Source organism: Varanus komodoensis, unplaced genomic scaffold, assembly GCF_004798865.1.
Source record: "Varanus komodoensis strain SLA01 unplaced genomic scaffold, ASM479886v1 scaffold33, whole genome shotgun sequence".
Classification (NCBI taxonomy): domain Eukaryota; kingdom Metazoa; phylum Chordata; class Lepidosauria; order Squamata; family Varanidae; genus Varanus; species Varanus komodoensis.
This window is the reverse complement of record NW_025335817.1, coordinates 4,732,876-5,021,233: the sequence shown is the minus strand read 5'-3', so window position 1 is coordinate 5,021,233 and position 288,358 is coordinate 4,732,876. Positions and strand designations below refer to the sequence as shown.

The following is a 288,358-nucleotide window of genomic DNA, read 5'->3' as shown; positions in this document are numbered from 1 at the left end:
GTGGAGTAGATGCCAGGGAGCAAGGAAAGGTATTTTCAGAACAAGGAGAAACTCTTGCATACTGTGTTCAAGATTGATTCTGGGCCCACTTGTACAAAGAAGGTGTAGGGAAGAGAAAGCGGACTTTCTTACTAGGCTAGCAAGCTAGGCTAGCTCTACATTGGAGAGGATTATGTGGGAAACCTGCTGCCTGAAAAAGCAAAGGTCATAATTTCAGCTAGACTTAAGTTTGGCCCTGTTTGTAATTTCAATTTATGAATGGTGATCATATCTGCCAAGTCCTGAACTCTGCCTCACTTGCATTACTCTGCTGAAATCACCGAAAAAGGGGCCTGCATGGAGCAGAGAGCAGAAGATCAGGCTATGGCAAACTGTAGCAGAGCAGCTAATCTTGAAAAGTCAGTAACGAGAGGGTGTCCTACCTCTTGAAGCAGCCTGCAAGATAAGTAGAAATAACAACCCTCACTGGTAGATCAGGAGTCCAAACTGGGCCATGGGACAAGTCGGTGTGTTGCAGCAGCAGCACAAAGACGCAGAAAGAGAAGACAAATTCAGAACTTTTCCTGCTTTGTTGTAATAAAGTCTAAGGATGCAATCTGATGCCACTTACCTTGGGAGCAAGGTTCATTGCTACTGGTGATTCTTACCTCTGAGTGTGCTTGTCTAAGGTTGCACTGTAAGATGCTTTGTTACAGCCAAGAATATGAGAGAGAGCGGGTACTTTGTAGAATTTTGGACTACTGCCCAAAGCATTGTTGCTGAGGGAGCTGGTTCATTTTGGTTCAGATGGCTCTTGCCTACATATTTTTCCTGAATCCTACAACTTTTTAATTGGGATCTTTTCAACAGATGTGAGAATTGCTGCTGCTGCTGTCTTTCTATCCATCCCATCCCATCTTTTTTCCTTTCAAGGAACTCAAGGCAGCTTACCCAGTTCTCCTCCTCTCAGTCTTATCCTCACAACAACAGCCCTGTGAGGTAAACTGGACTGAGAGTCTGTGGCAGGCCCAAAGTCACCCAATGAACTCAATGGCTGAGTGGGAACGAGAACCCCAATGGCCTGAGCCCAGTCCCCCACTCTTAACCACTGCACCGCACTGGCTACACATTTGATTGTATGAAAAAATGAATTACGACACATCGGATGGGGACAGGGTGCTAACGTTCTTGTGGTTGGATTATCGCCCTGGACCGAAACTTACTGAGCCCAAGACTATCCTGCAAGATAACTTGATGGTGCCGTTTGGTTTCTCATTTGGCCAGCTTATTTAATCTGGGTGTTCAAAAGCTGATGTTTATAGAATCAGACCATTAGTCCACGTAACTCAGTATTGTTGACACTGTTGTTACATGCAAACTTGACCAATCCTTAGTGCTGGTTCAGTATCAGTTATTGACTTGTGGGTGGGTGTTGAATCATGGACTATGTCTATATGCAAAGCCTGCACTCTGGTTTAACAAGGGGTTGTGAATCACCATCTCCAGACTTCACAAATCATTATGGGCTCCCTTCCTGGGTTGTTCATGCTTCACAACTTATAGTAGACCCATTGTATGGGTTCACACACAACAGCACCCCATGATTCAATGACAACCCATACTTGGGGTGCTGGTTACATGCAAACCAGGCCACCAACTGGCAGGAGCTCTCCAGGGTTTTCAGGCAAGATTCTTCCCCAGAATTACCTGGAGAACACGAGCTCTTCTGAATGCAAAGCAAGTCCCTTCCCACTTATCTATAGCCCTTTCTAAAGACTTAGACTTCTCTTCCTTCTACCACATTTTCACTGTGTCCTTATAAATCAGGGGTGTCCTGCAGATGTTTTGGAAACATCTCTCCTAAACTCTGATCTTTGGCCATGCTGTCTGAAGCCTATGGGAGTTTTGGACAATCAGTTGCCTACACCTGCAATATAAATTTAGTCGGAGGTCCTGTTGGTTGGCGGATCAGGCTTCAGGGAGGGTGAATTGAACCTAGTCCTGAATGGGGTTGCACTCCCTCTTAGGGACAAGGTCCGCAGCTTGGGAGTGCTCCTCGATCCAGGGCTTTCACTGGAAGCTCAGGTGACAGCAGTGGCGAGGAGCGCTTTCTTTCAGCTTCGGCTGATTCACCGGCTGCGTCCCTACCTGGAAAATGACTGCCTGGCGGCAGTGACACACGCGTTGGTGACTTCTCGCCTTGACTTCTATAACGCACTCTACGTGGGGCTAACCTTGAAGACAGTCCAGATACTTCAATTGGTTCAAAATAGAGCTGCCAGGCTGCTGACGGGGACTGGGTGTTATGTTCACATGACTCCAGCTCTCCGTCAGCTTCACTGGCTCCCCATTGAAGTCTGGGCCCAATTCAAGGTGTTGGTTATGACCTAAAAAGCCCTTAACAGCTTGGGTCCTGGTTACCTGAAGGAGCGCTTACGTCCATGTATGCCCGCCCACCCCTTGAGATCAGCGGGAAAGGCCCTTCTCCAGGAACCCTCCGTGAAGGAAATTAGGAGGGTAAGTACACGGAGGAGGGCTTTCTCTGCGGTGGCACCCAACCTATGGAATGCACTCCCCAGAGAGGTCTGCCTGGTGCCATCGTTATTTGTTTTTCGGCACCAGGTGAAGACCTTTTTATTCAAATGTCATTTTAATTGTTAATAGTATTTATTCATTTTATTCTTTCACCGGGGCGACTTACTTTATACTGTTAATTTATATTATTTTATGGAAGTTTATTTATGGATGTGAGCCACTCCGAGGCTTCGGCGAATGGGGCGGCATAGAAGTCTCCTAAATAAATGAAATAATTAGTACATACATATTTTATTTTTACTTTGCTCTTGCTCCAAGAAGCACAGCTTGGTGGCTAAGGTACTCCTTCTGCCTGTTTTATCCTCGCAGCAAACCCAGTGAGAAAAGTTAGCCTGAGAAAATGTGTGTGACCCAAAGAAGCAGGAAGAGAAGGCTGATGGGAATACAACCCTTGTCTCTTGAGTTCAGCCGTCTCGCTAGAGATGGGGAAACATACCCCAGTGGAATAAATAACTAACTTGGAAGGCCACAAATTAATCCATGTGACTTTGGAGCAGAGTCCTCCTTTAATAGGAAATCTTGTTTGGTTCGTACAAGTTTTTATGCTTGAGCAACATCAAACTGCATGTCGGGATCAGCAGTTTGGAACCACATAGTACAGTGTATCACATGTCGCCCCTTTATGTGTCTCTTTCTGATCTGTGCAACGCCGTGTGAGGTTTATTCACCGTCTAGATTGCCAGTATGGCCATGGTGCCAATGCTGACAAGGAAGTCAGCTAAGAAAACTGCTTCAAGGATTTTTTTTTATTATTATTATTTTTTGAGGGGGCAGCCTCAGTAGAAAGACAATGGAAAATTTGTGGGGAGAATCTACGTACTACTTTACTGCATATGATCTGAAGCTCATAACAGCTTCCAAACTTAACACAAAACGTATGATACAAGGATCATTGCGAACAGATGAGATTCAGCCCATGAGCCAACGAATTAGGATATTTTGGAGCAGAGAAAACTTTGCACTGTTTGACAGAACTGCAAGCAACTTTTCTTCTGGGGCCTGCTTATCTTGCTACTGTGCTCGAGGGCTGTATGAGCAACCAACAGGTTTTCAGCTTTCTCCATTGCTTTTGTTGGTATTTAGCATCCTGCTTTTGGTCTCCTTCCCCCTCCCTGGTGTAAATGTGTCCCCTTGTTCACACTGAGAACCGACTGTGTCACTGCCCCTTTTTTGAAAGGCTGACCTTTTCTCTAAGAAGTCCCTGGTGATCTTGCAAGTATCAGCCCAGCCACAGGTTGACTCATCTTTAGCAGTTGCTAAATATACTTTTTGAGTCAGAACAAGCTTTTCGGCATTTGTGACTCTGCCTGCTGAACGGGCACTTATGTGGCAGGAATTGTATCTTACTGTTGGAAAATTTTTAATGAAGAGCTCGGTATGGAACCAACTCTATGCCCTCCCTTTATACAACGTTGAGTAAAGCCCAGGGCAGTGACATAAAAGACCCAGGCCCAAGTTATAAAGCCTCCAAGCATTCATTGAGGACTAGTTTCATGGATTCGCAGCTTGCTCCATAGTAATTGGGGATCTGAGACCTTAGAACAGCATTTGACTTAATGCATTGATTTCACATAGTCATTTAGGGGTCACTTTCAGAAGAACGAGTCAAGTATTTTTAACTGATTTAGTATTTCAAAAGTATGTTTTTCCAGCTTTAGCATGCTGGTTGTGGGAACGGTGCAGAGGTGCTTTCAGTCCAAGGGTCCAATTTCGTTTTGGAGATCTCAGGGTCCACCTTCTAGTGCTGGTGCGGGCCAAGCCCCGCTGCCTCCAAATGCCACCTCTTGCTGCCAGCAACAAACCTTAGGAGAACAGCTGGCCTTTGAGAAGGTTGCTGGAGGAACCCCGCAGACCGAAGAAGCTGTCAAAGTGTTGGTGGTTGGGACCTGGGAAAAAAGAGCAGAGCTTTCCGGGAAGCTGGAGGGTTCTGCTTGTCACCCAGGCTTGAGGTGAGAAAAGTTCCCATTTCACATCACGTGGGCCAAGACATTTTGCTGCCTGAGACAAAGGGGAAGATGCTGTTTCCCCCACCCACGTTTTCCACACGCAGAAGAAGCTGCATCTTACGATACTGCTGGCGACGGGGCATCACCTGCCGCTGCTGCTGAGGGATGCGGGCCGCTTTACGGGGTCTGGGGCAGCGCACAGGTGCTGCTTGTCGGCTGCGGCACCTGGCCCCTTCTGGCTGCCAGCTCAAACGCTCGCTGGAGGCAGCCGTGCCAGAGCAGAGCGGCCCTTTCCTAGCAGAGGAGCCTGAGATGCTTTGGAGGAACAAAACGGTCGGCCATAAGCACCGTGGGCACCAGGGCACCCGCTCAGGCAGATGGAGAGGGGAGGGGGCTGCAGCCCCCCAGTGCACCTGCTGCCAGAGGTGCCCCCCAGCCCTGATTTATCCATTTATTTACTTATTTAATGTTTTTATATGCCGTCCAATGCTAAAAAGTCTTGGACAGCTTACCAAAAAGGAAATAAACCCAAAGCAACCATATACAACACACAACACACTGCATCCGATAAATGATCGAGGATACAACCAATTAACTGTTAAAATATTGGGAAAATATTAGTACGGGCTAATGAATTCAGCATGTCCTCATAGCAATGCAGGGGTTGCATGGAACCGCATCCAAAAGGTGGCGTCTGCTATCAAATCACCCTTGGATTGACCTGGGTGATTGCAAGCCACTACCTGCACGAACCTTGGAGAATTCACACAGCCAGCCAACCTGCTAAAAATCAGAACCAGGATGGCGCAGTGGTTAAGAGTCCTCAGCCTGGCCTCAGGCGACCTGGGTTCTAGCCCCGGCTCAGCCACGAAGCCCTGCTCCCTGTTCTAGTCCCGGCTCAGCCATGTTCTAGTCCTGGCTCAGCCACGAAGCCCTGCTCCCTGTTCTAGTCCCGGCTCAGCCATGTTCTAGTCCCGGCTCAGCCATGTTGTTGCTCTTGCTGTTGTTGTTTTGGGGTTAAGACTGAGAGGAGGAGGAGAATGATGTAAGCTGATTTGAGTTCTGAAAGGAAGAGAAAGGTGGGATATAAATGTAATAAAATAAGTTCTAGCCAGTTATACTCATGACTGATGATTAAGTGGTGTGAACGTGGATCTTCACCCACACCACGTCTGCTGGGTGCTTACTGAAAATAATTGTTCAGGCTAATGACAGAATATTCTTTCCTGGGCAGCCCTTGGGTTGTTTCTCCAAGGTTGTCAGAATTAAACAGATACTGAATCTATTTATAACTTAAAAGTGCGCTCTTGCAGCTTAGTTAACAGGAGAAAGTCCACCGCTCCAGCAATGCTTATCGGAGACTGGTCATGTTGCCGTAATTATGAAACTAAGCAGACTCGCAAGCTCTCAGAAAAGTTCAAATGGCATTTTGATGCCTTTACCATCACCTTTCTGCCCTTCACAGATTTTTGGAAAACAGACATTGCTGTGAAGGTGCATAAATACTGTAATGTGTACTTTTCTGTGTAATGCAAATATTTCCAGCTGTCTGATATACCTCTATTTTCACTTGACTTTTTAAAGGACTCTTTTGGGGGTTTTTGAAAAAAGATATCCAGAAATCATCTGCTCCTCTTCTGGCACCAAACGAATCTGTCCTGTGAGCCATCCAAGGGCAGATCAACAACCCCAATTTGTCAGGATATTGTTGGCAAACTCCTGCATCGGTCAGTAGTTTTTACTCAGTGCTACGCCAGATGGAAGCAGGGACAAGAGGTTAGAACAAACCTTTGCTCATTTAATAAAAATGTTTGGACAGCTAGGGGTGCAATTTTCCAAAACATTTAAGACGACACCTCAGTAACGGATGCTGTTTTTGATTTGATGTGACATGCTATTTAACTTGTCAAAGTGGTAAAGCTACAATGAACTAGTATCTTGGAAAGGACTAACATCTCCAAGGTGGGAGTACCTCGTGACCACAAGGCCTTTTCGAAAGGGCTGAATGTGTACCTAGGTGCTTGCATTTCACCTTCCCTTATTAGTCATGGTGTCATGAGTGCAGACACAGAACGAAAGGTTCATCCGATGCTGCTCCTCAAGTGGTCCCAGCAGGCTGCAAAGGTCTTTTTTCCCTGCCCGCACCTGCCGTGTCTTCAGCTGTTATGGGAAGAATCATTGGCCTGGCGATCGCTGCAAGAGGCCATCAAGTTTCTGCCAGCCCCAGTCAGCTGGACCAGGCATCAGAATCCATGGCCTGGTGGCCCACACATCTGCTGGCTGGCGCTGGTGCATATGTGGAACCGCGGGAGACAAGCACAGCTGCTGGCACGACGCTGCTCCTACACCTCCCTGGAAGGCAGGGCATTAGCATCACATGACGCAGGTTGCATCACGTGGGTCCTCTCCATCCACATCAGCAGCCCCGGGATGCTCCCCGGGCGCTGCTTGATCTGGCAGACGCATTGCTCACCGTGCGTTACATCCTCGCCGAGGTTCAAGGCAGCACGGGAGGCTCTCACAGTTCGGTGGATCCTGCCCGGTAATGGTATTGACCTGTCAAGTCTGCTGGCTTGCCCCAAGCGATGGCATAAGGTTCTGTATGATGTGACCCTCCTGGTTGTTTTGCAAATCGCAGGGCATAGGAACCAGCTGCTTTCGGAAGCCCTTCATTTTCCTAAGGCTTAGCAGCCCTGCGTTAAACATTAACAGCTGGGGAAGGAAACTCAACAGAATGGTGAGTCAGCATTTGCCACAGATGAAGACAGAGGCCAAAGTCCGAATGAGGGGAGGGAGCGTCCACTGAAAGCGCGATCAGAGCAGCTTTCTGGGTGAGTGGACGGCATTTGAGGACAGGCGCTCAATAAACACGTTTATGTCTTGGAAGTGTTGCAACGGGTTATCCGTGCTGGTGATGCCGCTGCATCTGCTGTGCCAGAAAATGGAAAGGACGCCGGAGAGGCAGGTTGCCTGAGGTGGCCACGGCCCCTCGTTGAAAAGACCCTCCTGTGGAAGGGTGCTTTAAACGGGCAGAGAGGCAGAGACGCTGGAGTCGCCCTTCAGTGGTTTGCACCTGGACAGGCGCTTGAGCACACCTGAGCATGGGGGGGCCCACTGTTATCAGGACAGTTCACAACAGCCCACAGGGCAGTTCTGTGCAAGAGAAACAGGCGAAGGTTGTTTTTCAAATGCAGCTGATGGAAGAGAAGGGACCCCCGGCAAAGCAAAACATTCTGCAAAATGTGTGGGGCAACTAAAGGAGGCTTCCTGCAGGCCCCCAAGTCTCCCTTTTCACTGCCTTTTCTGACTCTTCTGTCACACGTGGCGTCCCCTCTCTGGTGTCTGTGAAGCACCAGAAAAGCCCTGAACCGAGAGCCCCTTGCTCTTTCTCCCTCTTGGGTCACATGCCAAAGCCCTCCCAGTTCCCCAGCCCCACATTTTTGCTAGCAGAGGGTCAGTGCATGGCCATTGAATGTGCCCCATGGCCAGCAAAACCTCCACGGCCCCGTTCCACTCGCCGCCTTTCTCTGCTTCGCGTGGACCAGCACAAACCCTTTGCTTTTTTCATGCATCACATCCATCAGAGGCTATTTTTGTTCTTTTTCCTACACCGGCTCCGTTGTGTGACGGCGGAAGGTCACACTGAGTGTTGACGAGGACACGGAGGGCGGCCGATAGCTCGCACGCGGCAGAAAAGGGAGAGGAAGGCAGAGAAGGCAGAGCGCTCCCAGGTATGCTATCGACCGCCGCTGCAACGGCCAGCATGAGGCTGCCGCAGTCTTGTGATCGAAGGCAGCGAGCTGGATTTACACACGTGAGGCCTGAGTTCACCCCAGACCAGAAACGCTGCATGAGCGGCCTCTGGAAGAGCCTCTGGAAGGGCTTGCGGGAACCGAGAGAGCTGGCCAGGAGGAGGCCAAGGTGTGGCTGGTCCAGCATCCGGCGCCTCCAGTGGCCAGCTGGATGACTGTGGGAAGCCCACAGCCGGTCCAGAACCAGCACCTAGCTGCTCCTGCTTCCCGGCCACTGATAGTCAGAAGTGTGATGCCTGTGAAACTAGTATAGGAGAGCTGGAAGGGGCCAGAGGCCATCTGATCCCACCCCCTTCTCAGTGCAGGACTCCCGTTAAACCATCCCATGCTGCCGTCATAACCAGCAGCCACGGATCGCCTGATCCTTCATGCCAGGATTGTGTCCCACCTCCTTTTAAACCCGTCCAGATTACATTCACATTGACACCACAACCCTTTTCTCTTACAAGGAGCCCGAGACGGCTTGCAAGTCCTCCTTCATTTTATCCACGCAACCACCTGTGAGGTAGGCTAGGCCAGAAATTAGAGATGCATTCAAAGACACCCCAAAGTCACGGTTGAGGAAAGAGAAGAACCCAGCTCTCCAACCACTACATCACACTCTCTTTTAATGTACTTCAAGCTTTTTGCCTTCAGAAGCACTGGTCTTTCTTTCTTCAAGGCATGGATGAAAAAGGATTACAAGGAGAAAGGAGGATGGGATTAGCAGCACAAGGTGCTTTGTGGCTCGGCTGCGTTCTCGATGTCAATTATGGGAAGGTGACAGCAGCAAAGGGCAAGATGGTTAGACAAACTCCCAGCTCAGTGGCACAGGATGCTTTGCCTGCAGGTTCCTTGGTGGGATCCCAAACACATCCATTTTAGAGGATCAGGGAGAAACGATGGGAAATCTCTCCGCTGGAAAACCCCGTGAACAGAGACGAGTTCACAGTCTGGGTAAGACATCTCAATACCTGGTCCAGGACCAGACGTCCCCAACCTGGCACCCTCCTGCTGGCTGGGAAAAGAGCAGCTGCAGTCCGGCGTACCTGGAGGGCACCAGGTTGAGGAATGTTGCCCTAGAAGGGCTGGCTCCCCCATGGCTAGCAAAAGGACTTTGAACGGGGCGCAGAACTGCACCCCTGGAACCGGAGGCTCCGATTCTGCATGGCTTCTCCGCCCCGCTAAAACCCGGGCAGCTCCAATCTGGGCCCATTTTTGTTTGCAGCTTCCCTGGGGTGGCTGTGTGGACAGCCTGGTACAGCATCTCCCCTGGCGGCTCCCAAGCTGCGAGCTCCCGCACCGGAGACCCACGTCGTTAGGACGACGTCCTCGTCCAGCTGGGGCAGTGCTCCACGCGCGAGTCGGTCTCTCTCTGGGCAGCACACAGTTGCAGGTCAGGGCAGGTTTGTCCTGCTCTGGCCTGCGAGGGACGCTGGATGCTGCCTTCGGCCCGCTTCCTCTCTCGGACGCTGCCATGATGAACTGGCAAGCAGGTTCCTGCTCCTGGGCCAGATGTTCCAGCCCCGTGTCCTGCTTTTCCCGTTTCCTCTCCTTGCATTTCGCCGCTTGTTCTTTGCCCCGTGTGCCAGTGCCGCTGCCAGCATCGCAGGAGCCCTTTGAAAACAAACAAGGCTAATTGGAAGGAGACGCAGAACAGCAGTTGCCCACAAGCCGTTTTCCAGATTCCCGTTCCAAGGGTTTCCTGGGAAAGCATCCAGGGATGTGCGTGTGTGTGAGAGTGTGTGTGTGTGTGCCAGGCCGAGGGGAGTGGATTACTCTCTGGCAGGCTGTTGCCATGATGGCACCCAGGTTGGAGGCACATCTGGAGGTCTGCTATGAAAATGTGGTAGGCGTTATATATGTACAAATATATTACATATACTGTATAGAGAGGGGATATTATAAATTTAGGGTTAATATAATATAATGTGTGATATTATGTGATAATATATGTTGCATTATATATGTGCGTATAAATAATAGAGGGGTGTTGAACCTGAGGCACACGGGACTTCCCTAGGTAGTTGCCCCCAGCCAAGCAAGACAGGGAAGGAAGCCCCCTTTCAAAACAGAACCTGCCCCCCCGCCCCCCGCAGAAAACCCAAGCTGTGGCTCTCAGAAATGCCTGGTGACCCTTTGTCAGTGGGGCTCATTTCCCACTGCAGCTTTCATTCTGATCTGTCTGGGAGCCATCTGGGTGCTGAACCTATTTTAAGGGAGGCTTCCAGTACCATGCAGAGCTCCTGGGCACAGGGATCACCAGCTTCCCTCGCCTTTTTAGACCTTCACTTACTTGTTTTGCAAGGAGTTCTTCGGGGTCGCCATCTCCTCCAATCTCAGTTGCATGTTTCAACCGGCCTCTGTGTTCCTGATACGTTTGAACGGCTACCAGAAAAACAGGAAGCTTTCTATACTCTGATCTCTTTTTAAAGAAACTCTCCGGACACGTGCATTTTTGCCTTTTAAACCTGTCCATAACCAGAGAGCTATCATGACTACAGGAATAAAATGAGGCTTGCCCCTGCACCTGACACCCTCCTAGTTTTCAACTGGGGGGGGGGGTCTTGGTGGGGGGGGTGCTGTCTTTGGCCTCATGATCCAGCCCCAGATGCTGCAGTCCCTGGGATAAGGCCATTTCCACGGGTATTTAGGAACACTCTTCCCCAAGGGGAGCAGGTTCCACCAACCTTGTGAAGCCAGACTCACTCCATCAGGCAATTATGTGAATTGACCGATTTTCTTCATCAGCACATTGACGAAAAGCCAGACAGCCTGTGCAGTCGCATCACAATATAATTCATCTTCTGCACAATACTTTTCCTTAGGAAAGAGAAAGTCTTGCAGGAGTCCAGCATGTGCTCATTCGAGAGAGGCCCACCTACCTCTTTTTGGGCATTGCATTTGGAGCTGTACATCTAGACACTAATGTCTACATGAAGTCAAATTAAGCAGTGGAACAGCAGCAGGAATGCGCCAACTTCAGGCTGCCAATGTGGGGCATGGCAGGTTTAACTTCCCCTCCAGCTGCTCTTCCACCTTGTTTAGTCATACATCGCTGGGCCAGGCCTGAGCGTGTTAATGGCACACCAGGTGTGGACGGATGCTGATTCAACAGCGATCGCACCACAGGTGTGATCAAACCCCCATGGCTTCCCCCAAGATAGGAAGGCAATCTCTGCCTCGAGAGAGCAGCCCTTCCCGGCGCCAACCTGCTCCATCCGCTGCCTCCGCCCACTTCTATCCCAGCCTGGGAATGAAATAAGCCGCCAGAAGAGCGTGCGGAGATCGCTGATGCTGCAAGGAGGGCAGAGAGAGCGAGACAGTGATGGGTGAGGGAGGATCTTCCTGCCTTCAGGATTTTCTCCATCCTGCGGGGGCAGGCGCAAGGGAGCCTGCTTCCGGGAGCTGCCGAGTGTGGCATCAAGGCACACCACCCAACCCACTTCACCCAGGGGGCAAGGGGGTGCACTCCCATTGCTCCCGAAGCCGCCCCACCCCGGGGGAAGCCGCAGCCCCATGACGGGACCCTTCCTTTGCAGAGAGAAGCTGCCAGGTTTGCTGCTAAGCAGACCTCCTCAGTGTTAGTTTGCAAACAGGGCCTGCTTTGTGTTATTTTTTAAAACATCGGTGTACAGTTTCTAGAAAATTTAGGGCTAAACAAGTTTCTAGGCAAATGAATAACCTGCTCTTGGCATTCAACCCCTGCAGATCAGGAAGGCTGCAGACTTTGGGGTAACATGAAATGGCAGGAAAATGGTCCCTGTTTTGGTTAGTTCTTGTTGACCTTTGCTAATGGGGAAGGAGAAAAGCACTCGTCTTTTTTGGTTCAGGTACCAAAAGGATTTGTCTTGGTTTATGGTAATTTGGGTGGGTGCTGGGGAGGTGCAAGCCCTTTTCAGCAGCAAAATATCTTCAGCTGATCCTGATCTCCACCATGTCGGTGCTTGTTCCCATGTATGACCGGATCCTGCACACCCCTCTAGCGCAAACGGTCAATAAGTTTTAATATAAAAGTTTTAATATTAAAATATAAATGTTTTAATAAATAAAATAAATAATAAATAAGCAAGAGAGGGGCTTTTTCCTGCCCCAGTGTAACCCCTGTAGGGAGGAGGATCCAGTTGGAAAACCTCCACATTGGGTTGTTCTCCTTGCCCCCATGACTGCCCAGATGAGGAAATATCGCAATCAAGGTTTGCATCAGCAGGGACTGACCTGGGGCACGGATTTAACTGCTGAGCAGAAGAATGTCATAAGATGCCAAGAAACGTCAGTGAGAAGGGAATGCGATTCTGTTCCCAGTGAGATTAGGTGTCACTTTCCTTTCTCAAATGTTCTCCCCTGTTCCTGAGCATGCAAGACCATAATAATGCGCACAGGCTCTGATTCCACCCCTGAAGCGAAGCGGATCTGCGGCAGGTTTCGGTTTTACCTGCTTGGGAAACTGAGTGGAAGGGAAGCTCATATGTCCTGCTGGGAGTCCCTTCGAGAACGGGCAGGAAGGCCATGTGACCGATGCGGACAGTTCCGCTTGTTAACCTTCCATTTGTCAATTTTGATTTGTTCCTCTTGAGGCCAAAACCGATGAATTTCAGGAGCTCTGTGATCATACGTCCTCACCTTTCAAATGTTAACTCACTTTGCCCTGGTGCAACAGCTACAGTTACCTGCAACAGAAGCAAAGAGTTGCACGGCTGTGTCTCCCCCACCCCACTCCTGCAGCAAGTTTCATAGCATATTTGGGAAGAGACATCATGGGATGCAAACCACTAAGTGGTTTCCTGTCATCAGTTGATATTGAGGGGAGCATTTCCTGTTTGCACTCTGAGTTGGCTTTGTGAAGTCACATGAGTAGCATCCTAGTGACTGATTTAAAGGTGACCTGAAGCTGACCTACAGACACCAGGTGAGCTCTGTACCCAGGAGCACCTTTTATCAGCTCCAGCTGATTTTCCACCTTTGCACCTGTCTGGACGGGCAAAGCCTGGTAACAGTGATCCATGCCCTGGTAACCTCTCGCTTGGACTATTGCCAGACACTCTGTGTGAGCCGGCCCTTGAAAATGGTTCTGGAATTGCAATTGGTTCAGAGGAGAGAAGTTCGACTCCTGGCAAGAATACAATATATCTCCAGTCGTACATCACCTTCACCGGCTGCCAGTTGAATTCTGGACCGCTTTAAGGTACTGACAATAATTTATAAGACGCTAAACGGTTTAGGACCTGGATAGCTAACAGAACAGCTCCTCCCATAAACACATGCCCAGACTTCTTCAGGACCCTGCTGTGAAGGATATAAAGAAGGTTTCTACCCAGAGAAGGTCCTTTTCAGGTGTGGCGCTCTACTTGTGGAACCAGCTCCCCAGAGAGATGCTCCTGGCACCAACAGGAGCTATGCACTTGTTGGCACCAGGCCAACCCCCCCCTTTTTTTAATTTTCACAGTATTTTAATTGTTAAAATTTCATATTTTTAATTTATTTATTTCACACAACACTGGGGCTATTTGTTTTGTAAACCCGCTTTGACTCAATGAAATTTATAATTATTTCTATTCGATCGTTTCTCTGCTTTTATATGTTTTTCTTATTCATGTGATTTTATTGGTTTTCTCTGTGATTCTTGACCTCTGCAGGATAGTGCTTGTTATGCTTTTAGAGCTTAATGCATTACATATTTTTCTGAGAGTCCCTGACTAAATAGGAATGGTATAGCAATGTTTTAATTAAATGCATGAATAAGTAAAAGTGGAAAATGCTAGGAGAACTAAGACTAAGACATTAAGAGAAGTTTTTCATTTTGCATCCCTTGTGATTGCAAGCCAAAGGACCAAATGGCCATGTTGTGTTAAACGGTTTGTTTAAAAAAAAACCCAGTAATAATACTAAGCGCAACAAGTCTAATTTTCACCGGGCAGCATGGAAATATTTATTTTGGATAGCGTTTAGGAGGAATTGTTCTCCTAATGAGCAGTTCTACAATGGAGTCATTTTCATCCAACAACTCTCCCTTGTTAGAAGGTCTTTAACTGAGGATGTTTTCCCACAGGATTAACTACATAACTGGACTAGATGACTTCGAACCCTATGACTCTTTTAATGTCTGTGTTTATTGATCATTGTTCCTCAATCCTTCAGCACACAAGCGCTCTCAGGATGCCTAAAAACACAGAAAAAAGGCAAACAGACCAAATCCCTGAAATAGCAAAAAAAAAAAAAAACAGTGGTTGAAACAGTCCACCAATTCCTTAGGGAGCAGGAACAAAGTCAGACTTTATAGCTTGAAAAAGTGGTTTGGAATATTCAACTGGACTCATGTTTGGTTAGGTACCCAAAAAGCGGTGTTTAGTTTTGTCCTTACTGCAAGGTAGTTACCACGTTTTAAAAAAGCGCAAAACCAAAGACCTTGTCAAAAATCCACTGGGGCAAGAGCGCCCCCTGCTGCCCAATGACCCGAAAACGGCTACAATACAATGTCTACTCAGTAGTAAGTTCCATACTGTTTGCAGAGACTTTTGTTGTTGTTAGTCGCGAAGTCGTGTCCGACCCATCGCGACCCCACGGACAACACTCCTCCAGGCCCTCCTGTCCTCCACCATCCCCAGGAGCCCCCTCAAGCTCACGCCGACTGCTTCAGCGACTCCATCCAGCCACCTCATCCTCTGCTTACTCCCAGGTAAATTGCAGCTCCAGGGCAGCAGCTCAGCCTTGCATTCTGCTATGACTGTGCCGCATCTGAAATGGATGCATTTGGATCCTGGTCTGTTAGAGTCAGAAAACGGACAGAAAAGCTTGTTGCAGCATGCCAGTTACTAAGTGGAGCCAGAAAAATGAAACATATATTTAAAACCGGCTTCTGTGCAGTACTGAGCACCAATCAAAGAGCTGGATTTAACCTGGAAAGCACTCAATAGCTCAAGATTTGGCATTTTAAGGATGAGTTTATCCCTGCCTATGTAAGCCCAAGTCATTAAGTAAAAGTCAGTGCTCCGGGGTCTGGGTTCACTGCGGCTAGCCCTCCCACGAGGTGGAATGAATCCCTTGCCTCTGGTGGCAGACTGAGGGGGCAGTGGGCCGGGTGACGCTCACAGCAACGCCCAGCCGAACCTCTCTGGAGTGGCCACTCATTGAACCCCTCACTTGGGTAAGTGGACGCCCCGAGAGCTCTCACACTGCAGAATGCCCTCCCCCAAGCAGGGCTCCTTCCGGTGGGCCATTTCACCCTTCCTGATTATGGTGTCCAGTCCTGGGTGCCACAGTTGAAGCAGGATTCAGAGCAACTGGGAAGGGTTCAGAGGAGGGCAGCAAGGATGATCGGGGGACTGGAAACAAAGCCCCTCGAGGAGAGATGGGAAGAAATGGACATGCTTAGCCTTGAGAAGAGAAGACTGGGGAGAGATATGATGGCGCTCTACAAGGACTTGAAAGGCTTTCGCACTGAGGAGGCCAGGACCTCTTCTCAGACTTCCCAGAATGCAGGACACAGGACAATGGGCTTAAGTTACAGGAAGCCCGGTTTCAGCTGGACAGCAGGAAAAATGACTGCCAGAGCAGTAAGGCAATAAAACCAATCAGCTGTCCCACACTGGAGGCAGTGAGCAGGTAGTTGGGCAGCCATCTCCCAGAGATGCTTTAACTGGAGTTCTACATTGAGCAGGAGGCTGGACCTGACGGCCTTCTAGGCCCTGCCTAACCCTGTTGTTCCATGACCCTGTGACCACCCATGCAACTCTTCCTCTGCATCGCAGGCCTAACCTGCAGCGAGTCTGAAAGTCCTTGATTGCTCAGAAGAGACTTTAGAGCAGCTGTGGCCAAGAGGAAAGAGTGAGAGGAAGACAAAGGTCTTCAGAGCTCCTGCTGCAAATACCGCGCATTCCATCTAGCCAGACCCGAAGTAGCATCGGTTTCAGACTGGAGATGAAGGTCTGATAAAATTGTGGCCAGCTAATTCTCAGAAATATGACAGAACAGAAGAACTTAAAAAAGCTGTGCTGAATCAGGCTGAAGGCCTATCTCTTCAGCGCTCTGTTTGCGGAATGACCCATGCTCTGCCCCAGCCAGAAGCCTACAAGTTGGTCCTAGGAGCAAAGTCCTGCTCTTACTTGTGTGCCAGCAACCAGCACTGAGCTTGCTTGCTGCCTCCAACCCTGGAGGCAAGAGCCATCCGGGCCAGGAGCCACCTGAGGGCATAACCTTATGCCTGTTTAGGCAGAACACGGCTACAGCTCCCAAACTTCCCCGGGCTTCTTGGAGCGTGTTTACCTAAACAGGCATGGGTTTGTGCTTTGCTCTTCCCTGAGTTTATCTAATTCCCCTGAACTTGACCAATGCCTTTCAAAGCTGCCCATGTTGCTGGCCAATCAGTACAGCTTGTTAGTAGCAAACTCGATTGTTTAACCACACGGAGTGATGCAGTGGATGAAGCAATCATGAGCAATAATTCCAGTATTAAATGTCCTGTCATCAGCTAAAAGCAAGTCATCCTGATTGCTAAACAGTAGCAATGGATGCTGGGAGAAGCAAGGCATTTTTCTGTCAAAACTGCTCCCTTTATGCTGGATAGTGTGTCCCCCTCACCACAAGAGGGCAGGCATGGATAATAAAAGAAGGGTTAGCGCTGCAGAAACTGCTAGGAGCTTTAATGCATCCTGGAGAAGGCAGTTTAATGTTTATCTAAGACAGTGGTGGCGAACCTATGGCACACGTGCCACCGTGGGCATGGAGAGCCCTCTCTGTCGGCAGGCGAGCCAAGTCGCCCCGGCATCGCCCCAGCAGCCGAGCATCGGGTAACAGCGCACACAGGGGCCATGCACATGCTCGGAAAGGAGTGGTGGTGCCAGGCGATGACGTCACAAGCCACGACACATTAGCCGTAACGTGCCCGAGCTTTCGCATGGCTGGTCAGTGCACTACTAAAGATATATATATATCTGCTTGGACTACCTGTTTTCAGGTTTTATTGCAGTGTTGGCACTTTGCGATAAATGAGTGGGTTTTGGGTTGCAGTTTGGTCACTCAGTCTCTAAAAGATTCACCATGACTGGGTTACGGTTAGAAAAACAAGGTGCCCTGGTATGATTTTGATGGTTGGAATGTGCTTAGAATGGGCAGAAATGATGAGCTGGGCAGAAGAAGCTACTCCAGGAAGGCTTTTTCAAAGTCGTCCTGTTTTCAATGGAACTTTAGCCCTATATTAGGGTTAGGGGAGTGCACCAGGGTAGGGTTAGGCCAGTGGGGGTGAACCTATGGCATGTGTGCTGCAGTGGGCACGCAGAGCCCTCTCTGTCGGCATGCGAGCCATTTCACCCCAGCATCCCCCCAGCAGCCGAGCATCAGATAACAGCGCACATAGGGGCCATGCGCATGCTCAGGAAGGAGTAGCGGTGCCAGGCAATGATGTCACATGCCGCGACTCATCCAAGCTTTCGCATGGCTGGTCAGTGTGCTGCGATGAATGAATGAATATTTATTTATTTATTTATTTATTTGCTTGCTTGCTTGCTTGCACTGGCTGTGAGTCGTTTTTTCTAAACGAAAACCTCAGTTTTCAGGTTTTATTGCAGTGTGGCACTTTGTGATAAATAAGTAGGTCTTGGGTTGCAGTTTGGGCACTCGGTCTCTAAAAGGTTCGCCATCACTGATCTAAGAGAACCGTTCCTGCTGACAGAGGACTGAGGAGCCCTGCTGACTTGGATCTGGGATTTGGGAGGGCACCATGTTAGAGAAGATGTGTTTGCAGCAGCCGTTTGTTACCTGTATTGGAAGAATAACAGAGATCCCGAAAGAAAACTGGTGGACCAATGGGAGAAGAGTGAAAAAGTATTATGTGCTAATATGCTTATAAAGCTGATTACATGGCAATAAGAATTGCCAAAACAAAACAAGCCAAATGCTGTTCCTACTTGCAATCATTGAATCGCAGAAAACAGGAAGCAGCAATCATATGCTAATAACAACAACATCAGAATTCAGTGAAAGCCTCATTCATGAAGTTCTGTTTATGCCAACAATCAATGAACTGATAGATCTCACCTGTAATTATACGTAACAAAGATGTTATGTGACAGCCTTTGAATATTCATTTATTATACATATAGTCGCAATGTAGACTTGTCTCCTGTACATTTACTCGGAGCATAAGATCATCCGCAGAACCAACCCGGTCTGAAATGGAGGCCGTGGCTACAAAGCAGGGGAGGGCCTCTTTAGTGGTGGCCTCCCAGAGTCGTCTTCACAGAAATACTTGCTTGGTGCCTCTGTCGGTGTCCTTTGGGCACCAAGCAAAGACCTTTTTTTTTGCTTGTAAACATTATGTTGCTATTCACTGAGCAGCCAGCATGATTGGAAGCTGGAGGGCTGGACTGAGGACCTAGGCGATCTGGGGCTGAGTCTGCACTCAGCGATGGACCACCCTGGTGGGCTTCAGGCCAGACTCTCAGCCCACCCTACCCCAAGGATTTTCGTTGCGAGATGGAATGGAACTATGGAAGCCACCTGGATTCCTCACCAGAGGAAAAAGGGTGGTGAATAAATGCAACACAGTAATATCCTTGTTTACACTTGGTAAATTCCACTTTTTACGCAGTTAGGATGTGAATTTCCCTAGAAAATGTTCATGTTTGTGGATGGCATTATGTCGATGCTCTATTCAGTTACAGCTACTTTAGTTTCATTGAGTTGCAGCGTTGCATTTGACTGGATCATAAGGGTATTAAGTTTATAAACTCTTTCACAATTATTTGTGATCCAGAAAATCGAAGTCATGAGATGACGAAAGCAATGGCTTGGATCCAGATTTAACCATGGCTCCACTCAGGATTTCTACAGGCCTATTTCAAGTATGACTAAATCTGAGTTCAGCCCAGTCCATGCTCCTAAATGTTTCAAAGGCCAGAGAACATTCAAAGAAAACTTTAAAATGCACCATAAGAGCCAGTATAAGGTTGATTAACTAATCAACTCCCAGGGGCTGATTTGGTTTGTTGCATCTTTGCTGTAAAGGATGAATCCCGACAACTTCTGGAAGCACGGAACATAAGCTCAGAAGAAGAGCCAAGGGTCATCTAACCCATCACATTGCGTCCTGCCACCCGTGGTCCCCAGGGGCTGCTATGCACAGGCACACCATCTCTGGCAATGGAGATAGCATGGAGCCATCAGGACTAGCAGGCACGGAGGAACAAGGGGAATTATTCCACTTCCATCCTGCCCAATAGCCAAAAGCCTCTGGGCCATTCACAGAAAGTCCCAAAAGATGCAAGCTGCAATCATGCAACTTTGCATGATACAACATTCTAACAAAACCTGGCACAACCTTTTGAGTGTGCAAAATGTAAATAATTAAAGAATGTCTGTTCTAGATGAGTTCAAAACAGCTGATAGAAATGCCTCATTTGTATGCCGTGAAGGCCTGGGAGTCTTAACCTGACACCTAAAGGATGACTATCTTGGCACCAAGCAGAACTCAGTGGGGAGCTTACTTCACAATTGGGGAGCCACTGCTAAAAAGGCCCTTTCCCTAGTTGTCATATTCTGAGTATCCCTTAGAGGAGGCACTTGAAGAAGGCCCCCGATGTTGATCATAGTCTCCAGGTATGTTCATGGTGGGAGAGGAGTCCCACTAGGTACTGCAGGCATGCAAGGTTTTATAGGCTGAAACCAACAGCTTGAATTAGGCTCAGGAATATATAGGCAAGCAAGCCAGAACTGCCATAATATCCTCAGATCTTCTGGTCCCAGTTATTAACCTGTCTGTCACATTTTGCACAAGTTGTCGCTTCTGAACAGACTTCAAGGGCAGTCCCACGTAGAGTTCATTGCAGAAGTCTAACTCAGAGGTTACTATAGATTGCTGAAGGCAGGCTATCCTTATCCCAGTAGCGATGTAGGCTGAAGCTAGAAAAAGGCATCCAAAGGCAGATGCTAGCACTCCATGCCACTGCAGCCAACCAAGCAGAGCTGTTTCCAGGAGAACCCTTCAGAGATGCACCTTCGAGGGAAACGGAACTCCATCCTTTAAAAGAAGCACCCAAAAGCAGCAACAAAACAGCCTTGTCATAGTAGCTGCTGTCCAACAGCGGCCATTGAGAGACTCTTCCACCACAAACCTCCTTTCAGTGGGAGAACCTGTAGTGTTCCATCATACTTCCATTGACCAAGGTTCCCATTTTATCCCCAGATTTGCGTTAGACAACTGTCTGGCCAAATCCCCTCTCCAAGTGTGAGTTCACATCCACAGTGTTAACATTCTTTCAGGAGAAGGGCCTTCTCTGCGGTGGCACCCAGATGGTGGAATTTGCTCCCCAGAGAGGTTCACCTGGTGCCGTCACTTCATTCTTTTCGGCGCCAGGCCAAAACCTTTTTATTTTCCCCATGTTTTAAGACCTGGCTGTTTTAATTGGGGTTTTATTGTTGGTTGAAATTTTAGGACGCTGTGTTTTATTTTACATTTTGTATTGTTAAACCGCCCCAAGACTTCGGTAATGGGGCACTCTAGAAAAGTTTTAAATAAATGAAATATATTAACACTAACCAGTCAGTTTAACAGTTCTGGTGATGTTTAGCACCTTTCAGCTACTGTGATCTTGAGCCTGTCATGACCTGTGTGATCTGCTGCAGCGATTCGGGGCACTGAGAACCACATTTCAGTGCTCGGGGCGCTCATGAGATCTATATGTGACTGCGCAGGCAGTGCATAGGGCGGCGTGGCTGCAGTTTGGCCTACTTTAATCCGTGCAAAACCTGTCGCTGGGAAAAGCAATCTAAGCTCCCCTTTGAAGTGCAACAGACGGATCTTTTCATGGGCCTCCTGCTTAAACAGATAAGTACCATGAAGCGCACTAATGATGAGAACACAGCGAGACTTGTTTTAGTTCCGTAATGAGGGTTGATTCTGGAGTATGGAAAGTGTTTACATTGGGGGTAATGTATGGATCTGCACGTCTAGCCCAGCAGTTCAAACACTTGAGCTGTTGAAAAGAAGCTTTTCAGACAGCCCGGGCATGGGCTGCTTCAGCGTGGTCCACATCAAAAGGAACTTCTTGAGCCCCGAAGTCTTCTGGTGGGAAGACAGCGTCCCAAACACTGCCTTGCAACCTCTAGGAGCAGTGATGGCCAGGAAAGCTTTGCAGAGCACTGGCCACCCAGCAAAGCGAGGCAGGCAGTCTTTCAGCCTGCAAGACCTTCAGGAGGTCCCAGGCCTAAAGGGACTTCACAATGACAGGGGTGGGCAGGGAGTGCCAGAGAATCATACCAAAGTCCTGTGCAAGTTTAGGCAGAAAAAGCTATATATTATATTGCACTGCATTTATATTCCACCTTTCTTCTTCTTGGGACGAATCCAAGGCAGCTGGCACAGTCCTCCACTACTCCATTTATCTTCACAACAGACCTGTGAGGTAGGTGAAGCTGAGAGTACATGACTGGCCCAAAGTCACCCGGGGGGCTGCATGGCTGAGTGGGGACTAGAACTGAGATCGCCTGAGTCCTAGCTAAGCACTCTAACCATTACACCGCATGTCCTCTTGTGGGCCTTTCTTTGGCCTCAACTTGCATAGGATTGCACCTTGAGTTTTACAGATAGAGATCAAGTTGAACATAGTTAGAACTGGTTGTAGGAGCCCCTGCTTGAAAGTTATCCCAAGACTCAAGCCTTAGCACCACACAGCAAGGGGGAAGGCAGGAAGGGGAACAGCCTGAGGGCTCCCATTGGCACAAGCCGTGGCAGTTCTTGTCCTAATGCTGGCTGAGGTGGGGTCCAATTTTCTGGCGGCTGCAGCTTTATCCCACCCTCCCTGCATGCTGTGATAAATAGCAGGCTGGCTGGATAGGAAGTTCATTTTGAAAAAGCAGCCAAGGATGCTGCTAATTGTGCCATGAAGTTGAGGTGTCGTTAGCCTCTCGTCTGTGTGGTCGCCTACCCCAAGCCCCCTGAAAATGCTGTCTCCTGCTGAACAGGGTGAGCAACAGGGAACCCCAAAAGCAGGATCCCCAAATGCAGAGGGATTTCTCAGGAGAGGAACCCTTCCATCTGGGGAAGGCAGTGCCCAGACCCAGGCAGTGCCCAAAATATTCAATTTCTTGTGCTTGGAATCCAGTTTGGGCAGCTGAGCTTCTTTGTGGCCACTGGCCAAATTCCACGTCAAAGCCACTCTTGGGAGGAGGAAAGGGGTCAGGCCAAAAGGCCCGCATGTTTTCACGTACAGCAATTACTGCTGGTAGCCAAGCTTTAGGAGACACGTCCCCTTCTTAGACTGGGAGCAAAGCTGCACAAAGGCCAGGGCACTGCCCGTCAGTGGCTGGGGAAGGGCCCAAGGGAAGCCACCGCAGAGATCTGAGGAAGGTCGATTTCAGGAACCTTGGCCGAAGTAAAGAAAACCTGCAAAGCTTTTTCACACAGAGTTCTTCATCTGCGGTATCTGCTTCTGCTTTTGCGGCAGAATGGAGAGCCCAGCTCTGCACCAGGAGCTTTTCCTTTCCTGCTTTACCACTATAGAACCTCTAGGTGGCACTGTACTCTAGGACTATGACACAATTACACTAGTAGGAAAATACGTTTTTTCCCCACTATTTTAAATAATTCTCTCCATTCTTAGAAAAAAAAATCTGCAGAAATGCTCTTTAAAAAATAGAAGTGAACTGGAGGGCCATGAGGTCACCTAAGAAAGCCGTCATAGATGTCAATCAAGCCTTATTGTTGTTACACACCCATGGAGCCATGTGGCTAATGGGGTGGGCTAGAAATCCCATAAACCATCATCACCATCATCATCATCATCCAGAGGAGAGCACTTTCCTGGTAATTTATTTTTTGGTATGCCACAAGGAACAAAATGTAAGGAGGTTGCTTGGCGGAGAAACAGCAACACGGAAGGAAAGGGTGCGTCTCTTTTCTACAATATACCCCCATTGAATCATCAATTCCTTTTTTTTAAGTGGCCTTCCAAATTTAATTGCAGACATCTGTCTGTAATACTGAGCTAGTCTTTCAATGAAGAGCACCAACACTGGGAATTTTTTTCTCATTTTCTCTTCCTCTTCTTCTTCGAAAATGCCGTCATTCAATGAAACTGATTAGAAGTAGGTTTAAAATAAAGTACTTCTTCATTCAATCAGCTGACAGAATTCTTTTGCACCGGGTGCAGCGATACTAACCATTTGCACAGATGGCATTTTCTTTGTTTTCGATGTTTTATTTGTGGGAGATAACTAACCAACAAAGAGACTTGCAACACTTCCAAAACTGCTGTGTCCTAGATCTCGGGGAATGGTCTGAAGCTGAATGAGGCAACCGCCCTGCTGAAGCGACGCAGGCCTAGCTCTGAAGGGGAGACCGTTTGGCAGCCACGTGGAGTCACATGGTGCGCCATGATGGAAGAAAAGTGGGATATAAATGTAATAAATAAATGCCACTAATATTTGTTAATGTCTGTCGGTCATGATTGCTGAGAATGGAACTGCCATATTCAGAGGCAGTATTTTTCTGTATTGGCTTGACAAGAAAACGAAGTGCTGGTGGGCAGCATCTTCCTGAGTATCTCAGAGGCAAATATTATGAAGGTTCTTCAAAAAGTTTCTGAACTTTTTAAAACTCTATTTTTTAAGAATTTCAAAAACAAATTACATCACTTGTCTACATAGTCACCTTCCTTTGTGATGCATTTTTTTATTATTATTATTTTTCCCGGTGTCGCACCAACTTTTCAGTGCCATCAGCAAAAAATATATAAATATATTTATAAAAGATAAAATGTAAAAGTGCGGAAACTTTTGGAAGACCCTTCGTGCATGGCTGCAGGCAAGGGAGAGTTTAGCCGTGCATTTGCATGATACTGCGTTGCATCGTCTTCCTTTAAGGCGAACAGAGCTATTCTTGCCCAATAGACACAGCAAGGCCATGCCAGCGGAGGGCATCGGAGCAGCTCCCTTTTTCAGCAACACAGTGGCTGATTCTGCAGCCAGGCCCTGGGAGCAGAACTGGCCAGCTGTCGCCCATCATTCCCATGGGCCTTTGCTGGGCAGACTGGGGCCAGACGGGGAACCCTGAATTACACAGTCAAAGGTGAGCTCGCCGTTGGGGTGGCTGGCAGGGCTGGCGTTCATAAGTCACGGTACCATTTAGGACCGTTTCCCTGCTTTCCATATTGGAAAAGCTTTTGGCTTGGGGGCGAGCCATGACGGTGTGGCTCAAGGGCCAGCGGACCGAGCACACTGCCATGTTTTGGCTGGAGGCGCCTGCTGCCAGGAGCTCAGCTTAAGGAGTGGCTTTTCCTATTTCCGTTTAGAATGGGGCGGGGGGGGGGGGCTGCAAAAAACCCGGGAAAGCACCAAGCAGCCTGTGGCGGGGGAGAAGGGGTGGGGCCAGGGGAGGGGGCGTGGCCTCTGGGCCTGGCGTTTAGCACTCCTGATCTAGAGAGAGGCCGACGTTCTAGAGACGGCTGACTGCACTCTGCACTGACTGATGGATTCTGGGGAGGGGAGCGTGAGGCTCCCCAGGGAGCATACCCTCTGTCCCAGCAAAGCATGTCTTCAAACCTAGACTGAATACTCAGCATGCTGAGATCATTCGGCACCGAATCTTGGTTCTCGGCACTGGATTCTGCCTGCAGAGGGGTTCAGACATCTGTTGCTTCAGGTCTTACGGGACGGAATCCAGCCCCGCTGACACTGAACCGCTGACCTGGGCTCCTCGCCCTTTAGGGCATGGCTGAGCCTTGCCTTTGTACAGGCAGGGCTTCCTGCCTTGTGGGACGCACTGGAGAAAAGCCACATGCTCTTCAGAGGTGCGTTTGAGCAGAAGGTTTGCTAGAAGTCATATGTTTCCATGGCTCTTGTGCCACGGGCGTTCATTAACAGCAGCAGCTGGTGTGCCACTTTATCTATTTCGGTTCGCTTCTCCAATGCATCCCTCCACTGTCTTTCTGCCAAGACACTCAAAGTGGCTTACGGTTGTAGTAGCTGAAGGTAATCTTCATCTGCCACCCATTCAAATAGGATGTAAGGTCCTGAATGAGCTGTCAAAAGGGCACTGAGTACCCATTTACTCTATTCATTTATCAGTGTCCATGAAGCAGGAAAATAATTGGAAAGAGCATGTACAGCTGTGAATATTGACGGTTGTTCCACTACAGAATTTATCTGTGTAATAACCTCCTCCCCCAAAGATGCAACTTTTGGACATTCCAAAAATAGACACTTAGAAGAAGCATTTGCTGTATCGGACCACCAGCAATTAGCCATATTAGACTCCCCATTGTTAATGCGATGCTGTGGTGGCCCCACGTAGGGCGCGTTACAGTCACCCAACCGGGAAGTTTTCATCTCCACCCATCCAGGTTCAGGCCTTTTGCAAAGTGAACGTGTCTCCGTCGTGCATTCAGGACTGTGCGCAACAGTTCTCACTGCAACAGGCATCAATATTTTGCTGGAAAAATGTATTTGCATAAGGATTGCAGCTGAGCTCAAGGGGAATTCTGAGGTGGCTGGCAGAAGATGCAACGCCTGTGAATGAAGAAGCGCAGGGACCTCGGTCCTGTGAGCCCAGTTCTGCTACAGTGCTCCCTGCCCCATATCTGAGGAGCGCACAGTGGGGTTCGAGGGGGGCTCTCACAGTGGCAGCCCCTGTTACTTGGGTACTCCTGTTCCCTTCCAGGAGGGGTGTGATTAACCCTCACTGTGACTATTTTTAAACACAAGGCAAAGATATGTTTATTTACACAGGAATTTGGCTCCTAACTTGGTGCTTTGGATGTTTTGAGATTAGATTAATACTGTTTGCTTCAGTATGATAGTTTGACTTTATGGTTGCTTTACTGGTACACCCTTGACTAATAGTTGCTCTCTGGGCTCCTTTAGGAGGGCGGAGGGCGAATGAGGGTTCTTAATACATACCGTTCAGGTGGCTTGTTAGGGTAAATAAGACATTGCCTGTGGTGATCACATGAGAGGGGAAGGTGTGGAACAGTCAAGGTTTGCCCTGATAACAGCAAGCAGTGCTGGTTTGAACCCTATTTCCAAAATGTGGAGATTCCCAATGCAGATCATTCAATCGATGAAAAGTTTCTAGCTCTGTGTGTGGCTCTACACCCCAAGGAATCCCGCATCCTGGTCATATCAGATCAGGGAAGAGCTGCAGAACCCGCCTGGGTCTGTTCTCATGCAGGCGCTCTGAAAACTCGCAGAATTTGAGACAGGGTGCCGGAGACAGGAACCTCCATGCCAGAAATGCAACCGCTCCAGTCCATATTGAGCTTCTCCTCCATAGAGATACGTTAGATGTTTTCTTTCTCTGTCCTTTTTGTGTGGAAAACAATCTCAAAGACAAGGTGGTTAGTGTGTTGGACTGGGACTTAGGAGAACTGGGGTTCTAGTTCATGAAGCTCCCTGGGTGACCGCAAGCCGTTCCTGCCTGTTACCCACCTCACAAGGTTGTTGTGAGGATGAACATGGGGAAGGCAAATCATGTAAACAGCCTTGGATTCTCCACAAAAAGAGAAAAAGGAGACATACAAACAAGATGAGTAAGTAAAGAAAGAAGCATTCTCTTACTACAGCCGTCCTCCTGATGCCTTCCAGATGCCCCAGACTACAGCTCCTATCAGCCATGGCCATGCTGATGGGACAGATGGGAAGTACAGTCTCAGACCTCTGGAGGGCACCCAGTTTGTTTATTTTTATTTATTTAGGATATTTCTAGCCTATCCATCACTTTCGTCTCTGGATGGCTCACAATGAAGTCTATACATGCAGCAGTTGGAGAAGTCTGCCTGGCTGCTGTCAGACAGGCTGGCCGAGCCTCTTCCCACGCTGGTCTCACTAACCCCGTTCTCAAGCATTTGCTCAGCGGCGGTAGCTAATCACCCTTTGCTTGGAAAGGGCTGGACGCCCATTGCTGTGCCTGAGAACGCGCACGTTTTGGCCCTGGGTGGGTTTGCTGGAGAAGACACCATCTGCTGGCGCAAGGCTGCTTCCCCACCCGCATCATCCCATGCAGCGGGACGCATAGGAAGCCTCTGTCTTGCCCGCTCCTGGGTAGCCACTCGCACGATCTGGCCCCCCGCGGCCCCTGTCTTGTTCTCGGATCTGAGGCCTGGGGGAGACCCGTCCCGCTTCACAAGGTTCTCACGGTGAGCGGAGGGTTGGTTGCCCTTGACGGCCAGGTGTGGCATGCACAGGCTTGGCCACCCTGCTGACGGGCAAAGCCCACCTGTGCCTCTTGGCCCACCTTGCCTTCCAAGTGCCTGTGCCTTTGAGCAGGCCAGGATGAGGTCAGAACGAACCGCAAGGGCTGCAACGCGAGCCGGCTGGCTGGAAGCTGAGCTCTCCAACTGCACCAGTCGGTTATCTCATGCGATCGCCAGACTGTTCCACCAAGCCCAGGCCATGTGCTTCCCCTCTTCTAGCTCCGCACCACAAGTAATCTCCCACGTCATCTTTGTCCTGTAGTAACCTTGTGCTTGAACTTTCAGGGTCTAACCATAAAAAAAAAAGATCAGGGACAGTGGAAAGAGCTGCTTCCCACACTGCATTCTTGCAGATGCCGGGTGGAAACTTTCTGAGCATGGTTCTGAGCACACATGTGATGTGGGGGAGGCCCTCTCCCAAAAGGAGAGGCTTTGCAAGAAGCACGGCAACTCAAGGAGGAAGCAGTGGTGGAGCGACAGCCATCCAAGGCCCTTGCCATGCCAGCGTGATTTTAGTAGGTAGAGGTGAACAGAGACCTGTAAGATTTTAGCAGAGACAATGCTGCGAAGGCCCACTCCCTGAGTTCAGGACAACTGCAGAACCGCCCTCCCTCGCTGGATGGGCTACAGGGGATTCAGCTCTTCCCGTTTGGAGCTGAAGTGGTTGGCTGGCCTGTCTGTCACTTACAAAGCCAGGCCAAGCAGTTCTGTAAGTGTAAACCTGACCATGAGGATGAGGCTCTCAAACAAACATTAGGCAGAATGAAAAACTGGGTGGTGGCGATGCACTGGAATGGCACGTGCTGGAAGCGTGTTGCTGGCTGAAGCCCCGAACAAGAGCGTTCCACGCTGCAACATTTTGTTGCCGCTCCCCATCATATTTATTACAATCGCTATTAAACGATGCAGAATTCTTTGTCAGGCTAAGCTGTCAGGTGGCTCATGGAAGTGGCACATCACATATATTGGCGAACAAGAATACTAATTAATGCCAAAGCAGTAAATTACATCTCATGTATTATGCACACCCATTGGCAGATTTGAAGGCATTCCCTTTATCTTCAAAAGCTGGAAAACACAATCTACGCATGAGGAATGGCATCTCAGTCTTGTCACTTGATCCCGGCGCTAGGAATCCTGTCGCCTGAGGCGTGATAACACATGTGCAAAGCGCATTATTTGGAAATGACTGTTTCAAATATGTGGATTCCTGTTTGAAGTTTACACCAGTCAAGGACCTTTGTGCTTGCTTATGCATACACTAAGAATGGTATGACTCAGAGATTTCCAAAACCCCTGTGCAGAGGTGACACAAAAAATCACGAAGTGTTCCCTTATTTAAGGGCAAAGGACAAAAGCTTGCTCTGCCTAAGCCAGAGAGGACCCACTTCCAGATTCTGGTTCGTCCCACTCTGACCCCTGGACAGAAGTTTTGGTAGGAAGCTTCGTTGCTTGATGGCCTCCTGTCCTGGTTGGTTCTGGGGGGAATCCAGAATGCCCTCCCCTTGCTTAATATGGCCAGGTAACAGATGATGACATTTGTTCTTCTCTTTGTAATGCCCTGGAGAGCCCTTGGTCCTCAGGGCAAAGTACGCATGTGCAGCCTTTGGGGGCAATGCGCTTAAGAGACCCCCCCCCGCCGCCCGGACAGATTTCACAAGAGCATCACGTGTCATAAATCAGGATATGCATGTCAGAATATGGACTGCAGAAATATAAGGGGAAGTTTTCACTGTATCTTCTTTTTCTTGCCTTCTTTAATTTTTTTGCCAAAAGGAGAAAGCCGGAGGGGAAGCAAGAAAAGGGAATAGAGAATTATATTGTAATAACTTAGAAATGTGGACTGAGATGAAGCTATGAAAAGGCTCAAGACACAGTTCTGGAAGATCTATGGGGCTGCTATTGATCTCCCAGTCTCCCCAGTCTGATCCACTGCCTCCCCACTTACATTATACAGTTCCCACAATTCCCAGCCAGCATGGACTGCTATTTCCACAAATGAAGGGCATTGCAGTCCATTGCATCTGAAAGGCTGAGCTATACCCCTTCTGATGGCTTTTGGTAAGATGATAGATAGTTTTTGCCTTTAAAGGTTTTGCCTTTAAAATCCCCACCAGCCGTCTAAAGCAAACAGAAATCTGCGGCTGACCTCCTCTGTTAGAATCTGCTCTTGTGAGAGAGAAGGAGGGGATGAGGAATAAAAATTCCTCACCCCCTCCAAGGGCTGGCCCCCATCCTTTTCAGTTTACAATTGCCACAGAAGTCTGGGGGCATTTAAAGGCTTTGCTTCACACCTGCAGGATGGGGCAGTGCGTCCACATGGAAAAGAAAAGAAAACCAATTAAATTGGATTTCATCATCATAATTCAGAAAAGAACATAGGAGGGATTCTCATAGCAAGCCAGACTCAGTGGCCTGGATTGGGTGGCAACAGATGACTTCTTTTCAGGCTTCTATATAAGCATCTGTCTTCTCTTCAGTTGAAAGAGACAGACAAATCTTGCTCCTACTTGAAACTAGGAAACATCCCTTCTTCCCTTACGCTGCACCCTGGCCGGCACATGGGCCCACCCAACTCTCTGTTGTACCACTAGCTCTCCCGGATTCCAGACTGGCGCTTTCCCCACTTAGGAGACCTTCTGCGTGGAAATCGGGGCTGCACCCCCGAGCCACCGTCCGCTTCCAGACAGAGGTGCTAAAGGTCAGATGGCAATGCAGAGCTCCTCCAGCTGTTCTTTCTTAACAAGTTTTTTCCTCAGTAAGCAAAAAGATGGAAGAAGCAGTCCAGAAACATGTTCAAAATATGCAAACTAATGACAATAGCATCTGGACTCCTGTCAGATACCATGAATGTGGCAGCGTGTATGCAAAATTAAAGTCTGATCTGGAAACACACACCAGCCTGCCCCAGATTTTCCATATCAATAACAATAAAAGCAACAACAACGACACACTGCTTGTCATTGTATTAATTCCAAAAGAAGATTCTGCCTCCAAGAATGTTCAGCACCTCAGAAAAATGACCGTTTCCAAGGCAGGGGCGATGCAGAAGGCTTAATAACTAAATAGGGTTAAAATGAATTCAAAATTCTAAGATTGTTCTTTTTTAATCACCTTCCATTTCATCAACTGTAAGTTACAGAGACCTTTCTGTTAAGGATAATGCTTGTAATGATTTGTGCGGCTCTTTGTGGCTTAAGCTTTTACCTCAGGAGTGCGCAGCTGCTGGCCTTGGGGCCCAGCCTAGCGCTTCTGGGACCCTCAGAAGTTTTCCTGGCCCTTCCTCCTTTTTCCCACCAACCCACCCTTTGGCGTTACCCGGCTTTTGCTCAGTTCCCCTTCTGAAAGAACATAAGAAAATAGGAACAAAAGAACATCTCTGCTGCATCAGACCAGAGGTCCATCTAGTTCAGCGACTGCATACACACGGTGGCAAACCCTCTGGCCGTAGGATTCCTGGAGCAGGGGTGCAAGGCCTCCGCCTGGCCGAGTTCCTCTGCAACAGGTGTATGCGAAGGTATAAAGGAGGCAGCCCATGGCCAGCAAGGGTGAAATGCCCATTCTAAGGTGTTGTTTCTAGAGCAAAGAACTTAGAGCTAAAACCTGCTGGTGGGTGGCTTCAATCTCAGCGGGGCAGTGTATCCACTCTGAGTTTCAGTCAGAAAATTAAAGGAGCTATCCATGGTGCTGAATGTCTTCCCCATGGGCAGCTCCCTCAGAATTCACATTGCAATCTGGCGTGGATACCCCACCCCTCCCACAACACTGGCGTCACAAAGCCACTGGCGCCATCCCTCCGGCCTTTCTCCTTGACCACCGCTAAAGCTGGCCCCTGAGAACTTCCCCAGACTGGAATGTGGCCCGGAGGCAGAAAGAGGTCCCACACCCCTGCTGTTGGAGAAATTTGCCCTCGTGATTGGCAAATGTGACGGGACTGTAATAATTCAAAGGCAACCAGGGATGAGAGCATGAGGAAGCTAAAAACAGCGCACAAGTATGTCCGAACCACACAAGTGTTTTTCTCTTCCATCATCATGCTAATGCCATTCAGGATTTGCATGTTATATTAATAGGCTGGAGGGCACAACATCACGCAAAGCCCGTTTCTCTGGGTTTGGCCACCCCAACCTTTCCTGCTCACCTTTACAAAACAGCGGGGAAACGAGTACAGAGGCAAGCAAGAAGAGTTGTGCAGCCCAGCTAACTCTTCGCCAGGAGCACACAGAGTGCGGTACCTGTGTGCTTCTTGCATCAGTCCAAGAAATGCACCTTTAGTTCAAAGTGGGCTTTGTTTGTTTTGCTTTGTTCCACAGCCAGCAGATTGCAGTCCATGCTTGCAAACCACGTACTTTAAACGTCGGAGTGTGGGCTTTTTTGCAACTAGCAAGCTGCACACTATGAATACAAACCATGCATTTTATAGTTCAAAGTCGCTTGCTTGCAGCTGGCACACGGCACACCATGAATGCAAACTTTTAAGTTCAAAGTGATGCTCGCAGGCGACCTGCCGCAGCTGCCAATTTGGCAGAACATCAGCTTGGCAAACGTTCTCTAAAGGTGGAATCTATACAACTGCAAAGGGCCGGAGTGCCTTCTATACATGGGCTCCTGGATCCTGCAGTTGCCTGCACTGCCATCCAGGTCTTCCCACAAAGATCCCCCTGCTGGTTTTGGGGGTGGACCCATAGGGAGTCCAGTGGGTTCAATACCATGGGCATGCAGGCTGCTGTTGGCCCCAGACCTCCCCCCACGGCAGCCTGGAAACTTTCTGAGACCTTCCAGAAAGAGAGGCATGTTGTTAATTGGAACACTGGTGCTCCACTCTGCATCTAATTAGGTTCTGCGAAGTGATCAATAAAACAGATAAAATAATAAAATGGCACGTTGAATATGGGGCATCGATAGAACAGCAGCTGGTTAGATAAGGAAGCCTTCCTGACTTAACAGTGTTTGCAAAAATAACACAACATGCCTGATGTCCAGCAGCAGGGGGTTCTACAGAAACGACACTGCTGCATGGAAGGCTTTCTTGCTGGGGGACTCCGAATGGGCCGTGGGTCCATGCTTGAGGGTGCTGTTGGGCTCATGTCCTACTTGGGGGGCTTCCCACAGGCGGCTGATTGGCTGTGGTGCAGATGCTCAACAAGATGGACCTTGCTGTGAGCCAGCTTGGCTCTTCCCACATTCTTCAAGGAGGAGCAAAGCAGGCCCAGCTCCTTGACTGTGGTGATGGGAGAAAGCATGTGCATCGAGTACGATCCGAATCTGAAGGAAAACCTCCTTCTGTATTTATCTGCCCAAACCCTGAGATCATCAGGGGAGGTCCTTTTTAGACAGTGCCCTCCAAAGGAAGCTAGGAGGGGGCCACTTGGGGAAGGGCCTTCTCGGTTGTGGCACCCCATTCGTGGAATCTGCTCCCCAGAGAGGTGCACCTGGCATCCAGTTTCTGTTCCTTTCAATGCCAGATGAAGGCCATTTTATTTTCCCAATATTTTAACCGTTAGATTTTTTTCTCATGTTTAGCATATTTTACTACACCTCTGAATGCAATTTAGCTGCAATGGCAGTGGGAGGGAATATTGCAATATGTACTATTGCATTATGTCATTTGTGAATTGGATCGATGTGTTTTTATTACCTGTGCTTTTATTATATGTATTTTAGATGGTATTTTCAAGTTGTAAACTGCCTGGGGAGCCTCTAAGCTGATGGGCAGTAAGAAATGTAATAATACATGCACCAATAAATATGCAAGGCAACTGGTGTCTGTCTTGCGTTAGGAGCGAGGGCGAAGGGCTCCAAACTGGGGGCGTGCATGTTTTGAGCTCTCCTCAGTCAAATATCACCCTCATCAGTGCTGCACAGCAAGCCACCAAGCACATTTCAACCTGCCTCCGACACCCCCGGACCTCCCTGAACTGAAGGCGTCAGGACTGCCATGGACCGAAGCCAGAAGCAGCCGGCTCATCCTTCCAGCCCTAGCTGCGCGGTGCAAGGAGGCCATGGTCGTTGATGAGCGTGTCTTATCATGTTTGGATGAGCTCGAAGGCCCCTGTGCCACCGACAACTTGGAGCACCAGAATCAGAAAGGGAAAAGGCTAGGAAAGAGACGGCTGTGATCTTTGCGATCATTTTCTTCCTTGCCCTCCATCAGTCATTTCCTCATTTACTTCCCACTCGCCTACTGATAGGTCACTTCAAGCAGCTTCATGGCATAAAAAACAATAAACAGAGTACATGCCAGTTCTTGCAGGCGGCTGCATCTGCTGCCCTACTGTTCAAATATGCGAGTAATGACCTGTATTAACAAGATTCCTTCCAATATTGACAGAACCCCGTGTGCTGCAGCCGAGGGTCACAAGCCCTTGCAAAGTAAGCACTGTGTCAGTCCATGACTCACCAAGCTCACTGGCTTTCCAGGGGAATCAAGCACATTTTCTTTTTCATTCTGCTTACCCCTTTCCAGAATTTTTTTTTCTCATTACGGGAGGAGGAGCAAAGTTGTGCTCCCGGCTGGCAGCGTCATACAACTGCAAAGCAACTCTGTTCACAGTGAGCTCAATTTCACATGCTTTATTTTGTGTTAAGAGAGCCGTCACTTTGGGGCACAGTGCAAGCGACTGCAGGATCATTTCTCATCGCAACTGCAATTAAATTAGGAATCTGGGGTGAATAGGTATGTTGTAAAAACAATCTTTCCACATTCAACAAAGTATTGAATTTGCACAATAGCACTTATAAATTAATGCTCATTTGCTTGACTTGCAAACATGTTTTAGACTTGAAGTGTTCTTGGGGTGTTCGCCAAAAGACCACGCCCTACAATAACATGCCATTTGGTGCTTCGCTGGCTTTTGTGTAGTTCTTTTCTGCACCCAAAAGGATTGAGATGCTTCACCTAAGAGTTATGGGCAAAGAGGCTTAAGTTACAACAAGCTGGGTTGTGGGGGCGGAGAGATATTTGTATCTTGCCCTCAGACTGCAAGAGAGTCAACATCCATGCTTTATGGGGCATTGTCCACAGCTTGGCTTGAAACTCAATGTTAAAAACACTAAGATCATGGCATCCGGTCCTATCACCTCCTGGCAAATAGAAGGGGAAGAAATGGAGGTAGTGACAGATTTTATTTTTTTTTGGGCTCCAAGATCACGGCAGGCAGTGACTGCAGCCAAGAAATTAAAAGACACTTGCTCCTTGGGAGGAAAGCTATGGCAAATCTAGACAGCATACTAAAAAGCAGAGACATCACCCTGCCAACAAAGGTTTGTATAATCAAAATTATGGTTTTCCCAGTTGCAATGTATGACTGTGAGAGCTGGACTGTAAGGAAGGCTGAGCACCAATGAACTGACACTTTTGAATTGTGGTGTTGGGAAAGACTCCTGAGAGTCCTTTGGACTGCAGAGAGATCAAATTGGTCGATCCTAAAGGAAATCAACCCTAACTGTTCTTTAGAATGGCAGCTACTGGAGCTGAAGCTCAAATACTTTGGCCACCTAATGAGAAGGAGGGACTCACTGGAGAAGCCCCTGATGCTGGGAACAATTGAAGGCAAAAGGAGAAGGGGACGGTAGAGGATGAGGTGGCTGGATGGGGTCACTGGTGCAATGAACATGAATTTAGGTAAACTCCAGGAAACTGGGGGACAGGAGGGCCTGGCGTGCTCTGGTCCATGGAGCTGCAAGAAGTCAGGCAAGACTGTGCGACTGAACGCAGCATCCACGGAGAGCAGGCCAACGGCATTTTTTCTTCTGCTTTGTTGTAGCAGTGCCTGCAAATGGGAACGGTCTCATCAGACACAAACCTGCAGTGGCAGATGTGACTTGGCCTACTGGACACGACAGAAACAGTTTTTTTATGAATTGGATCAGAGTGCCCAGAAGCATTTAAGCATCGGACAAGTTTCCTTAGGTCTAATTCCCAACCACATCCTGGGACTCCATCACTGGGCTACAGCCCTGCCCCCAAAATCAGCCTGTTCCATGCCAAATATATATCCTTTCCGGCAGCTTTGCATTTACAGGTCCCATGTGCAAAAGAAAAATGAGTCTTGCATTGACTAGGGTGAAGTCTGTTCAGTCCACATGCAGAGTTTGGTTTGATTTAAATCAAAGACCAAGGACAACGTTTTAAAGTCTTCAGTGATTCTGATGCAAACGCAGAGAAGTGAAGAGAAAGCAAAAAGGGATCCTGGTATCACCAAAACCTTCGATGTTTTCGCATTGAACACCACTTTGACCCCTGAAAACCCAAATGTGGTTGAGGGAAAAGGAGAAAGGGAGGAAGGAAAGACAATGTAACGCAGGGAATGTAGCATACCATCCAACCAAATTACAATTCTTCATTCAAACTTTATTCCATAAAATGTAGGCATCTGATCGAATTATTATTTAATTCTTTGGAGGTCAGGTTTGAGGGACCCCTGGGCAAATTGTGCTTTCAGGCTTGCCTGCCAGGCACTCCAAGGGTGGTACCCTTTGAAATCCCACTTATCTACTGCATTAAGCTTCTTGACTACGGCTTCATTTCACAAAATGTCTAAGCATTTGACATGCTGAAGTATTACAAATCACTGCAGGAATATTCAGTTAATAAAGCATTGCACTGACCTTCAAGATAAATAAGTCATTAGAAACAGTAATGAAAGCAAGCAAGCAAGCCAGCAAGCAGAATATTGGAGAAATTGTGCATAAACTGTGCCTGATGTTGAACAGCAGAGTTCAGCACTTGATAGGACTGGTGCAAAGCCGACTGTCCATTTCCCTGTGTTGGGTTCATTGCAAAGATCTTTTGAAGACACAAAACCCATCACACAAAACAGCCTTCCCCAGACTTGTGCCTTCCAGACACATTTGGACTGTATCCCTAGAATTCCCACTCAATGGCCCTGCTGGATAGGAATTCTGGGAGTTGCGGTCCAAATGCCTCTGAGGGCTGCCAGGTTGGGGAAGGCTGACATCAAAAACCTGAAGCAGAAAACAGAAGGGAAATTCTTTTGTCCCCTTGGCATATAACATATACTAGAAGTTTCACGCCTAAGAAACTTGGCTGATTGGCTTTGTTTCACTATGCCAAATCTACTGCCTCTAGTTCTCTTAATGACAGCTTCACATGGGTGGCTATTCCTGGCATTGCGATATGACATGACAACTTCCCTTAACTGGTTTCTTCCACTTAGTCATTCTTTAAGTTTCTATTTCTACATCGAAGCATGAAGTTGTCCATCAGGGCCTGCTGATGTGACAAGATCCTGAGGCTGCTTCGGTCTAATCCTGATTTTCTTCACAACAAATAAACTGATCTGCCAGAACAGTGCTCTCTCACTGGCATTTCAGGAAATCCCAAACGCAGAGAGAAATATACTTAAGCAGTGAAATAGGAGCTGGCATTTAAAAAATAAGCCCACATCAGTTGTAAACAGAGAACCCAACTCAGAAGGGTACTGAAGCTTTCTGCCAGAACATGAGATCATGTTTGGTTATAGGAGCATACTCGGCTACATCTTGGGATAATTTTCTGTTTCAGCAAGAAGGCTGTTAAGAAACATCAACAACACAACAATGACACTGATGTGCATGCGGAAAAAATATTGATGCTAGCAGAAACACATTCATATTTAGTCAGAGTCACAAGACGATAAAAACTTCAGCCTGGGAGATAGCCAAAATTCCTTTAAGGAGAGGAAATTTGGCAGAGCTCATTTCAAAATCCAATCTGAAACGGTTGTTCAAAATGTTGTTTTCTTCTTCAAATCAGCCCCCCTTCCTTCTTTCCTTCTTTTAGGATATTACATTTCAGGGCAAGACGTCTCAAGAACAGAATATTTATCTGCGAAGAGTGAAGTTGTCACCCAGTTTAAGAAATCTTGGTACATTATCAACAAAAGAAAGAAAGGAATTTAGTTGATAAACTGTATGGATGTTATTTAATGAGGCTGTTAATTAATAGACTGTCTTTGCATGGGAATAAAAACAGATGTTCTGCAGCAAAAAGCATAAACTCTTTGATTTTAGATAATGGGAACATGGGACACCGCCTTAAACTGAGTCAGACACATGGCCCTTTGGCACAGCATTGCTGGCATCAGTTGACTGCACCTCTCCCAATTCTAAGAATTCCTTGCACAGGTGTTGCTATTATCCAAGGAAAGCATCATTGCAGAAGAAGTAGCAAAGAACAAGAAGAAAGCCACTTCTAGGATGCTGCAGGCCATCCACAGTTTTTATAATATTTCTGTTCTGTAAAACAAATGGAAACAATCTAAGTTATTCAAAAGTGGGGAGGGGGGTTAAATGCGTGATTTATTTGTTTAATCAGTTAAATTCAGAGACGTATCCTGAGCCAGCACCCAGCTCTAGGATCTACTGTCTCTCATATAATCCTGCTCATTTACTCAGTACAACATCAGTGGTCCAACACCGGATCCTCTGAAGTTACAGAAATGGCTCCTAGAGACAGGGTCTTTTGTATGCTGGTGCCACATGTTTGGAATCCCCTATCCAGAAATATCCACGTGGTGCCTTCAGGTGTTAGGCGAAGACTGTGGGCAGAGAAGCCCCAGTACTGGTAGAGAGGAGCTCCAGTATGTCCTTGGAAAGTCCAGCAGTTGTAGGAGAACTGTTGGTCCGGTCTTTCTTCAGGCTGTAGGGACTAAACTATACTGGGGGCCCATCAGGCGCAGGTGGAACTGCTGGATCCAAACCTCCCCCAAAATGTCTCTGTATGAGGAATGTATGCCAGGCTTTGGAGCCAATGGAAGTAACATTTTAGAGGTCAGAATCCTGGGTTGCAAAAAGCAGATAAATCACACAGATCCAATATTGTGCCCTGGCCACAGCAAGGCCCTGGAAATTGCAAATTATCTGTGCTTCAGATTGCACTGTAATCCTCCCAGGCCTCTGCTTAGATTTCCTTAATTCCACGCAGGGCCGTCTGAACGCATGGGCCTGATGGGCACTTGCCCGTGGGCCCCATACGAATCTGTGCACGTTTAACCCTTGGAAAATTGGAAAACTTCCAAAATTAATGGTAGTCGCAGTTGTCGTGGGGGCCCCAGTCCACTGCTTTGCCCGGGGCCCATAACGCTGTCAAGACGGCCCTGTTCCAGAGCTTATCGTTGATGTTTCGGCGTGTGTCGTGTGTCGTGGACTGACTGCGTTTTGATTCTGACGGTTGGTGGCTTGTAAAGGGCTTGCCCCCCTGCCCTTTGTGAAGAATTGGGGCTGTCAATATTTTCAGTTAAAGCAGCTGCTTCAGGTAGTTATTACCTGTTCAGCAGAAAAAGGAAGAGAGCCGACCCTCAGATTACATAGCTCTTAAACATTTTCAAAATACCATATTTTAATTGTTAAATGAGGGTTCTTTTAAAAGGAATTCTCCTTTAATTTTCCAAAGACAGCCTGGACAAAGAGGACTTAGCAGCAAATATGTCTGAAAGGGACACAAACTGGATTAACACCATTCCATCTATCCTTAGTGCTATACTGGTTTTAAACCAGTTTGACTATTATGATTTCACCCAAAGAGACTTTAAGAAATGTGGTTTGCTGCCGGTGCAGAGTATTTTTCTTAAAGATCCCCTTGCATTTAACTGTTAAACCAGTTTGTGTGTGTGGTATAAATACACTCATACGCCAAACAAAGGTGCCCAAAACCTGTGCTACTCCTCCATAAATCACAAGGATTTGCTGTAAATCATGCATTAGGGTCACATGAGAAGGTCACATGAGAATCTCTTCCATATGAATCAACCCATTTGGCTGGCTTTGTTTCCATCCAGAAGTTCCATTTTAATTTAATGGCCAATTTCAGCAATGACTCTAAAAATCGTTGCCAACAAACTATGTAACAATCCCAACAGTTCAAGCCAAGCTTCATTATGCATCTACATTGTGATGTACACACTCCCCTGAGCTCAGTTTCAGAATTTATTTGGCAATTACAAATATACACTTGAGAATGGTGAATTCTTGTCCCTGTCAGGTATTTCTGAGATATTTTTGTTTGAGAGGGGCCATGATTCACAATACTTGCTCACACAAGGAAACAACCACAAAAGCCAGACCCCAGGCAAAAGTGGGAGCTCAGGAGCACACTTCCTGGGGTACCCCTTCCCTACCCCCATGCCCCAGCGGCCAACCATTTGTGGGTTTCCAAGCCTTGGCACATTTTTCTTCATTCTAAGATTCTGAAGTGCTTCTCTGGAGGATTCGTTCCTGGCAGGGAGATGTGAGCGGGTCAATTGGTCCTGCTCCTTTCCCTGGAGCCCACATGCCCCCCGAGGGCTTCCCCCAGAGTCCTGGCAAAACTGATGCTGGCTCTCCAGTGAAAGAGGTGCCACAACCCTGAAACACAGGAAAAGGTGGCCTATTTCACCCTCTTTGCTGCTTCTCAATAAAGCAACATTTTGTCAAGAACAGAGCCTTTGGGAATCCACTGAGTGTTTTGGGCATGCAGGAAATACCATGTGGCATGTGGGCAGCTCCGAAGGGACAACCAAGATGGCACCTGTAGCAGAAGCTTTGATAACCCATCATCCTCCCATCTTAAGTCTAAAGCTCTTCTTACAGTGTCAGGCATTTCACCGTCAGATTAAGGCCAAGCCTTAGCTCATTTTGTCCTGACAGTATTTATTTGTTTGTTTAAAAAAGTTTTTATATTCTGTTCAATTAACTGGAAGCTCTCAGAATGGTTTACAACAGAAAAGAAAGGCGATGCCAAGAAATATTACAGCAATACGGTATGTAACAGAACACATGGGCCAGAGAACGCAATGGCAATGGAAAGAGAGAATCTATAGCAACTCATGAAATACCTTCCAAAAAGAACTGCTTGCTCTGCCAGTTGCATAGCTGGTATTGACCCTCTAGCTCAGTATGTTCTGCTCTGACTGGCAGCTGTTCCCCAGGGCCACAGACAGAGCAGTGATTTGCCATCCCTTGCCATCTGACCCTTTTAAGTGGAGATGCAAGGGACTGTGCTTTTGCAATCTTTCGAGATGATTGGATGTATCTGGAATGTTGAGAGTGTCGTGGCTGCCCTCACAAAATGGCTGCCATGGAAGTGGGCTTTTCCCATTCATAAAATGGCTGCCATGGCCAGCCACTAAAAACTCATTTCCCAGAAGACAAACTGGAGAGACTGAAAGAAAAGTAATGTGTCCAAGGGGGTGCTGGTGGACAGCCCTTTGTTTTCCAGCATGCTAGTTCAAAATAATTGAAAAGCCTACGAGATTAAGTGAAAATCAGGGGAGGCAAGGAGCCTGGAGAGTGCCAAGAAAAGTGTCTGTGGCAGAGGGGGACCCACAGACTCCACGTTGCAGAACCCTGTTCTAGAGGAGAAAGAAGCACAAGATGGGAACCCTTGCCCAGACATGGTGAAACAGCAAAGCGCCACCTCTGCAGTCCTTCTATGTACCTGCCTGCCTCTGTTCGCACGGAGGTTTTACCCTTTCGACAGGTTATTAGCTTCCGCCTCGCAAGGATTTCGTGTCAGGCTCTTGATGAAATTGATTGCTCAGAGCAAAAGTAAATTACATGTCCATTTCAAATCAGTTCGAGTCAATTTCAGCAATGCTGAGCAATTTCAAGGGCAGCAGTTCAGGAAGCTGATAATGTGGCACGTTTCAAACACATCCTGAAATTGCTCTGAAATTGCCCAGGCTTTCTCTTACTCATAATTAATCATGGCTGCTCCAACTTATAACTCTTCGTATTGTTCTGAACTATTATTGTAATTGGAATTGTTTTGAAACATATGCTTTAAATGTGATTTTAATACGTCTATGTGAACTGCTTATGAATGTTATCATATTAAGCAGTATAAAGATATCATTAGGAAAAGGGTAATAATAATCAACATCCTGAGCACTGAGCTGGCTTTCAGTTCTGAGGAGACCACTCAGAAAATCAGTGCCATCTTGATTTACATTCCAAGCAAGAGAAAGAATTGTTTTTACTATCACTGTTTTGTTGCAATGTTTTTATTTTATATTTTTAATTTACCTGTAAAAAAATATAAACATAAATAAATCAGAAATTCAGGGCAAGGCAAGGGACCCATCATGTGAATATATCCAGACATCATGAACTGGGGAAAATTCTTTGTCTGGGTCGTCGCATTTTCAGTTTTGATACCATCACTAAATCTACATCAGTGTTACGTGTTTTAACATTAGCATGCAATTCTGTACAGGTTTAGACAGAAGAATGTGCTACAGTTCCCAGCCTTCCCCAATCAGCATGACTGACCAGGGAATGCTCTGATTTCAAGGTCTTTTTTCTGGCTAAAGATGCATAGGATTATGTCCCAAGGCTGTAATACACACCTGGGAATATGTTCTGCAGAGTCCAATTGACATTTCTGAATAGGCATCTATAGGGTTGCTCTACAAGTGAAGGTGAACCAAGGCCCCCTAGCTCACCTTTAGCCAAATCAGTATCAAAGTGATACCATCGGTGCGGGTGTTGAAGGATAGGCTGGACGTCCACATGGTGGGCATGTCGTGAGCAGAGCCGGCTGGTGCCAGAGGTCAGACTAGATGGCCCGGGAGTCCCTTCTGACTCGCTCTGTTTCTATGTTTCTATCCCTAAAGTCTCAAGTACTGAAGAAATACAAATCCCAGAGATCTCTTTTGATCGGGGAGCCTTGGGAAACCAGTTACCATCTCAGCAAGAACTCACTGAGCCCTCCAAGAGCAGGAGTTTGGGTGGCCAGTTCCGTTTCCTGGGAATTCACCCTGTTGCCAGACCACAAGCTCATGTGAGGTATATGAGCACACCTGTCAGGCCTGGGGTGTGCTGGGGTGTGTCTATGGCCAGAGTACCTGGACCAGGAGTGATGGGGGGTAGCGATCTTGGCGGGGTGCAGTAGGGCCAGAGGGAATGGCAGCACAAGCAAGGGCTGGAGGCCATCAAGGCGTGGAGGAACAGAAGCAAGACAGAGGCAGGAACAGGCAAAGTCAGATGTGCAGCAAGACCGGACAGGTCCAGAGGCAAAGGTAAGTCAAAAGGCAGGAAGGACGAGATTTCAACAAGGTGTGGCCGAACCAGAGGCCAAGGTGAGGCCAAGAGCTGGGGAGGGTCAGGGACAGACAAGAGGACCCAGAGGCAACGAGGATCAGGTTCTTGGTACACCAAGGTCAGGGCAGAAGACAACAGAGGGCCAGGAGGAGGAAGGTCCCAGGGCATGAGCGAAGGCAGCCCAAGACTGGAGCCCAAAGCAGCCACCAGGAAGACCCGTGAGACCCCCAGGGAAGCCTTTTATGGGGCCTCCCAGGGCTGCCTCTGCACTGCGTGATTGGGCAGGCTCTGATCCTCGCAAATCCCGACAGGTCTGCTCCTGGTTGTCCTGCAAGCTGTCACAGGGTGGAGCCTGCTGCCCATCAACATGGGAAGCAGTATCCTGGCTTCAGATGCTGACACCAGACCAGAAATCCAGCTCCCCCAGGTGAAAGCAGAGTGTTCCCCCCGGAGGAGAAACCAGCAATTGATCCCGCTGCTCTTGACCCTGGTCCTCAGCTTCCTTCTGACGCCTGCAGGTCAGTCCTAACGCCCTAATGGCTCAGATGGGTGCCCTTTGGGGCTGGTGGCACCAATGTCAGGAGCACAGCGCATCCTTGCCAGGTTGCTCTTCGGAGGAGCTGTCCGTGGTGCTGGAGCCAACGGTTGGGGAGACAGGGTTCCACACCTTGGAGAGCGCCTTCAAAATCCAGGGCGAATGCACCACCTCACAGCCTCAGAGTCACCAGCCTCCACTGCACACATGCTTTCCCAAAACTCTTGAGACGGAAGGTGAGGAAGCCCTTCTCAACACTCCCTTCGGCCTAAGACAATTGAAGGCGGAGCAAATCTTTGACCATGGTGTCACCCCAGTCGATATCTGGCCCCCAATTTTTCATGCCTCTTCAAATTAACACAATGAAGAACTATGCCTTCCTTCTCTCCAGATGAGCAGGATCCACCAGCGATATACTGGGTGGAGAACTGGATTTGAAATTATCACCACTACCACCACTAGGAAAACATGGGTTCTCTCTCTCACACTCACACCCTTTTTTGTTCTAGCACACATCACCAGAATGTTGTAAGGATTAAAACAGCAGGCCAAGTACTACCCGGAGTGAGTCATTTTTGCTCTGTGGAGAAAGATGGGATAAACGTGGGACTGAGAATAAGATAATCAACCTACCCAGTGAGTGAGCACAGCTGATGTTTTATTAATAACTCAAATGATAAAAGCATGCATATGGAACCAGTACACGGGCTCTGCAGATCATATGGCGGACATCCTGTGTGCTCATGAGAGGCTTGTTCCTTGGAATAAAATTACTCTGCTTCTTATTTATCTAGGAATGTTGAAAGCATAAGCCACTTTTGTCACCACATTTCTGGCATTGAATTCCTTTCTTCCTGTGCATGCAAGCAAGAGAAGAAACACAAACACACAGACAAGAAGGAGCTTCCACAACAAGCCACTAAAGTTTCATTTACCCTGGGTCCCCATTCATTCTCACCTTTTTTCTAAGCTGTGGAGTAGAACAGTCTAAGGCTGAGCTACAGATCAATCACTATTACTACTGACCACCTTCATATTCAAGCTTTTCCAAATTGGTATGCACCTACGTGCTGTCTATGGTGGAGGTAGTGGTGAGGGTTTCTTCTCTTTGCAAAGAGCGTATGGGTCATGTTTTTGCTCAAAAAAGCAAGCTTTCCATTGATGAAACTTCATATTTCAAAACTGAATCAGCCCTTGTAAGAAAACAACAACAAAAATGGACAAGCAGGTTTGTGGGGAAATGTTTCCAGTGCTTCAGAACACAGCTGTGATGTAAGGGAGATATGTTGTTTTGCTCCACAAGGTACATAATACCATCTATCAACCATCAGGTTTTCTTTATCTTCTGCATAAATATTTGCTTTGAAACCAATGAAAAGCTGTAGCAAATTAATGTGCTCTTGATCTTCCAGTCCAAAATACCTGATGGAGCACCTCTTCCAGTATCAACAAACCCATATAGGACTATTGCAATCTGAAGCACTCTTCCAGGATGGGAATAAGCGGCATGGCCTTTCTACTGGTAGTCTCTCAATTGAGGAACACGTTCTTTGTGAGATACAACTGATATCATCATTGTTATCCTTTCTGGGCCAAGTTAAGGCTTCCTTCTACTCGCAGGCATTTGACAACAAATTATAGGTTTTGAATTGCATCCTGAAATTTCTTATTAATTGTCGTTGTTAATTATTATTCTTAATAGAAATTCTCAAGAGAGAGAGAGAGATGATACAGAGATAGAAATGTGCCCATGTGAGGGTGTTATTGTTCTTGAAAGCTTGTACATAATGTATAATATTGCATTTTTAAGGCTTTTTATCTTTGGAAACTGCCCAGATAGTTTAGCTACTGGGTGATAAATATACATGAAAAGTGCAATCTTATGGCTGCTAGACAGCCTTAGGAGTCCCACCTCTGACCTCAGAAACTTGCTATGAGGTTGGAGCAGGGTCTTTGACCTTCCCTGCACCCCTGCAGCTGCTGCAGTTCCTTCCAAGTCAGCTGCTCTTCCCAGTTGGAAGACTGACCCCAGAGCTGGAGGTTTCTGGTGCTCTGAGACAGGGGAACAGGAAGACTTCACTATGCTGTGCAGGATCCTGGTGGTGCTTCAGCCTCTTCTCCTCATGGTCCAGGGCTATCTAAGTGTTTTCTCAGGAAGGAGAAGCACAAAGCTGGGAGATTCAGAAGCTGATTGGTGGGCTGTTCAGGATGGAGAAAAGCAAGTACTTCTTCATAGATACATAAGCAGTGGAATCCACTGCCACAAGAAGTTGTAATGGCCACCATTCTGAATGGATTTCAAACAGGATTGGAGGAATCTATGGAGGAGGCGGCTATCAGTGTCGAGCAGACTTGAGGGCTAAATGCAGTGTGTCTTGTGCCCCCATTGCTGAAGAACTTGTGCAGGGGGAGGCTGTTGTATTCACATCCTCTTTGAGGGTCCTGTGTGCCATGGACTGACCACTGTGTGAGCAGAATGCTGGACAAAATGGACCATTGGTCTGATCCACTGGTGCTTTTCTTATGTTCATACATTCTTCAGAAGAAAGGGAAGAACGGTGGGCAGGTTTGCAACACACCACAAGCCACTATGGTTTCTTGTGCAGGATGGTCTGCTCTGTATCTGAACCACAACAAGAAACAACCGTCTGTTCTATGGGTTCCATGATTCACCATGGATTCCCTGGTCATCTGAACCAACATCATGGTCCTGGTATGCAGCTACCCCAGAGTCCCCTGGAAAGAGCGGCAGCTGCTCCCGACAGCCAGTGTGTGATTGAATTTCAGGTGCAGTGGCTGATGGGATACATGCCAATGGGAGGACTGGGTGAGGAGGATGGAAACCATGCTAGTGTAGAAACCACCTGATCATCTGTCAAGAACATCCAGGCAAGAAGCCACACACTGTGGAAACCACGCATGACTCTGAACCCAGCCGTTGTACCCACACTCCAGATAAAATCAGAGGAAAATTTCTATATTTATTTCAGTGAAGAAGGACTCCGGGCAAGGTACATTAACTGCAACAACAGCACTTTTCAATGTGTTCAAAGGCTAAACCATTTTGTACATAATGTGCTTCACAGTGCTTCTGGCATGCATGTCCAGGCTCAAGACACAAGCATTAGCAATGCAGGTACAGACCACAAAAAATGCAGCTGGCCCTGATACCCTGCAGCATGGAGATGAAAATGCATCTTTTCCTGACCGAGTATTACAAATGCCAGTATTGATCTTGATGCATCCTGTGGTGTTTGCACATCCTGCCATAGTCTCACTGCTCAGACAGATCCTGCATCGAAACCTGGAGGATGTTTGCAAAGGGTAATAATTGCAGGGTGTGTTGTATGGCATTTTCTTACTCATATCCTTCTATTTACTAAGAAAGCAAAACCACGTTTATTTTTAGTCCATCGAGTGCTGCATGTTTAATTCAGTCTGGAACCTGTGTTCAAACTTATTTTTATTTCTGAATGGCACGGGTTCTGCAGCACCTGTCCCAGAGTCCGTTGGGATCAAATTCTGCTCTGTAGCCAGTTGCAATGTCAAATTCTACATATGGCTTTTCAGTTTCACATGTGATAATTTATACATTCAAATGCACACCCACATATGTTTGAAAGCAGCAATCATATGGATGTTTTAAGGATAACTCTTCAAACTGTTTTAAGGATAATTCTCCTTGAACTCTCTCTCTCGTGGCTATGGCACTGGATCTTTCTAACCTTGGAGCCGTTTTACACTGCAATGTCACACAAGTTTAAGCATAAGTAAGTTCCACTGTTTTCAGTGGGGCCTACCTCCAAGGAAGTTGCATAGGATTGCTCTCTTAAACATGATGTACCTGCATGGAGTCACTGAGAGGGGAACCTGACCCATTTTGGTACTCCACACAGCAGCCTTGTTTGCATGTAACAGTTGGGCTATTTTGGTGTTATCATTATTGTTGAAGTTGGGTTGGGGTATGGTTGAATTATTGGTTGTTGTTGAATTGTGGGTTGTTGTGACATGTGAATCTTGCACTATGGTTGAACTATGGGTTGTTAGCCATGAACAATTCAGGAACAGAATGATTTACAGCTGGGCCGTAAATTCTGGGTTGCTGGTGATTACAACCCACGGTTAAACCACGGTGCAGGGTTCACTCCTAAAAAGTACCTATGATTCCATGGCAACCCATTATCCAATAAGAACCCATACTCAACCCATACTCCGGGTTGTCATTATAAACCAACCAAGCCAATGTCTTGGCAATTAGAAGGTCTTAGGTTAACTGTCTACAAATATATCCACAAAGTACAGTGGATGTAAAACTTGCACAAAAGAAATACGTGGTTCCATATTTTCCCCTTGTCTCCTGAGATGGGAACCTGCTGGCCTGTGTAATTTTAATAACTGAACTATGAAACTAATGGAGCTTTTGATAGCAAAAACAGGTGGATTTCTAAAAAGCATTGCGAGGGGAGTCTATTGTATAGGCTGGAACAATGGTGAGGAGATTATTAAGGTTCAGTAGGTACTGCAGTGAAATTTCCCACTGTCTAAAACTGGAGAGTTTCTTCAAGCCATGCCAAGACCATATGGCTTTCAGCTTTGTTAGGAAGAGCACCAGAGATAATTGCCTTCAAGCTGCCATTCCCAGTTGTTTTGTGGATAAGGAGTGCCTTTGCCGTGAGATTATACCCATTTGTCCCTCTCCCCACCCCCAAGGAAGGCACATTAGTGCCTCTGAAGCAGCAAGAGAGAGGAACTATTCAGGGAATATACAGCCACAAATAAGGGGAGCACAAGCTCCCTTCCCTACCATTTATACTCTTCATCCATATTTCATCACGGTATTCAATCAACTATTTATCATCTTCGACACAAGTGGATTTCCTTCTTCTGATGTTACCATGCATCTAAAGTTAGGCTGGACCAGTCCCCTGAGGTTGAAAGAGGCATCTCTCAAAACCTTATACTTAATTTCACTGATTATCTAACAAAATGGAACACCCACCCACGGCCCTCCAGGGCTGTTGAGCTCAGTGGGAGTTGCTTTTCGAGTAGACATGTTTGGATTAAGCTACAAAGCAGCAAAGAAAATCACAGCAGCTCAAGCTGCCCCTGGAGTTTCCTGGGCCTGCTGCTCTGCTTTTCTGTTGCTAGTGGTTCTCCCGCCCTTTCCAAGCAAACAAGCAAAAAGAACTTAAAGCTGAAAAGCACTAGCCCCTGCGCACCTTGTCCTCTTTCTCAGGGCTGAAGTGCCAGTGGGGCCCATGGGGAAGGCAGGTGAATGGCTACTGTGGGGAGGATCCTCCACTGAAGGAATGGGGAGCACCTTGTAGCCAGGGATCTGCTAAAACCAGTTCGCTTTTGCAAAACCGGAGCATCAAAAGGCAGCAGGGAACTGCAAGCAGGATTTTGAAAAAGGATGGGCCCAGTTGTTAACCATAAGGCATCGAGTTGTTCCTTTGCTTGAGATACACACTCCAAAACCTGAAATTGCCACGTAGGATAATAAGGAGCTATAAAGAGAACTGCATATGAGTAACCTGTTTTTCAACATTCAGTTCCAGCATCCAAGAAATTAAACCAAGATGACTGGACACCCAAACATTCTACTGCGGTGGCTGCTATAAGCCCGCTGATCTCCTACTCGGTTCATCCCCCAAGTGGTACAGCAAATGGATGGACTGCCCTTAATTTGCTAAGTACACAGGTATTTGAAGAGGTTTTTGTAGGCTGGAGCGACAGATCGGGATTAGTGTGGGCCATTCTCTCATCTGAGTCAATGTCACGCAACAAGTGCGTAGAGGACACGATATTTCTGAAGATGCTGTTCCTCCTGTGAGCATTTGTTTCCTGAGCATCAAGATCCCAGATCGTTTGCTTCAGCCAAAGGAAGCCAGAGGCCAGTCTCCACCTCTCCTCCTCACACTGGGCATCGCTCCAGTCGCCCTGTAATGTCACTGGCTGCCATTTGTATCTCCACTTCCTACTCTTGTGTAGTGATGCTGCAAGGCAGCTGTTGGCAGCTCTTAGCGGAGGACAGATATATTTCAGCACTGCATGAAATGATCCCTCCTTGCTCCTCTTCAGTCCTGCAGGCACATTGCTGAGAGGTTGAGTTATTTTAGGGCTACGTTGCTTCTGCCATGGGAAAGCCAGCAAGAAGACATCAAGCCACAAGAAAGCTTCTCTTAAGACACAGGATCACCCTTATAAAGGAAACCGAAGCCCTCTTCACATCAGATCCTGCTTGTGCTTTGCCTCTGAGCAGCCTGAGGTATTCTTGGGCCCACACAGATAGACGAGTTAGGCTGGCATGTGTCCCCTTTTGCGGAAAACAGTCCTCTTTTCCAAGGGGTGTGATTCCTGCCTAGAGTAATAACCATAAGAATTGTTACCTGCCCCCAGTGCAGGCATGAATAGCAGTCAGCCCAGCAAGTCTTCCACACTATGATAGAAGCACTATATTTGTATTCCTACTATATACTTTTTAATAAATTGGCATCTATAAAAATGCATTAGTGTACAGAATAGAATCATGCAGTTGGAAGGGGCCTAGCAGGCCACCAGGTCCAACTCCCCACTCCGTGCGAGACTCAAGCCTCCCATCCAGATTCCAACCAGGCCTGATCCTGCTTGGCTTCCAAGATTAGGCTGGATCAGGCACTTCAGGCCAGTGTCCCCTTTTTCGGAGACACATTTCTCCAAAAATGGTCATCCTCACTGAGATATGCCCAGGTAGATATTGGGCTGATAACAGAACTTGAGAACGGCATGAGGCAAAATCGAAATTCCTGCATGAGATTTGTGTGCAGAAAGAAACACGCAGGCTCAACCCGTAGCCAATTCGTCTTGCAAGAGGGTCTGCATGATAGCCCCGTTAATCAGGCTGCAAGCTCCACCTGAGAGCCTGAACAAGAGGAGTCACTCAGCGTTCGGGATGGAGAATGGGTCACTTCTAAGTTCTCCATGATTCTAACATTCACTCTGAGGCTCATTTCAGCTTGCTCCTGTTTTCGTTTCTGTCTGTGCTCCTTCAAGAAAGCAAGGCATGCATTTCAAACAGGAAGTATGCACAGTTCTATGACCACTTTTCAGAAAGGTGCCTGTCCCACACACACACACACACACACACACACACACACACACACTGCATTGAGCTAAACATTAAAATGCATTTCTAAGCATGTTTTTAAAAAAGATACATTTCTGAATGCAAACATAATATTGGGAATTTGCAAACAATTCCCAGGAAAAAATACTCCTGCCTACATCCAGGGTTGGAAATGGAAGGTGTTTACATGCTTTGGGAATGGAAAATAAATTCTCTTTTCTCTACCCAGAATAGATCAGGAGCAGGCATAAAGTAATTCAGGATCTACTGATCTCTAGGTGACTTGCGGTAGATTGGCAAGGGTTTCTGACTCCTGGTTGTTAACAAGACCAGCCATAAAATGACACACAGGCACACCCTAATTATACTGCTAAAATGAAGGCAGTTTGAACCTCTTGGGAGTGTTATTTGGACTACAATCCCCATTCATTTACGTAACTCAAAGCAAATTCCTGTGCAGCAAATCATAGAATCATAGAATAGTAGAGTTGGAAGGGGCCAGGAAGGCCACTGGGTCCAACCATGTGCTGTTTCAAGACACCCATTTACACCATGCCATTCAGATGACTGTCCAGTTTCACCCTGAATGTCGCTAGTGTGGGAGAGCCCACCACCTCTCCAGGCAGCTGCTTCCATGGTTGCATGGCTCTGACCATGAGGAACCTTTTCCTGATGTCCAGCCAGAATCTGGGTTGTTGCAACTTGAGCTGATTATTCCATATCAGCAAAGAAGAGATCTTGACCTTACTCTTGGTGACAGCCTTTGAAGTACTGGAGTGATATCATGTCCCTCCTCCGTCTTCTCTTCTTAAGGCTGAACATGCCCAGTTCTTCCAGTCTCTCCTCGTAGGGCAGTGTTTCCAAACCCTGGGTCATTTTTGTTGCCCTTCCTTGGACCCTTCTAATTTTATTTATTTATTTAGGAGACTTCTATGCCGCCCCATTCGCCGAAGCCTCGGGGCAGCTCACATCACATTTTCCTGCATCTTTCCTAAATCTCAGTGCCCAGAACTGGACACAGTATTCCAGATGGGTTCTGACTAGTGAGGAATATAGAGGAACTACTACTTCTCGTGATTCGGAAGAAACGCCTCTGTTAATGCATACCAGCGCGGCTTCTTTTGCACCTGGCTTTGGAGGGTAGAAGTCGGATTCTAGGCAAAAGTGCCTAAAGTCGGCCTGCCCTGGAGTAGCCAGTCCTGCTTTGTGTGGGCCCTGGTCCAGCCCAGCATAAGGCAGGCCCCTGCGCACATGGACACAAGGGGCTACGGCCAGTAATCATTTCCATGGTCTCAGCGGCACTTTACCCCACGGTGGGAATGGCTGCCAGCAACATGCCAGCTGAATCCATTCACACACTGCCCATATGTTGCATTAGCCAAGCAAATGTGCACTTGGATCCGATCGTGACAGATTGCATGGAGGAGAGCTCCTTTTGTGAAAATCAGGAGCTGCCTCTTTGACTTTTAGTGTCAGATTTCACCAAAGTAAAGTTTAAAAAGAGAAGAAAAAATATGTAGCTACATAACATTGAATATGCCAGCTGCAGTGCATACTTTAGATGATGATGAGGATAAATAGATGACAGATAGAGATGAGATGGGATGGGATGGAAGAGATAGATAGATAAATGGATGGATAGATAGATAGATAGATAGATAGATAGATAGATAGATAGATAGATAGATATTGTGTAAACAGGGCTAAGAATTATACCTAAACTTCAGCAAAAGCAGAGCAAGTATGTAAATAAGTGTCCATTATTAAGGAGGCACGTATACACCCCCTGTTCAAATGTTTAAAGGATTGTGAGGTCTTCAGTCCCCTGCATCACAGTGTTGCAATATCCTTGCAGTGTTGTAATTTCTGCTTTTTAGTGGTCAACAGAGCATGCAGAATCCATTTGAGCTGATCCAAGCATTAACTTCCAGGAAGCAAGTAGATAATTTACAAGGACATGTACATCCGTTCATGTTAAATAGTGTTCCAGTACAAATTTTCCCATATTATAACCTCTCACTTAAACTATTAGGCATTGCCGGAACATGTAGTGGAAAGAAGCTGTTAGTCAACAATTAGTCAACTTAGACGAAGCTTTATCAAAGAGAAGTTGAGGTGCCCAGCAAGCACAGAACAAGAGTGTTTGCAGAAGAGACCTATGAATACCACGGATGCTTCAGATACAGGTGCTAAAGCAGAGATCCAACTGTAGGATATACCTGGCTGGCTGGCATTAATCCTGGCCAAGCTGGCCACATCCCCAAGTGCCATCCATGTAACCAGAACCCTCCACACAGCCAAGGATTGAGAAATCTCTCATCAGAGCTCCCAGCCAACCCCCAGGTAGCCCACCCTCCCAGGTAAGTACACAAGCCACCTGAATTCAGATGTACCCATCAACATTTGCAGTGGGAATTTCAAACCAATGGACATCTGCCATCGCTACCTGGTCAGCAAAGGTATAAAAGAGGATTCAGTCATATGGGCCGGGTCAATTGCTCTATAATATAAATATTTTATGCACATTTGAACTGCAAATGGCATCACAAAATTCTGAACAGTATAGATTTGGGGGCCACAAGTGTGTTCCAGTTTGCGTGCAGATTCAGAGGTTCATTTCTGCAAAACTTCAGACTAAACAAATTTCTCATCCATCCCTAAACACACCCCTCCAGCAAACTTTAACCCTCTTCCCCAACACACTGTGCGTCTTTCGTCTTTGCTCGGGCATTGTTCATCCTGCCCTTGCAATGAGTTGAATTTTCTTTCCTTTAGAGGTGTTCAGGCGGCTCTCGTGCAGAAGCCTGCCTCTCCCTTTTTCAAGCTGCGCACATCTCTCATCTTGCTATAGTTGCAGATTTGTCTGGAAATCCTACCGTGGCACAACATTTCCTTTAAGCACAAAAATAGCTCTGGTAATGACTGCTGGACTTGTCGAAGCAAGTGGGGCAGCTTCCTTCCTATTTGCTTTCTGAGAAATAGCTCCCATCCAGAGAAACAAACAGTACAGACACAGTGACTTGTGGTATCACAGGGTTGGAAGGGGCCAGAGGGCCAGAGGGTCCAAGGCCCTGCTCAGTGCAGGACTATAAAATAAACCGTCCTCCTCAGATGGCGGTCCAGCTGCATCTTGAATGCCTCCAGGGTGGGAGAGCCACCCCCTCCATAGCTAGCGTGTTCTGTACTGCTCTCACAGTCAGGAAGCTGGATGGCACAGTATTTTCATACGCTAATCACCATAGCAAGATGCAGACTTAGAAATCATCATCATCATGTGCTTTGCTCACTCTACTCTCCAGGTGATGTTGATGGACAGCTTTAAAGCCCAGCTCTTCCCTCTGATGGTTGGCTATCTGTAAACCAAGCTTGGGCTGGACAACCCTCCAAACAGAGGACTGTCCTCTGTAAAAGAGGAGGTGTGGCCAACAGAGGATAAGCTCAGCCTTTCAGAATGACTCCAGATAAGTTTAATTCTAGCCATCAAAGTGCCCATCCAAGAGGGTCCTACAAAGCTTTGAAGAAATGAAGGGACTCAGACTTTACTAAATCCCTGTAAATTCAGGCACTTCTTTTATCGTTCAGATTTGGGCCTGCTACTACAATCAAGTGGAGCACCTTTGGCTGATTTTAAAATGCACAACAGAATTTGAGAAGGCATTTCCCAAGATCTGGCTAAAGAGAAACAAAATGAGACTGTTCAGTGAAGGCCTCCGTCCTGTGCATCCTGACGTGGGCATCAGATTCTCGCACTGATCGGGAATTACTTCTGGGTAAGCCAATATAGGATTATGTCCCTGTCGCCTTATGAGTTGCTGGGCTGAACTAGGCTACAGTTCTTTTCCATGGTCACCCATTCATGGCAAAAGCATCTTCACCAGTCAAAAAGGGTCAAGTCTTGTTTTTTGCACAAGGTTTCTCCTCCAGCTGTGACAGCTTCTGTTGTTTATGCGCCCCGTGAAAGCTGTATTTTTCCAATTGAATCAAGGGAGATATTTTTAGGTAGTCCCAATTTTTTTCAAACCACTCTTTGCTCAATGTACACCACAACATTATTCAGTTTCCTGCATGCTGCCACCTTTTGGCCACAGTGTCTGCCCACGTCAACCAAAAATATGAATTCATGTTAAGATGGACAAGCAGAGTTTTCTCCTTACCATCCCCGGTGGTGCCACGGAAAGCTCACAGTCCTCCAGTTTTGGGAAAAGTCATTGAATTGGAGCTAAGCTTAGTCATACTTAAAGCAAGTCCCTTTAAATCAATGGGAATTAAAATTTTAAAAAACTTACAGGTTAAGGATGATGCTTTGTTTCCTTATTAACTATTTATTTCATTTCTATATCACCCAATAGCTAAAGCTCTCCAGATAGTTCACAAAACAAGAAGCACATCATAAAATACAACATATTGAATATAATATTAAAAACTTGCATTTAAAACAGAACAAAAATGTTTAAAACGGGAGGCGGACGCCAACAGCATTTTGATACACTTGATGAATGCTACATGTAGTTCAGTCTAAACTTCCCAGGGACAAAATACAGGGCAAAAACCAGAGTTACAGACATCACCTGGGGTGAGGGGAAAACTGCAGCAACTCTTCCCAGGTAATCCCAGCCTGGGATAACGCCTGGAAAACAAGTTGATACAAAGCTTAATCGCTAGAATGCTGCATTAGAATTAGAACTGGGTTCAGGAGATCCAGTTCTAATCCTCCCAATGCCACTCACCGGGCAATTTAGTGCCAGTCACAGATGCTCAACCTAACTCAAAGGGTTGTTGCACTGAGGATAAAATCGAGAAGGGGTGAACAGTCTGCTGATCAAATTCGCAGACGACACTAAAACTGGAGCAGTGGCCACAACTGAGGAGCAGGTACTCCAGATCCAAAAGGATCTGGACAGACTGTGGAAGTGGGCAGGAGACAACAGGATGGCGTTCAATGTGGATAAGTGCAAAGTCTTGCACTTGGGGCATAGGAATAGCTGTCATAAGTACAGGTTAGGTGATAAGTGGCTGGAAAGCAGCACTTGTGAAAGGGACCTCGGGGTGCTGGTTGACTGCAGGCTAAACATGAGTCAGCATGCGGTGGTCAAGAGGGCGAACGCCACCCTTGGTTGCATAGCCAGAAGTGTGGCTTCTAGATCAAGAGAGGTATTACTACCACTCTACACGACTGGTGCGCCTGCAATTGGAGTATTGTGTTCAGTTTTGGGCCCCTCATTACAGAAAGGATATAGCCAGGTTGGAGTCAGTGCAGCGTAGGGCCACAAGGTTGGTGGCCGGTTTGCAGGGGATGCCGTATGAGGCGAGACTGAGGGAACTGGGTCTCTTCAGCCTGGAGGAGACTCGGAGGGGATATGTTGGCGACATACAGGTATGTGAGGGGATGTCACATGGAGATGGGTAGAGACCTGTTCTCCCCTGCAGAGGAAGGCAGGACGCGCTCCAATGGAGCAAAGCTCAGGGAGCCAAGGTTCCATTTGGATGCCTGGAAGCATTTCCTGACATTCAGGACCCCGAGGGTGTGGAATGGGCTTCCACGAGAGGTTGTTGAGGCCCAAGGATAGGCTGGACATGCACATGGTGGGCATGTCGTGAGCGGAGCCGGCTGGTGCCGGAAGTCAGACTGGATGGCCCTGGAGGCCCCTTCTGACTCGCTCTGTTTCTATGTTTCTGTGAGACAAAGAGAATCTTGTAAGCGACCTTTAAGAGGAAAAAAGGAGGGATAGCAAAATACTGTGATAACAATATGGCCTAACCTGTTATTTTTCCAACTGTGCTGTGAGGTGTCCAATGGGAAGATTAGTAGTAGTCCTCTAAAATAAAATGCGGAGAGCACCCCACTGCTGATCTTCCCCTGCAAGCATGGCTTCTGGAAAGAGGACGCTGGAGCGGTTTGCTCAGCCCGCAACTCACAGTTGCTCCTCCGTGCAACAAGCGGGTGCAGCGTGCTTGTCACTGTTCTCTAGCTCTGAGTAGCAGAGTTGTTGCTAAGCTTCATTCCTGTCTCTTGATTCCAAAATATCGTACCAAAAGGAAGTTAAATGTATGCAAAGGACTGGTCCAGGCTCTTTCGCTCCTCCAATGCTACAAGTCTCCATTGACTCCTAAGTATGAAGATCCTTTTAAGCTATGAGTCTGTATGGCACCTATCCATCGTACTGCAGGAAAAAATAACAAGAGGCCTATTGATTTATTTAGGAAGCTTCTATGCCGCCCCATTCGCCGAAGCCTTGGGGCTTGTGACACCTTAAAGGCTAAGAGATGTTTTGTGGTACAAGATCGTGTTCAATAGAAATGTTATCCTCAAGTTTGCTTTCTTTCTTTATTATATCATTAGCTCACCTTTTTGTCCTTTTGAGGAACCCAAGGCGGCTCACTCCCTCCTCCTCTCAATCCTATCCTCAGAACAACCCTGTGAGGTAGGTTGGGCTAAGAGTCCGTGATTGGCCCAAAGTCACCCTGTCAGCGCCATGCCTGGGTGGGGACTAGAATCCAGAACTCCTGAGTCGCAGTCCCACACTTTTAACCACTACACCACGCTGGCTGTCCAGATCGGTAGGCAGGGAGCGCAATCAGCAGGAAAAAGTGGTCCATTGCTTAGGGTGGGTGGAAGGGCTATCCCATCTTCCACAGCCACCACATCCTCTCCCCTGTCCTGATCGGCCCCAAGTTGCAGACCTTTAGCCCTGCAGTCCACTTTCTTGCAAGCGTCTGCGTTTTGCCTACTGACCCTGAGCACCCTCCCACGCCCTGGGGGGCTCCCCCCCCCAGAATTCTACCGAGGGGAGGAAGAGCCCCAAAGCCTCTATCAAAGGTGGGGCTTCCAGAGAGGATGCTCTGCCCAGAGTCTCTCCTGATTGGTTCCTGCAAGCCAATCAGGGCCGTGAGGATGCAGCTATCGGTTCCTTAGCTGGGCATTCCTGAAGAACACCTCAACCAGCCCTGGTGCTCTTAGCATCTGTCCCTGCACAGCACACACTGCCTCATCTGAGCAGCCACCTTGCAGAGTCCAGAGCAGCAAGCACGGAGAGAAGGATCATCCCATGGAAGAAAGGCGGGAACTAGCCTGCTATGGAAGTGAGCATCATCTCAAAGCTATTCCTGAAGGCTTCCCTTGCCTTTCTCAGTAGGAATTGGTGAGCAAAAGCCCTCTTCAGTAGGAACCTCTGTTTTGCACATATTCTCCTCTGATTATCCAACTATTTGTGCTATAACCCATCATGCACCATTTCAAAAGACAGTACATGTCCTCGAAGGATATTATTTTGCTGCTGGCTTGGAACAAAGACCTTCACTTTGCTTTTTCCACTCGGTCTCTCTTCTCCTTTGTATATGACTAACGCTCCACTGCTTAGGAAACTGTGCTCTCCCATGCCACATGGTGCTTCCGTTGCCTATGAAGAGCCATCCCATAATATCATCCAAGTGACAAATGACTTGTAGTCCACAGAAGCGACACAATAGTCTTTTGTCTAAACTTCCTTCTCTTTCTATGTACAAGTTAAGATAAATACTGGAAGATTATCCTTGGCATCAAATGATCTGATCACAGCTTATGTTTTATCCTCGCATACACATCTTCCCAGCCAAAATCAAAGATAGCTAACAAAGAGCTCTTTCCCCACCTTGATGTTTGTTTTCAAAACTCAAGATGCAAGAGGTAAGCAGTATTTCCCTTCTATGAATCAGAGGATAGGAGAGCTGGAAGGACCATTGGGTCCCACCCGCTGCTCTGTGTAAGACTCCCACTTCAACCAGCCCCCTCACAGGACTGTCTCATTGGTCCCTTTGACTTCATTTATCTCTTATATAGAATTTGATATTAGAGGAAATACCTGACATAGCACATTCCCTCTGCATGCAGGGGACACTGGTAAACCCTCTATCGGTGGGGTTCCTCATCCATTGCAGCTTTTCTTTTGAGCTGTGTAAGAGCTTCTCCTGGTGCTCCATAGTGATAAACCTATTTTGGGGATGAAGCTTAGTACCATATATAGCTCCAGTAAAGCTCAAAAGAAGAGTCACAATGGATGAGTCACCCATTTCCCCTGCTTCCTTGCACAAAACTTTCACATAGATCGTTTCAGAAATCCATACTGGATGCAAGCATGTATTAGTAATCCCAAGTTACCAATGGTGGCCTGAGGTATGATGGTTTTCTCCATGACTATGAAGTTAGTTTCTATCATTATGCATCAGATTCATATTTTCTTCCTCCTCTTCCTTTTGAGGGAGGACAAATGAAATCATCAGCAAATATCCCAATTTGTCCAGTTCGTGGCAGCTTTCTGCAGACACCAGCACCACAACTGTGACCACAATTATATGCAGCTTCAGCAGGGGTTGAATGTGCATGATCTGGCTTTCTCATGGAAAATCATCCTGAATACACAACGCTGAACTTGCTAGCTAACCAAGCAAGAGCCCAATCCGAGACTAATCTTAAACTAAACTGCAGAATTGCATTAGTGAAGATATATATAGAAAAGAAAGAGCATTCGTGAATTTTCAGGGTGCTTTGTTTACCCTGAACATTTTTCTGGTGAAACAACACACTTGTCTATTGTGAATGCTTGTATAGGAATACTGAACACAAGGGAGAGATTTTAATTTTCCCAGAAGCCAGGCATCTTTAACAATTGTGTTTGGTATTTTTAAACTCTCTGCATGTTTCCATGCAGGTTCAAGCTGCGTATGTTTCCATAAAGAACTCGGGGACCGTACGCCTTGTCCACCCAGTCATTGTGATGGAAAAGGTTAGCACATTCAAAATAAAAGTGAAATCCCAAACACATTCCTGAGATTAAAATAGCATGCTTTTTTACCCTGCTGACGTTAATCGGAAGGTGGACAGGAAGCCTAGAAAAAGCATCACTCCACAATAGATTAGTGGCCAGCTAACGAACTCCAAGGAATAGAATGACATTTAGGTTTGACAGAGCCAAAAAATAAAGAGTCTGCCAAGCTCAGTTCCTTCTTATCTTTGGGGGAAAGAAACTCAGTACAATATTAAGATCCCAGATTTTACTGTGACCTACCAAGAATTATGCATTTTTCAACACAACCCTGTGTGTGTTTTATTTAGAAGCAATTCCCACTAACTTCACTGGGACTTCAGCTGCAATCCAATGCACCCTTACCCAGGAGTAAGTCTCACTGAACACAGTGGGATTTCTTTCTGAGTGAATGCAAGCAGGACTGGAGTTATGACCAGGAGTTACTTTTGAGAAAACATGCTTGGCCTTGGACTGTTACTACATTGTCATAATTCTTATGATGGTGTTCTCCAATTACCATGGATTCCCACCACCCAAAGAGTTCCCACTGTCTGGAGAGTCCTGTGTGGGACTCTTGGATGCGGTTTAGATATCCAATAAATAAATAATAGAATGAATGAATGATTTTAACAAGAGGCTCAATTTGTACTGATGAAATCAATGAGGACTTTAAAGTGTTTGACTTTTGACTGCAAGGGAGAAGAAAGATAATATCCTTTTATTTCAGGTTCTACCTTCACTGCTTGCAGATGTGGACAACTCAGGTCGCTTCACCAACTATGAGGAAGCACAGCTGGCTTCCGCACAGGGTGGGTGTACATCCTTCTTTACAAAGTATAGTCCTCTATTTGAAGGTGTCCTTACCTGAACCATCAGAAGGGAACTTCAGGTAGCCTTTCCACCTTTAACACCTAGATTGCAAGCTAGGCAACCCCCCTGCTGACCTCCTTGTGATGAGATGTATTGCACAACTTTTAAATGATGATAATTGCTTACACGTTTGTATCTAGGGAAAAAGTGTATGTAAAATCTGGATCCTCTTTCTGCTCTTTTTTCGGTGACTGATCCTTTTTTGCTAATGTGTGAAAAGCTACCCAACTCCCTCTTTATGAGAAGCACAGCCTAGCGCAGCTGTTTAAAAATAGCCTGTACAGTATATACCACCTTTTAGGAAACATAGCAAAGCAGTATATGAAAGCTAAAATAAGTAAACCAACAATGCACACAAACAAACAAATGACAGATAGAGAGTGCAGTTAAAAGACAGAGTGTCTAAAAGGTTTAAGATCACAGGGATGGTTTAGAGTAGGCTGCCTGCTTGAATTAAAAAGAAAATTATTGTGCTGGGCACTGAGCAAAGCTGATGCCAGGCTGGTCTTCCAGGAGACCCTTCTGTGCCGTAACAAACCTCACCTGAAAGTAGCATTTGGAGACCAGGATTATTTATTTTTTTTATTTATTTTTATTTATTTTTCCATTTATATCCTGCCTTTTTCCTACCAAGGGCTCAAAGCAGCTTACATCATTCTCCTCCTCCATCTTATCCCCACAACAACAACCCTGTGAGGTAGGTTGGGCTGAGAGTCTGTGACTGGCCCAAAGTCACCCAGTTGGCTCCATGGCCGCGCGGGGACTAGAACCCGGATCGCCTGAGTCCCAGTCCCGTGCTCTTAACCACTACACCATGCTGGATTAGCCCATGACCCATGGGCAGTTTGGTATGGAAGAAGGTGCTTCTTAAAATACCTGGCTCCAAAGCACATAACACAAAGCAACACCACATTAGGTATGGGACCCAGAAGAGAACGAGCCGGCACTGCAGTTATTTTAAGACTGGCAGGATAGAATCCTACCAAGTAGTGCCAGTCAAAACAGCCTAAGGGTTGAGCATTATCTAGAAAGGCTGGACTTCTCTTGAAATGTCACATTGCAGGTCTTTGTACGACATTACAATGGAATCTGTTCCATAAATGGTTTGCGTCAGCAGATGTGGCTCTGGAGCAGGCTTCCTCCATGGTGTCTCCCAGATGTTTTGAATGATGATTCCCAGCATTCCTGAACTTTGGCTATGCCTGGGTCTGATGGGAGCTGATGGGAATAGAAGTCCAGAACATCTGGAAGGCCTAGATTGGGGAAAGCTGCTGTAAACAGGGAGGAAGAGCGCAGGCCTGGGCCCCTCCACGCTTGCCAAGCCTGCTCTCACACCTGTGCATGTTCATGATGTGCAAAACAGCCCATGTGCATGCAAATGGGTCCCATGTGCATGATTAGGGACATAGGCCATCAAAGGACGGCTCTACAGGCAGCCCCACATCACACACCCCTTCCTGCAGAGGCCCGATGAACCAGAGCGATTATTTTTGCTGAGAAGGGAGGAGCTTGGGTTATTATATTTTTCTTATTATTATTACATTCTGCAATTTAGTCTAAGCCGTCTTCCACTTTTCTGTGCTGCTACACTCTAGGATAGGTGCTCAGGAAGGGTAAACCAGGGAAAATTGAGATATCATGAAGGCCATCACTCCAAAACAGGAGCTACACAAGGTGACAGGAAAATGGAACGGCAAAATAGCCAGATTCTGTGCCAGGGAGGATGGCAGACAGAAGTCATCCATTGCTTGGTGTGGCAAAGTGATGAGGTTGCCAGATGTTTGGGCTCAACGCATTCGACACAACCCGTTTTTTCCTGCCATGCAAGCCTAAAGGTGCGGTCCAATTTCATGGCTATGGAAGGGAGGAGAGAGGACAGGTGGTCGTTAAAGGCTTGCCTCGATATTGCTGCACATCAGGTAGGAAATCCTGGTGGCCAGGTGCAGGTATACTGATCTACATCGCATGACTGGGGTCCTTGGCTTCTTTGCACTTCAGAGAAGACCGGAGGCAGGCTCACAATGCTCCCTATCAAAGCATCTTCAAACACGTATCATTACCTTGCATTTGCATTTTGCATTGATATCCCACATTTTGCTTTGTGTGGGGAACCCCAGGCAGCTTAGGTAGTTCTTCAGTCTGCTTTTATCCTCACAACAACCCTGCAAGGTAGGCTAGACTGAGAGTCCGTGACTGGCCCTTTGCCACCCAATGAGCTTCATGGCTGAGTGGGGACTAGAAGTGGACCTCCGAGGCCCCCAGCCCGATGCTCTGAGCACTGCACCACTCTGGGTCATATAGGACCCTGTGAGCAAAGTCCCCCGAGATCCTGATCATATGCATGGCCCACCCATCTAGAACGGGGTTTGCTTCTTCAACAGGGCAGTAAGTTACCATCAGGGAATGGCAGCTCCCCTCGCCTTGGGGCTCAGCTCTGCTGTCCGTCAGCCATCCTGACCTGGATCAAACGCAGAGCTCTGTCGCTGCAGCAGAGGGGTAGGAAGGTGGGCAGAGGGGCCACGAGAGAAGGGGGGCAGCAGGCAGAGCAGCTGCATCCTCTCTCACCACTTTGGAACTTTGAAAGGAATGGCACAGTCTCCCCACCGACAGCTGGCAGGTTTGGCTGCAAAAGTCCATTGTCCTTGCCTTCCCATGGCTCCAGCAAGCAGATTCTCCGCAGCACGCAAGAAAGGAGGGTGGGCGAATGGACCCCTGCCAAGAGGGATGGGAGATACCCCGGCCAAACAGCCTCCCATTGCCCTGGAGTGCTTTGCTCTATATGAGCCCATTGCACTGCCCAGCGCTCTGAGAAACTGCTCCTTCCTGGGTGTCTGCCCCAAAGTTCTGCCCCCACTGCCCCAGGGTCAGGCTGAGAAGGCTGGCCTGAATGGACAGCTCCTGTGTGGTCCAGCGGCATCGCCTGCCTGAAAACTAAGCAAAGTGAAGCCATGGTTCTGAACCCGAGGAGAATTATAAACATATAAACGCTCGTAGAATGTGAGCGCTCATACAGACCAAAACTCATACCTACCACAGCTGTCAAGAGCACTGTCAAAACGAGCAGAAATCTCTGCCTCATTTCATGTGGCTCACCGAGGAAGCCTTCAGCCCTCTCAAAGTTTGGATTTCAGTAATGAGCTAATAGCACAAATGCCTCCAGCTGCCAACAGCTGTGTGTCTTCATTTAATTACATTCACAAGTCTTTTCTTGGGGAGTGGGCCTGGGCCTGGCTTTGCAAAGCAATTTAAGCTTCAAAGGGGGCACAGCTAGCTTTTATGGGGAGGCTCATGCAGCGCGATGCAAAACACACAGGCCGGGAAATTAAAAAGGTATCACTCTAAGCTGTTAAATGAATTTTGCCAGGGTCTCAGCCTCCTGCTAGAATTTCCTGGCTTTGTTGAGCTACATGTATAAAAAGTATAAAAACATACTTTTTGATGTTTAGCATATCACCTAAATGTCAGCTTAAATGAAAATGGCACTGTTGGAACAGCAAGAAAAAGGCATAAAGTGCACATACCTGATCAATTCAAGGTATCGCCAGCGTATAACTACTTCCTGAGCAAAGATTTTGACATAGGCATTTATGAACCCGATTCTTCTAGTTTTGCTCAGCTTTCTTTAAAACCTTTATTTAAAGTTGAACCTCAGCCTGGGGAGGCTGCAATCAGAAGCAGGAGCGGTGTGTGTGGGCAAGGCTTCCCCTGCAGCCCAGCTTCTCATTCAGACAACCCGCTCTTGCTTTTCCGCACCATTGTACAATTCCTGGGTTTTGGTTTCGTGTTAGGTATTCGAAAGGGAACTTGTGCTCAATGCATTTTTAACTTCAACATAGAACATTTATAAGATGGTCTAAACCGGTAGTGGGGAACTATGGCACATGTGTCGCAGTGGGCACGCAGAGCCCCCTCTGTCGGCACGCAAGCCAAGTCACCCCAGCATCACTCCAGCAGCCGAGCATCGGATAACAGCCCACATAGGGGCCATGCACATGCTCAGGAAGGAGTAGCGGCACCGGGAGATGACTTCATGAGCTGCGACTCATTAGCCGCGACTTGTCCGAGCTTTTGCATGGCTGGTCAGTGCGCTGCCAAGGATGGATGGATGGATGGATATTTGCTCGGACTGGCTGCGAGTTGTTTTTTCTAAATTAAAACCTCAGTTTTCAGGTTTTATTGCAGTGTTGGCACTTAGCAATAAATAAATGGGTTTTGGTTTGCAGTTTGAGCACATGGTCTCTAAAAGGTTCGCCATCACTGGTCTAAACCAACAGGAGGTAACTAATGTTTCTATGAGGTTACCCATTCTTCAGTTGATCATCTGTTATATCATTTTCCTGAGCCATTCTAGTGGCTAACAAGAACCTGCTAACCCCACTCTTCCTGGTTATCAGTATTTATATAGTACAATTCATGCATGTTGCACTTCACAAAGTGGAAGTTTGACAGGAATTAGAGGAAACAGACAGCCAGATGCAAAAGGAAATAGACCTCCTGTACCTGCAAGCCACACCTGGCGAAATTCCCTCTCCCGCATGGCCGTTAATGGTGCAAGAGCTCCAGCTATGCCCTTTTGCATCTTGCCACGCTGGGCACACAGTTCCTGCAGCATCTGTTTCATTGTTACAGGAAAGATAACATTGCTGAGCTCTCATCCTTACGAAGTCTTCCCCCACTTTCCAGGCGGAGTCACCAATTCCTGCTGCAATCCCGGGTTTGCATCCCACAGAGTGAATTCTTTGGTAAGGACAGATAGAACTTTGTGCAATGTCCAAGCAGACCTGACAAGAAACATTCGACTTCTTTTGATAAGCTTCCGGGCCCTTGGCATGAAGCATCAGCCCTGGGGTGGCCCACCATTTTCTGGGGCTGCTGGCATGTATTGGGGCGTTGAAGAGGAAGGTCCCCAGCCAGCCTCTTAAAACGTGGCCTTTGCAGTCCCCCTGCAGTCCATCACCTAGGAAAGTGCCCACCTCGGGTGCCAAGGCATTCTTCATCTTTCCAGCAAGGAATTCGCTCATGAAGAACAATATGTACCCGACTGCCTTTCTTTCTTATAGTATTTTCTGTATATATGAAGATGGCACCAGACGTCCTTTGAGGGGGGAATTAGTTGCATATAATTTACCTAAGACTGTGCATTTATCCACTACATGGATCATGACACAGTGATGGAAGAGATCCATGGAATGAACAGGAATGTTACTGTCATTGCCCTGGAATCTGTGCAGAAGCGCATAGTCCCAGCGCACTGCGCCCGTATTTGAAGAGCGAGTGCCAGTTTAGACAATACGCTTTAAATTCATTTGTGTTTAAGCAGTTATCAATTTTATGATTGGCCTTATGGGCTTTGATTCTGTCTGCCACCCTGAGAGAAACATGCTTTGTGTCATCCAGGCTCCTACAGAGATGCATTTCAATCGGCTTCTACATGTGGAGGCCATTTTACATGGAATCGTTAAGATTATTCAAGAAGAAATTAGTTTATTCCTAGAGTTCATACTACTTGTTTCTTCCAGAGGAATAAGGCCCAATGCCTCACCCTGGGCACAACCAGCCATCGGAAGACGGATCAGAAGGTGGAAGGCAAGAGTAAATTTGTTCCTCAGATTGCTTCCCACTTTGTGTAAACAGAAGCGGGTTTGCTTTTCTGTTTCTTGTTTTAATGACACCATGAAGGGCCCGTCTACACAAACAGAGCCCCGAACTCTCAGATGTACTTTTGCTACAAATAGACCAGTCTTGCTATAGCAGTAGGGATCATGTGCAGAATAGCTTGCCCCAGGGAAATGCGCAGCCTTTGAAGACTCAAAGCTTTTTCAACAACTGTTGTATATGCCTATATATTTCTAACAATGTACCGTTGCGTATGACCTAGAGGAAAAGTTCAAGGGAAGGGGGGATTTCAACAGCCTACTAATAGATGAGAGTCTGCCCTAAAGAAGATGGAAAACAGTTGTTCTACTTTTCACTGCCCTGCAGGTTAAAGACTGCTTTCCACATTATGCCATTGCAACACCCCCAATTCACTCCCGAAAAGTCGCCTGACAGGCACAAATATACACAACCACTTCCAACGAGGCGAAAGATCTACAAAAATCCAACTATGGCTGAATAGAGAACTGTAAGAGGTACTCGGGTTTCCAGGAACTGGGGGTAGCAGCTCTGCCTCAAACATCCCAAACATTTGGACACATTTCACATTTTAACTGATAAAATGCGTAGGGAGGTGGGGAGTCAGCCAAGTCTGGCAACTCCGTTATGAATAACTATTCACAATGGCTCCATTCAGCCAGGAATCTGCTTTTCTGGGGGGGGGGGGAATGCTCCTGCCCCTAAATAATATTCATAGGGGTAACGTTTGTTGTATACACTGATTGAGAAAAGGGCCACTCAGAAGCCTGATTCATAAGCGGCCGCTGAAAAGCCACATGGCTGTTCTCTCATCATGGAATGACCATGAGCAGCTGCTGTTCCATGTCTGGCAATAGATTCCCAGAGGCTGTCATGATTTCTCCTCCAGGCACTTTGTGTTAACAAGCAGCCATGTCAGTGTTGGCAGGAAAGCCTCTTGCTTCCGGTCGTGTCAGGTAATCTTGGGGAGCCCTAGATCGCCAAAGGAGGTGCTAGCTTGCTGGATTGCCTCGAAAGGATTGGGATTTTCGCTGGAATGCAGCAAGCACCAGCAGAGAGAACGCACCCTGGATGTGCATTCACACACACAATGCGGAGAATAGAAAGCTTATTCTGCAGAAAATCTAGAGCGTGCACAAGCTTTTAACTTGATGTTGTCCAGGCAGCAAATATTCTAAGTGCACCCCAGTCTTACTCTATATTTTGAAATTGATTAAGATCTTCTTGCCTAAGGGGGAGCGAAGCTAACAGACAGAGGGAAGGCAGGGGGGCCCATGAGCTGTCTTGCAGGGCAGACCCTCAACAGCAGTCCTGGAGGGGTGCAAGGTGTCCACAGGCTGGGGGGTGAAGCCTGGGTTCAGAGCCTGCTCCCCCACTTGCCTTCCTGTCCCCCTGCTTCCCTGTTGTGTCCACAGCTCATTCGTTTCCCTTTCCTAAGTCCCTGATCTTTACACTTTTGCTCCCTGTATGTGTGTCTATGGGCAAGATGAGTTTCCCAGCCACACGCTAATTGCCAAATTGGTTCGACTGCTCCTGATGACAGCACTCACGCGCTGTCTGCTACCCGGCCGTGGCCATGGGTCTCTGGCAGTGTTTGCCAGCTGCAAAGGATGGAGTAATTTCCAGCTTTCTCAGGACGATGGGCCACCACGCAGGGTCGCTTTTCCTGACCTCTCTAAGGGAGAAACCTGTCCTTCTCTCCATGGGAATTCCAGCATCCGTTCTCCTTTCACACTGCTAGCCCAAGATCCTGAACCTTCCTCCTGAATCCAAGCTGCTCCGACCTGGCCCATGGCCTGAACGTCCGCCCCGGCCCGGGAGCCTGTTCATACAGTGCTCCTTTTGCCTTACACACCAGTAGCACCCCTGCAGCTCTTTGTGCCCCAGGCTGGGGCCCCAGCGGGGAGCAGGACCTGCCCGGACACTACACAAGGGTCAAGAGCCTGCACGCATGCATTTCCTCCCAAGAAGAAAACAAGAGGAACGTCTGCGTAGTAAGAATATCTTTCTCGATTTTTCATGTTGGTGCCAGGCCAACCCCTTTTTATTTTCCCAGCATTTTAAAAGTTAGTATTTTTAATACTGATTGTATATGTTATTGTGATGCTTTGTCTTATGAATGTTATCACCGCCCTGAGACACTGTAAAGGAGGGGATACAAAACTTTTAAATAAATAAATATGGACCGATACAAATAATAGATAAGAAAAAGAATGCATGGATTGGTATCTTAGGGTAGAGGACTAGAATTAAAAATGGCCTTGGACGGTTTGCTCACTGAGTTACACACATTCTCCTTCTGTCCTGCACACACACAAACACGCACGCACACACACAGAGTTAATTGTCCCCAGAAGCACCAGGCTCACCATTGCTCTAGAAGCTCCCATAGAGAAGAATAGCCCTCTATTTGAAGGGCTGGCCAGTCCAAGTCCAGTTGAAAGAAGGGAACGCAAAGCCTGGGCACGGTCCATTGGAAGCTCCTGGCCAGCACACAGGCCCCCTAATCAGTCCTCCCCAGAGAAATGACATTTCTGTGTAAATTATTATTGCTTCCAAACCTGTAGCTGTGCTGTGCTTTGGCATGTCAGCATCCTGGGACGATCAGCGCCTCTTTTGTCCTCTTTGAAGATGCTCCACTGGCCACACTAAGAGGGGCTCAGAGGTGCTTAATGAGCAGAGAGGGCGGGAATGCAAGTTTACTTTCAGGAGTTCACACACCGCTTCACACTCACACAACTACCCTGTTTTTGAAGCAACCCAAAGTCAAAAATTTGGACAAAGCCAAATTTTTAAAATCCCATTTTTTTCCCCACAACCACCACCAACAACCAATAACCTGGGACTGAATTCCAGCATGTTCTTAGAGAAGTTTGGAAAACTTAATTGTCTGAAGCTAACCAATAAATCAGGACCAAGATTTTGAACTTGAAGTCTCTCCGACTCAGCTTGAATTTATCTCAGGGTTCTTTCATTTTGGTTCTTCATAGTCAGCAAGAACAGCTTTGTTTGAGGAATCAAAGGGACAAGTTTGCCTCTTCTTTTACAATAACCATATTGTAATGCATTATAGAGGTAAACTGTACAACAAAATTATAAACTAAGCCCTTAAAGTTGCTACAAGGTCATTTTCACACAATTGCTGAGCTCACACAACACCACACCTCCTATAATAAACAAGAGCAAGTTGTCATGTTGTCCAAACCAGGTCAAATACTTCCCTGAGGAACAAATAAATCAGAAAGGTACGCAAATTAAAAGAAATTACTCCTTTCCTCTTTCTTATATGTCCAGGCTACCAGTAAAAACAGCCATTGTATGTAAGAGGAAAAAGCTACTATAAACTGTAAGACTAAGCTTTGCAATAAAAGTAGGATAAAGAAACCCATCAAGTTTGTTGATCAGGTGCCACAAGCAAGAACATGTTTTAATATATTCTTTCCTTTAACTGCTGGCTGCCTTTTTATGGAACACCTGTAGTTATTCACATCCTCCTTGTACTTTGGACTGGTTCACCTGGTGCATTTCCAACCAGGTGTGGAATCTCAAGATTGTGGCCAAAGTCTACTATTTCTCTGAAAGAGTTGTTCCTTCTCAGAGTTCTCAAGATGCATTTTTGTTTCATTTCCGTCATTTATGACCATTATCGAAACGGCACAGTCTTCTTTTATCATCTCCCTTTTATCATCTTCTGCAGAGCCCATATTTCCAGTGTCTCACTTTGGAAATGCGGAAGCGATCTTATACTGAGGCACACCATGGGTCCACCTACCACAACACCTGATTTGGATCTCCAGTTTTAGGCAAATGTCTTCCATGGAGAGGCCTGATATCCAGCATGAAACCTTCAAAGTGCCAGGTCTTATCATCTCCTTACCTTGGTTGCCTAATCCATCCCACATTAATGCAAGCTGCTTTTCACATTTAAATCACTCGAGTTTGCTTTTCCTGGCCTCCTTTTTGTCTCATTTCTGGGTATTTGCTTGCTTCATACTTCATTCTTCCAATTGTTTTAAATATTAGGCCAGTAGGATTTATTAATCAGTTTTATTGTTGTTAACGTGCCATCGGGTTGTCTCTGATTTATGGCAACCTCAGGAATGAAAGCTCCCAGATTGTCCTTGACCGACCTGCTCAGTCCGTGTAAACTAACCGCTTAGCCTTCCTTTATGGAATCAATCCATCCTATGTTGCTCTTCCTCTCCTCCTCCTGTCTCTCACTTTCCTCAGCATGACTGTCTTCTCCAGTCTTCTCATGATGTGCCTAAGGTACAATTGCTTCAGTTTGGTCATTTTTGCTTCCAGGGAAAGTTCTGGCTTGATTTAATCTAGGGCCCACCTGTCTATCTTTGCATCAGTCCAGGCTTTTGCAAAGCAATCTTCTAGCATCATGTTTTGAATGCACCAGCTTTCTTCCTGGTCCAGCTTTCTTCCTGGTCCAGCTTTCAAGTGAGTGGAGATGCAACAGAGCGAATGATCTTAGCCTTGGCTCCCTGTGAAATGTCCTTTGAAAAGGAATGATTCAAAGGGCAAGGAACATGGCCAAGCGGGTAGAGAAACAGCCCAACCGACCTCACGGGGCAGCCGTTGTGAGGATAAAATGGAGCGCAGGAGAACGATGCGAGCCACCTGGACTTCCTCACAAGAGCAGGGAGCGATAGAAGCGCCCAACCTATGGAATTCACTCCCCAAAGAGGTCCGCCTGGCACCGTCGTTACTGGTTTTTTGGCGCTAGGTAAAGAACTTTTTATTTAAACATCATCTTAATTGTTAAAACATATGATCTGGCCAGGGCAACTTCTTCTTCCTTCTCTTTTCTCCTCCTATAGTCTTTATTTACTTATTTTATACTGATAATTTTAATTTTATATTATTATGTTTGTAACTCAGTGTATTTTTTGCATTTTTGTATTTAATAGTAATTTATTATGTTCTATTGTATTTCAATGTATTTTATTGTGTTGTAAGCCGCCCCGAGGCTTCGGCAAGGGGCGGCATAGAAATGTTATAATAATAATAATAATAATAATAATAATAATAATAATAATAAGTGCAATATTGGTTTTGTTGTCCTTATTTTTATTTTATTTCATCTATGGACAGCAGGGTGGTAGGACAGACAGCCTCACGTAGACTGGGGGCCCCAAGCAGAACATAGAAACACAATTTTAAAAAAGATTCTGGACTGCGCTGAAATGGACAGGCTGACTTTGAAGGAGAAAGAGGATACAGACTTCTATCAAACTTGGAACTCTTTTTATTATTGGCTAGAGAAACAGGACTATGCGTAGATTTGAATATGTCTATGGATTGCTATAAAAAAAAAAAATAGGGGTCTGACCCAGCAGGTCTGATGTCTCTGATGATTGATTTTTTTTTTTTAGTTTCTTTTTTAATTTGTAGAAAATAGTAATAAAATTTACTTTAAAAAAAGAAAAAAGAAACTGAGTGAGTCAGAAGGGGTCTCCCTGGCCATCTAGTCTGACCCCCAGCTCCAGCCGGCTCCGCTCATGACATGCCCACCATGTGCATGTCCAGCCTATCCTTGAACACCCTCCCCGATGGGGCCTCAACAACCTCCCATGGAAGCCCACTCCATACCCCAGGGGTCCTATGAGTCAGGAAGTCCTTCCTGGCATTCAAATTGAACCTTTGAGGCTCTCGCCCTAGTGGGCCATCTCCTAACACCACCTGTCCCAGACTAGGTTGGGAGGACAACGCAGCCCATCCCTGCCCTGGCTGGAGGGCATCCTGTCTCCTGCCCATTCTTAAGCAAGGTATACAGAAGGCCCTTCCTCCCTTGGGGGCATGATCAGGATGTGGATCCATCCAGCTTGGCTCAGCAGCGAGGACCCACCACTGACCACGGTGGACGCCGTTCAGAAGCCACCACATACTGAGCATTCCAGTGGTGAATTCCTTGCCTGAACTCAAATGGAGCCGCCGCCCTCCCCCTGCCACGCTCACCCAGATTTGATTTCTGCCTTCAATTATATTCTCCGCGTCTGCTCTCGCTCCGCCGCCGCAGTGCTGCATTTTTGCTGTGGAATGTGCCCTTGCCCTCTGGATTATGCGCAGACAAAACACTGCTGCCGCCACCAGCATGCAGGTTTCATGGAGCTAAACTGGCAAGAGAAATGTAATTTTGCGGGGAACTGAGGAGCCTATTGGGAGACGTACCTGTGGCCTCCCTGCAATGAGGAAAGGTGTGCCCAAGGCCACCTGTTGCTGAAGGGTGTCTGGGCAGGCGGGCAGGCAGCCAGCTGGGCACTGTGGGAACACAATGCTGGGCCAGACGGGCTTTGCCCTGATCCAGGAGGCCTCTAATGAGGTTCTTAAACATGACAGCGAAAAGCCACTCGCGCTCTCTGCAACCATGATGGAAATGCAAATCAAGAGCCAGGACTGAGGCTAGTGTACATACCAATAAAAGGATCCTTTCTATTGCCGTTTACCTGCTTCAGGATGTGACTCAGAAGATGATGGCGGTGAGAAGGGGAAGCAGGATATGCCCCTGCCTGCTTATTTATTTATTTATTTATTCATTCATTCATTCATTCATTCATTAGATTTATATCCCACCCTTTTCCTTGCAAAGAACTCGAAAGGGCTTACAGCACCCTTCCTGCTGCTCGCTCCCTGACTTTCTGCTTATCCAACAAGCAGGTGGGAACAATGACGGAAAAAGAGAAGCAATACCAAGAACAACTGGTAACAGTGACAGCGGGAAGTTCCTTATGGAAGAAAGTTCATTGTGGAAGGGTCTTCAAAAATCCACAACTGAAACTGTGAGCTGATCCACAAATTTACCCTTAAAGATGCAAAAAACAGTCTCCCTTTTATCTCAGTTCCTCATCTCTTGAGCAAGGTGATTGCCTAAGGCTGGATTCTTGTAATTTCCATTTGTTCAGTTAATTCTCTTCTCAGTTACATGCTGTAACTGTTGCCCCATTTCTTGCTTTTGTTTTCGACATACTGTGCTGTGAACAACTTTCCCAAGGAAGGAATGGAGGATCCTTCACTTGATAAACTCGTTCCAGGAAGATGAACAGTAGCTATGCTAATCTCACTGAATCATCCTTGCTTAACACTGTTTCTTTCTGGAAGCTTGGAGGAGCAGTCAAATCTTTCAATAGAAATGAAAAGGGCCCAACCTCCCCCCAAAAACTGCAGCTCTTAATGTATCCATCTAACCTTTTTTAACATTTCAGGAAAATCAACACTACATAGAGCACAGTGAAATATGCAGAGGAAACTTGGTTTTCTACCCAAGTTTGCTCTGGACATTCATAATGCATTCGTAGCAAAACAAAGAGTAAGCCATTGATGGAATAATTGCATGTTATGAATGAAGACTACTCCAAAAATCTCAGAAAATATACCCAGTAGCAGTGGGAAGATAAAAGTTGCTTCGGAGGTCTGAATGGAGTCCCAAACCCACCAAACCGCTGGAGAAAGCAAGTTCCTTCCAAGCTTTTGCCTTCGCAGTCTGAACCCTGCTATGAGTCCAGATCTCGGTTGTTGTTTCCGCTTTTATAAAGTGGTGTTTCTTAAAAATCTGATCTCTTGGTACAAAAAGAGGCTTTTCATTCCTAGTAATGCGACAGAGTGGCTAACTCTGTGTAATACAAAACTCAACCCATCAAATAATTTAGTTGCACAATCTGATTCACTTCAGAGGTTCTTGTTCACATGGGATACTTCTGCTCTAGAAGTGGGAAAGTGTCCTGATTTTGGAATCAGTGCAAGATCTCTCTGTGCAGGTAGACCTAAGAAACAACTCCATATTGATTGGTTGCATTTTATTTGTTGATTGTTAGCTACGCTGAAACACCAGTCTGGAAACTCAAACAAGCACATGGATGACTAGAACAGATCTTTCCGATGAATGAACAGAAGCAGAGCTGGGAGGGGGCCTAAAAGGCCATTGAGTCCCACCCCTGCCCTGCTTCTACAAGGGGTCACCCATCTGGCTGTGGACCTGAGCCCTTCTTGCTTAGCAAAGGTGACTTGACATGCTAGCTTGGACATATAGCTATGCAGCCATTGCACAACTGCCTACACAAGGTAGCCTAAATATATCTTTCTTTGGGATAAATAACCTGATCGGGGCCCTGCCTCCCGCTGTCACGATCAGTGCCTGCTCCAGCTCCTGGGGGGGCACCTCCATGGGGCCCCCTCTCAGTCTGTGGCCCTCCTTAGCACCACAGGCCTCAGCCGCTCTCACTCCTCCTCTTCCTCATCCTTACTGCCACTTGCTGACTGAAAAGGCCACGAACCAGAGGGCAATCTGATTTATTATTCTTTGGGGTATGTATGTTATTTATATGTATCACTGCATTTATAGATTTTGCTGTGAGCCGTCCAGAGACGAAAGTGACTGGACAGGCTAGACCTATCCCGATGAATAAATAAATCTGACTTTGGTTCCTGCTCTTGTCCAGCCACCACCTTTCTGAGCCTGAATGAGAAGCAGGTGAGTCAGCAGCTTGCCACAGTGAAGAGGGAAAGACAAGTCTGGGGGGGGGGGGTCTCATCCTAGGGCCCTCACTTGTGCGTGTTCCCTCTGCAGGTGCCCAACACACCTACCCCAGACACTCCAGGCAGATGTTCTCCTGGCTTCTTCTGAATATCCCCTCCCAAGCAGCTCCATGCACCTAGAAAGACAGCTGGGGCCCACCGGGCACTGTGGGTCTCTCTCTCAGCAGGCGCAGAGGTAGCTCTGCAGTGGAGGCCTCTCTGATCAGGCGGCCAGAAGCTCCGTCCCTCTTGCTGCACCTCCTGTGGTGCCTCCTCCAACGCTGAGGGCCTGCTCTCACTCTCCCCCTGACGACCGCTTTGCTAAAAAGGTGGACCTGGCCAATATGTTCCAGGGCACTTCCTTTCCCCCCAGGCCTCCGGGATGTCCAACGGGTTATTCACCTGGATAAGAACAAGGGGAGGGTCAGTGTCACGGCAGGCATCATTTTAGAAGAGGCTTCTCCTCCTCTGGGGAGGTATATAAATATCTATAAAGTCTGCTATTCGTTCAAGGCAGCTGATCAAAATGCTATCCATTGATTAAGCGGATTAATCACTCTTTACGGGTGAGAAAGCTAGACAGCGAAGGAAGCTGACAGGAAGAAAATTGATGCATTTGAAACATGGTGATAGAGGAGAGCTCTGCAAATTCTCTGGATCAATGGAAAGACGAACCAGTGGGTCCCAGACAAACTCAAGCCAGAATTTCCTTTTCTGGGCAGCCAAAACGGCAAAGCTGAAGCTGCAGGGGAAATGTAGGGCAGGGGGAACAGACTCAGTCACCCCTCTGGGCAGAAGAGTTTGTGGAGAACCTCTTAAAGGCCTGGCGTGAGAGCCATGCGCATTAAACCACGTTTGTGTTGGTGAAAAAGGATTCCTGCCTCTTTCATCCCGACAGGGTCCTCGTCTTATTTAATTTTTTTCTCTGTCGTCCATTACTAAAAAGTCTCTGGACGGCTTGCAGGGAACAGAAAACCATGAACAAAACCATAACACAACACACAGCACACTGCACCTAAAATAGTAGAAAAAACAAGGATTTAACTTCCTTTAACTGCTGCATACACAAATTCTCTCCATGTAAGGAATAGCTTTGTGCTTGGCCAGTGCAGATGGGTGAGAATTTCATTCCGTTTGTTCTTTCAGAAGAATTTACCAACATTCACAAATGTGAGTTTAAACTGGGTGAAAAGACTTTGAGTACTACTACTGATGATGATGATGATGAGAAAAGCAAAACTTACAGGCCTGTCCATTTCTAAATAACAGTCGCTGGTAGACAGACGTGGCATCTTTCGTGAATTTGTTCCATCCTTAGCTGGCATAATTTGCTGGCATCCATCACTACTTTGTATGGCAGTCAGGAACAAAACAATCATTATTTAAATTGTGTCCGCAGCTCCTTCTCCTCTGCACCTGCACGCACACATCATCGTTACTCTGGGATTTCCACCAAGTGGCCCAGCTCAGATCCCTGAGGCCTCCTCCATTTTCACTTCATTCTTTCATTCTATTTCATTTCCATGTTGCCCAGTAGCCAAAGATCTCTGGTGAGTCACACAAATTGCAAACCATAATACAAAACTTTAGCATATAATATTTAAAAACAATCTAAAACAGCTAAAAACATGGAGAAGGAGGACCTGATAAACCAACAGACAGTAAATCGGTATCCGATGCAGTCACATACCTGGGAACGGAGGAGAGTCTTACCTGGCACTAAAAAGATGGCAGTGTTGGCCCCAGGTGGTCCTAGGAGAGGAGGTTGTTCTATGGGTGGGGGCTACCACTGAGAAGGCCCTCTGCTGCCATTCACCAAGCATCCCTGAGATGGCACCCGGAAAAGGGTCTCAGACGTTGACTGTAGTGTATGAGATGCTGAATACCAGAACAGACATTTGCCGGGGTGGCAATTCCAAGCCACACAAGGCTTTATAAGAGAACCAGCGACTTTAGTCAGACTCAGAAAAGGATGGGCAGCCAACTGGTCTTGGTCCCTCTACCTACTTGCTGCATTTTGCACAAACTAGGGCCTGTGCCTACTCTAGAGTAAAATTAAAAAGGAACATACTTGTTCAACACAGATTTAAAGTGATGACTGTTTGGCCCTGAATTTCACACAGGAAGTATACTTCTTGTACACTCTGTGCAAAAAGTGTTTCTTTATCTGACCAGAGCTGATTTCTCATCTGTTTCACTGGCTCATACAGACACTAAGGAGCTGGAAATTTAATACTGGTTTTTAGGAATTTGAAACACTTTTCTTGCCTTCCCAGTAAATAAATGGGAAATGTTAGATGCAAGTATTGTAAGGAGCAGACAATGAAAGGTTACTGTGCTGTAAACAGGGCTAACCAAAAATGCACCAAATATAATTAGGAAGTCCTCCTGAGTAAATATGGCTTGACCTCCACTTGAACATTGAGCAATCTGGGAGTTCCCATGAGCAACACTCCAGATGCTCCAAACCAGGCCTAGCAGCTAAACAAAGGTTTGCTGTGAGAGGGGAGCCCGTCGATCGGGTAGAGGTTTTCTACAATGCTCCAGGCATGTCTGCGCTGATGAAAATCCCCTTGCATTCAATGGGACTTAGGCCAAGGAAGCATAAATAAGATTGCAACCAAGTAGGCCTCTTGCAAAGATTGCAAGAAACATGCACATAAGCCCAGTGCATATCTCAACGAAAAAGCGCCCCGCAAGTCCCATCATCTCTGGGATTTGGACTTTCCTCCTGCCTAAACATGCACGAGGTCTTGCCTTTCACAGGCTTAGGGCACTTAACTAGCACTGCTCAGCTTCAGCCAAACCATGCAGTCAAGCCTATTTCAGGATGCAGGTGGGGCTTACCTACCTGACTTCTTTCATGAGGAATCCCTTAGCTCTTTTGAATGCATGCTAGAAACAAAAATAGAATAAAGCCATCTACTTAGTTCTCCACATGAAAGGTGCTTTCTTTTCCCACCTCACTCCCAAGCCCAGCTGCCTTCCGCAACAGCGTTTGCTGCTTGCGTGTTCTGATTATGATGCCAGCCCGGCTTGCAACAGAATGTTGCAGTATGGGATGCTATAGGTTCCAGCCGACAGCCAGCCATGCCTCTTTGGGACAGGCCTTGCCCCTTCCACACCTCCCTGGTTCGTATTCCCTCTCATTCTCCGTCTTGACTGGGCCATTTCTGCATGGAGGGCTTCCCCAAAGTCCTTGTATTTCTAAGACTGAGCTCTCTTTTAATATATAGCAAGAGTAAACAGGCCTTCCAGCACCCTCGGGGCCCAGTCCAACTTTCTGGGTTTTCCCCATTGGCCACAGCACTTTCGCTGCCCCTTGTGTATAGTGTCTCCCATGATCACAGACTGCCTTCTAAGACACAGTTATTGGTGTGGGGACATTAAATTAAGCTACAATCTGTGGGGGTTTTATCCCCCTTTTTCCTTGGATCCAGCCTCCCACTGGAAGGTGGCTCCCAAGACCTTATCCTTTCTCTGCGCTGGGGCCCCAGCTATAGAATGCGCTCCCCAGAGAGGGCCGCCTGGCGCCGTCATTATATGCTCTTTGGCGCCAGGTCAAGACCTTTTTATTTAACCAATATTTTAATGCTAATTGATTTTAATTGTGTATTTATTTAACTTAGTTTAACTATTTTATGTATTCAGTTGTGGTATAGCTAATTTATTTGGTTGAAGGATTTAGATTATATTATAGCATAAGCCGTCCAGAGACGACAGTGATGGATGGCCTATCAATGGCCTAAATAAATAAATAATCCCAAATGGAACTCATCCTAAAGCAGAAAGATGCTTGGCACATGCGTCCCGCAGGCCGATCCTCTGACCTTCCCGTCCACTGGTGAGCATCAGGACAGGCTGTCGAACGTCACTGAGGGCCGAGAGGAAGACGGATGGAGAGAGGGGTTGTCGCCGCAGTGCGCAAGTCCCCCCACAGCCCTGGGTCAGCAGAATGCGTCTCGGTCGTGACAGCAGCTGGCATTGGTTAGAACAGTCTTTGGCAGCTGTTGCATTCATTAGAAACTGTAATAATGATCAAGTCTCTACCCTTTTCCAGAGAAGCTCAAATGGGGCTTTGGCTATTACATTTCACTGACTGACAGCTGAGAAACGGAAAGACAGAGAAAGACACTCGCTCAGCTGCTAAGTCCAGGCAATGTTAAGAGCTTCTGAAGGGCAGTTCCTGTTACCAAGAGCTCATGCAAATCCAGCCCAGCTCTCCAGTGCAAGTTCAAAGCGTCCCAGCAATGTACATAGCAACAATGAGGCATCAGTGATTCCCGGATGCTCCGTGTTAACACTGGATCGAATTTTCGCCAGATGGTGGAGTGCTCTGGATTGGGTTTCCTGTTTCACGTACAGTTTTTGACCTATCCAAACCAGACGGTTAACAGATTCCTCCCACAAAAACGAATCATAATAAAAGGAAAATATTCCATACCCTTTGATAACCGGTTTGTCAAGAACACAGATGCAGCTTAAAGTGCACCAAATAGGCAAGCATAGAAGGGCCATGCACATGGCACTGAACCGCATTTTCTGAGTGGTGCGTGGTGTTTTTCTGAGTGGTGTGTGGAAAGATCCTATGCCTCAAATGGGTTGTGAAAATGAGGTGGTAAAGCCACAATGACAAGTAGATATCTTTGTTTTTTGAGGGGGTGGGAGGGAAAAAGCATTAAAGGAGCAGTGGTTTAAAAATAGCCCGTGAAAGTTAGGTGGTCTCTAAGCAAATGCAGATTTCCCTACCTCAGGATATTTGTAATTATACAAATTTGTCAATCCTCAAGGATATGACACTGGAATTTTCAGAATTTGTTTATTTAGTGTAGAAAGTCCAGGCAAGTAAACCAAAAAACCCTAACCCAAGAAGGGTGAATCACAGCCAGCTCCATGTAGTGCTAGATTTCTACTTGCAAGACCATCTCCCTAAGGAATTACTCGTAGGTGTGAATCCTCACCTGCACTTGAAGCGGTAAAGTCTATGATACCACCTCAGAATTGTAGCAGAGAATGCTAAATTCCTGTTTGATGGATATGATGCTCTCTCTCAGCCTCTGTCCACACCCTAGAGAGTGGGGGGTGAATTTTTACATGGACATCTTCCCAAAATTAAAACTAAAACAAAGCCCAAAGCTCTGAAAATTGGATCTGAATTGTTTACTTAAAAATTATGAAACTTAAAACTGGTCACATAAACCATGGTCCCCCAAACTGCCACTTTTAAGCTGGCTGAAGGATGATAGGAGTAGTAGTCCAAACATCCAGACAGCACCAGCTTTGGGAAGGTCAGCTTAGAACCTCTTTGGCTCAGGGCATTCATGAGACAACCGATCTTAGAAGACATGAACTGTCCATATGGAGAACCAATTCAAGGCCTTGATGGTGCTTTTGGTTCATGCTGTTCTCTGACATCTTAAGCATATTGGGCTTGAAGGCTTCAGCTGAAGGGTTAAGTCAGTGTGATTCTGAAATGGTAAGATGGAGAAATCGCATGCATTCCACAAGAAGGGAGCTAGCTGACTCTACTAACAAGGGCCAGATGTTCCAGCTTGCTCCCACAGATGTGGTTCAAATGGAATGAAGCTTGCTAGTAACTTCTGCCTGCCTCAGTAATAGAAAAATCAGTTGCGAACATTTACGTTCCCAAGTGAATGAATGCTTAATTACCTGAGTATGCAGGAGGATCATGTGATTCATCAGCTAATTGTTATGCATCTGGAACAATAACCTCCACCTTGAGCTGCTGCAGGAGACATCTCCCTATGGCTCCGTGTAGGTCAGCTTTCCCCAACCCTGGCACTCCAGAAGTGCCAGACTACAATTGCCATCACCTCCAGCCAGTTTGGCCCACACATCTGTAGGGTTTAAACAGTTCTTAAAAGGCTTAGTTAATGGATCCCTGTGAAACTTTAGGAGTGAAAGCCATAGAGGTAAGCCACCATCTTGGCTCCTGTGCTAAAAATGCCGGAAACTGGTTTCGCCCGCTGCCACCCATGAAGCTGATCCGCCACCCATGAGCAAGCAGAAGCACTGTGAAACGGGCCCAGTGTTGAAAAGAAAAGGGATAAATGGGTGTGAGTCTTCATCTGTCTAGGCTTCTGTTCAGAAATAAATACAAGGATGTGCTAAATTAAACACAGGAACGCCCTTAAGTGAGCTGCTGACATAGGTCAGAATCATTAGAGAGATGAAATCTACAGTGAAACCGTCTGTGATGTATAGGATGGGTTCTGTCCAGAAAAAGCACAGCTCTCTCTCTCAAATCACACAGCAGTCGCTGGACCCAACCCGCCACTACTGGGCTAATTCTAGTCACCCCAAAAGCACCTATCGGCAGTGGAAATTACTCCAGGAAGAAACTACTCCTTTGGGAGTGGTATTTTTATATAGCATTAGCAGCCAGCAAAACTGCAGTCTCAGACAGGTCCAGCAGCAAGGGAAGACGCATTGAATTGCAGTCCCAACAGATGGGGCTTTTCAGAGCTGCAATCTATATTGCCCAGTACTGATCAATTTGCTTTAATAGATCATTTCATATCACCTGTGTTAAGAAGTTCCCAAGATGAAAAGACAGATCCCTGTGACCCAGCATTAGCTAAAGGGCTACTGTAAGGTTGACTTTGGATTTCTATCCACGGGCCTTTTTCATTGCATTAAAGATTAACAAGATAGGTGATTATAAACAAATGTGTTAATATACCCTTGCTAACATGTTTCACACCCATAGCAACTGTAGAACAAGCATGTAAACTTGTTTCAAGGACAGAGCTTGTCTGAAGAAGAACTGCAACTCTGGGTATTTTTCCTTGATACTTTTTTTTAAAAAAGTAAAAGGCTCTCAGAGGGGCTGAAGGAACATAATTGTTAGAAAATGTGATTACCCTTTATAGTAACGCAAGCTGAACCAGCCAAGGTTATGCTAGTTTTCAGTGTGGGTAGCTGCTGATCCCCCACAGGCTAAGTTGAGAGACAGACGTCTCCGATCTAGTGCACGCACACAGGCAGAGGGAGAGAGAGGGAGAGAACAGCAGGTGCAGCTAAACTTATCTGGAATTTCTACTTGGAGAGCTGGTGCAGAGAGGCTAAGCTGTGACTCAGGAAAGCCCTAGTTCAAATTTCACCTGTGCCACGCTTGGGTTAAGTGCCCATAGCAGGTCAAAAGCAATGATGGCTTGTGCCTACTCCACAACAGAAAGTGAACGCTGACCTACCTCACTGATGTAAGGGAGCAAAGATTACGATGCAACAAAGCCGAAGTGTTTGGAAATTTCGCAGCAGGACGTGCCTCATTATGATCAGTACAGATGAACAGGCAGGTCCACTGCATCTATCGGTATAATCCTGAGAGCCTCACCACACATGGGATTCTGCCACGACCCAGAGATCATGCCAGTGTGTGGTCTTTCAGAAGGGGAGGACAACTCCCATCATCCCCACAAGCAGCCCATCCTTTGCTATTCCAGCTTCAGGGTGGCAGAACTTGGTGCCAGGTAGCTCTCTTCCTCCCATAACCTAGCTTTCTCTTCTGCTTGCTGCAAAGCCAAGTGAGAAGGAAAGGAGCAGAACTGGAGAAATGACCATCCCCCTATATAGGAGGAGACAAGGTTTCTAAGCTGTAAATGTACTTCTTGATGTAAACTTGGTGACCTGCAAAAGCAGGGAGTTGGACACGACGGCCTTCTTGGCCCCTTTCTACCCAAGAAATTCTATGATTCTTTGCTTTTTTTTTTTAGTACTGCAACACAACTGTAAACAAGCACCTTGCTAAATCTGTACTTGCCCAGTCCCACTGCCAAGAAGAGCAAGCTTTTAAACATGGCACTAGTCCCACAACTAAGTTACACCAGTGACACAATTGCACAGTGTTTCAGAATAGCACACACGGGAGGTGTGTCAGACCAACCCCAACTTGCTGCTTCCAGGAACACGGAAGTTAAATGACAGCACCTCTCTCCCCTTAAGACAAGCAAAGACAGAACAAGGTCAGCATGAGCTTTGCCTTCCCCCAGAAGTCACCATCTACACACGGGTATTTGCCAAAGAGGTGAATACATGTTGGACCTATTGAAAATCCCAGGAAGAATTCAGTCAAGCCAAGAATGCAGGCTTATTTAAAATAAAAATATTCAGTTATGTTTATTCACATATTAAAACTGTACAAGCTAAAGGACATTGAACACTTCTGAAGACAATTTTTTACAATACACAGTATAGCAGATACCAAAACTAGAACTGTTAAACAAGATATAGGACAGGTACAGCCAAGAAAGCAGTTTGAGAGCTTTTCTTTAAAAAATGGAATTTAACAAAAATAGATGTTAACCAGCTACCAGTATTATACAATGATAAATACTTCAAAAATATATTAAGTTATATGGAGTTTCTGGATTTGACAGGAAATCCACAGAAATCCCAGCCTTCAATGGACTTCCCAATATACCAATTTTTAAAAGGTTTTTCAATAGTTAAACTCACTTCAGTTAAGAACTGGTTCTGCAGCCTTACTGTTTTGGTATCAACATTCTTTTCACTTACTTGTAGTGTAACTTATACTAATGCCATTATAACAAAAACATGTAAGCTATAATGCTCTGTGCAATATGGATCTTGCAGCTATACATCGGTAAGAGGCCTCAGGACTGTTTGCATTGCACACAGGTGGAATTAAGCTCTTCATTCTTGTTAATACTGGCTCACATTTCACAAGGCAACACCCCCCTCCCCCCCCACCATACACGCACACACACACTAAGAAGAAATTCAAACAGGTCTTCATTTGGGTTCCGTTGCAAGCCCACCACTGACATTTAGGATAACATCCAGCACTCTGCAGTTACCAGAACAAACCATCTGCGACAATCACAGCTCTCACACCAAGATCCAGAAGATGCCCGATCGCAGAACACGTGTTAAGCAGCGTTTCTCTCCAGGTGTCGCATGTGCTTGTTAATGTTCTGCTCCAGCTTGAGTTAAAAATATATATATATTTGCTTCCATCTTCCAACCGTCATAGAAATATAGAATGGACTTTTCAATGGTATGTTGGCAGTTTTAGCAGAGAGCACCCACCCAACCCCGTTTAGAATCGAGTCCACCGATGGAGTCTATCGCACGGCCAAGAGGAAAGCCAATCCCGCCAGACCGAACCCTGCCGCTGCCATGATGGCATTGCTTATGGTGCTGCTCTGGTCAGCTGCATCCGAGTCATGCTTATTGAAGAAGTGGTAGAAGCCATCCTAGAAGAGAGGAAGAAAAGGCAAGCAGCTGAGTTGCGTTGCTACAGACAAACGGCAAGAGTTACTGAACGTTCCTTCCAAGGAATAGGAGAGAGACGGCTAAGCTAAGCTGGCCCAGTAGTCTTGCTGGGGAACACTCAAGCCCATGGGCCAAATCCAACCCTCCTGGATGCCGAACCCATTTTCCCCAGCCACCAATGGTTTACTGGCATTGGTGGAGTACTTTCCAGATGGCTGAAATGCCTCTCTCATGGCTTAGACTAACCCTCCAACATATTGTAAGTTATTTGGCTCACTACCTTTGCTTCTGGCCCATGCTGCACTGGAATGAAGGCCTTAAGAGCATCTCCAAAATTCAATTTGGCTCATGGGCTGAGAGAGGTTCCCAGCCCTGCAATATCAGTTCAAAAAGTCACTGGGAAAAGCTGGTCACAAAGTTAGCACCATCTGAAGCACGTATCTTCTAGCATTCCAAGCCAGCCTTAACTTCCAAACGGAATCAAAAGCCGCAGTGAAAGCAACCTTCCCCCCGCAGGTGATCTGGAAAGTGGCCAAGTGGGTGGGAATTTGGACCAAAGTAAAGTCTAGCACTGCCCAATTCAGTCAAGAGACCTGGTGCAATCCATACTGTCATCTGTGTAATCCAGTACAAGAGAAAGCTATATGGGAACCAGGAAGGGATCTTGGTTACACATGCAAACTGGACATGAGCCAGCGGCAGCTATTCCTCTTGCTTTTTACCTAGGAAATACGGTTTCAACATCACACGTGTTGCATTAAACAGCTGTCCTATTAGCTACAGAAATAGAAAACTTAGCAGAGCACTGGAAACAGGAAGGCCACTTAAGAACAGATGCCTGCATCCCATCCACCCCAGCCCGAAACTGTGTCGTGGCTGCTGAGACCGGAGTACCACTCAATTCAGAGATGACCAAGGCAGAAAGGAACCAGCAGCTGATGTTTACTTGGAAGAGTCAAGAATGGCAGTATTACAACTCCAGATGGTGATGTTTGAACTCCTATTTGGCAGATGTCTATGTAAATGAGTTATGCTCTTAATTTCTTCCGGAACTTTGTTCTATACACTTTAATTTGCACAAACAATGGGTGCATTTTACCCTGCATGCAAATTTACACTTTTTGCCAGCAGCTGCTGCCATGATTAGCATTCAGGTGTGCTGTTTCCAGCAGACAAGTCGGACCCTCATTCTTCTGGGGAAGGGACCAAATTAGAACGGGCACCTTGACAATTGGACTGAATGCTGCACTGTTCCAAAGCAGAATACATAAATATTAAAGACAGGAATATCTGGATTGAAATATAGAAGGCTCTCACTCCCCATTTTACTACTAAACATTCTATACTGGCCTGAGACTTCTGTGACAGGACGGGTTAAAAATGCTGTTAATAAGTAATTATACCATCAAGAACTCTTCTAGATTGACCAGTGGCGTGCTTTGTGAATGGAATTATTTTAGAACACAGAAGTGCAAAGAGCTTTTGAATTTAAAATGGACTTTTAGATGCCTAATGAAATTAAGGGACAGGAGGCCCATAGCCACCTGCTTTATTAACCCCTGAACACCATTTTAAATATTTGCTTTAACCATTCTGAGCTGTTGTAGACTGACAGTCGTTTTTACAGAAACACCACTTTAAATGAATAAATCATTCTTCCTGCTGTGAACAGTGTTAGAAGATTATCCAGGTTAATCTTTTGTATTTGCAAATAATTAGATTTTAATCTTTTGTTTTACACTGTAGTGAGAATTGTGGCAGATAACAGAAGTCATTTTTGCTTTAGCTTTGCACTTTCACCCTCCACGTCATCAGCAACAAAGCAACTTGCTTTCACACAAGGTCATCATACTCCAGCCAACTCAATGAGTTCCCACTGTCTGTCATGGGAAACAGCATCACAAAAAGGTGCCCACACCTGTAGCCACCAACGGCAATTACATCTACCTGCAGTCTTTTGGGATGCTGGGAACAACTGATGGCAAAAGGAGAAGGGGACAGCAGAGGATGAGGTGGCTGGATGGAGTCACTGGGGCGGTGGGTGTGAGCTTGGGTGGACTCTGAGGGATGGTGGAGGACAGGAGAGCCTGGAGGAATGTTGTCTATGGGGTTGTGATGGGTTGGGCATGACTTTGCAACTAACAACAAGCAGCAGCCTTTGGACAATGGACACGATCAGCCATTAGGAGCTAACATTACAAAACTCTTGTTTCTGCTATGTCAGGAAGACTCGACTATACCTGGGGATTTAAGACTCAAGAATAACTCAAACAGGGATGCGCGCGCGTGTGTGTGTGTGTGTGCGCGCGCGCGCGCGCACAGGTATAGCAGAGATATGGCCACAGCTTCCAAAGCCAAAGGAGCATGATAACTACATGCGCCTGTGTTGGAAGATGCTGGGCACGGGCACAGAAGTCGCACACCGAGACATTCGTGCCAGCAAGCACTTCAGTCGTACCTACTGGTCGGAAGCCCTCTTGCGTGAGAGGCAGCATCTCTCTAAATGGCAGGTGCTGGGAAACACGAGTCGCAGAGCTGCACTCAGGGCCTGCCTGCACGTTTCCCAGAGGCACCCGGCTGGTCAGTGTGGGGCCAGAATGCAGGAGGAGACGGACCCTCAGCCTGGCCCTTTGTCGCTTCTCAAGCATCCTCTGCGCTAGACTGGTCTGCCAGCTTCAAAGCAGATCCTTGTGCATAGCTGGGAAGCAGTGTCTTATTACACCTTTCATGGGACAGAAAATAAGCTTTTGTCCAATAAAATCTTTTATGCCTTCTTTGTGTAGGTACTTTGGGGCACTGGTCAACTGCAGAATATGATTACAGAGACACTGGGCGGGAAAGAGAGGCTGGAGTTCCCATCCAGCAAAGAAGCATTTTTGAATAGACTTACTTTCCCTCCAATGGTCTGTCTGAAAACTGAGAACTGAATGCAGGTTTCTATGTATTCTTTATCCCCAGTACTGTGGGAAATAGTTGCTTTGAAGTTGATTATTCACATTCCTGGCAGAAGTTTAAACCCGCACCCACGCAACAATGGCTGGGACCAGAATCTTCAGAGGCACAAGAAACCCTACACTAGGGTGTGGGGGGAGAAAGAAGCCCTTACAGTTAACACAACCACAGGGAAGTTTCTGTCGTCTCTAGCCCAATGCCTTGCAAGGTCCAGAAGAATAAGAAAACCCATTCCTCACTTATCTCAGGCCTACAAGCTTAGCGATGAATGTTCCTTCTCCACCCGCTTTCATGCCCTTTTGCAAGGGTCCCTGTATTCTCAACATGGTGATTTTCCTTGCAGTTATCAAACAAACAAGTTATTTTAACTTGGGGATTCCTAGCCAGGCCCTGTATCAAGAAAAAACGGGCTAAGCTTTTTGAGTTATAAACAAGGGCTGGAAAGATTCCAAACACTTAAGAATGTAAAATATTCTCTTCAGCTCGGATTATATCCAAGACAAAATAAAGACTTTTGTTGCCAGATTTCTCTCTACCCAGGTAGATCAAGAGGAAAGTCAGTTAATAGCACTGTTTATTGTCATGGGCCCTTAAGTGGATATGGGAGAGGAGGAGGAAGCAGAGCAGTTGCACAGAAGTCCACCTCCAACTTTGACCAAACCTGTCCTGAGGCTCAAGGGACTGTCACTTTTTGCAGAAACAGAAACTCAAAATTCCCAAGGGCTCCCACTTTCAACAGCCACGGTGAGAAAGATGACATCCAAGTAAATGGATTCTACTCCACCCTTACCACTTAGTAGAAAAATGCAAGAGCTTTCCAAGGAAAGTTACAAGGTTCCACCAGAACAACCAGTTGTTCGTGACTTCATCAGTTTACTTTGAGTGATATATTACAAACAAGGCATTTCAACTTTTCACAATGGCATTATGCTTCAGCAGCAAGATTTAGAGGCCAAAAAGCCACTGTGCCCCATAGATGTATGGGACGAACCCTTCAGTCAACCAGCATGACTGAAAACTTTGGAGTTGCAGCCCAACATATCCGAAGGGTGCCAGGCTGGGGGAAGGCTGGCTTAGAAGGAAGACGTTAGTCTGGGCACACACCTCTGACACGGGCATTGCCTAGTCCAGCTCAAGCATCACTATCGGAAGTGCAAAACCCAACCTTAATCCCTGCCCAATTAAGCAGGCAGGATGCGGCATGGAAGAACCTCCACACCTGCATTGCCCCATGGCAGACAGACGGTGGCTCATCTCACCCTGCTGGTTGGTGGAGGCCCAGATAGGCCGTGCTGTTTGGGAATTGTAAGAGCTGCAGTTAAATGGGAAAGGATGTGCTACATGATGGGACAGAGGAAGCTCCCCAGAGAATGGGCCCCCAGCCACAGACCTCTGGAATCCCAAGCTTTTAAAGAATCTTCCTGGACGAGAAAGCCAGAGCCTTATTTAAAAGTGAAATCCCAAAGCTCCGTTTTGTACCATTCCTGCTTCACACACGTCCCCTGCAGCCCTACACAGAGACCAGCCCAAATCATCATTCCTGGTTTGTTGTTACTGGCTGCTGTATTTATACAAAGCATTCCATACTTAGCAATAGATTACAAAGTACTTTGTGTACTCTACAGTTGCTGCCTCTTTCACCAACCTTGTCATCCTTGCTTGTCTTCTTGGAAGTAAGCCCTGCTGGTTTCAGTGAGACTTACCCCTGGTAAAAGGATGTCCAGGACCATATCCAAAGTTTCCTCAAACCACACACGTTCAAAATATTTACTTCATATTGTTTCACTCACCTCAGTCCTTTCCAAAACTAGCAAGCCACCAGCACCGCTCCGATCTCTGGACCAAATTAAGCCCTTACTAGCTCTACCTGACCGTGCTTTACATGGGTTGGCCCTTAGTACCCTTCCCACAGCTTCAACTGGCCTAGAATGCAGCTTGCACTCAGGGTGAATTACAGTCCTGCTGCCTGGGAGTTATGGGAGTTGTGGTCCAACACATCTGGAAGGCAGTCTTGGAGAACACCTTCTCCCATACCTACCTGAAGATCAACCGAACTGTCCTTTCACTGGTCAAGGTTTTGGCAGAAGAGCAAGGCTCCCATCAGCACTGCTGGAGGAAGCTTAATGGACCCCATTCTGCTGAAGCCAGTTCCCAAAGTACACCATATTTTTCTGTTCTATTAGATCTCTCGGAAACAAACAAGACACTGTCTAGGGAGACCCTGACACACTTACTAGCCTGCTCATCAAGGGGGAGACTTCCTTCCGACTGAAGCAGGATACAGGAGAACTCAGCCACACAACAGCTGTTGCCACCGCCACGCCTCTCTCAAGGCTTACTGGACCGGTGCTGGGGAACACACAGTCCTTGTTAAACTGCAATTCCCATCAATCCCAAGCTGGTATAGCCAAGGAATGGTGAGGGAGGCATGTGTGCCATTCCTGCTACAGGTAAACACATCGACCTCTGTGAAACATTGAGATGCCTTCCTTCCCTTGCCCTTTTCTACAAACAACATTTCGGACAGATGTGGGATTGTCCTTGCATCCAGGCATAAACCCAAGAGTCTCGCCACTAGCTCAGAAATGCCTGCATCTTTTGAGCAAGAGAACAGCACTCCTTTGATCAATTCTGCATGCAACCCAGGGCTAGGATTCTATGACGACCCGTCGTTTAACCCAGGATGCTCATGCACACACATTTCCCACATTACATGCCACACAGCTCTTTGTGTTACATTTGCCGTCTCCATTCTGTGACAAGCCAGGTTCCCGCTTTCCTAAGGCAAGTCCATCTGAACTAGCAGTGCAGCCTCCCCTTCCTCAAGGACTGGGAATGACATTACCCAGGACAGCCGTGTTGCTGCCTCAGAGAGAACTAGTAGCCACGCCAGAGTCCTCTCCCAGTCACCTCTGAAGTTACATTTTTGGGAACCGCTAACGAAGGACTGAACACCCAATGAGAAGAGGTCATGCACAGTATGCACCTGATGTTGCTGCAAGCCATACTGGGGACCTCTCTGCAGTGCAGGCAGGTGAGATCATCATGTTTGGTGCACCAAGGCACACCTGCAGGAGCAGCATCTGGACAACACAGCTGTCCTGCATCCTGTTGTGCCGAACTAAAAGGGACTGCAATGTGGGAGAGGAGTCTGCACCAACAGTGCACAAGCGATGCAGATATAGCATCGCACACCCAGGCTCTGGAGCTTGTCACCAGGAAGCATCATCAGCGAGGAAAGGGTGTCCTAAGTAGGACTCCACACAACAGGGCTTGTGCCAGAGTCTTCCTAGCAAATGAAGTCTTTTGCAGTTAGATTGCAAAGAGAACAGCAGAGCAAGACGGATACCAAATGGCCTCTGCCATCTGCAGTGCAACTCCACAAGGTCCTGAATTCACATGTCTATGCAAATTTAGTTTGGATTTTATCTGTATTATGTTTTATTTATGTAAGCCGTCCCGAGGCTATGCGATGGGACAGCATACAAATGCCCTAATAAATAAATAAATAAATAGTTTGCCTCGCCTGCAATCAGGTTTGGGGTTTCGCTTGAAAAAAGCAAGCATAACACACTCCTTTTTGCAGGCCTTGGGAAATTCCACAGGGAAAGCACTGGAGGACACTTCCTTCAGTGAAGCTTCTGATTACTTGCTTTTCATCCTCCAAAGAACCCAAGCAGACTAGCAGAATCTGCCTTCTCCCTCTCTATTCTAACTTCACAACAACCCTGAAAGGGAGGTTAAGCTGTGAGTCAGTGACTGGCCCAGGGAGCTTCACAGCCAAATGCCAGTCCCAGCTCAATACGCTCATCACACTGGGTGGGTAACAGGGCCTTCCGTTGCCCAACTCCTTCCTAAAGTATTCCAAACTCTGCAGGCGCCCAGCCAGTGTTGCTAAGGCCAAGCCAATGTGTTTGTTTGCAGAATTGATCTCAACCGCACAAGTTGGGTCTTCCCAGCCTGCAGGAAATATTAGCAGCTGGTTACCCCAGTGGCAGAGCTACTAAGCCGCCCCAAGCCCTCCTATGCAGGGCAACGTTTTTTGAGCAATGCTGTGGGAAGACCATGATGCACCAGCCAACTTAATTTAAAGGGACAAAGCCTGCAACAAGGAAGGAAAGCGGGAGAGTGAAGCGGGGGGAAAGGGGGCAGATTCCAATCAAAGCTCTTTCTAAGGCAACTTCTCACGGTTTGTCACAGTGTTTGCTTCCCTTATATGGGAAAAAAAATTATCCAGGCCTCCCTGATGTAACTAGCAGCCAGCCCTCCCCCTTCCTTACAGCGCCTGCTGCCGCTGCTGCTCCCCTTGCGGTCTGCAGAGGGGTTATGGGGCGGGAGGGGGCTCAGCAGCCCAGAAAACGGATCTGAGTCGAGATCTCATTCAGGGGAGAGGAGATGGCGGCTGTATGAAAGCGCAGGAGCGAGAAGTTCAGCGGGAGAGGCGGTTTTTTTGGCCAAGGTCATTCACACAGAGAAGTCTGCATCCAGGGGGGGAGGGGCAGGGCGAGAGCGCTTGCTGCAATCCAAGCTGGACAGCGAGCGGCTCCAGTTTCGGGGAAATGCATCCTGCAGGGTACGGGGGGGGGCGCTCAGGAAAGATCGCAATTGCACAATAAGGCGCCCACCCGCCCACCCCCGGCTCCCCAAAGCGTAGAGAAAGAGAAGGGCGCCAGAAGAAGCCCTACCGCAGGCGCTGCGTGGCCCCTGGGAGCGCAGCGGGAGGGCTGGGGGCACGAATCCTGCCCGCCCCGCTCGCCCTCGACGCCGGGGGGGGGGCGGCGAAGGGAAGCAGTCCCTGGCCAGATGACGGACGGAAGCGCAGCCATTACGGATGGAGGGGAGAAAGGGCTGGGTGAGGTCCTCCGCCCGGGAGGCGGGCGCGGGGAGAAAGCGGGCCGATGCCGCAGGGAGAGGGGCCGTGGGGAGCGCCGCCGCCCCCGCCCGCCCGCCCGCCGCCCGGCTTACCCAGCCGCCGTGCGCCTCCAGCCACTCGCGCTTCTCCCCGGCCAAGTAGGCGGCCAGCGCCTCCACCAGCGCGCCCGTCTCGTCGCGAGCTCCGCGCTCGGCCAGCGCCGCCGCCAGGTTCCCGGCGAACACGACCAGCGCCACCACCCGGCCCCAGTTGAGGCCGCCCTCCGCCTCCATCTGCGCCGCCACCCGGCCCAGCAGCGCGGCCGCCTCGCCCGGCTCCGCCGCGGCCGCCGCGCCGCAGGCGTCGCGGAAGAACGGCCGCTCGCGGCTCTCCAGCTCGTCGGCCACCCGGCGCAGCGTCTCGGCCGTGCGGCTGGGCGGCAGCGCCGCGGCCCCCAGCCGGTGCTGGAAGTAGTCGGCCAGCAGCTGCGCCGTCTCCTCGCGCAGCGCGCCCGGCATGGCGGCCCTGCTCTGGCGCGGCGGGCGGGCGGGCGGGCGGGCGAGTGGCTGGCTGCCTGGCTGGCGGGCGGGCAGAGCGGCAGCCGCGGGCCCAGTACCGGCGCCTGCCGCCGCTGCTGCGAAGCGCCGCCGCCGCCTCCGCCCCCGCGAGTGCCCACGTGTCCGGCCGGCTTCGGCGAGCGGCTGCGGCTCCTCCTCCGCGCTCCGCGAGCCTCGGCGTGGGGAGGAGCAGCGCCGCCCCTCCTGTCCCCGGCGGGCGGGCCCTTAACGCCGCCGAGCCCTTAAGGGCTGCGTCCCCGCCCGCAGGTGCGCCCTCGCCCCGCCTGACGAAGCGGGCCGTGCCCGCCCGGCCCCATCGGGTCCCGCGGCGCAGTGCCGCGACGTCTGACCGCCCCCCCGCCCCGCCCCATTCCTCGATGGTTCCCACTGACATTACGGCCATAGCGTTCAGCCAAGGTGAAACCATGGGCTCTCCAACTGGGGGCGCCCCTGTGTCCGCAGGCACCTCTCTCGGGGCCCCCCTCCATTTCATTTTAGGGGTGTTGAAACCGTAGGCTGGGTGCTGGTCCCCTCCAGCCCCCCCCCTTAGGTCCAGCAGGGTGGTTGCGTGCGCCGGAGCGCGGCTGGTGGGCAAGGAGGTTTTAAGGCACAGCCGCATGGCGCCCTGTTCCTGCAGCGCCTAGGAGCTTTTCCCAGCCAAGAGGAAAGGTGACTATGCGAAGCTGTGGCGTCCCCACGTTGCAGCGGGTTTCCAAAAGGGAGGCGCCCCCGCTCCCCTCTTGCTTGCTTGCTTGCTTGCTGTGAGGAACCTCGGGAGGTGCAGCTTGAAGAGCCTTCTGGGAACACCTGCACGGCCCCCTTTCCCCCTCGTCGTGCCTGGGGTGCTGCCTCACAGAGCAGACGTGGTTCAGTGGTTAGAGCACTGTCCTGGGGGCCCTGGGAGATCCGGGCTGTAGCCCCCACCTAGCCATGAAGTACGCTGGGCGACTCTGACTCTCAGCCTAACCTGAGAGCTCACCTGGTTGTTGCAAAGATACAATGGAAGGGAATGGGGAGATTATGTGCGTTATCTTGAGTGCCTTACAAGGGAAAGACCGGATATAAATATAGGTAATACATAGCCTAAATGAACAACCTATTGACTAATCAAAAGTTAATCAGAAAGGGTCTTTCTGGAGCCTCCCCCTCCCCCTTGCTACAGCATCAGCAACACAGGATGTGACCATGACATCTTTGTCAAAGGGCCATGAAGCCTCAGTTTCAGACAAGGGAGAGTCCACCACTTCCAGAGGCCTTCTATTCCCCTGGCTAAGTATTTGTTGTTGTTAGTCGCAAAGTCATGTCCAACCCATCTCGACCCCATAGACAACATTCCTCCAGGCCTTCCTGTCCTCCACCATCCCCCGGAGTCCACTTAAGCTCACACCAACCGCTTCAGTGACTCCATCCAGCCACCCCATCCTCTGCCATCCCCTTCTCTTTTTGCCATCTATTATTCCCAGCACTGGGCTCTTCTCCAGGGAGTCCTTCATTCTCATTAGGTGGCCAAAGTATTTGAGTTTCATCTTCAGGATCTGACCTTCCAAAGAGCAGTCAGGGTTGATCTCCTCTAGGACTGACCAGTTGGATCGCCTTGAGTCCAAGGGACTCGCAGGCGTCTCCTCCAGCACCACATTTCAAAGGCCTCCATTCTTCGGCGCTCAGCCTTCCTTCTGGTCCAGCTTTCACAGCCATACATTGCAACTGGGAAAACCATAGCCTTGACTACACGCACTTGTGTTGGCAGGGTGATGCCTCTGCTTTTTAGTACGCTGTCTAGATTTGCCATAGCTTTCCTCTCAAGGATCAAGTGTCTTTTAATTTCTTGGCTGCAGTCCCCATCTGCAGTGATCTTGGAACCCAGAAAAATAAAATCTGTCACTCGGCCAAGTATTAGCTGCCCGTTATTGTTAGTCGCAAAGTTGTGTCCAACCCATCGTGACCCCATGGACAAGCTGCTCCTAATACTTAGCTGAAATTTGCCTCGCTGCGATCCCCACCCATTGTTTTCAAGGGCTGCCTTTTGGAGCACCACAGTCATGTGAAGTGAGCTCTACTTTAAATGTCTTTACCGGCTCTGCCATACTTGACTGGAGGAAGTTGGTGTTGCAGCCCCATGAAAATTTGGGTTGCAACATGCAAATAAAAGCTTAGATATTCCCTCCAGATGTCTTGGCCTACAACTCCCATCATGTTTCACCATTAGCTATTCTAGGCCAAAATTATCTGGAGGGCCACAGGTACTCCATCCCAGCTTTCCTGCTTTCACAAATTATTATATGGCAAGTGCTGGAACAGAACTTAGAATAAATTTCCAGGCAGGGTGGTGGCTGTTAGCACCTGGAAAACACCTAAAATATCCTACGGCTTTGCGCACGTCACAGTTATCAAACACTGTTTTACCCTTTTGAGATTATATTTCTCCAACCCTCTGAACTAGTGCAAAGCTTTACACTGCAATTGTCCCACGATCAGCTATATGGCAAATGGATAACTGGTACTGGTGCAGTGCTTAGAACGCACTTCCTCGGCTGGTGGTTATCACTTGGAAAATCCCTAAAATATTATATAGCTTTGTATAATATTGCACTGTTATGAGAATGTTCTGTTTTTCCATTTCAGGACACATTTTCATTCATCCAAACTCTGCAAGCATATAGATATCTACTCAGAAGTATGTCCTACAAAGTTCAGTGGGACTTACTCCCAGATAAGGAAATATAGGATTGCAGCATAGGATGTTTAAGGATGGGTTCAGAGAAATAAAATTGCTGTCTGGGTTATAAGAAGTCCAGGATGTTGTTTTTTTAAGCACGATTCCAGTTTAAAACATGTAACAGCCTTATCACAGTCTTAAAGTTCCTGAACAAGAGACAGTAAGGCCAAGAATTTAATAAGCTTTGTACCCGCCTTTCCTGTTTATAATATGCATGTCATTTAAATGTTATATGTGGATCCTTCCATTTTTATTCTTCTCAATGTTGATTTTTAAGCCTGCTTTAAAATGGGCTTTGCCTATCAGTATGCTGCTTTGGGGAGAAAACTGAAAGCATTCAGTGTTTGGAATACAAACAAACAAACAAATAAATGAAGGAACCCAGAGCTGGCGAGTGAACCGGACATTTGCCCTTCCAGCCACTTTCTCTGAAGTCAGCGTTTCCCGAATGGTCACTGAGCCAAAGCTCACGGCTCGTTGCTGTTGGCACAGCTGTGTAGATGACTTCCCTGCTTACTTAGCAGTGTTGTCATCGGACTAATACGAAAGTGAAGGGCTGTGGCCTTCACTTCAGCCCTGGAAATTTCTAGTGCAGCGACGGGCAGGGTGCTCTCGCAAGAACTTTGCTTAACTTTGATATCGGCTGAAGGTCGGTAGAAGCTGGAAAGCAAGTATGGCATGAAAAATGGTTCAACTGTTCTCATCGATCTTTTATCTACCCTTGAGGAATTATTCATCATCCGAGCTCTTGTCCTCTCTGCAATCAATGGGAGCTTTCTCATCAGCATCTAACTCTTTCCCGCTCTCTTTCTTACCCAAACCCTAGGGCAGACCATATTTACCAAGTGATGAATTGATTCACTAATGTTCTGAAATGCGATTTTTTTTCTTTTTAAACCATCCATCCATCCTGCTTTATGTGGCATTCAGTGCTGACATCACTGGCATGATCAACCAATGTTTATATTTAGGTCCAGAGGCTGTGCTGAATATAATTCTCCAAGAGATCTAGTGTGTTGTTATTAAGGGCTTGTTTACATGTTTGAAACCCAGAGAAGCAGAAGCAGAAGCAGCTTAAAGGAGGGATTTAGAGCCAAGAAGCAGCGGATGAAGTTTTAAGCACCTTCTCTCCCTGTGAAGCTCCTGTTCCTTAGGACAAACAGCCATTGGGCTATGTGTATTTCCACTCCGAGCGAAGAAAAACAAATCAATCTCTTTATGTATCTTCCAAACAATCATTTCATAGTATCAATGAGACATTCTTATGCAAAATATTTAAACATAGAAAAATTATTAATAGATTGAAATAAATGTGCAGCTTGACATGGCAGAGCAAACTCTATTGAACCCAATGGTGCCATCTTTGTAGCGCTGCATAGAACCTGCACCGTTAATGAGTTGCACATAAGCACACAGAAACGAACAGGACCATTGTCATGATTAACTGTTCACATTAATCTCTGTGTGGTCTAACTGCCTGGACCCAACTCCGTAGTCCTAAAGAAAGCAGCCTTTTATTTTATGTTATAGTTTTACATTGTAGAAGCATAGAATAGTAGAGTTGGAAGGGGCCAGAGGGCCAGAGGGTCCAACCCCCTGCTCAATGCAGGACTATAAAATAAACCGTCCTCCTCAGATGGCGGTCCAGCTGCATCTTGAATGCCTCCAGTGTGGGAGAGCCCACAACCTCCCCAGGAAATGGGTTCCATTGTCATGCTGCTCTAGCAGTCAGTTCTGATCTCCAGCTGGAATCTGGCTTCCTGCAATCTGAGCCCTATTCTGTGGTCTCCACTCTCAAATGATCAAGAAGAGATTCTGTCCTTCCTCTTTGTGATAGCCTTTCAAGTACTTGAGGAGTGCTAGCCTATCTCCCCTCAGTCTTCACTTCTCAAGGGTAAACATGCCCAGCTCTTTCAACCTCTCCTCACAGGGCTCTTTTCCGGTCCCTAGATAATCCTTGCTGCCCTTCTTTGAACTGTTTCCAGACTGTCTGCATCTTTCTTCAACTGTGGTTCCCAGAACTGGACACAGCACTCCAGATGAGGCCTAACCAGTACTAAGTAAAGGGGAACTAGTACTTCATGTGATTTGGCAGTGTTACTTCTATTAATGGAACCTAAAATAGCATTTGTCCTTTTTGCAGCCACATCACATTCTCGATTCATATCTGGCTGCTTCTCAACAACAACATAAAGCAAATTCTTAGAAAAAGAATTCCCTATTCAGCCCAACAGAGGAGGGGAAAGCTGGTTTAAGATGGTACATACCACCCGGAGTTTTTATGAGTATTTATATTAGATACCTACTGTTTTCAATTAATCCAGTGAACAAATTTACTGGAGGCACCATTGCAGCCAATCAAAATATGATAGATGGCTGCAGTCTTACACAAACCACAGAGTAAATTCCACTGAACTGAACTGGATTAGTTCTGAGTTGACAAGATCAGGATTGTACTGTACAAGATCAAAAGGTGTCTTCAGGTTAAGAATATATGTCAGAGTAAACAAAGCATCACATCATGAAAAGCATACAGAGACAATCACAGAGACGAAGATCCCACAGTATGTAAAATACAATTTATTATAGTGAGGCCACTCACAAGTATCAACACAATGTATTCCATTCAAAACTCAAAACATCTCATCAATAAATACTGCCTAACCCCAAGTGTGCAGCGTGTCAACTTGGTATTGCACGATGAGCTCTTAACATTTACAGTTTTTATAGTGCATTGAATTGGTTGCAGGCGTAAATTTGCCACGGACGTTGCAAAGCACAGTCTTCAAAACAGAAAATGAGGGCAGTGAACCATTAAGGGTTGTAGAAGATTTGAGATGTTCCCGTGTAATGATGGAACATCACCTATATTACGTCTTGGCTTACACAGCTAGAAATCTTCAAGAACAAAATAACCATCTGGTTTAAGTATTTGCACCCTTCTAAATGAATATTACCATAAAAACAAAAACGGACCGTCTGGCTAGCAAATTTCTGTTTGCTTGCTCCTCTACCACTACCAAAGGCCAGTAATTTCATTCTAGGATGGAAGCAAATGTAAGACATGGTTTCTATCATCTCAGAAGATCTCCCTAACACCAGGCTGGCCACCTGTGGCCCTCCAGAAATTTTGACCTTTTCCTTCCATCAGCACCAGCATAGCCCATGGCGAAACAGGATGGGAGCTGCAAGTCAAACCTTCTGAATGGCTGAAGTTCTCCACTCCTGCACATAGACAGAACTTTTGAAGAGCACATGCACTGGTTTAAGCAATACCTTCAGCCCTCACAGCATTCAGAACAAACATGCTTCCTCTCCCAGGGTGAGCTCATGGAGGCAGGGGAGAATCAACTTGTCTGCAGCACAGTTGAGTTTGCACTGGGTGTGTCTACCCATCAAAGGCTGTGCAGAAGAGTGGGAAAGCTTTCTCTATCAAGGGACACATAACTCTGATGATCATTTAGCGCTCCATGCTCTTGGTAGGCAGGGTTGCAACCTGCAGGGAGGCAGAAGATGATGGAGCAGCTGTTTTCTCCCTCCTCTTCTACCCTTTTCCATCTGGAGCTCCTGCGTGTCTGAGCAGCCGGAGTTCATACATTCTCTTAAAACCAGCTGGGGTGCACAGATCTTTACTAGGTCCATCTGCATATGAATTCCCCTTAGCAGACCTTGTTTTGCCATGGAGCCATTCATGTCCATTGGTCATGAAAAATCTCACGTTTACATAAATTCAGTGCAGGTGACTCCAGTGTGGCTAACTCATAAATAGGTCTGGTTGGTACCCAGCACATACTATTATGTTATGCATTTAAAATAGCTCCAGTGATACGATTTAATCTTTCCAAGGAACTTTCTGACTAGTATCTCACAAACACATATATAAAACTGCTATTTGCTTCAATTTAGCTTTCTGTTGAAAAGCCACTTCAGTTATTAAATACATAAATTAAACTGCTGAATCTAAAAACATTTTAAAAATAAAAAGAATTTTTCTTACCAAAAGAAAGAAACACAAGACATTTATATAATATCTAGAACCTTCAAGCAGATTAATTTGTTGACTCTGTAGGAACTGATCTTGGAAATACTTACAAAAATGCTAACTTCGTTAAGGTTAGAATCCTATACACATTTACTTAAGAGTAAGTCCCAGTGAATTCAATGGATTTTACCACTGAGTAGACATGTACAGGATTGCATGATGGTTTGATTGAGCGAAGCGTTGCAATAAACACCAGTGTTTCTGCGATCTCTTAGGCATGGTTAAGAGACGGGGGAATAGTGTCCTTGCTTACATTCTTGGACCTAAGTATTTGAAAGATCTATCCCTTGCTCAGGTGTGGGAAACCTGGGTCCCCACCCATGTTGCTCTGCTATGACTCATTATTCCTAATCAGTGTCCATGCTGGCAGGGTTGATGGGAGCTGGAGTCCACAGTGGCCTAATTTCCAACTCAGTTACAAGGTCAAGTAACAATCAACAACACCGGGCAAAATCCATATCTCCCACCCAAGAGGAACAAACGCCCCCAAAACCCACTGATCTCAATTATCCTGAATTGCACTTTATTTTTTAGCTTTGCATTTAGTGCTCAACTGAGGAATGTTTCAAGAGTCAGGTCTGAGTTGTACATTCCAGAAAAGCAGGAAGAGGGCTGAGGGCTGAGTGTGCCGGGCTTTCTCTTCCCATGTACTGGAGTCTCCCGTGGCAGAAAGAGGCGGCGTGCTGTGCCACTGCCTCATGCGCATGCCAACACCCTGGCCCGCACGTGGGTTGTGTCCTTTCTCATCAGAATACATTACTTTTCCCCACCCTTCCTTCAACACGTTCAAGGCAGTGTACATCATCCCCCTTACCCTACTTTATTCTCACAACGACTCTGTGAGGTAGGCTAGGCTAAGAGGGAGTGACCAGGCCAAGACCCCCTAAAGAGACCCACAGCTGGGTAGAGAGTCAACCCCAGTCTCACTCTGGCAAACTAACTCGGCTTTTCCCAACCTAGTGCTCTCCAGGCATGCTGGACTGCAATTCCCATCATGCCATGCTTGCTGGGAATGATGAGACTTGCAGCACAACACATCCAGTGGGTATCAGGCTGAAGGTGGCAAACACTACACCTATCGCTTTTGATCTCCTTTTGATACGTCAGGTCCAGAGGGTTGGGGAATGGAAGAGTGTGACTCAAATTTTCTCTCTTGCTGCTTCTGTGGAATGTGCAAATGAGCCTGTAGATACCCTGATAAAAAGCTGGAGTCTGTTTTATTTCCACGTTGATTTTTAGGAAGAAATGGAATGTCATGCAAATATTACCTATATTAGATAATGTGCACTATCATACTAAATTCTGTTTTACAGGTCATTTCAATAGAAGTCTGACTTTAAAATTATTAAACTATTTCTAAGAAAAAAGGTAGTTTCAAAAACAGAATAAAAACAGCTTATTATTATACCACACACAGATTTTCCCCCACCACCACCCATATGATAAAATAATATTTACCTTTTCTAGCTAAGAGTACTTGTGTTTGGGCAACAACATGATAAACACTGACAATGTAGCATTCAATAATCTTTTGAATATCACCTTGTTGCATTTTGTATCTTTGTGGTAGCTTTTCCCCCCCAAAATTGAATTTTCACTTGGGGGTTTTATCCCACGATGTCAATTTTAATGCATATTTGAAAACAGCGCTGTAGATCAAGCCCAGATCTGTGAAGAGAAAAGTCAACCCATGATTAGGATTTAGAAGTGCGCTTGGTTTTAATAAAATAATTTATGTTGCAACAGCAATTTGAATTTTTCTGTTAGATTCATGCCTCTATCCACCTAGGAATGGTGTTGTTTGTTTAATGGTTCATTTCATAATTTCCCTAAGATTTAAGGCCAAATGCCGCACCCCTCACCTGGAGATGGGCTTGAATACACAAGAGGAGACCTACTGAAATCAATGGGATTTAAAACAGTCACAACCAAGGCTGTAGCTGGGACAGCTGGCACACACAACACGTGCCCTCAGCAAAAAAAACAAAACAAGACGAAGAGGAAGAAAGAGGGAAGGAGAAAGAGAGTGGCGAGGCTTCCTTACTCGCAGAGTGTGATCCCACGATCCAGAGCAGAACGCCGTCCCATCAGGCGAGACCCTCAAAGTGCTAACGCGGTTCTCATGGCCAAACAAAATAGATACCCGTGACCCTTTCAGTACGTCCCACACGTTTATGGTGTAGTCGTTGTAACCAGCGAAAAGCAAGCGGCCTGCGAAAACAAGCGCTTCATCTGTAAGGAATCGTGTTAATGCAGGAGGAATCACAGAGACACTAAAACTGCATCTTATTGTAAAAGCATGGAGCAAATTCACCTTGAAAGCAAATTCGGAGAACACACCACCACCAAACACGATCACCCCCATACACGTGACCTGCAAACCACCAATGACACAAACCGCTGTCCCCTCATCATGCAGGGAACTAAAGCATTTATTTCAAACATTTATTTTTTGGAAGGGAACCTGTCCAGGCAGTTCAGAAAATGCAATTCACAGAGAACAAAAAGCATAGTAATACCTATTTTTAAAACCTTTTAAAAATCTAACTGTTGCATAAGCCACATTTAAAAGATGTGCCTTGACTTTCATCCTGAATGCAGGGAGTAGAGACTTGCCCTAATTCCAGAGAGAAAGAATTGCAGACCAGGTTTTGAACTGCATTGGCAGGTCATGATTTCGAGGGGAATTAATTGGTGAGGCGGAACAGAAGTGCTGAGCCTCACTCCCACCCATTCCCTTTCGGGGGAAGGCTGTGCCCACCTGTTCACTTCCTACTTCCACAGCACCATCCTAAGAATGTTTACTTAATGGTAATTCCAACTGTATCCTAAGGGGCTTGCTGAAAGGTAAGTATGCAGGGGACTGCAGTCTTCATTTCAATGAGTGCAATTCAAATTCTAGCCCAGTATGTGAATGGGAGTAAAAGGGATGTTCAGAAAAGGAAGGAAGGACGGACAGACGGACGGAAGGCAGGCCCTTTGTTTTGATTTGATGCACAGACGTACCACAGCAGGTATTGTATTTGAGGAAGCATCCCTTTCTCCTAAGAAGCCATCCGCAGTCTTTATCGGTGCTTGTATTAATCCCAGCTTCTGCTTCACCTGAAAGTGCATGGGTCTCCGCCTTCCTTCCATGCTGGTGCTGGGGGGACTCATGGCTCAAGTGAATCTTGCCCTCCCGTTCCCCTTCCACCCACTGTCTCTCTGATCTTTTCCCACCCTGCAAGGTGACAAACCTTGAATGGGAAGTGTCAACATTCAAAGTACCCCCGTCACACGCAGAAGGGCAAAGCTGCATCCACACCTTTGGCAAAGGAGGGGAATTCCACAGGATCTTATGGTCTCCGGGATACTTTCCCAGGGACCACAGGATTGCTCTCTCCGTTGATTGACCGTTTGTTGTATATAAATTAAACATTTTCAATCAATTAACCCAACGGAATAAAATCGATTAAATGTTGCAACCCAGCTTGCAATCAATCCAGTGTTTTTCCCGAACAGCAGCGGAAGCAACACCATTCCTAAGTGCAAACAGTAGATTTAGCGGAAAATGTGCTTTCAACTGTTTTTTCAGAACCAAAAAACAGCCACTGGGAGACCTCCAACGTCTGGAAGGATTCAACAGTTTGAAAACGTTTCCTTCACAGATGAAAGTGTGTTGTAACAACAAGTCAAGTCAACTGAAGGGAGAGAGCTCAGCTCCTCTTGTCTGTGGTTCCCCCCTGCAGAGGCAATGCATTAGGACTGGTGTCTCACCACTAAGAGAGAAGTCCACACTGGATGCCCCAAAGATTATGCTCTCCTTGGAATAAATGGCCACTTCTCTGTCTGCTCGGAGGTCATACAAACGGCACTGGAAGGAAAGGGAACAGAAAGCAATGCCTGCACGTAAGAAAGTAGTTCTCATCCTGCCTAGTGGCATGCATCCGATGGGAATCCCCCCCAGACGTGCCCATTCTGTCACTTGATTAGACCAGCGATACAGAACCACACTCAACCTGCGGACCAAGTTCAATTTCAGGGATTCTTTCAAGCACCCATTTCTTAGGGTGGGCAAGGCTGACAGCAATAAGAAAGAGGACAAAATTCCAGCATAGTTCAGCTTAAAGCTCTTAACTGCTAGTAATTAAGCATTAGGGGAGGCCTTTTCGAACTGGGGAAAAAACCACACAAAAGCCAGGAAACTGCCAAATGATCAGTTATTGGAGATACATGATAGAGCCAGAAAGGGGAAGACAGTCTTCTGAAAGCCCCTGGAGGTTTGGATTTGGCCCTGTGACCCTTACAGACCCACTGACGTATGCAAACCAAATGTGAAGTAGTTCAGACGTAATGCCAAACCACAGCTTGGAGGCACCTCTTTCGTCCCTCAGCCTCTTCCTGCTTTCCTCTGCTTTTGTGCAGTTTTTCCCCCAAATCTCCCCTAATGTGTATTTACTGGCAGGAAGAGCTTTTGAGCTGATATATTTTATATATTTGGCCCTGCCTCCCCCTGAAACACATCTCCAAAATCAAATTCAAGCTTCAGTCGGAAAAAAAGTATCTTACTTATTTATAAGATTTTGTGCTGCTCCATATTCTGGTATGGAGATTCCAAACTGGTGAACAATACAGGGTAAACAGAACAGACAAAAGGCTTCCTGAAATAAGGGCATTTTCGGGAGATACTGAAAACAATACAGTGGTGGCATCTGCTTGACCTCCCAAGGCAGGCATTTCCAAAGAAACGGACCACAACGCCAAAGCCACTTCTACAAACACAGGTTCATGCACGGGTGCCAGGGACACGCCGCCCTCTGACTTGGTGCCCAGGAAGGTCAGGATGGGAGGGTTTCCATCCCTGCTTCTGAGAAACCCAGCAGCAAACTTTGCAATGTAACTAAATAAGGACAGTGAACCAGCGAAGGTGTGGGGAAACAGACAGCCATTCTTTCCGGTAATGTACTGCCTGGTTCAGTTGATTTGGTGTTAGAACACCACGGGCTTCTTTACGGAGCTGGAATCGGTCACTGGGTTTCTGGAGATGGTTATGGGGAGTGAGGTCTCTGGGTGTGCTGGTTCATGATTTTAAATTTCTTGGAAATTACCATGTGGTATAGTGGTTAGATGCCGGACTGGGGCTTGGCTGATCCAGGTTCTAGGCCCCTCTCAGTCATGGACCTCACTAGCTGATTTTTGCCTCTTAGCCTAGCCTGCCTTACAGGGTTGTGGCAAGGATAAAATGGAGAGGACCATGTACAGAATTAAAAAAGGCAGGATGCCGGTGCTTCCTGATACAAACAAACATGAATTGCTGTAACTCTTATCGCCAAATAAGAGCATAAGCACAGTGCTATTTCTCCAGCGTGGTTTGGTGGAACCCTATGCCCTGGTATTTTGAGGGTACATGGTATTACAAGATAAATTCCTCAAGCAGTAGCATTGGGCTGGTAATAGCAGGATTAGACCCCTCATTTCTACAGGGTGAGGTTTCTCATCTCAAAAGGAGATGGTGCTAAAGCTACAGGGCACATATGCAAACTGAAAGCATACAGAAGTATCAAGTGGGTGTTGTTTCTGGATGTGAGGGGACCCAATGTTGGGTTTCTGCTCAGTTGCAAAGCATCCTGGGTGGTTTCGGGAAAGCCCCCCCTCTCCCTCCCCCCTTCCCCCCCTTCCCCAAACTAAGTCACAGGGTTCTGGGCAAGGTTAAAATGAGATGTGAATCACAATCCACTGCAAACTTCTTACCAAAGAGGCTGAAAGAAATCTAAACAAATTCCAAAGCCAGGCAGAACTCCACCACTCCGACTTACGCCCCCACACACTGTGGGAACTGGATAATTATTAATTCACATAACATGGGAAGTGTCTAGCCTGCTGCCTTCAAGATGTCTTGGACTTCAACTCCCATCAGCCCCAGCAAGCATGATCAGTCATCAGGAATGTTGGGAGTTTAAGACTAACAGGTCTGGAAATCAACAGGTCTAAATTTGTGCTGAAATTGTTTCAGCTATTAAATTGTTTCTAAATTTTGTATGCTGGAAAAATGCTGTGCTGAGTTTTAAAAACTGAATTTGTGGTCTGTGATTTTGTGAACTGTGGTAAACTGCCCAGAGAATTTTGGCTACTGGGCAGTATATAAATGAGAATTATATCATCATCATCATCATCATCAACAATAACAACAATAAATAAGTTGGGGGAACTCTGGTCTATGTATGTACCCTTTTATAAAGGCCATAAGCTAACACTAAAGTCTACATATGTCTGCTGTGAGCAGGAGCTGATGTTGTATTGAGCAATCTCAGCCATTCACTCAGAAGTCAGTCCTATCGAGTTCAATAGATCTTATTCCCAGGTAATTACAAACAGGATTTCAGCTATCATCCCTCAGAAAAGTTTTAACTTTATCATCAACAAGTAATCCTTACAATCAGGATTATGCATATTAAAAGGCACCCATCTGCATGATGGAAAACGATCTCTAGTTTTTGATATTTGCAACTCCAGCTCCCTGAATATTTCCATGAAAGAGATTAATGCTTCTCCAGGGCTTGTGGGCGTGGGCTGGAAGGAAGGCATCTATATTAATATGCAACAGAAGCTTTTAAGCATCTATAAATGGAAAGCAATTTTCTCAGAAGTGGGGATGATTCATTGCCTACCAAAATCAATGGTAATATTTATTATCTGATTTCAAGAGACTGGCAGCCCAGCTATGCACTCCTTAAGTGGAGTATAGCAGGAGACAAAAGGATTGTAAAAGGATTGTCGATCTGGTAATTGACAAGATGCTGTATTTGGCATACAACACAGAAATGGCCTCATACCCGTTTCCATTTACAAAAGATGCCTCATCCTACTGGGGAGCAGAAACATCCTGGTCTGTTTCAGATTGGAAAACTGAATTAAGAACACAGAGTGAGTTGCAGCCAAGGCCGGGAGTTCCAGCCCACACTTGGAGAAGAATACAGCATTCCACAATAAAGTGACGAAACATACCGTGGCATCATCCGAGCCGGACGCAAAGGCATCTCCACTTGGATAGTACCTGTGCGAAGAACAGAAAGCATGTTCTCTCAGCAAGACAGAATGTTAAAGCTTCATCAGAGTATAGACTTGTTCGGCGTTTGTTGTACTAGCCCAAGGCCATGACAAATATTTCAAATGAATGCGCATAGACAACATAATGAAAAATTTAACAATATAAAATAGAAATAAATTAAAGTGTACTATGAACAGAGATTCATCTTTAACTTAACTCTGAATCTCCAATGCAGTTTATAGCAATTTTGCCCGATTCTCTCTCCCTGATCTTTCTGGCTGCCAAAGCAACAAAGCAACTTTATGTGTCAAATAAAGATTAACAGGAACGGTTCTACCCAGGGAGTCCCTGTGATAAAACACATCACCCTTGCCACAACCATGGCCTAAGGCATGAAACCGGAGTTCGTCAAGATTCCATGAACATCAGCTCACTCTCCTTGGCCAGCGCTGGAGTTGCCGTCACTACTAATTTTCCACGAATGGGAAAAGAGTAAAAAAAAGGAACAGCTATCAAATGTGAAAGTTGCATGAAATCCTGAAATTTGCCTATACTTCCAAAACTTTGCAAATCCCTCGAACAGATTAACGCATGGATGATTTCAAACATGCACATTTGGGGAAATCTGCACCTTTTTCAAGGACACATTTTGTGACGGTGAAAGTAAATTTGGGAATCAGGGAAATTCCAGAGTGATTTCCATCTGAAATGGAATTCTCACCCTTCCCCAAGTGGTAAGAATGCCGCCCACATCGCCTCTCACCCAGGCTAGCACTACTATTGGGCAAGCAAAGGTGGGTGGGGTCTGCAGACACAACACTGTTCCCTCATTGGCTAGATATCGCAGCATCTTTGATGACAGATGGTAAGGAAAGCCTATCCTTAGTCTCCCACCTAATCCCTCCCACTACTTCCTCTACCATATATCCATAAAGGCATATTGGAGGTCAGGACTAATCCACCATTTTCGAACACAATTGCACAGACGTGTGACAGCAGGTGACCGACCTGACACTATTAATGTCCGATTCGTGGGTTTCAAAGGATTGAATACACTGGCCAGTCCGCATGTCCCAGACCATGGCTTTTTTATCACACCCCTAAAAGCAAGCCAAAAATCCAGTTATATCATTAAGGAGGAAATAATCCGTACACATACGGCACTGATTTTAGCATGCTATTTTATGATGCTGTTTTGATTCGTTTTATTGTTGGGTGAAATGCTTAACACTTGTTCTGACTGGTATTTCTATCTTCCGAAGGACAGCCGTGTTAGCCTATTACAGCACAAGTGACAAAGAGTCTTGTGCCACCTTGAAGCCTATGACATTTATTTTGGTGTATGCTTTCACAGACTACAGCCTACTTTTTCAGCAGGAGCATTATGGAGAGTCTGAGGTTTTCACCCTGTATTCACTGGGCAGTGGAGAATTGGGATTGTAAATCTGAGCTCCGAGAAAAATACTGCAAATTAAAGGAACAATCCCTTGCAGGTTTAGACTTGCACAGAAAACAGCCCACAGTTCTCACCATGACCCAGCCTCTGGTTTTCCGTTTCTGCCCACCATCAATCAATCAATCAATCAATCAATCAATGGTCAGTCTTAACTGGGCTTTTTTGGGAGTCGGGGGAGTCCCTTTAGGTTTTCACCTAAATATTTTGCACTTCCAGAAATCTTGGGGTTTTCCCTGAGCATGCTGATATTTCCTTGTGCTGTCTGATAGTCCTGCCAGAGTTACATAAAGACACTCATCCCTGAATTGTAGGAACAGAGGGAAGGATAGAAAAGGCCTCCTGCAGAAGGGACCTCTTCTCCTCAGGGATCCTGTGGGGGTTTGTGTTCCCGGTGGGGTTGCTGGAACTGGATTCTTTCCTAGGCAGAACGAAAATGTCTGCGCTGTATGGCAAATGCAGCATCTTGTCAATTACAGCTCCTTTTTCTCCCCTGCTACACTCCACTTAATCAGATAATTTATCTACGGTCTCTGCCTTCCCTGCCCCAAGCTAAGTTTCATTGGAGAGGGCTTAGGGCAAGTGGAGGTAGCTAATAGGATGGGGATGAGCTTAGTTTTGCTTCCTGCAAAGCGGTATCCCCTCATGTATACAGGATACACCCCAGACTATATACTGAAGCAAGGTTAGTGGCTCTTGCATTTGCAAGCATCTGATCAAATGCTCATGACGGTCGGCACAGCTGTACAAACCAAAGCAGTGCCGTATCATCACCACCACCGCCATTGCTATTATACAGGGCGTCCCCCCCAAAATTGACATCATTTCGTAGTCTAATAACATAGCCAATTCTCGGTCAAGCTATCTCAAATTTTAACAAAATGTGTACAAACTAACTAACGTTAGTTACACAATGTTACGCAAGACATGCTGCAGCGTGTTTGGCGAGAGATGGGCTACTGACTTGATGTGTGTCGTGTCACAGGCGGTGCGCATACTGAACATTTGTGAAGCTTTGTGAAATAGGTTATAAAATCTACATCCCTTTGAATCTCGTTTGAATTTTGATAAATAAATCTTTTATTGTTCAACATGAAGCCTGTTTAATTTCGTTTGCCTAGGCCCTAGGACATGTAGTTACTCAGATATTCACATTTCAAATAATGTCAACGTTTTGGGGACATCCTGTATTACATTTCCATACAGCCCAAAGCGAAAGCTCTCTGGGCAGTTCACAACATTTAAGTTCCCCATCCAGATTTCAACCAGGCCCGACCCTGCCTAGCTTCCAAGGTTATGCAGGATCAGGCACTTCAGACAGGCAAGAACTCTTAGCAGTCACATCTGCAAGCATTCTCTTTCCTTTCAAGACCCTTTAATGGACCCTCATCTCCCCCTTTCCCTCCAAACATACTCTAATCACCAAGGGCCGCACACACTTTCGCCCATCCTGCATGAACAGAAGACTGACTGACCCCCGACACGAACGTGTTCCCGGTTTCGGAGGGAGCGAGGTCCAGGCACAAGACATCTGCCCCGTGGCCGTGAAAACTCTGCAGGAGCTGCCCGCTTTCGACATCCCAGAGTGCACAAGTGCCATCCCCACTAGCAGTCAAGATCTGCAAGAGACAGAGGGAAACCAAACACACCATGGGTATAAAAAGGGTCTCATGGTTTGGTCAAGCAATGATTCATCTCCAAGCAGTGACTGTTTGGTTCAGTTCCACCGATGTGGTTGATGCTCATACCATCCATCGAGTCTTTTCTTAAAGCATTTATTCGATAAAGGGTTAGCATTTCATTGGTGATGCATTGAGAAGTTGCACCCGTGGGGCCACCACTAGCTCCCATTTTTCAGGGCTTCTATGGTTGGAGGGCACGGTCCGGTCAAGCACCGAACACGCTGGATTAAGGACATGGCAGGATGGAAGGAAGGGTTGTGGAGGTGACACTCAACACCCTCTTGGACCTGCAGAGCACTTCGGTGGCTGATTTGGGCTGTTAAATGCAGTGCCTCAGAGCAAAAGGGAAGAAGGCACGTTATGTCTTGGCAGTGCCAGTCTGCGTCCTGCCCCGAAATGCCCTGTAAATGAGGCGGATGCAAGCATCTATATTTGCAGCTGAACCAGAAATAACTGCAGCTAATTCAGCCGTACTTTTGACTCCCCAGATTTTCTGAGCCACTCTCCTAAGCAAGGCAAACTTGAGAAAACTGGTTTCTTTTGCAAAAGCCTCTAGAATCATGTTGTGTATTAAACTAACATGAATTTTTTAATTCACTGTATAGCTTTCCATTTTGTCCTGCAAACAATGTAAGACAAATTACAGAATCCTTCTCCACTGTATATTCACAAGAACCCTGAGAGGTAGGTTAGGCTAAGAGTCAGTGACTACCTCAAAGTCACCTAGGGAGCTTCTTGTCGAAGTGGAGACTTGAACCTGGACCTCCTGAGTCCCAGTCCAGCACTCTAACACTACACCACCAGGTAAGAACAACTATTTTACTTCTGCTTATTATTTGAGCTTCCTCCCGAACCAGAGGTGTCAAGATGACATGATGCAAAAGAGAACTAAGTCCCTGCACCTTTTATAGTTCTGTAGTATGAAAGAGATTTGGACAGGTGCTTTTTCACACCTGCATGACAAAGTTATCCACTTGCTAAACAGACAGAACCTGCGACTACTCTGAAGCAGGGGCAAGGAGAGTTTCTCTGTCAACAGCCAAACTGCAAGATAGAAATTCAGCATGGACCAGCATCACTTTAATATTCTGTTTATATAGCACCAGTTGTGCTGTATAAAGCACAGAAAGACAGGTCCCTGCCCCAAGAAGCTTGCAATCTTAAATGCAAGTGAGATGAAACTACAGAGGAAGGAGAAGGGAGTGAATGCCAGGAGTGTTAACAAGGATAGACTGGGCCAGCACTTCAGTTATGCATTTGGAGAATTCTGTATTCTTCCAGATCAGATTCTGGAATTCTTGGCAGTCACTCTTTCCAGAAAAAAAATAATATTTTGCAGTGCTAAAGGTGATGCTGAGGTTGTCAGCTGATCTCTCTCTCTCTCTCGCTCTCTGTCGCTCTCTCTCTCCCCATCTCAAATAAGATCGGTCAGATAAAAGAATCATCCATTTAGCACAGAACTCTCCTCTTTCAATCCAGAGAAGAAGAAAAGCCAGGACTTTTGTGAATGTCTACTTTGCTGTTTTTGGTTTTGTTCTCTCTGTGCACTGTCAGCAGCTCAGAAAAAACTGGACTGTTAGGCTGTCTGTCTAATTGCCCCCTTGTGGTTGCTCTTTAAACAATTTCTCTAGTAAAAAAGAGAGCTCTTATGTCATGTCTCTGCTGTTGGAACATTATAAAAAACCAACAGTCCAAGAATACCAGGATGGTTTGGGGCTTAAACGATAATCCAGGCTTTGCTTTCTGTCTGCCTGTTCAATTAATCTACAGGCAATGTTTAAAGAGATAATATGTAGCAAAACAAGTCGAACGGGAATACTTAGGAAAGACAATTTAAACCCCTTGGTTTCAGTTGCAATAAAGCCTCAATTTTATAAGCCACTGTGCAGTCAATTAATAAGCAAGCAACAAAAGAACAACTTTTGTGTCTCACAGCACGGCCCTAAGAAGTTGTGTCAGTTGCATACAAACCCTTTCTCAAATAACCAACTAATTTTTGCTCAAAAATAGATGCTTCATGGCCTTAGTCACAGGAAAGCAGAGTTGGAGAAGGCAGGCTCCATCTGTGCAAAACGATGATCTCCTTTGTGCGTGTCAACAAACCAAAATACAGACAGAGTATAGCTTGACTATGGAATCACAGACTGTTATTTATTTAAAGCTTTTATATACCATCCTTCACTAAAAAGTCCCAGGTTGGTAGTACAATGAAATGAAAGTACAGCATCAACGCACAAATTCAAATGAAACCCCATCTAAAAACACTTTAACACTTAAAATATTGGGAAAATTACAAGGTTTTGGCCTGGCGCCAAAATGAAAAAAGTCTTGGCGCCAGGAACACCTCTCTGGGGAGCATGTTCCATAACTGGGGCGCCACCACAGAGAAGTCCCTTCTTTGGGTAGCCACTCTTCTGATCTCCTTCGAAAAGGGCTCCTGAAGAAGGACCATCGACCTACATCTTAGGGGGCGGGCAGGTACATATGGAAGGAGGCGCTGAATTGTTGAGTTGTGGTTTGATGTTACATGTGAATCTTGCACTTATGTTTTAATTTATTTATTTAATTAATTTATGTTTCGATTTATATCCTGCCTTTTTCCTACAAAGGGCTCAAGGCAGCTTACATCATTCTCCTCCTCCATCTTATCCCCACAACAACAACCCTGTGGGGTAGGTTGGGCTGAGAGTCTGTGACTGGCCCAGTCACCCAGTTGGCTCCATGGCTGAGCGGGGACTAGAACCCGGATCACCTGAGTCCCAGTCCCAGGCTCTTAACCACTGCGCCACACTGGCTCTCAGTGCTCTTAACCATACATTACATGCTCTTAACCATAAAAACCCAGGTAGTGAACCCACAGTTTGTTGTCTGGTTGTGAACTCTGGATTCCTGAAGCCATGGCTTGAAATTACATTAGAACTCAGAAGTGTAGGTTGTTCATGGGTTGTTTCTCTAAGCTACAGAGGCACCGGGCAAGAACGACTTAAAAAAGCCTATAGTTTTTGCAGGACTATAATGCTGCAAAAGCATTTAGGATACAAGAAGGGAGCAGGCAAAGAGAAGGGTAACAAACTACCCAGGTATTGAGAAAACAAACTACACTCTGTCTGATTGTCTGCCAGGCAAAAATTGGTTAGGGCAACAAACAATGGGTTGCATAAACCATAGGTGAGGGTTATGTGAGAATCAGCTCTTCAACATCATTCTAGAGGCATTGCAAGGAAGGGAGAAACGGTGACCGTCACAGGCAGAGGTGTATTTCGACTCTCAAACCCAGTTTTGCTTCCCGTCCCCAAAACTGGCAGGAACACTCGCTGGATTTCAACCTTTGTTCCCCTCGAATTTCGAAGAAAAAGTTTCTATCTGCAAACTTTTTTTTACCTCAGCCCTATTTTAAAAAACCAGCTTTCCACTAGTTTTTCCTCCTGCTTGAGAGGCCTTCAGACAAAACATGACTGCTGCATTTCAAGCTGCAGGCTTCCGTGCCACTCTGCAGCAAGCAGGCCGGCGGCTTCCACACACTCTATTTCCATTCAATTTTGGTCCCATGTTTGCTGTAATTACACCGGGTCTCCTGCCTTTCAGGCTCACTCAAGCACCACAGGTGGGTCTCTGACTTAGGTTTCCATGGCAATAGATTCACATCATCGCCTCGGCTTTTTGACTGGAAATCACAAAATGGGAAAAAACAATAAGGATGCTTCCTCTGCCGCTTCTTGGCATCCCAGAATAGAATCAGCCAGGACTGCTTTCATTCGGAAGAGTTTAAATATCTGGTGATGAGGCAGACATGACTTGTTCTCAATTTTGTGGCAAGAAGCACTAAAATAGCTCCTTACCTCTCAGAGTATATTTGTTAGAAGGGGGAATCAGTAATTACACGGACCTGCATTATAAACCAATGTTTTAAAAAATATGGCACTAATTTGTTCTTTTGTGAACCATCGAGGGGCACCCTGGACTGGCTATTTGCCATCTTTGTCCTGCATGCCTAACAAACTGGGTGAGAGTTTCACATGCATTAAATGCAGAGAATTAGTAAGAGGACGGTTACGATACTGAATAAAGATGCAAATTGAACAGAGAAACAACCAGCATATTATGGGCGTAGCTCAGTCATTTCATAATATCAGCTTCCAACTCTTTTGCTCTGTGAGCAGAAGTACTTTCTAAGAATGGAAAGGCCATTTCCCCAATCAAAAGTCCCTTCCAGTCATCACCCAAAATCAGTGGACACAACCCAAGTATTTCCAAGGCTGCAATCTGAAGAACACTCTGGTCCAGAAAAAATCCTGAAAGGTCTGCTTTTCCTGTACAGACCCGTTATATTACTATGATCTCCAGAGGTGCGTTTGATGTCCATGCCACAGTTGGAACACAATCCTACACACATGCCCTCAACTATTAATAGAAATTTACTTGTTTACCTTGACTTTTCCCAATATTTCCAACTAAGTTCTAGCTTTGATGTCCTGTTCTAATGATGTATTGCTTTAAGATTTCCTGTAAATCATTTTGGGTTTAAAAGGGGACGTGGAATAGGAATACACTGATATGAAGAGAGCCAGGGTGGGGAAGTGGTTAAGAGCACAGGACCAGGACAGAGGCAATCCGGGTTCAAGTCCCCACTCAGCCATGGAGCCAACTGGCTTGGGAGTTGGGTCACTGACCCTCAACCCAGCCTACCTCACAGTGTTGTTGTGGGGATAAGACTGAGACCAGAGTAAGAATGAAAAATAAATATATTTGAGGATGGGTTGCAGTCAGTCAGCATCAGACATACAAGCACCTTCCTCTCTCCTCCCTCCGCACACAGAGGATGAAACAATGTCCAATTCTGGTTCCATATAAGCCAGTTTCCTGCCATGTCTGAACCGGAATATCTGCACATTCTGTGAGCGATGTGTTCCAGAACAAGCTGCAATTAGGATGAGTCACTTTGCTGACTGCAGCCTAAAAGGAAACTGTGGCTTATTGAAAACCGGAACTGGAAGCTTTCAATCTCTTTCCATCTCATGAAGGGGAAGTCTGATGCTCATTCTCATAATGTCAAGCTATGATTTAACACTGTGACTGATACAGGCCTTACAGCCCAAATAATGCCCTACACCGATGTGTGTAATATGGGAGCCAGCCACTCTCCAGTCATTTTGGACGGCAGCTCCACCTTTCCCTGATCATTGGGCATGCTGGTTACAGCAGGACACAAAACAGGAAGCCAGGTTCAGGCTGGGCATCAGAAAGAACTAACTGTTAGAGCAATATGAGAACAGAACTCATGACAACAATGGAACGAATTATCCAAGGAGCTTGAGGCTCTCACACCCTGGAGGCACTCAGGATGCAACTGGACTGCCACCTGAGAGGGATGGTTTAACTGGGAGTTCTGCACTGGGGCAGGGGGTTGGACCCGAGGGCCCTCTGGGCCCTTCCAACTCATCTCTTCCATGATTCTACGGTTGTGGAAAGAGCCAGTGTTGTCCGCTGATTCGAGTGTTAGACTGGGGACCCAGGAGATCTGGGTTCCAATCCCCACTCAGCCATGATTGCTCCGCCACAGATGAAAGGCACCTCTTGTTTCCATCTTCTGGGCCACAGAAGCAGGGTAACCAGTGGTGAGACACAGAGCAGGCTCTGAGGCTCGGCTCAGCTGTGGAGGCGGGTGCAGCTCTGGCATCCAACACAGCAAGAACTGCACAGGTTGCCTCCCCAGCGGTCGTGCCCGACAGGAAGTCCCTTTCGCTTTTTCCAAGCAGGGCTGTGCACAGAAGTGATCGGTCAGCCTGCCCTGGTGCCAGCTTCCTCTTCTCTTTTCCCCAAATGGTGTTTTAGAAATGTTTTATGGCATTGGAAAACATTCCCTTTTCTTAAAGGAAATAAACACACCTGGACTGGATTATCATCTCAGGGACTGGGGGGAAATAAGGGGAAAGAAAAAATAATGCAGGCAGTCAACTGGAAGGGCAGGAGAGTGAGACAATGGAATGGGCGGATCAACTCTCCCCTCCAAATACATCCAAAAAAGGGAACAGTGTAAATAGCAAACTCCCAGTTGCAATGTATGGCTGTGAAAGTTGGACCATAGAATAGTGCCGAAGAATTGAGGCCTTTGGATTGTGGAGCCGGAGGAGACGCCTGCGAGTCCCTTGGACTGCAAGGAGATCAAACCAGTCAATCTTAAAGGAAATCAACCCTGACTTCTTAGAAGGCCAGATACTGAGGATGAAACGCAAATACTTTGGCCACCTAATGAAAAGGAACAACTCGCTGGAGAAGACCCCGAAGCTGGGAATGATTGATGGCAAAAGGAGAAGGGGACGGCAGAGGATGAGGAGGCTGGATGGGGTCACTGGGGCGGTGGGTGTGGGCTTGGGCACTCCAAGGGATGGTGGAGGACAAGAGAGCCTGGAAGAATGTTGTCCATGTGGTTGTGATGGGTCAGGCAAGACTTTGCGACTAAACAAACAAACAGCAAACACAATTCCACCCACAGGGCATGGGAGTGAAAATCAGGAGGAAGAAATTGATCCCACTTTGAGCTGAAGAATGGCACCTCCTCTACCCATTAGTCCATCTGTGAGCAACTGGACTCAGTGGTGTACCAGTGAAGTGCAGGCATGTCTCACGACAGTTCACGCAGTCATGCTTCCAAGCCAAGTTCAGCAATGGAGAGCAGTGTGGTGTAGTGGTTAAGAGCATGGGACTGGGACTCAGGCGATCTGGGTTCCAGTCACCGCTCGGCCATGGAGCCAACTGGGTGACTTTGGGCCAGTCACAGACTCTCAGCCCAACCTACCTCACAGGGTTGTTGTTGTGGGGATAAGATGGCGGAGGAGAATGATGTAAGCTGCCTTGAGCCCTTTGTAGGAAAAAGGCAGGATATACATCGCAATATAAATAAATAAATGCAGGCAGACATGTTTAATCCACATGAATAAACTACTACTGCCAGAAGCAGTACCCACTGAAAGCCCATTCAGGAACAAGCAACAAACTATGTTTGATTATGATAGGGAAAATAGATGGTTTGCGGAGAAAATGTACTCCCCTGCTCCTCACAGTGAGTGACTCAGCTGAACTCAAAGGGAAGACAGACGTGTGGTGAGGGGACCAGGCCTGCTTCTTCAGGCCTACCGCCTTCCAAGCCGGTCACCTCAGAATCTGGATCTGAACTGGAAGAGGCTGGGTCAGAATCCCTAGCTGCAATGAATTCCTAGCCAGCAGGTCCAATAGCGGGCCAAGAGGCCGGAGAAATTACCTCTGCTGAACAGGCAGGACCAGAGAGGGATGGACGTGACATCAATCCCATCATCTGGCTTCAGAACAATACAGCAGACCAACCGAGTGGCTTTTGGAGTTCCCACAGTCTGACTCACAAGCAGCAGGAACCTCCCTGAGGGAGAGCTAACTCTTGTTGGGAAAGGAGAAGAGGGATACAGTGCACAATCGACTTTTCAGCATGAAGGAGAAGCTCCCTAATTAGCTGACTTCCTAAATTGCCTGATGTCTTCTGGTAACCTGTGCAATATTTGTTTTGCATTACAAAGCCAGCCCAGGGCCTGTTTTAACATAATAAAGACTGTGGTTAGAAGCCTCTTATCTTCACTTGCTTAGAAGGAGAAAGTGGATGGGGAAAGACTGGCCTCAGGCAGGTGGCAGGTGGACAAAAGCATCCCTGCTGGAAAAAGGATGATGGGCCTGGCTCCACTGCCCCTTCTCAGCTGTCAGCAAGCAATACCTGGACGTACTCACCTGCATGTCTGAGTTAGTGAAGCTGCAAGCCGACAGGTAGTTGGTATGCATGGCGACTGATTTCTTCTTGGCTGCCATGTTCTCGTTCTTCTCAAACGTCAGTGGATAAACGGAGCATTTGTTGTCCAGGCCACTAGAGTCAAAAAGGGAAAGAAAGAACAAAATGGTGGATGCCTCCGTTGCACAGCACTCCTGGAGCATCAACCGCTCACTCCACGGTGCAGTGGCAGGTTTCCCATTTCCTGCAATGTCCCATTCTGTGGTTCACCTGGGAAACACAGACTGACGGGGGAGTCTCTCTCTCCTACTTATTTCTGCTAACTGAAGAAGCACTGGGGCTCGGAAGAGTCTGCGCTCGTGTCTAGCCTAGCTGAGCTGAAACTGGGGGCAGGGGGGTGGCGGGGGGGAGGAGAAAAAAATCCCCACCCCCTCCAAAAATGTGCCCTAGGAATGCTTCCGACCAGCTTTTTTCCACTATGCCAGATGCACCCTTTCATGAAGATTAGGACCTGCCCATTCTTTTGCATGCTTTAAGGTACAACTTTAGACATCAAAAAAGCCCACCATGCCCAGATATCTGGTTGGCACAGATAAACTGGCTTAAACTTGTATAGAAACATAGACAGTCAGAAGGGGCCTCCCGGGCCATCTAGTCTGACCCCCGGCTCCAGCCGGCTCCGCTCATGACATGCCCACCAAGTGCATGTCTAGCCTATCTTTGAACAATGATCTGTTTGTTTTATTAGATTTATATTCCACCTTTTTTCCTTTCAAAGAACTCAGAGCAGCTTACATAATTCACCTGCGCTCAATCTTATCCTCACAACAACAGCCCTGTGAGGTAGGCTGGATGAAGAGCCTGTGACTGGCCCAAAGTCACCCAGTTACCATCATGGCTGAGTGGGGACTAGACCCAGAACTGCTGAGTCTCAGCCCTGCACTCTTAACCACAATGCCACACTGGATTTTTGTACCCTTAATGGTTTTAATTGTGTATTTCCGTGATGATGACATCCCCTTTTTATCTAAAATGGCATCTCTACTCCTGAGCATTTGACAGCCCATGATGGGAATTTTAGTTCTATCAGGTGCTGGAAGCTGTCCTGTCATTTGTTTTTAGCTTGTTTTAATCTGTTTTAATTCTTGAACATTAAAGGTTTTGGACTATATTTTATCTTGCTACGAACTGCCTAGAAAGCTTTGGCTACTGGGTAATACAGAAATGTAATAAATTTCTATCAAAACTGGGACTCTTTTTATCATTGGCTAGAGAAATGGGACTTCGTATAGATTTAAATATGTTTCTAAGTTATCACAAATGGAAAAAATGTGGGGGCTGACCTGACAGGTCTGATGTTTCTGATGATTGATGTTGTTTTTAGTTTTTCTTTGTTGTAGGGTTATTTTGAATAAAATTTATTATAAAAACAGAAATATAATAAATAAGTAAACCTTCTAAAAAGAATAAACTGTCCAAGGAGACCCACAAAGACAGTCCAGAAGCTCCACCTGGCCCAGAAAGTCCCGGCACAAGTGCTTCAGGGACCCAATAACACTTACTCAACTCCACGGCTCTTGTTTTGAAGGACCTGATTTTGACCTTTACAGCCCTAGACAGCCGGGTCTGGGAGACCTGACGGCACTTTTCTCTAATCTGGTGCCTTCCAGATGGTTTGGACTACAGGTCCTTCATCCATGGCCACCACAGTCAATGATCAGCCATGGTCAGAGTCGTGGTCCAAAGACTTTTACAGAAGACCATCCTGGGGAAGGTTGCTTCTTCATGAGACTGGTAGGTACAGATGCTTCTATCAGAGAGAAGCTGCCCTGTGCTGGGACTGGAGCTGTGGAATTCCCTTCCAAGATGTCGTCTCTTGTGTGCCTGTCTTTGTTTTTAATGCTTGACATTTTAAAGCATTTTAATGCTTTAATTTTAATGCATGACATTTCAGTGTTCTTAAATAAGATTGATTCTATCATTTTTGCTAAAAGTTGGGGTCCAGGCGGCAGAAACACGACTATTTCTACCTGACCGTACATGTATTTTTTTTTTAAATCACACCATGAAAATATTGTCATAGCTCCATAGCAGACCAAGTCTGATTCCCCTCGGTCAAAACAAGACTTTCCAGATCCCTTTAATTAGCGTGCCTCCACTTACCCACAAGCAATGGCGCATCCTGATGGGGCGTAAGCACATGCCATCACCCAAGTGCAAGGCATCGTCACAGCATGCTCCTGAAACACAAAATGCCCCTTGCATCTCACAAGCTAATCCGCAGATCTGTACAAGATCGCTAAGTAGAACTGAGGTGCTGAACCCATTTCCACCCGGTTTTATTATGCAGAAATAGAAGACCGCAATTCATGGCACCGTCATGACTGTGACCCAAGAGGAACATTTTAATGTGCTATATACCACCAGATCTTTCGGCTTTCTAGCATAGTACCAGAGATGGACAAGTTTGCCCATATTCGACTTAGAGCTTTTCTACAGGAAGCATTTCTTGTGTGCTCGTCATTCTTTATTCATGGTTGTTCATGAGTTTTGCTTCTATTTTTTAAAAACGCCAAATTATTTTTTGAGCAAGGGAAATAGAGTGTTGAATTATCAGAACAATCCAAGATGCTTCTTCTCTCACATGCATTTGTGCTCTTTCATGGTAGCACAGTGCCACCGAGAGGCTATATGACTGAAAAGCAGGAAAGGAACACTTCATGGAGTGCCTTATTCTCAATTCTGTGACCAAACCAGAAGCTGTAACAGATTAACAGCCTCATGTAGAAAAGCCCTCGAAAATGAACTGAGTAATTTCCCCCAAACTGAGAAACAACTTGGCTCCTTCCTCTTGGGGCCTCCCTGTCATCCCCTCACCCAAAAAATCTCCTTTCCCCTCACAGCCTTACAATGCACATCTCTTTTTCCAAATCTGAGAAAACATGGAGCCTCCAGGAACTAATCAAAAGGAGGTCAGCCAGAAGGAACACAGGCAAGTGACATCGTGGAGAAGAGACCCTCCCCAACCCACTGTTACTGGAGGATTCACGATGGGGCAGGTGCAGAGAGAGCTGACCCGAAATCCCACGGCACTCTTGAAGGCTCCCTGCGGATGCTGAGTGAATGTGTCCCGCTTCCAATTCTCCCGGCGCTCTCGGTCTCTCCCGCCCCTTCCTTCGGGCTGAGGTCTGGGTAAGGCAGCAGTGAGCACACTTCAAAGGTACCCTCCTATCTGAAACTGATGCGAGGAACTTAGAGGAGAACAAGGAACCAAGAGTCAGTGTGTTCTGAAATTAAAACACACCTTTCAGGCACAGTTCAGCCTGGAGTTTGGCTCATCCATCTGAGTTTTGAGGGTGCTGTGGGCCCAACAGACAAGACAGCACCTCTCTCTTTCTCACACACTCCCCCGGCTTTGAATGGAGAAGAACTGGGGCCTCGCTGCATTATGCACCAGAGCTATTCCACGCACCATCGCAGCTTAGCATGGCGTCAGAGAAAGGACTCATCCTTCACAAAAGGACAGGGTCAGTGATCAGGGCAAAGACTGGAGGAAGTCTGTGCATCCCTGCCTTTCAACAGAAATGCAGTGGGAGACAGGATGCGACACCAAGACCTTTCTCTTTCCCATCCCATATCAACCTCATCAGTTCAGTCTTCTTGATGGCTGGTGGAAAATCAGCTCCAAGAACTCACCTTATTGGTTGTGAAGGCATCCCAAACAATGACCTTCCCATCCTGTAACAGACAAAGAGTAGCTATGACTTTCTGAAACAAACCAGTCTATTTTCAAGTTTTATTGCCATCATGTTTCCTCCATTTATGTTCAATTTTTCATTCGTGCTATAACAGAAAAGTACCTATGGCAGGGGTCTCAAACTCGCAGCCCGCAGGCCAATTGCCGGGACAGGTGGGGCAGGGGCAGGGGCCCTGCGGCCTTCAAAGTGCCGGCGGTGCCTGGGCCGGCCACGGGATGAGCGACCCACCACCACCGCGGTGGTGGAATACTTGATGCGGCCCAGCCTCACCCAAACTCTACTTCCAGCAGCCCCCAGGTAAGTTGAGTTTGAGACCCCTGATCTACAGGAATAATGTTGCTTAAATTAAGCCAATGGCACTGACAATATCAATGACTGGATCGGGTCCATTAGGCTTATCTGAATCTAGGTCCTTGCAAGGACCCACCATGGAAGTAAGCTTGGGAATAAAGGGCCACATCCTGCCTACACCTCTCATAAGTTTCTGCACCAGTTCCTGTCCTTTTCATGAAAGCACTTGACCTGAAATAAACAAGCATGCTCTCCTTTCCATTAGGAAGGGTTGACTGTGAACAAAGACAAAGTGTTACCCAGTATAGAAGGACAGCAAGAAACATTACCCTCACTTTGAACTGGCTTCATGATGTTTTTATATACCCAAATCTCTGAAGCGGCTTTACGCTGTGAGGTGTTGTGACATCATGGCATGGCATGACATTCACAACATCAGACCAAACTAACTGAGATCCCAAACAAACAAGAAATAAAAAAGAAAGATTCCATTAAAATGGTATCAGAACAATAGCCAAGAGGGGCTGCAAACTGTCTTGAAAAAGGTAGAGTATCGCTGAATTATTTAACATGTTTATGACAGCACTAAAACAATAACAGAAGTGAAAGAGACAGATTATAAATAAATTAGAACAAGTGTAGAGTTTTGAAATGCAATATATCATCTGATGCAAATGGATCAAACCAAGGTCTTCCGGTAATACATTATATTTGTGTTACTACCATTCTTAGATCACTGTAGAATTAGAGAAAACCCAGTATTTGTCTTCAGCAAGATAGACAGGAATATTAAAATGAACAAATACAGGAAAAGGAAGCAAGAGAAAGGGAGTATGTAATGGGAAAGTAAGTCCTCACATATCAGGTGAACGAGGAGTCAAATTATCAGATCATAACATGCTGATTTAGGGACAATATCCTAGGAATCAAATTTATGCACCCCATAAAGGCATTGCAGAGGTCATTGTGGAAGGCACTGAAACAGTGAAACACTGGGGCTGTGGAGAACATTCTGGACCTCCCAGAAGCTTCTCCTTCACTTCAAGAAAATTCAAGAGCACAACCAGCAAACATTTTCCCTAGATTTTCTTCTGTGCCTTTAAGAATAGCCCCAAATCTCAAAAATTTAGGCCGGTGAAGCTCTTTTGGACAAGAAAACCTTCCACTGCATGTTGAGTGGCTTCTTAAAAGGTACGTGAGCTAAGCAATAGTGCTAAATTAACTGCTGCATCCAAGAGGTAGAAGGCATTAGCTGTGGAAGAGTTGGTTCAAATCCTCTAAGCCACAAGTAACTTCAGACCTGTAGTATCTAGTCTGCCTTTTTACCTTTTGATAGTCTCTGCTGTTAAACGGATGGCAATGAGGAACCCTTCCTGAACCAACCCAGGAGCTCTCTTCTTCTCGCTCTGCTCTAGCGCTACAGGTGAGTCAACCGCCTCAAAAGGCACCTCCTTACCTGAGAAGAGCTGACGATCCTCCTCTTATCTTTGCACCAGTCCATGCAGAGCACTTTGTTGCCATGTCCTTTCAGCGTCCTTCGTGTCTTCATTACAAACTGACCCAAAGCCTCCACTCGCTCCGCCACCTGATGAACTGCAAGGGATTCACCACAGTAACTTGCCATGCGCTGCCACAACAGCTCCCCCCTGAACAGCGGATGGATGCAGGACTGCGTGCGACACTTTGACAAAAAGTTTAAAGTTGTCAACAGGCCCGTAGCTAGAATTTTCGTATATGCTGCAAGTGGATAGTCCCTGAACCATGGATTGTTGCTGAAGCATGTCTGAACCCAACCTCGCTAACAAAATATGATTTCGCAAGAAACCAGTCACAGTTCTCAAGCCAAGAACCAACCATGGATTCTGTTCATCGGTGCTACACTGTTAAACCATGGTTTGTTAGCACAGCTGGATTCGGCCAAGACAACAACCCACATGTCAACAACTACCATACTCTGCCTGCACTCAACCTTTGAATGCGGTTATGGAGGTTGTCTGAACACAGTCTTGTCTGGGTCTGCCAGGTTACAGGATAGGAACTGTTCTGCAGGATAAGATGAGCAACTGCAATTTCTCCTGCCTTGTCATGATAAAAGAGTCCCCAAATGTGAGGATTTTAATGAAATATGAAAGAAGTATTGAGTGGGAAAAACTGCAGCCGCCTCATTTTATTCTGCAGCACACTTCAGAATTTAACCATTCAATAGAGAGACCATAGCTAGGAAAAGACTCCTAGCAGATGTCCCCTTTCTTCAGGTGGAGCACTGAAGGCCAGGGCCAAAAGGCGACTGAGGGGGCCCTTCTAATTGACTTTCCTGGCAATATTGCCACTTTTATTTTTGCTTTTTGGCAGGACTCCCAAACTCACTAGCAATGGGTAATGCCTTTTAGCTTACTTGGCAGAAGCTCAGACAACCCATTTCTGTCTCTTTAAGTCTCAGGTTGATGGAGTATTAGCCTCCCAAAAAGCATGCACTTAGAGAAATAGGAAGGATGCTGTTTTCAGCTGGAAACCAAGAGGAGCACTCTTGCACAGCTTCAGCACAAAGGCCAGAGTCAAAATGATCGTCTTTGCTTGCACAGAACCAAAGGTCAGTGGATGAACAGCCATTGCTAGTGCTGTAGGCCCATAGCCCACTTCTGGCTCTGGCTGAACAGCTTTACCTAGATTCCCTGGCCTACATGTGGTGCGGAGTTAAGAGCATGAGCTTCCTCCCTGCCATAGCAGCATGTCTGACCCAATCCATATCCTAGATAAAATCCAAAAACTGACCTGTTCAGCTTAGACCCATGCGTGGCTTTGGCTATTATTCACATACGACTTGGAGTAATATTATGCCTCTGTGTAGAATCAAATGGTGTTTGGGAAGGGAGAGGAGGTGTACTCTAGCTCCTTACCACATGAATTTGGGCAAACTGAGTTTTATATTGGAGCATATCTAATTCAGACAGAGCAGGGCACGGCAAGGCACAGTCTGTCAAATGGTTTCTCCTATGCTACCTTGTTCTCTGAGTCTGATACTGAACATCCACCCAACCCAACCTGGCTTAGAAGAGGACTCCAAGATAGAAGAGGCATCATCCTACACTGGAAACATGGCTTTATCAGAGTCTTTGAATTCAGAGTACCACCTACACACAATTCTCATCTTTCCCAGAATGGCCTGCAGCTGCACAATCAAAACTGCTGGTGTTCAGAGTAGCCGGGCTTCATGAAGCCCCTGAAGACCTCTGCATCTTGCTTAGACAACAGCATTTCCTAAGACAGCGCCTTGCATCACAGAGCTGTCCAGGGTCCTGCCAGTCCCTGCCTTGTCTGGGCTTGCCATCCAGCTTTACTGGACTTGGCTTCGCTATACCCTTCCTGACTCAGGCCTACCCTTCACATGAGTGCAACTGCTTCAGATCAGCTCCCCTGGGAACCTTGGGCTGAGCTAGCTAGGGCTTAAGCAATCCTCACTAAAATGCTCAGCTTTTGCACTCTCCAGTCTCAAACACTTCATAGTTCATGTAGCACTTAAGTTAGGCCAACCAAAAGGTCACAAAAATGGACAAGCTTTCAAGGTCCCAGATCTGTTCATCTGGCAAGATGTTACAAAAGGGAGGAGGAGAACCTGATGAGATTGAAATCATGGGTTTCATATTCTGCATCATCACAACCTTGAGATGAATTGGGGAAAGAAGGGCCTGCTATGCCAACTAATAGGAACCTTTCCTGTCTGAAAGTTGTGTATGTGTTTTGATATATATGACTAATTGATAAATCTCGCTGGGGAATTATGGGAACTGTAGCCTAATAAATCTGGAGGTGCCTAAGTTGAAAAAGGCAAACCTAGAACATCAAGCGACTAAAACAAAAGATCAAAAGCAGTTATGCACATTACAGAACCCCTAGTTTCATGTAACACACCTTCTTGCTCAAGGCATTTGCTCACACAGTCACCTTCCCAGAATAGAGCTTTAACCTAAAACAGGAAGATAAAACTATGGAAGCAAAGTCCCTGTTCTCCAAGAGTCTTTGCCTGCAATTCCTCACAACCTCAACCACAGAGATGTGGCTTGAGGGGCCCCATTTGGGAGAGGCTGATCTGAATGCATTTCAGACATGACACAGGGGAAGCAGGTGCTAGAATAGTTATAATAACCTTGCCATGCTGAAATAGACATAATATCAGAATTGGATTGGGGCTTAAATGGACCTGGGTTTAAATTCCAGCCAAATGGCTCACTGCATCACCTTCAGTCATTGTCTCTGAGCTCAGCCTAACCTAGGCTAGCTTAATGAAATGTTGGGAGGATGAAATAAAATTATCATTACCCTAATCTCCTTGGAGGGGAGAGAAACCAATCTAATAAGTAGATCGGCAATGATAAACTTAAGCTCTTCAGATGTTGTTGAACTCCAACTCCCATCAGCCAATGGTAAGGAATGATATAGGCGTTGGAGTCCAGCATCTGTGGGAACAAAGATGTCCCAACCATCAAAACAGATAATAATATGATTAGTAGTGATTATTTCTACAACTCTATGCATTAAGAGGTCTTCTTCTCATCTCCCCCAATAATATCAGGCTAAATTTAACACATTGCTCATTTCTGAGCAGCCGACTCTCCTTCCCTCTCCTCTGAAGAGCACCATAAATGAACAAGGATCAAGACGCATGAAGCATGAGAGCCTCAACAATTAGACAAAATCTCTCTGTCAGGAAGTGACCAATTATGCTGTAGTTCAGCATCTTCCAGGCTGGTGTTCATCAGGTGCAGCAGTGACCGGTGACTCAGATGCCAGTGGAGCAGCATATTCACTCCAGGTTTCAGCTTGAACCTTAAATGAGGTTTGGCTCCATAAAAGTTCAGATCACTGCATTGCCCCACTGACATTGGACTGCGCAGCCTCCGCTCTCTAGATGTGCTGGATTACAACACTCATCATCTCCCGAACATGTCGGCAGATGCAGCCCAGCACGCCTGGAGGACACCAGTTTGGGAGAGCCTGTGGTGTGGAAACAGACTGCCCCTCCGCCATTCCAGCAGGAAAGTCACATGCAATGGGGGAAGGCATTCAGAAGAAAAGGGAATCATTTTTTCATCCAGGATTAAGCAAAAGTGGCTCCGGGATGCAACTGTTACAAGGGGCAGAAGCCAGGAAACTACGCCCTGGGCTTGAGGGCCTCCCAGCATCCTCTGCAATTCCTTCCATGGCCCACCATGCCACTTGGGCAGCGCCTCACCATCTGCCCCACAGGTGCTCCTCAACTCTTCTGCATTCCTGGTACAGTCAAAATACCGCGTGTGGAGCCTTGGCCTCTTGCCCCATCCAAGCACGGCATTCTTGGGTGACCACAGGACCAACACGGAAGTTTGCTTCTGCTGCGCTCCACCTTGACCGCTCTCTAGGCAGCCCTCTGGAGGGCCCGTGGGAGCCTAGGCTTTGGCCCCGCGCCCCAGCCGCTGCCCCCGCCGCGCGCCCGCGGCCCCCCTGAAGGCTCTCTTGCCCAGATCCGCCGCCCCGCGCTTGCAGGGCCATTCCGGGCACCGCGCCCCCCTTCCGCGCAGACCCACCGCGCGCACTTTCGGCCCCGCAGCTCGCCCCCGTCTTGCTCCGGATCAGCCACGCGCCCTCCCTCTCCCCACGCCCACGGACCGCGCGCGCATCTGCCCAAGGGGGGCTCCCCGCCGCGGGCGTCTCCGGGGCGGCTGAACAAGGAGCGGGACCCCGGCAGGGGGCGGAGCGCGGCGCGGCGCGGCCCCCGCGCAACTCCGGCAGGGCGGATCTGGGTCGCTCGGCGCAGCACGTCACGCGCCCAGGCAGGCGACGGCCGCAGCCCGGACCCCCCGGCCCCCCGCAAGCACCTCCCGGGGCAGCAGGCGCAGGCCGCTCCGCCGCCGCCGCCCGCCCCGCGCGTGTTGTGCCCCCCGCCCCCGCCCGCAAAGCGCAGCCCAGCCCAGCCCAGCCCAGCCCAGCCCGCAGCTGCGGATGGAGGGCAGCGCCCGCGGCGCGACTTACGTTCCACATCGTGCAGCTTGGCTCGCTCCTCCTCCAGCTTGCCTTTGAGGCTCTCGGCCTCGTTCTTCAGCGAGGCCAGGGTCTCGTTCTCCTGCAGCCCCTCGGTTGCCATCTTTGCAAGGGGAGCGGCGAGCGGGAGCGGGAGCGGGAGAGACGCGGGCAAAGTGAGACGGGGAGGAGCTCCGCGAGCGCCCGCCCCCTCCGCGCTGACGGACGCTCCGGGGCTGCCGGCGCCCTCGGGCACCCGACCCGGGCGGCGCGGCGCCCCCATCGGCGTGACGCGGAGGCGCGTGGCCACGCCTTGAGCCCCCGGGGGCGCCCGGTGCGGGGGCGCCCGCTGAAAGCGAGGTCCGCGGGCCTTGGGGAGCGGTTGTGCTGGACCCCCCTGGATGGGGTGCCTGGCGCACACAGGTCCTGCCCCGCCCCGTTTCTGGGATGGAATACCTTCCTCTCCTTGACTGTGCACCCGCTTTTAGAAATAGGGGTATCCTTAGCAGGCAGGGTCCTTCAAAAGAGGCGCACGCCCCTTAGAGCATTGGCACATGAGCGCATACAAAGGGTTGGCCGGTTGATCCCGAGCCCTCTCTCTTTTTGGTACCTAGCACCACGCCTGCGTGGGATGCATCTCAGTCGCAGGAAACTGCCGGCAAAGGGCAGACAACTCGTGCCTGATGCAGCTGGGACTGGACCATGAAGCCCAAGGCTCCCCTGCTCACACACGCACAGCCCTACTCAGATTTATGCATGTATTTTGTTTCTACACTGTCCAAATAAATAAACCTCATGGGCAGTTCACAGCCATTGAAACCATAAAATGCAACATAAGATACACTGTAAAACTTCCAAGTATAAAATAGAAGTAAAAAAGAAATCTTTATGTAAAGATTTAACATAAAATGGAGTTTGCATCTGGGTTTGTGTTATTCCAGTTTTCCTGACCGTGCTATGATTTAAGTGAGTGTGAAAGGCAAAAATAACAAATAAAGCTGTCCTACTTTGAACATATCAGGAAAAGGCAAAATTCCCTGGAGAAAACAATCATGTTACAGAAAGTTGAAGGGCAGAGGAGGAGAAGCCCAAAAAGGAGATGGGCGGACTCCATCAAAGAAGCCACAGCCTTGAACTTGAGAGAGCTGAATGGAGCTGTGGAGGAGAGGTCACCAGGAATCAGAAATGCACATAACCTCAACAAAAGGTTGAGAAAAAATGAAGGATTGTTTATTTAACCAATACTTCCCAGTTCAATTAGTCAGCATCTGTTTTGATGGAGGCAAATGCCCCATCCTAACTTGGAGGGCAGGAGTAATGTTTAAAAATGTAATAAATGAAACATTTAAAATGGATTGATTGGGTGAGGATGGGAAGGCACAATGGACTTTCTCTAAGATATGGTTTATTTTGAAGCAAGGGCTTTTCCGCAACGGTGCGTTTATTGTGTGCTCGTCATTACTCACAGCTGTTTATGAATTCTTAGACAACCTGTGTCTAGCCAGTATTTATGGTACATTTCTTTTTAACAGATGGGAAAATGGAGCATTTAAATATGAAAGCCGAAAAACCGCAATCTCTTTTTCTGTATTTGTGTTCTTCTGCTATACCACAGTGCTCCCTAGAGGTTATGCAGTGGAACAACAAGAAGGCAAATACTTGTGGAGCAGAGACAAAATAAAAACTCCAAGCCCCTTTTCTTCTTAGAAGTGCTACAGCCGTCCTGACTCTGGTATAAGTTGAAGGCCTATTATTCAACAACTTTGTGGAAGCTGATCAAAGCTGGTTATGGCCTGGATGAGAGATCCCCAGGGAACTTCCAGCATGCAGACTTGAGTCCCATGATGGATGAAAAGTGGGATATGATGAAAGGTCATCTTATCTCAATTCTCAAAAAACAAAGACTGAAATAGAGGCACTCATAAGGGAGTTCATTAACACAGTTAATTAGCACCAGCTACCATGGGTGTTTTTGTATAACTTCTCATTCTGTTTGATATGTGGGAGGTCTGATTTTTGCTTTTTCTGCTTTGCCTTCATACAGCGCTTCCCTAATTGAATTTTTCCACCCATAGCTTGAATCAGGACTGGGGATTTTTATAACCATGCCAGGATTTTTCTGTTCTGACCTCCACTGCCTTGTTAATATGCCACTGCAATGATGTCACTTTTAGGTGCTTGCCACTGCTTATTCTTTCCGCTTTCATGCTCTCGGACCTCGCTCTTCTCCATTCTTCCCCTACTGATTTAGAAAAATCTATGTATCAAGTGAGGTGGTTTCTGATCTCTGAAAACGTGTGCCATATATCATGAAGATATATATCATAAAGAGATATAGGTATAGATATAGATATCTTTATGATACCACAAGAGTCACTGTGACTTTCCCATTGGAAAGGGCACCGGTCGACCCCTGGCTGAGTAGCACACAGCTGGTAAAGGCATGGAAGCCCCGCTGGAGAATAAACACTGCAGTTTATGGGTGAGTCAGAAACATCGAATGGAGCCTGTTTTATTTCTTTATACGTCTTTATCATCCATAAATAGCATCAGTGCAATCAAGCCGTTACCACTCTTGAAGGAGAGAAGAGGGAGGAGGAGGCAGTTACTCAGCTGACATCTGCAAGTGAAGTGAGCACCATAGTGCTCTAGGAACTGAAATTCAAGCCTGTGGTGTCCTTGATGGAGTTAGGCTGAGGCCCTGTACCCACTTTTCTGGAAGTAACTTCTGTTGAACTCAGTGAGGCTTACTCTTGAGTAAACACAGATAGGATTGTGCTGTTATCTAATCACTCGTGCATATACTTTTTCAAGCGGTGTACAATATAGGCATATTCATGAATATCGAAAAAGCACTAAGATGCAATCTCATACCATTTCCACACAGAGCGAGCAGTAGCTGAGTTTTTCAGACTTGCGATAAATCTCCCGAAGGGGCCTCTCTTTGGAACAATTGTCACATGGGCCAAATACATTGGCCAAAAAGGTCTGGTCACACATGGTTGCTAGTTGCGAGCGCTGGCAGAGAGTAGAAAAGAAGACAGGCAGATGCTACAAAGAGTGGCAGAAAGCTTTTCCTGGTACTTAACAGCATCTTAAATAATATATACTCTACAGCTGAAGGCAGGACAAGTCTTTTAATCTCAAGAAAAGCACAGCCACATTAAGCAAGAAAAACACCTTGGTATTACAGTGGGAGTATGTATCCACCATATGTTTAAGCAGGGTTTCCAGACAACTGGACATTTAAACAGGTTTGCTTCTTTCCTTTTCTTTCTGGAAAAAAACCCAACGGTGCTCTTGGAAGGAGGTTCAGGAAGGTGGGTGTCATACCAACTGCTTGGACATATAGGAAGATAAAGCTTTTAAAAAACCCATCAATGTAAATAAAAAGATTGAGTGTGCTGGATATATCCAGATGGAATGTACGGTAATCGTGTTTTAGCAAGCTGATTAGAAGCCTCCTTATGAAGGCTTGCCTTAAAAGGCAGGGTAGGAACAGAATAACCAAGCTAAGCATGGCCTCTTGAAATCTCCCTTAATATGCTATCCTATTCTAGCACTATACTTGCTTTAAGCACAATATTGTAATCAATTTTCTTACCTTCTTTACTCCGAGTGAGCACTCTGATGCGTGGCGAGGCAAGAAAATAATCAGTCTGTAACTAGAAGCACACAAGGACAAACTTAATGCTAAGGTAATCTACTTAGAAGGTATTAAGGCACAATCCTGCTCCTTTGTTTGACGGCATCTTCTACATGGCTAGTTCTGGAGACAAACTGATCTTCTCAGCCACCAAAGGCAACTCTCATGGGAGGAAATGAAAATCCTTAAGCTTCGCCGGTTGCGCCTGTTTGCAGCTTTGGAGCTTCCTTGCTTTATTCCCTGTAACCTGCTTCCAGCCATGCCACCCGAAAACATTCCCCGCCAAGGCGCATGGCAGATTGCTACAGCTCAGGAGGCACTTTCCCAATGGGAGACATCTTGAATCCATTTCTGTTGTGTTCAGCTTCCTGTCAGCCATTACCTTGCTCATGCTTAGCCCATACTAACAGCTAGAAAGTTGCTTTACTCTGGCGTAGGGATGTTATTCCTTAAGCTGACCCCTCAAGTCTTACTTATCCAGTGTGCTGTGGCGGCCCTTATTTTCCAGCCAGGCCTTAGAACATGGAATCTAGTTAAAATAGTTCACCAGGCTCACACTCAGAAAGTCTCATAGCACCTGTTTTTCCTGAATCCCACTGTTAGGTGTCCGTGAGCCCCAAAGAACCCCTTTTGGAAATCTCTGCATTATTTGCGAGGTTTCACCACTGAATTACTTGCTCACTGGCACTGGAAAACTCGTTTTGTTGTATCTTGTGCGTGAGGATCAGGCCAGCTGGACCAGAAATGCTTCCCGGTTCTTTTTCTGCTCTCAAAGGTCACCTGAACTTCTCAAGAGGTCCAGAGTTAACCACTATGAAAATGTAACACAATAATAACTGTAAGAGTATTATTCGGCTGTTGTTGTCAACCAGTCTTAGGCAGCTTCCTGGATGGAAAAGAAGCACAGGCAGCTTCTCCCAAGTGCACTCACAGTTTTCACGTATGGCGATGCAGGATTACGACCATTAACCAGTGAAGAGCCGTCTGTTCTTACGGGAGCAAAGAGCAAAGATGTCTTCTGTGCTCTCATTCTTGTTGATGCTTGTTCCTGTGAAAATCGTCAACATTTCCTTCCTGCTAATGTGTGACTCACCTAACACTTTCACAGAGAAATACAAATATGCCAGGACTTGGTTACATCCACATGCATACAATTTGTTAGGAAGTCTTTTCCACTAAAGCAGCAGAACTAACTTCCAACTAACAGTGCACTATGCAGGCCCACTCAAAAGCCTACTGAGTTCAATAGAAGTTGCTCTGGGAAAGGTTCTAAGATTGTAGCTTTAATGATGTATAGGACCCTAGTTGCACTGTATGGATCACCACACACCCCTCAGGGCTGAAGCATGGAAATGTGGAATACGAGAAAACACGAAGCGTTTAAATGCAACCGTTAAAGGCTATTACATTGCAATGCAATGCCAAACTTTCTGGAATGTGGAAAGATGGAAGCCAAGCCATAATTTCTCATTTCTGAGAAGCATTCTGCCTCCTTCCACCTGAAAAAGGCCAGTTAGGCAGGGCTTTTCCCAAATATTGTCCCCATTTGGAGTGTGACGGCCAGCACCCTACATTGTATAGGATGCGAAGGGATGGCCAGGCTGTTAATGCCCTTTGTTTCTTCTGCCATTATCAGCAGAAGTTGGGGAAGAGGAGTAAACAGAGGGGAGGCTGCTACTGGCACGGGTGAGTCTGGCCACCAAGAACTACTGAAGGATTTCTCCTGCCCATGCAGAAATTCAGGGGAAGCCTTACTAACACTCCTGTTCACAAATATGTGGAATTCCAAGAGGCCATTTATGCAGAGCTGTGTTGAAAGCACCAAACACACGGCAACCAGGTAACCGCCTGATGAGCAGGAGGTGCCATTTGCTTCTGCAGATTCTGGATTGTGCATTTTTGCAACTCGCCTCCACCTAGAAGCATCCGCTAATACTATACAGAAAACAGGCCAAGATGTAGCCTCCATGTCACAGACTGCTTTCTACAGAAGAAACTTATGGTAGGAAAATCTCAGTTTCCCCCTCTTCTAGGCTCCCTTCAGTCTGGCTTTCCAACCAATTTGGAGACAAAATCTGCACTGGTCAATGTAGCAGACATCTTGCATCAGGAAAAAGACAGGTGTGTATCTGAGTGGGTTCTGTTGGATTCCTCAGCAACTTGAGCATCTGAATTGCCATGCACCAAATCGAGCCGAAGAGCATTATGTTGCAGTGCTTTCGGATCATCCTGGAAAGCAGATCTCAGGTGGCAGCGCTGGGAGACTCCGGTGTGAATTCACCTTATCAGGTTTCCATTTCTTACCTGAATTGTTTGAATATTACCCTATGCAACAATGATTGGACACAATATATTAACATGCTATGACTGACACTGTCTTGTATCATTATATTAAATATCCAAGATGTTTAACAACTTCCTTAAAATATACATATGCAGTGATGGAAATTTACAAACAAGATTATACAAACACTGTAGCAAAAGTGTTACAAAAATTGCCTTGTTAATCCTTCATTGCAGAAAGTATTTCGTAATATGGGGAACCACCATGGACTAAAAACAATCGTTTTAGCTTGGCTGGGTCCAAAATGAAACATCTGAAGACTACAAAGAGTTCCACTCTAAAACCAGAAGAAGGGAGACAGTTTGATTTCCAAATGCTTTTCAGGATTAACCTCCATACTAAAAAGTTGACTTCACAGTGACTAAGGAAGCACTTGAGTGACAATCATTTACCCTTCCAGCAAAGAGTCAATGTACAATCTGTTATATTCTAGTAAGAAAGCCAAGTTTGAAACTGCTGGGGATTTCTATCATTTCCAGAGCATGTGGAGAGGGGGTGAAGGGAAATGTCACTTGGAAGAGGTATTTTGTATCTAGCATCAGTTGTGAAGAATTTTCTCTGTTGTTCAGCATAGCCTGAAATTAGAATAGAGAGATGAGGAAGTAGCAGGAACTAAAACCAGCAATGTGAGATTAGATTAGATTAGATTGTGATTTAATAGCCATACCTGGACTTTACGAACAAATGATGGAGACACTCTCTTCTCAAAATCATCTATAGGAGTGTAGGAGTTGAGGATTTTTACTGTCTGCAAAATTAGTTGAACAAATTAATCAATTCCTGCAATATGTAGTCTAAAATTTGAAATTACAGTTCCACAACCAGAACTGAAGTAAGTACTGGGGTCATCCTGAAAAAACAGCAGAATGGAAAATAACATGGGAAAAGGAAGTAGCAGGTTGTGAAGGGAAGCTAAGCAAAGACGATAAACCCGGTTAGATTCCTTTTTTTTCCAGATTATGCCTGAGGTTCTATGATCACAGACATAGCAAGAAGGGCAAGAGGCATGCTTTAAGAAAGAAAAATAGACAAGAGAGAAACAAATTGTAAGACATCCCAGTAATTATAATAAGAGAACAGAATTGTGTTTTGTAAACGGAGCACGGTCGTCATCCAATCCACAAGAAGGTTGAACTTGCTGGTGCCAGACGATCAAAGAGAAGGGAGTTCGCATCCGTTCTGGTGAGCAGCTGAGGATTTTGATGAGCACAAGCCACAGGCTAGTTGCTCAGGGCCTTCCTTCAGCTCCCAGCCTTAGAGAAATCACAGCCTACAGTCAGATGAGGGCCCTTTAGCAGTCCATTCAGCGCCTTTAAAAAGAGCGAAGCTGACCATACGATGGGTTTCCTTGCCCTCTGCTGAGACAACGCTCTCCTATTGCCCAAACAGGAGAAATTTCCAAGCAGTAGGACCCACACGTTCACTTGCAGAGGGGCGGGCAAATGTGTGACCCTCTAAATGCTATCGGACTACAAATCCCATCAGTCCTAACTGATGAGAGAGTGGTGAAAACCGACGAGAGCTGCAATCCAACACCATCTGGAGAGCCACAGGTTGCTCACCTGAGCCCAGAAAAGCAATACCTGCACTGCAGAAAGGGCTGTGCAGCGTTCAGAGATTTCCCTGGCGTCGTCATCTGTGGTCTTTTTGACCTGAAGGAGCCATGCTGCCTGGGAAAGAGGCTCTAATGTCTCCTTGGCAGAACTGCCCTGCAGATTCTTGTCCTTAAGCCATTCTTCCAGGTAGCTGATGTTACACCTGGGGTCAACAAGCAGAAGGAAACATGGTGATTTTTTTCCATCTCCTTTTGCCCAGAAGATGGGGTGCTCCCAGCTGGAGGGCCTCCAGGACCTCACAGTGAACAGGCATTGTGCACCTATTTCCTCTCGTTTTCCACTGAATGGATCTTCTGGCGCATGGAAAAACATGGAAATCAATCGTGAGAAACGTTACAGGCAGAAGAAGAGTTTGACTGGTCCCACCATTAGATTCCAAGAACAAGGCAGGAAAAAACTCATCAAGAATCTTCCTAGGCAATAGAAGCATCACTTCACATTCAGCTTTTCCACAGAAAAAAACGAGACATGAGAAATATAAAACCTTGTGTTAAGTGCCTCCAGAGTAAACACGGATGGTCAGGCATAGTTTCTATGTTAAAAAAATATTTATTTTATTTCTTTATTTAGGGAACTTCTATGCCGCCCCATTTGCCGAAGCCTCGGGGCGGCTCACAACCATAAATAAGTAGAATCCTATAAAACAATATAAATTAAGTCAATATAAATTAAGTCTCCCTGGCCAAAGAATAAAATAAATAAATAATATGAACAATTAAAATAACGTTTGAATAAAAAGGTCTTCGTCTGGCGCCGAAAAACAAATAATGGCGGCACCAGGCGAACCTCTCTGGCGAGCGCATTCCATAGATTGGGCACCACCGCAGAGAAAGCCCTCCTCCGAGTACTTACCCTCCTAATTTCCTTCACGGAGGGTTCCCGGAGAAGGGCCTCTCCCGCTGATCTAGGACTTTAATTTATTAAACAAAATAATTAACGTTCACAATCCTAAGCTGCTTTATTTTGGAATGCAACGTAGAAACTGAACTTTTTTTCTGTTGTTTCTTCCTAGCCGCATTCACACATTAGCAAGATGCAAGTCTTTCAATGAAGATAAGAATCCGTGACAGTGAGACAGGACAAGACAATCTTTTTGAAGCCCCAAACTCCCCCTTCTGTGCCAGCCAAGACATTGTGCTCCTTCACATAAATCCAGAGCAGCATGCTGCACTTCCAAGCTTGTTTAAGGGTTTATTGTATGTGTCACAGCATACACCTGGCTGGAAGTTCATGGGAATTGTAGTCCAACACTTCCTAAGAGCACCAGGCTCCTGCTCCCTTTACTGGTTTGCTGATGTGCTTTTACATGATCCAAATTTCCTTTGCATTTTGGCTTGCATTATGTTGCCATTAGCCAACTCTGAGATTTTTTTAATTCACTAAAAGATACCGTGATTTGTGAAACAATACGGGTTTACCTTATCTGCATGCCTTTTCGGCAAGAGCACATGTCCTTGCGGAGGAAGAGGCTGTTCAGCGTGACTGCCGCTATCAGGAAGAAAAGCTGCTTCATCACGTGCTTCACCAGCTCTGCGTCCAAGCCGTTGTGACACATGGTGCTGTAAAAATAGCTGAGCTGCTGCAAGATGGACGTCATGGTGTAGGCATCTGTATCGTCAATGCTGGACGAACGCTTGCGGAATCCGGTCGGTTTCAAACCAGAAATCCCTTGGAGGCTTTCGTACTCCAGCATTCCCGGCACTGCAGAAGGGAAGAGCGAGCGAGCACATTGCAAGGGCCTCTCCAAACACTCGCGGCCGTTTGGCTCCAACGCAAGCCATGATGTCAAAGCCACTGAACGCTCGTAAAGATCGGCGCGCTTGTTTTTGCAGCGACGCAAGCGGGGAAGGCCACCGGAGTGGGCCGGTTTGGAGAATGCCAGATTCAGCGCACATTTTGGTCTGGGCCAAAAGCGGAAATGCAAATGCTAAGGGAAGCTGCCAGATAGTTCTTGAAGCAGAGTCTCAAACTGCACTATCCATGCTTCCGTTCACACAAACTTATGTGATGTTGTGATCTATGAATAAATTACTAAAAATAAATATTTGACAGGGTACAAGTCCATGGGCAATAGCCCACTTTTGTCTTTAAACACCATTAATGGTTTCCAGCAATACCTCAATACCTCATGTAATTCTTACAAACCTCCATATCTGCACGGGGGGAGGGTGCCTCGCACCCTCCTGAACAACTCTGCGGCGCCAAGCGAAAACCTTTTCAGTGTCTAAATATTTTAACAGTCAACCCAGTGGGTTTTATGGCTAAGCCAGTTTGTACGATCTGGCTTATAAAGCGCTGCCCTGCCCGGTTGTGCCTGCTATTCTCATTGGTTTTACTTTTACAGCATTTTATGAGTGCATTGGTTTTATATGCCTTGATGAATTGCACTTCTGATTTTAATGTCTGTGAACTGTACAGAGCACCCATGCACTATAGGGAAGAATACAAATATAATAAATAAAGAGACGTGGGGGCAGCTTGCACTATGCAAAGGGAACTGGCCAGTATCTTCAGCCCCCGTCCAAAGTGCCAGCTGGGGCAATTCTGACTCCTCCCCTGGTTTCACTTGCCTCACACCTTCTCCCACTGGAGGTGAGGTGGGGCAGGCTTAGCACTTGCTCTCAGTCCCAGAGGAGTGTGGTCCTGACCAAAGGGAATCCGATTGTTCCCCCTGACCTGCAGGGAGTCCGTTCCCCAGCACCTCCCCAGTCCCCGGGGCTGTGTGAGCAAAGGGGCTTTGTGAGGAACCCCAAGAGGCCATGCTGACTGGAAAACGTCCCCTGCCCAGGTAAGGTAACAAATTTATTTATTTACTTATTTATTTTTGATTCATATCCTGCCTTTTTCCTACAAAGGGCTCAAGGCAGCTGACGTCATTCTCCTCCTCCATCTTACCCCCACAACAACGACCCTGTGAGGTAGGCTGGACTGCGAGTCTGTGACTGGCCCAAAGCCACCCAGTTGGCTCCATGGATGTTTTAATAAATGAGCGGGGACTCAAACCCAGATTGTCTGAGTCCCAGCCCCATGCTCTTAACCACTACGCCACACTGGCTCTCAAATCCCCCCACCTCTGTATGACAGGGATCCCCAAGTGACCGAGCTTGGGTTTTGGGGAGCAGAGACAAACATGCTGATCTGAACTAGCCAGTAGTGAAGAGCATGCGACTGGGACTTGGACGATCTGGGTTCGAGTCCCCGCTCAGCCATGGAGCCAACTGGGTGACTTTGGGCCAGTCACAGACTCCCAGCCCAGCCCAGCCCACCTCACAGGGTTGTTGTTGTGGGGATAAAATGCAGGAGGAGATGTAAGCTGCCTTGAGCTCTTTGTAGGAAAAAGACAGGATATAAATCCATAAATAAATAAACAAACAAACAAACATACTGCAATTTGAAGCCCAGTCTTGCTCAGAGTGAAGTTTCTCTTTCCAGTTTCGCTTGCAAGATGAACAGGCCGACTTGCTCTGAAAGGAGCCGGGCCATGCAAATGGCAAAAAGACTCGGGCCCCATTCTGCTCTGGGTCTCCCGCAGAGAAGCTGCACTTTGCCAGCATTGTGTTGCGGATTATTTGTCCCCGGGCAGCTGGGGCAAAATTCACAAGTACATGCAACTTTTACGACATCACAGCAGCTCAGCCAATGGTTGTCCCAGCCAGTAACCAGTTTTTAGCCCATATAAGAGACTAATTCATATGCCTACTAATTCAGAAATAAGTCAAACAATGTTCAGTAGTGCACAGGATTACAGCCTAAGAATACACACGCACAAAAGGACACATGTACATAAACACGGATTTTTCAGACATGCATGAGGAAGCAAGAAAATAATTTACTCCTGGATATTTGGCACTCTGTAGGAGCATCAAATAATTCAGAACTGCTACTGCTTATTTTTATTTGCCGCCACCTTACCTATCATTGGCTGAATATTGTTCTCCATTACAATAATGAATTGATGATAAATACGAATGGCCAGGTCACTGAGAACCTGCCTGTATTCGGAAAGATCAAAGTGCTTCAGACTGTTCTTATTTTGCTGCGCAGTATTGTGCTTCATGAACTCCTGAAAGTCAGTTGTACAGTTATTAACATAAGACAATTAAGATTGCACATAAACTTCTGGTGTTAACCTATTACACTTCAGCTAAACTATTACCAACTATTACTATACTCAGAAGAGCAAAGGGCTATTAAGGGCTCCAGTCACAAGCACCCACACAGCCGTCTTCCACTGAGCACTAGTAAAATATTAATGGAATCATGAGCTTGCCCAAAGTATTTTAATGGAACACTCCAGCTTTCTTTTTGGGACATAGCAATTTCGGAAAACTGTTCGGAGCCTGCCAAAATGCCTTTTGTGGGGACCCAGAATGGGGAACAGACTGGGAGGGGGTAGGGATCCCCAAATTATGTCAGGTCGCTCCTGGGGGTAACAGCAGAGAGAATGCCACTCAGGTCAGGCTTAAGGCTCCTAAGCTTCAGAGAAAGGAATGAAGCTTCAGTTCCCCCATGTGTGACTGCACAGATCACCTGATCATTAAGAGGACCAACATCCCATAATAGGCAGGTGAAAGAGATGACCAAGTTACCTTAAATACTTAAAAAGAAATGAAATGCTACCTTGGCATTATTAATTTCTTCCACTGCGCTGTTTGTGATCTTCGTAAAGATTTGTCATACTTTACTTTCATCATTTTACCACATTGTTCTACTAACCAAAACGAACCGACTTTCTTATTTGAATGCATTTTGCCATTACATAGATTCACAAAGGTGTGGATTGAAAGGATGGATTTTTCAGGTCAAGTTGATTCAAATGGGCAATATATACCAGAAGAAATTGTCTCATGAATTGTATTGCAACGTTTGTTTAATTTCTATACCACCCAAGAGCCAAAGCTCTCTGGGCAGTTTGCAACAGCAAAAGTATGAAAATGATTTTTACCTCTTCTCCACTGTATTGTTTCAAGCAGTTAAGAAAATGGCATGTATTTGAGAGCCAGAAAGACAACATCTCAAAGTCTTCTACATGTTCCTAAATCAGACAATGCTTTCATTTAATATTTTACATATTGATAGAAACAGCTTAGCTCTTAGGATTTAAGTAAATGTTACATCATCTTCCCCAAACCTGACACCCTCCACCTGGGCTGAACTGCAACTTTCATTATTCTTACCCAATTCAGGAGTTGCAGTCCAACAGACTGGAGCAAACCAGATCAGAGAAGGTTGCATTTATTGATCAATTTGCTTTCTTTTCCTACAAGGAACCCAAAGCAGTTTACAGAATCCTCTTTTTCAATTTATCCTCAGAACAACTCAGGGAGATAGGTTAGGCTGAGCAACCATGATTGACCCAAAGTCTCCCAGTAGCTTTAAGGCTGAATGGGGACCAGAATCTGGATCTTCCAGGCCAGTACTGGAACCACTAAGTCACAGTGCAATTGGTATGTGTTGCAATTGCAAATGAGGGTATAAGCATAGAATTGTAGAAGAGTAGAGTTGGAAGGGGCCAAGAAGGCCATCTCGTCCAACCCCCTGCTGTTGCAGGACACCATGTTGCACCATCCCACTCAGAGGGCTGTCCAGTTTCGTTTTGAATGTCTCTAGTGTGGGAGATGAGAAGGAAGGACTCCCTGGAGAAGACCCTAATGCTGGGAACAACTGACGGCAAAAGAAGAATTTTGCCATCTGGACCCATTTCAGTCCGGCTTCAGACCCGGGTACGGTACTGAATCTGCCTTGGTCGCCCTGTACAATGACCTGTGCAGGGAGAGAGACAGGGGGAGTGTGTTCCTGTTGGTTCTCCTGGACCTCTCAGTGGCTTTCGATACCATCGACCATGGTATCCTTCTGGATAGGCTAGTGGGATTGGGGGTCAGAGGCACTGCTTTGCAGTGGTTCCGCTCCTATCTCAATAGCCGATTCCAGAAGGTGATGCTGGGGGACTATGGCTCTGCGCCATGGCAGCTATGCCATGGAGTACCACAGGGCTCCATTCTATCCCCTCTGCTATTCACCATCTACATGAAACCGCTGGGAGAGGTCATCAGGAGGTGTGGGCTGCAGAATCATCAGTACGCTGATGATACCCAGCTCTACCTCTCGTTCTCTACCAATCCAGGTGAGGCAGTGGCTGTACTGTACCGATGCCTGGCCGAGGTAATGGGCTGGATGAGGGCCAATAAACTGAAGCTCAATCCAGACAAGATGGAGGTCCTGTTGGTTGGCGGATCGGGCTTTGGAGAGGGTGAATTGAACCTAGTCCTGAATGGGGTTGCACTCCCTCTTAGGGACAAGGTCCGCAGCTTGGGAGTGCTCCTCGATCCAGAGCTTTTGCTGGAAGCTCAAGTAAAAGCGGTGGCGAGGAGCGCTTTCTTTCAGCTTCGGCTGATCCATCAGCTGAGCCCCTACCTGGAGAACAACTGCCTGGCGACAGTGACACACGCGTTGGTGACTTCCCGACTTGACTTCTGCAACGCGCTCTGCATGGGGCTGCCCTTGAAGACGGTCCAGATACTTCAATTGGTGCAGAATAGAGCTGCCAGGTTGCTGACGGGGACTGGGCATTGTTTTCATATAACCCCAGTTCTCCGTCAGCTCCACTGGCTTCCGATTGAAGTCCGGACCCAATTCAAGGTGTTGGTTATGACCTATAAAGCCCTAAATGGCTTGGGACCTGGATATCTAAAGGAACACTTGCGTCCATATATGCCCTCCCGCCCCTTGAGATCAGCAACGGATGCCCTTCTCCGGGAACCCTCCGTGAAGGATATTAGGAGGGTAAGTACCCGGAGGAGGGCTTTCTCTGCGGTGGCGCCCAATCTATGGAATGCGCTCCCCAGAGAGGTCCACCTGGTGCCGTCGTTATTTGTTTTCCGGCGCCAGGCAAAGACCTTTTTATTCAAACATTATTTTACTTGTTAATATTATTTATTTATTTATTTATTTATTTATTTATTTATTTATTTATTTATTTTATTCTTGGCCAGGTTGACTCAAATTGTATTGTTTTTATATTGTGTTTGTTTATTATTGTGAGCCGCCTTGAGGCTTCAGCAAATGGGGTGGCATAGAAGCCTCCTAAATAAATAAATAAATAAATAAATAAATAAATAAATAAATAAATAAATAAAGGGACGGCAGAGGATGAGCTGGATAGATGGAGTCACTGGGGCAGTGGGTGTGGGCTTAAGTGGACTCCAGGGGATGGTGGAGGACAGGAAGGCCTGGAGGAATGTTGTCCATGGGGCTGCAAAGGGTCAGACACGACTTCGCAACTAGCAACCAAGTGTGGCAGAGCCCACCACCTTTCCAGGCAGTATGATTGATTCTAGTAGGGAAGCCACAGTGCCTGCAGCTTTCTGGGGTAATTTTCCACCGCTTGTTCAACTCGGGCTGTCTCTGCTGAAGGTGGCGCCTCATGCCATAGCTCCCAGCCTAGCTCCAGCTCCAGCAAAGCTCCCAGCCTAGCAGCCCTCTAAGCTCAGTTTTAAAACCTGCCTCCTGACCACAAAGCCCAGTTTGGATACAGTATTTTGTGACTATGGGGTGACGTCTTCCATGTAAAATACATGATACTGCTGTGTCCTGAGTGTAATTTGTTTCTGGTGGGAATTCCTTGGGTTCTACTTTATGGAATCTCCCATAACCAAGATGGGGGGAAAGCATGGATAACAAATTGCCTCCCACACTTTCATCTACTTGGAGTTGTGAAAATCATTTCACGAGGCAGACCGTATGTCTGTCAAAACATGTTAAAACTGAGTTCAAATTTGGGGTGGCCTTAATATAATCCTAGCCACTATTTCGAGCAAAAGCACCATTGCAGTGGTACCTCTGAATTCCCATTCGAACAGAGCGTTAGTTCTTTCCTTTGAAAACACTCCATCGGATGAAGAATGCCAGCCATGTGAAAAGAAAGCCAACTGGACGCGAGTTCCTACCTTAATCACTTGTTTGATACCATTGATGCTCATGTTCATGAAAGATTTCAGCATGTCGTCATCATTCAGATAGTCTGCGTATCTCACACACATGAAGAGGATGTGAGCTGGGAGTCCCGGTATCATATTAACCACTACCCCACGAGGCTTTAGATCTGCATGTGTCCAAGAACCAAGCGATATGTTTTGTTATATAGAAAATGATTCTGCATGTCAGCCCAGTTTAAAAGCAAATGAAACTATGTTCAATTAATTTTCTTTCCCTCCCACCATTTTTTACTTTAATCTGATGCCACCATTTTAAATAAGTGTACCATGGACCCCGAAATAAGAAAGTTAACAAAACCCACTTGTTTTTTCCCTATTTCACTGTTCAGAGACCATTTATATCAAATTCTGCTCATTGATTAGTACAAATTAAATACAACTGCCCTTAGACAGTCCTACTATAAAAATGCAGAAAAACTGCCTAAGCTGAATGAAAAACTGCCAAATTACAAGTCCTTTCACAGGTAACAAAATAATTTTAAGCTACTTTAAATTTAGACAGTCTGTAAGTGTATTACAAGTAATCTTCTCTAAGAAAAAAGAAATTGTGTTAGAGAAAGCATATAAAATGTGAATTATTATTATAAAGTATATAAACATATTACTGGTGAGATTTACAGATTGAAAATGAATGGGAAATGAACTATAAAGAAGCAGAAAATTAGTTTGTGGAGGCATAAATAAATTACACCTCTCAGAAAATGAAAAGAGAGGACAGGTTTGCAGAGGCTGTTCAGTTTTGTACAAGGAGAAGGGGGTGATCATAGCTGGGGCATAATTTTTGCAGGGTCTCTGGTGAGTGGATTTGACGTTTTTGGGACTAGTTTCTGAAGGCCATTCAAAGAAAAAAAATGCTGTAAGCACAACAAGGAAAAGATTTCCATAGAGCTGGCACCAAGGGAACAATTATAGGCATGTTTAGGCAGAAAAAATCCTATACTTCCCACCACTTCTTAACACAACTATGCCTGCTGGGGAAAGTTGGAAGTTGCTAGACTTTTTGCTATCTAAACACGCATCAGACTGCACCCCAAACAGTTTAATTTCGAGCACCATTTCTAACAAATAACTTACAGGAAGAGTAAATCTGAGAAGGAAAAAGAAATTCGGGAGCCTGGAGTCTTCCAAGTGCTTAGCTTCAAGAAAGAACAGTTTGGAAAAGTTGCAGAAAAAAACAAAGATATGAGACATATTTTTCAGTGCTATTCCAAAGCAGCCTGAAACACCATAGTGACTAGTACAGTGCAGTGTTTTCAAGGAGACAGACGACAAGAAAGAAGGAAAGAAAAACTTTGATAACTATTTGGTGTTGCTTATGACTATACTTAGCTAAAATGTTACCAAGTACCAAGAATCAAATTCTGAACAATTCTTGCTTCATCTTCCTTTCTGTACTGCAACATTCCAAGATATTCTTCCATCATGGATGACGCAGGCACTTCATTGGCTGTTAAATATCAACAAATGTTTACTGCCAGAAAAAAATCCTCACTAGCATTTGACTTTGTTTTAATGTCTAAGAGACAAATCATGGTGTGACAAATAATTTACAGACATTTCTCCTGTACCAAGTACAAGACCAGCCCATTTTGGCACGGCAGCGATGGCCAACGCTACCGAGATGCTGTCACAAAACAGTTTTGGGTTTGGGTCAGCATAAAAGCGCAGACACCATGACGGCTCTCTGTGAATCACAGTCCGCAAGCCGGCATTGGTACATATGCAACGGTATTTGTGGCAATCAGGTAACCCGACTCAAGATGCGTGTTTCCTTGCCTGCCCTTTTCCTTTCTTGCTTTAGGCATAATTTAGTATCACCTGTAAAGACACTAGGGAAACAGGTGGCTCAGTGGTTTAGCTCCTGCCAACCTTGCAATTCGAAAGCATGCAAATGCAAGTAGATAAAAAGGTGGGAAGGTAACCTCGGTGCCTAGTCATGCCGCCACATGACCACGGAGACTGTCTGCGGACAAACGCTGGCTCCCTCGGCCAGGAAACGGAGATGAGCACCGCCCCCGAGAGTCAGGCATGACTGGACTTTAATGTCATGGGGAAACCTTTAGCTTTATGAAGACACTAAGTGTGCGTCTGTAAATCAGGAATTCAGATGATGTTTTGAAAATGATTTGCAACTGTGTTTTCAGGGGACTGTGGCGCGTGCTTGTTTGGTTAATGCTAACCTAGCAGTAGCACACATGAAATAGAAAGGGAGGGGAAGTTGGGTCTAGACACGGCAATGGGTGTGCCTCAGCAAAGAAAGCCACTAATTTAAAAAACATGGTGTACAGGCAAGCAGCATTGTATTTGGCCCAGATAAAGAGCAGCTTTGGCTCAAAGTCCATTCCTTCTAGCATTTGATAGCAAATCATCCCTAAAAGGATTTTAACTGACAAGGCAACAGAGTGGGAGGAACTTGTTCCTAAAAGCTCCCAAAAATTTGATTATAATGTCGGTATCCTTTTCCATATAGTATCTAATTCAAAGCTTCCAAGCATATACTACAGGCACTCACCGGTTTCTAAAGACTTTCTAAGAGTGTTGATCTGATCCTGAAGTTTCTTTATCAATCTGTCTTTCTTATCCAGCTCTTCCTCTAGATCCTGTAAAGTCCAATAGAGTTGAGGGAAAATGGTCCTTATGAATTGGCAGATCCTCATTTCATCTATTACAGAATGTTGAAGCCACTCAAGTGTATCTCTACATGCAGGATAAAATTCTAATTTCTTACTGACCAATACTAGTCATGCTAGAGAAAGTATACTATTACTTGTGCTGGACAGGAAAATCAAGATTTGAAGCACAAGGCTAGAGGGGGAAGACTTGGGCCACAGGAAAAAGCTTGCAGAGTAGAGGTTCCCATTCCCAGAAGTGCTTCCTGTCCTCACCGTATTTTCCATGGTAAGGTATGCCAGATCCTGCCGTATTTTGTCCTTGGTTTCATTCTCTCTTCCAAGTTGTTTTGCAATGTGAACATTTGCCTCCTCGAACTCTTCAAATGTGCCCATCAACTTTTCTTTTTCCTTGGTGAAAATTTCATTTTGAACTTGTAATGCTCTAAAAAGCATTAAAATGTGTTAGTTTGGGGGGCAGGGTTGTACATAAAGCAAATTCCTGTTATAACATTGTTCTACTTTCCAGCCATGTGAAGCTCATGCACACTTTCCCTTCTTGCCTTCTTTGGAAACTAGGGGCTTATGTACCCTCATTCCTTTAAAAAGGGGATGATCTGCAAAAGTCAGCATGTGACTGACCTTCATGGCAGGGAACTGAATTAATCATGATCATGTGCTAATTGCAGCCACTCAAATGGCTGTTGAAAGGAGAACGACAGGGGGTGTTTTTTAATGGTTGACCATCCTTTGAGAAGTCTGTGGCAATTTCTCACTAAAGAACCAACATATATTCATTTTAGAACTTTACTATTTGAGGTCTAGCATCCAGCTAAACTATGGTCGACATGTTTTCAGTAGTACACTAACATAAAAGTAGCAAAACTGCAAACGGATTCAATTGCTTATACCTTCTTTGTGGTCCTTCTTCTTCCATGTTTTGACGCAAGAGATCTGATATTTCTTCCATTTTCTCTTTAATAATAGGGAACATAGTGTTACTTTGCCAACCTAGACTGGAATTTTGCTGCTTTAATAGGTTAAAAACAACCTACATTCTCATATTTTGCAGGTGTGTAAGCAGGGGCTAAGAGCATTGGCCAGGAATGCTGCAGCTTCATGATTCCTGCATTGAGGAGGCTAGTCTAGATGACCTTAAAAGTTTTTTTCAACTCTAGAATTCTGTATTTCTAGAAAAGAGGCTAGAGAATTCATAATTGTGTTGTGTTGTTTTTATCTTGTGTTGTGAGCAACCCAGAGATGCTGTGGCACAACTGGGCGGCACACATATGTATTAAATAAATAAAATAATTCAAGGTCCCCCTTTATACTAACTAGAATCTTCCCTGATTATGACAAGGAAAATATGAACCCACAGCTGCCTATTAGACAGAAAGAGACAGGAGAAACAATTTTAAAATGGAAAACTATGTTGTAAAATACTCTCTATTTATATCAGTAATATGCTGGTAGCAGCAGCTTCCACAGTCCATAAAATATACAAAAATAGTATGAATTACTCAGCAAGGCTGATAATACTTTATACAAAACATCAAACAAGAAAAACATTATTTTAAAGAGCATTAAAACATGCTGCATAATATCTGCATAATATAATGTTTATTATCCAAAACAAAGGTTATATCTGAAAGCCAGCATAAACACCTTAAAGAATTTAGAATTATTTTGTTATATGCACAATAATCATCATTTCCTGATTCCTTGGCCACTTCAGCCAACTTGCAACAGCAGCCAAAATAAAAGTAGCCACTCGCTTTAGGATTCTAGATTTTTTTATCTCACCAAAATCAATAGCTGTAAGCACTTTAAGCCCTGTGATAAGGCATTCTAGGGTACAATCCTGCTATAATGTATGCATTTAATCAATTCCCTGTACAGCCAATTATATGGATTTTAACTTGTTTTATCTATGTTGTAAGCCGCCCCGAGGCTTCGGCGAATGGGGCGGCATAAAAATGTTTTAATAAATAAATAAATAAATAAAGTCATTAGAGCAAGCTACACTACTACAAGAAAAATCTCATGTCCCTGCCTCGATCTACCAAAGAACTTGAATACTAAGAAATATATACAATCGAAGCAACTTTTTATTACGTGTAATGTAAAAAGAGCAACATTGAACATACAAAAAACGGTGCCTAGAAAGCTTCATTCAGTACTGGAAGCTGCTTTAGTTGATTTGCCTGGCCAGAGGTGGACAATGGGTAGCCTTCCAGATGTGCTGGTCTACAACGTACATCGAGCCATTGGCCGGAGGGGCTAGGCTGAAGGGCAAGACATCTGGAGGGTCACCTGTAGCCCACCCTTTTTTCAGGCTATTGTTATCTCCTCTGCATAGCAGCGGCTCCCCAGGCTTGCAGATGGGCTCTTCCCCAGATTTGTCTTGGGGATTCTTTTAACCAGGGATGCCAAAGATTAAACCTGCACCACTGGTACACGCAGGATGTGCTCTGCTACTCAGCTGCAGCCTTTCTTACCAAAAGGTTCCAAAATAGGCCATTACCTTTATTCTTGGCAACTTCATCTTGAAGACAGTTTTCAAGATCCATCTTCTGCTTCTGAAGCTCAAAGATCTGCTGCTTGAGATCTGGGATCATCTTTGCAGAAAAGGAAGAAATATTCAAATACCACGGAGTCCCACCCACCTATCTTTGCTGATTTCCAAGCTTCTGTGCACCTTTCCCATGCTACAACTTTGAAATGCCCCAACTTAGAGAATGGCAGCTCCAAGCCTGTGACATGTCTGTATCTTTGGTCCCATTCCTTGCACCATTGCCGAACTGACTACCTGCAAAATTCAGAAGCAATCTGTTTCAAGAAGATGTTTCTAAGTTTCATAATGTTTAAACCTCACCATGTTTTCCGAAGTTAGTCGGGTCACTTGGAGCCGAATACTGTCGTTTATGTCATTTTCCTCCCTGAACAGCTTCTGTAAGTGGTTTATTTCTTGACTAAGATGTTCAACCTTAGAATTAAGACCTTCTATCTCCCTTTCATAGTTTTCTTTCTGTGACTGGAAATGGTTTTCCAATACTCTGTTTAAGGAACAGAATTAAACATTTAATAGTAAAATTAGTCAATATCTCTTTAAGATTAAAAAAAAATCAAAAATAAAGCATTTTGAGTACTACAAATTGAAGGGCACAGTCCTACGTATGTTTAGAGAGAAAAATGTAACTGAACCCCCAGCATTCCCCGGAGAACAGAGAGAGGAATTCTGGGAGTCGTAAGACATCTTCTGTCTGAACATGCATAGGACTGCACTTGGTTGCTTTTCTGTTTTGCTTGCATGAGAGGCAGCTGGTCAAGAAGGTTAAGATCAGTTGATTAGATCAAACTCCCAATGTTTCCAGACTAAATATCTAGTATTAAAGGAAAGAAAGGAAAACAGTGTATATAACCTAGAAACTGCTGGAAGAAAAATGTTCAGCATAAAACCTTCTGATGATAAAGAAAAGGCTTTTTCAAACACATCCCACACAACAGAATGACTATTAAACCTGCAGCTTTGTCAGCCCCTTGTTTTCTTATCAGAACATGTGAATTTTGTTTGGCTGGGTCAGGCGCTTGGCCATCCATCCTGGGACTTGCTACCATGACTGGATGCTGTTCCCCAAGGCACAGCCCAAGTGGCCTTCCAAGTTTTGTGACTGTAAGAGGGAATCTGGGTTTCTAAGGCTCTGTTTTATGAAGCTTCAGAAAAAGACAGGGTTTTCCAGGGTTCTACTTATGCATGCCGTGCGGCTCAGCCACTCAATAGCCCCTTGGCCAACAGAAGAAATTTGAACTGTGACTTTACAGATGCTGCCCCAGCCGTTTGGGGTCAAGAGTGCCAGGGCCAGTCGTCCCCTGCTTGTGTTTCCAAGCCAGGAACCCCTGAAAGCAAGAAAGCCAAATGTGGCTCCATGAAATACATGGGGCAGTCGTTTATTTGCAAGGCTGAATTTTCCAAAAACGCAGTCAGTTAAAAGCATTTCCCCACTGAGAGTATACAATCCTGGTCCACAATAGCTTCCACCAACAGCAGTCGACTATACCGATGGTTCCTTAGGATGAAGCAAAATCAAATCAAAACCCCGGCCAAATAACAGATCATGAAGCTGACCTTGTGGCTTTTTTAAGGCCTTCGTAGGCAAACCAGAGTTCCCCATCTTCATTTAAATGCTCCAAATCTTCAGGAGACAATCTATTACAAGGCAAAAGAGAAGTGGGGGAAACTATGGAGAAAATACGCCAAACGAATATGAGATTGGTAAAATAACGTTTAAAGCAGATGCCGTTAAAAGGCAGCGGAGTATCTGTACCTGCTCCTTACATCTGCAAAGTCATAGCTCTCCCGAAGCTGCCTTATGATGTCCGACATCTTGTCTGTAAATAAATGATCCCATGTGAGTGATGAGTTACCACTTCGGAAGCACCGTCATGCAGCCGCATTTCACTTCGACCGCTCACAAAATCTGAGCTGATGACCGATACACCATCGGCCCAGCCCTGTCCAAATTACCTCTCATTTCCCGCTTCTGGTACTGCAGTTGCTTCTCCAGATCCAGCTTCTGAGTCTGAATTAGTTCAATTTCTTTTTGCAGTTCGGGGATTATCTAAATTCAGCAAACATTTAAAAATGAGATACAAACCAATGGGACAAAGTGAATAGCAGAAACAAGGAGATTCTGAGACTGAGATTCTGAGTTTAAGGCATGCTTGTGTGGATTCAGAGATCCGATTTGCATGTAGCATTGGTAAATCATGGATTAACCGGAGGTTATTCCGTGACTTATGAACCCAAACAATGTAGGTTAATCAATAGCTACTTGGATACTATATTACAAATTGGGACAAACTATTCTAGCCTTCAGCTATGCACCAAAATACATGTTCCTCACTGTCTGGAGAACAAACTGGAGTATATTCCAGTTATAGAATCTATCACAACTACAGTAACTTCTTCCCTCCCCACCCACCATTGAATTCAAAATGTCTGAAAAATCATTCAAACCTTGTTTATTGTTTAGAATACATTTTATGTTTTATGATTTAATGTCCTGTATTGTGACCTGTTTCCAGCTTTTGGAACAGGATAAAAATATAAACAAAAAGGGAGATTCCCTTCGGACATTTTTCTGTACAAGGCCTGCCAGATGGAATCAGTGCAAAGTATGTGACACAGAGCGTATCCCTCAATTTACACAGTAGGATTTCCTAGTGTAGAAAGAGCCCAAAAATAGGCAACAAATACAATTACAATGTTCAATGTACAGGATTGCTTGGCATTTTTTGGTCATACTAGTAGCAAGTGTTAATTTACACCTGACTAATATTTATTAGCCCTAGCAAAAGTCTAAATAATTCCCCTACCTTTACTTGGTTCGTAAGTTCTTCTACTTCCATTTTTAATCCATCCTGAATCTGTTGTTTTTCTTGAACTTGTTTTTGGTGCTGAACATTTTCTTCTTTGAGAGATTTTATTTCTGCCTTTAGCAACTCGATTGTTTTTTCATAGTCTTGCTTCTGGTTGTGGAAACTTTTCTCAAGAATTCTGCAAAGATTCAAAAGAAATCGCAGATTTTTCTCCCCATATCTCTAGGTGCAAAAAGTGTTAATTAATAAATAGCTGGGGATCCCTGATAGTGACAATATAAGATTAGAAAATGTTCTAATTCCAGAGGGAAGAGGCTCATAAACATAATTTTGCTGTCTAGTCTACTATTTTTAAGTAACAAAAGAAGCACAGGGTGCCCTCTAGGCTCCTGAAATGTAATGACAGGCCTGAAATCTTAGCTTAATTTCTGTTTTTATTTCTGTGAATACTTATTTCTTCATCTGAGCTGTTGGAAGAACAGCACATAAATGTACTCAGACTTTCATTTAATGACATGCAGGTGGCGTATAGATTCATGAGTTGGAGAACCTGGAATCTAACACATTTACACAATCCAAAGGAATATCAAGATTCAGTTCTGCAAAATGTTTCTGCTTAATTCAGATGGAGTAGTTAACTTTCTCAGTACTGGGGCCAAACTCTTAACTTAGTAAGGTACATTGTCAGGTTGACCAGACTATCTAAATTTACTACCTCCAGCTAATGATTTTTATTCCTTTAACAGATACTTAATTATTTTGCAGAATAACAAAATCAAAGAATATAAGAAAACTGCCATTTAAAGTAACAAGTCAAACTCCATACATTCGTTGCTTTTCTTCTTTCTGAACATCAGCAAAAAGCTGTTTCGTCAAGGCATCCATTTTATCTGCAGAAAGATAATGTTCTTTGAAAAACTCATGCAGAATAAAATCATATCAACAAGCATCATAGGCTGTAGACTAATAAGCAAAATTAACAAGGCTTTCTCATTTTAAATGAGTATTACAAAGTAATTCACAACAACTAGGATAGAAGGCAAAGGAGTCTGGAAAAGCCAAAATGCTACATATGTGAAAATCAGTTTTCAGGTTAAGAAACTACAGTAAAACCAAGATGCAGTTTAGGAGCTGCAACATTTAGGAGGATTTAGGAGCTGCAACATTTCCCTGCTTTTTTGACACAAAGTCCTCCAATGTTAGTTTCATATCATGATGTTCAATCCGCCAGGGAGCAGCCTGGTGTATCCCATTCATTTCCGTGAGCTTGCACAGAAAAACTTCTTAACGAACTACGCCCACCATCTGTCATAGGCTGCTAGTACAGCAGAGAGTACATTCCATCATCCTTGCTTGCAGAACAAGCTTTGCTCTGCATCCAGCTGCCAATCCTCCAGATCTTGTTCATGGCTTCAAAGTGACCCAATAAGCGTGGGAGCCATTGTCACGAAAAAGAGGGTAGCAACACAGACCCAAAACATAGAGAGGAAGATTCCAAAAGGCAGAACATAAATGGAACATAAGCTCCCAGTGCATTCTGGGAAAGTATCTTCCTCTTTTCTGTTAACACCAAAAGGACCTACTAACATCACCCTTATTTCTGCAATAACTCCAGACTGGTCAGAATCATCACACCTTTCATTTCCTCAGTTTTCTCTTGAAGTTCCTTTTCTAGCTGCCTCTTCTGTTCTTGTAACTCCGCATGGTGATTTTCAAGTTTTGTGACCCTCTGAAAGGAAGAAGTAAAGACAGGAAAACATCTGGCATCTGTCAAAATACTCCAGATCTTTAGAAGCACCCACTGATTTCCACTCATGAATGGTTGCTCCCAGTGTTAATCCTGCTTATTGCTCCTAGTTAGTTCTCTGTATTTATAGGTCCCTCAAGATTAACCTGTTCGTAGTCATCTCTTTGCTTCTTTTCCTTTTCTTCATATTTTTTCTTTTGCATGGTTAATTTTTCAAGATCCTTCTGAAGCTTCTGAATTGTTTCTACATCGCTGGAGTGGTTTGAGGCTAGAGTAGTCAATCGTTCCAGTAGGTTGTGATTCTCTTTATTCTAAAATTAATAAAAAAGAGCATTAGAGCAGGTGCAAATAACATTATAAGTCTGTAAAATAAAATAAAAATATCCCTTTCAAAGTGAATAGCAAGAGCTGTGCCCAGAATGACAGGTGTGCCCACCTGGTTTTTAAAAATGGTCCAGGATCTGCACAAACCACTCGGCCTCAGATGTCACCTGAAGGAACACCTTTGAGTACAAATGAATTTGTAATCCTGGTACTGGGTTGCATAGTCCTACTTAAGAGCAAACCCACTGAAATGAATGGGACTTAAGTTACTCAGGACTATTCTATGTAGGACTAACATTAGATGCAACCGATTATTCTGATATTTAATACTGTGACTATTGTGAACTATGGATATAAATTGTAGGATTGAGAGACTTTTGTATACTACTGAAAATATTTGCCTTTAATTCAATAAACCTTGCAGGTGGCTCACACAATTTATAATCAGTTAAACAGGAAATTGAAAACGCTACCTGGAAAAAATTGTACTGAGAAAGAAACAGGCAAGCAATGCAAGAAGCAGATTCAAAACTCACACATGCACACGTGCGCGCGCACACACACACACACACACACACAAAGCAACAATCAAATACCAAGGAAAGTAGAGCTGTTTCCATCTAGCAGATGACAACTGAAGGAGCACTGGTAGAATAGAAACCCTAAACAGGGCATAAGGGATGGAAAGTCCCTATTTTCTGATGGCTAACTCCCAACCTCTGAAGAGGGAACCTGCAAAACGGAGCCTCAGAAGAAGACCGCATGGAACAGGGCAGGGGTATTTAATGGCCCTATTAACATAATAGGAACCCCTGTTTATAGAAGCAATTCATTCCATAGCAACCCTGTTTACAGAAGTGATCAATCACCGATTAATTTATGATCTAAAATGTTTCATTAGAGTAACATATACAGACCAATTTCGTAAAGCATTAACAGATATTTCTTAACTACCTGGTCTTCCAGCTTTTTCTGCAGTCTCTGTACTCGGTACGAAAGCTGAATATTCAGCACGAAACGTCGAATATTCTGAAATCTACGTCTAGCAAGCCAAGCCCGGGCATATTTCTGCAGGACTAAAGCTTTATGTTCTTCAAGCATCTTTACAAGAAAATATAGAAAACACCTAGTCATTTAATACCTAGTGATTTAATTGTGCTCTGGGAAGACATTTAACTTTCATAGGCTGAGATTGTAACAGAGCAAAGTAGTGAGGAAATATAATCAGCATGTTAAGAACACAATACACAAGCCAAAATGCCCCAGCAGTTGCGCTGTGACATCTTCATGAAGCCAACAGATGGTGAACAATTTAGATACCACAACTTCATTCCCTTATTACAGCTGACACATTCCTCAAAGTCTTTTCCTTGAAATTTTAAATTATCTTTTTTATTTTTATTTTCTTAACATATACAAGTACATAGAAAAAGCAGAATGTATACAAATGTATACAAAAACAGAGAAAAAATGTAGAATAGAGAAAAAAACTAGTATAAACAGAACAAACAAAATAAACAGGATTGCCAAGGGAATTTCAAACAGATACAGCCTATGTTACAACCCCCAAACTGACTCTCTTTCTTCCCATGCTTGATGAGAGTTTACCAAAAAGAAATCATTATTCTAGAAATTTTGAATTATCTGTACCTTTCTGTATTTCCTCCTTGCGAGAAATCCTCGGGCAAATGCCTGGATTGTCAAGGCCGCCACCCGGATGAGCTGGCAAAGCTTGCGCACTAGGTATCCTCGGCAGTACTTCTGAATGGTGATAGCTGCCCAGGCTTCCTTCAGGGCAGTCGCAGTTACGGCTTTTCTAGAGATGAAAGAGGAGCACTCTTAGCACCTGAACTCAGCTCCCTTCACGGACCTTCCTGGGATCGCTTCACAGACGCCTGTTTGCTTCTACAGGGTAAGTGCAGACAGAGCACCCCTGCTCCACCTAATTTCTAAGAAGCCATTTATCTTTAACGAAGATGCTATTCTCCTGCATCATTTGTATTTGGGATTTGGAAGCCAGATTCTCCTTTTGACTTGTGCTTAGACTGCTGTGCAAATTACTTTTCTTTTCAAGTAACTTTTTGTGACCCATTTTTATAGGAAAATATTTTTCTCATAGATCCCCCGACAAGCAAAAAGGGAAAAAAATGACAATTTGCCTCCTGGGAAATGAGGAGTTTGTGACCAGATGTGTTCATCCTGGCAGCTGTCTTATGAATGGGCAAGCTATCCCCCATGGCGGCCATTTTGTGAGAGTGTCCATAACCCAACATTGCAAATGTGTCCCTTAATCCCAAAAGACTGAGGACATCCTTGCCATGTATTAGCTCATGTATATCCAGCAGGTGTATTTGTTTTGTCACAAATATTTAAGTCAGGAAACCAAACATTCAGGTCAGAAGCACCCTGTGGACCAGTGTAGGAGGAGGAAAGGAGCACTTAAAAGTTTAGTTAATAGGGTAATCCATTCAAAAACTGAACTATGTCTGAGAAAACATGCTCCGTAACTGTGAAGGCAATGCACCAACTTTATTAGAAAGACTGAGCATATAGGACGGTTAGTTGAAACAACAAAAAAATGTATTTGGCTCCAGGTTTTCCATCTAGAAAAGAGATTGGCTCTGGATTTCCAGGATAGAAATAGGTCATTTTCAGCCCTGAGACACATCACTTTCTGCATTGCTATATGTACAGCTCACCCATCCCCACATAGTGGGTACTTATTCTTACAAAACTAACTCACAATTTTGGAAATCTATTCAGAAAGCATTCTGTTAGGTCCCACTATTCAGTTATTTGTGGATATACAAATACTGTATATGAAGCAGAACACATGCTTGTCTAGACTGGAAAACGTTTTCCTGTAGTTACAGGGAGATGGAATTCTGGGCAAGATTCCTCTTTTCTCAGTAGCAAAGTTTTCCCCTGACATTACCGTACAGTTCGCTGCCCTCGGAAGTACTGCTGGATTATAATCGCTGCTTGTCGGACTTGTAGGAATTTCTTTCGCTGTAACCACCCTCGGATGTTCTTCTGAATCACAATACATGCTTGCCTCAATTTATCCGAGCGCAGTTTTTCCAAATAAGCCACCTGTCCTGACCTGAAGAAAATTTTTGTTTTGCCAAATTGATACTGGCTTGGGTCCTGGAGAAAAATCCAGAGTGATAGACATGTTAAATATATTTAAAACACTCCAGCAAAGTTTTCACTGTAGCCTTCAGAAAGCAACAGGACAACACGGAGGCTAACAGGGTATGTTTATGTTCATTGCCAGATGCCAAATGAATTCTGGGTGTATTAGTGGAAGTTGCTGCCTGGGATTCCTGACTCATTACAAAACTTCTGACCTGGATTAAGCGCTGCAGAACAATCTTGCAAATTTGTTTCTTATCCACGAGAGACAGTTCGTGCTGAGCCATGAGAATGCTGTAGCGGCTGTAAAACTCAATGTAAGTCCATCTGTGAAATTAAAAGGCAAATATGTTCATGAAATAGATATAAATGCTACAAACACTCGAACCCATAGCTACTGCAACATACCTAGATGGGTAACTCTGAGAACTAAGCCGAATTGTTTCTAAAACTCCACATGCTCTCAGTTGCTGAGTCACTCTTTTGCAGTCAAACCTAAGGGACCAAATTAAAACAGTTATTTTCCATCAGATCCATTAATAATTTTGTCCTACAAGCTGTATACCTTAATGGGAGCTTTTAGCAAGTGACCAAAAAGTAAGTTACATCTGAATTTTACCTAATGAATTAACTGGAATGCAGATGCCTAGCCACCTTCATTCTCATGACTAAATTTGTTTATAATATTAAGCATAATATTACATTTCTACTGAATAAATATACTCACTCAAATGCTACCTTCTCGTCATTTGGTTTTATGCATCGCACATAATGAGGAGTGGTTGCATTTAGCGTTTCCATTAATAAATATAAGGAATTGCGGAACTGGAAAATATTAAAGCAAAAAAGAAACTGTCTACTTCAAACTTTCCAACAAAATAAGAAACTTCAGTGCTATCTTGGTACTGTAATGACAATTGGTACTGCTTAGGACAATCCCAATATTTCAGCAGGCCGTTTTACAAATCAGTTATCTATGCATGTATATATTCATCTGATTGGGGCCCCACCCTTCCAGCAAGAAAAGGGGAGTTTACAATGTTAAATAAAACATCCTGAACCCCATCTCAGAATCCCACTATGAGTAAGGAAATGAAAGCAGGGGAAATGGCTCCTCCAACACTCCTTGCCACACCAACACTGAGTTCAGACTGTTCCAAACCGTGGGAAAGGGGTCGGTCCTGTTTCCTCTTCCCTTTCACCAGCCCTCCATCCGGCAGCTTCAATATGGACATGGAGAACCACCCTTTTTATATATCATGGGTGGAAAATCCCAGGCCAAATGTGGGCTCCAGGGTCCCCCAGACCCCTACTTTTCCCACCCCCTGATCATCTGGTGGCTTCCTGCTATTTATGCATTTTCCTCCATTACAAAAGGTTGACCTTCCTCTCCCAAGGTTTAGCTACTGGCAGTAAGAGCTTTAAACAACACAGATATTTTTGGTATTTTGGCTCTGGCCCTTTGTCCCCTCCCTTTGCTTTCAGTCATGTTCACCTCTGAATATGGGCTCCTGTAGCTTTGTGCCAATGGGGCTGAAAAAGATCTTTTACTCTGGGTATCTATGAAAGCGATATCAACTTGCCAAGAGAAGAGAAGTGCTGAGAGCCAAAAACTAGAAGCATCGGAGATGATCAAATTCTGAGTTAGGTCCAGTCACTATGTGATTGTGGACCGTAGATTTCCCATTCCATCACAGTGCTGAACCGAGAGGTCAGAAAGTTAGTGAGGGATAGAGGAGAGAGTGTCAAACTATGGTTGGGAGACCCCCGTTCAAATGCCCACTTATTCACAAGTGTTATTGGGTGACTCTGAACCAGTCAACGCACACAGGTCGCTGGGATGATACAATGCGGAGAGGTGTAAATGCGGTCAGCAAACGGAGAGGTGTAAATGCGGTAAGCAAACCAAACAAAATGTCCGCCATCTATTTCTTACCTTATTGCCCACCGTTGTGCGAAACTGTTTATTCGGCGATTTGATCACCACCTTTGCAGACTTAACCTTGATCATGGAGCTGAAGGGGGAAACAGGTCCTGGACTGTCTTGAAAAAAGTTGGCACACAGTTGAAACTAAAATGAGAAAGAAGTTCATTTGGACAGGATTACATTTTTTCCCTAAATTTCTGAAATCTTTTGAGTGCTGAAAGCACAAGTGGAGGAGAGTGAGGTCCACAGAGACCTGCAGAGAATCCATTTGCCTTCCTATTTGTGAATGTTCATGAAGCAGGTAAATAATTAAAAGAACATTTACAACAGGGGACACCGAAGGCTGTTCCACTACAAAATTTCTCTGTATCATAACCTCCCCAAAAGAAGTGACTAACGGACATCGCCAGAGCAAATTATTCAATGTCGCATGAGCTGCATTGCATCACCAATAATTAGCTGAAATATACACTCCGGTGTTGAAGAGACATTGCGGTGTCCAATGGGAAGGAAACAAAAGCTTTTGGTGAATAAGTGACAGCCTACGAACCACAGACATGACAGGTAAGACCCCAGAGCAGCAATCTACTGATCAGACACTTGCTGCCGGCACCCAAGAATTTCTCAAAAATTCCCCAATAAGCTCATGGGCCCAAAAAGCTTGAAGACGCCAACAAAGCTGCTATCGTGAATACGAAGTAATACAGCAGCATATTTACAAACCTTGCTTGTTTTCAGGATTTCAGTCAATACTTCATACACAGTATCTCTGTTTTTCTCCAAAAATCCTTCACTTTTGTACTCCACCTGTGCAAGAAAAGCAAAGTCAGCCATTGCTAAGCAATATAATAAAAAGCCTATAAAAAGGAGAGACATTTCCGTGGCCGTATCCATAGCTAAACTGAAATACCAAAAATGTTGTCTTCAGCTGTGGTCCTTTTTAACCAGAGCATTGAAATATCCCTAGATTTAGCAATTGCAGGTTCCTGGTACAGAAGTATCTACATCCACTTATCCACTAATTGGTGGTTTCCCAGGTCTTGTGTAGCCTTTCCCCATTTCTACAAGGTTGAAATGCCTCTGCTAAGGCTCATCCTGCCTGTCACTGAGCCTTATAGCAAAATAGCCTAAAATAGGAATGTCTGAACGCAAAGAAAGAGGGGGAGAAGAAAGCGCACTGCATCTGATTCTGCTAATGATAGACTACAGTTTCTTGTAATGTCTGAATGAGAACATTCGCAGGAATCCTGCTTTCAGCTGAAACAACAAACCAGAGGAGGTAAAAATAAATGCACTGAAGCTGGTTTTAAAGCCTAGTTACCTTGATACAACAAAATCACAAGTAAGTTGGAACTGCAATGCACATAGAAATTTTCTCCTTGGAGAACAACATGGCTCTCCAAGGAGAAAAAAAGCATCTTCGTGATGGAGAGGTCTATTTGTAGATCACGTGCATATGGAATTTTGGACCAGGATGGCACGTTTATAGAGAATTTGTTCAATGCTGAAGGGTGCTTGCTTTGTTTCTCCCTCTTTCCCATCCCTTTCCTCTTCAGAAGCCCTTTTTGGCTTAGCAGCGAGGAAACAGCTGAATGAAATCTAGGAACACACACGCGTTAGACTGCCAGGATATATTTTCCATGGCTGAACATGATATCTGGGTCTCAACAGGGTGCACCACTTTTACAGGAACCGACATCCCACCTTGTCAGCAAAATGCTGGACTATAAAAGAAGAATTGGACATTCTTGGCTTTTCAAACAGTGGGTTCTTGTTTAGAAAATTGTTATATAACTTCTGAAGCCAGTTTTCATCCGTTCCTTGTGGCAACTGTAAAGAAGTGAAAGAAGAGGAGAAAACATCTAAAGATGTGACCTAACTGTGGAAATTCATTCACTTACTGAGGTTGCTGTTCTGAAGCACAAGGGACCCATACTTGGGGGTCTGGCAACAGGGGCCACGTGTGGTACCCCAGGCCTCCTGGGACACATTCCCGGAGGGGAGATCTAGTGTCTACTGCTTTCACCACTGGTGCAGATGGTCTGAAGATGCTACTGCAGTTATGTGCTCAACGGGGGTTGGCTGGCAGAAGGAGCCATGAGGGTCCCACAGGGTTCAATAAAACAAAGACAGGGAAACTCAGGCTCACGGGCTAACTCTGGCTCACCTGGGCTCCCCATCCAACCTTCTGGGGTTTCGCAAAGACCACACCCCTTTTCTCTGGCCCCTCCCCTTCCTCTCAAGCACCAACCGTTTGGTGCTTCTGGGTTTGCACAGTTTGGTGCTTCCCAGGTTTTGTGCAATGGAGCCTCCTAAGGCTCAATTATGGGTAGCAAGACCATAAACTGGACTGAAGTTTTTGGGTTTTGTTATTTTGGCCCCACCAGTTTTGCCTGCGCTCCTGTGATGGCATGATGCCTGCAGGTACCCTAACCATCCGCGAGAGGCCTGGTGCAGATTACAAGTTTTGTCCAGCATGTTGCATGCAACCTTGTTGTGCAGTCAACATGAGCATGGCCAGTAATGTGGGACAGGGGCTTGTGAACTCTCCATTTTACCCCCAGAGCACACAGCTGAGGTTATGGAGGAAAAGGTGCAGCAGCTTTATTAGCCATTCAGGAAAAAGTGCAGAAAGGGACAAGGGAGGGTCAGTTTCAGAGCACAGAGCAACCACTGGGTTATTTATGTATTGTGTTCCTATAGTGCCCCATAGCTGAAGCAGTCCAGCTGGTGTACCCCTCCGATAAGCTGTCTACCTGGTTCCTTGAAGTTCTATGCTCTCCATGGGAGGGTCCCCGGTGGGTTAAGTTTTTCCACTTTTTCGGGGAAAGTGCACCTAACACCTGCACCTTGGTGCAATCCCCACTGTTCCCCTACTTCCTCAGAGAACTGCACTTCGCACCAGTGCCAAGACAAAGTACACAAACCCCCTTGCCAAGGGGACTATATCCGGTTAGGTCCCACCCTCCTTGCCTGGAGAATCTAGAAAAATCTCTTGTATTTAGCCTGAGTAGAGATCTAAGACTGATTGCAAAAGGGAGATTGTGTTTTCTTGGACCTAAGTAAGATGGAGTCAATACATTCTGATTGATTGATTGATTGACCTATTCTGAGTGAGCCACTCCAGGTGACCATCAACAGGTCTATCCATCCCTGAAAGGTAAGCCCCTGAGCGTTTCTCTGAAACAGATTTTTGCCCTTGGGTGGAAAGAAGCTCCTGGCCCCTCGGACTTTGGCTTGGCTCCTTATCCTGAAATAATTTGTGACAAGGCACAGACTGCGCTCTTAAACGGTCCATCCCTGTCCAGTTCTCCAGACTGCCTGGCCGCAGAGATCTGTAGAGAAGCTCCTAAACATGCAGGTTCTCTGGAGGAGTCACACAGCCTGAAACAATAAGCTTATGCCCAGAAAACCTCTAAGTTAGTTCCTACATGAGTGGGATGCCTTGTTGCAGAAGGAGCAGAAGCAGAGCTGCATTTGGAAGAGATACCAATAAAAATAAGGCAAACATGTCAGTTTGCAACCCGGTCGACTGCGCCTCTACTAAGAATTAAGAACAGTGCAACTAAAAGCACAAAAACTTACCAAACACTCTTCATCCAGTAGTTCTAAAATGCCCATTTTAGCTTCAATAAGGTCGATGACAGGTTGGTTGTCATAAAAGTCAATTAGCGTCCACGGGATATTTTCCTTCATATATTCTTCTTGTTCAAGTTTAAATACATGCTAATAATTACATTGCCAAACATTGTCACAACAAGATCAGCTATTTCATAAGGCACATCCAAAATCAATATTGCTTAACAAAGCAAGGGGCACGTGAAGGTCAAAAGACAGGGTATGCATGTAACCAATCACTAGCTGGGAAATTCATTAAATATATGAGTAGGATTCAATTTTTTTGTGTTTCGGGTTGAATATTAGGTTTGTGCCCGGTCAATAAACCACTTTGGGAGGATACAGAAAGTAGGACTATCTGGATCCAATCCAATGATCCTTGGAAAAGATGTTTGGAAAATTACTTGGGCAGTTACTTCCCCAAAACACCAAGCCGGACCATAATGCAGTGTAAAATAGGTGTTCAGAAACAGAAGCTGTATTACATATTTGAGCTTTAGAATATATAAATCAGAGAACTACAGGGCTAAAATTTCATATTCCAAGGCACCGGGGTCAGCACTCTGTTTTGGACAGAGCATAAGATTCCTGCTAGTCGCATTCCTGCTCAGAGATGAAGAGAAATTTTACATTTCTTGGTGCTTTTAGTCACCTAGGCACTTAGGCATCCTGAATTTTTCAAGCCCTACTAAAAAGGTAAGAAAATGAGCTTAGTGAAATATCATACCAGGTTAAATTGCTGCTGTAGTTTTTCATTGGCATAATTGATGCAAAACTGCTCAAAGCTATTCATATCGAAAGTTTCAAATCTGAAACAAATGTTTGGAAATTTAATAATTAGGTTTTTATTTAATCTAGGGTCATAATTTCCAGTTTTGTTTTGGTTGTCAAGACAGGAAGACCTCTTGGGGGAGGAAAGATCACTTGTTAAAGTAAAAGTCAACAGCAATTTTCAGCAATACTTTTATGCTGTCCACCATTAAATTAAATTCCCAGTGAAGTTTCTCCTTAGACTTTGGATCATGCTGCATGATCCAAGGGTCTTCCATGTTAGGTTAACATACAGTAAGTCCACTCACAACTGCACTAATACCACAATCTAGCTCCATGTAATGGGTCTGGGGGCCAAGTGAAGAAAAGCGTGTGAACTGCTTTCCCCTTATATAAGTCTGCACAGGAGGAGAGAACTCAGCCTCCAAAGAACTGAAAAAGAACAAGTATGAAACATTTTGAATAATGCTGCAAACACCAGAGAAGCAGAGTTCTGCCATGACTTATGATGGGAGCAGGAAACGGGTCATAATCAATACTTAATAAAAGCCTACGAGACTCCCACAGCCTCGTCCGTACTGGATATGCTGTCTGGAAGGAATCCTGCCTTTTACCTAGAACAAAATGCTGTGACTTCAGTGCAGGAGAAATAAAATATTTCTGCAATAGACATTCGAGTTGGAAGGAGAATGTCTGTAAGCAACATCCTACAGGAACTAAACCTACGAATGTGAAATACTTATTGTTCTTCCCGTTTGCCTCTGCCTCTATTTCTCTCCCTCTACTTTGTATCTCTTGCTTGGAAGGGGTCCACCCTCCTCAAGCTTTCCATGCTGGTCCAATCACTAGAAAAGTCTGGGAAAACTTCTGTCTGAAATCCCGCCGAGCCACTAACACTGAGCGTCAACAATATGGTGCTCCTCTTTCTAGACTGCAAGTCTCTTGAGGCAGGGACCTGTCCCCCCATTTCTGGTAAGGTGCCATATAAAGAATAATATTTAAAAAAAACATATTGGTTGAGCAAACAACTGATGATGCAGCAGCATCCTTGACATCTCAGAAGATGTGACAGGTTTTACAACAACTTCAGCAATTTTTAGCCTTCCTTCAAGAGGGGCATATCGATTCAACAGGTTTTGTTTTGCTTCCCCATTCCAAATTTTTCACTGGCAGACTTGCACAAGGAATCTGCAAAAAGAACAAGCTGACTTTCCCAAAAACTTTCCCCTGCCTAAAGGTACTTGAAACCCGACTGAAAGATCCCATGAGTTTCCAAATCCAAAGAAAGTTATTCAAAGATCAATGCCGTTTCAATAAGAGGGTAAATGCTTCCAGCAATATAAAATACCTGAGCCCCGAATTTAGTTCTCTGAACTATTATTCTCACTTTTCACTGCTCCACGCTACTCCTTGAGACAGACTACTTTCTAATCATTTGCTGAAGTAAGGCAAAGTATAAATAAATGTTCACCCTTACCCGTAGATGTCCAAAACACCAATAAAAGTGTGTTGTTTACCAGAAAACTTCAATGCCTTGTTAATTTGTTCCACAATGAAATCGAAAAGATGAGAATAGATCTTTTTTGCCAAGGCATCACGAGCATTAACGGCTTGAAGTTTTGTCATTGGTTTTACTACAGTCTCGGAGGTAGTGATAATTTTTCTGTGGCACAGCCACTGGGCCATTTTGTCACTTTCTAAATCCAGTAGTTCACAAAATATATTAAGATGTTTATCATCCAGCTTTGAAGAACAAGGATAAAGACAAATAATCACCAGGTGTTGTCATCACAAGCAGTGTGCACGATACGACCCTTTCATTCCTATATTACTGACAATTTAGACCATTTGTGCTTCGTGATTCTATTTCTAGAAATAAAACCTTTGCTCTTTAAGTAGAGGAAGTGGGGGAAACTAAAGGCCATGAGGCGGGAGCATGAAGGTCAGAAGAAGGGGGGAAAGGTTTATTATTTGCATTGTATTGGAAAATGAAAAAATAATGACAAAACAATGTTTGATACTTTTAATAGGAAGCATGTAATAACATGCAAGCTGAAGGTTGAAGGGTAGGCTGGCTGTAAAGTTCTCACTCCAGATAGTTTAATCCTCAAAACTCTTACACTACATCCAGAGTCTATATGGCTATCCTTCTATATAGTCTCAAGGCAACATAGTGCTGGAAATTTTGAAATATCAGATTTAAATAGACTGGTATTAGTGCAAAATGTTCAGTGGAAATTGCTCCGGCTTCTGAGGTCCATGGGAGAAATAAGGGAAGAGTAAAGGAATAAGCATAATTCTAATTCATTGGAACAAAGTACATATGTAATTAGGTTGAAGTCAGAAGTCCCAGGGCTGGAATAGACAGTCTCACCCCATAAAATATTTTCAGGGTAAGCAACCCCTTTGAAATATGGAAGGCCCTTGGGAATGTTCCTCCTTATTGAGAAATCATGTTCGGCTATGAAAAACCTAGGTTGAATCCCAACCCTGAATTTGAAAAAGGGCAGGTCGTAACTGTAGATAAGAAAGGAAAATTGCATTGCTTAACAAGACTGTATCCTAGAACAGCCTTCCAGACATGTTTGGACCGCAACACCCAGAATCCCCAGTCCATGGCCCTGCTGGATGGGAATGCTGGGAGTCGCAGTCCAAATGCCTTTGAAGGCCACCAGGTTGGGAAAGGCTGTCCAAGAAGAATTCAGTTGCCAAGAATAATAAGAGCACCATTTCTTGCTGCATTTACCAAGGAAATGCAATTGCTTAATAGAGTCTGCAGGTAAATATGTGGACTTGCCATGGTTTGCCAAGGAAAAACAAGTCACAAAGCATGTTGCTGGTGATCCTTACCCTAACAGAAGATCTTTCATCACTGACAGACATGATCTGGACATTGCCTAAATGCAGAATTGCTGCCAGTATTTTAAAGACATCCATCTGGAAATCTTCTTTTAGGCCTGAAAGGAAAACAAATAAACAAATCACCATTCCGCTTTAAGTTCTCAAGAATAGGAAGGAAAGCAAGTCTTAGAAACGTAAAAACAAAGTGAGTCAGAAAGGGTCTCCCGGGCCATCTAGTCTGACCCCAGGCTCCAGCCAGCTCCGTGCATGACATGCCTACCATGTGCATATCGAGTCATGGATGTGACCAAACTGTGTTAAAACGATAAGCAAACCTGTAAGAATTCCATGCGAAAGCGCATTTGCAAACGAGAAGGGGCAGGCAGGTTGGGGCAGTGCTAACCTGGTTCAGAAAGAAACAGCTAGAGTGGACTTTCCACAGAGAACTGGTTGGTGAGCGGAACAGTCTTCTCCTACCCGGAGAATCTTTCGCAAAGGTGCCCCCACACCCCGACACAACCACTGCAGCAGATCTCGTCGCCATGACAGTTTTTCTTGTTTATGAAGGCAAGCCCTACCTAGCAGGGAGAAGGTCTTCCGCGTCTCCGTCATATTGGCACTGTCATCCACTCCTTCAATCAGACTGTTTCCACCCATGTTAGTGTAGTTAAATTCTTCAGCACTTGCTGTAGATTAAAAGCAAAACAGGTTAGCCAGATACTGTGGACCTTAACATGGGAATAGTCTCCTGGTGAGCCACCAGTGCTCAAATGATGATATCTTGTTAGGATTACTGAACCTATGACGTCTGTCATACTGGGTTGCGATTTTTCCCCATTTTGATTGCTCCTCATAAAGATATTCCCATATCAGGGCTTGGAAGCTCTAGCTTTAGTTTGACCATGTGAAAAGATTCTACAAGTTGCAATACACCTTACTGTACCACTAAAAAGGAAAGGAAAGGACCTTGCTTAGAAGAGTGTGCATCAACCTGTTCAAACAGAGCGATGAAAAGATGAAATAGTCAAATCTTTTTACACATACCCAGTTTAAGATGTTTGAATTCTGGTCTCTGAGCTGAAGCACACAGCTGATAAAATATATGGTAATTTCTTTCATTCTCTGACTGCCAACAAAAGGGAAAAATGATAAAGTCAAAGCTTAAGCTTCTGAGCCAGAGTTGATTCACTGAGACAACAACTGTATGGATCACTTTTTTGAGTATATTGTGGGAGACAGCAAACCCACTACCTCACTGCATACTGCTTACCAAGTTCTGTAAACTGACTGCAGAATTAGTCCTGGAGGGAGAACGCTGGTTATAGTTCTAGGAATCTGAAATCCTATGGATAATAATACAATGCAAAATCCAGTGCAACCAAGTTTTAGCCTGATACTAAATGTAGGTCAGCAGCTTCTCTGACAGTGATGGATCTAATTATCCTTCCTCTCCAAATCAGACACGCCAAGTTCCATGTGCTCTGCCAGGATGGTTGCTTTAGTAAGTGCCTCAGTTAAAAACTAACAAGAGCTGGCAAGTGGAATTATGGTGCCGCTGGGGAGTACTAATTAAAAGACTGCACTCAGGAACCCAGGCATTGTTTCTCAGCATTCTTTCTGAGAAACCAACATGCAGAAAGAGCTTCTTCATTTATTTCATGGGGTTCTACTTTTTCTTTTGCCTAATCTTTGTCAGGCTTCTGGCTGCCCCAAGCCAGGAGCGCTTACGTCCATATATGCCCGCCCGCCCCCTGAGATTAGCGGGAGAAGCCCTTCTCCGGGAACCCTCCGTGAAGGAAATTAGGAGGGTAAGTACTCAGAGGAGGGCTTTCTCTGCGGTGGTGCCTAGTCTATGGAATGCGCTCCCCAGAGAGGTCTGCCTGGTGCCGTCGTTATTTGTTTTTCGGCGCCAGGCAAAGACCTTTTTATTCAAACGTCATTTTAACTGTTAATACTATTTATTTATTTTATTCTTCGGCCAGGGCAACTTATTTTATATTGTTAACTTGTTTTATATTTTTACTGTATAATATTTTAATTGATATATTTGTGAGCCGCGCCGAGGCTTCGGCGAATGGGGAGGCATAGAAATTTTCTAAATAAATAAATAAAGCCTTGAGGAGAATACTTTAGGAGGAGACACGGACAACTCAAGTCTGGTAGCAATGAAGCTTTGCTTGAGGTCCCAAGAACCCCTCTGACCACGGGTCATGCTCCAGTTCCTGGGTCTTCTCCCATGTTCCACAGCTCTCCGGAGCACATTGCAAAGGGCCAGGTGGGGTGCTCACATCTGTTCTGAGAGTGAACAAAGGGTCTACGCAGGAGCAACAGGCAATTTTAAGGAAGCAGACTCAAAGGCCAGTTGAGCCAGGTTCAGGAAGTTTTACAAGTCCTCTGTCTTCACACAAACCTTTGTTGGGTTACTGACAAAAACCTGGAAATTAAGCAGCACAAGAACTTGCTTCTCCAGAATGTGGAAGGATCCCATGGTCTGCTAAACTATGGGGATTTAAATCAGACAGGATCCACTAACAGGAAGACTAATATGTGGAAGATGACCTGCCAAGGTTAACAAAGAAAGCCTTTGTCTCGTTGTTGAATTCTACTAACCTGAAAGACAACTCTGGATTTTTCAAGCAGGTATGTTCTCATATTGGCACCGATGATCTGGTATCTCCGATCAAAACTGATTTCTGTATATTTGCCAAAGCGACTGCTATTGTCATTGCGTGTGGTTTTAGCATTACCGACAGCCTATAAAGTGGAAAATAATCTCGATCTGTGTGCCTCAAAAGGCTGGTTCAGAGAGGCGGCATTTTCAAATGCAGCCAAATTCTGGTTATCCGTCTGCGTAAGCTGCATGCTGTCTGCGGCGGTTGATTCTGTCTGAAGACTCAGCGTCTTAAAAGCTCCCACAGCCCTGAAAGTGCATCTATGAGGATATCTACAGCTGCTCTATGGCCCGACTGGACTGGACTGAAAGCTCCTTTGGTGCTTCTGTGCAGTATGTGGTGGCAGAGGAGGAAAGCCTGATTCCAGCAGTGGGGAGCAGAAGCAGCGGGGCCCCGCTTGAGGTGCTCCCCACGCCGTCCACTGGAGCGGCCGAGGGCCTAGAAGCCTCCCCCGCTTGGACGCATCCTGCCCAAGGGAGAGCCGTTTCTGATGTCTGGCAGATGCCATGAAATTCATCTACTTTAGGCCACAATCCTATGCATGTCCTACAACCTCCGGTATGTCCCAGCCTGATGGACAATAGTTAACATTAGTATTATGAATAATGTCGTTGTTGTTGTTACATTTATATCCTGCCTTCTTTCCTCTTGCAAAGAACCCAAGATGACTTACGTCTTCCACCTCTCTGTCTACTCCTCACAACAGCCCTGTGAGGTAGGCTGGGCTGAAAGTCCATGCCGGGCCCAAAGTCACCCTGTGAGCTTCACGGCTGAATGGAGACTAGAGCCCAGATCCCCTGGGTTCCCAACCCAACACTGTAAGACTTTGGGACTCACTCTCAGGACTGGACAATCCATTCAATTAGTACAGAACGGAGCCATCCATCGTTCACCATGTCATGAGCAGAGCCAGCTGGAGCTGGGGGTCAGACTAGATGGCCCGGGAGACCCCTTCTGACTCGCTCTGTTTCTATGTGTCTACCTCTGTTATTGGATTGGATGCCAGCACTTTATCCTCGACTCGCGTGTTGCTGCTGGACCTGCTGACCGTCGCAAAGTATCTCATAGCGTATCTGGCGGAAACGGTTTTCCCAGCACCTGATTCTCCACTGACAATAACGGATTGATTCTTGTTGTTCCTGAAGCAAGATCATAAGATCGTATCACTCAGTTATTGTTCAGAAAAGTTTAAAAAATCATTCGCCTCTCTATCCACTTTTAAAAATGTAGTAATACACAATCACAATCTGGTGCCATGTCTTCTACAGCAGTGTAAATGAACTGATGCAAGGTCATATCGATAGTACATTAGTTTTTTTACTTTTTTAATAATTCTTAATTTTTCAATCTAAAATGCAACCAAAAACCCCTTGCATCCAAAATAGAACAAACGAAATTAAACATATAGTAATTATTTTAATACAGTGCCCTGCCCAACCAGGACCAACAATACAATCAGAAAAAAAAAAACCTCATTCAGACATTTCAGAACATTTCCCCTTCCAAAACTGTAACAGTTCTTTCAAAGGTTCAAATCCTTTCCCCTTTTAAAAAAATGTTCAATAAATACACTCCAATCATCATTAAACTTATTTTTCTTTATATACCCTTTTCACACTTTAATCTCATATCTTAATTTTTCGTTAATAGCTATATCCCAAATTTGTCTATGCCAATCAGACAACTGGCAATCATATTTTACTTTCCAATTTTAGCTACAATTAATCTCACTGCAGTTATTAAATTTGTTATTAATTCTTTATTATTTCAGCTCTGCTGATTTTTATCAAATACTAAGAGTAAAATACTACATTAGTTTTAACTGTCACAGTTTCTCCCCAAATATCGTAGAAGATATAGGTTAGTGACTTGAGCTTCCCAGGAATCAGTGGAGAGCCAGTGTGGTGTAGTGGTTAAGAGCATGGGACTGGGACTCAGGTGATCCGGGTTCGAGTCCCTGCTCAGCCATGGAGCCAACTGGGTGACTGGGCCAGTCACAGACTCTGAGCCCAACCTACCCCACAGGGTTGTTGTTGTGGGGATAAGATGGAGGAGGAGAATAATGCAAGCTGCCTTGAGCCCTTTGTAGGAAAAAGGCAGGATATGAATCGATAAATGAATAAATAAAACGCTTGTTTTATCTCCTGACTGACTTCAGAAGAGTCGTTTTGCTTCCTTGCAAAGCTTTCCAGAGAGACAGGTGGGTGTTGACATTTCACAAAGAAAAGCCCCAAGGCTCTTTCGAGCGCATTATGGGATGCCCCAAACTGTACCTTGCCATTTGCTTGTAAGCTTCCTCCGCCACAGCAAATATGTGCGGATCCATGTCCCCCATATTCTGGCCACTGTAGGCATGGATTATGGCATCTCCATATATTGGCAGCTGTTTGTAGGGGTTCATTGCGACTAAGATTATCCCTATAGGAGGATTAAGAATAGAGGTTTATCTGTAAAAGCACCTTTATAGATAATTCCTGCGGAGTGTAAACTTTTGCTTACCACTGTAGGTGTAAATCAGCTTGGACTCCACAAAGCGAACTTTGAGATTATGCAGAACAGCCGGCTCATGAAGGTAACTAAGCGCCGTGAGATCATTTTCACCCACGAGTATGTCTGGATTTCTCAAAGGTGGCAAAGCACTGGGATTAATTGGATAATCCAATTCCTGTCAGTAAATGAAACAGAAAATTGTAACAGACAATGTTTATGTTGAAGGTGTATCTGCTGCCTTTTAAGAATGATCTTCTTAAGGCTAAGGACGTTGCAAAAATCTATTACTGACTCAGACATGTTCAGTTTTCAATTAACCTAACCTGCAGCCTCCACAATTGACGGCCTTTTTCTGAGCTGCACTGATTTTGGCCCTGGTCTTTTTTTTTTCTTTTTTTTTGGATTCAAAAAGATCCATTTTTGATATAAGAATGAAAGACACGTGAGAATTGGCAGAACACAGGCAGATGGATTTAACAAAATCTTTTACTTCTCCAGTCAGTGCAGGGCAAAAGAAAACAAAGCTTGGGCTCCCAGCTCAATTTTTGAATTTTTGAAACCCGAAGAAGGGCCTTCCCTGTGGTGGTGCCCCAACAGTGGAATGGGCTCCCCAGAGAGTGTGCCTGGCACCGATGCTTTTTTCATGTTGGTGCCAGGCCAAAACGTTTTGATTTTCCCATTATTTTAAATGTTAGTAGTGCTTTAAGACTGATTTTATGTATCATTTCTGGATGCTGCACCTTATTTATTTTATTGTAATACCACCCTGAGACACTGTGAAGGGCAGGATATAAAAGCTTTAAACTAAAAAAATATTATTTTGCTGATATGTAATATTATTATTATTATTATAATTGATACATTTAATTCTTGTTTCTTATGTATTGAATTTTGATGGATATTACATCCTGTTATAAGGTATAGAAATACTTTAATTAATAATCGAGCATGTTAAGGGGCCTGTGTTTCCACAGACAGTATCCTCTACTACCCAGCTGCTAGTAGAACTGATCATCCTGTAGTGAGAAATCGCAGTTACCAAAACATCTGGACGATGGCAGCCATGCTTGTTTCCAGTTGGCAAAGGCCATCAGAGCTTTTTGAGGGACTGCCACTGAACCTGCTCCAGTCGGGAAAATTGGTACTCATATTTTCACACCTGCTAGCATCTCCCGCACAAGCAGTCAGTTCTGTTATCGCCAAACCAGTGGCAGAACAGCACCACTCTGTGATACCACCCCTTGTGTTGAACACACGCATTCTCACCGTGCCGTCTTCTAACTGGAGGTGAAGGGTGCAGTCCCCAATCTTGTAGTCTTTTGTCATTTCGGCAGATTGCCAAACCTCTTCAGCATCAGGGATCCAAACTCTGTTGTACTACAGTAACAAAAATGATACATTCTTCATTGTTAACAGACACAGTTTTCATCCCGTTCTCAAATGATCACACCACCATAATATGCAATCAAATTCAAAACTATACCCCACTCTGCCAATGTGCAAATTGTAATTTACGGTTACCCAGTACTCTAATTACCTTGTTGTAGAGAATTCCAAAGGAAATTGAGAGCGCTTCTGAACCTACAAAAGCAACAGAGATGTCCCCCTCCCAAAAGCAAGCAAATTAATGTTGACTGCACACAAGGCAGTCAATGTTGAACATTTTAAGCACCGTTACTTTAAATTAGCTACAGATCTTTAGTTCCTCTGTTAAAATCAGTGGATCATAGCATTGCTCCAGCCAGCATCTTCCTCTGGCTGCTAAGAGCACCCCTCAGGACTCTGCATGTCTTTAAGGCCGACGGCTCTCTGGTCCTTTGCACTGCAGCGAAACCCACACAAGCAGTGAAGGTTGGATTAGCTGCTTGCTAATTTTCTTTTGCCTTTCCCTTGTTATGTACAAAGGCTACATTATTTAATTTTAATACTGCATTTATGTTTACTGCATCGTAACTTTTGTTTCATTTGAATTTGTTGATAGTTTTGTAACATTTTCTCCCAAATTATTTTGCCAATAAATTGTTGTTTATAGCAAACTTTGGGAACAGTCTGCTTTGGAAATACATTATACAAATAAGCTGAACTAACAAATTTTGGCTGGTCAGTGCATATAAGAGCTACCGGTTTTTTAGGTGGAGTGACCAGAATTCCAAGTGTGGCCACAAACCACCTCCACAGCTTTGTGTAAGGGAAATAAGATTGTAGCAATTTCAGTGTTGATTCCTTCCTAATGACGCCTCACATTGAAATGGCCTTGGAATGCCATTTTCATCACCACAATTCCAGCACCCCTTTCCTGGTCAGTCACTGTTAGCTCAGATCTCACCAGCATACACTGAAGTTTTCAACACGTCTCACTTTATTTTTGCTTTTGGTGACCCACATTTGACATTTTGATGCTCATTCACTCAGTCTGGAGAAATCCACATGGAGATCTTGCAATCTCTTCCTGCTTTAGCCACCCTAAAAAAATGGTGTGCACCTCATTGCTAATTCCTAAGTGCACATCATTTTTGATCAAGCTGGACCGTGTTGGTCCCAATACTGTATAGCACAGGGCAAAATAGTACAAGACATGTGTCTTTTCAAAAAAAACATCGCCCACTCAGCTCTCCTTTTGCTTATTTCTACACACTGAAGTCCAGATGCTGCTGGCTAGCTTCCAATTATATAACCAACTGGCCAGTTCCCACGCAGATAACTTGACTCGGGAGCAATTTATTCAAGGAGGCGTCTTTCACTCAGCCACTGCTGCAGCCCGAAGCCTCTTCTTCCTTCTTGAGCCAGCAGTGGAACTGATCCCAAAGCGCACCTGACCAACACTGAAACCTTCACCAGAGCAAGGCTATGTGCATGCAGAGGCCAAGGCACAGCTCTGTCATTCATCTCAGTGCCGAGACCCCAGGCCAAGTCGCTCAGGCACCCATGTATAAGCAGCATAGCGCTTTCTTCTACACAGATGAAAGAACGAATTGGTGCAGATGAATTGGTTTCTGACAGCCCAAAGGTACAGGGAATCCCAGGAACCACGTACCTAAGGTGGGCCTGTACGCCACGCGCACGGGATCTGCCCACATCGTTCCTTTATCCATGGGAGGGCCCCTCCTTCCTCTCCCATGTACTTATTCTCGCCACATCGCCTGGTATGCATCTGACAAGCCAGGGAGACTGGTGGTGGTTGTTTAGTCGCAAAGTCTTGCCCGTCCCATCACAACCCCGTGGACAACACTCCTCCAGGTTCTCCTGTCCTCCACTGTCCCTCGGAGTCCACCCAAGCCCACACCCACCGCCCCGCGCTGCAACTGAACAAGTACTCTCAAAAATATGTATTTGAACATGTATGTTCTCTCAAGGGACACACCTAAATAACCTGCCAAGAAATGCAAGACTACATTAGAAAAGCATGAAATACATTGGAAAGCTGCATCCTGACTTGTCCAAGAGGTGCGTGAGTTGCATAGGAGGTTGCAAAGACCCCTTCCTCAAGGATTATGTGCTCTGTTCCAGACATATGAGTGCGCTGCTCCCCTCTTCCTAACAGAAGCAGGAACTCCATGCTAGCCTGTGTAAGCATAGCGCACTGTGCGCTACGCATGTCTCTATCCACATACTGTCACATGATGCTTCTGCCTGAACATTACTCTGACCAGATCTAGCAGCGATGTGGACAACTCCAGGTACCACCATTGGTAAATGCATTACAGATCAGGAAGCCCTGCCTTGCAAGTAAACACAAAGAGTTTACTTTCTGACTGAGTTACACCCAACCTTCTCTACTCCACCCCGAGTTGGAGAGTTCCTTCAACCACTCAGGGAGGGATGAATATACATCAGTCCAAAATTCTAGCTTTAGACTTCAGTTGGCATGCATAACACCTCCGATACAGAAACTGGGGAACAGCACATTCCAACGAGAGTGTCAACAAGCAGGATGCCAGGTACAAAGTCCTCACAAGACTTCCCAAGTACCGGCAAAATGTTTCCAGTCTTCTAACATTCCTCATTTTAATGGGTCATTTGTAAATCGGAGACAACTTGATAGCAAACAATTTGGAACAGAACTTTCAGCAAAAAAATAATACTTGAGTATAAAGTTCATATTTAAAGCTGACAAACACATACATATAGAAAGTAATTCTTGCTTGTCTCATTAAGTACTTCAGTCTTCCCAATGGAAAGGAACCGATGTCCTTAAAAGATGCTTGCAAAAGTTTTGCCCCTCCCTGCTGCGGCCTGGCAACAGGTCCGTTGCCCAGAAGAAAGTTTTTCCCAAAGAGCATGAAACACATAACTGCTCCTTCACTGAGAATAGGACTCAGTCTTATCACTTACAGTGACTTAGCAACCATATGGCGGAGTGGGTATTCGGACCTAACACCAAATCATGGTCTGGCATTACTTTATTATTATTATTATTATTATTATTATTATTAAAACATTTCTATGCCGCCCCTTGCCGAAGCCTCGGGGAGGCTTACAACACAATAAAATACAAAAATAACAATATAAAATTAACAATATAAAATAAATAACAATGTAAAAGAAGTCGCCCTGGCCAGATAAAGAAGCAAATATTGTTAAGAATTAAAATGTTTAAATAAAAAGGTCTTCACCTGGCGCCGAAAAACAAATAACGACGGCGCCAGGCGGACCTCTCTGGGGAGCGCATTCCATAGATTGGGCGCCACCGCAGAGAAAGCCCTCCTCTGAGCACCTACCCTCCTAATTTCTTTCACGGAGGGTTCCCGGAGAAGGGCCTCTCCCGCTGATCTCAAGGGGCAGGCGGGCATATATGGACATGAGCGCTCCTTCAGGTAACCAGGACCCAAGCCATTTAGGGCTTTATTACACTGGTCAAGCAGGAGAATGTGGGTTTAAAAGAGTCATTTGTGGGGTAGAACTGTATTTTTACACTTGAATCCATCTACTGTTAGATGCCCTACCAACAGCCTCTAGGATGGAGGAGGGAAAGGGAAAGAGTGTAAGCAAGTTAGTTAGCTGGGTGTTAATTAGCTGCCAAGGTGCTGTAGTTGCTTTTCATGGCCCTAAATAGCTCAGAACCAAGTAATCCATGAGATCGCCTCTTCCTGTATCCATTTCCCTCATTTTGACATCCTGGAAGACTTGCTTTCTGTACTTACCTGCTGATGCTCACCTGGGCACACTGGCAAAGGTCTTCTTTAGGATGACCACCATGCGTAATCCTCTCCCCAGCAAGATCAAATCGACTCCTAGCATGGAGTGGTTTTGCCAAAAGCTAGAGAATGTCTGTTTAGCCAGGTGCTTCCCAGACTGCTGGCATTGCCTGCTTCCTTGGCTTATTTGAATACTATCCTTTTATGACTTTTTATTGTATCTATCAAGTTACTTTGTAAACTGCATGGGGATTTTTTTAAATGAAAAGTGTCATAAAAATGGAATAAATCCAGGATATTATTTTGATGGGTTGCTGAAAATGCCTGGGACAACCTTCCTCAAATAAACAGATCTGAGGAAGTCTGAGAACCTTTCAGATGCTTTTGGAATTGAAAACAAGGTGCAATTCATTCCTTTCCTTTGTTATTCTTTCCTTTATGTTATGTAATAACATAGCTATCTTTAAGACTGGATTTGGAAACTTGGTAGCATTTTGACTGAAGTGATGGAGGTTTTAAAAGATACACTGAAGTGGGGGTGATCACACTGGGATTCCTATAAGATCAGCAAAGGATTTATGCATGGAATGTTTGCCTACTATGTTCTTTGTTCTGGTATGTTTCTGCAACCCATTTATTGTAAATTGAGATGGCTTTTGTACATGAGAGGGTTTTAAGAACATGCATAGTCGGGAAGATGCTTCGCAGCCTCTTTTGGACGCTACTTCTATAATGTTGGCACTCACTCCTCTGTGATCCCCACAACACCAGCACAACCTTATTGGGCGATTACTGTTTCCCATCCCGTATATGCAACTCCCGTTAGAGTTTGGCGTTCCCCAGTCAGTGTATTTGTGCAGGTGAAGGTAGGGGTATTTCTCTGCAGTGTAATTCTGCAACTGCTGTTAAAAGTTACAAAACCCGGGCAAGCATCACAGCCACCGCATTCACTACACGGGCGTAGGGCTGCAGCCCGCCTTGGTCTCTCTTTGGCGCCATTCATGTCAAAGGCTGTACTCGAAGCTCCCAGAGGAGTTTACAGACCTCGGCAACTTCACTGACCATCCTGGGAACGCTTCTGCCTTCAGACTAAGTAACCCCGGAGGGGTTAATCCTGAGTCGGTGGACGCTGCAGCCATGCCTTAGGCCGAGTGGGAGGGCTGATCGTCCGAGCACCCCAGTCCCGCTCTCTGCAAAGTGCTTGGCCAGAGTTTTGGCACACGCGGTGCCTCCAAGGAGGGAGGGAGGGAGCCAGAAGAGGCCCTTCCTCATTCCGCCGCACTAGCGTCGCCAAGTGCGGCACCTTTTCCGCGTCCCTCCGCGGCGGGCGGCCCCGGGCGTTTCTCACCCTCCCTGCCCTCTTCCCAGGCAGCAGGGCGCCCTCCTGCTCGCCCCCGACCCCGCGCCGTCCCCGCGCCGCGGCTTCCCCCGCGCCCCATATGGCGCCCGGGGCATCCCGCGTTGCCGGGCATCAGCGGCGGCATCAGGGCTACTCGGGAGTAAGGCGGCCGCGCCGGGGGAGGGACCGCGGCGCCGGGCTTGCACGGGGCTCCCCGCCGACGGGGGCTCCCCCCCCGGGGTGCGCCTGCCCGGCCGGCAGCGCCGTGGAGCCGGGCAAGGGCCGCCGCGGCTTACCTGCGTGTACAGGTGGGCGAGCGCCATGAGGCCCCGGGGGAGGCGCGCCCCGGCGAGCGGAGCGAGGCCAGGGGCGGGCGGGCGGCGGCGGCGGCGGGGCTCCCTCGCGCGTGCCCTCCCGGCGGGCGCCCGGGCGGAGGTGGAGCCTCCGGCGCAGCGCCACGTTCGTTTGCCCAGCGAGCACTTACTGAACGGCTCCCCCCCCCCGCCGCTCCCCTCCCTCCCCTCCCCGCCGGGAAGGCTGGCCCAGGGCCGCGGCCGCCTCGCTCCCCCGCCCCGGCGCCCGGGGAGTCGTACCTGGCGGGAAGCAGGTGGCGGGCGGGGCCCGGGCTTGGCTGCCCCCGCGGAGGCCCGTGGGGGTCGGTGGCCACCTGAGCCTCGACTCGGCGCCGGAGTGCGAGCCCGGAGCCCCGGTTAGTCGCGCTGGACAGGCGGTGGACGAGTTAGATCGGGATGAAGGCGTCTCTGGGGTCGCCCCGCTGGAGTCAGGGTCAAGTGTCTTGGAATCGGTGGACAAGTTAGAACTGGACATAGTGATACGTGGAGTAGATACGCGGAGCCTTCTTAAGTCATGAGTCAGTCGTGACTTACTTGTCGCAGTCATTTGAGTGGGTCTACTCTCAATCCGGACTGAACCTACCTTTTGGGGGTGGGACGTAGCAGAAGGAACTCACATCGCGAGGGTTATCTCGAGCATGTCCCAGCCCTAGGGAAGAAGCGAGCAAATTCAGCAGATAGTAAGCACAGGAGTTAAGCCCCCACCCGACCCTGTTTGGGCGGGTTCTCAGGATACTGCAGCTGCCGAGGCTATCGCTATTGTAGGGTGGGGAGCGAGGTCAAGGTTTGGCGGAATGAGAACCTCTCCTGGTTCTTCAGTAGAAGACTGACCTGTTGCAAAGAGAAGGCCTGCCTCCCCCCAGCACCATCTGGGTTCAGAAGAGCGCCTGCATGCACTGCCCTCGGTGCTTGGGGAAGGACCGTTCAGTCTCATCAGCTGTTCTCCTGGAAAAAGTGTGTTTGTGAGAGACTGACCCACCCTAGCTGCTGCTTCCACTTTATAAGAATGCCATAACATCCCAAAGTTTCAGCTGTCGCCACTGATGTGAGCCGATCCCTCAGAGACCCTCCAACTAGCTGCTTTTATTATGAACCATGAAAATGGCACACGGCAGTGAGCCAACGCTCAAGTGTGCTAGCAGAGTTTTGGAGGCTGAATATTAAAATAAAAGGCAGATTGAAAGGAAAACGTTGTTGGGCATGACAAGCAAGCCCTGGGCTACTTTGTCATCATCCAGGCTGCAATACTGCCCCGCCACCAAACCTGGTTTTTAATTTGCTTTTAGTTTGAGTATTGCAGAAAAGTCGCTCACTACTTTCTATCTTCCTGGTTGACCAGACACATACGGCTTTTTCTGGACTGTATTTACAGTGGCTGCAAGGCCCCTCCCGAGTAAATGTTAGTAGCCCCCCCTCTCAGTGCACTCACGCTCCTTTCTCTGCAATTTTTAGTAGGCCAGGGACAGGTAGTCCAACAGAGGTTCCTCTTCCACCATGAGTTGTGCCAGCGAAAGATGGGAAATTGCAATGGAGCAGTATCTGAACTGCCACTAGTTGCCCACTCCTAGTTGCTCAGCATTGCTTAGGTATGACCTGTTGCAAAAGTGGCACCTGTGACTAACAGGGCCAATTGTCATCTAAAACAAATTCTATTAATGAACAGAAATGGATTTTGGTGCAGAGATTCCCACAAATGCAGTGGAAAGTTTAAGACAATCTACTGGGTAAGAGGCTTTGCTCTCAGTTATGTTCATCACGGGGTTAAGGCCACTTGCTTAGATCAAGCTTACTATCAAAAGGATTTTGAAGGCCCAGGACAAATATATCCCCCTCCCCCAGAAAATGTTCCCTTTCAACACCCCCACACACAAATCCATTTGCTTTACTGTTTTCCCCTAGTTTTAGCTGAAGGATGGGCTGCATTGAAGCTGAGATACAAATAGTTAGAAACAGTCATTTCTAGAAGCAGCTCCCCAACTTCCAACTTCTTAACCCAAAGTAACTACCGTAGTTTGATAGGGTGAAAATTGCTAAGAGCACAAGAAATGGAAGAATCAATTTCATAGGCCCAACTCATGCATTACTTCAGTTGCTGAGGAACCGTATCCGTAGGTTTGCACCCATGGCGTGGGAGGGGTGCATTTTGAGGTTGGTGAAAGTACTACAACACAACACAACACTTGAGCTAAAGCTGCAATCCTATACACACTTATGAGTGTATTACTTATTTAGCCTATTTTAACTCTACGGAACTGCTCCTATTCACACAAGAGACAAAAAAGACTTAACTGTTGTTTTTTTATTTGGACATTTTCGTGATAGCTAAGATACAGCATTTTTGTAGCATACATTTACTAAATACAATGTCCGACACAATGACAGTTCCAAGCATATGTCATTCTGATACCATTTTGGTTTCCATCTAAGCACTGTGGCAGTATCTAGTAGGGGAAAAACTGTTGTCAAAGGCTTTCCTTCCAAAAAAATTGTACACATTTTAAAATAGTAATTTTTGAAGAATTTTTAATGCAGTACATTGAAATGTGTCCAGTTTACATCTTAAATAAACGAGACCCTCAGCTTTCAAATGCTGGTGGATTTGAGATATGGGGAAAACGGTAAGAGGTGTTATGATCCCAAGTGGACTTTGAGAAATGCACTACTTGGATCAAGAGGACTTATGTCCGTGTACCAGCCCCAAAAGAGAGATGATCCATTGTAAATGCCAGCCATGTATAGAACCAGGACTGCCATAATTGTCCCATTTACACAGAAAGCCTTCCATCTGGAAGAGAGAGGGTTGTCTGAAGGTCACAGCCATGTAGTCACAGAAGGAGATGTGCAAATCCATTTCACCAATCCACAAAGGATTCCCCTTTTAATCATGGTGGGATTCCGTGTGGTAGCGTGGGGCAAAGCACACACGCAACAGCTGTTTCTCATGTAAATGATGCATGTAGCAAACAGGATCTCTAGGTTGAGGCAAATGTATTTTAAGTGCAGTATACTAGTCCTTACTTGTAAAGGTCCAGGGTGCAATCCTGCATACCCCTACATGCAAATATGTTCCAGTAACTAGTTAGGACATTAAAATTGTGCACAAGATTCCATATATTAGTATTTAATAAAACGAATTTTAAAGGTATTTCAAGTTCCATCCCAGACTGAAGTTGAAGAAACATTTTGCTAAGCAATGGACACAAGATTATGTTGCAGAAATGGGGGTGGGAAATCTGAAACCTAATGAGGTAATCTTTGTTTAATACTTCAGATTTGTACATTTCAAAGGGCTCTCAATTAGTTTTCCAGCATTTCCAGACTATTCCATATCGAATCAACAAAAAAATTCAGACATGTCCACATTAAAAGAGCATAACCATGCTTTAAAGGAAAAAAGGATGACCAGAATGGTATTAGATTTAAAGACTCTAACCCTGCAAAACTCAAATGAATTTTATATTGTGAGTTTTATATTGTGTACCATCACTAAACTTAAGAAAAGTGCATGTAAAATACTGTTACATAAAGTACTTGATGAATTACAAAATACTAGTTAAACATAGAAACATCTTCCGTTAAAACATGTGAAGCAGCATAGAATTTTAATGTGATAAAATGTAATATTGTTAAACAACTGAAAATAAGGATATTGTCTATAAACATCTACCACCTCTGGAAGTAAACAAGGTACAGTAAGGCTTTTTATTTTTTACAAGTAAACAACATGAAAAAAATAAAAAAAATACATTTAAACATTTATCACTTCTGGAGTAGTCAAGTTTCTTGGGATTAGTTTCTTCTACCAAAATGAAGCGCAGGATTCCAGTTAATTCAGAGGATCAGTAGGATACCGGAGATTTTTTAGTTAGGGTTTTAATTTTTAAAAGTGCTGCTGTCTCCATAAATCAGTTGTATTACAACTTTCTCATAACAAGCTAGGAATCCAGTGAAAATTTGAGAAGCTAGTATACTCCAACATAATTAAAAAAGTCATGACCATCTGAGGCTGTGGTCAATTCTGGACTTATTTTACATTCGTCACTCCCATGTTTGCCCAGAGCTCCTTGATTATAACCTACCACTGCTACCTATAAGCCACAGAAAATGTCTGTTTGACACTGCATTTTAAAGTCGTTCTGGAGAGAAGAAAAATCCGTGTTAAAAGTCATTTTTGTAAACTTGGTGCCAAATGTAAAGTAAACATATTCAAGTAAAGACCTTTTCATTTACCATAAATAAATTCTTAATGCTTGCATGTAAGTACCTGAATAATTCCTAAAACAACCAGCAACATAAAAGCTCCGTCAGCAACAAAATCACACAAGATGTGGCTGGGGTCAGGGGAGAAAACCCAAATCAGCTTTTAAGAACAGTACTATCAAAACTGACATTCTCTTTGCTTTTATCAGGGATCATGTATCGGTTGCATGTCTTTTTCATGTAAAAGATATTTGAAACGTACTGCTCTTCTCAAGAGACTGCAACCTGGTTCTGAGGATGTGCAAAACTCATATTGGGTACCAGAACATTTTAAACAGTATGCCTTTTCAGCATATAGATATGTTTTAAAATAAAAAATTGCTATAATACATTAAGATATTGCACGTGACAATTTCTAAATATGTGATTTCTTCCTATGTATAGCTGAACATCACTAATCCCATTTCTTTAAAAAAAAAAGCAGGCCCAGAAACATGGAGCAAGGCTTGTCAGACATCGTTAGGTCAGGCCTGGCCTGAAGCTAACGAGCATCCAGAATGTGAGAAATCCTGGCAAAATCTTTTTGTCAAGCAGTGTTCTTGCTTTTAACCTGACCAGTGAAATACTCCCACTGATGCAGAAGCACAGTCTTTTGATGTGCATCAAAATCAGGGGTTGCTTTACATCTCTATCAATGAATGCATAGCAAGTTCTTAAAGTATCCATGGGATTGGGGATAAAATAGATTTGCCTTTATTTTCATTTAAAATGCATGTCCTCCCCCAACAAAGAAGCTCTCCAAAACAAGTATTTAAATATACACACTGCCATTACAAATCTGGCAGCCAAGGTGAAAAGCATACGCCAATATGATAAATAAATACTAAAATATAATATGGGTGGGTTTTGTTCATTGAACTCAAGAACTTGAATACTTTAGTAAATAGACGTAAACCATTATGCAGCTTCCAGTTTGTTATTTGTGCTTAGTTACCATTTCCTATTACCAGTGATATTTCTAGACATTCGCAGAAATCCTGTAAAGACTGGACTATTAACGTTGTGGGGTTTTAAAATCTGTACTTCTTTCCCCTAACTATTGTCGTACATTTAAAAGAACACGGCACACAGCAGCTTTTTGATATGTTTTGAAACAGTACTAACTAATGAACAGCGACACGGCACTATGTGGTAAGACAAAAGACTTTTCGATACTTCAGCATTTATGCCACTCTGACATAAACAGGGAAGCTGCTTGACAGATTATCTCCTGGGCTGAGATTTATTATGAACCTCTCCTATACAAGCTCCCTTGAAGTGAATGAAGCCTTCTCCAAGAGTATGACATTTTATGCCGCCCCTGTCCACTTGAGCGGAGTTCGTGTGGGCCAAATTCCTGGTAGGTTGTGTTCTGTACTGCCAGTTTGCACTTTGGTTCCAATCTCTAACATATATAGAAGATAGCCCTAAATGCTTATATACTTCACTAAAAGTCATGCCTTACCTAATTCCCTGGTCCTCTCTCATCTGCATCTGCCAGCAGATCACATATGACTTAATTATGGAGAAATGTATTATGAAGGAGCTAAACTGCCCCCTCAGCTTTATCAGAACATGGATCAGAAACACAGGATGGATCGAGTGTACACGGTGAAGCGTTCATGTTGGAAGCAGCTAACGGCATCTATTCCACAAGTGCACAGGCGACCGGAATCTGCGGTGGATGGCCACTTCAAACATGATGGTGTAATCTCGGATCCTGGAATGTGTGAAGTGGTCCTCCACCTGGCTACACTGGGGAAATGGGGTCCCCATCAGGTGGCGCCAAGGGTAACGGGTTCCTCTTGCCCACAGGCAGTGGTCCGAATAGCAATGATTTCTTCTTGGCCACTTTTGTCCTCAGAGAAAAAACAGAGAGGAAACCTGTTCCTTGGATGATTGGCCACCAACTGACTACACCTCTGACTTCAAATCTAAGACAGCTGATGACCTACAGGGAGATTTAAAAACACACTTTAGCTCTGTACTGAAAAATGTCTAATTCTGAAAACATTATGTAGACCTCAGGATGAGAATGGTGAATTTGTATAAATGGGTATGTTTCCATCAGCTTTCCGCTGTGAGTCAGTTATGCAGCATTCCAGCTTTCTGCAGTGCATTTTAGGGTATCAACAATATTTTCTCCTGCCCTCCCTCCCTCACCCCCAGCTGCGTTCATTTTAATTGTTAGAGATTAGAGATCAACGGCTAACTATATCCTTGCACCTCAGACGCGAGTAAGGAACCCTAGGCCCAAACTGGCTGGAATCTGAATGGTTTCTAAAGCAAGAGATGAGGGATTAAATGGAAAAGTAACAGGGAAAATATGCTTGGCATCCATCAGCAGCTGAGGAGAGTCTTTCCTGTCCCGCATACGCATCTGCAAAGAGAAGAACAGACTGCGTTAATATATTATGTATTTCAGCAGATGTATACCCCAGCCTTCAAAGATTGCAAGCAAGGCAACATGAAATTTAAAAATAGTCACAGATAAAACTATGGGCGCCACTGTTGTGAAAAAGAGGCAGCACAGAATGTTATTTCTGAACTAAGTAACAGGGAGAGTCTCAAAGTTATAGCAGCGTACTTCATCTGGACTGCTTGTGTGCAGTTGGTAGAGGGCTGTTGGGGGCATTTTTGGCAGACGTTGCAGCGTGAGGCAAATACGTGTTGCCACTGACTGGGTTTTGCAAAACACAACCACCCCTTGTGGACTGGTACACAGATCAAGCAAGGTGGGTAGTTTAGGGGAAGCAGCCACCCTGACAACCCATGGCTTATTCTAGGGCTGTAGCATAGGTCCAGCAAGAAGAGAAATATGGCCATCCTTATCTTGGACATGATCTTTATCACCATCATCTTACAAACTGAACATGTGCTAAGGGAAAGGGCAGAAAATATTTCTTACCTGTATTGTCCGGATAAAGGACACAGACACCCTTTCTTCAAACTCATTGACTGGAGTATACAAGTTCAAAACTTTCACAATCTGTTAGAAAAACAAATATACGTTCATTCATTATATTTATATGCTACCCCTTTTCCTTCCAAGAAACTCAAGACAGCTTACAATTTTTTTCCTGCTCTCAACCATATCCCCACAACAACCCTGTGAGGTAGGTTGGACTGCAAGTCTTTGACTGGCCCAGAGTCACCCATGTGCAGCCTGGAGCCCAGAACGCCTGCATCCCAGTCCCACACTCTTAACCACACCACCACACTGGCTTTCTTATATATCTTTCTCTTGTTAACAAATTTGTCCTTGATATATACCCCAACGGTTTAAACAAAGCTTTCAAGAAGTTTTCACTCCACCCCTACCCTTCTCTTAGTTTTGAGATGTGTAATTCTTCAAAAAAATACACTCTTTATAGGCCATAGCAATGATGATCTGGAAAGAATTCCAAATATGTCTTCCTCCATAATAAAACGAAGATACTTTGGCCTTAGTGTACCTTTGTATATTCTCCCTTAAATAAGTGAATGTAAAACCAAGAGTTTAAAAAAGAGCTGTCCGTACAGGAACCTGCATTTGACATGAACATTTATGGAGCTCAGTCCCTTCGTATAATTTAGTTCTTACGCTTGACGCTTTGGAAGTGAGTCTTTTACTGTCAGAGGAAAGCAGCCGATCAACACACAGCACAAGGGCCAGGCTGGAAGCGTCCTTCCAACTGAGTCAGGTACCAGCAGGAGGAGGGCTGAGTTACCTGTGCAGTAGTTAGGGAGTTGCACATGGAACAAATGGCCTCGGCGTCCTCGTCGGTTTTCTTTTTCACCTGCAGCAACTGAGCTGCCTGGATAAGAGGCTCCAGAGTTTCCTTAGCTCCACTATTCATCAGATTTTTGTCACGCAGCCATTCTTCAAGCTGACTTACGTTATACCTGTATGTTTAATACATATACACAAATTACCACAGCCTTTAAGATCATTTTCAATCAGCCTGAGCTGGAGAAAAAGATTCTTAATCTGCTCTTGCTCAATTACTGCCCTTCATAAAATATTCTGTAAATTATTGAACAAACATTCTGTTCCACCAGTGGCAGCAGCTCCTAGTTCCCAGCACAACTGTTCAGTAATTATGCACAATGCCCTGAGATGGAAAAACCTTTAGATATTTTGGAGTAAATGCCCCCAAACTCCAGCCCTTTGGCTTTTACTTTACTTGCTGTTTCAATGCAGGATAATTTTTTATTTTATTTGTCATTAATTAGACTGCTTTTATATTAAGCATAGTAAGATCCCACCCCTCCACACAAACAATTATTTTTATTTTTAAAAACCCCAATGCTTGAACTAGGCTGCCATATAAAAATAAAAGCTAATAGCTAATTTATCTTGTTTAGGATTTATATTATATTATTGTAAGCCATCCAGAGACGACAGTGATGGACAGCCTATAAATGTCCTAAATAAATAAAACATTACATGAACATTGGATGATTTAGCAGGTCATTCCATTAAAAAACATGAAATTGGAGCAAATGCTCCTATTCTCTGTATGGTGTGCTAATGAAAGAGATACAGGTCACTTCTCATCCCATAAATCACAGATCAGCAACTGAGCTGGTACTTGAAACTGGCCTGCAGTATTTTTTTTATTTATTTAAAACATTTTTATCCCATTCTTTCCAATAAAACGGCTCAGGACGGCTTACAATGATTAAAATCCTTTCCCTATGATGTCCACCAAAAATCCAATTTCCCTCTCATGAGGAGACCCCTTTTTCGCCTTGAAATGTTGATGTTGGAACAGGCAGGCAGGCAGGCAGGGTGGCCCCAGTGAATGTACGGGCTCTTGACCTTTCTTGCGCTGGCTCTGCCCTGCTCTCTCCCCTCTCCTCACACAGCATTTTGATCCTTCTATCGCTCCTGGCAGCACAGTTGCAAGCACTAATTCTCCCTTGCCAGCTGATTCATCCCTGCACCACACTACCACAAACAAGCAAATGCATCTTTTACACCTGAGATGATAAGTCAAAGTTCCATCCTGAAGGGCTTGGTCTGGAAAAACAAACTTTGCTTCAAGTTGCAAGGTCTTCTCTGATTAAATATCGGACATTCTCAAGTCCTTTTCCTACCCTTTCCATTACCAACAACCTTCTTTCTACATGAGGGACGATATCAGGACAATGAAGGCACCTCACCACTGCATATATGAGCATCGTGTGACCCGGACTATCTGCTGAACTCCTGCAAACCTTCCCCTACTGGAGAGAGGGTTGCATGAGAGAAAGGTGTGCAGGAGCCAGATGTATTCCCTGAGCAATATATGACAAGGTAACTAACCTGCAGCCTCACCATGTTTAGAGACTCAGCAATTTAGCCTTGGTCCAGATCCCTTCTCTGCAGGACAATAAATGCCCAAGTCTGAAACAATCCCCTGCTTTAGTAGAATGCATTATTGTGCCCAGCAGTGTATCTGAGAAGGCTGGAAACGGAAGAGAAGGTAGTCTCACCTAATCTGCATCCCTTTGCTCCAGGAGCACATGTCTTTCCTCAGGAGAAGGTTGTTGAGAGTCACAGCCCCAATGATGTAGAACATCTGTTTGACCACCTGCTTGATCAGCTCTGGATCCATTCCATGTTGACACATGGTGGAGTGGAAGGCATTCAGCTGCCGAATGATTGAGTCCAGGGTGTACGTTCCTTCATCAGCGATGCTGGAGGTTCTCTTTCGGAGGCCAGTTGGCTTCACCCCGGACACCCCTTGGATTGTTTCATGTTCCAGCATCCCTGAAACTGTGTAACACCAGCATTAACATAGCTAAGAACCCCGAAGGCAAAAACTAAGATGTCAGAAAGGTCAATGTGAATACACTTAATTCGTTTGTTTTAAATATTCATATGCTACTATCTTTTAACAAGAAAGAATTGTCAATTTGGATTGTGTTTTATACATCAATCAAGTTGTGTGTATTAGGAGAGGAAATGATATTTATGTATATCTGAATAAACTGACAGAAATTTGCAAGCTCCAGTGTTAAAATAGCTTAATAGGCAATTATATTAACTGGACTTAACTCAGATGTCCAAAATTATTTTCCTTAAACATACTTGTAGTGTCAGTCATACTGCTTTAACAAATAGCCTGTTGTACCACTGACCCGCCTGGAAACTTCCTACCAAGCCAAGACACAACACAAAGAGTTCAGACAACACAGAAGCAGAGCAAAAGAATCTGGCATGGTTGGTAGTGAACAATACTTTTTATCAATAAACGAGGTAGAGACCCAAATGATGCATGCAGAACCAATTAAAATGTCTGCCAGATTTTGGGTAGCAGGAACTTCTGCTACTCACCACACTCCTGGAAAAAATCTTGGATGTCGACTGGTAGCTCCCTTATTTGGTGTTGTTTAGCCACAAAGTCATGCCTGACCCATCGCGACCCCATGGACAACACTCCTCCAGACTCTCCTGTCCTCCACCGTCCCCCGGAGTCCACTCAAGCCCACACCCACTGCCCCAGTGACCCCATCCAGCCACCTCAACTTCTGCCGTTTGGTACTCTCCATGGGGTTTTCATGGCAAGGATACTGGAGTGGGTTGCCATTTCCTTCTCCAGTGGATCAGCTTTTGTCAGAGCTCTCTGCTATGACCTGCCCATCTTGGGACCCTAAAGAGCACTGTATGAATGGAAGAGCACTCTGCTGGATCATACCAAAGGGCTATCGAATGCAGGATTCCGTTTCTCACAGTGGCCAACCTCAAGGAGATCACACAGGCCATACCCCTCTCCCATCAACGTTCCCCAGCACGTGCAACGCCTCATCTTGGGGGCAACATCACCATCATGACTAATAATCACAGATAGTCTTATACTCCATGAATTTGTTTAACCTCCTTCTGTCTGATTCCCCCAATCAACACAGAGACATTACCCTGCACTCCCATTTTGATGGTACACACAAGTCAGGCAAAATATTTTCACAACCGTTTAAATGGGGAAAAGGCTGATGTCAAAAGCTCTTAAGACTGAAATGCTCTTTTTTAGTAGAAATGTTCAAAGAAAATCAGAGCCATCAGAATAAAGAGCACAAGTAAAGAGGGCCTTTAAAGGAGATAAATTAGAAAAGGGAAAACACGGGTTTCTGTTTTGTATTATTCCCATTTCACCTTACCAATCATTGGCTGCAGAATGTTCTCCAAAACTCTGACAAGCTGCTGGTAGATCTGAATTGCCAAGTCACTTAACACTTGTCTATATTCAGCAAGATCAAAATTGGTGAGGCAGTGTTCATTCTGACGAGATGTGTTGTGCTTCATAAAGCCCTGCATTTGAAGAAGGTAATAGTGCATGTTGAAGTTTACATTTCTATATTCCCCTTATCCAAAAAGCTCAGGATAGACATCCTGTTTTATGTGAAGCAAGGGCACAGTCCCATGCATATTTGGATGAGAAAAGGTCCTACCACCCCTGTATTCCCCAACCAGCACTGGTTTTGGGATACTGAGCATTAGAGGATCTTTTTCTGTCCAACTAAGCATACAATTGCCCCTGAACTCCCTGCTGATCTACCAACCACCCACCAAATGGCAATCCAAGGAAAGGTATCAGTCTGGCTCTGAAAAATGCTTTTCTTGCCTGCTGAAAAGCTCAAACCATATTTTCAGATTAAAGAGGAAGGTCAAATGGAGAGGTGGGGACCTCCAGCCCAAGGGCTGCATGAAGACCTCAGCCTCCTTGAAACCCTACCCCCTTTGGGCTCTGGCATCATCTGCTGCTTGAAGGTGGACCCCAAGAGTTGTTGATGGAAGGAATGTGGACCTTGGCAGCAAGACGTTTCCCCAACCTGTTCTAATGTATTCATTACCTTAGCCTGAGCAAGGTATTTTGCTCAGGCTAAGTCAAAACCAAAGGCACACACAGAAATGGTTAAACTTGCCTCTTCACCGCTGTATTGCTTCAAACAGTGTAAAAACCTGCATGTGTTAGACAGCCAGAAGGAAACTGTTTCAAAGTCATCACCTCTTTTCTGAAAGCAAATGAATACAGTGTGAATTAAAAGACAAACTGAAGAAAACTCGATCAATGTTAGTGGCACTTGCTTTGCAATACTATTTAACAGGCATTTTAAATTGCACTGAACTTCCATATCATGTTCCATATATATCCCTTTGCAATTCCACCCCTTTCTATTCCTGCCATACATTCCTCGGCTACAGAAGTCTTCTGAATAGGATTCTGTGCAGGTAAAGGTGATGCACAGAGACCATGAAGAAAACTTACAAGTTAACTGGTAAACAGTGAGATCAATTTAAGAATGAATTTATAAGAATTATGTGATGCTGTAACACACACACTAGTGTTCCTCTATTGAAGAGGCCCTGTAATACTTGGAACAAAAGCACCCTCTATTTTTACAGATAATGTGTCAAATGCCTAAAGGGCATCTGCCCTTTGGATGGTATATAAGTCAAATAAATTCTGTTTTTCTCCATAATGTCGTCATGTGAAAAGAAAAGGTGATTCCACTTCTTGGCAGAATTTTTTAAAAGGCACACAACAAACCAAGGGGATTAGGTACTCCTGTCCCATAAACCAGCAGAAAAACTCACCTTCAATATTTTTTTGATGCCATTAATAGTAGAAGTCAGCAAGGACCTCACTTTCTGATCATCATTAAGGTAGTCAGCATGGCGGACGCACATGAACAAGATGTATGCCGGCAATCCTGGGATGAGGTTGACTGCCACCCCACGCGGTTTCAGATCTGAGAGAGAATGCAGAAATATGCATGCCCACGTTCATGAAATGGTTGTGGTATTTTACACAGCCTGATAAAGCACTCCAGTCTTAGCACACACTCCTTTAACTACTTAAAACAAATTAGATTCAGTTGTTCGATAATATGAACCCACTATTCCTTTAATTTCAGGATTCTTTTACCCTGCAATTATCGACTGCAAATACTCTGTGCCCATTGCAGGACAGAATGGTGTAAAGTTACGGAAGGGGATAAGGAGACATGGGTTGCAACTGATAGATAAATAGGGATTGCTTTTCTTTCTCAAATCTTATGTCAAATAAGCTGGGCATAACTGAAAAAGTAACAGAAGGCATGGCAAAATCACCCTGCAACACTTTCTCTAAATATAAAAGATCCTTACCTAAAATAAGGTTCTTCACTAGCTTGGGCTCATCCTCTTTCTTATATTCTAACATTCCCTGGAAGTCCTTTTCTTTCCTTGGAATATTAACAGGATGGATTGGCTCATCAATTATTTGTCCAGGTGAAATGTTCTCCATCTGGCCCACTAAATGAAAGAAGAAAGATAATTTTTAAAAACCCATTATCATCACCACCCAAAACAATGTGGGTTTTGTCAACAAAATCCAAGAGTGTTAATCAAAAGGGTTCATACTAAATTGTGGAGTGTTCTAATTTAGATTTAGCCTAATCTAAATTGTTCAAGTTCATACATCACAATGACCCAGATTTTTTAAAAAATTCTGTGAATGGGGCAGTGTTGGGTTGTATGTCAAGGCATGCAAACCGGGAATTCTTGCTTTTGTCTTCCCCGGCAAGTTCAAGTTAGAACCCTGCACAGGTTTGCCTCAGAACAGATGACACAGCATGCATTAGCACCAGCCAAGTTCACAATACTGTGTTCACACATTACTGTGACACGAGAATGGGCCATTTGATTTGTTTGCTTGTTTGTGTATTAATGTTTGTTTGTTTATTATTATTTTGTACACTGCCAAGTTCTTCCAACAGGAGTCTCTAAGCAGCTTACAACAGGTAATCAAAGTTACAAACATTAAAACAGCAAAACCAATGATAGGTAAAACAACAATTTAACAATGGCCATTTAAAACTGTATTAAGTGAGGGGACAACCATACACAGCAACATATTAAAAACAATTTAAAATCAATTATTAAAATAACTAGAAAAGAGAAATGTTTTTGCCAGCACCGAAAAGAGAACAATGTTGGCGCCAGGCGAATTTCTCTGGGGAGCCTGTTGCATAAATGGAACGTTGAGACTCACTGCCTAATTAAGACATCCAGAGGACATATTCACAAACAAAGAACTGGACACCAAGTTAAGCCATTGTTCCACTACTGCAGTAATTGCATACTAGATCCTTCAGACTGCACCACAAATCCAGAAGGACAGGGTTGACAGCAACTGCCAAGCAATCACATCCCCATTCTATGGGGATTCAACTTACAAGAGAAGCCTTCCTGCCATAGATGGAAGTTACCTGAACATTAATTCAAAAAACTTAAGATCTTTGGACTTTAAAATCCTGGAATTTGGCTATCCTTGAAGGTGCTCATGTACCCTCTTCCTTCTCTGGTCTCATTTCCTTCCAGAGAAGAAATTCTGTGCATCAGGTAGGGAAACACCACACATCACGATCCTCAGCAAGCTACACGTGCCCCCAGACGTGCACAAGCAATTAAGCCCTAGTTTTCTTTTTTATAGACCAAGGAGACAAGTCTTGGACAATCTAGCACCTCTGTTCATCTCCCATTTGCATTACAGAAGTGTGTACAGCCTAGATACAGAGTTATACTGCATTAAGGGTGTTTTATGTTTTAAAAGTTGAAAGGCAAGATTACGTCTATTTAGAAAATGCAAGATCTTGCTAAAGAAGGCATGAGAAAGGTTTTTTTATGCACTTAGTATATACTCTAAGAGTAGCTTCTTAAGTATGCTTACATGGGAGTAAGCATAGGACTTATTTTTGCATAAACATACAGAGGGTTGAGCAGTAGGAGTGGTAAAATCCACATTCTTGGAGACAAGAATTTTCTTTTCTAAAGCATGTTAATTCTTTCAGCAAGCTGACAAAAAAACACAATCTGGCATATCGAATGATTGGAAACTTACCTTTTCTTCTTATCTTGTGTCAATCCAGTACACTATATGATTGCACACCCAAAAAAGCTGCTGGGATCAACCCATGGGGCTTTAGATAAAGAAAGTTTCTTTTATCCAGAGTCCTGGTCAGTATTAAATTTTTTAATGCCACCTGCCCAACAGGAACTTGTTCTGAAACATGCTTTATCAAAGTTACATTTAGTGTGGCAGAGGGTAGGCAGCAGTAAGATCTTAGCCACTCCTTTCTACCCTTTGATCAAGTGAAAGTTGCTAATGTAATCTTCAGGAGTGCCACTTTTTTAAGGTGTTCCTCCAGCAGACTTGGCAAAATGAACACAGAGGCCTGCCATTTCTGTGTGTCACCTGCCTGAAAGAGTAAAGTACAACCCAGTGAAACAGCAGCTTTTTGTTGTGAAGCAAGCGGGGAGCTGTGTTTATCATGATTAAGGGATAAAGAGCGATTTAATAAGGAAGTAACTCTTCCCTGCACAATGAATATTATATCTGGCAAGCAGCTCTCTCCCTGGAAAAAGAGTCTACAAAGATTAGCAAGCTGTGACGGGTGTGCACAGAAGCACAACTAGACCCAGGAGTGTTTTTCATTCCATTGTGGTGCATTAAGAGTGACTGATGCATACATTTTAGCCATACATCATGTATTAGTAAAAATGGAGCCTGCACAAACAAATATGGCAAAGCTCAAAGCTCAAATATGAGCGAAGATCCAATCCATGACTATCTTCTCCAGTGAGCCTTGCCTTCTTGTGATCTGCCCAAAATTTTGTCAATTTTGCTTCCAAGGTTTGATCTGATGTAAGAGCTGCAAAGTTTCTCTCCCTGGCTTGTGCAGAATGGCATCTGAACAGACAATACTACAAGGGCACAGAAGTAACTCAGGAACAAACTTGGGGGCAAGTTCCTCATTTGGACATCACACTAACCTAGTCAGAGGTGGACAGTTTTGCTCACCGCTGGGTCACTGTGGCACAGAGACCCTGCCTACCATTCTTACAGTGCATTATTTCTTTCACAGCATGATCTGAAAGGAAGAGGGCGATGCCATCTTGTTCCCAAGTACACGGGATTATCTAGTGTTTATCTCATTACTGCCAAAGCACTGCTCAAAGAGGTAAATCCCAAGAGTACTCACACATGCAGGCATGCATTTACACTATTTTCCAAATAAATCCAAACTGAAAAAACATACTTTATCTTCAGTGCAACATTTGCAGTGGCATTTTTTTTCCAAATGTGAGACGAAGTAAAAACTCACAGCCAAAACTCTGATCATTTGAAATGACACCCAGGGCAAGAATGTAGCAGGAGCCAGGGGCAAAAAACTCCCAGTGCTCTTGGTATCGGCCCTGGGAGTCGAGCAGCGATATGTGAGGAATGCAGTTGGGAAGTGGGAAGCCACTGGATAGTCAGTCTCAGCCTGGCTCCCCGGACTCCATCCCACGTCCTCTTGCTGTAAGCCCAGCTTGGCCAAGCATTCGGAGGGCTTCTGGCAGGAAGCGAGTCCTGCTGTTACGCAGGGGCATCTAGTGACGCTGGCTTGCCCACGCCCCGCCCACCGCCCGTGCGCCTCCTTCCTGCGCAGGTGGAGTTCTGCTTCCGCTCCTATGACCTGCAAGCTTTGCATCCTCTGCCACTAGGGTCCCCAGGGGGTTGTGCGCTTGCTCTAGATTGGGCTTGCTTCCCAGGCCACGTCTGCGTGTGGGAAAGAGGTCCAGCAAGCGCAAGAGAGAGACAGAGATTCCAGCTGGATCTTCACATGCCGAGATTCGAGCCCTGATGACACAGTGGACTCTTAAACTGCTTGTATGAGGGCGTTCTCTTCATTACCTATGGCCATCACTGGCTAGAAAGTCCCACACAAAAGTATGACTATTATGAATTCTGATACTGCAGTCTCATGTTTCAGGAGGAATGTGAGTATTCCTGTTGGCCAAGGATCTTTGCATGATCACTTCTTGGTCCCGACAAAAACAAACAATGTCCTTTAGTAAACAGAGAATAATGTGAAAGTCCCCTCCTTGCCTGCTTCCCTCCCTCCCTCACAACCAGTTTGCACACAGCTTCCAGGATAATTCACGCCCTTTTCTCAATGTACTAATATTGCTGACCAATTGAGAATGCGATCTCCAACTCTCTTTAAATTATTGCATCCAGATGTTGACAGCTAAAAAGACTCATTGCTTTAAAGGGACGGTACAATGCATCAACCTTTGTGCTGCCAGAGGAGAGGTGAAAACAGTCTTGACCACACACAGAGACCATACCTTCGAGTTCATCAATCTTTTTAGCAAAGACTTTGAGCTGCTTTTTCAGTTTGCGAACAGTCTTGTCCTGCTTTTCAAGCTGCTCCATTAAATCCTATGCAATAAAGTTGAGAAAGAAGAATTAGAAGATACTTAGAAGTACCCCATATGCAACAGATAAAACAGAAGCAGTATTGTTAGTGTTACAGGAACGGAACACAGCTGAAAGGTAAGGCCATCATCTGGCAGAAGTTTGCAAGCCTGCACACTGCCTAGAACATTTGCAAGATATCATACAAGTATACGGAAGTACATGCAGCATGACAGAGACTTAATGCAGACAAAGTTTGTGAATGCCAACGTAGTCATACCCGATTTTCCGGTAGCAGCCCTCTCATGGGATCAAGAAGATCCCACACCCACTGGTCACCTTCTACCCATTGAGAGAAGAGTGGAGGAAGCAGTGGCCATGCCTGAGGTCCGTTTCTATAACGGGTGTTCTCCCAGGGGTGAAACAACATCTGCACAGGCCCCGTGGCAGAGTGTCTGTGAAGTCTGGCTGACTGAAGTAAGTATCATTTTAAGAATCCTCTCAACTGCTTCGTCTACCACCCCACTATACCTGTAACCCTCCTAGTACCACTGGAATTCAGTCTCAAAGTTTTAAACAGTTTATCTAACAGCAAGTCTAGAAGCATGAGAGACTACCGCTTCTCTCTCAGAATATGACATGTACAGCGAAAAGTGCCTGTTTCCATCATGCTGCAACATTCGTATTAGTAGCAAACTGTGCGCTGACAAAAAGAGGGACAACGCAACTGACACAACAGAAAGCTCTGGGGAGAGGAATGATGTGCTTTAGTTCTCTGAAAAAGAGTTCCTCCCACAGTGGGCCAGGCAGCCAGCTCTTCAGTTAGTGCTCCAGAGACAGCAAACAGAGAAGGAGTGTCTGCTCGATGTACATACAATCGTCCGTTTGTAAAGTGAAATCCGGTAAGACTGATACTTCATGGGGTCATCTGCATATATTTCCTCACAATACTGAAAAAACAGGTATAAAGGATAGGTTCTTCCCGTACTTTTAAGGCACTCGTGTTTCAACAAGCAGCACAAGAAAACGTTCAACTTTATTAATTGCAGAGCAGACCTTTCATGTTCCGTCCGTTTCCCTGCATAAGGAGGCGAAAACCTTCAGACCAGCCATCCTCAATCTAGTGCGCCATCCAGATGTTTTGGACTACAACTCTCAGCATTTCTGACCACTGGCTATGCCAGCTGTGGCTGATGGGAGTTGAGGTCCAAAGCACTCAGTGGGTGCTAGGTTGGGAAAGGCTGCTTTGGATGGATGAAACAGGGGAAAAAATCTGGTTCATTAATTGGTATCAAAAAATAATGGCACCATATATACTTCAAAACCAACTGACAAATAAACTAAAAGCAGCTGGCATTATTCACCACCTTTTTTTACCCTGGCTGGGCCACAGTGGTCAATATCCATGTCGCGCCACAGAAAAAGATAAGAGAAGATATAGCTGACTTAGAGGAGCAGATAGACCATAAAGATTCATCTGCTCCTAAGTATTTTATCCACTTGCAGCGGCAGCAAATAAACGTCTATATTCAGGGTATATTATAGACACATGGGGAGCCTTATCAGCTCTGGAAGTGTGTCCTTGTCCATTTCTGTGGGGTTTCATGGGTAGCATAAAAGCAAGAAGTCGGTAGGGCTGTGCACACATCCCCTTAGACAAGCGGACTCTCTCGCTCCCTCAGAGCAGGGGGTTTCAAAATTGCCTCCCACTGGAGTCAATCTTTGTCAAGACTATTTTTCTCAAGACGGACTGGCAGCGGGAGGGGGTGGAGCAGACGGGGACCCTCGTGCAAGTAGCAGCATGTGGGGAGGGGAGGGCCAGTCTCCCCCACTGCCGCTGCCAGCACCACCGAAATCGTGGCAGACTGCCCTGGGAGAAGGCGAGCGCCCTGCTTCACCCCATGCCGCACGCTGAGCAAGGGGTGTCTTTGGGGCACGGAGCCCCGAAAGGCAACAGGGCTGCCTGAGGAAAAAGAGGGTGCTCCCCAGACTGCTTGTGGGGAGACAGTGGGAGGAGAGGAGAAGTGGTGGGGTTGGTGGAGAGGTCCTGCAGTCTGGCTGCCAATCACAGGCTGCCACGTACCCAGCCACGCATGAAGGGGCCCAGAAGGTGTCGCGTGGCACCAGCGTGTGGATTGTACACTGCCCAGAGAGCCCCTGAAGGGCTAGAGCCGTATATAAATGCATCAATACTGTTTATATTGCAAGCTGCCTAGAAAGGCCTCGGCAATTATAGGCAGCCTATAAATGTATGTAAATAATTAGACAAAATAAATAAATGTGAAACTACATGCAAGCTATCTAAAATGTTATGTGATGTTTATTTGTTTGTTTGTTTATCTGTTTAGGATATTTGTATGCCGTCCTTTGCAAGAGCCTCAGGACAGCTCATGTTATGATATGATACGATATGTTATCCATAATAACGTCATGAACTGCATAACTGCAGAGTCTGGAGAGCAGGTATGAATGCTGCTTATGGCAGGGTTATTCTCATGAAGCAAGAGTAGGAACCTGATTGTTGTGGAAATGCGAGGATCAGTACACTTAAACTATGTATGACGTATCTGTTGAGGAAGAACAGTCTCCAGAGAGGATCACCACACTCCTACCTCGGCTTGGCATCTGGCCTATATAAAAAGCAGAATGGGCACTTGGCCAGCTGGAGTCCTTGACAGGTCAGGCAAGTATTTTGCTAAATTTGGGAGCTGAGCCAAAACCTGGCAACCCAATTCTGCAAATATTAACTTCTTTCCCCCACTTTTTACAATAAGCAAAGTAGCGGAGAGAGATACAAGCATACACAAGCAACTTCAAAAGACTTGGTTTGTCGTTGTATCCTTGCTGACTTGCTACAAATGGATTTGTCTAGTGTGCGGAAGTATTGCAACAGCTCCAGGCCAGACTAGCAGGATCTGGATAACAGGGCTATTTATATGCATATTTCTTTGCACCCACACAAGTGTGGTTATGTCTTTGCAAGCATGCAGACCTTCAGTTGCATCTGCAAGGTTACATATGTCAAAGAAACCCCCACTCAATTATTTGCAGGTAAATAATTTCTCTCACTGTGTGATTCAAGTAAAAATGCTTCCTTTTCCATTCAATGTCATAAGCACTTTAATTCTTATTCAGAGTAGCTGTGCTTCCTTCTGTAGTTCTGCAGAATGCACCCGCCCTGCTTTGTTCTCAAGATATGTTTAAAAACAGTTTCATCACCCTGGCAGGAAGACTATATGGCTATTTCCCCAAAAATAGATTGTTCTCCTCCCTTTACATTACATGGAAACTGAATACTGAGCTGCTGCTGAAGCACTGGGGCTCCTAAGCGATTGCAGCTAAGTGGGAAGGGCCACTTGGTATTGGATCGGTTTGATTTAGTTACCCAGAGGCTTTCAGGACCAAGCAGAATCAAATCACATATGCTCAGCTTCCTCCAGGAACAGTGAAGGAAGTCTCCAAAGCAAGAGGAAGCGCCAATTTCTCTTGCTCCAGAAGCCCTGAAGTAGCACGATCTTGAATCCTGTGTGGTAGCTCTGCCTTCAAGGCATCCTGCACATGTTCTGCCAGCATTAGCATTTCCGCCTCCCCACCACCCACCTCTGAAACTGTGCAGTGACCGCTCCCTGTGCCCCTCTTGGCTGCGCGGACGCTTGGCTTACCAGGTTCTCATTCGTGAGGCGGGTGATCTCGTGCTGCAGACTGGCCTCTATGCGGGCTTCGGGGGGCAGCTGCAGGTTCTGTGCCAACAGCTGCTGCTGGCGATTGTTCTCCTCCTTCAGACTCTGGATCTCTCCACGGAGGGCTTCCAGTTCATTGTCATGGCTCCTCTTCTGAGACTGCAGCTGAGATTCCAGGAGCCTGCACGGAGCCAGGATAGGGGGCAGAGCAAAGGGAAGGCAAGGGAAAAGAAAGTGGATTTCAGAATCAGTCCTGAAGCTTCTCTCCAGAGGTCTGAAGCTTCAGCTGCTGTCCCAGCATACTTAACTGCCAGCTTATATGGAAAAGAAAGAAAATTATGCGGTGCATTTTAAACCCTTTGTGCGCCTTGAGACTCACACTCCATTTGTCTACCAATGGGACTTATCACCAATTAACATGGATCCTAGTACACTGCCTAAAGGATCTCGGCTCTGCAAAGCACAAAGCCTAACAGGGCCAAGCCTGCCATTTCAGGTAGCAGATGTGGGGGCCCTGTGAAAAGGACAGTGACGTGTGAATTGTACTATTTTACCAGCTTAGGGAGGGGACAGGATCTGGATTTCTGTTTCCAGCATTCAGGCTCTCCAGCCATCTCTGATCCCGAAGCCTCAGGGATTCCTTAATTAATGGTTTCATGCAAGGAAAAGGCAGAATCCAAGATGATTGCAGTGGGATTAGGTGCAGGCATGTATGACACAGCTTTGTTCAAGATTAGCTCTGTTCACAGAGAAACAGAAGTGTCTCACCAAAACAAGAACACCAATCAATTTTAATGTAGGGAACGGTTGGAGAAGCAAGGACAAAATCAAGAACCAACAATAAAGGTTCGTGCTGAATGTGCTGTGGATGCACAGTAAGGCCTCAAGGATGTGATTCCTCTTCCATATATGCCAAAGAAGGAAGGGAGGATACTAATGTTTAATACTAATACTGCATTTCTATATTTGTAGCGCACATATATAAACTAGACTGCTCTATCAGACACACTTTCAGGGTTTAAATATACCTAAAGCAGACCAGCTACATTGACCAAGCACATGAAGGTAAATATGAATAATTTACCTTTCATTTCTTTGCCACTTGCTCTAGAATCTTTGGCTTCTAGAACATGAAGACAAGAAACAAAAGCTACCAAATCGCCAATCCCGTTGTTTTCTCTGCAGCCGGGTAACTACCCCAAAGTTAGCTTCTAGCAGACTTACAAAAAGTAGTGGTTAATGCTGAGTATTTTGTTAGTAGCACAAGGAAAGGAAAAAACACTGGTCAAAATGGTTCTCATTACATAAATAACTGTGCTGGCTAATTTGTTTTGTTAAAGTGCACGAGGAACTACCCTCATCATTTAACTACTACAGCAGTTAATTTACTGAGATTAAAGGAACAGATGTTTGGTGAAGACACTTCAAAGCCCCAAATGCTCATCAAACAAGTGGATCCATTTTGAACACTCTGTACATGTGACAAATGTGTGCAGACTATGTTGCTTATCACGGGGGTTTTAGAAAATGACCTAAATCGTTTTTAATAGAGTCAACCGGCATTTTCTTCAGCTGCAATCTCTTAATATTTCCCCCTTGCTATCAGATAAACAGAACTGGCAAGAAATGCACCCAGAATGCTCTCCCTCCATATGTTTTATCTGGCTGATTTAGAGCATGATAAACTATTTTGCACTGGACTATATATATTTAGTAATATTACTAAAATATATAGTTTGGCTCTAGGATTCTGGCAACTTTCTAAGAAGTGGCGTGTCTGCCACCTTCAGTGCAGTGGCCCCATATTTAGCCATGGAAGTGGATGCTGCTGGTCCTCCTCCTCTTCCTCCTCACTGCCACTGGTGAAGAAGGTTCAAAAAGGCTGACAGCAAAAGGGAAGGTGCAGAAAGCCGCACGTTTCCACCTAAGGAAACACACTTTCAAAAAGAGAAGGAGTGTTGAACGGCCAACTGGTCCTCTTCCTCTTCTCATTGTCATCAAAGGAAAAAGCTGGGTAGATTATCTGGCTGCAAAGAAGACACATCAACTTCACCCCCAGATGCTCACCCATCTTCTCCTGGGGAGCACAGACTCATTTCTACCTGTGGCTGCCTCATCACTGCACTATCGTTTATGTCATTTGGAACTTCCACCGCAACAGTTTTGGATCTCTGTCTAAGTCACTGGAAGGCCCACGCTTGGTGGGGCCCAGCATGGTGTCCAACCACGCCTACTGCTAATAATGGACTTGTTTCTAGATGGCAGGCATTGATGGTTCCATTCTCTCTTTTTCTTTTTTTCAGAAAATCCATTTGGATGAAATATTTTTAAACTACTGTAATAAAGGTTACTGAAAAAGCAATGCCCACAGCATGTTAGTAACAACAGAACGAGAGAGAAAGAATGCAAATTAAAAGAGCAGGAATGCCCATCCTGAGAAGTCTTGTAACCTGTTGGCTTGTTTTAGCCCTTCATAAACCAGCCACAGCTCTCCATCTTCATTCAGCATATGATAGTCTTGAAGAGATGATCTTCCAAGCAAAATGGGTTTTTTAATGGAAAAACACAAAAGGAATACATGGTGGTGAAGGCATAAAATGCTAATTAGAAGGACAATACCAGCCAAGTTAGTGTTATTAAAGAAAGGCTATCTTTGGTCTCCCTAACTGCACAATTGCTTTAACGAGGGAATCCTCTGCATGTTTACTAGGAAGCAAGTATAGTGGGCCTAATGCCTAAATGAGTGTCCATAAGATCGCAGTCTGCACATCACAATTCTATATAGATCAGTCAGAAATAAGCTCCTTTGGGTTTAATACTTTAAACTGCTAAATGCTGCATTGAGTTTAATGGGCCAGTGCCCAGTATAGAGGCACAAGATTGTTGCCTTAGTTGATGAAATCATAAACCAGCCTTCCCCCACTCCTTCCATACATGTTGGACTACAAGTCCCATCACCCCAGTCAGGATGAAGGTAGTTGTAATCTAATGCATCTGGAGGGCACTGAGGTTATCATTCTCCTATATCCAAATGCAGATTCACTCCCAGAAATGCAGAGTTGTTCCCTGAGTTCAATGTAGAGTTGTATTTTCTCAGATTATAGACAACAATCATAGTCGCGAATGATAGGATTTTACTGTTTATTTCCTGGTCCTTTTTATTCTAACTATTTCTGGCATTTGGTATAAACACAACCAGTGGCAGCAACAACAAAGAAAGCATGTCTATGCACCATCTAAGTGCACGTACCTGTTTGTCTCCTTCAGACCGATGTATGCCTGGGCTATCTCTCCCTTGTCCTTCATCTTCTGCACATCCTCCAGAAGGATTGTGCAGTCCGTCATGGTGTTCTAAGGAAAATTGAGAGGAAGCCATTTCAAAGGCTGGATGAACCAGAGGGTCGGGTGCATGCGCGTTTAGGGCGAGTGGGGATGACTTAAGCATAAAGTCCGCGGAAGCAAGTAATATTCATTTATTCGCATTTATTACTGACAGTTTCTGCACTGCTTTTAAACAGAAACTCTTGGTGGAGTTTGCACACCAAATGATGGACTAGCACTGAGGAGACCAGAGTTCACATTCCCATGCAGTTGTAAAGGTCACTGAGTGATCCTCAGCCTCTTCATCGACCCTGTTGGGTAGTCATGGAGTTAAAAACAGGGAGGCAAGGAGGAATGCTAAAGCCCAGGGCAAAAGAACATGCTGTTCTTTTCCCAGACCAGATGCAAAGGCACCAGGTGAAGGGTGAAGATTTAAGGAAGAAACCGTACCTCCTTACGAACAACTATCCGGGCATTCAAGCCGAACATACCAGTTGAATAATATGAAGAATACAGGTTAAGACATGATTTGCTATTTATACATGTGTCAGCCTGGATACTGCTTGAACAGAACATCTTAGAGACATGTCATGCCCAGTGGGGAGTCTTGCACCTAAGTTACGCTCACAGACAATGCAAAGGAACTCATTTACCTTGTCATCCTGGCAATCCATCCGCAAGCAAGAAAATAGAGAGACAAACCCGGGTCACTCATATTCATCTGTGCTATAGATCCCCAACTAGGAGAAATGACACACTTTCCACCTTTCCATGATCTGTGCACTCACAGAGGCATTGCTGGCCCAGTGGGTTTTTTCCCAACAAGAAGCCCTACACCAATCCACAAGCCCCAATGGCAAGATGCAGTGCAAGGTTTCCAAATTATATCCCTTAGACTGGGGTGCATAAAGCTTCAATCCCAGATCAGCTGCTATGTGACAGGTATACCAGACAGACATCCATGTGTGCCCTGGTTCGATTTAAACTATCCTTCTTCCTCAAAAAGGAGAAGTGATTTTGCCAATCAAATCATTAAATGTATGATCATCATGCAAGTTGTTAACTGAAGCTCCCAGATGTTTCTCTAAAATCGATGTCCAGCTTTCCAAACAAATTAAGCTACATGCCTGTGCTACTGGCAAGTCACCCAGAGTGACGGCCATGTTAGTCTGCATCGGGCCATCATATTTTACTCTGAAAGCACCTGTAATTCCTCATGCTGTACAATAGTAGCCACGTTCAAATAATCATCACAGTAGGTCACAGAGGATAAGCAAGACTTCTTATACCATCAAGCAGCATGACTATGTATGGCAACTCAAGCTGTCTTTCTTGTTGCTTACCTTGGGCTGAATGGCCTCTTTCTGGCTCATGAGCTGAGACCGCAGGATGAGCACTTCCTCCTTGCGAACCTCCAGCTCCTCACTGACCGAAGTCATCTGCTCCAAGAGGACCCTGTAGGCTGGGGCACCGGGAGCGGTGACGTTTGGAGAGCTCTTTTCTATCAGTGCCTTCCTCAACTCATTCAATTCATTCTTCAGTTTCTTATTCTCTGACTCAAGCTCTTGGCGCTACAGAGGGAAGAAAAACAAACAGTTGCCCTCATTCACTAGCCCCACTCATATATATTTTTAAAAGGAGGGATAAAAACTTCCCTCCTTTTAACAACTTCAGGTCACACCTTGGTGAAAAACCAGGCACTTTGAGTCTCATCTTCTTTATAAATGCTTTATCTTCTTTACGGACTTGTTAGCAGTTTATCTCATGTGGACTGGAATGCTTAGCAGAGGGTTTGCTCCTGTATCAACCAACCTGTGCTTTAAGACCAGCCAGGGCGACCCTCCCTGTGATGCCCAATGAGCATGATGAGATGCTTAATGAAAGGGGCCTAACCATCAACAGCACACGACCATGGAGTCCCCACTGGCCTCGATGGGCTTGCCTTTTAGCGGGCATTTGGCAATCACTTGGGCACTGGGGATGCAACCAGGCCCCACACAATCTGAGAGTGTTGCATTATTTTGCTGTTTTTTATTTATTTAAGGTTGTACTGATCATGCATAATTATGTATTTTACTGTGTTGTATACTGCCCGGAGCCCCATTAGGAGGGCAGGAGGAATATAAATAAAATAACAGTCATGGCTTTTCCCAAGGGATACTGGGAATTGTAGTTGAGTGAGGCAGTAAGAGTCCTGGGCTTCTGCATGCCCCCACATACCTGAAAACTACAATTCTCAGGGTCCTGTCACTATAAATGAGATTCACTACCTCTAGTCTGAATTGTTTTTCCCTGTTATAAAGAATAAAATTGGCAATTCACACAACAAATTGGCTGCTATTAAATCAGTGCCAGAAATGCTTATAATTTAAATCTACTTGTCAATTCATATCACACCCACCCTCCAGGAAGCTCTGACTAGTATTTTATGATAATAACCGACCTGTGAGATGGGTCAGGCTGAGAAAGTGTGACTGGCCCAAGACCATCCAGAAGCAGTCATAGCCAAGGAGGCTCATGAACCTGGGCCTTTCATGTTCAAGCCTATCATTCTTCCGCTGCTGTCCTGGCCACATACTTCAGAAGAATATACCAAGGACTGAATTACAGGCCATCACACTACACTGGCTCTCATGCGTAAGAGATGGCATTGAGGTTCACGTTTTGCCACTCACCGCCCGGTGAAGTCACTCTTTGTTAGTTAAAAGTGGCCTTTTATTAAATGAGCATGGCCACAAAAGAGACTTTAAGCAAGCTCAATAGGACATGATACATTCTCCAGACACAGGCCTCTTCTTTTGTTCTACAGATATTTTATGCAGCCTCTTCTTTTGTGCAATTCCGGAAGAGCCTCATCTAAGTCACTGGAAGTAGCTTGCAGAATGAAACCTCTATCAACTAATACGTCAAGTAATAGGACTACGCTTCTTTCTATTACTCTTGTAATGATGCACATCATATGTCAGCCTTGGCACCCTCTAGGTGGGTTGGATGACTGCCACCATCCTCAGCTCGCACAGCCACGGGAGTCCAAACCATCTCAAACGTGCCAGATGGGGTAAAGCTGAGGCATGGAAAGTATTCTGGACACTTTTTAAGAGTCCTGTAAACACTATCAATACAGCATGGCAAACTGGGGAATGTTGGTACTGCAGGACTTTTTCTGTCTAAATATGCATAAGATTACATATTATGCTTTTATTTTAATCTGGCTACTTAGGGGGTAATGTGTGAGATTAGGTGATCTAAAAAAATCTAGAATTACCTTAAGTGATTCGTATTCAAGCTCTGCACCTCTCATCTGAGGCCTTTCTTCCTCCTAAGCGACCAGAGACACAAGGAAAATATTCATCTGTTAGTCAGTAGTAAAGGGAACAAAAGCGAAAAAGTATAGACATTAGCAGAAAACAATGGGATCTTTTATTTTATATGTATGAGGGTGAAGATGGAGAATGTGATCCATGTTTATACGTGTATTCATACATGTGCACACCTACACACACACACACACACACACACACACACTTCTCATTACAAACATTCATCGGTGAGGGAATTTAAACACCACATAACAGGAGCTAGGGAATTGGGTTACAGCAGAAGTTCACCAACCCTGGAAAAGTACACACAGCACTGCAGCCTAAATGAAGAATGTGGAAGATGCAGCTGGTCCATTTTTAGCCCAAGTTAAAGCAGCAAAATATTATAAGATAGTTCAAGCTGCTGATAGAAGGGGGCAGGTTAAAAGAATCCTTTCAAGTTCGTAATAGGTATTCATGGAAGCAAAGTATCCTTAAAAACCAGCAGAACCAGCCTGTAAGCCTCCAACATCAGTTTTCAACACAAAAGAAAATCATGGAGCGCATAATTGCTATCTTTTGAATCAGTAAATTCAACAGGATTCCAACTCCCACCATTAGAATCCATGTCTCCTCAGATAATGAGGTCGAGCTTTTTCTGGCCTTTACCTTGGCCTTGGTTCGAAGAATTTGTTCCTCCTTCCTGTCCAGTTCATCCTGCAAGGATTGCTTTTCTTGCTCCAGTTCTGTAACTCGTTTTTGTAGCTTGAGGAAGAGAGACATGTCCAGGGGTGCCTTCTTCTCACTGGCGTCCTGATTCAAGGGCAAGCATGGGAATGTCAACATTTCCAAAACACCAAAGGGTGGGGTGGGGGGGTAGTCTACATATTATGTATCATGTGGGGAAGGCTAGAAACAGACTCCACGTGATGGCTTCTCCCCACAGTTCTTCCACCTGGCGTGAAGAGTTTCCATGACAACACCAGCTGTCTCGATATGTGGGTGGTAATGGTAGGGAAATTGTCCCTGCCATTTGGAACGACCACAGCAGCAACCACGTGGGAATGGCGGTGCAGAACAGCCGACCCCAACAGAGCATGCTAATATGTAGACTGACCCTGAGAGCTAGTGGAAGAAGGGGAAAGGAATGGCTGGCAGTTCGCAAGTGTTACTTGATTAGGAGAGCTGCTTGTCCTCTTTGAAAGGTTATTTTGGAAATCACCGTTTTAAAGGTTGTTTTGGTAAATAAATCTAATATAAAAAGCATCTATCCTAAAGCTTGCAAGGCAGGAAACTAGGAACTAACTAGCAGATTTAAGGTCTATGACCAATCCTACCTTTCTTTCTTAGTTGTTTAGGAGGGGAAAGGAGAAAAAAAAGTAGGTTTGCGGTTAGATTCAAAGAAAAATCCTGAACATAGTAAGTTTCTCTCACTGTATAGGCATGAGACATTTTAAGCTAACATAGACAAAATCTTTTAAATGACCACCCTGTGATTTCTGGTCATGCCTTTCTGTCTTCTAATTTTGACAAGTAACAACTCATGTATTCTAGGCAGATGTGAATGACCAACTCCGGCTCTTGTCAAAATCTTTCTGCCTACTCAGGCATTTTAATCAAGTTGGAAATTAGTTTTTGTGGATTTTGCCCACTATTTTATGTTCATATTTTTGTTAGGTGTGTTCTGTTTCACCTATGCTCTCCAATCTTACCTCTGTTCTCACAGGTAGTTCTTCTGCCTCGGTGATCTCAGAGCTGTATGTATACTCAGATTCATTGCTACTGTGTGTGGAATCTGTCCTCTTGTGCCCAGGCTTGGAGATGCTCTGAAAAAGAAAAACAAGAAATGTTCGTTAACATTAATATCTAACTTTCGTGCTCCATATTCACACATTCCATTCACTTTTAATGTTTTGTAAAAGTTGAGAGTGATTTGGTTCTGTCACCTGAAAGCTGGGAAATTAGCATGGAAATATGAGAATTAAAAGCTTAAAGACCCTGCTGAATGAGGGTGGGAAGGTGGTAGGCTAAGAAACTGGCAGAAAACACCCCCTCCAAACTGTGCACTCTCTGGGCCACATTCCTGCTACTCAGCAGCAACCTGGGTTTCCAGACCCGGGCCTGCAGCTGAACACCTATTTCAGCATTTACACTTGCCCGCATCAGAGCTGTTTCCATTTTTCTAAGACACTCACCACCATCAACTTCATCTCATCCCTGAGGTCATCATATCGCTCCTCTAACCGGCTGAACTCCTGGAGCAGATTCTGGTACCTCTGCCTTTCATTGTTGAGATCCAGGTCCAGCTGTTTTGTTTCCTCAAGAAGCCTTTTCTCCATGACCTCTGTAATTAAAAATGTAAATCAAGCAGGAGTGCAACGACAGCAATGCATGCCCCACTTCCAACTTAGGCAGTCACCCCAGAAGGATGCTACAGTTGATGGTATCTAATGACACTAAAAAGCAAACCAAACTCATTTTGTGTTGGACAAATTAAAAATGCAGGTACACTGAAGGAATAGCCTGTATCCCCAGCAGCCCACTGGGCAGGGAAGAGGTCGGATGTTGTCAGAGAGAGTAAAGGGATGGCCACCCACTTCTGCTGCTGGGCCCACCCTCTCTCAGCTTCAGCCATGCCTGCCTTTGGCACAAAGCCCTTGACAGTTTACTCCAAAGGAGTGCATCTCTCGGTGAGTAAAGGTACCATATGGGGATAATTTGACAATTTTATTTTTAAAAGCCCAGAGGAGGGAAGAAGCTTTTAGGAAAGAATTCAATCAAATCAAATTTACCTGTTATCTCTTTCTCCTGATTCTGGATGTGACAGTTCAGCTCCTCTTTTTCTTTTTTAAGTAGGGTGTTTTGCTCTTTTAGTTCCAGCACCAGCTAAAAAATAGAAATAACTCACAGCTAAAACTGAAAAAGATTTAATTTATCAAATGCAGTGCTCCAGTAAAAAAAAACTATTCCAGAAAATACAGCACTTTCATTAAATCTAATAGGGAAAATTAGAAAAGCTAGAAAATTTGGTAATTATGTGAAAATGGGGTAGCCAACCCTGCATTCCCCTTCCCTTCTGCATTACTTCCCTGTATCAAATTTTAGATCAGAAGCAGCATAGGAAAGGAACCTGTCTTCTTGTACTCTGCAAAGCATCATACACATCCAGTGCTAAAAATAAACAAATAAACAAAGCCAAATAGCAACTGTGCTACGATGTCAATAATAAGCAAGAGAGCACTCCTGGCTCAGTTTGCATTAGGCTTGAGTTCAGGGCAGAATTAAGTACGACAGTAAGCACAGCAAAAATACAGCACCTCGTTCATTATGGTGCTGCAAGGAAGACCAAAAAAATGCTGTTTCAGTTTTTTTTTTAAAAAGCATGCATTATATCTTGTAGCATGCATGCGCCAGCTCAAAGAGAAGGGATTCCAACCTGTAAGCAAGCATGAAAGAACAATGCTTTTCAGATGCCACCTATGATTTCCACTGAATATTTATCTTTAAAATAATTGTTAAAATCTGAACACCGTTTTTAATGAAGTAGCATCAAGCAACTGAATACTGCAGCCTGTTTTTCAAACTCTGTGGTACAGGGAAAGGAATTCTCACCTGGTCTGTTTCTTTTTTGTACAGATCTGCCTTTTCCTCGATTATCTTCTTTTCTGCCTGCGTCTGGTGCAGTTCCTTTTGCAGTTTTGCAATCTCTTCTCGCAGACTAAGGAGACGGTTGGTGGCATTTTTGGCCTCTTCTTCACTCATTCTAAGTCTTTCCACATCGTTCTTCAGCTTCTCTGTCTCAGAATTGTATGCGATTTCTAGGGTAGTTAGTTTTTCTAGCAGAGATTTGGAGTCTCTTGACTGAACAGATAACAAATAATACATATCAATGTTTGCAATAAATTTCCATTTAGCATCATTTTTCATATTACTAAAGATATATTTAATGATCGCAATTAGATTGTTTAGCCTTTCCGGCAGGTTATATCAGAGGTAAAGATGGGCTTGCGGGGCCATTCCATCAGCTCTGTAGAGGCCCCAGTTCCTTTAAATCTTTCAAATCAGGGACAGGTATCTTCAGAAGTCTTGGACTTTAGAAGCCCTTGCCAGCATGGCTAATGCTCAGGAATGCTGGGACTTAAAGTCTGAGACAACTAGAGATCTACTTCATGCCCTCCCCTGCTTTAAATTGTAACCCTGCAGGCAGGGAGTTTCTTGTTTGCAACTGACTTGTGTAAATCATTCTAGGGCCCATTGTAACTAGCAATAACAATAATACATCATATAATGTAAACCACCGTATTATTAAAGTAGCAAAATATATTATGTGCTGGTTGACAGAAGTCAAATGTATACAATTTGTGCTCTCTAAAAATACAAAATAATAAAACACTTATTTTATTTTTAACAAATGTAAAACTAGCTATCCACAGAAATGTGCTTCACCTTTGTGAAAGTCCTATATAGAAAATACTTTTGTATGGAATGTACCAACTACTGTTTTGCTATATTTTATTTTCTTATATATAATGGTTCAGAGTGTGACTCTGAAAAAAAGGTATAGATTTTTTAAAAATTGAAATAAATGCATTAGCTACCTGCAGTTGATCATATTCTACAATGGCTGTACTCTATTTCCAGGACCAAAATGCTGCCCACGTACATTTTTCAGTCTAATTCAGTATGTAGCTTATTTATTTATATCCCACTTTTCCAAGGAGTGCTTAATAAAGCTCAGATCACGTATGGTTTGTGATCATTCAACACGCAGCTAAGTCATCGTACCTGCTCATCAATTTTACGCTGGAGCTGCATGATCTTGTTCTCCATGCCAACATTGAGTTTCTTGTAATGCTCCACCGAGCGTGCTTCTATCTTCAGCTTCTTGAGCTCCCTCTTTGCCATCATGCGCCGGTAGCAGCACTGCAGAAAGACCACGGCCTCCAGGGCCCTGTGGTAGTGCGAGCGAGCCAGCCAGCCGCGCACATGTTTCTGTATAATGGTGGCCTTGTGCTCCCGAAGCATCTGCATATTGGCAATACAAAAATAAGGGGCATTTTTTGGTATTTCGGACACTCGGGAAATTAACTGATCCCATTAGTCAAGAGATGGATCAAAGGATGACAAAACCAGGAAAACGAGAAAGGAACAATTAAACTAAAACCAGGAAGGAAAGTAAATGGAGGAGCTGCTTGTTCGTGTACAGCTAAGCACATTCCAGCAAACAACAGTGCAGATTCTTTACCTGTGGCTGCAGTGAATTTAATGTGTGAATTTATGTGCATCAAGGACACAGTCAAATATGCAGGTACAGTGCAATCTTATTTATCATGGCCCATCCAAAGAATATGGATCTCTCCAAGTATTGATAACTTTGAGAGCTAGAGAGATTGAAAAAGCAGAGGTGGGCAGAAGATAAATTCTCCAGAAGCCTGTACCAGCAAGTCCAATAGTCTGTACTGGTGGGAGTTGAAATCCAAAATATCTACAGATTTTATTTTTGCCCACCTTTGGAATAGGATTATGTAAAAACTGTTCCACGGTTTCTTTTTTCCAAGCACTCTCATAAAATCTGAATGGAGAGCTGGTGTTCAAATATTCTTCCTTTATGCAATACCATGCACTTCCTACATCACAGCACACTTCTTGTAATACATTAATCATGCTAATGTTATATTGAATTTATGAGTTCTTGTACCTGGGCTCAATGTTCTTTCGTGTAATGAACAGTATAAAAAACAAACACTTAAACTGGCTGGGTACCTCCTCTCAGAGGTACAGAGCAGCACGGAGACTTATCCTGCAGCTGCATGTTTCTGAAGAAGTGCCAGACTAAGCACTGACTCACAATTAACTCCTGTTTAACTCGCTGCTGAATAGAGGATTCTTCCATTCTCATTGCAGAGGAAAAATGCTTTCTTTACATTGGGCATTTTCTGGAGGGATTTTGCTGCTTTCTGATGTATTTTATGGGGGTATAACTGCAGTACAGAGGATTTTTGTCTTCCACAAGGCTTTGCTCCGGTATGTTGGGATTTAAAATTTAATATCAAATTGTCCTCATTCTAAAAAGCCTGGAAAAAAGGCTGGACAGCTCAGCAGAAGCCCTGGAGGACAACAAAGCCATGGAAAGCCCGTGCAAAATTCCATGAGTGGGAGATCACGAGAGCACAATAAATAATTCATGGGGGGAAGCCCAAAAGGATCTTTGGGGAAGACCGAACCTAAGACCAAGGCCCTACTTACTGTTTTGGCAAACCACCTGGCTTCTAAGCACTATAAACACCATCTTATGACTAACTGCAACTCAAGATCAGCGTTAATACAGCACATTTCTGTGAATGAGGTTGAACTACATGCATTCGTGAATCTACAGTTAAACACAGAGGCCCAAGAGAAGCTGCATGGGCCAGACAGTTTTAAGGAAATCGCAACTCACAACAGGTGTTCAGGGATCCAATTGTGCCCCATGCTGTTCTGCGAGAGCTGTGTTACTCTCCCTCTGGGTCAGCTAAGCACAACACACAGGCCACCCACAGGCACTGGGGGTCCCTTGAGCCATCCAGAGAGTGAGGTATCAACCCATGAGGAGCTGCCAGTCTCCAACTCTGGCCTGTTCTCTTTGACTCTAGCTGAGTCAAGCTGCGTTGAGTCCTCCACTGTACGGAGAATTGTGGCCAGCCATGTGCAAGCCGTGTAGGGCCCCATCTGCAAGTATTTCCATGCCACTAGATCCTAGGCCACTCCAAAAACTTTCCCATTTGAGTTGACACTATGGTGAGAGTACCCAGGCAGTGTATCCCTACTTCCCTAGCAGCCAGCCTGCTCCCCTCTGGGCCCAAGTTTGCAGAGAACAGACGACTCCAAATACAAGCAGCCTCCTTCTGTTTCAAGAAAGGAGACCAGGCTGAACAGCTTATTCACAGGTAGGCTCAGAGTGACGTGCAACCTATCCATGTGGCACAGAACGGCTGAATCATCCCCAGTCTCATAACCCCTAAGTAACTCAGCTGGGTGATGTAACTTAATGTTTGCATTGCAAGAAACAATCATTTAAAATATATATTATGAAGTCTATATAAAAGCATATTTGGGGAACTCTGCAGTGTAAGGATTTTGCAAAGAAGTGCTTAGATAACTAGCACCAGATTGCATGTTTGATTAAGACTATGGCTTGAATAACTAGGCTAAAGCTATCAGTACTGATCATAACTTGTATAAAATATTATTTCTGCTCCAGAGATCCATACGTGGTCTGAGAAGCACATGAAAAAACCCAAAACTAGAATTGTGGGTTGAACACCAGACTCTCTTACCTTCCAGTACCTCCTCCTGGCAATATAACCTCGCAGGTATGACTGGAGAACGATGGTGGCAGCGCGCGTGTGACGATACCGCTTGCGGGTGGCATACATGCGCTGGAACTTCTGAATAGTGATGGCAGCTTTCGTTCTTCGAAGAAAGGTGGCAAGACTGACCAAGAAAATGTGAACATAATTTTATTGTTTCTAGCCTGCAGTTTGGTCAACCAGTCCCTAAGTAGCTGTTGTTACGAGCTATGCGTTATTTATTATTTGTGTTTTTCAGTTTACAAGTATGCCAATCCCATAAGAATGTGACCCACCAAGCCAAATGTTGCTCAGAAACCACAAGTTCTAACTGACATGATACTCAGCAATGCCCTGGCTTTGCAATCCCGGGCAGGAGGCAAGGTGGTAGGTTCATCACGCCATCAGCAGGAGGTGCAGGGCTGTGCACTTGGCTTAGTGAAAAGCCAAGTGCATAGGCCTGGGGTATAAAATGAAAAACCGAATCTACAGTGGCAAGATCTGCTTAAGGCAATCTGTAATGAGATGAAAGCACATTTTCCCAAGTGGCCTGCTCACCATCTTGCCTGGTAGCCCCGAACGTATCTCTGAATGGTGATGGCTGCCCTTTTCATGCGCAGGTACTTCTTCCGCAAGAGCCAGCCCCTGATGGTCTTCTGGATGCGGATGCAAGCAGCTCTCAGTTTATCAGCTCTTATCTTCTCCAAATAGGCTACTTGACCAGCCCGGAAAAATATTTTTGTCTTCCCAAACTGGTACTTATCCTTGTCCTATTTTCAGAGGAGATGTACAGTCAGGGCCAAGCTAAATGTGACAATAGATCTTTTTTTAAAGAGATGCAGTGACAGCAGTTAGTGAAGAGGCCCAAATGCTGCATGAATCTTGAGAAGAAATTCTTCAGGTTAGACTAAGCAAAAGTATCAGGATCATTTAAAATCTTGTTATTTTGAATAAGCAACAGTTTGGAATTAAAGTAATTAGGAGAATATAAAATGTGACAGACTAAAAATAGCTAGACCATCTACCTTTACTCTGAGCTACAAAGATTATTTGGGTATATCAAGAAAACAGAATATTGTGACATTTATTCTGCATTAGACAATTCATTCTTCATAATATGGTTACTTTTCAAAAAGCAGAGAGTTAAACACACAAATACTGCAGTAGCTTTTTTTTAAGGGACAGGGAATTTAAATAAGCCATCTAAATTGCTTTGAATCTTCCCTATAAGGGATCCCCCCTCCCTCATCTGAACCTACACGGAAATCTAATAGGCACCTACCTGCAAGAAAGTCTCATGGAACTCAGTGGGGTTGATTCTACATAAATATGTATATGAATGCTCTGTTAGTTTCTAATCATACATTCATTTTTACATCCAGTAAAAGGGTCAAAATTACACATGATATAGAAGAATTCTATGAATGGACCTCCCAGCAGCTATTCTATTTACCAAAAGGAAGTGGAGAAGAGGAACTGAGCTGGGTCAAAACCATGGTACAGGGAGTTTAACCCCTTCTGCTGGACCACACTCCTGCTGAATATCCCCCCTCCATGCTCTGACTGAAAAATTTATGGGCACAGACGGTCAGAGGGAAGGAAATACCGGAGAATTAAAATATTACAGTTTCACCTTCCTCTTCCAAACCTCACTGTTAATTTTAATTAGAAAAAATACCACTAATCTCCATGAATTGGTTTCAGTCAACTGTTTCACTGAATGAACCACATTTCGGTATTGGTAAAGCTGCTGCTTGCATTCTAAATGGAAAGGCAATCTAAATTTTGAGGGGCACAGTGAGGTGGGGAGTAGAATCCATCTTCACACTAGCAAGGGTAGGATCCCTCTTAGAAAAGCCACATGCAGGCTATCCGGCTGTCCTATTTCAGTGCCCCCCAGCCTTGTGCCTTCCGATCAAATAGCTGGTTGAGGGTAATGGGAGCTGCATCCAATGCATTTGGTGGACACCAGGCTAAGACTAGCAGCAGCTCATGTGCCAGTAGACTGTCTGTCCTACTAATGACACAGATTTACCCATTTTAGCTGTACTGTGACTCTGGCAAACTTTACAGACACAAAGGACGTTAAGACAACTACCAGAATCAGCTTCTCCAAGACATTTTTACATGTCTGCTTCCTGTCAGTGAGGACATCTTTCTGCTTCATTAGGACGCGATAGCGGCTGAAGAATTCTTGATATGTCCACCTGGTTTTGAGAAGCAAGGTGGTGTTAGCCAGGCAGAAACACTCTCTGTTTGTAAATTGTATTCAGGCAAACCGCTCAACACCGGCAGGCTTACCTTGAAGGGAAACCAGCCGCACTGATGCGGATTGTTTCCAGCACACCACACGCCCTGAGCTGCTGTACAGTCCGCTTTTCATCAAACCTACATAGGAAAACATTGCTGAAAATGTGGCTTTTGGACAGCAAGCTTTGATAAAGTTCTATAGGTTTTTTCCCTACAATCTAAGTGTGACATAAACTTTTTAAAACATCAAATCAGGAATAATGCAATTACGATAATAGATGCCTAAACAGCAACAAAATGATCTAAATGATTGCTTGACTACCAAATGCACCCACGGTTAGCAAACAGTGGAAAGCCTCCAGAAGAGGCTAGTTGGAAATAAGTGGGGAGACCCAATATTATGAACAGATCAACAGAAATACTATTAGGGTTAACAGAGTAATTGGGGGAAGAGAATCATTAAACTTCATGGCAGAATTCTCTCCCCCACCCCCCCACCCCCCCACACACACAGTCTCTGTCTCTCTGTCTCTCTCTCTCTCTCTCTCTTGGGGTTTTCAAATACAGATGCCACTATCCCTGAAAAGAAATCAGGGCTGTTCGTCTTCTGGATTAGTCTGTGAAATCAAGAGGGGGGCATGGTGCTGCATAAATGAACGTCCATGTTACTGCCCAGGATTTGAGGCAAAACACTGAGAGGACCAATGCAACCCTAACATCTTACAAAGATGGTCAGTCACCATCAAAAGGTGGGGAAGCGTTCCCACCTTCCCTGGGTGTATGTTTTGCCACTCTCAAGATAAAAGTAGCCTGCACTGCCACATTTTTATTTGCAACAGTACTTCTTACAAGCCACGTGTTATGAAAAATAGAAAGGACCTATATTGACACCATTGGCAATGTGCAAATAGCTTCAAGAAACTCTTCTTCCAAGTGTTTGAACATGAATATAAACATGAATATAAATCCTTCTCCTGTTCTACCATAGAAGCAACTTGAATGAACAAAAATCATTCCATAGGAAACCACTGGGACATTTACAAAAATAATATTTAACTAACTAAGGAGCACATGAAGCCTTTCTGTTTTGTCCAAACTAAGCAATGGAGAAAGCATGCATTTTCCCCACTGTAGTTTCGAGCAACAAGGGTTATACTACAGTCAGTTCATTCAAACCAACTTACATAAATGGAAACTTGAAGTCATTGGGCTTAATACACCTCACATAATGTGGCGTTGTGGCATTAAGAGTCTCCATCAAGAGATGAAGAGAATTTCTGAACTGTAGGAAAGAGATTACAAAAGGCAACATGTGATCAGAACGTATGTAAGACCACCCTTTATCTTCCATATTGATTGGACCGATTTGGTCACAATTCACATCAGGATTCCAGGAAGCCAAGCACTCTATTATTAATGTGATTATCTTTCTTAATGTGATTAACTTTCTTACTTGTCTGCATTTTTACCAGCTGACAGTCCACAAAAGACTTTTAATTTAAAAACAATGCAGTATTTCTCCAGAAATGGCTACAGTTACTTTTCTCTTTCTCTGGGGTTGTCAGAACTCATATCCCTGAGTGGTACAGAGTTGCACAATCTAAGCCCAATGCATCATCCTAATGGGAAGGGGTGGGGGAACAAGACTGATGCAGAATTTGCAACAAAGGATGCCACACACCTGATGTCCCACTGTTTTTTTATGTTCCTTGTTGGTCTGGGCTAATTTAGACTTGGCTGGCTTTACCGCTGCTCGAGACAGGGCTGTCCGACTGGGAGGTGTTGCTGAAGTGGGGCTGACGGTCTTCTCTCCCTGAAACAGCTCAGGCAGCATTTTAAACTGATTCAGACACAGAAAATAAAAAGTTCATTTCTGGATTAGAAAATGGAAGGTCTTCTTAAGGGAAATGCAAAAAAAAGGGGGGAACCAAAATTAGACTTGGTTATGCATATTTATCTCACAAAATCTTTTGGTAATTTATAGATTTTTTACAATGTGTGTATTATATATATAGTTATAAATGACAATTCACGAAGTATACATCTAGTGTAAATGTGTTCTGGGAAGAGGTGGCAACAGCGTACCTAACCAAAGTAGCGGAAGGGGAGTGTTGAAGGCAGAATCTCAGTACTAACCTTACTTGATTTTAGAACTTTGATCTGTTCTTCATAGACCGTATCTTTGTTTTTTTCCAAAAATCCTTCACACTGGTACTCTACCTGGAAATGCAAATATTTAATTTTACATAAAAACAACAACAACAGAAGAAGAATGTATTAAAAGATCACTGGTCTCAGATAAATTTGAATACAAATGCTTCTTTCAGTAAAGTGCTCTCTCATCCAGGCTTTAAAGCTCAAACGTAACACATTAAATTTAACACTGAAGCTGGTAGACAGGGCAGAAATTAAGCAGGCATCCATTAAGATGCTAGCTACTGTTTCTGAATCAGTTGCCATTTTGGAAAGTTCATCAAAGGCATCCCCTATGCAAAGTGTCTGTTCCTGTAATAGCAAACTCTAATAGTGAGTAACAAGAGGATTGGATCCAAAATGTGGCCACAGGAAAAAGGGAGAAAAGTTATCAGTAATGCACAGGGGAACCTTGAGGACTGCAGCACTAAAAAAAATAGAAAATCTTTACATGCACACCAAGGGCATGTGCCTGGTAGTCACGGAATGTTTGAGTATCAGTTGTGGGGGCAGAAACAATAAATGTAGGGTGGAAGGACAGGAATGGAACAACCTGAATGGACCTCAAAATATTGCAGAAAGAGCACATAGCCAGCAGGCTGGTTGACTCCCTGAACAAAGGCACTCCTATCACAAGGAAAGGATACAGCATAACATTTTGTTACATGTCCAACTCAAATGATCAAGATGTGCATCACTGACATCACCACCTTATCCTTCAAGAGAAGCAACAGGTGATGTACCTAGTAAAGCTGGGAAAAGATACTTCCAGCCACAAATGGCACCTCAGCATCAAGTAACACAGCTGGAGCCAAGAGAATCTCCAAGCTGTGGATTTGACTCTCAGTGGGAGTAATGGTGCTTGCCACCAGCAATAGGTCAACCATCTACTCCAGAATCAGTTTGACTGTTCAGCCCCAAAACCTGTCTTACCTAAAGTGGATCAGTTATTAACATCCATTTCCATTACTGACCCCAGGCATTTGTTTGTGCACCTCAAAACAACTGAACCAGGAAGGGAAAAGGCAAGTTGGGTGTCAGCTCATTGATTATGCCAGACCTCCAGCCTCTGCATGATGATCCCTGCCAGTGGCTCCAGTCCATCAACCCTCACCATTATTTGACTGAGAAGGGCTGAGGAGACAGTTATAGAGCAAAACATCTGGAGGGTCTGACACAGATGTTGAACAGCATGGACAAGACAGAAGCTTGAAGTACTTCAGGGGACAATTCCTGTGGGGCAGAGAAACAATTTCCCCATCACCACTTCTGGAACCATCCCAAAGGTCAAGTCACTTGCCAAACCTTCTGTGCCATGGTAGGGTTGTGACCCTTCCTTCAAATATCCTTGCTACGTCACATCATGCGGCAACTGCAAATCTTTCAGTCTGCAATGGACCACAACCAAATGGTTTCTCTGATTGCCTAAATGATAGAGGGCCACAGTTTAACAAGTCGGACAGAAAACAGAAATCCTTACCTTATCTGCAAAGTGCTGGATGATAAAAGCTTTGTTTGACATACGGGGCTTTTCAAAGAGTGAACTCTTATTCAAGTGAGTATTGTATAATTTCTGGGCCCAACTGTTATCTGAACCTTTAGGCATCTACACAATGAAAAGAGAAAATGTTTTAATGAACCTGATCTATTTGTTTCATAGCTCAGATGAAGAATAATATTTTAGCATATAAATACACCTGAATTTTTGCTTTCAAAGATTCATGATGGAATTACTTATCTATTTTGTTGCTAGCCACAAATTCATATAGACTTAAGATCATTTATTTCAGTAAATAACTCTTTAAATACCTAGCTTGTATGCCATATTACATATCAGTAAGAGCTACTCTGTAAGAGCTGTCTTAGAGTTTCTGTTTTTAAAAGCACCTAAGTACATTAAGGATGAGGATGGACTGATTCACACAATGCACTTCCTACCACATGCAAAAAGCTAAACAGAGAAAACCCCATTTCAGAGGACAAAAGATCAGTCAAATTGGACACTAACATCATGTACAAACCAGACACAGTCCCTGCCTCAGTGAGCTTTTGATAATGATTTACGACAAAATCCAACACACAGTTAATCAGCACAGCTTTTCACTGTAGTGCCATTTATTTATTTTATTTATTTATTAAAACATTTTTATGCCGCCCCATTCGCCGAAGCCTCGGGGCGGCTTACAACATAGATAAAACAAGTTAAAATCCATATAAAATAATCTTAATTAATGCTTATGTAACCAGAAGAACTTTTAACAGTTCAATCCTATGTATATTTGTTGTCACTCGCCATCAAGCCATCTCCGACTTATGTTGACCTTATGGATGAACGCCTTCCAAAATGTCCTGTCCTTCACAGCCCTATTAAGTCCTTGTAAACTCAAGTCTAAGACTTCCTTTCTAAGGCTTCCTTCCAGCTCATATTTGGTCTTCCTCATCTTCTTCTGCTTTCAACTCTTCTTGGCATTACTGTCTTGGCCAGCAAGTCTTCCCTTCTCATGATGTGCCCAAAGTTCAATAGCCTCAGTGTCATCTTTTCTGCTTCCACCTCTGCATATTTATTCAGAAATGAATTCCACTGAATTATGTATCCCAAGAAAGGATACATAGCAGGATTACAGCCTAAGACACTTTTAGACATTCTCTGAATGTCTTCTCCCTTTGTGATTAGGGAATAGCTTATTAGATATTAATGGCATGGCAGTCATACCACCACCATGATATCTAGTTATGCTTGTAGACAAGTTGCACAGAAAGGCAATAGAATGGCAGTTCCTTTTGAGGTGAGACAGAGAGTACCAATTGGCATTTTAGCCTATGAACCTCTTGTACTGTCTAGTCGCTCTTTCTAATGCATACAAAATACCAAATTAACATTAACATGGCAGATATTCTCTCCCCTTGGGTACCTTTCAAACAAGGAGAAAACACAAATAAACTTTGCAGCAAAAAAATTAGGTCATTTGAACCCTTACCTTACACTCCTCATCTAGCAAGTCCAAAATGCCCATTTTGGCTTCTATGAGGTTAATGCATGGCTGATTATCATAGAAATCAATCAAGGTCCATGGAATTTCTTCCCTCATGTATTCTTCTTGCTCTAGCTTAAAGACATGCTGTAAAAGAGAGCAAATTCGCTGACTGAATTTACTTTCTTCTTGATACTTTTAACAAACTGCACATAAGTTACTAAGTGGAGAGCTGTAGCCAAAAGAGTTTCCCTCTGTGTAACTCTCTCCAAACTAAATTAAGAAGACTTTTAGTTTATAATAAACAGGAGTTAGAAGGAAAGTATACAATGAAAAGCTACGGCAGTGCCACAACTGCATATTCTATTACCATCAATTCATTTATAAGTAAGTTTAATAAGCACTGTAGAAACATGAAAAAAAGACACAGTCCCTGCCTTCACATAAGCTAGTTCAGGACCTAATTCTGCATAGCTGAGAGACAGTGTGGTATAATAGTTAGATTGTTTGGCTGGGTCTTGAGAGATCTGAGTTCTAGTCCCTGCTCAGTCCCAAAACTTACTGGATATTTTGGGTCCAGTCACAGACTTTCAGCCTAATCTACTTCTCTGGGTTGTTACGAGGATAAACTGGAGAGAAGGAGGAGTTATGATTTTTTCCTGCCTTTTCCGGAAAAAGGTGGGATGTAAATATATCATCAAATTCTTCATGAGCAACAGGAATGGCCACTGAGGAAGACTGTTTTGGAAGAGTAAGAGCCAAAGGGCAATTATCCCAGCTAAGCATCAGCTGGTTTCACTACCTCATGCCTCCCTCTGTTGCAGCCAAATAGACTAACTGTTAGTTTATTTGTGCACCCTTAACTTATCTGCTCAGGAGGAGGCTCTGGTCAGCTGCTTAGTAAGATTTAGGTATCTACCTTATAGGATAATCTAGTTGCCAGCATCAGGATTCCTATCCAGATACACTCCGAGTAAAGTCCCCAAGGCTGGAAAAGACAACCCCACCATCAGGTGCGCTCTCAGTGTGGACTGTGCCAGCTGTTCTTGGAATCCATCCAAGGAAGATGGAATGGGCATGCCTGAGACAGCAGCAATCCAGAGAGTCCAATTATCAAAATCGGTTGCTGGTGGATGGGAAAATAAGGTTGCTTACCTTTAGCTTACTTTCTTTGAGCGGTCATCTCTGCATTCCCACATATGGATGCTGCACCTGTGCAATGCCTTTATTCAGGAAGATTCTCCTAACTAAGCCTAGAATTTTTGGCAGAATCCCCACTCCCTTTTCCTAGTATAAATAGGCAGGGCTCCCACCATTTACCCCAGTTCACTTTTGACCACTATTTTGAGATGCTGATGGGTGGGAATGCAGAAAAACCTCTCTCTCTCTTACCATATTGAACTGTTGCTGCAATTTCTCATTGGCATAGTTTATACAAAACTGTTCAAAGCTGTTTATTTCAAATGTTTCAAACCTGAAAAGCAAAGTCAGAGAGTAAGTAGGTGGGGAGGCTTTTCCAGGAATTGAACCAATAGGCAACCTCAGACCAGATATTACTCTAGCTTAAGTGTCTTTCAGAAGAATGCCATTACAGCAGCCAACATTATTGGGCGCTTCACTAGCAGGACCCTGGACATAGGTTGTTCCTTTCTGCTCACCAGGTAGCTAGTTTTTAAGCAGCCACTGGAGAAAAGGAGCAAGCCTAGGAGCAAACTATCACAACCCATCCCTTTCTCATAACCAGATTAAGTTTCCTCTTAATGGTGGAGTTACATTAAAAAGTATTGTGCATGGAGACACAGGGCTATGTTAAACAAGGTCATCACTAACATTCATTTGCTACGTATATTATGCATAAGGATATGGCGGTGTATAGCACTCACCCATAAATGTCCAATACACCAATGAAGGAATGCTGTTTCATAGTCGAATGCAGAGCTTCATTCACATGATCTACAATCCAGTTGAAGAGCTTAGCATAGATATGTTTTGCAAGAGCATCCCTGGCATTTATGGCCTGCAGCTTAGAAATTGGCTTGATGTATGTCTCCGTAGCAGTCGCAAGCTTCCTATGGCAAAGCCAGTGAGCCATCTGGTCATATTCCACTCCCATGAGATCACAGAAGATCTTGAGGGGTTCATGTTTGGGCTGCAAAACGACAACGGAATTCTTAGACTGAAAAATAATATTGACCACCAACAGCACACCTATCGATTCTCCTAAGTAGTCAGAAAGACCCCTAATATATCTTCGATCTGAGGTATAAAGGTACTTTGAAGCACATCATATGGATTTCAGTTCATAAACACAGAAGGGATTGCTCAAAATGATGGTATTATTATAACTCTCGTAGGAACTCCTCCTGGGTCTTAATCCTACGCCCACAAGTCTATGCAAATCTGGCCAGAGTTGCTCCCTCTGTGCTGACCTTTCACTGACAGGCAAAGATCGCTTTATTCAAGAAGGACCTTGGCATATAACTGGTCTGGTGGCCTGGGTGCTGTTTTATTACATTGTTGCTGTATTTTTATTATATTTCAACACACTGTTTATTTTTTAATCAAGTTTTATTCATGACTGTAATCTGCCTTGAGTGACATTTTTCTTGGTAGAAAGGCAGAATGCAAATCAATAAACAAATGCAATGCAGAGAATGTTCCCTATTTATGGGGCAAAAGAAGGTAAAAGCAGTGGGAAAGTGGAAATTGCTTGCACTGCAGAGTAAAGAACTGAGACTAACCAGGAGACTGGAAGTGTGACAGTAGTAAGAGCTTTAAAAATATTTTGAACTTACTGGTACTACACAGCTGTCAGCATCTCGAGATGTAAAAGCCACATTGCCCAAGTGAAGAATAGCAGCAAGGATTTGGAATATTCCCATCTGACAGGAATCAACAATGCCTGTCATAATGCAAGGTTGGAGAAGATAAATCAAAATCTCCTTTGTTAAGATAAAACCAAGTGCCATGTCCAACTAAGTATCTGAACAAGCATGACAAATGGGTAACAAGAAGTCCTGATCACTATGTGGGAAAGCACCTTCCAAATCGATTATCTCAGTGAACATCTGCAGACACTGATCTACCAAAAAGGGCCCTTAGATAGTCATTCATGAAAAAGGAAAGTTTGTATAGGCGACCTGATAATCCACACTCAAGAGCTGAGGATGGGTTGAGTGTGGCTTGTTGCTGAAACAAGGGTCAAAGTGGAGCCTGAGGCCAGTCAAGATAACGAAGCACAGTAAACAACCCACAGTTCATAATGTGAAGCACAGAGGCCATGATGAAGAATTTAACGTTTCATTTTACTGAATGATGCTGCCTCTCGTCTTTCCCTCATTTTTTTTCTCTAAGCCCACTTTTTACATGATACTTTTTTCCGGTAACTTGGTCCCAACACACAGCTATAAACAAGGCTACGTTTGTGTAACTGAAGTCGATGTATGTTCCTCCCTTGTTTTGTTTCTGACTCCCTCCCTTCTTTCTCTGTTGCCTCCAGTGTCAAATTTTAGACTGCAATTTATACTTTCTAAACTGCCATGCAGAACTAAGGATGTAGCAATGATAGCAATGTAGTTGTATTAATTGTTAATAAGGGAATTATCATAATTGTTGATCTAGCCTGATATCAGAACATGCAGGATGCAGCTTATGTCCAACTAATATCACACTGTGATGCTTACCTTTAAAAATTTTAAGAAATTTAGCAACATTCAAAAGCAGGCACATAGATCTGTTACATGCCCAGTTCTTTACCCTTCCACACCAGATGACTTATTTCATGCACATATCTTAATAATTATACTTATTTTGTGTGTGTTTTACTTTTACTAATGCCTGAACACAAAGAACCCAGTGGTATTTATTTCTGAGTAGACATGTAGAACATTGCACTGTTAACAATGTAAACTGCTTTCAACAACTGTTTAGAGAGTTGAGACAGAAAAGGTTTTCATAAATAGATAGCAGAGAGACAAGCTAGTTAAGGAGTTCATACCCCATAAAGAAGTATTTCAATCATCCAATAATACTATAAATACTTGCACACAGCACAAGCGGCTAGGCAAAACATGGATCTGAGGCATACAGCAATTTGCAGTTGTTCATTCTTTGAAAACTCATTCTGTAAACTATGTATTACTGGGGACAGTGACAACAATATCAAGGCCCTGAAAAGGCCCATGTTCTTCCAAGACTTACCTAGCAATGTGCAAGCTCGCCTGGTGTTCATCATTTCCTTAGCGTCATCAATTCCATCAATTACTGGGCTTCCCCCTTGCTTTGTATAATGAAAATAATCAGCGTTCCCTATTCAAAGAAACAAAAGAAGCTATTTAGAAATGCAGCCTGCAAAACATGTTCTTCATGTTCTAATAAGATTAGGCAAGATCAACAGAGTTGCGACCAAGTGAAATCAAGAAAGAGTACTGGATGTTGCAGCAGGATCTTCCACTTCTGGACTCAATATGTGCTTTCCAAGCGGCATGATGTTGCCTGCAGCTGTGCCAGTGCCTCTCATGGCTCCTTCATGGATGCAAGAAAAGTTGGCAGGAATGGGATGGACACCAGCACCATGTCCTCGAACTGAATGAGGTCAAAGACTGGATCCACCAGTGGTTGAGCAAGCTACTGTGTCTCTGATCCCAACGCCTTTGTCATCTGCTCAGAGAAACAACTTAAGTCCTCGGAGCGGGGATCCTGATCCAGGGGCCATGATGACGTCAGCCAGCAATGAGGTGAGTGGGTCATCACATAGGGCTGAGTCAGGGTGGGATGCATAGTCCTCCAGGCCTAAGAATGGAGACTCTTGGCAGGGAGATAAAGCAGGCACATGAGATAGGGCAGGCAGATCAGATGCTAGAACCAGCACCCTGCACTCCTCCGGCAGGTAGTTCAGGGCCTACCAGTGATGGATCCAGGGGTCAATGGATCCAAAGGTCTCTCCTTCTCATAACAGTGACTGTACGGTGGCAGTGGCATCTGGCAGGCCTAGTTGGCACCTGGGATCTGGACAGCTCCCTCAGCTGATGACTGGAGGCACAAGACAGCACGGGCAAATGGCAGCTGGGCCACTGGTAGTACTGGCATCAGCTCTTCTCAGTGTAAGGTGAACAGTACTCTTGAAAGAGAGACCACCAGCAGAGAGAGGGCTGAAGTCCAGATCAGAGTGCAGGGGGACAAATCCCTGATGTCCCCTTCATAGAACAACTGTGTTTTGTTCAGTTCTTTTCTTTTCTGAGAAAATAGTAGGGTTTTCAAAAAAGGAAAACAAGAGAATGCAGCTGGAGAATGTGCTAAGAAGAGAATCTGGTGATCGACTGAAGAAATGAGGGGGGAAACACAAAGAATACAGTAAAGGAGGAAAGCCCCGAAGCACCAACAATGGTGGTCAGAAGAGAACTGGGGAAAATGGTGGGAGCTCCTCAGATGTACCAGGGGAAGTGAGGAGAGGGGCTCCCACCAGAACAATTCCAGCTTGGAAAATCTTCTTGACAACAGGGCCCATGCAGGTACAGAGCCCATATGTGTGATGCACAGAGAACACAAAGAACCAAGAGAATACTAAAACCCGTACTGTACGTACAAATATATCAACACTTTATAGCACACATAAAGTAACTTTCATTCATCTTTATAGATTTAACTTAATGCCATTTTAGAAAGGCAAATAAGCTATAAAAGCATAAGCAAAAAAGTTATCCTTCAAAAACAGTAATGCTATTTTGGCACGTGCCATGCAACAATACAAAGACATGAATTCACATTCATACCTAACCGCAAAGTTTTAAATTCAGGTAATGCTGCAGAAGCACAGAGCTGGTAGAAGATATGGTAGTTTCTCTCATCTTCTGCCTTTAATACAAATACATAAAAGATAGAGATATCAAGGATATATACAATAGTGAAGCAAGTAACAATTCAGTTTTGTTCAGTAATATAGAAGTTAAATAAAGGTGAAGGATGAGGGTTCCATTCATTTGAATACTTCTGCTGGATTATTTCAATTTGCTTACACTTGAAGTTTTCTAAGTAACTGCAAAATTAGTCTCAACAAGAGATTCAATATGCCTCCCACTGTATCTCCCTTGGGGAACGGGCTGCCACTCTTTGCACTCTATACAGCTTATGGCAGAGTTGTCGCAAGTCCTCTTCCTTCTTCCCTTAGTCTTTTACAATTTCCAAAGTACATGAACACGCCCTCTGTCCCTTGCAATACATGCAAAATGGCACTGGAAAAGAGCTGGTCTTTCTACTCATTTCCTCTGGGCAGGCGATCTAAATGATGATCTGGAAAGGTTGCTCTGGAACTGGGAAAGCACCTTGGCTCCACTCTCAAGATACGTAGCAATACAAGGTACCTGCAGCTGAGCACAGCTAAGAGGCTCTTCTAACCACTAAAAGTTTCCAAAATGAAGGATGTTTTCACAGGTGTGACCATGGAAAGCCCAAGACCTCATGGACACTCTGCACCATCTCTTGCAAGAATGTCATGTTATGTCAGGTGTGACTTTTTATCCTCCGTATGCCAGAGAGAAATGCAATAACTCATCAATTCATCATATAGAACCACAAGAGTGAAAGAACGACGGGTCATCGATTCCAATCCCTTTAAGGTTGGTTCTGCAATGGAGGATGCAGCTACAGTATCTCTGACAGATGCCCAACTCAGCAAAGGAGTGACCACCACTTCCCAAAGCAGTCTGTTCCACTAGCCAACTGTTCATGGCATTGAAAAGTTTTTCTTAATGTGTAGCCAGTATTTGCTTTCTTGCCATTTTCATCCAGATGGTCCTGCTCTAAATATACCGGTTTGTCAATGTCTGTCTTAAGAATGGATATAAACCACACACTGACTGATCAGCATCAAATACAACGGAGATAAGTTATCATAAGTTCTCTTCTGTTCATGCAGCCTAAGATAGAATTACTGGTACTTCTGCCATCATAAAATGTTTTAAGTCGCTCTCCTCTATCACTTGCCCTCTTCTGTAGATGTACTGTGTTACGTAGGTATACAGTCATACAAAGCTTGAGTTCCATGAAAAAGGTTTACATTCATTTTACCTGAAACACCACTCTTGATTTTTCTAGGAGATAAGTTCGCATGTTAGCACCAGTGATTCGATACCTCTTATCAAAACCTATTTCAATGTACTTCCCAAAGCGACTGCTGTTGTCATTCCGTGTGGTTTTGGCATTCCCAATAGACTGTGGAGAGCAGGAAAAACAAAAAGAGCTGAATGATTTGAAGAAGCCAACTGCAGTATTAGCAAACAGCAGTGGACATGAATGCTGAGAAATGACATGAATCACAATGGAAAGTGAATACTTTGACTCGTAGTCAGGAATTTTAGCTTGGGCTCCAAGGTTTCATTAAGGCTTGAATTTATTTATTATTTATTTAACAATTTGTACACTGCAATCCTGTACCCTCCCACCTGGGCATATATCCCAATGAATTCAATAGGATTTACTTCTGCATAGACCTGCATCCAAAGTGTTAAATCAACTGAGAAGGTCCCCTGATTAATCAGGCAGAAGATGGTTACAAACTATTATTCTGAATACAAGTACTCAGGAGGGAAGCCCCTTTTAAGAAGGTACCCGCCATGTCAACACATGTAAGGATTATCAAAGAACAAAAAAATGAATACTTCTTGCTAGGAGGATTGTTTTAACATTCAAATTTAAACAGAGATCAATCAAGCAACCCAAATTCTTGTAAATTACAAAAGTCTATTTAATTGAGTTGCAGACTCAATTTTCACATGACATTTCCTTAAAAGTACTGTAATCACGTCATCACGCCAACATTTGTGAATGCCCACATGTCAATTACATACCTTTATACATGGGAGGATGAAAAAGTATTAATAGGGATACAATTTATTAAAAATAATACAGAGGCAACTGTATCCAGCCAACCCTGTTTCTGAAGAGGTATTTTCTCTACATATTTTTCTTGCAAAAATTGCACACTAAGGACCCAAAGACACACATTACAAACTCAAGACTACTTTCTATGTCACTTGCCTTCTTAGCACACCCACTGTATTGGAGATGGGAGTGGGACATATAATGAGAAGCGTAACAACCACATTTACGAATCACAGTAAGCCAAAAGTTCTGATTTATTAAAATACAATGTGAATAAGCAAATAGAACCAAAAGAAAATGGCTTAGTGCAACGTCCAACCCCAAGGTTATGGTTAGGGGAGCCCAAACAAAATTGGCTTATCCATCACCCTGGGTTCAGACATGACATTCCGGTTTATCCATCACCCTGGCTTATCCATCACCCTGGCTTATTCAGACATGACATAAAATTATCCCTTCCTGTTCTGTATACCTGCTTGCTTGAAGAGAAGAGCAAAGAAGACATACACACCAGCATACGGATTATTCACATTACAGTTTTATTAAGTCAGAATTGTTGGCTGACCGTTACCTGCAAATGTGCTATATGACATCCCATGTCCCTTTCTTTATTCCTGCACCCATTGCACTGGAGGTCAGATGGGGTGTATCAGGAGAAATGCAAAGTGCAACAGTTGGGTAAGCAGGCATTTTAAGAGACCTTTCAAAAGCACAGGTCAGAATCATCTTACTACTACAGATTATTGCTCATTCTGTGGCCTAGTAATCAGGTTTGGGACTCTCAGGCAAAAAGCCCCAAGAGACTTTGGGCAAGTCTTGTGCATCACAGAAGTGAGGTGGCACAGATCCGCAAGAGCACCTGGGGGTGGGGGGGGGGGGCTTTGACAAGTTTCCCAACACTGTCCTGTAACAGTGCAGGATCACTTGATGCACAGAGGCAAGTGTACATGGAGGTTTATGCCCCTTGGTTAGTCCACTTGGTATTCATGAATATTATTCTGAAATTCCACACAACACGGCAAACCAGGCAGAATTACCTTATCTCTGAACATATCAAAATCACCTGTGTGGCATTGGGGCAGATAATGCCATCTCCATTTTTGTTTGTTTCAAGAAATGCTTAAAATAAGAAAAACATGTTAAGGAAGAAAGGAGCTTTGCTTTAATTTGTCTGCATTCTGATTTAATAGTCTGCATCCTGTAAAGAACCTCCTGTCAGTAGTAAATTGTTTTCCCCTCCAAGTTCCCCCTTTTTCGTGTTGTGTCATTTAGATGGTACATTGGAGGGCAGTGTTGCTCAACAACAGCCTTTCCTAACCTGGTGCCCTCCATTGTGATTAACCACAATTAGCAAGAGTGGCTGAGGATGAGACTTGGAGTCTGACAGATTTAGAGGGCACCGGGCTGGGAAGGCTACCATGCCTCCGCTGGAAGGCTCTTGCTTGGGTGATGAGCTGGAGGGCCAGGAACCAAGCTTTACCGCTATACCAGGAGAAGCCCAGGCCCTCCGGAGTGACTAACAGGTGGGCATCATGTGTGGAGGACAAGAACTCTGTCTTAGAGGGGAAGCCAGGAAATCCCCAAGCTCATGGGAGGGCAACTAGCCTGAAAAAGCAGGAACTCAGGACAGAGTGCTAGACCAAGCCAGAGACATCCTTGTGACAAGAAGTCTTCTTGCAAGGAGAAGGCTTGTTCACAAGCAGGACCTCTCACTTGCAATCTGTAACAGCTCACAGATTGTTGCAATCTGTAACAGCTCACACCCAGATTGAGATCTGGGTGAGGCCTGGCCAGCCTCGCATAACAGCTGCGGACGTTCAGAACTTTATATTCGAACAAACTGAGGCTATGGTGAGGCATGAAAAACAATTACACCCACTACAGTTATAGTAAAGATACAGTTCATGAGTAGCATACAGAAAGGATTGTACATACATTAATAGCAGCATTATGACCATATCTTAAGAATGCATCAATGGGTGAATGGGCAGAACTAGGGAAGAGACACAACCGGAACAAGTTCATGTGGAAATGGTGCTTTTTTAATAGCATCCTGAGACAAGGATACTCTTGATCCATCTGGTTGCCTAGTGCTATTTAGCTTTGTTCTTCCTATTTAAAATAGAAGGCTGTATTTTTTTTATTTTTTGCTTTTTCACCTTTTAATTTATAACTGCATCATTTTTATACTGGATTTTTTAAAATGCTATGTATGCCACCCTGGGATCCCTAATGGATGAAAGGCAGTTTTTAAACTTTAGCAATACTCACTTTATTTAAATTTACTATATTTATCATGGAAAAAATAGTTCTTCATGAGTATATATTTATAGATCTTCCAAATAAGTATGTTAAAAACATGGTTTAATGAGAAGACTGTTTTTTACCTTAACCATGATTTAATGCGAAGAAAGACTGTTTTTGATCTTACCTCCATTATAGGATTAGAAGCCAATACCTTCTCTTCAACATTAGCTTCACTGGCAGACCCACTCACAGTGGCAAAATATCTCATCGCGTACTTAGCAGAGACTGTTTTTCCAGCTCCTGATTCCCCACTTACAATAATGGACTGGTTCCGTTCATCTCTATAATGAAGACAAATTAGGTTCAGTTGCATTTGTACACATTCAGTTTAACTCCAACATGCTTATTGTGTTTGGGGAGAAATGCATGTAAGATGCAATAAAAGTAAATTTCTCTGTGAAATTGTGTAAATGTGCATTCAGAAGTCAAAAGCCACTTCTGCACATGTAGGAAATGGCTATTGCATTTTATGAACTATGAGAAATGTAGAACGGGAATTAATCCAATCCAAGGCCTAGACTATGCATGATAATATTCTATATTCTAACACGTGAAGAGAGAAAGTGTGTATTCTAACACTAGAACAAAAGGCTATCTTCAAAATCATTCCAGTATCCTCTAGACCAGTTTTCTCTAACCTGTTGCCTTCCACAGCTTTAGTCACTTCTCTTGATGGTTTTTAAAAAATGTCCTGCCTGTCCATATGGCTACTAATTTTCACACCGTGGGCTGAGTCAGTAGGGCAGATTGGAAGTTCAAGGCACAGGATGCATAAGTAAATTGTTTTCTTTCATCCATTTATCACCCCATCCAAAATAGCTTGAATGCAATATAAATACGTAACTGTATGTTTCAGTCTCACCAGTTTTAACAGGACATGAATATGACCAAGTATTAACAGGTCTAATACTAATAGTCAAAAATGAAACAAACATCAGTGCAATCTAAGAAAAGTTAGTCACGCTCTCTGAAGTCAGAGAGATTAAAAGATACAGTCACAAGCTTTCCCTTAAAAGTTGATCATGTGCCTGGAAGATGTATATTTCTCAACAAGCACGCTACATGCTTAAACAGGAAGAATGAAGAAAGGAGAACACACACACAAAACCTGGGTAACACCCAAATGAAATCCAACAGAGCATTCAGCCATTCCATCATACATGGGCCTTGTATGGCTCATCATGGCGAGGCACAACATAACTTTCCTAATAATTCCTTTTTATTTAAAAGTTATTTTAACTGTTATTATTGTATTTATAGATTTTAATATATATAGCCGAGATGGTACCAGTTTTTAAATTATTAATTGTATCTTTTTATGAATGTTGTGAGCCGCCCCGAGGCTTTGCTGCAATGGGGGCGGCATAGAAATGTTTTAAATAAATAAAAAAATCATATTGATAAGGATCTAAATATTATTAATGTTGCTTTGGAACAACCCCTCTGCAGAATGCAAGCTGTTTACTGCCATCAGGTTAGGCAGCCTCTCTCCACCCACCCCATTTTCTCTCACTAGGGCCATGCAGAATACACTATTACATTCCCTGCATCCAGTCTATTATAGCACCATCTGGCAAGTACTTGGCACAGAGAGACTCTATGTAAACTGAATAAGCTGATGCTGACCATTCTGCAGTGAGTGTTCACACCACACAAAAGTTCATTGTGCACTGAGGTCTCCTTATACATCCTTCCATTCCGAGGTCAGAGGGCTCCATGACCTTTAGAACTATTTTGCATGTGCTTTATTGTGCAGCGCAGAAGTCCTTGTTACTGAAATGTTTGAAGCAGCCCCGTAAGTTGACCAGGAGGCATTTATGGGCTACACTGTATGACTTTAATAACAATTATTGGCTGCAGAGATGTCAGGCAGCTTACTCTGTCTTTCTCCATAATAGTAGTTTCAGTGATGTGAAACCTGACTCCATAATCAAGCAATTTGTTCAGTCACCCAATAATTTTTAAGGACATAATACCGCGCAAGTTCTAATTATCACTTAACAGTGCAAAGACTGTTTAAGCATGCCCGACCACCAGTCTGATTAAATTCTTAAGTGATTATGCTGGAAAATCATCAAGTCGACACAATTCATGACTGAAGGTGACATAGGAAATACCTAGTAAATGGAAAGCCAGTGCTCTGGATCACCGAGTCTGGGAAATAGGCAAGCAAGTGTGGTAGGAATGGCAAGCCCCATTCGTCCAGTATCCTGTTCTCATAGTGGCCAACCACAGGCCTATGGAAGGTCTACAATTAGGAGATTGTGGACCTTTCTGCTCACGCACCCAGCCACTAAAATATAGAGGCCATAGCTTCTGGTACTGGAAGCAATATAGATCCATCAGGACCAGCAACTACTGATAGCATGGGGTTTAAAACCCTCCATAAATTTGTTTAACCCCCTGTTGAAACCATCTAAGGTAGTGACCTTCACTACATCGTGTGCGAAGGCATTCCATACTCTACATTCTATATGAAGTCCTGGTTTTGTCTGTCCTAAATCGTCCACTAAGCAACTTCATGGAATGACCCTGGGTTCTCGGTTCCAGCACTATGAGAAGAGAGAAAAACTTCTCCCTATCTACTTTTTCTATACCACACAATTTTAAACACCTCTATCCTGTTTTGATCATCTTTCTTAAACTAAACAACCTGCAATGTAACCTGCTGTTGCAAGCCAGGTTTTCCCCCCTTTGGAAAAAAAAAAAGCCCCCCTGCTTCTCCCATTTCAATATGTGCAAATTCTGGTCCCCAGGGCCCCTCATCATCTGATAAATCCTTATCTGCCTGAGTTTGGAATGTGTGCTGAGAATAACTGCCCTGTTCATTCCCAACACCTTCTAAACAGGGTAATTGATTCAGCCCCTTGAAAATTTTAGGGGCTTTTTTCTGCAGCATTTTCAGCTCCTCAATATCTATTTTTTTGAGCAGGTGACCAGAACTGTGCACAGTATTCCAAATGTGGCTGTACCATTGATGTGTACAACAGGATTATATTGCCAGCTTTATGTATTTATTGTCATTTTTTTCTACACCATTTTGTGTGTTCTGGCAATATTTGTGTTTCTTCTGCTGCCTCCAGTTCTAATACGGTGGCAAAGTCAGGACCTCCCAATGGTAAGGAGGTCTCTAGAAACCAGGCATTTCATCATGTTAGCAAGGTATCATTTTCAAGAGCAGAAGATCAAGGAAGCACCATTCAGCAATGCCAAATAAGAAAACCCAACAAGTCCTATGATGCATATCTCAGTTACAAGAAAAGTCTACAGAAAATCAAGTTACATGCATATGAATGCTAACAAAAATTAGCAATATGCAGTTTCCACAATATGCAATGCACAATACTGAAAAGCTTCACTTCAGAAATACTTTACTTATTGCCGGCATAATTTCTCCATTTTACGGATGTGAACGAATCCACCTCATTTACCAATGACTGTCAGAGGTTCTGCCCATTTGCTTCCTGTAATTTTACTAAATGGGTGCCTGTTAAAGGCATAAAAGCTGGCAACTAAGCAAAACTTAGTAATTATTTTTCATGAGTGCATTTGTACTGTGGGTCCTGGCATAGTCTGAAGGCAAATTATGCCTTGCTGTAGCTGGTCAGAAAGAAATCCTAATATGGCATAACAAATTTCAGACTAAGAACAGAGAAACCAAAATTAACATTCCTACTCACTCTCAACCTCAAATCTCCCTGGGTAACCTTATGCCACTCACTATTTCCCAGGCTAGTCTGCCTCACAGGGGTTTTGTGAAGATAAAACAGGTGGCAGGGGGAGACTGCATGATGTCTTACACATCTTGAAGGAAAGGCAGGATATAAAGCTGTAAAACTGTTCGCTTTTGCTACTTGCTTTTCTTGCACAAAAACCTGTAGTTCAACAGGAAGAGGATAAATAAACTTTACATTTCCTTTCGGAAATTTGGTGAGAATCCATTAGCTGTCAATTGCCAAAAGATTTAAAGAGATAAATCTTTAAATCAAGAGACATTGAGCTTGATCAGAATGATTTTAAGGTCATCTTTGACATGTTGGTTAAAAATGAAAAACATACTGACGGGAGCTCTCTTGCCATCAGAGACTAAATAATCACTTTTATATACTTTTATATATTTTCTCTAAACGTTAAGGCACTTTGATGGGTGCTCCACAAGCTTGAAGCTACCCTTTAAATTTCCTACAATAAGCCAATGCAAAATAAATTTAAAGGGCAATTCCAAGCTTGGGCTGTTATTCTCCATCAGCAGGTAAACCAGTCAACGTTCATTAGGAGACCCCGGGGCACCGTGTCATGAAACCCTTCAAACATGAGAGCTGATTAGATGCATCCCTATGTAAGCAATTTCTCACAGGTTTCTGTGGAACTGCAAAGATATATTATTTCTCATTCCAGTAAAGCAGACACTGGCAAGTTTGTTTTTGTTTTGCCAGTGAAGTACACTCCAACAGACAATGGAATAATCTAGAAGGAAGTTCTCCTGCACACACACACCTTTAAAGTGAAGGGGCACTCTGCAGGAGTACATTTGTCTCCAAGATCTCATTGCTGAGTTGTGCTCTTAGAGTAATTTACTGGTATGTCGACGTTGAACTACTAAACATTAATATTGCAAATGCTGCAGCATATGGCCCTCATTTTTACGATAAGATTTATGAGAACATGTCCTAATATTAAACCAGCTCCCCCTAAAAAGCTGCTGGCTGGAGAGATGGACTAACCTCTACCTCATTACTCCAGATTTTATATTCCTGAATTAACCCTGCCAGGAATTTAGCATGCCCTTTTCAATATGAAGGGCTGAGTCTCCTTAGGGCTATTAATCCATCATGGCTTAGTGCACCAGAAGCGTAATAAAACCTCTAGAAGGTAATCTGAAGAGCACCAACAGAATTTGGGGGGAAACACACACATTTTCATTAGCGTGATCTAATTTTCTCCTGTTCTTCCTTCCAGGTATAATCACAGCTCTAATATGCACAATGATCAACTGACAGTGAGCAAACACTCTCTATAAAGCTAAGCACACCATATCTGCAAAATCACAACAGATTGCGTTCTGGACGAAAAGATGAGCAAGCAGAACGGTTATTCTCCGGGAATTATTCCACTGAGATCACAGTTGCAACGGTCTCTCAGAACAGCTTCCAACAGGACAGCATGCATGCATGTCAGAATCCAGTACTAAACCACATTTAACCCCACATCATTCTCACAGCAACTGGTTAGGATGAATCTACAGGGGAACTGTGCTTTAATAGTAGCCAGCCAGCAAATGGGGGGAGGGGGGGCTCTTTTTTTCATTTTACAGCTCCGGTGCAATCTCTACTAACGACCGCTTTCCTCATTGCTCTAGCATTCTGTGCTCAATAGCAAGAATTGTCAAGTTCTGCAACAGCTATTACATCTAAGAGGAAGTTGATTGCACAGGCTGCACGTAACAGGACTGGCCTTTGACTTTCATTTTCCCAGAGAATGACAGCAAAATGATGGCCACGCTGACAAGGATAAAAGCTCAACCGATTCAAAGCAATATATATTTATTTCATATATATTCCACACTTCCTCCAAAAAGCTCAAGGCAGGTTATAGCTGCTTCAGCTACTGAGTGGTATATAAATGGAACATATAAATAATGCATATTCCCCCCCCCACCCACAGCTGCCACATCCAAAATTCAAAATGAACTGCTTCTTAATATGGAGTTTCACTTCTGCTATCATGGCTAATGCTCACCAACACACCCTACCTTTCCCCTATGGCCGTGAGGCTATGAAGTCCACATGGGATAAAATGCATTATGTGACATTTCACCAATCTAGTTGTTGCATGATATAAATTTCCAGATGAGAGAAAAATGTGTATTCGTTCTGCAACCACTGTTCATATTTTGGAAACTTCCATCATCAAAAGAAGAACATTATTTTGGAAAACATCATAGAATTAAGTATTATGGCTATGGGAAAGGGACACGTTCTCACCTTCCAAATGACAGACATCAGGGCCAGGGTCCTGGGCCAGGACAGGGGTTCCCACCAAGCAAATCTTAGCTATGCAACCTTCCCAAACAGGCTCCATGCATGCATAGAGCCCAGATGTGTCGTACGCAGAGACCACAAAGAAGAACTCATAAATTCTGGTATGTCCTTAAATTCAGTTTTGGGGTTTGTTGCAAAATAGAAGTTTCTCCATGCATAGATTCAGGTGTCACTTAAAATTACAATTTTCTATTCTTTTAACAAATAATAACTATGTTCAGATGTATAGCATTCAGTGGCAGTTTGGGAACTAATTAATTAAACCATGGTTTACCTGGGCAGTAATTTGTGGTTAATTAAGCAACCAACAACCCCAGGTTCCCAGATATCATTGGTACAGCCTATGAATGCTGCATTGGTAGGCAGTTCCTGGAAAGCAGTTCATCTGTGGGATGCGGCCCTGCAGTTCATGGATTCATTAACCTATGAATTGCCACTGAATATGTCTGAGCAAGGCCAGAGTCATAAAGAAGACATAAATAATATTTAATTCTCATAGAGTTGCTCCATTATTCATGTAATTGGTGGGTCTGCAGGGCATTGCAGCTCAGATCAATCATAGTTAGCTTGTGATATTTATGAAAACATCTAAATAAAGCAAAATCTTTCAGAATCTTTTCATCCTGCTGAATCAAAGCACTAATCACAGACCATTGTGTCTCAGGAAAGAACAAAAAAACCTCTATTCTACAAACCTGGCCATTTGTTTATATGCTTCTTCAGCCACAGCAAAGATGTGGGGGTCCATATCCCCCATGTTCTGGCCACTGTAAGCATTGATGATGTCTTCGCCATAGATAGGCAATTGTTCATAAGGATTTATGGCTACTAAAACTATACCTGCAACACAGAAAAAATACAATCGAGATAATGTCATTGGCAAATTATTTGATGGAAGAAGTTACAGCACTATTTTGTTTGTTTAGAAAAAGCTATGTCCTTGCTAAACTGCAAGGAATTTTCATTTTTCCTTCTTTGTTTAAAGAAAAAAGAGAGATTATCAGCAGAATAAAGTCAAATTAAACATTTATGATTATTTCATTGCTAGCATAAAAAATAAGAAAAAATAATTCCCATGTACAGTTTCAGCTGAAAGCCTCTTTCTGATTCCTCAGTCTTTATTACTGGGGCCATAGCTCAAAGCCTAGCGTTTAAAATAGCCTTCTCCAACCTCATGCCCTTCAGATGTTTTGGACTACAGCTCCCAGCTTTCTAGATGATTGATCATGCAGGCTGGAACTAATGAGAGTTGCAGTTCAAAACATCTGGAAGGCACCAAGGTTGGGGAAGACTGATTGAAAGTTACTTACCTGAACCATTGCCCTGTATTATCATTGTTATTTGAAACTGTAATAAATGTTTGATTTGAAACAGGAACCAATTCGGGTGTCCCAACATCATGCCGGCACGAGCACAAGGCACCTGGGGATGGGGTTTGTTTTTTTTTTTCACTGCAAGCGAAGCATCACCAATGAATAAGTGCTTGCCATCTTCCTTAAATCAAGAAGATAAGGGGTTGCTACTCTTGAGACAGAGTCACAGAAGTGGAAAAAGGGTATAAGTACGGCCACAATCTTTTGAAATTGCTCGAGAAAACAGGACATATTCAAATGATTTTAGGTAATGCCCAAGAAACACTACAGCAATTGTTCAGATGCGTTTACTGCCAATTATAAAATGGGTTAAATCCATTTAACCTGAAAATAAATCAAAAGGTGGCACAAAATGTATTTCCAAGGATTTTCTAAGGAGGAAAAGAAATATCTTTAAGATCCTGGAGAAAAATAAGACAGTTCAATAAACTGTCCCTTTATTGTTTTCCCAATAATGACATAGAATCAACCCACTGGGCAGTATCTTGTACTGCCATTCCAAATATACTACTGACAAAGGGCAGGCCTAAGCAACCTCTAGTGCAACACCAACAGGGCCTGATGTCATGGCAGGTTTCCTAAAACTCATCACACAGCATACTCGATTGGCACAGTGCCAGAGGCTTTTTCTGCTACTATGTCAATTATGTATGTAGAGCCATATGCTGGTTACTGCCCACGGTCATTTTACAACAATATAGAAGTGTAAGAAAGAAAGAAAACAATTTATTCTAGTGATAAAACCAAAACAAAGTTTCATATAGATTTATCTATAGTTTTTGTTTAAGAGTCCCAAAACCAAAAATTCCTATCTCCCTTCTTAATTTCTTTTTTCCTAATAAAATGGGATAGAATTGTCAGTTGACATAATTCTACAAATAAGATTGCACCAACATATTATCCATTTTATCAATTCAAACAATAAAATATCAGTTAGATACTACACTTCTACTAATAGTGAAATTGTAGGGTTAGGGTTATGCTAGGGAAAAATAAGAAATAATTCTATAAGAAGGAGGAATGTAAACCTGGGATATTGCTGAATACCAAATAAGGTCAACAATATCCCAAAATGCAAAGTTGAAATGTAGGAAGGAATGCAAAGCTGTGAAAAGTTTGAAAAATGGAAACTTTTCCCAGTTCTCAAACTGGGTTGCCATCACATTTTAACATTTAAGCTTTACATCTTGCTACAACTCTCAGGAATAAGGTAGATGAACACCAGACACCACAAATGCGGCCAGATTTCAGAAATATTAAAGGGGGCATTTCTGTGCAGCAAACTAATGGCCTGATGATATATATATAAGAGAGTTAAACTAGAAGTTACTAAATGTATGCACCTTATTATATATACACAACAGCAGTACAGATCCTAAAAGTTGGATACATAAAGATATGAGGTTATTTTGTTCAATTTTACTAAATTAGAGGTAAACAGTTTAACTGACGGTTCTACATAAGCTTAATGCTATCTCAGCATGACCAGAAAATCCAGCTAATTTCTGTTCTACTGTGCTGTTAGATACCTATCTAGACAAGGAATGGAATAACCCAATCATCTGGTCACTCTGGTTTTACATGCCCAACTAGAACACAGACCTCCATTTTCAAACTGGGGGATTTTATTGCTTTAAAAACATTCTAGCCCTCAAGGCTGCAACAGAATTACTTAGAAATCTTTTTAAACTGATGCGAAGAACATATATGTTTAACCTTGAGTGGGTCATTGTGACCATTTATGCAGAACACAACAAGGACATTTTTAAAATTGCAGTTTGCAGAATACAGTATTTTACTGCAATAGCCCAGTCTTCCCCAAGATGGTGCCCTTCTAGTATTTTGGACTATGACTCAAATAATCCCTGTCAACTGGCCAAGCTGGCTGGAGCTTTTGGGAGCTGTCATTGAGATGTCCAGAGGGTACCACCTTGGGGAAGGCTGCAATTAGGACTGGGTGAACTGAAGCTGCTTACATTCATTGAAATTCTCCTAACTTCATTTCAAACTTCCTCACATCTGTTTTTGGCTGTGACCTCGTTTTCTTTCACTCAAAGCATAGAAAGTACACATGTTGAACAGCGAAAGTTCAGATTTCCATGCATGCTTTTCAAAAGTGCACACTTTCCCCCTATTGACTAAAAAGCATGAAAATTTGGGGGGATGCGGTTGGTAATTAATACATTATTAAAAATACATTTTAATATTAACAGAGTTTCAGTAATGTGCAGGTTCAGGAAAATATTTCATACTGGTGTTGTGCCTAAGGCAAGTTTTGAGGATTTTCAAAGAGAAACAAAATTTTCATAACATTTTCACTGCACTAGCTTTGTGACTTTTGCCAATAATGAAGGGCTTTTGTGCCAAGAGACATTACCTGCTTTGTGAGGTCAAAGGCTATGTGAAGCCAAAAGATACAGACCATAGCCAAAGCTAGCAAAAAAGGGGCAGGCTCTGTGCAACAAAATGTAACAACTGTATTTTAATAATTGCTAATGACGATTGCAGCCCAAACCGACAGTATTTGTTGATTTCAACTGGATCCAAGCAGGCCCTCAGCTCAACACCAAGGATCATCAAGGATCATCTTCGTGGCTGGACTGCCAAAAATTGAAATAGCTGAGATTATACTTGCTTTCATATGTATTGGCTAGACAATGTTAAGTTCCCAGATCAACACTATACCTCCCTAGATTCTTACCATGCTGTCTGTCCAAGCATTAGCCGTGTCCTGACTGTGTTGCTAAATAACCATGTTTGCACAGTATTTAAATCAGTTCCAAGCATTAGGAGAGTATATGGCTCTAAAGCTGCATATGTTTCTTTTTCTGGGACCTACAGACAGTCTGAGTCTTTATGTTTACATTCACAATAGCCATGTCTCTGTCTGTTGAGACGTAACTATTACCCCTGACCAATAAAAAATGTTTCATAAAAAGAAGTAAATGCTTAAATGTGTCTTTCAGCACATCAGCCTAGCTGGTTTGGCAGTATTGTAATGAACATTATGAGAGATTTAGGGTTCAAGGACAAATTGGTAACAATTTCTGAAGTTTTATTTATTACTTGTCCTAGAATACAATCTACTTTCTAACACATGTGTTGATTTTTGCTTCTGTTTTAGTCTTCCGTTAATATAATCTTGTACTACTATCCAAATTTCAGAATGTTTTACATTTCAAACATGAATAGAGAGAGATACATAGATAGTAGGCTTCCCTAGCTGTTTTAAGGAGATATGTTTGTAAATAAACCAAACACTGAACTCACAACACAGCTCATACTGAATAGACCCACTGGGAAAAGGGCAGGCTTCATCCGCATTTTAGTACTATCTGACACAACAAGCAATGTAAGGAAGCCCAAATCTGTGCTTACCACAATATGTATAAATGAGTTTTGAGTCTATAAACCGAACTTTTAGGTTATGGAGAACAGCAGGTTCATGGAGATAGCTGAGAGCTGTCAGGTCATTTTCACCCACAAGTATATCAGGGTTTCGCAAAGGTGGTAATTCCTTCAATTTAGGATCAAGGCTATATTCAAGACCCTGAAAATTAAAAAGTATATATACATTACTTTTAAAGATATATTTTCAGATTTCTCATACAGTCGATGTAGCAAGAAAAATTATGGTAAAAGAAGCCTTATGCAGACAAAATGATCACATATAGCTCTTCTTCTTTTTTTAAGCAGTTGGTTCTGGGCCCACTTTTACTTTTAATCAACAAGCTACAATCTACTGGCTCATAGACTGTAAGCATGACATATGAACCTGGAGCACTGGATTGTGCATGGGCTAACCAGCCTAGCAATTAACCCATGGTTTGTTGTTGGTTTACTGCTGAAATGCTTATGCCTTGAACAATCTACAATTCCGGGGCTTCCCACTTTATGCTCAGACCCAACCAATCAAAGGAAGTGAAGAACACACAGGAAGCATTGCTCACTCCTGCTTATGCATGCCAAACCCATAATTTGCTCTTTTATGAGAACTGTCCCATTGTTGGATACCAAAAGACTGTCCACTGTGTTTGTTTTTAAATCTACTGTAAGCTCTCTTGGGAATTTTGTTTGAGAGGCAGGATAGGAAATGCTCTATATAAAAAAAGAGGATCATACCATGAAAATGTCATCTTTTTCAACAAAATACACCAATTTCAATCAGTGTTACAATAAGGAACAGCAATAAATGTTAACATAATGTTACCTTGCCATCCTCAAGCTGAAGGTGGAGGACTTTATCTCCTGGTTTATAGTCTTTCAGAAGCTCTGCTGATTTCCAGACTACTTCTGCATCAGGTATCCAAATTCTTGCATACTGCAAATAAAAATAAAAATAAAGTAAAATAGCTGGATTTTCTTAGTATTGTGTATCAAGAGAGGGATCTCTCCCTTTCATTGGCCTTCTCCCTCAGAATCCATGCATTTTTCACATACCCAGCTGAGATATACTCCTCATGTCAAAGGGATCTTTAGAAGGGAGCTCCAGAGCTTTGCACCCTCTGCCTGATCTTAGAAGCTGCTGCCTCATTCCAAATGAGCTGCAACAATGGGTGACAAACTGCTATCATCTTTTAATGATGTACATTAGCAGAAGTTTCTGGAGCCTGACTTAACCATGGTACAAATGCTTCCTAAATTTAGTTTGGTAAAGGCAGTTGTCTTTATCTATTGCAAATCTAAGCCAGCAATTCACAACAATTGAACCCATAAAATGTTGTTTAGTCGTGTCTGACCCATCGAGACCCCACAGACAACATTCCTCCAGGATTTTCTGTCCTCCACCATCCCTCGGAGTCCACCCAAGCTCACACCCACTGCCCCAGTGACTCCATCTAGCCACCTCATCCTCTGGAACCCATAAATATATTACAATAAAGCATAAAATGTTTAAAAGTTTAAAACTACAGTATAAAACAAGGTAAAACCAGCAGCAGTATAAATATTTAAAAACACAATGACAGATTTTAAGCAATAATATGCCTAGGCAAATAAGGTCTTCACCTGCCACTAAAAAGGCCACAACCTAGGCATCAGGTGATTCTTGTTGGATAGGGCATTGCACAACCAGGTTGCCACAAGAGAAGTCCTTTAGAAGTCAAAGGACCCTCTTCACTTCATTTGGCAGGCGCACCTGGAAAAGGGCCTCTGAAAATGATTTTAGGGTCCAGGCATGTATACATATGGCAGGTAACCTGGCCCCAAGCCCTTTAGGTCTTTGAAAGTTAATACCAGCTCTTTGAAATGAACCTGGAGTGACACAGGATGAAAAAAATGTTTCCTTGGTCGATCTAACAAACACTAGGTTGGAACACTGAAAGTTTTGACCAGCAATAAGAACACATTCACAACAACACTTTGCTAGATGGAGCAATAGGCAGAAATGTGTAACGTATGCAACAAAATACAATGTGTCTGCTCCACCATCTCAACAGGACTGCTTATTCGGGAAGCCAGCCAACCCATCAGTTCCTTCTCCTAATTATTATAAGCTGAACGAGGCTAATTTACTCCTCCTTTCCTTCACAGCTTTCCATTCCAACTGATGTGTAACATTGCATAGTTCCTGGAGACAAGTGAGCATATTCAGTCCTCCTACTTAAGAGCAAGCTGTCTTTTTTTTGAACTGTAATAACATATTGGTACACAATTAGCCATTCTCCACTGTATATGCTTAATCAAACAAACACTACATTGCCTTCTAAATCACTGGAAGGCAGGCTGCTGAAGAGTCAATGAATGCTGCATACAATGTACAAGAGCAGAGCCTTCAGCAGTGCATAATGGGGTGAGATAGCTTCAGGCAGTGATCTTTGGTATGAAAACAGAGATGCCATAAGTATGCTTTTCATCTGTGCTATGTTGGAAAGTGCACCTTTCCAATGTAATTGGTTCTGAGACTTCCAATCTCTTTACTATAGACTAAGTTGCCAAAGGGGTGGGGGGGGGGTCTGGAGGAATGATGTCCATGGGGTCGTGATGGGTCTGGCACAACTTTGCAACTAACAACGACAACAACATAACCCTGCACTAATCAAAAGATTATTGATTTTGGTGATTCTGCAGTGAAGGAGCACCTCCTTCTACTTGCCTAGTGCTCTTTACAGGCATGCCTTTGCAAAAGGACTAAGCTTGCTGGTTCTGGCTTCACCTCTGGATGAAATAGCACGGAACTAGAGGGATGAGAGGAGCAGAACGGAGGGCTTGGACAGCCAGGGAATCTTGGCATCTAGCTGGACGTCAACCACACAGCTGAGAAAAATGAAACGCATTCAATCACTGAAGGTCAAGCAAGTGAGCCTTGATGCCCATTCCTGGAGAGCTGAAGTTCCACAAAGAGGAACAGTTTTGAGAAACTCTGAACCAGATGGCATTGAAGCACAGTGGACAGGCAGAAGCCACAAGCATCTCCACTTCCACATAAAACAAAGGGCTTTCCACTCCTTGTGGCTGCAGGTGTGCCATGCAGCTGGTGAATCTCAGAAGCCACAAGAATTACTGAACACAACTTCCACTGGACACAGGGCTCAACTTCAGTGCCCTGGTAGGAGGGGATAAGTGATCTTCTCTGCAAGAATAACTATTACAAACAGTTTTTGTCTACAAAATATTTGATGAGATTATTCTGTTCTTGAAATATGGCACAGCACAGGACTGGTCTTATGACATACCTACAGATGCAACAGATATTCTGGAAGGAGATCAAATAAATGCTGGCTCTACTCGAGGAAAAAAAAAAGTAATTGGGCATATAATCCAAAAGAGGCAGCTCCTCCCTTTCTAGAACGTTTCATTACTCACAGAACCACTTCTGAAGCTAGTGTGCCTAGCACGGTAGACAAGCTTAAGGCAAGGCCTCGTGGGCAATCCTTTAACTAGCTGGGCTTCTTTTCTGTGCTCGCTTTTGAAAAATCATTGCACATCCTGGTGAATCACCCAGTGCAGGCCACGTACCATAGCACAGCAGCACCTTTCTGCACCAGTAAGCACACGCCTGCTGTAAAAAAAAAAGCTCAGATAGTTTTAAACATAGATTTGCTGTGATTCGGAATAAATGAATAGCACTAATAGCCATACCTAATGTGATGCTGATAGAGGCACTGAAGCCTTATGCACTGCACTTAACACATGGGCACAGAAGCCATGTTTAAGGAGTCACACTACTGTTACACTTCTGTTTTCTACATGCTGATATAAGGACTGTTATGGTGCGGCTGTTACAGCACTGCTAAACTACTACAAACAAGGAATTTGTGGCTTAAACATGGTCAGAGCTTGTCACACATGAGGCATTTCAACTTTATTCTAAAGAGGCAGCAAGCTGTCGGTTTTGAATTTGTGATTACAGAATTTATATGGATATATAAACTGTTTGTGAAATTCACTGTTTATTTTTAATATTACTGACCCAAATGGATTGCTGGTCCTGTTGATCCACACATACCCCTAAAATAGCTACTCCACAGCAACAGGCCACATAACAAAGACACAAACACAACAAACCCAGATGCCAACTCTGTCCGCACATCTATACAGATATGAGACAAAATGTTCAAGCAAAGTGTTTTTGTGAAAAATCAATCTGTTATCATTTCTGTGTTCACTAATTAGTGAAGTAGTCAAAGCTTTAACTTATGTCTTGGAACACTGCCAGTCAGATTCAGAGATCATTTTGCTTGCAAAAGGTACGTCTGGATTTATTTTGAACCCATTTTGTTGGTCTGTCCTCATAGAGAAGTGATTACTGTCCCCAGAAAGTGACTGGGAATTCCAGGAATAATCCAAAACAACAGGTAGCAGCAGCAACAGAACTTTGTTGCTTTTAGCTCAAGGCTCATTTTGTACACACACACATTTTCCCCCAATTTTTGCAAACATTTTTTTAAGATTTCACCCTGCCAATGCGAGTAGAGTCTGCCCATTACACCAACATGGGGAGCAGAGGGTGAGAATGTCACTGTGGCTGGGCATGAAATCCGCTGGCCCTGCAAAGGAGTCATTGCTGTTACTGCCATATTGCTGCAGGGCTGTGACGAGAAGAACATACCATACCCCCAATGCAGCTGAATACTGTCATCTAGCCTGCTGGCATCTGAAGCAAAATGTCTGCATAAGGCTTGGGAACAGTGCAATCCTCTGAACAGCAACACAGAAAAGTGCATTCTATTGAACTAAATAGGACTTAGCCACAGGTAACTGGGGATGGACAGCAAGGCTGCACTCTTATACCCTCCCACCTGGAAGCAGGTATAGTTTGGCTCAGGAACTTATTACCTGCGTGTGTTGTACAGGCTGCTGTGGTCTAATTGCCCTCACAGTTAAAAGACAAGTTTACTGAATATAGGTGGAAAACCATTAATCCATGAAGACCACTAAAATTCAGAAAGGAGAAAGTCAGATGAAAAACTTGGGGTTTGCATGCCTTGACCATCAAAAGAGTCACCACAAGAACAGGATACCCAACACCCTAGAAAAGGAAGTTGCTACCGAAGATGAAGAAGATTGGGAAGACATTTTGAAGGCTCTAGAACACATGTCATTAAGGAAAGTTGTCTTTATACTGGCCCTCACAGCACATCCCATTATGACAGTGTACCCACACAGCCTACAAGTAACTTGTCAATAAGACAACCGGAATTGTAAATTGTCAGGATGTCATTTCTCATGAGCAAACTTATGCCACAGTCAGAAGAAGCACCTTTTGAATTTCTGACATGACAACCAAAACACTATCTACTTACAATTAGAAGCAGGAGAAACCAAATCACCATAGAAACCAGACTGCCAGACCTCGCTGAGCCTTCCATGTGAGATATTTATGGAACGTTAAGAGCCTTCTACCACCAGAAGGCTGTTGCTTTTGAGTATCCAGCTTGGTCATTTGTGTTTCTACTCAAAGTGCAGATGGCACTTCAATCCCTGATTAAGTCAAACAGCAGAAGATGAGTCTCTTGATAATGAAGCTGCAGAAAGGGACTGAGCTGCACATTGTTTTACTGCAATTTATTCTGAATGTAATTCTGAAGGGATCAGGGTATATATGACATGCAAACTGCAATATAATCATATCAGAAGAGGTTTATATTTGCCTGGATGGAAACACCCTCCTAGGAAACTGTCATAGCAGCTACAGCAGAGTAAGCTTTTGAGACCTAGGCCTAAGAGACAACTCCCAAAGTACTCATTACATGGCCGCTGGAAAGTAGAACAAATGCTCTGCAAGGCTTAAATCTGGTCTAGAATAGAGAAGAAAGCACCAGCTGTTTCCATGCCACTTCCCAACTGCCATCAAAAAAAGAACACAGTGGTCATAGAACGAGTTTTATGAAGCAGGGAATAAACACACAGTGGCAATGCAAAGAGTCACTTAAGACTATTTCAATGGCTCAATTATTAGGCAAGCGTGACAGAATCATCCAAAGAAATCTCATGGGAAGCACATTTTCCACAAATAAAACACAAATGATTTTTCTCAAAATAGTACTAAATGGCACCTAAAGGTTGTCATTGCACACCCCATTCCCAAGACACTTATGACAAGATCTAGACAGAGGTATGAGCAGGAAAGAGAGCCTTTCAACTCTCTGTATCGCACACACCAAAAGTTGGTTATATCAAAAGTGCACAGATGGAATTCTCCCCCTTAAAAAGAATTAAACTATAGCAGGATTCTTCTTCTGCTTCATGATCTCAACTGAGATCACACGGATAAGTCATCAGACCATAATAACCACCAAAACATTCACATCACAAGATTCACCTTACCTCAAGAACACATCAGTGCCCTCTAGAAATAAGTTTCTAGCAATTAGCAATTATCAAAGCGTACACTCTGGATACAATGAAAACTTTGGACACGTCTCAGATCGCATCCAAGTGCGGAAGAATTATACAAATATGAAGGTAAAGAGAGTCATGCTGAATCAGCCCATCTAGTTTAGCATTTTGTCTACACAGTGGCCAACCAGCTGCCCACAGGGACAATCCACAGCACTTTCACAACTCTTTAGAAGGCCAGATAGTGAAGATGAAACTCAAATACTTTGGCCACCTAATGAGAAGGAAGGACTCCCTGGAGAAGAGCCTAATGCTGGGAACAATTGCAAAAGAAGAAGGGACCTGCAGAGAATGAGGTGGCTGGATGGAGTCACTGAAGCAGTTGGTGTGAGCTTGGGTGGACTCCGGGAGATGGTGGAGGACAGAAGGGCCTGGAGGAATGTTGTCCATGGGATCGCGACGGGTCAGATACAACTTCGCAACTAACAACAACAAAGGTGGCGCTGTTATAGTTGCACCATAGTGTATCTAGACTTCTCACAAAGCTTTTGTTTTGGAAAGCTGCAATTTAAAATTAAATACCAGACGTTCCTCACTCTAAAATACCCACTAAAATATTCCAGATAGAACGGCTGCAAAAAAATAGAAGAGGCTCTGGAGGACAACAATGAGAGCTCATGGGCTATGGGGCGGTATATAAATGTAATAAATAAATTCCGTGAAGGCTCATCAATGCACAATGAATGCCTTGTGCAGAGAAGCCTCAGAAACAAACGTCCAGCTCAACTGCTCCTGGGCACAATTATTTCCCACAACCAAAACAGTGGCACTCAAAGAAACAAGGCCTATTGCCACCACCTGCAAGTACGCCTTTCAGCCTATTTCAGGCAATGGAGGAAAAGGAAGCATTGCCAGACATCAAGGCAGTGCTCTGAATATAAGCACAGCATTTCTGGCCACAGCAGAAAAGTCACCAGACATTCTGATGGGGCTTACCTCTTGCCATAAAGTGTTTGTGTAGAAAAACTAGTGCACTGGCTTGTATGCCTCATACCGCTGAGGGAGACTCTAATGTTCCAGACTGCAATATTTAGAAATCTACCTTCCTTAATTTGCAAGAACAGGAAGACAGAAAGGAACTGGAGCGAATCTGAACACATTCTATTGTCTGAAAGATAAATGTTGGCAAGCAGATATAATGCTTAACACTACTCTGTGATGTTCCCTACAAGAAGCTGTAGAACCCCATTTTTCAATGCTCCTCTACATTAAAAAAAAATCTTCCTGTAAGTACAAAATGACATGCCAGCTTTCTGTTAAGATTTCTACCTGACAATATTTAAGCTTTCTCTCTTTTTTAATTAAATGCTACCTTGCTTCCAAGTGAAGAAAGCAGGTGAACTATGGCTGACTTGTCTGTAAAGGCTGAATGGTTCCCCCACCTTGCTTGCTCATAGTTAAGGCACAATACAGTGTGGTTCAAGAGAAGTGTTGCATAATGCCATTTCATTGTGTACAAAGAGAAAAGGCATTTCACACCCTTTTATAGGGTAGTAGAAATTGATGGGTAGATAATTCAGAAGAGGCTTTTATACCAGCACAGCCAATAGTGAAGGTATGTGGAAAGTGCAGGCCAAATTAGTTGCAGATGTCCATCCCCGGCTTAAGGGTTTCAAGATAACACACAACATGGCTATAGAGATGACAAACCAAATGTGGTTTCTTTTACTTGTTATTACTTTTACCGAGCATCAAGTTCTTCCCCAACAATATGAAAATAAATCTATTTCACATATAAAATAAACCTTTATAATTCCTCAAATACTCAGAATCCACTGGGAAATTCTACATGAGTCCCAGAGAAAGGAATACCAGATGCACAAAAACAAATCTTCACTGGATTTTGTCATTATTACCCAAGATGCTCATTTGAGACTCTAAATTCCATTGACCAATGGTGAGAATTGCAGTGTTACAATACAAGCCAGTTACAGCTCCTTCCAGATCTGAAAAAAAGCTGTCAGGAACTCACTTGAGATATTTCTGGGCAAACATGCATGGGATTACACTACTAGATAAAGAAAGCACACCACACGTATATAAAAGCAGAAACAGTTAAAGGAATCTGTATTCTTTCAGGGGAAAATGTTTTATATTGTACTGTAGATAAGAAATTGGACCAGTAAGCTAATATTGTAACTTGAAACCAATTTCCTTAAGATGATCTCTCTCTCCTTTTGGTTGAGGCAACAGAGAGTCTTCTCCATCTTTGTTTACAAAGCTGCTGTCAGGTTCAGAACATAGGCGAAAGGTGTCTCCAGCTGGAACACCATGACTAGGAGTTATAGAAGCAGATGGAGACTCGGCAAGATGCAGTGAGGGCACCGACAACGGCCAAGTCGCAACAAGTGAGAGTCAGCAAGGCATGGTAAAACCAAAAGTAAAGCAGAGGCATGGAAAGGTGAGATACCCAGCAAGGGGTAGCAGGAGCAGAGGCAAAAGCAAGAAACAGGTACAGCTGAGGTCAAGGATGAAGGCAGACTCAGGAGCGCAAGATCTGTGGCTTTGTAGCAAAGCCGAGCAGTGGAAGGAAGCCTGTCACAAAGCCTTCCAGGGCACCCAGCTGCAGCACTTAATTGCCCAGCACCCTTGCAAGTACAGACATATCTGATTCTGGTTCTGCAGGCACTTGGAGGGTGACCCATACTGCACATCAACATGGGAAGCAGTATCCCTGCTTCAGGTCCTGATGGCTGCCACTAAATCAGAGCTCTCCACTGCAAAACTGTTCAGCAGACACAGCATTAGTAGCTTCCCACAAACCTCTGCATCCTACCTTTTGCTGGCTGGTTGCTCGATTGAGGATTACGGCTGTTTTTCAGAAAACTGCAGTGCTTCCCTTCCACCAGTCTCAACTGGATGTATAGCCATCCCCATACCTTCCCATACTGCCTGTGTTAGCAAAAGCTGCAATCAGCTACAGTCCCGATCAAAGCAGCTTACCTTTCAAGCTGTTCACACCTTTCCTGCCTTTCTATCCTGCATCCAAGAGGACAAATGGCATCTTTTCAATTTACAGCACAAACCATGTGTAAATAGTAGCCATGCCTCAATGGTAAGGCTCTGTCACAGTTATACAGAGGTAACTGTATACGTGTTCTCTCTGGACCAAACCCTTAAGCCTGTTTGTTTTTGTTTTTCCACCTGGTGTGAAGCCCTTTGTTTTCCTTGTTCAGTGAGTCTAGTACAAAGACAGAAATCATTACTTTTTTCAGTGTAATAAACATCCTAGTACACTTGGAAAATTGGAGGAGGCTCCCAAAGCCTTGCTGAAAAGCACTTTTGTAGGAGTTAAACAGAAACCTAAAATTGCCCTGTAGCAGATGACTAACTTTTCTGGCTGTAACAGAGTGTAACAACCATAAGAAACAGCATTCAAAGTGGACACATTATCTGGTTTTTCCATCTGGCCTCTTTTTAAAAAAAAGCCCCCCCCCCCCTAAAGTTGAGAACTAAACAGAATTAAACATTCATTTTATTTGGATAAGCTACCTCCACATCAAACCATATTAACATGTTGAAATGTCTACCCATTCCTCAAACAGTTTCTTTCCTTAAGTAAATTAACTATCTTGACATTCCTGTTCTCAGACAAAACTAAAGTGATATTTTTGTGGAAATCATGCAACTTAAAAAGGGATCCACAACTAGGTCTATAGAATCTGTCCCAATAGGGTTCCAGCTTATGGAATTCCTTACAAATCTATATAGCTACAGTCCTCATCTTAAGGTGCCCATTAAAAGCATGGCTGGCGAAAGAATGCTGAGTTGCAGGACCTTTTTCAGCCTAAACATGCACAGGGCTGGGATGATTGCTCCCAATCACTGCTGTATCTGTTTTTAGTTTTGCTTTAGTTATTGATTTTACTCTATTAGATCACTACTTTTAATTTGATCATAAGATGGCTCAAAGTCTTAAAAGCACGTAAAACTGTCTAATAAAAAATAAATGTGACATGCTTCTAAAAGCCCTAAAAAATAATAAAAAATAAATGTGACATGCTTCTAAAAGCCCTAGAAAAATACAAGACCAATACCAGAATAGCTTCTTGTTTTTCAATATATACCTGGCTGCTTGAAAAACCAGTGAACATAACTCTTATGTTTTTATCTATTGTATTTTGTTTTTACACTCAGTTGTAAACTGCTCAGGGAGCTTCAGCTACAAGCTGTATAAGAGAAGAAAATAATAATGAAAACCCCCCTCTGTAAAATCTTATTAGCAAAATTGGGAGAAAATTTGTATTTATACAGAAATAGAGCTTCACACCAGAAAGCTACAAGCACCCTTCTGTTTTGAGCTTTTTTTTTTTTTTTTTTTTTTGAAAAAAATGCTTTTTTACCCCATGCTGTTAGAAAGCCACACCCTGGGAAAATGCCTTGTAGGAAAACATTACTAAATCTAAAGTTCTGATGTCTTATTAGGAAGCTCTACCGTCTGGATAGCAGGGTTTAAAAAACAGATTGCAAATCAAATCAGTTGCTAGTAAGCACTGTAAATCAAACCTAGGTCAGATTCTAGCGTCCCTCTAAACTGTATTGAAAGGGTTAGGAATTTGGTAGGGGAGAGAAACAGCACCAACCTAACTGCTAATTACTCATAGTCTAATCTTGTGCCTGCTTTCTCAGAAGTAAAGTTTAGTGTGTTCAAAGGAACTTAATTCCCAAGAAGCATGAAAAGAACTGCAACTTCAGTCTTTTTTCTGATGACTAACATGGAAAATTCCTTACCAATTGTTTTGATCAGCTCTGAAGCATTAGTTAAGCTAATGAGTATATACTTAAGGCTGTAACATTTTATCAGTTTACCTTTAAGTAAGCCCCATTATACCCAACAGGACCTAGTTTGAAATAGACAGGTATAGGATTGCGATATTCTGTATTGTGTTTTACTACACAAGCATTAGAAAACAAAGATCCATTTGTCTTAATGAAATAAATTCCAGTGGTAGCCACTTATTTTATAACACATTTGGTTTAGTAAGAATAATGACAATCCCATGTGGAAAATTCTGCTCAAAAATCAAGAAATCCCAGACTTCCCTTCTGGAGAAACTCAAGACAGCTTCACTCAGTATAAGTTACATAACATAATCTCAATAACTTTGTTTCTAATACTAAACTGTTTTATCACCACCACCACCACCACACACTTATATGTAGCCTTCCTTTTGAGGCATATGCTGACATATTCATCTTCCACCCCATTTTGTTCTCACAACAGCCCTGTCAGGTGGGTTAGGCTGAAAGTAAGTGAGAGGCTGAGCTTCAAGGCTAAGTGGGGACTAGAACCTCGATCGCATGAGTTTCCAGTCCAGCATTCTAACCACTACACCACACTGACTTATGTATGACCCATAATACATAAACATGTATTATCACCCATAATACGTATAAAATATCTTATGTATAATCTTGCAACTAATTACAGCTAAACTCAACGGCCTTCTTATATTGACGTAGGATTATAGCTACGGTAGATGACTGCAAAAAACTCAGCATGCGTAGATAAACAGATAACTGACTGTCCACAACTAGGAAAAATGGTAACTTACTTTAACAAACATATAGTCCAGATCATCTACAGTCTTCCAGTATCTCTGGTGGTGCAAGCTCCTGGTAATCTGAGCAGCAGCCATTGCCACCTTCACAAGCAATGAGTGCACCATGCAATAAAACTTACTCTGTCTTGGCAACCGATTTTTCACCCAGCTCAGACTGTCCCAACAGGCATCTCCCAGCTCATCCGCAAGACTGATAGGAACCTCTTTCAACGCTACATTAAGAACAAACCATAATGACCCTGCAAAGGCCAATGTGCAACAACCATGTCAGATCATTGAATTCCTTCTTTGTCAGGGCTCTCCACAATATTTTCATTGACTTATTTTGCAGAACAAAGAGCAAGAGTGTTTTCTTCCTGTGCCTCTATGAAGAATGGCAAAACCCCACCATCTTGTGACAGTCATCAAATGCTGAAACTGAAAAGCTTTGCTCCTTCCAGCAGTAGTATATAATTATTCTTCTCTGTTCTCATTAAATACTTGGCATTAAGTGTTTTTATCTCTTATGAAATGCTGTTCCTAAGTTACTTCCTCTGTTAAAATTAATAATTTGATAGACAGGGAAGATAGCAGGGCTATCCACAGTGCATAATCTTGGGGTCTCCAAAGAGTTCTCTTGGCATCCACCAGGCTTCTTGTCCCTCCAGATTTTATTTTTATTTTTAAAGAGAATTTAAAAAAAAAAGCTAGGATCATTGCATACTGCAAAGCAAACTGCTCCTCCCCAGTACCATCTTTTAGTGTTGTTTAGTCGCAAAGTTGCATTCAGGCCTTTGGGACCCCATGGACAACACTGCTCCAAGTTCTCCTGTCCTTCACCATCCCCTGGAGTCCTCCCAACCCTGCACCCACCACCCCAGTGACCCCATCCAGCCACCTCAAACTCTGCTGTCCCCTTTTGCCTTCAATCACTCCCAGCATCAAGGTCTTCTCCAATGAGTCCCTCCTTCTCATTAGGTGGCCAAAGTATTTGAGCTGCATCTTCAGTATCTGTCCTTCTAAAGAACAGTCAGGGTTCATTTCCTTTAGGATTAACTGATTTGATCTCTCTGCAGTCCAAGGGACTCTCAGGAGTCCTCTCCGACAAAACAATTCAAAAGTGTCAACTCTTCAGTACTCAGCCTTCCTTATGGTCCAGCTCTCACTGCCATATATTATAACTGGGAAAACCGAAGCTTTGACTATATGAACTTTTGTCAGCAGGGTGATGTCTCTGCTTTTTAGTATGCAGTCTAGATTTGCTAGCTTTGTTGTTGCTAAGACTTTCTAAGGCCCATTTAACTTCATACTCCAGGATGTCTGGCTCAGGTCAGCGACCACACCATTGTGGTTATCAGGGACATTAAGATCTTTCTTGTATAGTTCTTCCATGTAATCTTATTTATTTATTTAGAACAGTTTTATCCTGTCCTATACAATCTTGCCACCTCTTCATAATCTCATCTGCCTCTTTTAGGTCCTTGCCATTTTTGTCCTTTATCATGCCCATCTTTGCATGAAACATTCCCTTGATATTTCCAATTTTCTTGAAGAGATTTCTAGTTTTTCCCATTCTGTTTTCCTCTATTAATTTGCGCTGCTCATTTAAGGACTTCTTATCTCTTCTAGCTGTTCTCTGGAATTCTGCATTCAACTGGGTGTATCTTTCCCTTTCTCCCTTGTGTTCTGCTTCCCTTCTTTCCTCAGCTATTTGTAAAGCCTCCTCAGACAACCATTTTGCTTTATTGCATTTCTTTATCTTTGGAATAGTTTTAGTTGCTACCTCCAGTACAATGCTGCAAACCTCCATCCATAGCTCTTCAGGCACTTTGTCTATCAGATCTTATCCCCTAAATCTATTCGTCATCTCCACTGTATATTCATAAGGAATATGATTTAAGTCATACCTGAGTAGCCTAATGCTTTTCCCCACTTTCTTCAATTTAAGCCTGAATTTTGCAACAAGAAGCTCATGATCTGAGCCACAGTTAGCTCCAGGTCTTGTTTTTACTGACTGAATAGAGCTTCACCATCTTTGGCTGCAGAACACATAGTCAATCTGATTTCTGTGTTGTCTGGTGATGTCCATATGTAGAGTCGTCTCTTAGCTTGTTGTAAAATAGTGTTTCCTATAACCAGCATGTTCTCTTGACAAAATTCTTCTAGTCTTTGCCCTGCCTTATTTTGTACTCCAAGGCCAAACTTACCTGCTATTCTGGTTATCTTTTGAATTCCCAACCACCATGAAGATAAGGACATCATTTTTGGTGTTATTTCTAGAAGGCGTTGTAGGCCTTCATAGAACTGGTCAACTTCAGCCTCTTTGGCATTACTGGGTGAGGCACAGATCTGGACTAGTGTAATGTTGAATGGTTTGCCTTGGATTCAAACCGAGATCATTCTGTCATTTTGGAGATTGTATCCCAGTACTGCTTTTCCTACTCTTTTATTGACTACGAAAGCTACTCCATTTCTTCTAAAGGGATTCTTGCCCACAGTTGTATATATGATGGTCATCTGAATTAAATTCACCCATTCCTGTCCATTTTAGTTCATGGATTCCCATGATGTTGATGTTCACTCTTGTCATCTCATGTTTGACCACATCCAGCTTACCTTGATTCATAGATCTTACATTCCAGGATCCTATACAGTATTGTTCTTTACAGCATTAGACTTTCCTTTCACACCAGATACATCTCTGAGTATCCTTTCAGCTTTAACCCTGTCATAGTACCATCTTTATTTGGGTTCAAAAATTATTCTTTATTTAGGAACTCACAACCTACATCTGCCATATATTTAGATAAATTTTATTTTCATCTCTTCACTTGCCTTCTCAGAAATTAGTTTTGTGACCACCCCTGCCCACCATGACATGGTAAGCCAGCATGAGATCCATTTCATCAACACTCACTCCACTCTCTCAAGATGCAAAATATACTCACAAAATGAAATCTGATGCTAAATATGAGTTTCCTAAAATTTAAATTGAGGGAGAAAAAGTTTTAAGACTTCATAGTGAGGGGAAGGGAATATAAAGTCTGCCTCAGTATCCCAGCCCTCTCCTAAATCTATATTATTTACACAGATTATGTGCCCTTATGCACATACAACCTATGTTAAAAAATATAATCCATGTTGTGTGAAAGGAATGCTATCAGTATCACAACAAAATGCCAGAAATTCCACACAATGGCCATAACAGCACTGAAGCATGTACCTTATAATCTATTCCACACATTTTCATCCCCTTCCAATGTCAGTGGCACAAACAAAATATATTCTTGTGTGATTAGATGTGTCACAATATGAATGGGGATGTCCATTAGAATGCACATTCCCAATGAAAAAACACACTGAAAATAAACACAATCAATTTTAAACTTGCATTACAACCCTTATTTCAATGTGCATCAAGGTTTATACCTAAAATTTCTGAACTAGTAAGCAAGGCACGGGTTGAAGGTTGCTCATTTCTGCACTTCTCCTTAGCTAGATGGGGTTCTAATATGGATCAGCTTACGCACCCTAACAAACTTGGCACAGTCACATGTGCAATCTTATAAAAATTAAATTAAACCCAATTGATTTCAATGGAATTTACTCCCAAGTGTGTACAGGATTGCAACTTAAGGCATGTAAAGGTTAACTCTTGGTCGGAAGCCACCAAGCAACGATCACTTCCTGTTTCACACATTTGCTGCAATGCCATGGGAATTCAGAACATTTATAGCCTGGCCTGTGGCAGTCCGCGCTTTCTGTTTCTTTTTTAACTGTTTAGCCTTTAGCAAAGAGATGTTCGAAAGTACAGGGGTGATTTCAGAAGCTGGAAAAGTTTCTAATAAGTGATCCAGTTGTCACATGGCATGACTGGTGTCCCATATACTTCCTTGCCTTTCCCCTTGACTCAAAGAACAACATTATGGGAAAGTGTCAGAATGATGCAAGTTAGGAGAAATCTTGCAAAACTGTATATTTCATGCATGTCACTGAATTCAGACTGCATGGCCACTACATCTCAATTGCCTAGGCAAGGTTTTTACTTTTATTTTTATTTCTTCAAGCACTGCCATACATAGCGCTGCTTTAAAGCTTGCGCTTCAGATTCTGTTTTCCACAAGTAATGAGCTGGAATCTCAGGAGCTCACAGTAACTACCCTTGAGCATCAGGGCTTATTTGCAGTTTTCTTCTTGCAGTTTTCTTCAGGTGTAATTGCTTTAAGCCCTCCTGCTCCAACTTCTTTGGGTGATGAGATAAAGATGATATCTGAGCTCCCTTATCAGCTCCTCCAAACTAATTAGTCAAATTTTACCAGAATCCAAACATCTTTTCCTTTCAAAATAACCTAGATCACAGAGACTTGAGAACAACTGAAGATTGTTCCCCAGATCAGCGGGAATCAACAGCCCCAACCACAAAACTATACTAAACACTGATTGCATATGCGTTTGTGTGCACACACATCCATTCTGGAGAGATAGCTCACTGGTGGAGAATCCTGCCAGTCAAAGTATACAACAGGCAAGATGGGCAACCCTAACCTAGTAAAAGATAAGTTGCCTATGCTGCTTCTTGCGCTACCAATCAAAAAAGGATGGATGAATGTAAAGCAGTACCAGAAATAGTTGTCTTGCAAGAATGTTGTTAACGTTGTTCCCAAAAGGAAACTGTGCTTTTTCCAGAGGGCAGGAATAAGGAGTGAAAGGCTCCCAAATGCCTTCTTGCAGAGATAATACTAGGAATGCATGAGAAATTTATTTGCTTTTGATCAGCATCTAACCAGTTTATATGTTCCAAACTGAACAGAGACAATCTCTGACTAAAGTCAGTGCACTTCCAAGTTTGTAATGTGGTTCAAAAAAGTGTCCCATAGCATTTGAAATGTTTGAAAAATGTACAAAAATGTCTATTTTCAAGAAGTGTGCACAAATACATAGTTCTCACAAATCAATGAGAACTAATGAAAATATGCACTGCTTTTTTATAGGAAAGGGGAGGGGGGAAATAAGGGTAACATCCTAAGACCTTGGTAAAGTACAAAAGTGTACCCCCACCCTCTTTTCTGGGGAAAGAGAAGAGACTGAAAGAAATGGGCATGTTTAGCCTCAAGAAGAGAAGACTGAGGGGACATATGATAGCACTCCTCAAGTGCTCACAAGGCTGTCACAAAGAGGAAGGAGAGGATCTCTTCCCCATCCTCCCGGAGTGCAGGAGGACAAGTTCCGGCTGAACATCAAAGATAACTTCTTGACTGTTAGAGCAGTACAGAAACAATTACCCTGGGAGGTTGTGGGCTCTCCCATACTTGATGCATTCAGGATGCAACTGAAAAGCCATCTGGGAGGGATGATTTAATTCAGTGTCCTGCCCTGAGCAGGGGGTTGGACCTGATGGCCCTCTGGCCCTATCCAACTCTACTATTCTATGAAAAGCAGCTGTCAAAGCTTTGGTCCTGCTTTGAAAGAGGCTGTTTGATAGGGAATAAGTTTATTCCTACAGTTGCACAAATATATCTATTTTTAATACAAACCTATCTGCACATTTTCATGCATAAACAAACACATAAAAAAACATTTCAGAGCCCCTAATAGTGCAGCTCAGGCCCCTGATGGGGCTGTCAAATTCAGGATCATGAACGCCTGAATTTCACAATCTCCAAGAAAAAAATTTAAAGGACAAAAAAAAAGGCCAGGAGCTAAAAACAGCTCTTGACTGCAGTGAGGAAAGAGGGACACCTTGGTCCTACCATGACCCCCTGGAGCGGGGAGAACAACCCATGCTGAGCCCAATACTATTTTTGGTTTGGAAGCCAAAGCTTGAAACTGATTCTCACACCTGCACTGGGAAAGAGAGAGAATGTGAGACTCACTGCAGATAATTCTCTCATAACGTTAAACGATATTTCGGTGTTACATAAAATTGCAACCATTCTGTCCTGCATGAGAGAGGAGGAGGATGCCATCTCTTAAAAAGATGCCTGCAACAACAAATAGGTACCTCACCCAAAAATAAAAGTAGCATGCTACTTCTTCAGAAGGGGCTTTCTTTATAGATTTAATTGATTCATCAACAACTAATGCTCACATTGTTACCTACAATTTAGTGAATAATAGCCCTAGATTTACATATTGATTTCATGGCAATACTTCCCACCTGCTTACAGCTTAAAACCTTGACCTGCAACCAGCTACCTGCCTTTTCTGAAACTTCAGTTTCTCAAGTATCAAATTCTAAGAAAGGCAGAGGCAGAAATCCACAAACCTAACAAAAACACACAGGCTTCTACATCATAAAAGCTATGTGGAAGTCCACCCTTACTTAGGGCCAAACCAGGAGAACTCGTGGTATTTTTCATTTGTGACGCCCTTCAAACTTCTCTACTGAACCATCTTGCAAAGTGCTGATTCATATAATGTGTAACATCACCAAACAGCAGAATAAAGGGAGTGGTAAGTAGTTCTCAAATCTGAACCTATTCAGCATTTATCTACTGATCATTTGCCACACCCAAAGTAAATTGGCTTTGCTTTTGTGTCAAAGGCACTTAAGAGCCAAAGACTAGTATTCTTCATTAAGAATGTATTCAAAGAAACTTCTTAAGATGCTGCAGGATTCCTTATTATATGCTATTTCACTTATGATTTTCTTATATAGTCTCCCTGTACACAAAGCATACACACTGTCATGAAAGAACACACCTACACTTTCATATTCCAGCCTGCACCATGAGTAGACATGGCTAAAAGAGTTGTTCTTTTGATTCCTGGCAATTATGCAAAGGGTAAGGAATGTAGAGACTACTGAATTTCACTGAACATGTATCAAGCTAAGAAACCTAGCGGGGAAGGCCAAAGCTCACACCTTCCCTACTCAAGGTGACTCCCTAGTGAAACAATTGCCTCAAGATGTTCTCATGAATCACTGCATTTAAACTAGCCAGGTTTAGTGCTTGCTCTGGCTAGTGTCTTTTTAAGCCTTTTCAGTAGTCAGAAATGGCCATTGCTAAGGGTCATCATGGGTAAGCACACAAAGGTAAGGGTATTCTAAAAGGTTTTCTTGTGCTATTAGTTCTCTACAGGACAGCCCAAGTAATGAATTTTGCTCCATTCTTTTAAAAATGGAGCAAAAAAATCCAATTTTCAGGGGAGCAATTTACTGTACAATATGAATTACAAAATGCATCCACTATGAACAAGCTGTACAACAAAACGAAGTGTTCACAAACAGACTTCTATCTCTAGCACTGCAGACGGCCATGCTGACCCACAGTGATATTTCCTCTTCAACAGAAAGCAAGTATTCAGATGAACCACTCTAAACCAAGATTTAGCTGTTGATTTTTTTTGACTCAAAGGACAAGCTTTGAAGAAGAAAAAAGTGCAACCTCATTCTTGTTGTCTACCTCTGGAGCTGATCCATAAACCTTTCCCAATCATTTCTGTCAGTTAAGCATTCTTCACACACTGCCTTTGTTGAATTGCTAAAAGCCAAGCCTATTTCTTTTTTTACCATGCTGTTGTGATTTTATGGAAGGTTTTTCAAAGCAAGCTGTTCCTATCTAGGCTGTAGCTCCTGCTGTCATATGACTGAACTTGAAAAGGGTGAGGTATTTGTAGACATCAAGTGTCATGCAGGAAGTGAAAAAGAGAAAAACCAGGTTTCAAAAATGGATTAAAATATTTCCAGTTGTAGAAGCCAGTATATATCATGATTTTGAATACTTGCTTCATATGTGAGCAACATGATTAACAGAGTATGATGCTGGGTGGCAGGAGAATTCTACTTTGCTTCAGTACACTGCAAATATCATACATTAGTCTCACTTATTTCCAATGCTATTATAACACACATTTGCAATATTTTCCTGGCACAATGATTAATATGTCCCACCTGAAACATTTATTTGCAGGCTTACAATCTAGGAAAGGAGCCATTAGTTTGGCAGGATATAAACCTGTCATCCAGTGAAAAGCATTTCATGAAACAGTAATAGAGAAAGTGCTTCAGGAAAATGTAATGCTATACAGTACTTTTAAAAGATCTATTTGAAAGCAACAGAAATCAGACAAAAAGCTTTCCATTCTTCATTGTACATGTTCATTTTGTTTAAATGTAAAAATATGGTAAATACAAAAAAGCTAATATATAATTTTCAATTTGGATGGGGGGTTTTAAAGGAGAGAATATGCAATTATCAAGTTCAGTGTAAATCAAGCTTCTTCAGCATCTATCATGCTGCTTCATCACAACTGCACCCTCCTTGCAAAGGTATGCAGTGAATAAATACAGTGACTACAATCCAACACAGATTTTAAGTGCATTTAAACCTGCAAAGATTTACAGAAGCAACATAACAGCCTTTTCAACTTAGCCAGCAATGCTCTTTAAATGATCCTCTCTTCTTAAAATGACATGAGCAGACCTCTCACAAAATAATCAGTTATAGGCATATATTATGCCCTTTCTTGCTTTTTAGGCATATATTATGCCCTTTCTTGCTTTGAAGGAAGACTTGGTGGTAGGCACAGAGCCATAGCAAAACCCATGTGTTTGATCCAGACTGGTGGCATAAAGTGTTGACCAAGTGAAGACAAGGAGAATATGACTTACTAAGATTTTTCCATGTGTCTCAAAGGGAGGAAAAATCCTAAATATGTAGATTCTAAGGCAATTGTGAAGAAGTTAAAATAAATTTGGTTTATTGAATATTTATTCAAATAACGTATTCTGAATAATAGACTCTGAATGATACTACACAAATTCATTTTTGCTCTGCAACTCCACAGAGCTGTCCAGTGACAAGGTAGAACCAGAAGGCCAGCCTGCCTGCAATCCCACTTACCTGGAAGTAAAGTTCAAAATCTTGCTCTGACTAAAGAAGAGGAACCCTTTCCAATGGCTGAATGTAAAACAAGCAAAAATCTTGATTTTCCTGAGATCATTATAGAGCTTCATATCAAACCCTACATCCCAGTCTCTATTTATCTTAGACTATCATTCCTCTGTATCTGAATTCTACTCCATTATTGCTCCAGAAGGAGGAGTTGCTCCAGAAATGAAGCACTGATCAAAATGCTTAAAGTAAGTTTTTAAAAATAGCTAGCTCAATAATGCACTCAGAGTACAATCCTATGCCTACTCAGAAGTAAGTTCCACTAAGTGCAGTGGGACTTATTCTCAGGTATGTGTGTACTGGATTGCAGACTCAATGATCATCATCTATCACAAGCATTCTTGGACAGAGCTAAAACATGGAAATGATCTATATGGAAACATATGAAAGTTTGATTTCAGTAATGCAACAACTTTTTGTGAACTCAAGTTGCATTCTACCAAACAGAGTAAAAAACAAAACAAGTAAAAGAAAACTTAGTAGCTGATCTTTCTTCATGCACAATTTATGAGCCTGTTTCATTTTCATAGCAGGATCAATGATTCTTCATGTATCAAAACTGAACCATGTTCTATTCCATGACTGGGCTGATAATTCCCTACTTAAGATTCAGGCTTTTCAGAACAAAATATAAAATGCATCATTGCTATTTTTTACACTGCATTTATATCCTGCCTCTTTTCTTCTTATGGGGAACTTTCCACAGCTCATATCATTCTCCACTACATTTTATACCCAAAACAACCCTGCAAAATAGGTTAGCTTGAACGTGAATGACTGGCCCAAAGTCAACCAGTACTCTTCAAAGCTGATATTAGATATCTTGGGTCCTCAATCCCACACACTAACCATCATGCATTACAGCTAAAAGGAGACTCAGTAAGCAAAAGTGTGGATTTGGCATTCCTCCTTCTCCAGTCCCATTCAGGCTTCACAGAACCCTGTAACACCAGGAAAACAAATAGTGTATTTGGAGAGCATTATCTTGACTTGGTCACGACATCCTGAGCTAGAAAACACTGTATGCCAATATACCATACGCTAAAAATTGAAAAGCACCTTGTATATGATCACCAGGGACATGATCTGTCCACAGAGCCCTTCTTCTCCTAGTCCACTGAGCATAATAATGCTTCAAACATGTATGGAATAACAGGAAGAGCTACAATTTAAAAAGAACACATACGGAGCAGGTGTTTCTCCAATGATTTTCCTAAATGCAGCCATCTTATTAAAATGACTACCTTCAAAACGGCAGCCGTGTCAACATGATATGACTAGCTACATCTCTGGTACCTTTATCTGCAGCCAGAGAGTTATAAAGTTGAGCTTGAGAAGCATGATGATGTATGCTCAGACAATAATGTCATTTTTATCATGAATCACAGCCTGATTCATAAGTGCCAAAGAGAGATGCCTCTGCCTGCTCAGTGCAAGTTGCTTGCATCTCATACTCGGCCCTCCCTCCGCGCAACCTAGCTGTCCACAACCAGCTGTGCATCCTTGGGAAAAATGAAAAACAAAACATCACCAGAGGCCAGCATCTGTATCCCTTCTAAACTGAACTGCAGAATAACAGGTAACTGATGATAAGGAAGCAGAGTGTGACTCACACTTATCAAGCAGAATACAAAAAGATAATGGTTCAAGCATTCGTGTGGTGGGGATTATCACGAAGACAGACAAGCGTCACGAGGATAACGGTCGTGCACCCTATGAAGTGGGCGCCCCTGGAGCTTCTGCTGTAAGAAATGCTGCTGGCCTCCCAGCTGTCACTAGACGATGCTTCCTTGGTCTCACAGGACGTTATGATTATGATCATTAAGAGCCAGGGCATAAATGCTGAGGGGGACGGCCATGAAAACGGGGCAGTATGTGAGCGCGCAAGCAAAACGAGCAAGCAAAACGAGCCCTTTCTTCTTCCTCTTTCCACTTGCAGGTCACACACATAGGAAGGAGGCGGGTCGGTGGGTGGGCTGCAGGCGGAAAGATGCTCCGAGCGCAGGAGCCCTGACGACAAGAAGCTGCCCAGCTCCGCCGTCTCCTGAACGCTGCAGGGACCCGGGCAAGGGGCCTCTCCGAAGGACAAAGCCTCGTCCCCGCAGCATCCTCCCTCTCGTCCTCTCCGCCCCAGTGAAGTAGCAGCCTCCGCAAACACATCTGCCTGCGGGAGGCGCGGGAGGAGGAGGACGGGCAGCGAGAGCAGGCGGCGGGACAAGCCTCCCTCGCGCTGGCACCGCCGCGGCGCCCTCGGGGCCCGGGGCGGGCCTGCCCGTGCCTCCGCCGGGCCCTTGGCAACCGCCCCTCCCCCACCGCGGCGTTGCCAGGCACCCCAACGGCCGCTCTCTCCCGGCGCCCCGCGCAATCCGCGAGGCTCCGGCCTCCCTCCCTCGGCCAGGCCTCGCGCCCGCCGCGCCCGCCCGCCGCGCCCGCCACGCGCTTCTCCCGCGCCCCGCTTCACCTTCGTGTACAGCTCGGAAGCGGCCATGGTGCTGCTGGAGCCGCTGCGGGCGCAAGCCGGCCGGCCCGAGCGCTGGCGGGGCCGGCTAGGCAGCCCGAGGAGGCCGGGCGCGGGGCGGGGCGGCGGGGCGGGGCCGGGCCCGGCGCGCCGGGAGGCCCAGGAAGACGGCGAGGAGATGCGCCGGCGGCGGCCTGCTAGTGCTTCTGCTCGGGCGGCGGCGGCGGCGAGGCGGGGCGCGCCATGTTGCTACCTGGGGAGCGCGGAGCCGGGAGGATGCCGCCCTCCTCCCCGCCGCTCGCTCTCCGCCTCCCGCTCCTGCGGCGGCCGCTCTTCATGCATTGTGGGTACCAGCCCATCGCCCGGACTCCTGAGCGCGCGCTGCCTCCCACCGGCGGCCGCGGAGGGTGCAAAATGTCAGCGCACGAGCGGGCGGCGGAGGACGACCGAGGCTCCCGCTCGTTAGGGGTAGAGATGCGCCGGGGCGAAAGTGTTTCGCAGCACCTTAAAAAGCTTGGACACACTTGCTCGGAAGTCAGCCCGCCCTACTCCTGGGCTTGCTAGGCTTTACTGGGTTTTTCTTACTAGGTAAGTAAGCGATGGGGTCAAGTGGCAGGATCTGTTAATCCATAGTTAAGCTGTGCAACGCGCTGCTACAAGATGTGGCGATGCCCTCCAATCTAGGTGGCTCTTTCCAAGGGGATTAGTCAGATCTACGGAGAACGAAGTTGCCCAGTCATGATGGCTATACTTTGGCTTTGGTACAGGGCATATGCCGCTGCACCTCTCTTGTTGCTGTTGTGTTCATGCTCTGCTCATTGGGTGGCCTAGTGAGCTAACCGTGGGAACAGAGTGCTGTAAAACCCTGGTCTGATCCAGCAAGGCTTTTCTTTTGCTTTGGCAATGAAACAAAAAAAGTGCAATCAAGGCATGACTGGCTCAGTTTGCATTTCATTGCCATTTGACCCCACTGTTTATATATTTTTTCTGTACATCCTTGCTTACTTATACCTGCAGACTAGCTCTTCAGGCATCAGAAGAAGTGGACTCCAGTCTGTAAAAGTATGTGTGTACAAGTGTTTAGCCTTAAGATACACAAGGCTCCTATTTAGCTGTATTTGCTTTGCTTCATTTGCTGGGGAGTTAGGGTCAGTGACACTGCTTGGGTGACAGGTGAACCACAACACAGCCTAGAAACTTATACTCTATGGTAGTGGCAGCAAAGAAATCTTACTGCTGGTAGATTTGTTTGACTGGTGAAAGGCTTATTGGATTCTGGCCAGGAAGGGGAGTTGCTGGAACCTGTGGCCAGCCAATGTAACCATACTGTAAAGCATTTTGCACACACCGTAACTTCAATTTGTTCCAGTTTGGGCTCTGCTTGTGGTGCAGAATCAGAGATCAGAGTCCAATGAATATCTTTTCACTCAGGGATCTCCAACACAGCATTTACAGGCACCTCCAGAGTCCATGAGCACCCAAACCAGTTTTTTTTTTTTATCTATGTACATGGATAAGTGTGGAATGCACAAAACTTTCTGGCTCCACACAAAGAAACCAAATATCCCAATAGGTATTTATTTGAAGGTGTCATCTAGATGCTACCCATTCAAATATTGAAAGCACTGTAATGCAGTCAAGCCACTGTATTATAGGAGGCATTGCATTATAATGTTGCAATATCAGTCTTTTAGCTGGAAAAAGGTGCAGGTGATCTGTTTTATGTTAACATTACTTAATTTCCATAAAACAGGTAAATAATTTAAAAATATTCATAAGTGAATATTAAAGATCGTTCCAGAACAAAATGTTTCTGTATACCTTGCAAAGAGAAACAGCTACTGGACATTGCCAATACACATGTTTAAAAATATTAGCTGTATTGCACTGCCAGCAATTAGTGAAATTAAACATTCCTTCATCAATCAGGAAACGGGCAGTTTCCAGTAGACACAAAAGTAGTTTTTGCTGAATAAGACACAGTCTAAGATACACTCTGGGAATAAAATTTGACAACTGGATACTAATTTGACAATAGTGAGGAAGCCCTTTTAGCATCTGTGCTTCTTTGAAAGGAAAACCTGGCATCCATTATCCATCACTAGCCATTTCCTGGTTAATTATCGCAAGGATGGACAATTTCTAGGCTGCCAAATGATATTGAACAACACCTCCTATCTTGTCTTACAGTGGCTATGCTGGCTAGAGCTTTCACAGTACCTGACAAACCACAAGTTACCCACTGGTGAATCACTAGGATGTTGTCTGTGGCTGCCTTTAAAGAGCTTAGAATCTTGAGTAGATACAAAACATGCTGGTCCAATTACTATCCAACCCTACAGTTTCTACCTCATTTACCATATATTTTGAGCTCAATTTAAAGTGTTGGTTTTAGTCGTTCTGGTCCCATGCCATGTTGCCTGTTCTGTCATTTTAATCAAATGTGACTGTCAGCGTATTTTTACCCATTTAGGGAAGCAGGATTCTAACAATTTCTTCATTTTAAAAAATTAGGCTTCTGGATTAAAAGTTAGGGGTATGCATATGATTTCTCTAAAGCTGCCTTTTTTCTTCTGGTATATCATATTAATATAAATGAAACTGCCCAAAAAGTCATTTGAGGACTAGGTTCACTGCTCATCCTTTTAGTTAAATGGCTTCCAATCAGGATATGTTTGACCATAATATCCAGCTTTTGTACATAAAATCCAAGTGGCATCTGGTAAACCTTTTTTGAATAAAAGTACTTCCCTTATAGAATAGGATGAATTATATATAGGTGGGCTTTGCTTAGGGAAGCAGATGCAAGTTCTGTGCTTGGAAGGAATGCCTCCTTTTAATCCAGTCTTTCCCAAGCAAACGTAGGGAGCCAAATTACTTGCAAGATTTGGTCAATTTCAAAAATCACTATTAGTCTACAGCATACAATATAACAGCTGATTAACAGTTTTACATCTAAATAGTTTTACCTTTTTAGCATTCAGAACCTTAGTTTGTATAAAACATTAAAGTTTGAAAACAAGAATGCTTTAAGATTCAAATACAAATTACTGAAGATTTGTAGATCAACCTTTGCAGACCAGTTTTGACAAAAAGTCTACTAAAAATTACACTGTACTCAAAAAAACTCCACACCTAGTCTCAGTTGTGCTCAAGAATGTAAGGTAACACATCTTGCAAGTGTTCTGTTGTATTTTAAGTGCCTCAAGCCTTTTAGCAAATTAATAAAGCCTCCAGGTGTGACCAGCTCAGTCATCCCAATATAGAAACTTGTTTGTGCAGCTCTGTTTAAGTACAAATGCAATGTGACTCTCTCCATTTACAGAATTCAACAAGCTCAGAATTATCAGTACATCTATCCTATGCTGCATATGCTAAACTCAACTTCATTAATGATGTCTCACCAGTGCAATGTCTATAAGCTGTTTAGGCAACAACAAAAAATGTTTATAGGATCAGACCAGTGGTTTACCTAGCCAATTTAGGGTTCAGTTTACAACTGGTCTAGTCACAGGCTTCTGGACGTTGGCAAAATGGAGGCAGCCATCATGTGGCATTATCCCCTCCATAAAACAGTGCTTAAATGTTAAATCCAGTTAAAGTTGTATAAACTGCATTACTCAGAGAGTCACCTGAATTGCACAAGCATCCCTTAAAGCATTCCTTAAAAATTTGCAAGCCTCTACAACAGCTGATTGCTATCTGGATATCCACAAGTCATGCCTGCCATGTTTCTCTACATTTTATGTAATATAAAAAACATGACTATTAGGATCTAGATAGCTGCCAACAGGAATAACTGATGTGTAGAGGGGGAGGTAGGGCTAGCCCACTTGGTATTTGAACTATTTTACAAAGTTGCATTGTTAGGTACCCAACATGCCACAATTCATAGGTCTTGGGATGCATTCCATCAGCTTAGCTCAGCAGTGCCCATGGTTTCTATGTAGGATGTTGCAGATTTTATTCCCATCACTCTAGTTAAAAGGATGAGATAGCAGATAAAGGAGAAGACATGGGCTAAATGGACCAAAAGCTGCCTTCTACCAGGTGACTATATCCATTTTGATTGGAAGCTTGCAAATAATGCATATTCAATTACAGTTCCAGTGATCAAACTTTTCTCATATGCTCCACATAGTTTTCACTTCATTCAGAAGCACACAATCCTGCTTCTTCCAGTCAACTTACATTAGGTTGGAGCCAGTGTGGTGCAGTGGTTAAGAGTGCAAGATTGGAACCCAGGCGCTCTGGGATCTAGTCCTCACTCAGCCAATGGAACCAACTGGGTGACTTTGGGCCAGTCGAAGACTTGCAGTTCAACCTACCTCATAGGGTAGTTGTGGGGATAAGATTGACGGAAGGTAAATAACGATGTAAACCATTTTAACCTTATAAGAAAAAAGGCAGAATATAAATCTAATAAATGAATAAACTCTGGAAGCTATTCATGGTCATTTACAAAAATGGACCCTACAATCAAATCCTGGGTAGAATCTAGGTGCATATTAGAAGTGACCTAAAACACTTGAAGACCATGTCAGTTCTTGCTTCAGACTTGCTTCAGAATCCAATCTGCTAGTTATTTCAGGATAAATTCTCACAAAGGACACTTTTAGCTCATAAGCATAGAAACAAACCTATTATGGAATTAAAGTCAAACAATAAGCTTTAATGCTATTAGAAAAATAAGTAGTGATGTATATATAAAGACAGTTACAGTATTTTATCATTTCATAGCTGAGCACACACTAGAAAAGAGGCCAACATACTCGTTTCTTAGAAGTGCAAAGCAAGTCTTATGTAGACTTGTTCTTTAGCCAGAAAGAAGATTCAATACAGTTATGGGGGAAACACAGTAAAAGACCAGACAAACGTCTACAGAGCAATGAAAACTAATTAGTTGAATTTATTATGTGTACTATACAGGGTGATGTTGGTGCCGAGCAACTGAAATTTAACGCTGGAGCATCAGAAATGCATTAAGGAACACATCAAACCAAACAGTCTTTTTGTGGCCTCTGCATTCATACTCTTTTGTGATGATGAATGATGAATGGGTGGGATGGGAGTGAGAGGGAGAACACTTTTGGATCACTAGTATCTACTGGAAACAGTTTGGGGCTACTACATCCTGTCTTCATTACAGACATACTTAAGCACTACTAATCACTGCATAAAGCAAATAGATTGCTAAACTATAGTGCAGATAGATCTCTGAAAAAGGTCATTATCAAAGGGTAAAATTCATATTATACAGTATATACACAAGCTTTACAGCTTTATCTTGTTGGAGTTAGCTGAAAGTTGCAAGTTAACCATCTATTTGATCTTCTAAAATGATTGTTGATCTAGCTTCTTGTATCCCTAACAATGTAGATGACCAAACTATCTTCTGTTGTTGTTTGTCCAGAGACACAGGATCACCATCAGAACAGACTGAACTGGTTCATACTGTTGTATATATTCTCATGGATCAATGATTGGTAGACATCACAATTTGCACAGTCATATCAATAATACAAATTAGAAGTCTAAGGCTGGGGGAATGGAATGTTTAGATTTACATGGCTTTAAATATACTTCCTCCATGGCATACCAGTTCATCTTACTATCTAGTGGAGCAGTAGCAACTAGAAAATACACCAAGTCATTTTCTGTTAGGAACTACTAGTTTTAGGCCACAGTTAATTCTCATAATGCCTAATGTTTACTTCTATTTATACAAAAATAAATTGAATGTTATTTTTGGACAATCCTCCATAAAAGCTTGTTCTTCTTTGCATGGAACAGTTATGGGGTTTTCTACTCTCCAAGGTAACAGCTAAAAGTATCAACTTCACTGTTAAGTCTCTTTCCATGAATATACTCCAGTTGAGATGCCACAGAGAGATCAAATCAAAGCTGGCTATAATGAGAATAGGCCTTGCTAACTATTCATAGACAAAAACTGATATGCTATGAAAATAACTGCACAAATAACCTTAATTTCCAGAATACCTAAACCTGGCACCCATCTATTATATCAACTTCCATACAGCATCAGGGTTAGATTTTTTAAAAGTTGAGAGGGTGCAAAATCTGAGGGATAGTGGTTGCATTACCTTTGAAAACCAGGCCTTCTCATCTAAGAAGGTCAGAGGTGGCTAACATGATTTACTATTTGTCTTAAATGTGCTTGTTAGAGGGCCTTTATCACTATGCTTTGAAAGAGTCCCAAGACAATAGCTGCCCAATTGCAACAAAGGGAAAGTTGCTCTCATGTCTCACTCTCTTTAAATTCAAGGGAACTAAGCATCTGATTCTCTGATTTCACTAAGAGTGAAAATGCCAGACAGTAGACTGAAATTCTTTAAGACAGATAAAAATGCTATCCTTGATGTCAGCTAGATTTTATACACTTACTAGAGTTCTATTTATACCCAAAAGTTTAAGACAGGCCCTTGCAGAGTATTTATAATATACACTGACAAAGCACTTTTTACTGCATCAAAGAATTAGCATATTTATCATGAATGGTACCATATATACAAAAAATCAATCCATTCTACTTCCCAATCTGAAAAAACAGGGTTGGGTTTTTTAAAAACCAACTACTTCTAAAATAGAGGTCCTTTATGTGTCAGAGACTTTCAATAGCAGCAGTTTACCCATATTTTCACATTCCAAACCTCCTGTGGTTCATACAAGTTATTAAAAGTTATAGATTTTATAATAAGCTAAAAGACCGTATAATAGCACTGGAAAACCCTACATAGTGTGATCTACAAGTTGCTTAATGTGAGATACCTGCTTTTAAACTAGTTTATTCCCCTTGAAATAGAACTACTTGCCTCAGAAATACTAGAAAGTGTTTTGTATCTATAGTATCTATTCAGACTGAACACTGTAGGCCATTGTTGACACACACAGAAGGGAGGTACTAGCAAAGTTCATCTAGCATAGTACTTCAGGTGCTTTCCAGACCTTAAACATACAAGTCTGTTATGTTTAGTATGGTAATTTTGACTCTAATGTTGACTTGCAAAGGTACAGAATAATTTGTGCTTCTAGTTGGCACATTTTTTAAAATGTAAAGTTAACAGGTATTTGCAAAAATTGTGCAAATCTATCTTATTTACAGAATGGCACAAAAGTGAATTCAGTCTATGCACATGCACACTTCATTCACTTAAAAATGTGTTCTACACTACAGGACCAAAAGAAATACCAGCTTCAACAGGCAGTTGTCAATAAGCACAAGGTTTACAAGAATTACACCAAAATGAGCAAATATTGCCCAAGTAAAAAAATCTATTGTTAAAGCTGAAATAGGTTTAAGGCCATTCAAGTTCAAGAGCAAATACACAAATTAAGTCAGAGCCCCATCTTTTTTTAATACATGCTTTACCTTCTAGCAACTTGCAGTCTAAAACCTCTAGTTTACAAACCAGAACACAAGAAGAAACACAACAAGAGGTTGTATTCAATACAAACATACTACATTGTAATTAAAGTGAACTAAGGAAAGCAGAAACATTAAAAATTGCTATATCACTTGCTGGAACCAGCCCTACACTAGCAAATAGGTAATATGTACAGTTTTCAAGTAGATTTACTTTACATTGCTCTAACAAAATGTGTCCTTTTTAAATCAGTGCATTGTTCTCAACTCATCCAAGGACTACACAACTTAATTCTTAACAGGACTCTCTTACAATAGCAGCACACGCTACCACTACCTGCAAAGCGGTCAGTCAATGACTTAGTGGAAACAAAAATGTGAGAAGTAACTATTAAGGAAAGATTAAGGGAATGAGAAGATTCATGCAGTTCTGCCAGTCTAGTCAGCCAGCCAGCTTGCTAGCAACAAGAGATGGTTTCCGCTGTGGAAGGTCCTGTGGAGTGGGAATGTGGTCACCTGTAACTTCGGTCTTATCAGGAGCTGCAGTAGGGAGTTGTTTGTTCTTCATCTTTGCTTTAGCCATATTGTAATCCCCAGAATCAAAGTACTTTTGCTGCAAGGCAAAAACATTCAATGAAATAATCAGACACATTAGAAAGACTATCTTCCTCAAGAATTAGCCAACTGTATTCAAATCTAAGTTTATTTACAGTAGTAGATAACCTAAGCTGAACAGTTAAATGAGCCTAGCAAATGTACCTTGCTATCACCTGACAGCCAACATTTCACACAGCATGTTGTCCAACTTAATGAATGAACTGCATTTTTAACATTGCAACCCAGTGCCGGATTATAAAATATGAAAGAATAGAGTACAAACAGAACTATTTCAGTCCTACAAAACCATAAGTAACACTGAAAAGTTATGGATTAAGGTGTTGAATGTTAGCAACTTGACTGTGAGAATACATCAGCAAATGGAAATGGGTGCAAGGTATTACAAAACTGGGTTTTATTACCATCCTTTGCACACTTGAAAACAAATTATATTGTTTAGAACAAACACACCTATCCTCTTCTATTTCATTTGTTTCTGTTTCAGAGAGCCAGAATATTTCCTGAGCACTTGGGCTAGGGAAACCATGGTTCAAGTTCCTGGTTAGCCTCTGGATCACTTTGGGGGTTTCACTACCTCTCACACTAATATCCTTACAACATTCCTGTGTGGGACATGGTCAGAACCGTGCACACACGTGAGCTCCTTCAAAGAACAGTGGAATGTAAAAGTACTAAAATGTACAATGCACATACATACATGACTTTCTAATGCTTATTTTTAATATAACAAGGAGGAATACCACCCATGAATTCACATTTGTTAGTATTAGAAAAGGCTCCAAACAACACTAGCTTGCAGCACTGGGACAGCAAAGGTACAAACAAGTTTCAAAGCATTCTGGATACTGTAGCTGGTATCATGATTCAAGGAGGTTTTTCCATGGTAAGGAGTTTACAGTGATGACCAAATGAAGCTATTTGTACTAGCCTGATGAATGTGGTTATTTGACAGAATCAGTATTTGAACTGAGGTTTTAAAATATTCCTTAACCATTTTATCCTGTTTAGCAGGGAACAACTGTATCATGAAATATTAGGTTTCCTTTCTTTAAATAATGAGTGAAACAGGAGTCAATATAGAGTCTTGCCAGCTACTTTACATATGTATAATAAACAATATCCCTCCCATTTACTTATAGGTTACCTCATAGCAAATTACTTTGTACACTTAAATACATCTTAATTTTGAGTTACTAGACTATGAAATAAAATTCTTACAAATGGAACACAAATATTTTGTTAACCTTTACAAATAACTTCTATATTCCTCTAATTTTAAAGGGATTTAAGGCCTTCACTGTCCCCTTAAGATATATTAAATTATATTGTTGCTGTTATTTCTGCTTTTGAAATGTTAACGTAAATTGACAATTTTAGTCTTGAGATTTTTTTAGGCCTGATGACTCTTTGAAGCTAACCTGTTACATTAGGTTCAGCAAGTAGCAAGTTGTTTGAACAGCTCTTATAATTGCAGTGTGGAGAATGGGTGGCTTTAACACGCACAGAATGGTTTCCCTCAAGAATGCACCAGACACTATTCTAAACCTCTAATTCTAAGAACCCTTTCACTGAAACTCAACTGAAACTCAGTAGCCTTTTCTGCTCTGAAAAGATTTTTAGGATCGAGTTAATGTTATGAAAGCAAGCTTTACAGTCAAACAAACATTTGCAAAGAACTGTGCCTTAAATATTTATACAGAAAAACAGGCTTGCAACTCCCCAAGTGACTCAGCCAGCCATACTGGCTATGACTTTCTGGAGGTTACAGGCTTTTCTTTCTGTCTAAACAGGTAGAGTTTTTCAGCCTTTAAGTTTAACCCTGATGAAAAAGACTAACTGCATAGTATGGCTTAAGCTTACTCCTTTCTGAAGCCGCTTCCTCAAGAAATCGGAGCCTCCAGGCTTTTGTCCCAGATGAGGATATCTGGCTTTCAACTTTGCTTCTTCAGCTTTCTCAGGACTAATCACCTTGTCATCCATTTCCTGAAAACACAAGAAATTAGTATTTGCACACTTTTTAAACATTAAAAACAATTAAGATGTGATTAGTCCTATAGGCCTTCACAGCCAACATATTCCATATTTAATAACGATTTCCAATAAATGAAAGATACAAAGGCTTTCATAATGTTAACATTGCTACATTTTAAGACAGAACGGTATAATGGACCTAGATCAGGACACATTTCGCGCAAATTATCTGGCTGGATATAGCCTTCCACAAATCTGTTATAAGTCATAATTTGCTCTACAGATAAGATGGGCTCCCATAACAGCTTGTAAGTTCAAAACAAAAGTATCATGTGTAAAGCAGACTATTCTGTCATTCACATGACAGTTGATTCAATACATTAACTTTTTTCTTCTAAATGGGAAAAGAGGAACTGTGGTTAGACTTGGTTTGTATAATCAGATAGGAAAATAACCTTTGGTGTCTTACTTTCTCACTTCATGTGCATCTGTCATGAGCTGCTTAATTAGCATTAGTACCTTCAAAGGGCACAGGCAATCATGATGTGTAAAAACAGCAAGGACTGGTGGCAGGAGAGATTCACAAACCACCCTGAATCCCAAGGCTGCTTCTAGGATTACAGGCTGGTTTGCAAACCCCCTTAACCAGCCACAACTCATGCCTAGAGAAAGTAATTATCCTAATTAGGCAGCCTGTAACTGGCATGCACAAGAAGGAGAAAATAAGCCAGAGTAGCTTATTTTCCCTTCACAATCATGCACATTGTGGCTTAATTAACCTACAAGTAGTATTTGTTAACTGTAATTTAACTCAGGTTCAGTCCTCATGTTCACTCAGAGCAGAATCAGCAGTTAAATAATCAAAAAGGCTACCGAAAATGCCTTAGCAAGTTTTGGGCTATTACATGCACATAGTACAGAAACAGCCCTTTCACTGACAAATTTATGACCCTAGAGCTTGCCAGGAATTAGTAAACCTTCAGGTCTTGCAGTCTGCTTAGGTCTGCACAAAAGGACTGCCAAGGCTGGCCATAATACAAACAGAAAATGAAAATGCAGGTACTACTCTTTCAGCTTACACAGTAATACTAGTATGCAAGTGTTTTTATTTGTACACAGGTATTTCAACTTTAGTTCTGAGGCGGCCTAACAGAAATATTACACCATCATCAAGTATGCAACATTAAGAACACAGTCCAAAACTGATAGTATACATCAATCTAGCAGGCTACAATATTGTTCAGAAATTATGTAATCTAAGAGTGTACAAAATGCCTTGGCCTGTAAAGCATGCACTTTTTTAAGATACAGTAATTAAATCTACCCTTAAGCCCCTTTAAGCTGCTTGTGCAAAAAGGGTTGTGATCAAAAGTCCAATATTAAAAACACAGGACAGAGAGATACTCATCTTGAAATGTTTAACACATCTAAAAAAAGTCTAGATCAGCAGTCCTAAGGCTCATAGCAAATTAACTACAAAACATACTTCACCCATATAGCAAGTACTGCAATATTACATTCTGCACTGCAAGCAGAATATAATATTGAATTATATTCAGTACTACAAGCCAATCCATAACAAAAATGAAATAACAATGAGAAGTCAAGTCATAGGGTTGCATGCACCAAGATGTCTTTAAGGCCACCTTCATGAATGGTTTTAAAAAGTGGTTAGACTAATACAGGAAAGATAACACTGTTGGTAGGTACCATTCATGATAGCTATTATGTCACCTCCGGTATGGAGGCAATACTCTTAGCAAGACATGCTGCTGAGCAGCATAAGTGGAACTGCTTTCATGTCATGCTTGTGGGCAGTAAGGTGGGTGCTGCAAACAGAATTGCATGTAAGCGGCTTGCTTGTAAGCCGCCCAGAGGCTTCGGCGAATGGGGCGGCATAAAAATGTTTTAATAAGTAAAATAAATAAATAAAAAAGAATGCCAAACTAGACAGGCCTTTGGTCTGATCCAGCATGGCTCTCATGTTCCTGTTTCAGCCCGATCCTTGCACAGAAGATTCAATGTAGTTTAAAAATATTATAGCCATGTTTACTCACTTTGTTCTTTATGGATACAAGAATGAAGCTTGCAAGTGATCATGTAGCTAATTTTCCTCACACTCAAGTAATTATGAAAAACCTGGCCTGTTTTAGGGCACACCCTTCCTGGCATAGAGAGAAAGCTTCGAAAGGCTAGGAGTTCGCTAAAGCGAAGGTATAAATGCCAGTTATGATTTCCTTGTTTAACAAAGGATACCTTGAATCATGAGAGACTGCAAGACACCTCAACACACTTTCACAAAATATTTTGCTCGTGAGCGGGGGGGAGCGGGGACCGGGGGGGGGCATACGTTAAGGATTGATGATGTCACATTACACCGCGCCCCCTGGCTTGCTGTAATCAGACAATACGACTCTAGGAGGCACGTACGCCCACGGCAATGGGCACGCCCACCAAGGACTCCTATAACTTGGCACAGCACTGAGCGAGCCGAACACGAGGCAGTTTCGCTTAATGCAATACTGCGGAAGGTTTTCTTATTTTTATTCATTTATTATGATCTGCCCGGAAATCTTTGGTTGCTGGACGCTGTATCAGTGAACTGAACTAATGGATATTCTCCTGCGATGCCGAAGACTAAACGAACCGGTGCGATGAAAGCTGCAGCACCTCAATACTTAAGACACAGGAACTACAGAAGAAAACGGAGGCGGCCTGGTGTGTCCCACCCCACTCCTGCCCTCACGTGTAGCGTCCAGTATATATTTTCTCAGCTTCTCCATCGAGAGCAATAGGAGGAAAACTTGCCAAGAAGGACAAAAAAATAAAAAGAATGGCTACGGTTAAAACCGAATAGCTACCAATGGGAAAGAACAGGATCTAGCGCGCCCCGCCCCACCCCGCCCCACGAGCCTTCTCCGATGCTTCAGCTAAGGAGAGAGATTAAGCCCAATTCACATGGACTTCCCTGCCCGCCTACAAAATGCGTTGGGTCGGCGGAAGGAGAGGCTGCCCCATTTCTTCCCTCGTTCGTCTCCTGGATTAAAGTTTCCTCAGTTAAGCTACGGCCTAGTCCCCCTCTCCCGCCTCAACAGCTCTCCTCTTCCACCCGCGACGCCAGCCCCTCCACCCACGTCCAGCAACGCCTCACCTTCTGCTCCTCCGCCGAAGCGGGTTCCGGGCTCTCCGCAGACATGGCTTTCACGCAACCGCAGCAGCACCCCCGAACAAGAAAGGCCTGAAGCCGGCGAAAAGGAGCCGCCGCCGCTACCACCACAACCGCATACAAGATGGCCGCCGAGTTTACAACGGCGAGCCGGCAGGCTCAAATTTCCTCTTTCCGTCCGCGAGCCCGTCTTACTCTACCCCCACCAACGAGCAAATGAATGAGCCACGCCAGGATTGACGCGATAGGGCTGTGCGCCTGCGCGAGATTTCGGCTGTCCTCTGACGTACATCATGTGCTTAGTCTCCCGCGGGGTCTCGGGCGTGTACTGCGGCATTCTGGGACTTGTAGTTTTTTGTTTTACTCAACGTACGACCTGTTTGCTAAGGTGGTAGCTGGAGTCTCATCCGATTCAAGAGACCCGCAGTCAGCCAGATGGTTCGGAGGCCGGGTTGCAGGCCTTTTAAGAAGAAAATTAAAGACAAAACATTTATTTTTCTCTCTCCCTTTTTTCCCCTCTTCCAAGGAACCCCTATAAACCTCTTCCCTCTCTCCATTTTGTCGGTAACTGGCCTAAATCACCCAGGGGCTTCCTGGCTGAGCATGAGGAATACAACCTGGGTTTCCCGAGTTCCAGTCCAAAACTAACCACACTCGTTCTCCAATTACATTTTTGTACGCTCAGCACTCCATTATGCATATTGTAGGCAGGTATGGGATTGCACTGAGGGGCCCCAGCAGTGGTGTACATGTGGAGATGCAGCTGCTGCTAGGTCGTCTCTAAAGCCTTGCCCTGACAGTCCAGAAATGCAGGCCGCTCTGCTGAATCATATCGACACTTTTTTGCAAGTTATTATTATTACATTTTTATACTGCCTATAGCCAAAGCTCTCTAGGCAGTTGACAGCAATAATCATAGAATCATACACTCAAGTCACCCATCCCATTTCTGCCCAGGCCTGATCCTGCTTAGCTTCCAAGATTAGGCAGGATCAGGCACTTCAGGCTATGAGAAAGGTCCAACAAGCCCAATGCCCCTCTACTGATCTGCTTGCCCGCCTTTCTCACTCCTGTTTGGGAGAAAGGTACTCAGCCAAGCACAAAGTAGGGAGAAACTGGGCTGGCCAGGGATACTCAGCAGGTCTGGCCCAGCTCAGGCTTCCCCTTACCTGCTTCTGTTTGAGTGACTTTCTTTTCAGCAGAAGGGGGGAAGGTGGGGGGAGTGGGCTACATAGGGCCTACTATGCCTCTTCATCTAGCCCGGCTCCTGCTGAGGAGAGCACTTCTCAGGCAGGGACAAGAATCAGTTCCCCACACACACCCCTACCTGTAAGAGGTTTTCTCTCAGATGCAGCCACTGTCCCATTTGGGCAGTGCCACCTAGCTGATTGCCCAGTTCCTGTCCCAAAGATTTCTTGAGCAGAATGCCTCTGTGACAGCCGTGCCAAACTGCTGTCAGCAGCTTTCTCTGGCTAGCCGCTTGGCAAGAGGGTCAATGGCCACTCTTGCCAAGCAGCTCTCTTGTCCTGGGCCTTCTACTACAGTGGGTGTGTTGTCCAGGTCTGGGTGACATTGCCTTGCTTGTTTTTCTACGTGATTTCTGGGGAAGGTCTAAGCAAGAAAACCCCAGAATTTGGCTGGGATGCTAACTGGTGTCTCCAGTCCCAAAGGAATTCTCCCACACTATTTGTTCTTATTCTTCACACTGTCACCAAATTAAACTTGGTGGCGAGTTTACTCCTGTACAAATGCACTTTGGGACTTCACAGAAAATAGAATTACGTGTACAAGTGATAATGAAAAAAATCACCATTAAGTACGAGAGATGCAACAAGTATTATAACCATTCTAGAAAAGGTGAAATGATGGTTGGTTTTCTGCAAAAGAAAACTAGGATTTCTTCAAGAATAAACACAAGGCATGGGAACCACATGTGTGAATCGTGTGTGCCCTGAAATATACAAAACTGCCAGTATCCAAAAATCCCCAGTTTAAAAAACCCACACTAATACTTGACGAAGTCTTCCTTCTCTAACTAGGAATTCACAGAACCTATCTAAAACCTAAGGAGCATTTATTCAGTTCTGAAAAGCTGTCACCCACTTTTTTTAAATGCCAAGTTCAGAAAACCGATTGCAATGTAGGATGAGAGCTATTCTCTTTGGGGAAAAGCCTTGCCAGGCTGTGGTATTGCAATGGTTTGCATGCAAAAGCTCTTGGACTGCATCACTTCTATCTCCAGGTACCTGAAACCCAAAGGGCCACTGCCAGTCACTCTACACAACGCTGAGCTAGATGATCCAATGGTCTAACAGTCTAAGACAGTTTTCTGTGTGAAAGCTTGTTTTTCGTGCAAGCATTATCCATTTTTATGTTATAACATTATTACATGTATATCCCAGCCTTCCTTCAGAGTGCAAACAGGGTTATATATTCATTTCTCTTGGTACTCCAAGACCAGACACCCTTCTTTTCAGTGGATTAACTTTTTTAACTTTAAGATCATTCCTTGCACAATACTTCACTATATGATAGTAAACAGATTGATAGAATAGGAAAGTTTCTATTGGGCACTATCAAAACTATTATAATAAGATATAGTCTCAGGTTTCAGCTGGTGTCTGTCATGTTTTCTAATTCTTCCAAACACTGTTTATTTGTTTAGAAAGCTTCTATGCCGCCCCATTCGCCGAAGCCTCGGGGCAGCTCACAAAAATAAATAAATAATAATATAAAAACAATATAATTGGAGACGTCCTAGCCAGAAAAATAAAATAAATAAATAATATTAACAATTAAAATGGCGTTTAAATAAAAAGGTCTTCGCCTGGCGCCAAAAAACAAATAACGACGCCGCCAGGCGGACCTCTCTGGGGAGCGCATTCCATAGATTGAATGGAATGCGCTTATTAGCCCCAGTCCACTTTAAGAGAGAGCTGTAATTTCAAAATGATAGCATTCTTCAATTAGAGGGACCCTATTGATATGCTCAGGGTTGATTTCCTGCAGTTATTCCAAGGAGTGATACAAGAGCCATCTAGTGGCCTAATTTGGACAAAATCTAAAAAGAACAACAAAGACCATATCAAAATAAAACCAGAATTCCAGCGTTGCTGTTTTCACATATATTTAAGATATAAATACTACTTTGTTTTCACAGTACATCTTTAAAAAAAACACAGTCTGAGAAAATTAGGTATGGGACAGTAGTGTTATGTAAAATTTTGATACCGATTAGGACAATGTGAAATGCTCTGAGGAGAGGTCCTTTAAGCGGAAAAGCAGTTCTAATTACGAGTTGGGCCAATGATCTGAATGAGCAGTCAAATCATTTTGCAATGTGGTTTGTGTGTTGTTATGGAACTTATGTGGGAAGAGGGGGAAATGAACAATATGAAAAAATGCACAACCCATCTTGCCTGGACATGCTTGCATAGTATGATAATGCAATGGAAGTTCAAAATCCCATCCTTATTTTAAGCAGCTTAAGTATCACTTAAAAACACATCACACAGCAAAGTAAAGACTTCTGTATATATTTCAGATTTCAATATTAATGTCAAAAATACGCAGTATGATTTTACAGAGGTTTTGTGCTACATTAGAACAGTAAAGTTGAACATCACTTAAGTAGAAGAAACATTAAATATTAAATAACCAAAAAAATAAAATAAAATAAGGTGTAAACACTAAACTAATTTGGAATCTGCTATTGCAACACATCCAATGAAGTGGTTTAAAACCAGTATAAAAAGATTAGGACTAAGTATGTTCCAGTCTACTTGGAATACACAAAGCTCATTCCAGAAGCCTTTTAAGAACTGGTCCAAGACCCTAGAAAAGCCTTGACTCCCATTTGACCAATATCTCACTTCCTTTGCCATTTCACTTTTACACCAAATGGTTTATGCCAATTGTTCTTCTTAAATAGTAATCTGGTAATTGAGCAAATACTTTTCATTGTTGTGTCGTGCTAACATCGAGGTGAAAACTGAGGGTTTGTTGGAGATTCAGTGTAAGATTTGAGTTCATATGCAGCGCCACTGTCAACTTCCATGGATTTTCGGGAAAACAGGAGTCTAACATCTCTGTAGAGGTAGATCTTTCCAGATTTGGAACTCTGGAACCTAAGGGAAGAACATCAACATTGGTTACTGGTGCATGAACTACCACACAAAAAATATCTCAATGAGGAGACTGAGGCCTGGAGAAGAAATTTCTTCACAATGTAAACAATTATATTTTGAACTCATTCAAAGGGAAGTAGCCATTTTTTAATATGTATGTACTGCTTGAGGTTGCACTTTGAAGATCAGACTCAAACTTATTTGAAGATCAAAGAACAGATAACAGTGACTTCACTTTTAATTATTTTTTCTCACTCAGGGAAATTATTGAAATACAACAGCTAATGGTAAGCCTAGCAGCTTATTTTTGCAACTCCTTGCCATCCCCTCACTCCCCTTAATCAGTCTTCTGAATTCACTAAAAATACGATGGACCTCTAGTGCAGAACTGAGGGAATTCCTAGATGACTTCTCTTTAGACTTGCCAAAAACGTTTGAAAGGGCCTCAATCAAGTCTAGCTAGCAGTTAACTTGAAAAAAATATATAGAACCTGCTTAGTCTCTAGGCAGACAGTTGTGGTTTTGCAAATCAAGATAATATTCACTCTGTTGCATCAGCAAATTACATGTTATTTCAATCATACCGTCAGGTACAGAAGCAATATGCCAAATATTGCAAATGGTCTAAATATTTTGTTGAACAGGCACACATAAGCACGAACGATTGTGCATGCAAACTGAGCCTTGGGTTTTGAAAGCTGTTTTTGTAAAAAGTTTGTCAAGTTTCAGCCCTTGGTAAATGTTTTTGCTGACAATCTCTTGCTAAGGGCATTTCACAATGGAAGCGCTGACATAACCCTAATTACGGCCTCCTAAACAGATGCTTCCACAAAGCAGTTTACAATTGTATGACTTCATTTGTTTTGGAAACTTGTATGGTTTCAGCAACTAAACTTGAGTTGCTTGTTTCAATTCTTATTGTTAGAGCAAAAAAATGAAAAGCCAATTATGTTCCATTTGACTTTTTATCTGTACACACAAGTACTGATATTTCTATCCATTGCCCTTTAGCAAAAGACCAATCAGTGCTAATTAGAAAGCAAGCTACTGGTTGCATTGTAATTTTATTTTTAAAAAAACAGGTATTGGCTGCACCAAGTAGCAACTAAGAACTTTGCCCTGCTCAGCAGCCTCACCTCAGATGAATGAGGTAGCGTAGTAGTCTTTCTTCAGTATGTCGAATATTTTCTTTATTGATACTTCTCTTTGTCTCTCGCCTCACAGGGACAGAAAAGGTTCTTTGCCGTAGGAATGTTTGATGATTGGCTGGCATCTCTCTTAAGTCATACATTACCACAAACATCTTCACCACAGTCTTGTTAGGATTGAATAAGGTCTGAAAAATAAGAAACAAATGGTTCAGAATTACACTATTCCACGGGACAACGGTGTGCAGTATGTTGTATCCAGGTGTGTCTTTTTACTAATGCAATGTTCTTTGATTCTTTGGCTGCCTGTGGGACTGTACTCCAGCCACAAAACAGGTGAACCAATGTGGATGGAGGTCATATAAAGTTCAGAATAAATGCTGCAAGGGACTGAAGACCCTGATACAACTGACACTTAAGAAAAGCAGGGAAGTAGATGGGGAGAACAAGTTTCTTTCCCCATCACCTCTCCAGTCAGTAGGAAGTGATGGAGAACACCACTGCAGATCTAGGAAACTCCCCTAGTATTTTTTAAAATGTTCTCTCGGCTGTCTGGTTCCTGCTTTTCCAACCTGGTGCCTTTAGTACAACTGGCAAAAATTTGGCCAGGGAGGGAGCCTCTCCACTCATTAATATCCTTGGGAAAATTCAGAGTAGAATTCAAAATAGCAAAAGCTGTAGAAAAAGGGCACATCAACTCCCACACAAAGCAAAGTACCAGGTCATCTGGTTTGTGTTCTCCCCTTCTTCCTGTCAAGTTTCAAATGGGAAATTAAGATATTTCTTGGTAGATTTTCATAGTTTTCTTCCAAGGCAAATGCTTAGCAGTATGTTGGAAAGATGATTGTTAATGTAACTGTACATACCACTTGTATTGTTCCTGAAGGAGGTACCCGATAACCCCTTTTACCAAGAGACTCTAAAGCAATTACACCCTGGGTAGTGGAGAAACAAAGAAACAGACAATTACAAAAACATCAAAAAGTAAGCATACTGATAGTCGAGAAATTTTGGTCATAAAAGTATATGGAGCAGAAGCCCTAAATCAAAGAATTATTTTTGCAGAGGTTCACAGACAAGAAACATACTACTGAGAACACAAAAATGCAACTAGAAGAGGCTGTTTTAGTCCCATCCATTCTTACAGTGTCTCTTCCATGCATTCTTTCAAGACAGACATTTTATTTCAAAGTCTGCATTTGCATCAAGGGCTGACAGTTTTTAAATATTTGCAGCTACAACAGTATGTGGTAGTGTTCAATCCACTGAAAATAATTACAGATAAATGCTTTTGTTTACAAGACAGAAGATAGCTCAGCCGCATGCAATGGCTTCCACTCCTAAGGATGACAGGTCCATACGCATGATTTCCTCAAATCAGCTCGGTTAACTGGCTAACAACAGGCTGAAAACTTTACAGATCATCTGTCCTGGACTACAAAGCAGCCTTTACTTCTACATTAGAAGACAAGTAAATACACTTTGTCAAATCCATCAGTTGGATTGTTAGATGTTCCTACTAACTGTTTAAACAAGGGCATGATGTGTTCCCCACTAAAATCAGAAGTACAGTGTATGAAGCACTCCTTAAGAAACTATAATCATTTTTATAAGTCGAAGAGAAGCTACAGCAGACTGATGTTTTCTTTTGTGGACCCTGGACGCAGTACCAGGAAGTTCAAAATTTTAGATGCACTGGGAACCCACTGACAATCGTCAACATACATACTTATTTAAGTGCCTGATGTTCCACATAATGAATGTGGGCATGATACATGGGAAAGGAAGGAATTTGCACATCCATATGTATCGCAGTGAAAATCCAGAGTTAAATGCATGTGCACGATTTCAAATGAATTGCACTGCACAAGCATTTCGCACATCGAACTCAGGCTGTTTTCTGTAAACAAGTTCACAAGCTAAACAAGATACAAGAAAAGGGACAGCATGGGCTTTCTGAGCCAACCGTATAAGATTTCTACAAGGACCACTAATAAAAACTGTGATTTGTCTGTGCAGTGGCATACTATGAATTAACTCAAATATCTACACCAGGATTTAGTATAGATACACAGAAATATTTTAATGACTAAATACAAGTACGGAGTTCAAATATTTACCATATAGGGAGAGGGTGCATTGTCATCAGAAACACTATAGAACGAAACTTCAACTGGAAGAGTCATGTGTGTTGGACAGAACATTCCACTCGCACCCACTTCAGCCATGAAGCCGTCCACAATGCCCAGGGGTTCCAAACGATAGTTCAGTACAGATTCCTGAAAAACATGAAATGATTCTCTCTTGAAAAAGCCAGCTTTGAAATGAGGTCTGCAGGAATGGGTCCCCAAAATCTGCCCAGTACCAGGTCAAGTTCTTCGCCCATTTAACCCAGCAGTGTCTAGTCTAAGTGACAGCGATTCTCTAACTTCTCACAGAGAGGTCTCTCTCACCACACACTGCCTTTTTAACTACAAATGCAATAATCTGAACCCCAAACTTTCTCCATGCAAAGCAAGTGCTTCCGCAATATAGTACTAGTTTGGACAATGAAAGCAGTCATCCAATGACGCTGCCTGTAGCCCTTCAACTTAGAGGATTATGCGCATCCAATTAAGTGTGGGAAGAACACAGAGACCAGGATTGCCTCTGCACCTCTCCTGGCCATCTGTCTTTTGCGTCTGCTCACAAGGGGAAGGGAATGAGGCATCGCCAGGATTCCTCATATCTTGGCAGAGTTTCACTCCTCCCCTCCTAGCCTCTTGGAGTGGCCCCATCCAAAGTTGCAGCAGCCAGCATGGAAAGAACCCCAGGCTATGGGGACAAAGGAAGGGCACCCCAAGGTCAGAAGGCACTGCACTCATTGCTGACACACTGGCCTTTCCTATGGCGATCTAGACAGTGCCTCTCAGGCAGAGGATTTACTAAAGTTTATTACAGAGTCACAGACAAATAATTCAAAATAAATTCAAATCAGCACATTATTCATTTAAATATGATGGTCAGTAATGCAATAACGTAAAGGTAAAGGTTTCCCCTTGACATTAAGTCCCGTCATGCCTGACTCTAGGGGGTGGTGCTCATCTCCGTTTTCTAGCCGAGGGAGCCAGCGTTTGTCCGCAGACAGTCTCCGTGGTCATGTGGCCGGCATGACTAAACACCGAGGTGCACGGAATGCTGTTACCTGCCCACCAAAGTGGTGCCTTTTCATCTACTTGCATTTGCATGCTTTCGAGCTGCAAGGTTGGCAGGAGCTGGGACGGAGCAACGGGAACTCACCCCGTTGTGCACATTCGAACCGGTGACCTTTCGATCAACCAGCCCAGCAGCACAGCGGTTTAAACCACTGCGCCACCTGCAGCCCAGTAATGCAATACATTACATCAAATATATCAGATAAAACTATCAGATAAAAATATCAGCAGTAGCACGTAAAAATATTAAAATAGGGAAAGCAAATAAAATCATTGCTCCACATTATTTTATTTATACACACAGTTTCAAGGTGGCTACTATTTACGGATAAGCGCATTTAAAAACAAAAAGCAACAGACAGACAATAAGCAGTTTAAAAAACACATACCAATCAATGTATATTGAATTAAAAAGACTGATAAAATAAAAACATTTTCATCTAGTACTGGAAGCTGGTAAATCAAGCATCATGTACACTGACTGCCCTGATAAAAACATGTTTAGAACCATGTGGCATATGCCACAGCAGGATATCAACATATCTGTAACCAATATTAGAGGATTTAGGTAATATTTATATATGTGTGTGTACATTACCTCAAAGTTTCCAAGAAGGCTAAGGCTAGTAACCGATGGTGCACTGGAACTTAGAAATGGCTTCTCCTGGATATCTGGGTAATTCTCTTTGCTTATGCACTGTTGTGAACTATTTTAAAAGTTTGTAAGAAAACAGGGTTAATACTTTTTGCTCTTTAGTTACATGCATACAAGCATTTTGTTTTTCGACTGCAACAGTTGAGCTACTTATGCTTCGAAGGAACAGAATTTCCAAACTGGGACACTGGTTAAGCAGCTTTCAGAAATAACAGCTCAACACACTTTTCACAGATTCTCCTCCATGGATATCAAGCACTGCCAATATAGCGTTACACAAGATAATAGCGTAGCATGTCAGCATGTTCTGGGCACCCTTCTATGCAATCATCTGAAAACTTCCCAAGTTAAATTCATCAGCGTCCCACAGAAGGTCTTTAGCATTACAAGTCAGGCACAAGCTTGGCTCAGCTTGCCCGTCAAACAGCTTGCTTTGTCTTAGTTGATCTGGGTCATACCGTTGAATCTGGACATAAGGTCCACCTGGCGCCGTCATTATTTGTTTTTCGGCGCCAGGCGAAGACCTTTTTATTTAAAACTTATTTTAATTGTTAACTTATTATGTATTTATAGGATTTTAAATTTTTAAGCCGAGATGTTACCGGGCTTTTTAATCTTTAATTGTAGCAATTGTTATTTATATGTTTTAATTATGCTGTGAGCCGCCCCAAGGCTTTGTTGGGATGGGGCGGCATAGAAATGTTTTAAATAAATAAAATAAATAAATATTGATCTTCAAGAAGATAAAGAGAAGAAAGTCCAGGTCCAATTGAAGGTGTTAATTTTGACATATAAAGCCCTAAACAGTTTAGGCCCTGGATATCTGAAGGAACATTGCTTTCCATATACACCCACCCAAACTTTGAGATCTTCTGCTGAGGTCCATCCTTGAGAGCCCTCTCAGAAAGAGATTAAAAGAGTCACTACCCACGGAAGGGCCTTTTCTGTGGTAGTACCCCGGCTAGGGAATCTTCTCCGCAGAGAGGTTTGCCTGGGGCCGACACTGTATTCATTTTGGTGCCAAATGAAAGTGTTTTCATTTACCCAGCATTTTAATGGTTGAATGATTTTATTATATAATAAAATTGTTTTCACTACATATTTTTATATATTGAAATTATGTTTTCTATTGTGCTGTTACACTTTTGGTTTTGTAAGCTGTCTTGAGATCCATCTCAGATATAGATGGGATTAAAATGTTTCAAACAAATAAATAAATCCTTGCTAAATTATATAGCACTCAATATTTTGGAACTCTCAATTTTATGATTTTTATTGTATTTTTGCTGTCTGTTTTTGTGAATTGTTGTAAATCACCCAGAGAGCTTTGGCTGTAGGGCAGTATAGAAATGAAATAACAACAATGGTTTTTAAAAACTTTTTTAAAAGTAAAGGCATCATTTGAGTAGAGAAATCTTAATCAGAACTAAAATGTATTGGAAATTAACCTACATACACTTGCATATACTAACAGTTTTGAAAAAAAACTGAGGGTTTTGTGTGGTGTTCATACATTTTGCATCGTGTATTATCTTAAAAGCAGTATTCCCCCTTCACTCTCACACAAGAAAGGGTGCCCGTTTTAAGATGGTGCTTCTGTAACTTAAAACTGTGCCTTGCAGTTGATTAAGTAAAATACAATTTAAGGACAGCAATATGTTACAATATGCTTGAATTGAGTGTAGTCCAATTAGTTGAGTATTTGCTTTTTTTCAAAATGCTTCCTCTTATTTATTCTAGGGTTACAGATAATGTTTGTAAACATAGAAACATCAGAAAACTTTTTTAAAAATACCTTTTAGAGGACAAATATTTTAGATGCAATAGCGATGCATCTAGATCAAAGCATCCCGATCGTGTTTTCCTTTCGGGAACCTCAAGGGGTATCAGAAGGAGAAAAAAGAAAAACAGAGTTATTTTGGCTGCAGGAGCTCAGGGTGCTTCCAGACAAGGCTTTTATGATGCCACTACTCTGCCTACCCTGGAATTTTACAGGGAGAACAGACAGTCGTCTTCCATTCAGAATCCCCTCGTGTACTCACAACGCTTCTTCCGTCTTTTCTCTTACCGCAGAAAATCCGTTAAGGAGAAAAAGATGGAATAGCTGCACAATGCCTTCTAATTAGAAGCGCTAGAAGCCTTCCACCTGGAAACACCCTGAAATCGAGTTTGACATTTTGATAAGCAAATTCAGTGTTTTGTTTCACAATGCTTTATTGCATGTAAGAGTTTGGTAGTCATGTGCAAATGCCCTAAGCAGCTTGGGACTGGGATCTCTGCGACAGCAGCTTCTCCCTTACCAACCTGCCTGGTCATTGAGGCTGTCAGGTGGCATGTCCCTGGTGGTTCCAGACGGACTCATGGCCTGGCTGGCCTCTGCCCAGAGTCGAGCCTTCAGAGTGGCAGCTCCATGTCTGTGCCTGGCAGTCAAGGCAGGCAACCTGTCTGGCATTATTCCTTGCAGCTCCTGAACGTGCTTTTGTTTGAGATAACCAGCCATGCTTTTTCGCTCTTCTACTAGTTTTGCCTTTAAGGCATCCTTTCATGCTTTTATCTGCACTCCTTTTTACTGTTTGTCACACTGACATCACCACACACTTTTATTCCTTGTAAATAAGGAAATGTGTGTAACAGGAGCACTGCAACAACAGAGCCTGCTCGCTACTTCCCAGCTAGGCATTTGTTCCAGGTACTGCAGAAGACGGCCTTAAAAGGAGGCCTAAAATGGACAGCTTGACGGCCAGATAAATTGGTTCACTTTTCTTTTCATTCAAGTAGTTGACAATCTGTGATGCAGGCTGCCTTTCTGCTCTGAAATTAACTGGGGCAAATATACACGGAGTGTGCATATACTGGAGCGCCAATGTATCTCTGTACGGGGGTGCATGACAGCAATCTAAAGGTATATAGTTAGCTAAGAACAGTCCCAACTATATACAGAACGTGTCAACTGCATCCCGGCTCGGCAAAGTTATCTGCATGAGGCCTATCCTTTCACTGGGATTCTGCTCATGCAAACATATGGCATGAGGGTGTGAAGGCAGCTCTCTTGCA

At 44.1% G+C, this 288,358-nt stretch overlaps 6 protein-coding genes across 12 annotated transcripts in view; all 6 read right to left on the bottom strand.

Annotated features, from left to right (window-relative positions):
- Window positions 1-82,070: 82,070 nt before the first annotated feature.
- BCL2L10 (BCL2 like 10) lies at window positions 82,071-91,537 on the bottom strand. The gene is made up of 2 exons (XM_044438974.1): window positions 91,133-91,537; window positions 82,071-83,196 (listed from the first exon to the last, which is right to left on the bottom strand). The coding sequence occupies exons 1-2, from the start codon at window positions 91,535-91,537 to the stop codon at window positions 83,065-83,067; spliced, it is 537 nt and encodes a 178-aa protein (XP_044294909.1). The 3' UTR covers window positions 82,071-83,064.
- A 5,312-nt stretch (window positions 91,538-96,849) lies between these two features.
- Window positions 96,850-131,461, bottom strand: GNB5 (G protein subunit beta 5). Of its 2 annotated transcripts, XM_044438885.1 has the most exons (12): window positions 129,164-131,461; window positions 126,302-126,413; window positions 121,752-121,888; window positions 119,943-119,984; window positions 118,410-118,486; window positions 116,249-116,381; window positions 108,290-108,433; window positions 106,370-106,461; window positions 105,319-105,367; window positions 102,091-102,187; window positions 100,379-100,545; window positions 96,850-100,002 (listed from the first exon to the last, which is right to left on the bottom strand). In XM_044438885.1, the coding sequence occupies exons 1-12, from the start codon at window positions 129,287-129,289 to the stop codon at window positions 99,991-99,993; spliced, it is 1,188 nt and encodes a 395-aa protein (XP_044294820.1). In that variant the 5' UTR covers window positions 129,290-131,461; the 3' UTR covers window positions 96,850-99,990. The 2 variants fall into 2 exon arrangements, with proteins under 2 accessions (XP_044294820.1, XP_044294819.1); XM_044438884.1 differs by lacking the exon at window positions 129,164-131,461 and having other exon boundaries at window positions 126,302-126,447.
- Window positions 131,462-132,303: 842 nt separating this feature from the next.
- MYO5C (myosin VC) lies at window positions 132,304-176,199 on the bottom strand. The gene is made up of 41 exons (XM_044438762.1): window positions 176,173-176,199; window positions 170,669-170,779; window positions 169,412-169,577; window positions 169,186-169,330; window positions 167,895-168,051; window positions 166,851-166,994; window positions 165,285-165,366; window positions 164,819-164,926; window positions 164,250-164,356; window positions 162,877-163,142; window positions 161,356-161,437; window positions 160,596-160,736; window positions 158,715-158,840; window positions 157,734-157,817; window positions 157,020-157,154; window positions 155,811-155,908; window positions 155,492-155,578; window positions 155,299-155,410; window positions 154,884-155,095; window positions 153,599-153,764; window positions 152,903-153,049; window positions 151,771-151,935; window positions 151,513-151,606; window positions 150,704-150,767; window positions 149,875-150,055; window positions 149,024-149,117; window positions 148,824-148,887; window positions 148,625-148,705; window positions 147,374-147,554; window positions 147,023-147,116; window positions 145,410-145,473; window positions 144,775-144,943; window positions 144,402-144,489; window positions 143,238-143,336; window positions 141,842-141,996; window positions 138,841-138,930; window positions 137,808-137,958; window positions 135,314-135,596; window positions 133,863-134,037; window positions 132,947-133,027; window positions 132,304-132,854 (listed from the first exon to the last, which is right to left on the bottom strand). Exons 1-41 carry the CDS (start codon window positions 176,197-176,199, stop codon window positions 132,702-132,704), a joined length of 5,229 nt encoding a protein of 1,742 aa, XP_044294697.1. The 3' UTR covers window positions 132,304-132,701.
- A 4,960-nt stretch (window positions 176,200-181,159) lies between these two features.
- Window positions 181,160-263,100, bottom strand: MYO5A (myosin VA). 4 transcript variants are annotated; one of them, XM_044438758.1, is made up of 41 exons: window positions 263,045-263,100; window positions 240,514-240,624; window positions 239,682-239,853; window positions 235,626-235,770; window positions 229,014-229,170; window positions 225,770-225,913; window positions 224,476-224,557; window positions 222,905-223,012; window positions 221,500-221,606; window positions 220,588-220,853; window positions 220,097-220,178; window positions 218,711-218,851; window positions 217,213-217,338; window positions 215,676-215,759; window positions 215,221-215,379; window positions 214,724-214,821; window positions 213,591-213,677; window positions 213,388-213,496; window positions 211,848-212,059; window positions 211,278-211,434; window positions 208,747-208,986; window positions 207,574-207,822; window positions 206,754-206,847; window positions 206,157-206,305; window positions 205,674-205,787; window positions 204,631-204,774; window positions 203,928-203,981; window positions 202,006-202,233; window positions 200,592-200,692; window positions 199,792-199,872; window positions 197,324-197,522; window positions 194,537-194,611; window positions 193,592-193,685; window positions 189,584-189,730; window positions 189,032-189,186; window positions 188,359-188,448; window positions 187,594-187,744; window positions 185,929-186,211; window positions 184,179-184,353; window positions 183,377-183,457; window positions 181,160-182,848 (listed from the first exon to the last, which is right to left on the bottom strand). In XM_044438758.1, the coding sequence occupies exons 1-41, from the start codon at window positions 263,069-263,071 to the stop codon at window positions 182,696-182,698; spliced, it is 5,631 nt and encodes a 1,876-aa protein (XP_044294693.1). In that variant the 5' UTR covers window positions 263,072-263,100; the 3' UTR covers window positions 181,160-182,695. The 4 variants fall into 4 exon arrangements, with proteins under 4 accessions (XP_044294693.1, XP_044294694.1, XP_044294695.1 ...); XM_044438759.1 differs by lacking the exon at window positions 199,792-199,872; XM_044438760.1 differs by lacking the exons at window positions 235,626-235,770; window positions 239,682-239,853; window positions 240,514-240,624; window positions 263,045-263,100 and adding an exon at window positions 227,620-227,701 and having other exon boundaries at window positions 229,014-229,132.
- A 4,592-nt stretch (window positions 263,101-267,692) lies between these two features.
- On the bottom strand, window positions 267,693-276,345 carry ARPP19 (cAMP regulated phosphoprotein 19). The gene is made up of 3 exons (XM_044438937.1): window positions 276,166-276,345; window positions 272,904-273,026; window positions 267,693-271,038 (listed from the first exon to the last, which is right to left on the bottom strand). Exons 1-3 carry the CDS (start codon window positions 276,208-276,210, stop codon window positions 270,868-270,870), a joined length of 339 nt encoding a protein of 112 aa, XP_044294872.1. The 5' UTR covers window positions 276,211-276,345; the 3' UTR covers window positions 267,693-270,867.
- Window positions 276,346-279,700: 3,355 nt separating this feature from the next.
- Window positions 279,701-288,358, bottom strand: part of FAM214A (family with sequence similarity 214 member A) — a 39,823-nt gene continuing 31,165 nt past the window's right edge. For all 3 annotated transcript variants that reach the window (XM_044438744.1, XM_044438743.1, XM_044438746.1), the window contains 6 exons: window positions 287,100-287,179; window positions 285,248-285,356; window positions 283,576-283,734; window positions 282,322-282,390; window positions 281,444-281,643; window positions 279,701-280,307 (listed from right to left, as the gene is read on the bottom strand). In XM_044438744.1, the coding sequence (XP_044294679.1) occupies window positions 280,154-280,307; window positions 281,444-281,643; window positions 282,322-282,390; window positions 283,576-283,734; window positions 285,248-285,356; window positions 287,100-287,179 (771 nt within the window). In that variant the 3' untranslated portion in view covers window positions 279,701-280,153. The remainder of the gene's footprint in view (window positions 280,308-281,443; window positions 281,644-282,321; window positions 282,391-283,575; window positions 283,735-285,247; window positions 285,357-287,099; window positions 287,180-288,358) is intronic.

Coding starts and splice junctions, on each gene's coding strand:
- MYO5A (XM_044438758.1), bottom strand. CDS start 263,071: ATGGCCGCTTCCGAGCTGTACACGAAG. Junction 211,435..211,847: donor CGGGGCTACCAGGCAAGATG/GTGAGCAGGCCA, acceptor TTTCTTGGTCAG/TCTTGCCACCTTTCTTCGAA. Junction 184,354..185,928: donor AGCAAAGGGATGCAGATTAG/GTGAGACTACCT, acceptor TTAAACATACAG/GTATAACGTAAGTCAGCTTG.
- ARPP19 (XM_044438937.1), bottom strand. CDS start 276,210: ATGTCTGCGGAGAGCCCGGAACCCGCTTCGGCGGAGGAGCAGAAG. Junction 273,027..276,165: donor CTTCGGCGGAGGAGCAGAAG/GTGAGGCGTTGC, acceptor TTGTGTTTTCAG/GAAATGGATGACAAGGTGAT. Junction 271,039..272,903: donor GGAAGCGGCTTCAGAAAGGA/GTAAGCTTAAGC, acceptor TTTGCCTTGCAG/CAAAAGTACTTTGATTCTGG.
- GNB5 (XM_044438885.1), bottom strand. CDS start 129,289: ATGTGTGACCAGACCTTTTTGGCCAATGTATTTGGCCCATGTGACAAT. Junction 106,462..108,289: donor GGAACACGTTCGTGTCGGGG/GTCAGTCAGTCT, acceptor GCTTGCTTTTAG/GGGTGTGATAAAAAAGCCAT. Junction 105,368..106,369: donor TCGGACATTAATAGTGTCAG/GTCGGTCACCTG, acceptor TTCTTCGCACAG/GTACTATCCAAGTGGAGATG.
- MYO5C (XM_044438762.1), bottom strand. CDS start 176,199: ATGGCGCTCGCCCACCTGTACACGCAG. Junction 148,888..149,023: donor CCAGAAGCGGGAAATGAGAG/GTAATTTGGACA, acceptor ATTTATTTACAG/ACAAGATGTCGGACATCATA. Junction 148,706..148,823: donor TTTGCAGATGTAAGGAGCAG/GTACAGATACTC, acceptor GCCTTGTAATAG/ATTGTCTCCTGAAGATTTGG.
- BCL2L10 (XM_044438974.1), bottom strand. CDS start 91,537: ATGCCGGGCGCGCTGCGCGAGGAGACGGCGCAGCTGCTGGCCGACTAC. Junction 83,197..91,132: donor TGGAGGCGCACGGCGGCTGG/GTAAGCCGGGCG, acceptor CCTCTCTTCTAG/GATGGCTTCTACCACTTCTT.